Here is a 288,358-nt window from a genome sequence, read left to right as displayed (position 1 = left end):
GATTATCACTAAGAATTCTTTATTCAAAAGAGGAAATATCAGTAATATGACCCCTTTTTTTGTTAGAATAACAGTAGCCAGAGACCTCCTTCCACCCATAAAAAATATGACAACGGCACTCAAGATATTGATCATCAGCAAATAAAGGACACTGATCACAGAGAGACTGAAATACATTAGGTGACAAGATGTGTGTATGTTACCAGAGCATTAACCCATGTGTTTATTGCTAATTGAAAAAAGTCAATAAATCTCTATAGGACTGTTAGAAGGCTGCTGACATAGATATCAACATATCAAATGTAACAGCACTGATAAGAGGAACATGCTGGCATTAAGTGTCTCCTGATGGCATTCAGTGGGTTCTTGGTATCACCCATCTTTGCACGAAAGATTTAAGCTGAATATATTAAATATTAATTCCCTAATTTCAAGTTTGTGGAAAATACCAGGGGAAGAAGTTAAACAGTCCCTCCTGAAACAGTCAGACAAAGCCAGAATGGAGGATATTCTACAAGACAATTTTCCTCATCTCTTCAAAAAGCCAATTCATAGGGGAAATTGATGAGAAATAACAAATGCCATGTGTGAGTCTCTGCTATAATTCTACTTAAAAACAAAGGAAACAAAAAACATTCTGGAGAAAATTGATAATTCAATAATGATTAAAACTCTATCAAAATGTGTCCTTGCTCCAGTACAAAATCTTCTCTCTTCAAGTTTGTTTACCACATGCTTAAATGAAAATCGCCTGCATATAATTGCAGAAATCTTGGGAAGCCATTGTCTCTGGAGCTGGTACTGCAGGCTTGTGACTTGAAGTAGAAAAAGAAAATTGTTTTCTTACTGAAATGATACCCCACTCACTTCTGAACTACTGATTTTTTTCTTGAATCTTAAAAGAAAGATTATAAAGAAAATCAGCAGCATTAGTCCATGATCTTCCAGTGGAATGGACCCTGGTTCGATTCCTCTGTCCCTCTTGGAGAGCCCAGCAAGCTACCAAGAGTATCTCACCGGTACAGCAGAGCCTGGCAAGCTCCCTGTGGTGTATTTGGTATGCCAAAAACAGTAACAAGTCTCACAATGGAAACATTACTGGTGCCCGCTCGAGCAAATCAATGAACAACGAGAGGACAGTGCTACACTGCCCTACACTGACACCATTAAAGAACTTGTTTATAATCTCCTTTAGGAAGGCAAAACCCCGTGATAAATTTAGAGTAGAATTTACAAAGTAAAACTTCAACTAAAGAACAATCTTAATATGCTTTGTAGAAACAGAGTCCTGTGGTGCTTGGCAGAATATCCTGGGCTGCAGCTTTGGAGAATAAAGACACATGTTTTAGGGGCTGGAGCAATAGCACAGCGGGTAGGGCATTTGCCTTGCACGTAGCTGACCCGGGTTCACTTCCCAGCATCCCATATGGTTCCCTGAGCACCACCAGGCATAATTCCTGAATGCAGAGCCAGGAGTAAGCCCTGAGCATCGCGGGGTGTGACCCAAAAACAAACAAACAAACAAAGACAAGCTTTAGGAGTTACTCCTAGCATTTATTTTGTTGTGAATTGGTGGTGGGGTGGGAGGATTGATCGTTCCAATGGTGGGGATCAAATCATCTAGGGTCTCAAGCGAAATGAGTCAGAAAGAGAGGGATAGACATAGAAAGATTGCATTCATCTGGGGGATATAAAATAATAAAATATGAGATTAATACCCAAGAATAGCTGAGAGCAACACCAGGAGAATTACTCCATAACTTAGAGGCCAGCCGGGTATTCTAGGGGAAAGGACAATTCAGATAGAAAGGGGAACACCAAGTGGAGGGTGTTTGGAGGATCCTCCCAGGAGGGGAGATGCAGGTTGAAAGTAGACTGGACTGAACATGTTAGCCACTCAATGCCTCTTTTGCTGATCACAACACCCAAAAGGAGAGAGAGAACAAAAGGGAATGCCCTGCCACAGTGGCAGGGGGGGATGGGGGGATGGGGGATGGGGGGGAGGGATATTATCCTGGTGGTGGAAAATGGGCACTGGTGGAGGGATGGGTATTTGATCGTGGTATGACCGAGATCCAAGCACGAAAATTTGTAAATCTACAACTGTACCTCATGGTGTTTCACTAATAAAAAAAAAAAAAACAACTTTCATGATACTATATCAGAATTCAAAGGAACAAAGTAAAATAAAATTGTTGTTTCTTCTTTTCAAAAAAAAAATCATCTAGGGTCTCATACATCCAAGGTACATACTCTACCACTGAGCCACATTCCCAGGCCCGCCAGATGAACAGCCATGGGCAAATGAGTCAGTCAACCCTGGTGCCATAAGTCCAGTGATCCATTTCCATGAAGGGCCAGCAGCTTCATGAGATTCAGTGCCTCCGTTCATCACTTTTTCAAAATCTCGTTCATTTGCTTATTTAAAGGTCCCCCCAAGCATCTGAAAATAGAGTGCTTTTCCTGTAGATAATTATTTGATGGCAGAATTTGAGCACTTGAATGACCATCAAGTCACTGGGAGGGGAAAGGTGGGGGCGGGGCACGAATGCTTAGAATAAGGAACATTTACTTAGGACAATTGGACACGGATACGTTTATTCATGGTTGATTTGTTGGTGAATACTTTTGATAAAATCAATGAGGTCATTCTTTCCATTCCGAGTCCTATGTACTATTATGCTGAATCTCTCGGCCTCCCAAACTGCTTCTCTGGAAAAGGAAACAGAAAAGGCAGCCACGTTAACTTTTCAATCATAGAACAAATGTTTCCTTGGGTTGAAATGGAGAGTATTTTTTTCCTCACCCATTGTTTCTACAGACAAAATTCTGTAGAAACCAGGAATTCTGAACAATTCTTTTGATGGTTATTTCTGCTCCAGTGATCTTGAAATTTCATGTGTTCATGATTCTTAACTCGCTGACTTCAAGCGAACAACCCCTGCCAAAAGTGACCTCACAAAGGATTGGATGTTATGTGGCTTAACCCAAAAAAGGCCTGAAAGACTCTGGTCTTCCTTGATTCAAGTCTGCTCTTGTCTTGCAAAGTTTGTGAGAGGAATTCTAATTCCATCACTATAATTTTTTTTCAAAAATATTTTTATTTATAAGTTGGTTCACAATATTTGATTACAGTTAATATTCAAACACCAATCCCACCACCATTACACCTTCCCACCACCAAATTTGGGATGTTTCCATCCCAAGCCCCAAGCCCTCTTCCAAAGCACAACAGAAATAATACATTTTGTATTGTCTGTTCTGCTCAAAATGCTACAAAAGTATCCATAGAGGAAAGAGTGTGAAGATTGTTCTATTTTGGCAGGGACCATTAAGACATTCTTTAGAATATCACTAACATGTTGTTAAAGGCTGAGTAATGTGAGCTGTCAAATTTATATCTAAAACTATGTATATGTATATAATTATATATATAAAGATAAAAGGTAAAGGTAAAGGCCCTCCCGTTGTTCATCGATTTGCTCGAGCGGGCCCAGTAATGTCTCCATTGGAGATTTTGTTGTTACTGTGTTTGGCATATCGGATACATCACGGGTGGCTTGCCAGGCTCTGCCATGCGGGTGAGATACTCTCCGTAGCTTGCCGGGCTCTCCGAGAGGGGCGGAGGAATCGAACTCGGGTAGGCCGTGTTGGCTGCGTGCAAGGCAAACGCCCTACCGCTGTGCTATCGCTCCAGCCCTAATTATATATATAATTACATATATATTTTTTCCTTCTATGATTTGTTGCCTACTCTTTGAAACCCATCAAGTGTGGTGTGGTATTTATGGAGAATAAGTTAGGAGTGTCTTGCGCGGCCGTCAATTCGGCCGCACAGTCCAGAAATACAGTCACTCATACGTGAGGCTTGACCGGAGTGTCCATCACTATGATTGTGAGTAAGAGTTTTCCCTCATTGTCTGTCAAATCAACAGAAGCCTTTGAGTCTCAAGGATGACAATTTCGGGCTGACAGATGTGGTAGATATTCTACAAGACAGAGTACATTCCTCGCATTCGTGGAGCCTTGGATGTGATCCCCAGTACCTCAAATGGAACAAAACCAAGAGGAGATTTACATCTTTTCAAATAGCACTCTACTAATTCATCTTCTCCTGCATGTTAAACATAGCAGCATTAATGCTGAGTTTGCATTTGAGCAGATTAAATTATATCTTTGTATGGAAAATTTCACATATTTATCTATCCCGACCACAATTTTGCATACTTGTTAAGGGCACACCTTTCATCCTAAAACGTGAAAATGAAGTACGATCAAATGATTATTTTTGTATTCCGTGTACACATGAAAAATGAATGTGCTGCAGATGGTGTTACAGAGTGTTTATGTACTTCTTGGGATAGATGCCATTGCTTCTTTGTTTTCTAAAAGTGATACTATAACCTAAAAGACAAAAGATGACAAAGGAACGAAAACTACCTGTGGGATTTCAGACATAGATCAGTAGCTATGGCACAATTTATAAAGCCTAGCACTTTCCAGTGCCTGAAAACCTCACCTCTTTGGTGGTACTTTTTTTTTCTTTTTATTAGTGAAACACCAAGAGGTACAGTTGTAGATTTACAATTTTTTTGTGCTTGGGTTTCGATTATACAATGATCAAATACCCATCCCTCCATCAGTGCCCATTTTCCACCACCATGGATAATATCCCTCCCAACCCCCCACCCCCATCCCACCCTGCCTCTGTGGCAGGGCATTCTCTTTTGTTCTCTCTCTCCTTTTGGGTGTTGTGGTCTGCAAAAGAGGCATTGAGTGGCAATCATGTTCAGTCCATAGTGTACTTTCAACATGCATCTCCCCTCCTGGGAGGATCCTCCAAACACACTTTATTTGGTACTCCTTTCTCTGTCTGAGCTGCCCTTTCCCCTAGAATGCCCGGCTGGCCTCTAAGCTATGGAGTAATCCTCCTGGTGCTGATCTCAGCTATTCTTGGATATTAATCTCATATTTTGTTACTTTATTTGGTGGTATTTTTTAACATCTCTGCCTAAGGTCATTTTTACAAGATCTATTTTGTTCAAGCGGGCCCAGTAATGTCTCCATTGGAGACTTTGTTGTTACTGTGTCTGGCATATCAAATACGTCACGGGGAGCTTGCCAGGCTCTGCCGTGCGGGCGAGATACTCTCGGTAGCTTGCCGGGCTCTCTGAGAGGGGCGGAGGAATCGAACTCGGGTCGGCCATGTTGGCCGCTTGTAAGGCGAACGCCCTACCCGCTGTGCTATCGCTCCAGCCCCTATTTTAAGCAGTGAAAAATGGAGTTGGAGGAATAGTATAGAATAAGTGGTTGTCTTGACCGTGACCAACCTTGGTTCAACTTCCAACACTGCATAGGGTCCCGCTTTGTACCAGGGATAAAGCACTTGCTTTGCATGTGACTGACCCGGGCTTGGTCCCTGGCATCCCATAGGGTTCCCTGAATACCACCATGAGTGATCCCTGAGTGGAGAGTTGAGAGTAAGCTCTGAACACCACCTGGAGTACCCCCAAAACTAAAACAAAGAAAAAGCAATGATAACATAAGCTTGCCTACTTTGTCCTTTCTGAAATGTGAGTGTGGGGGATGGTGTGGGAAGGCATGTGGGCTGTCCTCCAGGCAGTGTTCAGGAAACCCAGAGACCCACCCTTGAATTTTCAGCAAACCAGACTAAAGTTTAGTGAGGGTGGCTGAGGCTGTACTGCTGCTCTGGCCATAGTGCAGGGAATTCCTGGGTCATGCCAGATGGTGCTTAGGGGCTTTTAGGACTGATCCAGGCAGTGATGCTGGGATCCAAGTGGGGCCAGTCAGAAGCATGTGCCTTCACTTTCTATCTCCCAGACCCTTAGCCAAATATTTTCTCACTTTTTTTTTTTGCTTTTTGGGTGACATCCCGTGATGCTTAGAGGTTACTCCTGGCTCTGCACTCAGGAATTACTCCTGGCGGTGCTCGGGGGACCATATGGGATGCTGAGGATCGAACCTGTGTTGGCCGCGTGCAAGGCAAATGCCCTACCTGCTGTACTATTGCTCCAGCCCCTATTTTCTCACTTTTTAAGTCCTCTGACCCCACTCAGTTGTGCCGTTCCTCTCATTTATATTAATTTAAAAGCTTTGACCCTAAAAAATAGAAAAGGTAAGTAAAGGTAAGTAGGTGAGGCTAACAGTATCCCAGATTAATGTGCTTTAGTTTGAAAATAATTTCCTAGTCATAGTTTCTTCTGATAAGAAAATATTCTTCAGCTTCAGAAAATATTGAAAATACTCTAGAAACTTGGCGGGGGGGAGGGGAATGATGAAAAATCAAGGAAAAAAAATACTGCCACTACAACATCGGTCCATTCCTAGAAATAGGAACAATAAAGCAGTCACAGGAGAGAAATGACAGAGTTGAAGTCACTTACCTGGAGTGTTGTTGCCCTGGTTCTATCCCTGGTGCTGCATATGATACCCAGAGCACTGCCAAGAGTGACTCTTGAGCACAGGGCCAAGACTAGAACCTAAGTACATCCAGATATGATTCTAACCCCTACCCAGCCCCCCAAAAGAAACAGTCCAGTACGCATAGCAAGTAGGATTATTCATTGTACTGTTAATGCTTTATTATCACAAGCAACATTGAATAGTTTTGTTATGTAAAGTAATAATTTATTAGCAGAAATTAATATAATAGAGAATTCCAATTTTAAGTTTAAGTGATGATTAGCATATTAATTTGAAATGTATGAAAATCAACTGATAAAAAAGTAATTTTCTATTTAAAAAAACTGCGACTTATCACTTACATATAATCTCAATTGTAGAAGATATACTATTATTTCTTCACAATATACCTCTCTTTCACATGTGTTTAATATAAAAAAAGAAATTTTTCCTCATATTAATACTTAATTTTTATCTATAAGATTTTTTTTAAAGAAACTAATTCACTTTTTTCAACAAATTAATAAATCCATGGCATTAACCATAAATTTCATGACATTAGCCAAAGTACAGCTGAAGTATTTTCAAGTAGGAAATATAGCATGAAAATTTTTCCATTATAGAACAAAATTTCTACAAATAGTTAATAGCTTAGGTATGCAGTTAAACTCCCACCTATATATGGTTTACAAAAAAAGTAAAACTTTATAAACTACGTATTATCTATAATGTTACCAAGGTAATTAAAAATATTGTTTTCATTGATTTATCTGCAATTTCAGAATTAATCCAATGTGAAGCTCTTAAATATTCTTAAAGCTAGATTAAATTGTTCACTGCAATAAAAACTATAATTTCTCAGTTTAAAATATCTGTGATTGTGGGGCTGGAGAGATAGCACAGCGAGCAGGGCATTTGCCCTGCACATGGCCAACCCGGGTTCAATTCCCAGCATCCCATATGGTCCCCTGAGCACCGCCAGGAGTAACTCCTTAGTGCAGAGCCAGGAGTAATCTCTGTGCATCACCCGGTGTAACCCAAAAAGCAAAAAAATAAAAAAATAAAATATCTGTGGTTGTGAGGAAAATACAAACCAAAGAAAGGGGGGCCTCAAGAACAGATGACTGGTTGAAGAAACTCTGGCACATTTACACAATGGAGTACTATGTAGCAGTTAGGAAAGACGAAGTCATGAAGTTTACATACAAGTGGTACTACATGGAAAGTATCATGTTAAGTGAAATGACTCAGAAAGAAAGGGATAGACATAGAAAGATTGCATTCATCTGGGGAACATAAAGTAACAAAATAGGAAACTAACACCCAAGTATGGCAGAGATTAGTACCAGGAATTTTACTCAATGACCCGGAGGACAACCACACATGTTAGGGGAAGGGGGAGCTCAGAAAGAGAAGGGAGCACCAAATAAAGGGTGTTGGGAGGATCCGCCCATGATGGGAGAGCATGCTGAGGGTAGACTGTTGACCAAGCATGATTGCCATTCAATGCCTCTTTTGCTGACCATGGCACTCAAAAGGAGAGAGAGAGAAATGCCCTGCCACAGAGGCAGGGTGGGATAGGGGCTGGGCGGGGAGGGGATGCTGGGATCCGAGGTGGTGGGAAATGCGCACTGGTGGAGGGATGGGTGTTTGATCATTGTATAATCGAAACCCAAGCACAAAAATGTGTAAGTCTACAACTGTACCTCATGGTGCCTCACTATTAAAAAATAAATAAATAAATAAAAGGGGGGCCAGAGAGTTAAAATAGGAATTAAGTTCTTTGCATATAGCTGAACCAGTACCACATGGTCCCTTGAGCGCTGCCAATTCAGCCCAAGGGATCAAGGTACCATCATGGCTTTGGGACTCTCTGAAACCAAAGCGTCCCGGCAGAACCACATCCTCCATTTGTATTTAACCATCATCCCAGTTGGCCAAGAATCACCTGGCGGTACTCCTAAACTTCCTGAGCAACACTTGAGCAATCCCCCCCTCCAAAAACCCTAAAAAGAATTAGTACTCAAAATAAGAACCCCCAAAATAATGAAGTTTAGTTAAAACAGACAAGATAGAATTTGAAGTTAAACTTTCCCAATATTACTGAAATAAAAGAAAGACTATGAAAAACCAGAATCTGCTTGCTTCATCTAAAAAGAAAAATATAGGGCCAGACTGAACAGCCTTGTTCAAAGTGCACTTTCCTTGCAAGTAGTCAATCCCAGTTCCATCTCCAGTATCCATATGGTTCCCTGAGCCCTTCCAGGCATGATGCCTGAGCACGGGGCTAGGAGTAAGCCCTGAACAGCCAAATGTGTACCAAAAACAAACAAAAGAAAAAAGGAAAAATATAACATCTTGCTGAAGTTACTATTCAAACAATCAGCAAATTAGAGAAAAATAATTATAAGCATTGGTAAGTAAGTTGATCACAAACAACAAAAACACTCTCCTCCCATTGTTCATCGATTTGCTCGAGCGGCCCCAGTAACATCTCCATTTTGAAACTTGTTGTTACTGTGTCCTAGAGGGACGGAGGAATTGAACCTGGCAAACGCCCTACCACTGTGCTATCGCTCCAGCCCAAGTGGATCACAGTACATTTTATTTGTTACAATAGTGTAGGTAACTTGGTGACAATAGGATTTACTTGCTGAGCTTAGATAAATGAAGTCACTTCTCACCACTGCTAAAGAACCCAGAGCACCACCGCTGACATCTTTGCCTTCTTACCCTTTCCCTTACTGCCCCACTGCTTGGTCATCTGAGTTTGCAATCAGAAGCCTAGGATTTATCCTCATGTGATGCCCTCTATTCTCTTGTTTTGTTTCTCCTTATGTCACAAGTAAGGGATGTCATTTGCCCTCCTTTGCCCTCCTCCCTCTGACTTCCGGCACTTAACACAGTGTCCTCCAGCTTCATTCAAATTGCAGCAAACTAAGATTTCATCTTACTACAGTGCACTTATTTCATTGTGTGTCTATAACACAACTTCTTTTTGCCTTTTGGGTCACACCGTGCGATGAACAGGGGTTACTCCTGACTCTGCACTCAGGAGTTACTCCTGGCGGTGCTCAGGGGACCTTATGGGATGCTGAGAATGGAACCTGAGTCAGCAGCCTGCAAAGCAAACACACTACCTACTGTACTATCGCTCCAGCCCCATATAATACAACTTCTTTACCCCATCATCAGTTCTTGGACATTTGGGCTATTTCCCTATTTACTATTGTACTCAGTGCCGCAATGAATACCAATGTGCGTGTATGTATCTTTTTGAATTCATGTTTTTGCATTCTTGGGATAGATGCCAAGAAGTGGAATTGCAAGGTCATGTGGGAGCTCTATTCTCACATTTTAAAGAAATCTCCATACTCTTTTTTTCACGCAAGTTGAAACTTTTGGCCAACACCTTGTCTGCACTGGTTGTTTCTGGTCTTTTTGATCTATGCCATTCTCTTCTGATTATTTTTGGGTCACACCTGGCAGTGCTCAGGGATGACCCCTAGCGGTACCTATTAAAGAATATTTGGAGCTGGATACTGAACCAGAATCAGAGTCAGAGTCAGAATCAGCAGGAGGTAAGCAAGGACTTTATTTCCTGTACTATTTCTCTGGCCTGTTGGAATATGTCATTCTCACAGGTGTGAGATAATCTCTTACGTTTGCTTTAATTTGCAACACCTGATAACAAGTGGCAATAACCCCCCCTTTTTTTTTATATGCTCACTTCAGTTTGTTCACTCAGGGAAGTATCTATTCATCTTTTCTTTCTTTCTTTTTATTTTTCAGACAGACTTAGATGACAATACATGTAAATTTTTATGAGAAGTTGAAAAACTGAACAACAATATTAGGATAGACTGGAACTGTGAACCTAAATTAGAATTGAGTAACAGCTAATCTTTAAAGCATGAATATATCCTCTGTTATTTAAACTAGAGCAAGCCACAAACAACTATCACCTTATGGTACTTGTACAACTTAATATCACATCCTGATAAAGATGGCATAGAAAACTGCAGATCATTCAGAGAGATGGAAACAACTTGACCAAAAATCTGTCACAGAATTTTAGGACCGTGGTGGTGGGAAATGGACACTGGTGGAGGGATGGGTATTTGATCATTGTATAATTGAAATCCAAGCACAAAAATGTGTAAGTCTGCAACTGTACCTCATGATGTCTCACTATTAAAAAAATTTTTTAATAAAAAAAAGTTTTATAGAAATTCATAGAACACCACAAAAAAAATGTATGGGCTGGAGCGATAGCACAGCAGGTAGGGCGCATGCCTTGCACACGGCCTACCCTGGTTCGATTCCCAGCATCCCATATGGTCCACTGAGCACTACCAGGAGTAATTCCTGAGTGCATGAGCCAGGAGTAACCCTTGTGCATCGCTGGGTGTGACCCCTCCCCCCAAAAAAAGTAATGAGAAAAAAAAACCTTCCTCCTTTGAACGGAAACCAAATCATCAACTTAGGTAGTACAAAAGAGAGAGCTTCTTAGAGATTTGTTGGCTGAGCAGAAAAAGAGACTGAGGGAAATAACAGTAGCTGATAAAATTTTCCCCAGGGTCGATGACACCGTGGGGCTGCAGAGGAGAGGAAATTAAAGTCTATGGGAGATTGCTCTAAGCTCAGTGGCAAGTCTCGCTTGCCACTGTTGTGTCTGTACCAAGGTTTCTAGAGAGAGCAATTTCCTTCCAGCAATTAAGGCAATAATTACAATAAGAGTACAAGATGTATCTCTTGTTTTTCACCCCATGCCAATTGCACAACATGAAGCAAAGGCTCTTTGTTCATAGACCCCAACCCCTACTGCAAAATGTGTTATCTTGCAAAGGAGAAATCAGCCATCCCCACTCAAAACTATAACATCAACTACTTCTGATTGAGCCTCTTCATCCAGAGCATGCATCTCAGATGGTGAGCCCAGTTCTCAGGAGCTGCTCCCAGAGAACCATCGTTCTCTCATTTTTGCCCCTCTGCATGTATCAGACGGCTGGCCTGATAAACTTTTCAGTACCTGTATTGCAAACCATAATGCCCAAAAGGAAAAGGGGGGGGGATGTACCTTCCATAGAGGCAGGCTTGGGGGAAGGGGGCGGGAAATTAACTGGGGATATTGGTGGTCAGACAAGTGATGGAACATTGTATGACTGAAACCCAATCATGAACAGCTTTGTAACTATGTATGTCATGGCAATTCAATAAAGATATAAATAAATAAATTTGAAAAATAAAATAATTTCTTTTTAAAAACTATGGATGGCTATGATATAATTTATAAATATTTTAATAAGTATTTGGTTGAATTAACCACCCACAATGTCATTCTTTTAAAACAACAGATTGAGAGACATGATGGAAGGATAAGAGTAGTTCCAACTTTCACAGAAATCCCATGACTTGTCAGAGTGACTTGGGGCTGGTAGAAAGTAACTGATGAATGCGTTGTTCATTTACTTTGATTCCTACCCATTTACTTTGGAATCCTACATGCACCAAGAGCGTTCGATCACGTGCATTTTATTTAATGATTTCTTTTCCCTAGAACAGAAATGCCAATATGATTACAATGCCTTTGCTGAGGACAGAGTTGAGTAGTCTCTTGAGAACAGAACTCAGAAGTCAAGTTCGCTAACCATAGGGAACTTGGATCACACTGGTGGGGTAGAGGGATGGAGTATCAACTCTGGAAATATTCCATTTGTGCAAAGAGGACTGTCACACGCAACTTCCTGATGCCTCTGCTCTCTACATTGACCATGACCACAGTGCCCTGAGCTGGATGTGGATGTCTTGATGTTCAGAGTAAATTCTGTGGGATCACTCTATACTCTGAATCAGCTTTGCATCCTCAGAGGCCAAATGCATGGTGAATGCACCATCTGGAAGAATGTACAAAATAGAATGCAAAATAGATGCAAAATAGAATTGCTCCTGCTAGTTGAGTGACCTTATGCCAATCATCACCTGGGTCTTGAGTTCCTTCACTTGTAAAAGGGCTATTTAGAGAGTCCATATCTTTGAAGTATCGCTCACCTAAAGGCAGATGACAAATTAGACCTATGTCAATTTTATCTGGGCACCAGAATAATCCAATCTTTTGGAACCTTTACTGTGATTTCCTTTACTGTTTTATATTTAAAGGCTAGCAAAGCATATTCTTTATGGAGGGGAGGAGGGATGGGGGAACACACCCAGATATGTTCAGGAGTTACTCCTGGCTCTACACGTAGGAGTTACTCCTGACAGTGCTTGTGGACTTGCACAGGAGGCCAGGGATGGAACTCAAGTCAGCCATATGCAAGGCAAGTGCCCTGCCCAGTGTACTATGTCTCTGGCCCCTAAAGCTTATTCTTATGGGAAGAAGCATGTCAGAAACCTCCAATATATTACACACTATTCCTGCATAAGGTTTTTGTTTTTGTTTTTTTGCTAACCTTTTTTTAAAAATAAATCATCATGAGGTACAGTTACAGACCTGCAAACTTTCGTGTTTACATTTCACTCATACAATGATCAAGTACCCATCCCTCCGCCAGTGCCGTTCTCCACCACCAATGTTCCCAGTATCTTTCCCACCATTCCCTGCATAAGGTTTTCAACAAGGGTCAGTTGGAAAAATATCTCGATTTAAAAAATTCAAGGTCTGGGGCTGGAGCAATAGCACAGCGACTTGGGCTTTTGCCTTGCACTTCTCTGACCCAGGTTCGATTCCCAACATCCCATATGGTCCCTCAAGCACTGCCAGGAGTGATTCCTGAGTGCATGAACCAGGAGTAACTCCTGTGCATCGCCGGGTGTGATCCAGCCCCCCACAAAATCACTTAATCACTTAACTTCCCATTAGTTGTCAATTTGCTTGAGCAGGCGCCAGTAATGTCTCCATTCATCCCTGTCCCGTGCCATTGTAGCCCAATGGCATCTGTTCGCTCTGGGAACATGAAGAGCCTCAAACCGATCATTCATGATCTTGATGAAGAAGTCTGACCATCTGGTAGGTGGGCGGCCACGCGGTCTTTTGACATCCTATGGGATCCAGTCGGTAACAGCTCTAGTCCAGCAGTCGTCTTTAAATCTCATTACGTGACCAGCCCATCTGATTTTTGACACCTTGGCAAACTAGACAGCATCCCTGATTCTTGATTGTCGATGGATGTCGGAACTCCGGATTCTTTCTCTCATTTGAGTGAAACGTGATATTCCAAGCATAGCTCTTTCAATTCCTCTTTGGGAGACCCGAATAGCATTCTCATCCTGTTTATGTAGGGCCCAGGTCTCTAAGGCATATGTTAATGCAGGAAGAACAGTGGAATCAAAGAGATGTGCCCGGAGCCAGAGGTTCTTCGTCCTCTTAGCTATTTCTTTGACGTTCTTGAAGGCGTTCCAAGCCGCTCTCTTCCTCCTGCGCAGCTCGGGTGCCAGGTCATTTGGTCATGTTGACTTCTCGACCTAGGTACACATAGCTGTTGCATTCGGAGATGGTCATTCCGTTGAGAGCGAATGGGGCATAAGGAACGAGGCTGTTTCTCATAAACATTGTCTTCGTAAGATTCAGCTGTAGTCCGACCTTTCCACACTCACGGTCAAAGTCGGCCAGCATTTTTGTCGCTTGGCTGATGTTTGGTGTTATTAAAATAATGTCATCAGCAAAGCGGAGGTGGTGTAGTTGCCGACCATCTATCTTCACTCCCATTCCTTCCCATTCCAGTCGTCGCATGATGTTCTTGAGGGTGGCACTGAAGAGTTTCGGTGAAATGGTATCACCCTGCCGAACCCCTCTCTTGACATCAATGATTACTTCTTTGTAGAATGGTGAGATCCTGGTAGTGAATCCGCAATACAGCTCACAGAGGATCTTGATGTATTGGGCTTGAATGCCCTGATTGGCTAGGGCTTCAATGACCGCTTCCGTCTCGACAGAATCAAAGGCCTTCTTTAAATCAATGAACGTTAAACAGAGTGGCATCTTGAACTCCTGAGAAACCTCAATGAGCTTGGTTATCGTGTGGATATGGTCGATGGTGCTGAATCCTTTGCGGAACCCTGCTTGCTCGCATGGTTGTCCTTCATCTAGTGTTCTGCCAATCCTATATAGGATGACTCGAGTGAACAACTTGTAGATAACAGACAATAGGCAGATCGGGCGATAGTTACCAATGTCATGGATGTCTCCCTTCTTGAACAGTAGTATGGTCCTGCTGGTTTTCCATTTTTACGGAACCTTGCATTCCGACAGGTAGCAAGTGAAGAGCTGAGCCAGTGTATTGATGAGTACTGACGGCAGGTTCTTCAGGTGTTCAGGTCTGACCTTGTCTGGGCTGGGTGCTGTTTGTTTCTTTACTGATGAAATGGCGTGTCGGATTTTGGAAGGGAGTACGTTGGGAACGACATATCCATCCTGTGGAATTTGGTATGTCGGCAAGTGGACATGGCTATCGAAGAGATTTGAGTAGAAGTCATGGATAATCTTCTCCATTGCCGTTCTGGAGGATGTGATGGATCCATCAGGACGTTGGAGGGCAGTCATCTTGGTCCCCCGCAAAAAAAAATATTCAAGGTGGTGTGTAAAGAAGATGGCTCAAGGGACTGAATTTGCACCGGGGCGGGGGGTGGGGGTGGGGCAGGGTTTGATCTCCCAAATTTCATCGTCCCCTTAGCACTCCTGGAAGTGATCACCAAGCACCAACCTGGGATTAGCATCCTAGCACCATTGGGAGTGGTCCCAGCACAGAAAAACTAAAAAAATCAATTCAAGATGGCACCCACATACTGAATACACTTTTTTTTCTCTTTCCTCTGGGAACCCTATTAAATCAGTAGTACAAGAATGAAAAAAAAAAAGGAACGAAACAAATCTGTTCAGAGCACAAACTTCAGAGATGAGAAACTGGAAAAAAATTCCTGAAAGTCTGCAGCAGATAGAGGTTGGCAACGTGCTTTGAATCTCTGAGGATGTTGCAGCCTAAAGTGGAGAGGAAAGGGATTTACTTGTCACAGATCTAGTATGATTCTGGGTTTGGCTACAATACAGAGATAAGATAGGGAACAGGGAGCTGAAAAGATGAACTGAACATGGAATGTGGAAGCAGAGATGCCTCATCCACCTTTCCTAACCCCACGCAGCAACCAGGCCATGCAGAATTATTAACCCCATCAGGAAAGGGCCTAGGTTTCTCCTCCAAGGCAATGAATAAATTCTCAATTGACAACCCGGACCCCAAGCAAAGATGGCTCTGTATCCTATGTGTTGATGGGTCCCTGGGGAAAGTTGCCCCCAGACAACAGAGCAATGTGATCAGACTTCACCTCCAGCCTTTGTGCTAGACTAGAAACTCCACCTCCAAGAACACAAAAAGAATTCAGCTCATTGAGGAGACCTAAAAATACCTGTCAGTCCCCCAATCTTTCATAGATAGTAGTCAGAAGGAAAATACTCACAAACATGAAAAGGTTCATCAAATAGGAATATTTGGTAATAAAAATATTGATCAATGAACAGTTAGAAAATGAAGTTGCGATTTCCAAGAAGTAAAAGGACCAACACCCTAACAACCAAACTCAAAATAGATGGAAAAAATAATCCCGAGAAAAAGAAATAGAGGATGAATCTTCTATAAATCACTGTATCACTGTATCACCGTCATCCCGTTGATCTTGGAATTACTCGATTGGGCGCCAGTAGCATCTCTATTCCTCCCAGCTCTGAAATTTTAGCAGCCTCTTCTTACTCATCTTTTCCCAATGATTGGAGGCTCCTTTAGGATCAGGGGAATGAGACCTGTTGTCGTTACTGTATGTGGCATATCAAATATGCCACAGGGAGCTTGCCAGGCTCTGCCCGTGCAGGCAGGACACTCTCAGTAGCTTGTCGGGTTCTTCAAGAGGAATATATTTATATATTTATCTCTATGATTTGTTGCCTACTGTCTGAAAGACATCAGATAGGGTGTAATAATTGTGGAAAATGGGTAGGAAGTGTCTTATATCATGTCATGTGGTCACGTGGTCCAGAAAGTAGCCAAAAGTGTGGTGGTGGTAGTGGAGGTCGGTTGCCAGGGCTGGGTCCCTTTGAGTGGGGAGGGCTATCACCCACCCCACAGTCTGGAGCAGAGTCCGGTGGCATGGTTCTGGGAGCTTGATTTTATACTCCCATCTGGGAGGAGCATCCTGAATGCTGGAGGGTAGCCTGGTGCCAGCAGGGTGTGGCTTATGGGTATGATCCCTGAGTCACTGGAGAGTGGGGGAAGCAGGCAGAGGATCTCTGTGCCAGGATCCTGTTGAGTCCAGAGTTCAAGGTCACGAAGTTCTGCATTATCTGGGTTCCATGGGACTGCATTCATGCATGAGGTTCGGCCTGAGCATACGGAAAGCGGCCTGGAGCATGACAGCGGTTGGGTAGTAGAGGCTGGCTGCTGGGGCTGGGTCCCTTGGGGTGGGGAGGGCTCTCACAGAGTCCCAGCCAAAGAGACAACATGAAATAAAGAAAATTATGTATGGTGCTTTATTTTGTGTTATTTTTATGACCTTCTATATTTAAAAATTTGGAGGAAGTTCCCAAGTGGTGCTCAAGGGGTCTGGGAATCACTTCCCAGGATTCTTGGGTCAACTAGGACAATGATTTGATATGAGAGTCCGAGGATGAGATACTGCTACCAAGTTGACAATTCTTGGGACATCAGGGCCACATCTGGCCGGTCAGCATGAGCATTGCCCACTGTATTCCCTTCCCAGCCCCTAGGGAAGTTTTAGTATAATCATGTCTAAGGACTCAAACATATTATTGTGAAGTTTCAGAGCATCAAATATAAAATATTTTAAATCTTAGATAAGGAGAGAGAGGGAGGGAGAGAGGGAGGAAGGGAGAGAGAGAGAGATAGAGAGAAGAAAAGTGCCCGCCATAGTGGGCGGGGGGAGGGAAACTGGGACCATTGGTGGTGGGAAATGGGCACTAGCAAAGGGACAGATGTTGAAACATTATATGACTGAAATCCAATCATGAAAAACTTTTAAATGTGTTTATTGCCATGATTCAATTTTAAAAATAAATGAAAAAATAAATATACAAAATTAAAATATTGTAAATCTTTCACATGGAAGCAGCAGGTCATCTACAGAGAATACAACTTAACCTTGTAAGGATTCTGATTTTTAATTGAACACATTCAAATGTTCTCAATTCTGAATGTGAAATGGCCACTTTCTGTTCTTGGCAATCAAGAACTCACAACGTTTGCTTTGCACTGTCTATTTTGGAAGGATTTATGTAGAGAAGAATACCAAAAACTGTGGTTACTAACCAGAAATCAAATGACAAAATATTTCCCAGTGGTAGCTGAGCGGATGCTCAGAAGAAAATCAATTCAAATTAGAATAAAACATGAGCGGACTCCAAAAAGGCACAGGAGGTTGAGGATGAGAGAATAAATCTAGTCACCAGAAATAATAAGATATTAAGAATGTAGTGGATATGGTAAATGATCTTTCATTTAATAGACGTAATAACAACATAAACTAGGCAAATCACAGACTAGGGAGACCAAAAATGCAATAAAATATTGAGTCATATGTACAGCAATGAACTTCAGATGGAAATTTGAATAACTAGAAGAATATAAGAAAGGAAAGGTCATTTGACTTTGATGCCTAGAACATGTCCTTTTGAGAGGCTCAACATTCACACAAGAAAAAATACAGAGGGGTGTTCATTATAACACACTGATGGTCATGTGATAGTCACAACTCACAGAAAAGGAAACACTAAGAATAATCCAACACAATTGTGCTTATGGACAAAGCACAGGAAGTTCAAATCTGGTTTCAATGAACTAAGATGTAAATTTATCAACACTGACAATATAAAGGTTGAGGAAGGTAGAGCGATAATACAGTAGCAGGGCACTTGCCTTGTACATGGCTGACCTGGGTTCAGTTCTGTGTATCTCATGTGGTCCCTTGGGTCTGCCAGGAGTGATCCCTGAACACAGAACCAGGAGTAAGGTCTGACTACCACCGGTTGTGGCCTCAAAACAACAACAACAACAGCAACAACAACAACAAAATCAAAGTTGAGGAGCCTAATAGCTAATGAGGAGGGAAGGGGTGAGAGAGGTTGGGGTAGGTATGGTGTTTACCATGTTCATTATAGAAGATGAGCCAGAGAGACCAGTAAATCAACAGAAATGATTGTTCTCACATTACTTACAGCTAGAAAAAAATTAAATGGAGTCAGAGCACTAGTACAGTGGGAAAGGCATTTGCCTTGCACAGGGTCAACCAGGGTTCGATTCCTGGGATCCCATATGGCATGATTTCCCAAATATTTTATGAAACTAGGTTTTCTTCTTTGTCTTCTTTCTTGTGAATGTAGGTCCTCAAAATTTGGCAGAATCAAGGAAAATTTCCCCGGGCTGGAGAGATATCTCAATGAGCTAAACACACGCTTTGCAATGAAGGAGACCCAGGTTCTATCCCAAGTACCACATGGTCCCCTGAGCACTTCCTGGAGCAACCTCTGAGTCAGAAGTAGCACCCAAGCACCACTGAATGTGGCCAAAATACAAAGAAAAGAAAAATGTTTTGTGTGTTTGGTGTTTCCCCCTTCCCTTCCCTTTGCTACTGCCATTGTCATCTCTCTTTCTTCTCTCTCTCTCTCTCTCTCTCTCTCTCTCTCTCTCTCTCACACACACACACACACACACACACACAAACACACACAGCCAGGTTCCAGTGCCCACTGGGATTCACACATCTTTTTGCAGGGGTTCCACACTTGGTCACTCTTCTCCCATAGGTCACACAACTGAGTTACGGTATTTACACATGTGGCCACAGTACTCCAGAAGTCACATGCTACTTGCACACATGTACACACCAGGAACTGCACTCCTTTCCTCATGCTCAGACACACTCTGATTGTGCTGCTATGAAAACCACAAACACAGCTGCAGCCCCACAGATCCCAGACTGACGGGCTGTCAGGACCGGACTTGACACATGTGGCAGCCCTGGGGATCAAACTCATGGCCTCACATGTGGGCTGCAGTAGCTCTTACCACTGAGACACCCCCATGTCCTGCTGTGTGATTCCTGAGGAAAGCTAGTAGGGGCAAATCTATACTTTTTAAATGTTATATATATGAATTTAGATCAGTGCACTTGCCTTGCACACAGCTGACCCAGATTCCATCCCCTGCACGATGTGTGGTCCCCAAACCCCACCAGGAGTGAGTCCTGAGCATAAAGCCAGAAGTAAACCCTGAACACTTCTGGGTATGACCCCAAAACCAAAAACCAATAAAAAAATAAAGACACCCGTTCAGATTTTTAAGGAAAAGGAAGGTATTTGGGAAACTAAGTGTCGCTTTTACTAATTAAGTTTGGATTTTTAATGTTTCCTCTCAGAGACTTGTTGAAGGGAACCTCATGAGTCAGAGTCAATCTAGCATGGGTCAGAAAATGAAATGTGGGTGCAAGATTTTTGTTAGGGATCAATATCTGAGAAAACATGTAGGAAGATGTTGAAAGGGACATCTTTCAGAGGACATCTTTCACAACACATACTCTACAAAGCCCTGGGCCAGTGTGGACTTGCAGAGCAGATGCTAGTTATTGAGGACGATCTACAAGGGTGTCTGTCTGGGTCATCTTTAGGCTGTCCCAGAAAGGACAGGGTTGACTCAGTTGCTCTTTGTAGCCTAAGCTGACCCTGAAGGACCACCAGCTCAAAATTGGCCATTTCTCACTGTCTACCTCTCCACCGGCCTGTGAGAGTTTCATAAAAAAAAATAAGAAATTAGGAAAAAAAACTGCTGACCTCATGATGGTGAAAGCCTCTGGTGATCTGAGTTCTCTGGTTCACAGGGCTGAGTTCTGCAGCAGCTACGGGAAATGGCTGGGCAGGTTGTTTCCGCCGTCCTGGCTTCCACTCAAAAGTTATTTTAGGAATTACCACCTCCCTGCACTTGGAAATATCAACTCCCTTGGTTTTGGATCTGGATGCCTCTCGCCTCAGTGGATTCAAGCCCAGGTTTGGGACTGTGCATTCAGGTCTCCATCTTCTGTGGTCTCTGCTTGCAGGTACCTCACCTGAACAATAAGCAGGAAGCAGCCCATTACCAAACAGGTACCAGGCACTGAAGCTCATGGCTGGAACAGTCAGGAGCAGGACAGTCAACAAGCGTGGCCCTGGAGGCGGTACCGGTCACACTTTGGCAGGATAGTCAGTCCTCTGTCATTCGGAGATGGTGCCAGAGATCTTGAACCAGCCACGCGTTCACCAGGGGTTTGCTGACAGCCTCAGTGTTCCTTAGGGGGACCGCCACCCTCTCTCTTAGGTCACACGGTCAGTGCAGGTAGGCCAACCCCATGTCTCTGCAGTGTCCTTGAGGCCCAGGCACTGCTCTTCAATGTCTGAATGGAGAATTTGAGGCAGAAATGGACCAGGGCAAGGGCTGGAGTGATAGCAAAGCGGGTAGGACGTTTGCCTTGCACATGGTTGACCCGGATTCAATTCTCAGCATCCCATATGGTCCCCTGAGCACCACAAGGAGTGATTTCTGAGTGCAAAGCCAGGAGTAACCCCTGAGCATCACCAGGTGTGACCCAAAAAGAAAGAGAGAAAAAAAAGAAAGAAATGGACTGGGGCAAGTCTATAAAACCCCACTACCGGAGATAGGAGAGATAGTATAGTGGGTAGGACATTTGCCTAGCAAGGGGCCAACCCAGGTTCAACCCCTGGCATTCCATATGGTCTCCTTAGTTCACCAGGAATGATCCCTGAGTGCAAAGTCAGGAGAAGCCCTGAGCACTGCCAGCTGTGGCCCCCAAACAAACAATCCCAAAACCGTGCTCCAAGACTTCGGCCAGAAATCACTGAAAGAGGTGCTTTCTCTTTGGGGAACTGCTCTGTCCAAGGCAATGTTAAAAACCTTGAAGTGGGTTAGTCTGAAATAGGCATGTTAGCTAACGGTACCAACAACACGCTTCCATGCCTAGTATCCATGGAAAGCCGTGCTTCTATTTGTACCCCAGAGGGCAGACACACAGGAATCCCCTCACTACCTCCTCACTGCACGGTCCAGCTGATGTGAGGGAGAACTCATCATTCCTCTTATTCCAAATTGAAGACTCTCAAAGGGGTCACCCCTTCCCTCTGTCCCATGCAGCTGTGCTGGATACTGACATCCCCCCCCCCAAAACAGTTCACGTCTATCAGTGGATCTCAAGCATGGTGACCCATCCAAAGCAGCCAGGAAACTTGAAATACAGAGGTTCCTGGGTCTCACTCTGAATCTACAGCATCAGAATTGCTGGATTTGTGACCAAGGAGTCACAAATAAGTTTGAAAATTGCAGGGATGTCATCCTTTGTCAACTATGCAGTGCTGGGTATCAAACAAGGCCTTATCTATCTCTCCTGCCCAGGAAAATAAATAAATAAATAAATAAATACATATATTTTTTAACTATATAAAGATTTGTAACCTCTTGCCAGATTTAAGAGCCATGGTGGCGGGGCTGGAGTGATAGTACAGCAGGTAGGGTGTTTGCCTTGCACGCGGCAGACTCAGGTTCGATTCCCAGGATCCCATATGGTCCCCCGAGCACTGCCAGGAGTAATTCCGGAGTGCAGAGCCAGAAGTAACCCCTGAGCATTGCCAGATGTGGACCCTCCCCTCCCCCCCCAAAAAAAGAGCCATGGAGGCATAGAAAGGCTGAGAAATAGTTGGATCAGATCAAATTATTTCGTCAGTAGGGCAACAGTCATGTATACGTATCCTCTGTGCTTAACTAACTTTTTCTGAGGATCTGGTTCTCGACGCCAAAAAGAAAATGGATGTTCTTCAAGAACAACAGCAGCTCTGATCTAGGAATTGGATTTAGGGGTAGGCATATAGCTCAGTAGTAGACCGCTTGCTTTGTTTTGGGGAAGCTGTGGGTTTGATGCCTTGCATTGGAAGAAGAATAATTTTTTTGAGTTAAAAATAAGAGATCCCGGGGGGGTATGGTGCTGCCAGCAGGTTAGTCTGTACCTGTGAGGCGAGTGCATCAGCAGCCTGATGGCACCGTCAGACTTTCAGATACCCCAAAATTGCTGCTGTGCCTTTGGCCAGACCCCAAAAACTTGGGGCAGTTTACCAAGAAAGTAAATGGCCAAAAGGTACGTGCGAGACACACCCACAAACCACTTCCGACTCAGCTATACAATTGAAGACAAGGCCTCTCTGGTTCCTGATCGAACTGCTTAATGGCCATGATCCCAGAGACTCATAAACGAATCTCGGAACCCAAAGGCTTTTGGCAGAAATGCATCCTGTTCCTGCAGTAGATTACTAGCGCTGGGCCACTCCAGGTGGGAATAGGCTTCAGACCTTAGCCTGTTCGCCCTGGCGGCCCAGTGACTGCCATCCTCCAGAGGCTACAGGACAGTCAGGTTTGGGCCTGCAGTGACGAGACACGCCAGGGCTCACAAGATGGGGGTGGAACCGGCCCTTTCCTCCCCATCCCAATGAGACCCCAAGTCACTGCCTACAAATGGCCTCTCTGGCTCCTGATCAAACAGATTAATGGCCATGATACCAGAGATTCAGAAACAAATCTCGAAACCCAGCGGCTTTTGGCAGAAATGCATCTGGACCACATACAAGGTGGCCACCGTCTCAGAGCTTATTAAAAAGCCAGGCATGAGCCAGCTGTGACTGGGCAACTGCAGTCTCATGGGAAGGGGGACGGTACAGGCTCATCCTTCATACCCTACCGAGGTCACGAGTTGCCCCCCACAAGTGGCTCACCAGCATGGCTATGACTCCAGAGGCAAAAGAACTTAATCCAGAGCCCTACAGCTTGCGGCAGAAAAGTGAATGGACCATGCATTCAACTACAGTGCCATGCCTCCCCAGGAGGGAAAGGGTGTTTCTCCCTTCCGCCTCCCCCCCCCCCCGCCCCACCCCCGCAGCAAGGTGGCCACAGCCTCAGAACTTATAGGAAAGCCAGGTATGAGCCAGTGGTGACGGGGCAACTGTAGTCTCATGGGAAGGGGGGGGATACTGGCTCGTTCTTCACGCCCTACCGAGGTCATGAGTTGTCCCCCACAAATGGCTGTCCAGCACAGCCATAACACCAGACACACAGAAACCAATCTTGTAATGATCTGGCTCTTTGCAGAAATCCAAAATCATTATATGACATTACATGATTCTCATACCAACTATAGAAAACAAAGTATTTCACGATGCCTTTTCAGCAATTCTGATTGTTGGGGGGGTGGATTCTAAACAATAATGGTGCGTCTTTTGTCAAAATAATTAATGTAATCAATGTAGAAAAGAGTTAAGTAGAAATCATCTGCCTCACAGGCCTTGGGAGGGGTGGAAGGGGGTATATTGGGGTTCTTGGTGGTGAAAAATGAGTACTGGTGAAGGGAAAGGTGTTTGTTTGATCATTGTATGACCGAGACTTAAACCTGAAAGCTTTGTAACTTTTCCCACAGTGATTCAATAAATAAATATAAGAAGAAAAAAAATAAGAGATCCCATTTTGAACTCTGTGCATTTTGATCCCCTGAGCACAACCAAGAATGGTCCCTGGGCAAAGATCCAGAAGTAATCCCTGAGCAGTGCTGGGTATAAACCAAAAGCCCCCAATAAAAATAAAATTAAAACTAGACTTGCCACAAACATAATGAAGCTTAAGTTTAAGGACTCCTCACTTGAATTCATCAGTGTTTCTGTGGCTGAGTGGTGTAAAGTTTGTTGGAGTATATTTTGTGCATTTTTCAAATTGTTTTTTAATTTTATAAATGTTTTGATGTAAGCACATGTTTGTGTTTAAATTTGATTTTTTGGTAAGTGGTGGTGAAATCAAACCCAGTGTCTTACACATGTGAAGCATGTGCTCTAGCTGTGAGCTCTATCCCACAGGAGCACCATCATTTATCCCTGAATGGTGAAACCATGATCACTTTCCACTTCTACTCCATGGTCACGCTTCCCCTTAAGTGGATGGCATGGGAGTAGCTATGGGGATTTTGGAGCCATGCTCAGAAAAGTTGATGGGGCTCTATACAATTTTTGTTTATTGATATTTATGCTCGAGCGGGCCCAGTAATGTCTCCATTGGAGACTTTGTTGTTACTGTGTCTGGCATATCGAATACGTCACGGGGAGCTTGCCAGGCTCTGCCGTGCGGGCGAGATACTCTCGGTAGCTTGCTGGGCTCTCAGAGAGGGGCGGAAGAATCGAACTCGGGTCGGCCATGTTGGCTGCGTGCAAGGCAAACGCCCTGCCGCTGTGCTATCGCTCTAGCCCAGGATATTTATTTAGTGAAGCCACAGACTCCTCAGTATATAATTATTACTCACTCTCCTAGTGCAAGAATAGTTTTCAGAAACTGAGAAGACGATTCAGAGGGCTGGAGCATTTGCTCTACATGTAGAATCCCAGGGTTTAATCCCCAACACCACACGCTCCTCAGTCTTGCCAGGCATATTCCCTCTCTACCCTAAAAATAGAAAATAATTTTTAAGAGTGATTCCCTCAAGAGTGATTCCCTCAAGAGTGGTTCCCTCACGGCTGGAGTGACAGCACAGCAGGTAGAGAGTTTGCCTTACATGCGGCCGACCCAGGTTCGATTCCTCTGCCCCTCCTGGAGAGCCCGGCAAGCTACCGAGAGTATTCCTGCCTGCTCGGCAAAGCCTGACAAGCTGCCCGTGACGTATTTGATATGCCAAAAACAGTAACAACAAGTCTCACAATGGAGAAATTACTGGTGCCCGCTTGAGCAAATCGATGAACAATGAGAGGACAGTGCTACAGTGCTACAGTGATTCCCTCACACACATCAGCCCCCAAAATATCCTGGTCCATCCAACCTTGTGAAATGAGAGTGCAGGTCCTGATATCACCTTTGTAATATACCCCAACATTAGGAATACCAAAATGTGTAGAGCTGTTGTCACTATCCATGCCAAGAGGGACAAGATGCCATGTGGTCCAAGGAGTCAGAAAACCAGTAGGATGTCCTGTACATTGGTTTTTCTACAAATACACCTGGGCTTTCCACCAAGGCCACCATTGGGTACCAGGCTCGTACAGATACAGCCCTGAAGAAAAACTCTTTAGCCAAGAACAAGTTCATGGTATGATGGATCCTATAGTCTTTGGGCAGAACTCATTCTTTCCAATCTCAAGGTGAAGACACAAGCTTTTGATATTGTTGGATTTTGCTTTGAAGTCAGTGAAAGTTGACTTTTTCTGTTTTTTTTAAAGTATTTTAGTTCCTGCAAAAAAGCAAAGCATTTCAGAAAATGTCTTGAAATATTATCATTCACATAATAAAGACTTGAATTTTTCCTAAAATTGATAAAGGTAAAGGTAAAGGTAAAGGCCCTCCCGTTGATCGTTGATTTGCTCAAGCGGGCCCAGTAACGTCTCCATTGGAGACTTTGTTGTTACTGTGTTTGGCATATCGAATACTCTTGGTAGCTTGCCGGGCTGTCCGACAGGGGCGGAGGAATCGAACTCAGGTCGGCCATGTTGGCCGCTTGTAAGGCGAACGCCCTACCCGCTGTGCTATCGCTCCAGCCCAAAATTGATAATACTCTTTAAAAGGTACATATAAGGGTTGAACATATTAGGTACAGTCAAGGGAGCTTGCCTTGCATGCAGCCGAATTGGGTTTAATCCCTGAAACCACATGTGGTTTCCAACTCTGTCAGGAGTTATTCTTGAGCACAGAGCCAGGAGTATGCGCTGAGCAATGCTGGGTGTGGACCAAAATCCAAAAACAGACAAACAAAGACTTAATCAACCAAATTGGAATCTTGTAAGAGAAAGAGGAAACTCTATTATCAAACAATGGGACTCTCATCCTTTGCCCACCTGGATCCTTCATTTCTCAGCAGAAAGCCTGACAACAATCTTCACTGCATGAACAATAGGTTAGCAAAAATATATAGGCATCAATTTTTTTTAAAAGTTTTCCTCCTTTTGTTCAGGGATCTAAGTCCGTAGTCTTTATTATTTACGTAGTCTTTATTATTTTATTTTATTTTATTTTATTTTTTGCTTTTTGGGTCACACCCGGCGATGCTCAGGGGTTACTCCTGGCTCATGCACTCAGGAATTGCTCCTGGCGGTGCTCAGGGGACCATATGGGATGCTGGGAATCGAACCTGTGTTGGCCATGTTGGCTGTGTGCAAGGCAAACGCCCTACCTGCTGTGCTATCTCTCCAGCCCAGGCATCAATTTTTGAGTGATGTATGAAATAACTAATGATTTAAAATGCTGTTTTCTAGATTTTGATTTTTCCTCCTCCCAGAGTTTCTCAGCTTGGGAGGTTTTCTTGTTTTGGTGGTGGTTTATATCTTCACTCTGAATATGTAATTTATCTAATAATTTGTATTATTTTTTAAAAGGAACCTTCAAGGTGCCGGAGTGATAGTACAGTGGGTAGGGTGTTTGCCTTGCAGGCGGCCGATCTGGGTTCAATTCCCAGCATCCCATATGGTCCCCTGAGCATGGCCAAGAGTAATTCTTGAGTGCAGAGCCAGGAGTAACCTCTGAGCATTGCCAGGTGTGACCCAAAAAGCAAAAAAAAAAAAAAAAAAAAAAAAAAAAAAAGGAACCTTCAAAAATTGGATGTTCAAGGCACATAAATTTGTCACTGCGGGGTGGGAGGGAATGTGAATAATGATAATTTTTAAAAAAATCAGTGGATATGCCCTTTGCAACTGCCTCAGTTTCCTGAAGGCTGAATCTGCTCTTAGCAAGTCAGCAAATGTGATACTGATGGGTGCAGTGACTCTGCAGGAACATGCCAGTAATACTCAGAGTCTGTGTGGCCAGAGAGATAAATAATATATTATTTGAAGGGTTTTGAACTCTTACCGTGTTTTGGAAGTGATTCTTTACAAGAAACTAGGAAGGAAGCTCTATCATGGCTAGGGAGAAAAACAGATAAATAAGCCATCAGAATCAGCTGTCTGAGATGAGAAGTGATTTATCTCTTGTTTTCCTCTGTGGGAAGTACTACAAAATTATATCAAAGAAGTGATAAGACAGATCTCATCCAACCCACCCATCACACTTAGCTCAATAGAAACTCCCAGTCCGAATGTTTCTTTCTCAGCAAGGACATTGCTGCAAATGGGATGGTACGTGATTTCATGTGCATGATGCAAATCGCATATGGAAGAAATTGCCCAGTTTCTTGATTATAAACATACTTGAATCTCACTTCCAGCTTTAGCCCCTTAAAGGCATTAAGGGAGAAATCAGTTCCGATGTTGACAGATGTGCTCCCTTCTCTTCTGCATCCCATTTCCTGCACCACGTTAAATAATCTCAATATTTACAAAGAAGCCTTTAAAAACCGCTCGTTTAAATTCTCTGCTTCAAGTGCCTTAGTCATACCTTAGATCTGTGGGACATTCATGGTTAAAAAAAAATTTAGTGTAGCTGCAAGAGTTTGGTAAACTCTGATTTAAAAGAGCACCGAACTCGCTTAGCCACGTATTTGCACTAGAATTTCTCAAACCCTGTAATAATGAATCTCCAAGTACAGAGTATTGAATATATTTTGAAATGTTTTATACATTATTTGTTTGCAACTCTCTTTTGGGAAGAATTAATATTCCACCATAGCTTTGGAAAGTGCTGCTTTGGAGTAATGTAAAATGACGATCAGAGAAACAGCAACATGGGGAGCACATGCTTAAAGTGGGAGGGGCCTGGGGGATTGGCATGGCATGGTTCCCTGAGTACCACCAGGAGCAATCCCCAAGCACTGCTGGGTATGACCCTAAACCATAAAAAGTACATAAATAAAGTAAAATAAAGTGACAAAATTAAAGCACTTTTTTTTTCTTTTTGGGTCACACCCAGCGATGCTCTGGGGTTATTCCTGGCTCCTGGGCCAGCCGCATGCAAGACAAACGCCCTACCTGCTGTGCTATTGCTCCGGCCCCCAAATTAAAGCACTTTAAACAACATGAGATAGCAAAAACTATAGGGTGCTTTGTTTGTATCTACCATTTTTTTTTTTTTTTGGTTTTTGGGTCACACCCAGCAATGCACAGGGGCTACTCCTGGCTCATGCACTCAGGAATTACTCCTGGCCCCTTCTTGGGGGACCATAGGGGATGCCGGGAATTGAACCTGGGTCAGCCGCATGCAAGGCAAATGCCCTACCCGCTGTGCTATCGCTCCAGCCCCTACCATTACTATTTTTTAATTTTTAAAAATTGTATTGAATCACCTTGAATCCATTATTATTAGTAAGACTACAATATTCAAAGGAAACAATTGGTTCTCTTATTCCTTTCTACTGGGGGCCATTTAAACTATTTCTATATATGCCTCTCGGAGAGCCTGGCAAGCTACTGAAAGTATCCCGCCTGCATGACAGAGCCTGGCAAGCTACCCGAGGCACATTTGATATGCCAAAAACAGTAACAATAACGTGTCTCATTCCCCTTTCCCTGAAAGAGCCTCCAATACGGCAGCATTGGGAAAGATGAGTATGGAGAGGCTGCTAAAATCTCTAGGCTGAGACAAATGGAGATGTTACTGGTGTCTGCTCAAGTAAATCAATGAACGATGGGATGACAGTGATACAGTGATGTAAACTTGAGGAAAAAACAAATGAAGACAAACTTATTTACTTGCATAATTTTTTACCCCAAATAGTGCTTAGAGGTTATTCCTGGATCTTGCTTAAAGATTAGTCCTAGTTAGTGCATGGTAAGTTATGTGTTGCTAGGTGGTATTTATTAAAGATCAGTGTAATCCCAATTGATGTTCAGTAGTAACTTTTAATAGAAAAATCTAAAATGCATTGAAATCCTGAATTATCAAAACAATTTTGGTTATTTAATTTTACACGGGACCACATCCAGCTGTGCTCAGGGCTTACTCCTAATTCTACATTCAAGGGTCACTCCTTGACATCTGCACTTGTTTGTTCATTGCAGCACTCTTTACAATAGCCAGGTAAAGGTAAAGGTAAAGGCCCTCCCGTTGATCGTCGATTTGCTCGAGCGGGCCCAGTAACGTCTCCATTGGAGACTTTGTTGTTACTGTGTTTGGCATATCGAATACTCTCGGTAGCTTGCCGGGCTCTCCGAGAGGGGCAGAGGAATCGAACTCGGGTCGGCCATGTTGGCCACTTGTAAGGCGAACGCCTTACACGTTGTGCTATCGCTCCAGCCCGATAGCCAGAATCTAGAAAAAACCTGAATGCCTGAGAACAGATGACTGGTTAAAGAAACTTTGGTACATTTACACAATGGAGTACTATGTAGCTGTTAGAAAAGATGAAGTTATGAAATTTACATACAAGTGGTACTACATGGAAAGTATCATGTTAAGCGAAATGAGCCAGAAAGAGAGGGATAGACATAGAAAGATTGCATTCATCTGGGGAACATAAAGTAACAAAATAGGATACTAACACCCAAGAATGGCCGAGATTAGTACCAGGAATTTTGCTCCATGGCTTGGAAGCCAGCCACATGTGCTAGGAGAAAAGGGAGCTCAGATAGAGAAGGGAGCACCAAATAAGGGTGCTGGGAGGATCCTCCCAGGATGGGAGAAGCATGCTGAAAGTAGACTATAGACCGAACATGATTGCCACTCAATGCCTCTTTTGCAAACCACAACACCCAAAAGGAGAGAGAGAACAGAGGGGAATGCCCTGCCACAGAGGCAGGATGGGATGGGAGGGATGGGGAGTGGGAGGGATACTGGGATTCATGGTGGTGGAAAATGGGCACTGGTGGAGGGATGGGTATTTGATCGTTGTATAACTGAAACTCAAGTATAAAATTTGTAAGTCTAGAACTGTGCCTCATGGTGTCTCAATAATAAATAAATAAACAAATAAAATTAAATGAAAAAACAGGGTCACTCCTGGCCAGCTCAGGGGACCACATGGAGTGCTGGTGTTGTGCCCGAATTTCAGATCCCCAGTTGCAGAAAGACCAAGTCCACACACGATAATGCAAAAGGAAAGGAACTTCACTGCTAGCTCGAGCTAGGGTCTAAGTCTCATCCAAATCTGTGGAATCTTGACAAGGACCCTGACTCCAAGTCACAACAAGCAGTTTATATAGGTTTCAAGGATGAGCAAGCACCATGGTAACAGTGATCAAGCAACAGTGGTCAGCAATTAGTCAGTAGTTTCCAGAAACATTTGATAACAGTTAGTCAGTTTGTGGTTGTTCCAAAAAAAAAAAAAAGGACATAGTGACCCCTCTGAACCAGTCAGATGATCTAGCAGTTCCTTCTTTGGGCAGGTTATTCAACTGGGAGTTTACCAGAAATTGCAAATTTAGTTTCTAGGAAACAGAAACTTAGGCCTACTCAAATCTTAATGTTAGCTGAGGCCTGTCTTGGCATCAGTTTCATCCTCACATTGGGGATCAAAACCAGATTGGTCACATGCAAGGCACAGAGCACAGAGTAAGAAATCAGCCATGAGCAACACTGGGTGTGGCACCCTCCAAAATCCAGAACAAAAAACAATAAAAAACAATACCTTACTTTCATCTCTCAAAGACTCTTAGTTCAATGGGAAAAAAAATTTCTAACTGGAACACATATTTTATTTAAATATTTTATGGTATTTTATTAAAGAATGGGGGAATAAAATTTCTATCAATACAGGCTTGACTGAAAAGCACCCTAGTCTGCAGAAAGACCCGAAGAACTGCACATGGCAGACAGGTCCAGTTCATCTTTTCTCCATTCAAAAGGGACCAAGAGGGGGCTGGAGTGGTAGCACAGTGGGTAGGCCATTTGTGTTGCATGCGGCCGACCCGGTCGATTCCCAGCATCCCATATGGTCCCTTAAGCACCACCAGGAGTAATTCCTGAGTGCAGAGCCAGGAGTAACTCCTGTACATCGCTGGGTGTGACCCAAAAAGCAAAAATAAAAGGGGGGGGGGGACAAGAGAGGAGAGAATCTGTTCCAAATCCAGCCTCAGCTAATTGGCATAAAATCTATTGTTGGACATTGTGGTGGGACGAGGTCAGTCTCCTAGAGTTCCCATGTGAGGGAAGGTCCTACCTCCAAAGGTTGCAGCTCTTTCAATCTGAAAAGATATAAATGACAACAAGCTTCAGAGACCATGTGTAAAAAAGAAGTAGTTCTTTATTTTGTTTATTTATTTGCATTTATTTCCACTGTTCTTCCTGCATTAACATATCCCTCAGAGACCTGGGCCCTACGCAAACAAGATGAGAACGCTATTCAGGTCTCCCAAAGAAGAATAGAAAGAGCTATGCTTGGAATATCACGTTTCACTCAAATGAGAGAAAGAATCCGGAGTTCTGACATCCGTCGACGATCAAGGATCAGGGACGCTGTCTCATTTGCCAAGGTGTCGAAAATCAGATGGGCTGGTCACGTAATGAGATTTAAAGACGACCGTTGGACTAGAGCTGTTACTGATTGGATTCCACGGGATGTCAAAAGACCGCGTGGCCGCCCACCTACCAGATGGTCAGACTTCTTCGTCAAGATCATGAATGATCGGTTTGAGGCCCTTCATGTTCCCGGAGCGAACAGATGCCATTGGGCTACACTAGCACGCGACAGGGACAAATGGAGACGTTACTGGTGCCCGCTCGAACAAATCGACGACTAACGGGAAGTTAAGTGATTAAGTGATTAAGTGATTTGCATTTTGGGTCACATGCAGCGATGTTCGGGGGTTACTCCTGGCTCATGCACTCAGGAATTACTCCTGGCAGTGCTCAGGGGGACCATATGGGATGCTGGGAATCGAACCTGGGTTGGTTGCGTGCAAGGCAAACGCCCTACCCACTGTGCTATGGCTCCAAAACCAAGAAGTAGTTCTTAAAATCCACAGCAGGAAACTCCTAATGCTACCACCTGCTTATGTAGCATTCATTGATCATCTCCTATATTATTTTTTATACCTTTCTGGACCTACTTGTTCCTGGTTTGGGAACAATGACTCACTGATGTCTAGAATCCTAAAATCAGCTCTGAGCTAACATACCTGCCTGGTCAGAAAGCATGAGGGGAGAAGGACTCCAAAAACTTAGCTTGAACAAGAGCTCTGAGAGGCTGACCTTCTTCCCAGTTTTCACAGCCAACACCGGGTTTCTCACTCTCCTCATCACTTATTTGATTTCTTATAGGGGACAACATATTGGTGGTAATCAGGGGTTGGGCTTGGGATGGATTAAATGAGTGAAGGGAATTAAGAGGTTAAGAGGTCTAACTTGGGGGCCGGAGTGATAGTACAGCAGGTAGGGCATTTGCCCTGCACGCGGCAGATCTGGGTTCAATCCCTGGCATCCCATATTGTTCCCTAAGCACCATCAGGAGTGATTCCTGAGTGCAGAGCCAGGAGTAACCTCTGAGCATCACTGGAAGTGACCCCAAAAGCCAAAAAAAAAAAAGACCTAACTTTCCAGTTACTAAATAAACCATACAATATAATCGATGGGTAGGCACTAATATGTTGCAAATATGATAATTTTCTCCAAAGAGAAATTGACTTACAGTGGTGATCACTTTGCAATGATGCCCATGTTGGATGATTATCTGGACACTTAAAGATATAACGGGTGAGGGGCTGGAGCAATAGCACAGCAGGTAGGGCATTTGCCTTGCACGCGACTGACGCAGGTTCAATTCCAGCATCCCATATGGTCCCCTGAGCACTGCCAGGAGTAATTCCTGAGTGCGTGAGCAAGGAGTAACCCCTATGCACCGCTGGGTGTGACCCAAAAAGCAAAAAAAATAAACAACAACAACAAAAAAACACAAAGTGTCCAGGACCCACCCTCCACCACAGTTCTTAAATATATATATATATATATATATATATATATGGGTGAAAAAATATACATAATGGGTGTTCATGCTCAGTTGAAGCAGCTTAGTCAATGACTGAATAAATAGCAATACTCCTACATTTAAAAAATATATATGTATATAGGGACTGGAGTGATAGTACAGTGGGTAGGGTATTTACCTTGCACATGACGAACCCAGGTTCTATTCCCAGCATCCCATATGGTCCTCCGAGCACCACCAGGAGTAATTCCTGAGTGCAAAGTTATGCGTAATTCCTGTGCATCACCGTGTGACCCAAAAAGCAATATAGGGGCTAGAGCAATAGCACAGCGGGTAGGACATTTGCCTTGCACGTGGCCGACCCGGATTCGATTCCCAACATCCCATATGGTCCCCTGAGCACCGCCAGGGGTAATTCCTGAACACAGAGTCAGGAGTAACCCCTGTGCATTGCCGGGTGTGACCCAAAAAGCAAAAAACAAAAGCAATATATATATTGCAGTATATATATATATATATATATATATATATATATATACACACACACACACACACACATGTCTATTACATTGCAATAAAACAAAGGAAAAGAAAGAAGGAGGGGCCCATGCAGCTGTCCTTGGTTAGATCCCGGGGTGCAGATCCCCAGCAGAGTATTCACCTTCCTGAGTATCACCAGGAGTGTTCTCTGAGCACAGAGCAAGGAGAAGACTCTGAACATATCCAGGTTGACTCCTTCACCCCACACCCCATAGGAGAAAAAAGTAGCACTGCACTGCACTGTCCTCCCATTCTTCATTGATTTTTTTCAAGCGGGCACCAGTTAATGTCTAACAACAAATTGTGAGATTTGTTGATACTGATTTTGGCATATCGAATATGCCACAGGGAGCTTTCCAGGCTCTGTTGTATGGGTGAGATACTCCTGGTAGCTTGCTGGGCTCTCGAGCGGGGTGGAGGAATCGAACCCGGGTCAGCCGCATGCAAGGAAGAGGCCCTACCCGCTGTGCTATCGCTCCAGCCCAAGAGAAAAGAGTAATATATATATATATGAACAAAAGGTGAATTCAATATTATTTTCTCTAATTCCTCAAAACTAACATGGCTTGTAAGAGTTTCTTTTAAAAATGATCTGAGAATGTGACGTGACAGGGCATCTGTCTTGCAAGAGTGAGGCCCTGGGTTTTTAGCACTGCAAACACAAACAGGGCCAGGGAGCGTGCTCAATGAGTTCATATGCAGGAAAGCTGGGTTGGATCCCCAGCACCACATGGTCCCCTGAACACCTTCGGGAATGAGCACCAAGTCAGGAGTTCCTGAGCCCTGCTTGGGAGAACCCTCTAAAATAAATACAAAGATGATTAATGTCACTGGCAAAGACAGCAAAATTTAAAAAATAAACAAATGTTTATTTTTAATGTCTATATAACATTAAAGAGCTTCTGCATAGCAAAAACAAAAAAAAAACACCCATGGGCTAAAACTAAAAGATAGCTAACTGAATGGAAAAAAATATTTGTATTCAACACAACAGATAAATGTTTGATATCCAGGATATATAAAATATCACAAAGATCAACACAAAAAAATTCAAAATCCCTATCAACAACTGGGTGGAGGAAATGAATAGACACTTCTCAGAAGAAGACAGGTGGATGGCCAATAGGTATATGAAAAATGTTCAGCATTACATATTAATGAAATCCAAATGAAAACAACAATGAGATACCATCTCACACCATACATATCAAAAAAGAGTAGGAATAACCTGTGTTTGTGAGTATGTGATGAAAAAGGAACTCTTACCTACTATTGGTGGGAATATTATCTGGTACAATCCCTGTGGAAAACAGTATGGAGAGTTCTGAGTAAAAATAGAATTGAACTGCCAGATGACCCAGCAATTACACTTTGGGGCACCGCCAGTACTTGTCAACCTATCTCTAGGACATAAAAACTCTCTAAAAGTTATATTCACATAAGTATTCATTGCTGCACTCAGTGCAATAGTTGAATATGAAATCAACCCAGCTGTCCAATGACGGATGAATGGATTATGAAGATGTGCTATATATTCACGGTGGAATACTATGCAGCTGAAAAGGATGATGAAATCATTCAATTTGTTGCAACATAATTGGAACTGGAAGATAGATATCGTGTTGAGTGAAGTAAGCCAGAAGATCTGTGGCTTATCTATAATCTGTGAAATATAAAATACTGGTTGAGAAAATGTATTGCAGTAAAGGGGGGACATTTAGCTCATCCTTGACCCCAGTATTTGGAGAGGAGACAAACAGGGAAGTAAAGAAATCAAGTGGGGATAGGCAAACAAGAAGCAGTGGGTTAACAAGCATCAGGGCTTCAGTTATACCAGTGATATAATTTAGGGGTACAGCCGTATATGCAAAACATGGATTCAACAGAACGGAAAACATGAGGTCTAAGTGGCAACAACTGAAACTTTGTAATATGCCTGACAAGTTGACAGGTGCTAGTGGAATGAGAGTTGTGATGGGGAGGAAATCTGGGAACACTGGAAGAGGGGAGTGGGAACACTGGTGGAGGGATTTGTGTTATCGTATTTTGTATTATTATCGTTATTGTTGTTATTGTATTATTATTGTATGCTTAAAACTCAACTACAATAACTTTATAAACTCTTTAATATAAAAAATTTTAAAAAAGGAAAATAAAGAAAACTCACCTTTTTGTGGGAGTAATTGCTCACTCAGTTCAGGATTTCCAGCTAACAATTCACATCTCTCTGTCTGGCATCTGCTGTTAGCTCAACTCTTCTTTTTTTTTATGCAGGAGTACTGCTATTTATTCAGCCACTGATTAGGCTGATTGAATTGGGCATGAACTCCACAAGTCCAACTCTCCTCATCATCCCCCACCAAACCCTCTTCTGGGCACTCAGCTTCCCCAGTGTCACTCAAATTTCTCAAAGAGCACTTTTTTTCTGCTTTTTGGGTCACACCCAGTGATGCATGGGGGTTACTCCTAGCTTTGCACTCAGGAATTACTCCTGGCGGTGCTCAGGGGACCATATGGGATGCTGGGAATCGCACCCAGGTCGGCCACATGCAAGACAAATGCCCTACATGCAAGACAAATGCCCTACCCACTGTGTTATCGTTCCAGCCCCAAAGAGCACTTGAAAAAAATTTTCATAAGGTTGTTCACATTAATTGATTACATTCAATATTTCAACACCAATCCCATCACCATTCAAGTGTACCTGCCAGGGGCAGATGCTAAATTAATTTATTTCCTATTGCTTATTATGAACATCATGAGAGTTTACATGGCCACGAAAGCAGTGGTGCATTTCTAGAATTCTAAAATTGTAAACGTTTGGGGTCCAGAGACATCTCTGTAGGGAGCTAATCCATTTTGAGATTCACCTGGGAGTCTCTGGATCAAGGCTGCTGATGCGCTGAGATGGCTCCCAGAGGCAGATTGTGGGCGTGACAGCCAGGACCCCAAGCAGAGGAGGTGATGGGAAGGGCCACCCACTCTCCGCTGCGGCCATGTGGACTTAAAGTCTTAGTGCTTGAACCCGCTTACCTGGGTTTTGCTTCTAGCAGCTCGTGGCCATTGGGGTTTCATCTGGAGCAGGCTCCAAAGTGTTCTCCATCTTTGGCGCATCAGAATATCCCAAGTGGGACTGTGTCTGATTCTCTCATGGGAATCTCACCACCATAGCCCAGCTGCACCAGGGCCTTCAGGATGCAGTTTCCCATAGACCCTTGGATTCTCCCTACAGAACAGTTGGGACAGTCACACAGGGGAAATGTGTCTGCCACAGAGGCAGGCGGAGGGACTGGAGGAAATATGGGGACATTGTGGAGGGTCCTGGTCATTGGTGGAGGAATTAGTATTGGAACATTGTATGCCTGAAACTCAATCACAAATATCTTTGAAGCTTCGTAATTCATGGTGATTCAGGAGCTCAGATAGAGAAGAGAGTACCAAATAAAGGGTGTTGGGAGAATCCTCCCAGGATGGGAGAAGCATGCTGAAAGTAGACGATAGACCAAACATGATTGCCACTCAGTGCCTCTTTTGCAAACCACAGCACCCAAAAGAAGAGAGAGAACAAAAGGGAATGCCCTGCCATAGAGGCAGGGTGGGATGGGGGGACGGGGGGTGGGAGGGATACTGGGATCCGTGGTGGTGGAAAATGGGCACTGGTGGAGGGATGGGTACTTGATCATTGTATAATTGAAACCCAAGCACAAAAATTTGTAAGTCTACAACTGTACCTGATGGTGTTTCACTAATAAAATTTTAAAAAATAAATAAATAAATAAATAAATAAATGCTTTTTGTAAACGAGTGCCAGGTTTAGAGTAAGAGGAGATGTGTGCTCAGACCAAGGAGTCCCCGGGCTGAAGAATGCAGGCAGCCTCTAGAAATTGGAAAAGCAAGGATCCCTTTAGAGTTTTCGAATGGAAAACAACCTTCCACTTTAGCTACACTTACTGCCCAAATGATTTGGAGCTTGGCAGCCTATGCTACCACCATTGTTGCAGAATAGGAGCAGAAAAGCAAAGCAATCACAAACGATTTATATTTAACAGCAGAGACTTAAGTCATTTCTCCTTTGTCATTTTTCAGATTTCTGACTTAAAAACTTGTCTTAAGGCACAAAAACCCATGATGCCCCTCTTGCTTTTGGTTTGGTTTTGGGGCCACACCCAGAGGTGCTCTGGACTTTCTCCTGGTTCTGTGTTCAAGGATCATATCTAACAGGCTCTGGGGACCACATGGGGTGCCAGGGATTGAACCTAAATAAAATAAAACTTGATCTTATTTAATTCTGAGATGTAGATTCAATAAATCTTGATTACTGTCAGCTGCCAGAAAAATTAATCGTGGAAGTATTCAATATGTCCACTAGTATAAGCTCTGGGGCATTGAACACTTTATAGATCTGGATAAGTAACGGATAAATACACAGAATTGCAAACCACTGGAGTCTCATCTCTCCTTTGTTGGTTGGCACCTCTGAGGGAAAATTGGGCCAGAGACATAGTACAGAGGTTAAGATGCTTGCTTGCACACAGTAGATCTAGGGTTGATTCCTGACACTAAATGAAGATCTCCTGAGTGCCCCCAAAAATAATCCCTGAGCACAGAACTAAGGGTAATCCCTAAGCACCACTGAGTGACCTAAAAACAAAAACAAAGCAAAACCAAAAAAAGTTCAACTTTTCAAAGTATGATGAAAACATTTCTTCTCATTGTAAAGTCATCTAATGAATGCTACTTTGTGAATTACATTTTTAAATGATAAACATTTCACTTCAGAGAATTGATCTATTTTTCCTATTATATATAGCTATGTATAAATAAATATATTTTGAAGTACCATGATTTTATAAAACTGTTCATGGTAGGGTTTCATGCATATAATGTTCCAGCACCACAGCCTCCGCTAGATTGTCTGCTTCCCATCACCATTACAGATAATCAATCTATTTTTTTTTATTTTTATTAGTGAGACATCATGAGGTACAGTTGTAGACTTACAAATTTTTGTGCTTGGGTTTCAATTATACAATGATCAAATACCCATCCCTCCACCAGTGCCCATTTCCCACCACCACGGATCCCAGTATCCCTCCCACTCCCCATCCCCCCCATCCCACCCTGCCTCCCTTTTATTCTCTCTCTCTTATTGGGTGTTGTGGTTTGCAAAAGAAACAAAAAGGGAGCTCAGATAGAGAAGAGAACACCAAATATAGGGTGTTGGGAGGATCCTCCCAGGATGGGAGAAGCATGCTGAAAGTAGACTATAGACCAAACATGATTGTGAGTTAATCAATCTTAAAGAGTTAACTGGAGAATTCATACAGGATGTAAGGCACTTGCCTGCAAGCAGTCAACCCGGGATTGATCTTCACCATCCCACATGGTTCCCTGAGCTTTGTTAGGAATAAATCCTGATCATTCTCGAATGTGGTCAAAAAAACAACAAAAGACTATGTACGGGACCAGAGCGATATTACAGTGGGTAGGGCGTTTGCCTTGCATGCGGCCGTCCCGGGTTCAATCCCCAGCATACTATATGGTCTCCCCAGCACCACCAGGAGTAATTCCTGAGTGCAGAGCCAGGAGTAATCCCTGAGTATCACTGGGTATGACTCAAAAATCAAAATAAATAAATAAAGACTGTGTATGTAATGAAGCCATTGATAAAAATCATGCTGTAAAAAATATGGCACAGGGTTGGAGTGATAGCACACCGGGTAGGGTTTTTGCCTTGTGCGTGGCCAAGCCGGGTTTAATTCCCAGCATCCCATATGGTCCCCTGAGCACCACCAGGAGTAATTTCTGAGTGCATGAACCAGGAGTAACTCCTGTGCATCACCGGGTGTGATTCCCCAAAAAATTATGGCACAGTAATTGCCTAAAATGTTAGCAAGTCATTAAAAATCATTTATTTGGGGCCCTGGGCATGGCTCAGTGATGGCTCAGTGATTAAAAAAAATTCTGCTTTGCAACTGTGAGACCAAGAGCATGAGAGCTGGAGAGATAGCATAGAAGTTAAGGTATCCTGCATCCTGCTGATCTCAATTCAAATCCCCAGCACTGCATGTTCTCTGGAGCACCACCAGCGTTGCTTCTGAGTACAGAGCAGGAAATAGCCCCTGAGCATTGTTGAGTGTATCCCTTCCCTCAAAAAACACTATTCAGGACCATGGGGATGGCTCAAAGGGCTGGAGTGCATGCTTTGCCTGCGGGAGCCCTGAGTTTAAGCTCTAGCACTGCATGGTTTCCTGAGTACCCCCAGTAGTGGCCCCCAGTGTAGACACGAGCATTGCTGGGTATGACACAAAAGTAAGTAAAGAATAAAAAGCATTATTATTATGAATTTAATTTAAGTTCCCTGCAATAGCCTACAAGTCATTCTATGAGAATCTATGCCCAGACCCCTCTGTGACTTCCTCTGTAGCTGTCCCAAGCTCACTCTGTCCCACAACTGGCTTCCCTGCTGTCCTGGACCTCAGGGTCTTTGCACATGCACTTAGCTCTGCTGGAGTCACTCTAGTGTTGGAAAACCACATGTTTTGTCCTTCCCTTCTTTAAATTCTGCTAAAGAGTTATAGGATGATGGGGCTGGAGCAAAAGCACAGCAGGTAGGGCATTTGCCTTGCACGCAGCTGACCTAGGTTCGATTCCCAGCATCCTATATGGTCCCCCGAGCACCGCCAGGAGTAATTCCTGAGGCATGAACCAGGAGTAACTCCTGTGCATCGCCGGGTGTGACCCAAAAAGCAAAAAAAAAAGAGTTATAGGATGAGCAGCTTAATCAATGGCTGAATAAACAGCAGTACCCCTACATTTAAAAATTTAAAAAGAAAGATTTATAAGATGAACATCTCTGACCACCTATTTTTGTTGCTGTTAATTTTTTTTGATTTGGGGTCACACCCAGCTGTGCTCAGGGCTTGCTCCTGACTCTGCAACTCAGAGTTCACTCCTGGCATGCTCAGGGACCATAAGTGGTACCAGGGATCAAACTCTCGTTGGCAGTATACAAGGCAAGCAAGCATCCAACCCATTCTACTATCACTCTGGCCCCATTCTTCTTTCCTTTATGATCTGGCCATATTTTTTTCTAATTGATAATTTTTAAATATTTTAAATATTTTTATTATATTTTTAATAATTTTATTAAAGCATTATGATTTACAAAGTCACTCGTAGTTGAATTGGATACAAAAGCATTCAATATTGAGGCTCTGATCCCACCACCAGTGCCAACCTTCCTCCACCAACGTTCCCACGTTCCCTCCCGTATTCCCCCACCCCCCCAGCCTGCCTTCTTGGCAGGCATCTTTCTAAGTTCAGTTGTTAAAGTTTATGTCTCTTGATTTCAGTGCTGTTGATCCTTTGGGTTGGCTATCTGGCTCTTTGATTCCTTAACACCATCTTTGTACCTGACTCCCCTGACCTGGCCCCGTTGCTTCTCATCTGTCTTTTTCCCCACCCCCTCCCCACCCCTGCAACTATTTCTTTCCTTTTCCTCCCTATACTCTGGGTCCAACTACCCAAACTACCCCTTTCATATTAACTAGCAAACTACCTCTTCCACAGCCCACCACTCCTATTCTGTTTTACTTTTCTCCATAGCATAGCACTTTCCATTTACTATCCTATTATATTTCCCTTATTACCTGTCTCTTATGCAATAATATCTATTAGAATACCTGTTCCATGAAGGCAAGAATTGTTTCTTGTTTGTTCACTGATTTGTATCATTGACCTCAAAGCCATTGTCTGGCACCTGGAAGATTCCATTAATAGTATTCTGAATGAATTAAAGTGAAACATTGTGCATATATTATTATTACAATACATATGCTTATGTCAGTACTTTCAATGAAGGTCAGAGCTATTCTGGTCCGAGGGCTTGCTCTTGGCTCTGCTCTCAGGGGTTATTCCTGGAAGCCTGGGGGACTGTATGTTTATAGTAGCTTTATTTAAAATAAATATTTTTAAAGTTACTACATGGGGAGCTGGAGAGATAGTTCAGAGGCCAGGGTACATGCCTTTTGGCTGACTCAGGTTCAATCCCTGGCATCCCATATGGTTTTCCCAAGCCCCGCTAAGAGTGATCCCTGAGCACAGTGCCAGGAGTAAGCTCTGAGCACTGCTGGGTGTAGCCTCCAAACAAAAAAACCAAAACATGAAAGAAAGTTTCTACATGAGGTTAGGATCCACAGTTTAAGAAGCTAGGATGGACCTTTGTTGCAGCACTATTCACAATAGCCAAAATCTGAAAACAACTCAAGTGTCCAAGAACAGATGATTGGATAAAGAAACAATGGGGATACAGTGATAGAACAGCAGGAAGGGCATTAACCTTGCATGCAGCCTGCCTGGGTTTGGTCCCCAGTATCACATACGATCCCCTAATCCCTGCCAGGAGTAAACCTGCCTACAGAGCCAAGAATAAACCTTAATCGGAAGAGGAAGAAGAGGAAGAAGAGGAGGAGGAAGAGAAAGGGGGTGGGGTCTGGAGCCATAGCACAGCGGGTGAGGCATTGTAAGGCACACGATCAACCCAGGTTCGATTCCCAGCATCCCATATGATCCCCTGAGCACTTCCAGGAGTAATTCATAAGGGCAGAGCCAGGAGTAACCCCTGTGCATCACCAGGTGTGACCCAGAAAAGGAGTAGGAGGAGGAGGAGAAGGAAAAGGAGGAGGAGGAGGAGGAGGAGAAGGAAAAGGAGGAGGAGGAGGAGCAACAACAGCTACGGTACACATACAAAATGGAATACTTCTTTGCTATAAGAAAACATGAGGGCCGGAGCAATAGTACAGTGGGTAGGGCGTTTGCCTTGCACGCAACCGACCTGTATTCAATCCCTGGCATCCCATGTGGTCCTCCGAACACCGCCAGGAGTAATTCCTGAGCACAGTGCCAGGAGGAACCCCTGAGCATCGCTCGGGGTGTGACCCAAAAAAGTAAAAAAAGAAAAGAAAAGATGAAAGCATACACTTTGCCCCTACATGGATGAATGGAGGAGGGTGGCATGCTGAGTGAAGTCAGTCATAAGGAGAGAGGCAGACACAGAATGACCTCTCGCATGTGTGCACAATAAAGAAACATAATAAGGGAACAACAAATGGCCAAAATCAACCGAACTTGAGAACTTGTCTACAGAACTGAGCTTACTATGGCAGGGGGACAGCAGGGATCAGGGGGAAGAGAACTTGGGGGGTGGGGAACCCTGGATCAATAGGGAGGTGGTCATTCTGTTGAAGGATATGAGGTTGGAACACTATACCCATAGAACTCCATATTATATCATGTATTATAAATCACAGTAACTAAAAGGAAAATGACTAATTTTGAAAAAAAAAGTTAGGACTGATGCCAGAAAGGTAGTACAGATGTTAAGGTGCTTGATTTACCCGCTGGAAAGCGTGGTTTCATCCCCACCACCACATATGGTCCCCAAGCACCATCAAGAATGATCCTTCAGCACAGAGACAGGAGTAAACCCTGAGCACCGCTGAGTGGGACACAAATGAAGTCCAGCCGGGGCTGGAACGATTGCACAGTGGGTAGGGCATTTGCTTTGCATGCAGCCGACTTGGGTTTGATCCCCAGCATCCCATATGGTCCCTTGAGCACCGCTAGGAGCAATTCCTGAGTGCAGACTCAGGAGTAATTCCTGAGCATCACCAGGTGTGACCCCCCTCCCAAAAATGAAATACAGCCTTGCTAGTACAACACCCTGGGGTTCCAGGGACAGAGTATGTCACATCATATGCTCTTCTAGCTGCAGCCCACGAGCATGTCCCCTACACTCTTCCTTTCATGCCAGTGCCTTGAATTTCTTTTTCTATGCATCTAAGGCCCCATTGCACTGGTCCCGAGAGTGTCAAAACTTTGTACCTATTCCCAACAGAAATAAGTTCTCTCCCTTTTATTACCACCAGTTCTTGTCCCCAGATCATAAATTGGCCTCATTCTGCCTCCAAGTTTTGCACACACATATTTAATATCCTCTATTATAAAGTTCCCGGTGCTGGAGGCCAGGTAACTCATCACATGCGAACTCTGTCTTCCGGAAGAGAAATGCAAATCATGTCTAATTGAATCAACCCACTTTCTGTTTTTAAAATGTCAACTCTTTGATCAACTCATTTATGATTTCCTTTTTAGTGGCATTATCTTCTAGACAGCTATCCCTCCCCTGTTCCCAAGGAGATCGTACTTTGTCCTGATCTTTTTGAGTGCTGCTTTGTTTATTATGCCTGGCAGACCAATAATCAGTGCCCAAATGCTTGGGTCAGGCCTCCTCCTGCCCTTTCCGCCTGAGATACTTAGCTGCATCTGTCCTTGGAAAGAGGGGGAATAGGTTCGAATCGCACTGTCTTCCTGCCTATCACCGTGGTTACACAAACCCTCTGAGCCATTATCAGGGATATTTTTCAGGACTGCTGAACTCTGGAACACAAGTCTGAACCTAAATAGAGATGTGGACTAACAAGGGCCAGGGAAATCTATTCTCTGTGTTAAAAGTATTGGATATTCCATCCCCTCTAAAGAAAGGCAGAAATAGTCTTATTTGGCAGGGGGAGGGGCTACACCCTGCGATACTCAGGGGTTACACCTGGCTCTGTGTTCAGGAATCACTCCTGGGCAGTGCTTGGGGGACTATATGGGATGCCAAGGATTGAACCTGGGTTGGGTACATGCAAGGCAAATGCCCCACTCGCTGTAGTCTCTCCAGCCCCCAGAAATAGACTCTTATTTGGGGTCTGAGTGATTGTACAGCAGATGGGGTGCTTGCCTTACACACGTCCAAATTTAATCCCCAGCATCCCATATGGGCCCCTTAGCACTCTGAGAGTGATTGCTGAGCACAGAGCCAGGAATAATCCCTGAGTGCTGCCAGGTATGGCCCAAAATCCCAAAAGAAAAAAGAAATAGACTTTAATTCCCAGTCCATAGTTAAGGAAACTGAGGTAGCTATCTAATGCTGCACAGAGGTAGACCTAGAGCATGGACACTGGAGAAGAAACCTATACTCTCTGTGAACGTCGGCTCCCCACTAAATTTGAGAGAAAGCTTCCCCAAATAAACATATTGTCTCTCTTCCAATGCTAGATAAACCTTGACCCCAGAGGAGAAGGAAAGAGTGGAGAGGAAGGGGTGAAGAGACAAGTGAAAAGTAATGGGGACCCGGGGATTAAGGTACAAAGGAGGCATTAAAAATGACAGAGCCAACTATCCAAACAATAGCCAACAACACTGAAGTCAAGAGACCCAAACTGTAATAACTGAACTTAGAAAGTTGCCTGTCTAGAGGGCAGGCTGGGGGAGCATGGGATGGTGGGGGGGGTATGGGAGGGAACCTGGGAACATTAGTTGAAGGAGGTTGACACTAATGGTGGGATCAGTGCAGCAATATTGAATGTCTAAAATTCAACTATGGATAACTGTATAAATCACAGTGCTCTTATAAAAATAAATAAAATTTTATAAAAATAATAAAATTTGAGGGCTTTGCACACATGCTAGGGGAAAAGGCAGCTCAGATAGAGAAAGGAGCACCAAATAAAGGGTGTTGGGTGGATCCTCCCAGGATGGGAGAAGCATGCTGAAAGTAGACTATAGACCAAACATGACTGCCACTCAATGCCTCTTTTGCAAACCACAGCGCCCAAAAGGAGAGCGAGAGCAAAAGGGAATGCCCTGCCACAGAGGCAGGGTGGGATGGGGGGCGGGGATCGGGGGTGGGAGGGATACTGGGATCCGTGGTGGTGGGAAATGGGCACTGGTGAGGGATGGGTACTTGATCATTGTATAATTGAAACTCAAGCACAAAAATTTGTAAGTCTACAACTGTACCTCATGGTGTCTCACTAACAAAAAAATAAAATAAATATTTAAAAAATTTGAGGGCTTTGGGGGGGCTACAGCTGGTAGTGCTTTGGGTTGCTCCTGGCAGTTCTGAGGAAGAGGGGGAGCCATATGGTGTTAGGGATCAGGGATTAAACCTGGGGCTCCTGTATGCAAAGCCTGAACTCTAGCCTTTGAACCCCACATCTTCAGTTTATGTGTATGGGGGGGGGCAGGGTAATTTGCGTGTGGCGTGGCAATTAGGCCACACCCAGCAGACCTCACTCTGGTTCTGAAACAAGGCCAAGAAATGAGCTTGTATAGCTGAGCCAGTGGCGGTTTGTGGGTGTGGCTCCCACATACCTAACATTTGGCCATTTAATTTCTCGGGAAACTTGGTCTCAAGCGTTTAGGGTCTGACCAGACGCACAGCGGCAATTTGGGGGTATCAGGAAGCCTGAAAGCATCATCAGGCTGCTGATCCCCTCACCCCTCAGGTACAGGTTGATTTGCTGGCAGCACCACACCCCCTTACAAAGCTTTATGCAAAATTCCTTCCTGGCCTTCTCATTCCTGCCTGTAGTTTGGCTGTGAAGCACCCAAAATTGAACTTATTATGCAGTTTTAAGCTGGTGTCTTCTACTTTCAGCCTCCATTATCCTGTATCAAGAAAGGATACATACTGAATTAGAAAACAGTATAAAAACAAGTTATGTGGGGACCAGAGAGATAGTATAGGGGTTAAGGTGCTTCTCTTCATGTGGCTGACCTGGCACAGCAAATCATCCACCAAAACTGCCATAGGTCACTCTTAAGAACAGAACCAGAGATGGGATAGGCTGCCTCCCCCCATTTCCCTATACTCCTGGAAGCACTGGCAACCACCCCCACAAACCAACTCCAGTGCCACCATGGAAGCTCTTCTACTGGCCTTGCTTCAGAGACCCATGTATAAATCTCAAAAGAGATCAAAAGCCACAGGTAATCTTGGACCCATGCAAGGCTGAACAGACCTGGGTAAATTGGAGGGGGATGGATCAGCCCGGTACCTACCCAAGAAGAGCTCTCAGCAGCTACTTTCTCCCACAAACCAAAATCGTTGCCATTTCCCTTGCAGGACTCCGTCTCAGGACAGACCTCACCAAGATATAATCTGCTGAAAATTTAGGTATGCGAGTTTTGGACTGAAATCTCCAGGTTTTCTTGGGGTGGGGGTGGAGGGTCAGGATGGGCTACCTCCCCCCACCTCCCTGTACTTCTGGGAGCCTCAGCAGTCACATCCACACCCCAAAGCTGCCACCCAGTTTAGAGAGCTACTGCTGCTTTACCTTTTCGATAAAAATACTGAACACCTTGAACATACACGATGACCTCTTAGTACCTGTATTGCAAACCCACAATGCACAAAAGGAGAGAGAGAAAGAAGAAAAGTGTTTACCATAGAGGCAGGCTGGAGGGGTGTGTGTTAGGGGTGGGTGGGAGGGAAACTGGGAATATTGGTGGTGGGAAATATACACTGGTGGAGGGACGGGGGATGGATCATTGTATGATTGAAACCCAATCATGAACAGCTTTTAAAAAAAATTTTTTTAGTTAAACACAATGAGGTACAGTTGTAGACTTACAAGTTTTTGTGCTTGGGTTTCAGTTATACAATGATCGAGTACCCATCTCTCCACCAGTGCCCATTCTCCACCACCAATGATTCCAGTATCCCTCCTCCCATCCCCCCATTCCACCCCACCTCTGTGGCAGGGCATTCCCTTTTGTTCTCTCTCTCCTTTTGGGTGCTGTGGTTGATTGAGTGGCAATCATGTTCGGTCTATAGTCTACTTTCAACATGCATCTCCCATCCTGTGAGGATCCTCCCAACACCCTTCATTTGGTGCTCCCTTCTCTATCTGAACTGCCTTTTCCCTTAGCATGTGTGGCGGGCCTCCAAGCCATGGAGTGAACCTCCTGGTACTTATCTTGGCTATTCTTGGGTGTTAGTCTCCTATTTTGTTACTTTACAGATGAATCCAATCTTTCTGTATGTGTCCCTCTCTTTCTGACTCATTTCACTTAGCATGAACAGCTTTTTAAGGGTCTATCTCATGGATATTCCAATTTAAAAAATTGAAAAAAAAACTAAACTAGCTTTGCAAAAGTGAAATAATCTAAAGACTATTTGCTCTCTCATGCTGTTCCCTTCCTTACCCTATGCCCACCACACACTGAAAACATTTAAATAACAAAGAGAATTCTATTTGTGGTTTTAAATATGGTTTCGGAGAGCCCGGCAAGCTACCGAGAGTATTCGATATGCCAGACACAGTAAAAACAAAGTCTCCAATGGAGACGTTACTGGGCCCGCTCGAGCAAATCGATGATCAACGGGAGGGTCTTTACTTTACTTTACTTAAATATGGTTATCCAAAATCATGACATTTGAAACTAGGAGAAATATAAAGTCAGTTTTAATGAGCATCAAAAAAGTTCCTCGGGTCCAGAGAGGTAGTACAGCAGATAAGGTGCTTACATCTGACTGATCCAAAACACACCAGGAGTGATCGCGGAGCACAGAGTCAAGAGTAAGCCCTAAGCAGTACCGAGTGTGGCCCCAAAACAAAACAAGTTTCCTTATACTCAGAACCTCTAACACTCTTTCCCCCTCAAACACAAAAAGTAATTGTCTTTTCAAATATCAGATACACTGAATAATTACTAAGGATAATTTCTCCTTTTATCTGTTCACTGGTGGTTTCTTTCCTCCTCTCCTATCAGCTTATTTTCCAGTCATTCTTCACTTCCACAATAATTCCCAGGTCATCTTGCTGTCTTCCAAAGAGAACGTGTAGAGAATGTGTGAGGATTCCAATGGGAACCCAAAATCTTTCAAGCCATTCTCTATGCTTCTTTCTTTCTCTTTCTTTCTTTCTTTCTTTCTTTCTTTTCTTTTCTTTCGTTCTTCTTTTTTTCTGTAGCGGGGGGTTGTCTGCACAGGATGGAGTCCAACCTGGAGTAACATGGGAACAGAACTTTCTGGTTAAGTGTATCTAAAGGTCAACTCCCCTCAAAAGTGGTGCAACCTACCAGTCCCAAATTTCCAGAAATGCTATATTGTGTTCTTTCCAGAAATGCTACATCATGTTCTTTCTAGAAATGCTACATCATGCTAACTGGCTCAACTGGACTTCTAGTGGTTTGAATAAAATTGAGAAGGTCTAATGCTGTGCTGCCAAAAAGTTTTGTCCCTCTACGTTTTTGTATTAAAAGCTCAAAAGGAGGTGGGGGCAGAACAATAGTATATCAGGTAGGACTTTGCCTTAAACTGGCAGACCCAAGTTTCATCCCTGGAATCCCAAATAGTCCTCGGAGTACTACCATTTTTTTATTCCTGAATGCAAAGCCAGGAGTAGCCCTTGAGCATCTCAGGGCGTGGCCCCAAACCAAACAAAATTTGAGAGGAGGGCTAGGTAGAGGGAGATAGCTCAAAGGGCTGGAGCAAGTGCTTTGCATCCAGGAAGCAGGGTTTGATTCCCTGGCACCATATATGGAACCTGGGGGCACCACTAGGAATGGTTCCTGGGCATCCCTGGTTGTGACCCAAAACAAAACTGAAAGTTTAAGAGGAGTGTGAGTACCCGAATTGGATTTCCTCTCCCAACACACACACAGACACACACAAGTACACACAAAATCTTGTTAACAAAGGTGAATGATGGGGTGATGGGGGTCGGGTGGGGGGGGGAGTATAAGCTAGACTTTGGAATTCCGTGAATTTATCGCTGGTCCTCCTTCCCACTCCCTGCTGTGCACAAAAGCAACAGCTACCTGCATCTCTGTGGTCGGCGTCTGTAAATCTGGGTCTTCGTGCTTCTTCAAATCTTAAGAAACGGTATTGGGGTGGTGTTGGTAGGGGGAGTGGGAGGTCTGAAGGTAACCCATGCGTTCCGAAACCTGGGCGAGAGGAAATGCCACGGTCGGCGAGGATGCACGCCGTGCTCGGTGGGTCGGGCTGGGGACCGCTGGGCTTTTGCCCTTGACCGCGAGCAAGGAGCCCAGGGTCTTAGCGGAGAGCAAGAGCCGGCAGCGGCCGCGGGCGGCTGAGGCTGCAGCTCCCGCCCCACATGACATCACCGGCGAGCTCGGGCCGCTGCGGTGGGGGGACGAGGTTCCACCAGGGACTTCGCCCCGCACGGAGGAATGGGGACCACGTAACTACGAGGATGGGGTGGGGGTAGAGAACGGGGTGTGCGTTGGGGGTAGAGAACGGGGTGGCAGGAAGAGAGCAAGCAGGACCGGGCTCCCCCACCCAGCTCCCCGCGCTCCCGCGTGTGTGCGCGCCCGTGCGCGCACGCGCGCGCGCGTTGCCTCCGCGGCACATCCTTCAGCGGCCGCACCCCAAATCCCGTGCGGGCACTGCGCCCCCACTCCAGCTCCCCGCGCCACTCGCCAATTCCAGTCCGACCCAAAGTGCTCTCTCCCCAGGGGGCCAGGCGCGGGCCGCCCCGGAGTGGCCGCGGAGGGCCGGGACTGGGCGAGAGGGTGGACGGGGAGGGGACAGAAGCTGCGAGCCGCGCCTCGGGGTGGCGGGGGCGGGGAGGGGGGGTGGAAGCGGGGCGTCCTGGAGGCGGTCGCCGCGGCGGCGCCCCCACCCGGCCCCGGCCAGCGCCGCCGCCCCCGCCTGGCGACGAGCAGCCCGAGCGGGGGAGAGGGGGGGCGGGAGGCAGAAGCGCCTCCTCCCCGCCCCGCGCCGAGGCGGCGGCGGCGCCGGGGGAGGACGGCGCCTCACCTTGCCCCCCGATGAGGGGCGGATCATGCCATGGCAGCGCCGGCGAGCGACAGCGGCAGCGGCGGGGGCGGCGGCGAGAGGAGCCCCGGCAGCAGCCCCGGGAGCGCCAGGGCCAGCGGGGGCGCGGCGGCCGCGGCGGCCGCGGCGACGGCCACCGCGGCGGCGGCGGCGGCGGCGGCGTTGGCAGCGGCGGCGACCCGGGCCGACGGGGCCGGGGGCGGCGGCGGCGGCCGGAGCGCCGCGGTGGCCGTGGCCGTGCTCCCGCCGCTGGACGACTACGAGTGTAAAATCTGCTACAACTACTTCGACGGCGACCGGCGCGCGCCCAAGCTGCTGGCGTGCCTGCACACCTTCTGCCAGGAGTGCCTGAGTCAGCTGCAGCTCCGCGCCGCCGCCAACGCCGCGGCCAACGCCACCAACGCCACCAACGCCGCCAACGCCCCGGAGCGCGCGCTGCGCCCCGCGCCCTGGCACGGGCCGCCCGGAGCGATCGCGTGCCCCGTGTGCCGCCACCGCACGCCGCTGCCCGACAGTCGCGTGCAGGGGCTGCCCAACAACACCAAGCTCGCCGAGGCCTTCCCGCTCGCCCTGCGCGCCGCGCACGACCCGTTGCCCCAGGACCGTCTCCCGCCGCTGCCCTCGCGCCGCTCCGCGCCCGCCCCCGCGCCCAGCGCCGCCGTCGGCGTCCCGCCGTCCGCCGCCGCCGCCACCGCCGCTGCCCCGCAGCCCGCTGTCGACGGCGCCCCCCGCGGACCCCGCGCCCGGCCGGGCTGGCGCGCCCCGGGCAACTACGAGAGCTGCCAGAACTGCAAGCGCGCCGCGCTCACCGCGGGCTGCGTGTGCGTGGTCTTCTCCTTCCTGTCCATGGTGGTGCTGCTCTTCACCGGCCTCATCTTCGTCAACCACTACGGCGGTGGGGGCGGCAGTGGTGCCGGGGCTGGCGGTGGGGGATCTCCCGGAGGCGGGGCGACCCCCGGCGGCGCATCGGCGGCGCCTTCGCCGGTCGGGCCCATCTGCTTGTCGGTGGCTAGCATCCTGGCGCTCTTCTCCGTCGTGGTCACTTGGGTCATCTGCTGGCTCAAGTACCGGCCCGAGGGCGCGGCCGCGGGCTCGGCGGGAGGAGGCGCGGGCGGTGGCCCGAGGGCGCGGGCGGCGGCGGGCGGCGCGCGGAGAAACGACACGTAGCCGGACCCTCCCCACCTGCCCGGTTAGCCCGGGGAGGCCCTGGAGAAGAAGGTCTTTGGCAGCCCCGGTCCCCGCCCTCGAGCTTGCTCGCCCGCGGCCCTGCGGCCCCCCAAGACGCGCACCTCTCCGCACCCCGCCACTGCGGGGGGTGGGGGAGGCCCTGGGCTTGCGCCTCGTCTCTCCGCGCCCCGCCTCCTTCCTGCGCGCGGGGACCTCGGGGACTCCCAGGAGGCGGGGATGCTGGGCTCGGGCCCACGGCTCGGGACCGTCCAAGGTCACTCCCTGCTTTCCGCACCTCCCTCATCCTAGCCCGGGCGCCCAGCCGTCCCTCCTAGAGGCCGAGGGTTTGAGAAGAGGAGGGATGACGACGACTGGGTCTCCAAGCCCTCCCGAAAGCCGGTCCTTCTGTCCGCCGAGACTCTCTAGTGGCTTTTAGGGGATCGGTGTGTGTGCGCGCGCGCGTCTGCAGCCTCGGTGAAAGAACTTCAGTGGTCCAGAGTGGCAATGAATGCGATGTAAATGGGAACCCAGGGACTTGCGGCTCCCCGTTGTTCCAGAAAACGGCAGGAGAGCTCAGCGCCGGGACCCTCTCTTGAATCCTCTCCCCACTCCTTCTGGGGGGGCGGGGGGGCGTCACCCGTGCCTGCTGCCCGCCTCAGTGCGCGACGGGGCAGGTGTGTGTCCGAGTTCAGACAGCGGCCAGAGCGGCTGAGCAGTACCCCGGGTCCATCCTGCTTCCTGAGACTCGCCAGAGACCTGGATGGCCAGTATTTGGAAGCCGATGGGAGTTTTATCCACCTTGTTAGTGCCAGGAGGTCATTCTTCTCCTACAACTGGACTCAGGGAGCGTCGAGGGCCGGTTTCCCTTCTCTTCTCAAAACTGACTTACTGTTGCCCCCACCTGGAAGCTATTGAAAGCTATTCGCGCCGAATATTAAACTGTAGGCTTCCCCAGCCTTTGGTCTTAATTTCATTTTTGAAAATAATTTATTTTAGAGTATATTCATCTGGAAATGTGGTGCAATACAGTTGCCAGGAGAACTGTTTGATAAGTAGTATTTCTCCCTCACCTCCAGACCAAATGCATTCTGAAATTATGAGCTGAAAACAAAGGCGTGTGGGTAATTGGTTCAAGATTTTGTACTGTGAAAGAACGGGGACTTTCAGTTACAAATTAAAAGTAGTGACCAAAGATGAAACTGACAGGTCTTAAGCTGACAAACATTTCTTCTACAAATACATATTATGATGAATGAATAAATGTGATATATAAAAGAAGCCATTTTGAGTTCAACAGTCATTATTAGAAATTACTGAAATACGTCTGGTTACATTAGATGTAAAATGCACATCAGTCTGACTTTGTAACTGAAAAGATAAATTGTGATTATCTGTTGCAGATGGATTTGATGCCTTTTTAATAAAAAACCAACTATACCAAATGCATTTTATATGAAAACATTCTTTATTCCATTTTTTTTGAAATTTGGAATAAGACAACGTTTTCATGCCTAAAAGTCACAGAAGCTACTGAGGGTATGCTGTTATTCCTCGTGTATTTATGCAAGCTGTCTGCATGAGATCCTGACACTCTATTAACTAGAATGAAGCATTTGTATCTATCACAGTGAAGTAATTGATCGGTCCTTGATAAGTAGTGTGGCTGCAATTTGGAAATTGCACAAAATAATGTGTTTTATGTCAGCATTGTCTTAATAAACAACAAGAAGCATTTCTAGAAACAGCTATGTTCATGAAATTTTTATTTCATGGGGAAATTAAGCTATTGTATGGCGTTTCTCTTCCTGAAATATGAACTTCTATCTAAAGACAAAGCTTACACTTTGAATGGGACTGAGAGTTATTCATAGGATCACATTTACAGGTTGTCATATCATTGGGTTATTTCTAGGACTTCCTGAAGGCCCAGAACTGTTGTTTTCTGGGAGTTTGTTTATTAGGTTGATTTGAGGGGGTCATATCCAGAGAGGCTCAGAGGGTGCTCCCAGTTCTGGCTCATCTCTGGGGGGAGGGGAGAGAGCCACAACCACGGGTACCAGGAATTGAACCAACTTTTCCTGCAGGCAAAGTAAGTGCCTAGTCCATTGAGCCATATCTTCATCCTGTTGAGTTCTAGAGGGAGCAGGTAACCAACCCATAACATCCACTAAAACTAAACTCTGTTTTCAGTCTTTGTTCTCAATTTCTCCCAAAGCTTTTCAGGATCCTAATGTTATTAATCATGTTGCAGAAGTTGCCTTTAATTAATTTACCCCACGAATGAGGAATTTGTATGGCTTTACATTCATTTGTATCATTTACTCTTTATTTAACTCTAGTGCTGAGATTTTGTATGCTTTCAGCATTGTTTGACCAAGTTCATTCACACATGTGTATGTGTGTGTGTGTGTGTAGCTGTGTATATCTATGTGTGTATATATACATATATATGTAACAACTTGGCTTTGTAGATGCAACCATGTGTACATATGTGCATACACATGTGTTTGTTATTTCACTCCCTTAAATCGGCAACCCAGAAGCCTGTCTAAAGTTACTATGGGACCCGCTTGCTTCTTACAGATTTTATTTATAATCTGCAGAGGAAAATACACCAATGGCCTAAACTAAATTTCACACAAATGAGAAAGATGTCTTTGAATTGTCCTATTCCCCAGACAAATCACATTTTGCTTCTTTTGTGGAGTGCATATGTAAATTTATCCTGATGAGCAATTTGAGTTTGAATTTTTTTTAATTTTTAAAAAATTTTTTGAAGAGTTTGAATATTTTTAACTTAAAAAAATACAATTAGTAACTCAGTACCTAAATATGGAGAGGTTTTCTTTTTTTGTCTTTTCTTGAATAACTTTGTTTTTATTGCTAAGTCTGACTTCCTTATCAGAAACTGAGTGACGAGGACATGTGGTGGAAAACATTTGTCCAGATTTCTAGTAACTTTCTGCGTTCAGGTGACTTTCGTCCTCAGTGTCCTGCAGATGTGATGCAATCATTCCTAACTGAGAGGAAGTCATGCCAGCACCTAGATAAAGCAGAGTTTTAGGACCTTATTGCTGACATGATAGTGAGTGATCTGGAGGATGATGAAGCACATTTTTTTCTCCTGGAAAGTTTTGTCTTCCTAAAGGTGTTCAGTTCAAAGCCAAATCTGTCTTGAGCTCCTGAGTGTGAACTAATATTGAAATCATTGCATACAAGCAGATCTGGCTCTCACACCTGCTCAAGCTGGCAGTGCCAATCCTTCTGCCCAGGTTCTGGGGCTCCATCGTCATTATCAATGCCAGTCTAGAGTATAATTTTCAAGGGCAAGATACCCCTTCTGCAGGTGATAGATTTGATACTCCCATCTCTGAATACAATATGATTTTGCAAGCAGTGTCCACATCCAGAAAATATATTGCTTTGAGGTCTGGAATATCTGTATCCAGGAATGGGGAGTCTGAAGACCAACTCTCTCCTTTCTTGGAAAAAAAGTCTTTCCAAGTCTTGGCAAGTCTTCTAACTTCTTTGAGCCCCTGGCTCCTCATTTATAAAGACGGAAGAAAGGGTATCAGTCTGCATACCTTAGGAGGTTTATGTGAGGATTTGTACACAGACCAGAATCAAGGGGAGGATGATTGGGCATTAGTTTTAATGCCATATGTGAATCAATGACCTTGTCTCCAGTTCTCGAAAGGTCTGAAAAGCATCTCCCCAGAGAAGAAGTCATCCTGACTATTGTATTTCAAGGGATTGTTGAAAATTTATTTTTCCCTGATACTTTTTATCCTCTGCAGTGGCCTTAGTTATTATGTTTTCCTTCTCAATCTCCAGTGAAGCAAGAAACTTCATCTCTAAGACCCTAACCAATTTTTTGATGCTGTGAGTGGTCAATAAGTTAATTGGGTAACTGGGTGGGAAACTTTGGGATTGAACATGAAGTAACTTGGTTCTCCAACTGTACAGCATCATACAAAAATTTCTGAGACCCTAGGGGACTTAAACAGTTGCTTTTCCTGCTTGACTTTTAAAGCACTTTTAAAAGATTAAGAAAATAGACTGAAAAGCACGTTGAGTTTTGAGAAAAATCAGTTCAATCACACAGAAACTCTCACTGCATTCTATTTAGTGACAAGGACGACTGGAGAGAGAGTGGAGGGAGGCATGTGTGCTCCATTTCCTGTCATTTTCTGCATTGTGAGATTTCAAGGCCTGACTCCTTTTGGCTCCCAGCCTTCATGAATATGCTTGAACACCCCCCCCCCAAAGCTAGCATCATCTGCAGAGTTGGGACTGGTTTACACTGCAGTGAAATCTCCCACCGCATTAAGACCAAGATCTGTTGAACTAACTTCTCACTAATTGTCATTTTTTTCCTCTTCTCAATTCTCCAGAGTTTACCATTTTAAATCTAGTAATCTTCAGTGACTTGCTAACATTGTAATCTTAATAACTGAGAAATTCCTCCAGATTCTTCCATATTCAAATTCGATATCATTTATTTCACATTAGCTTGTATTTGTATTTTAACTTTCAGCTCTGATATAAAGGTTGTCAAATGCATGTCTTGGACAAAAATAATTGTATCCCTACTAAGTGTGTATTTATGTTCCCTCCTTTATACAGGTTTTTTTTTATTGCCTATGTTGAAGTTTGCCTTTGAGGAATATATGTTTGCTACAGCTTTTCTAGATCAGTGTTAGAAATGACTGCAGTCAGACCTTAGTTAACCCAAAGTTATGTGCATGGATAAAGAGTGGAGAGAGATTTTATCATCTTTTGCTTGATGTCTTTTGATTGCCCATATGAGAAAAGCTTTGTAATATAAACCACCAGCCTTGTTTCTATTCCTCGGTCAATCTTAAGGCTTCAGCTCTCCAGTGCAAAACTAAAACATTCAGAGAGATGCAAGCCTGTTTCTGCAATAAGTTTACAATCATTTCTGATTATAAAATGCATTCAGGGAAGAGTTCTCGATGTCCAATTTCCAAGAATATTCCTAGGAGCTCAAGAGGAATGTGCACACTTCCTTTAGAAAAAAAAAGTTGTCTTTGCATGTAAAATTGGATTATCTTTGGTTTAGAAATACCGCATCTCTATGGGGGTGGAAATGGGAAATGTTGAAGTGGAAAGAAAGAAGGGAGAGAGGTCTGCAAAAGAAAAAGCCTTCTACCTCTAATTTTACAAAAACACAAAATTAATAAAAGAGAACATTATTCATTGCAAGAAGAGCGTGTTTTTATTTCGACAGCTGACACTTCAAGAACCAGAGTAATACATGGGAGGCTCAGCTCTTATTATGAGGTCAATAACAATGAGAGCTCACAAATATTCTTACCTGGCTTACATACCTACTATGCGTACATGAGAAAATATTTTGTGGAGTTGTGAGAGATACTACAGTAGGTAAGGCAACTGCCTTCCATGTAGTTGACCCAGGTTTGATCTCTGGCACTGTATATTCCCCACGAACCACCAGAAATGATCCTGAGAGCAAAGACTCAGAAATAAGCTCTGAGCCTTGAGAGAATCATTGGTTCCTAGTTTGGGGAGAAGATTTATTTATTTATTTATTATTATTTTTAAAATTTTTAATAGTGAGACATCATGAGGTACAGTTGCAGACTTAAGTATTTTTGTTCTTGGGTTTCAATTATACAATGATCAAATACCCATCCCTCCACCGGTGCCCATTTAGGGGAGAAGATTTATTACCTGTGAAAAATATTTGCTGTCTAGGGGCTGGAGTGATAGCATTTGCCCTGCATGCGGCCAACCCGGGTGGGTTCAATTCCCAGCATCCCATATGGTCCCCCAAGCACCGCCAGGAGTAATTCCTGGGTGCAAGGCCAGGAGTAACCCCTGTGCATCGCTGAGTGTGACCCAAAAAAGCAATATATATATAATATATATATATATATATTTGCTGTCTACCTCCAAGTGAGAGGGAGACAGTTATTATGTGGGGAAAATTTAAGTAGTAACCAAGCCTTGAAAGACAAAGACCATTTCCTGATGTGAACCTTAGCAAAGGCTCCCAAACCTGGTCATGGGGTAGAATCTCATGAACTACTTTTTTTTTTTTAAATGATAAAGCACCATTCTTGCCCAGGGAATGATGCATTTAATGGGTCTCGGAGAAGAAAACCTTTTGTCAGAGAAGCACACCAGGAGATTCTATTCCGAAGCTCTACCTGAGATTCATTCCGTTTTTATTCAATCTTGTTTTTATTCCTTATTAAAATGCAAAGTAACTTTTCTTCTTTCTCCTAATTTCACTTTTTCGTTATATTTTGGGGTCACACTAGCGGTGCTGGGGTAGGGTTTGGCAGTGCTATTCCCTTTGTCAACTGGGAACCCGGGACCTTGCTGAGTGGAATCAAACTGGGGCTCCCGCATACAAAGTATCTGCTCCGGCCCTTTGAGCTTTCTCCCCACTCAAATCTCGTGCTAAGAATAAACTTTATTAATAAAGGACTGTGGCATCTGCCTAACATACTAACCCCCATCCCTTGGATTTCTAGAACTACTTCAGGGATTTGCTCTATCTCAGAGCTAGCCTCCCCCCACCCCCATCCTCCAATCCAGGTGTGGCCCCAGACTCATATTTAAAGGCAGGCAGATTTTCTAGAAATTGGGAGAGGTAGACCAATGTTTGGGTTTGGAAGTAGCCATAATTTCGGTTGGCTTAAGAAAAGTTAATCGTTACCATGATCACATTGTCTCTCACTTGCACTCTCTCTCTCTCTTTCTCTTTTTCTCTCTTTCTCTCTCCCGCCCTCCCTCCCTCTCTCCTTACCTCCCCACCTCACACACACCATTGACTTTGCAAATCCAGGAAAGTTGCTGCAAAGAATACAGGTAAAGGAACTGGTGTTGGAACACTGGGGCATTCATTATACGTCTGGGATTCAATGTGAATAACTTGGTAACTATAATTCACCGTGTTTTAATTTTTTTTTAATGAAGGAAAGTTAATGCTCGCTGCTTTCCCCAACCCCTTCAAATAAAACAACAGGTGATTGCAATCTGTGACAATGCTGGGGTCTGAGGGGGGAATTCTGTAGATAATTCCCAGATCACAGTCTCGCGGTCGGGCTGCAGCTGTCCCGCAGTGGGTGCAAGGTCTGGGCGCGGCGTCTCCGGGGTAAAACACACTCCATGAGAACTGGGTTCGATGCCCAGCGCCGCTAAATAAATTATCCACTATCCACGGTGAGTCTCCAGGTCCTTCGGCATTCAAATTAACGACATCTCCTCCTGTCATCTCCTCCTGTCTGCCGCCCCCACACACCTTGAACAAAGGATTTGCAGGAGACGCAGAGACCTCGAGGACCGGGAAACTGAGGGCTTTCTTCCTTTTTCTAGCTGAAATCTACTCTCAGTGGCCAAATGGAGCCGCGCGAGGACCGTCCGTGCGCGCCACGAGGAGGCGGCACTGCCCCAAGGACCTGGAGAGGTGGGGGCCGCAGGATGGAAGCTGCCAGCCTGGGGTTAACCTGTATCCCTCATCCCCACCGTGTCCCAGACCTGAGACAATCCAGAGTCCAGGTCGAATAGGCTCAGACCCGGATAAAGCTCAGGTCGGACCGACAACTCGCCCTGGTCCCGTCGCAGCCTGACTCCCGCCCGACGACACTTGAACACGCGTTCCATCCCAGAAACTGAACGTGGGTGCAACCCGCTGAGAACGATCCCCAGGTCCCAGGCCCATCCCTGCTCGCCTCGTCTGCTTAACCGCTGCCTGGAAACTTCTCTAATCTTAGGCCCCCGACTCTCCCGGTCTAGTGACACCCTCGCCTGGTCCCCCAGGGTGTGAAGGGTTATTAAGTTTGGGGTCGGACTGTGCATTTCCCGTCCTGGGACGCCGCTTCCACCACCCCGGGGATTAGGCATTTGCATCTACTCTTTTCGTTCGTTTGTTTTTGTTTTGGGGTCACACTTGGTTGTGTTCAGGGCTTACTCCGGTTTCTGGGCTCCGGGATCACTCCCGGCGGGGGTTCCCGGACTCTGTGCGGTGCTGGGAATCGAACTCAAGGGCCACCGCGTGCAAGGCAAGCGCCCCACCCACTGTACTGCTGTTCTCGCCTCCTCATCTGCTCTTTAAAATAGTAGAAGGCCAGGAAGGAAGTTAGGCGTTCTGCGCATATTTCGCACGTCCGAGGCCCGGATTGAAGCTCTGACACCCTACCTGAGACCCCCCAAGGCAGACAGGCCCCAAACACCAGCCGCCTGAGTGGGAGCTGATAGAGATTGGTTCAGTCCATCTTTTCTCTTGCTCTGTCCGGGTTCTCTGGGGATCCAAACCAAACACAGACACTCCTGGAAAGCCCCCCTCCCTCGCATTCACTGGTCCCCGGGGTCTCTCACTCCCCCACCCCCTCCCCCAAACTGTCCAAGATGCAAAACTTGTCCTGACAAACCTTCTTGTGGACTGAAGGGTCCAAGTGATGCAGACAGGAAGGGATGCGAAAATACGTTTTTAGTTTGGGGGTTTCCGTTTGTACGTTGTGCTGAGGTTCCTCACGTGGGGTAACGCAGTAGTTTGCCCCCCGGACTAGCCAGGACCAGGACGCCTGTCTGCGGAGAAGATGGTGAGGGTGTGGCCAGAAGTCTCCTGGGAGGACATGGGGAAGGTCCACAATACCTTTCAAATAAAGAGCCAATTGAGGAAGGCACGGACTGGGATTCTTCTGCGAATACTCACCCACCCGTGCTCTTACTATCGTACTGTGGACCCTGAGAGCGCGGATGGGGCATGCAAACCTATCCTGTCAGGAAGGGAATAAAGGTTAACAAATGCTTCCTAAGACCCAGAAAAAAAGAGAGTGGAAAAAAATAGTAACAAGCAAACATTTTAAAGCAGGAAAATATCATTGGATGTATTTTGCAGTGAGTAAAAATTTCAAATTATTTTCAATCAAGATAAAGTTGATGAGTGCCTCCCAGAGGCACAGGAAGTAACTTTTGTTGAAACTTAGTTTTAACCAGAAAGAGGCAGAGAGCATTTAAGCAGTTCTCCTACCTCAGCCGCTCCAGGTGTTATCAGAAACGTGGACTCAAGTGGCTGTGCAGAGCGTAGGGCACTTGCCCTGCCCAACCAGGTTCAATTCCCAACATCCTTCTGGTCTCCAGAGCAGCGCCAGAAGTAATCCGTGAGTGCAAAGTCGGGAGTAACCCCTGAGTATTGGCATGTGTGGCAAAAAAAAAAAACAAAAAACAAAAAACAAAACAAACAAACAAACAAAAAATGCAGGTTGGTAGGTAGAAACTTTGCCATTCTAACAGGACTGTCTCCACCACATTCATTGTCCTGGGTTTGAATCCTAGCCTCACCACTTCCCAGCTGTATGACAGATCACAATTAAACAAATTTCTCCGCGCCATTTTTCCATATTATAATTAGGTTTAAACTAGCTGTTTTTAAGTAAATGGCCCTGTAAAGTACTGAGAACAATGCCAGTAACTAAAAATGCTCAACAAATGTAGGGTATCCTATTGACTAATATGTATTAATATGCAATGTGAATTTTAAATGTCATAACGGCAATATAATATTGTAACCATAGGGCAGCCAAAGTCAGGCTAATGAAATTATGTAATAGTGTATTACCAATAGTGCCTTATACTGATCATGTATCAGTACTGTTAGGTACTGTTGTACCACATACAAACTGCCCCAGTTCTCCCAGGATATTTCAGTTTATGAGGAGCTGGAGGCAAGGGCTGTGACTCAATAGTAAAGCACATGACTCTCATGTGTAAGGCCCAGGGTTCAATCTCTCAGCACCACAACATAAAAACCGACAGTAACAACAAAGGGAGTTCATGGAGCACTTTCTGCTGGCTTAGCTGCCCACCTCAGCAGCTCAGTGCTCAGAGAAGTCTCCTGGGAGGAAGGCTAGGACAGGTAGCCTTTGGCATCATCTTCCTGAGCTACCCTGTCCCCTGCCTCTGAAAAATACAAACTGAAAAATACCTCCATAAGCGGTACTTTTAAAAAGGTTTATTCCAAACGTGATTTACTCATACCATATTTCCATCATTCTGCACTTCTCTCACATCTTGGCAAGTCCAACCTCCATTTTACTTTCTTTTTTAACATAAATAAAATTGAAAATTGTGAGAGCCAGAGCAGACCAAATATATTCACCTCCAGTCAATTCTAAGATAGGGCATACAATGTGCTCAGCACATAGTAGGCTTGCCACTATATGATTTTCTTTCCTAATACCCTTTTCTTCCTTTCAACCCCCATGTTCTGTTTGCTACAATATTCAAGCTTCTCCCCTGTTTCCATGTGTTCTGGAATGGTAAAAGGAAGCTTTAGATCATTTCTCCATGTAATGTGGCCTTTCCTTTAGAATCAGCCATTTATTGGTGTCTTCCATAAACTCATTGGTTGCTATCAATTAAGAACCATTTTTTTCTATTTTTTAAAATTTTTTATTAGTGAAACATCATGAGGTACAGTTGTAGACTCACAAATTTTTGTGCTTGGGTTTCAGTTATACAATGATCGAATACCCATCCCTCCACCAGTGCCCATTTTCCACCACCACCAGTCCCAGTATCCCTCCCTCCCCCCGCCCCCCAAACCCCCCCTACCTCTGTGGCAGGGCATTCCCTTTTGTTATCTTTCTCCTTTTGAGTGCTGTGGTTTGCAAAAGAGACATTGAGTGGCAATCTTGTTCAGACTATAATCTACTCTCATCACGCATTTCCCATCCTGAGAGGAACCTCCCAACACCCTTTATTTGGTGCTCCCTTCTCCATCTGAGCTGCCTTTTCCCATAGCGTGTGCAGCTGTCCTCAGGGCCATGGAGTAATCCTCCTGGTATTTATCTCGGCTATTCTTGGGTGTTAGTCTCCTAATTTGTTACTTTATGTTCCCCAGATGAATGCAATCTAAGAATCATTTTTTTTTAAGATCAGAAGCAGTACATTGTTTTCTTAATCTCCCTCTCCTACCCATTCCCCTTTCCCTCACCTTCTCTCTCTTCCTTTCCTTTTTACTTTTGGACCTATCTCTCTTTCCAAGAGTTTTCATTTGGAGGATGTTATACCCTTCCATCCTCAGGATACTTCCCGGGCTCTTTGAGCTCAGAAGCATCTTCTTTGATGTCTCCTTCCCAGGGGACCAGCCACTCTGGTCCTGACTGCCTCAGGGGCTGCTCCAGCCAGCCTAGCTCATCCTCTCCTGGCTCCCAAAGAAAACAACCGTTTGTGCCTCTTGAAATCGAGGCTTTTCCTAGGGCTGTAATAGTGGCATGTAAGCTCCTCCACCCCATGCCACTTAGGAATGTGATCTTATTCCAGCGACCTGAAAGGATCCTGTTTATTAAGGGATGATTCTTGAGACCTGCTGAGACAAGGCAGTTGGGCTTTCTGAGATCATTTGCTGGCTTCAAAGACAGAAAACCTGAGTTGGTGACCCCCTGTCCTTCCCTATCCTTCCCTGTCCTTCCCTCTCCTCTGGGCTCTTTCCCTGCTGCTTAGCTCCCGAGTTTGTATTTTTTTCTCGCCTGTTATATGGCCCCAAAGGCTAGAAAAATTGCTTTACCCAGAGTTTGTGATAAGAACTGCTGCTTTGACTGAACTGTATTTTCTGCATGCATTCTGAGGTCTCAGCTCTTGGCCCATGGAGGGGCCTGAGGGGCTCAGCCCGCACTTTCTCTTCTGCCTCCCTTTGGTGGATATCTGGGTCTCAATCCCCCATTTCCACCCTAGGGGAAAAGGTCTCCAAAGTTGTCCTCTGGATCGGTTGGGAAAGATAGTATAGTAGACAAAGTGCTGGCCTTGCATGTGGCCAATCTCACTTCAGTTCCCAACACCACATATGGTTCCCTGAAGACCACCAGGGGTGACCCCTGAGTGAAGAGAAAACCCTGAGCAGCACTGAGTGTGGCCAAGCCAAATTAAACGAACACACCTCATCCTGCAATTCTTTATGAAGCTAGGTGTATCCGGTCTCTCCCTGATGATTTTCTTGCCATGGCTCATGCCCAATTCAGCAGCTGCAGAATGGAGGGGGTTCTTTAGAATCTTGGAGAAGTCCCTCCTAGTGCCTTTCCATCCAGGTACCACAACTGCCCAGAGTCACTCAGGACAGGCTGGGGCTTCCTGAATGCAAAGCTTGAGCTCCAGCCTTTTCAGCCATCCCCTCACCCAGAATTTAAAAAAAAGTTTTTTAAAATTCACTTATTCTTAGGTGGGGTGGGGGAGGAAACCTAGCTGGGTTTATTCCTGACTGTGCTTGGAGATTATTTGTGGCAGGGAGAGGGTATGTGGAGATTCTGGGTCAACTCCCTGTAAGGCAAGTGCCTTCCCCACTCAGGACAGCCCAGCACTGACATTCTTGTGGTGATCTGAGGAATCAGAGAAAGACTCATACGCAGTTTCTATCACTAGTATAACCACCAACACTTGCAAAATCATGGGCAGAGGCTCACTCAGTATTGTGGAATGAAGGGACACTCCCAACTCCCCCAGAAGTGCCAGCACAGGGTGGCTTCTGGCTACAGCTGGAAGACAGCTCTAGCCAACCCCCTCCCCACCCCACCCTAAACCCTGGAGGAGAAAGAGGAGGTGAATAAAAGTCACCCCACCACCACCAACACCACCACCACCACCAGGTAGCAGGTGCTTGAGGACCGACCTGGAAGTGACCCCTGAGCTCCCCAGAATTTTCCAAAGGAAAATAAGTGACATGAATGCCAGGTGGGAATGTGATAAATGGTCCCCATGAAGGAAATCATGGGGAAGAGGACAGATCCTCTAGGAAGTGGGCAAGCCTGGTGATTTCCCCAATCGACCATCAGAGTTGGCACATCTCTTGGTCCAGGTCAGGCACGATGGATCGGTCCTCCAGTCCGCAGTGCTCCCCGGCAGATCCCAGGTTGGGAGACGATTGATTTCTGCTTCACCGTCAGGTTCCCCACAATCGAGCAGTGGGGGCTGGCAGGGCTGAGGGCACCAACTGTGAACAGCAGGTTGGCTCCTGGGGAAGTTGCAGAGCCCCTGAAGGGTGCAGAAAGCCCAGAAGGGCTTTTGCAAGTTCCCCTCTGGTACCATCATTTGTTGGTACCAGATGCCATGGGAACCATCATCTGTTAAGTTTGCATCCCTTAAGCCTCCCCCTCCCCCAACTTAGTTTACCCACAGAGTTTGGGTGTGGGGAGCGAGAGAGATAGGACAGTGGGTAAGACACTGCTGGGTGTGGCCAAAAAGAAACAAACTGACTTGAGTTTTCAATAAAGTTCTCCGTAGGGAACTCTGATGCAAGGATCTCTGCGCTGGGGGCCAGAGCAGAGCTACCCGCCATCCCATACGGTTTCCTGATCCCTCCAGAGCACAGAGCCAGGAGTAAACCCTAAGTATTGTGGGAGTGTGGCTCAAAAAAGAAAAAGGAATTTCAGTGGGCTGGAGCGATTGTACAATGTTTGCCTTGCACGTAACCAACTCGGGACTAGATCCCCAGCATCCTATATGGTCCCCCAGAACACCACAGGGAGTAATTCCTGAACCAGGAGTAACCCTTGAGCATCGCAGAGTGAACTCCAAACCAGAAGGAAGAGGAGGGAAATGAAGAAGAGGAGGAGGAGGAGAAAGGACGAAAAACACGAAGAAGGAGGAGGAGGAGGGGGAGGAGGAGGAGGAGGAGGAGGAGGAGGAGGAGGAGGAGGAGGAGGAGGAGGAGGAGGAGGAGGAGGAGGAGGAGGAGAAGAAGAAGAAGAAGAAGAAGAAGAAGAAGAAGAAGAAGAAGAAGAAGAAGAAGAAGAAGAAGAAGAAGAAGAAGAGGAGGAGGAGGAGGAGGAGGAGGAGGAGGAGGAGGAGGAGGAGGAGGAGGAGGAGGAGGAGGAGAAGGAAGGAAGGAAGGAAGGAAGGAAGGAAGGAAGGAAGGAAGGAAGGAAGGAAGGAAGGAAGGGAGGGAGGGAGGAAGGTAGGATCGCGGACCAGTCCTGCGAAGAATCTGAATGCGGGGTGCGAGGACCCCTTCTAGCCCGCTCTCCCACACACACCCTAGACGCTTTGAACTTTTCTATGCCAAGAAGCAGGCCCGCCCCGCCCGTCCAGATTCGGTCCACTTTGCACCCTCAGATGCATTCCACGGCCCCGGGGGCAAACTGAGGTGCCATTGGGATCGGCAGAAGTGATTTTTTGGGGGGTTCGGCTTCTCCTCCGGGCGTCAGAAGGAAAAGGAGGTGGAGCGGGCAGTGGGCGTGTTCGGAGCGTCAGTGTGCGGGTTTCTGCGCGTGTGGAGGAGGGCGTGAGACCCCGGGGACAGCGGTCGCCGGCCCTGTGCGCTTTCGCTTTGGGTCAGGCGACCGGCGCACGCAGGCGGCAGCGGGAGCAAGAGCTCGGCGCTGTTTCTAGCCGTGTCCCTCTTAACTAACCGCGAGAGGAGAGTTCTTGGCATCTAGAAAATACCACGGGCCCCAGGGGGTTACGGTGGAGGCACCCCCTGGACGAATGCGCTGCCCCTGGCGGAGGCGTCCTGATGCAAGTGACCGCCCCCCACAACCCCATTCCCATCTCCTTCTCTCTGGGACTCCCGGGACCTTCCAAGGCTGCTGCGGCCACCGCAGCTCCAGGTGCGATTCCCGCACCCCAGTCGGGGGAGGAGACTTAGCACGTCCTCACCCAGCACTCTCTTTGCGGCGCCTCCCCAAGGCTCCCTTCTCCCCTTGGCACGCCCCCCAGGGGAGCACCAAGAGCGGAGATCACCCAGCCTAGGCTGCGGGGGACTCTTCTCAGAGATGTGCGGCTGGCGGGGCGGTGCGGCCCGCTGCAGACAGACCGTGGGCTGCGGGAATGCGCGCGGGCACCCTTGGGCCCGCCGTGGCGGCTTGTGCGCCCATACGGCCCGTGGGTCTTTGTGTGGATGTCCGTGTGTCTGGAGGCAGGGCCCGTGCATGTCGCTGTGTGGACCTTCAGCGTCCGTGTCTCCAAGCGTCTGGGAGGTGCGCTTTGGCTAACCGAGCGACTTCTCTCGCCCGTATGCCTGTCCACCTGCTAACAGAGTAGGCCGAGAACGTTTCCTCGCCACGTTTCCTGCTACATTTAAGCACTCTCGTTTTTCATCCTTGACCATCCCCCCAAAGAACCACCTGTTAGGGGAAGCCTATGTTTCCCACCCAGTATGGGGGGGGGGGCAGCGGCCAGGCAGAGGGGAGGCCTCGAGGAGGGGCAAGCGCTGAGAAGCGGCTTCAAAGGTTTCCTTAACGACTCTTTGGCCTTTATTTATGCCCCTATTAATACAATATCCATCATGAAGATATTGATCTTTATCCTTTAAACTGATACGCTGGGAATCAATTAGCCATGCAGATTACATTTCCTACATATCCAAATGTTAATCTTTCAGACGCTGGGCCAGTGATATATATTTTTGCAGCCAGATAGTATTCGATTTCGTTTAGAAATGAAAAAAGGAACAAGAAAGAAAACAAAACAAAACAAAAGAACCCTTGGAGTTTCGTTCCTCTTGGGGCTACTTGTCTTAACTCTTGGCATCGGGATTCTGGGACCCCTGGAGTGCTGAGCAAGAACTTTGGGGGAAGGAGGCAGAAAGACCGTCAGGGTGACCTGGGGCTCCTCGGAGCACTTTTTGTAACCCGCAAGTTAACACCCACTCTGCAGTTGTGGCCTTGGCTCCCTCCAGCCAGGCCCTGGGAGCTCCTCCAAATTGATAGGTGGTTTCATCGACAGATTCCCCCTCAGGCCTCTCTCATTTCCAAATTTCTAAATCAAACCGACTCCTGACCCCTGAAACCAAGGCTATTCCAAAGATTTCATTTCCAGAAGAAAGTTTTTGTTTAGAAAAGGAAATAAGAGGCCAGAGAGAGACAGTACAGTGGGTAAAGCACTTGCTCTGCAGGTGACCAACTAGCATTTGATCCGTAGCCCCATCCCAGCCCCCCCTCCCCCCAGCATCCTCTCCCCGCCCTAACCAGGATTGATTCCTCAGCAGGACCAAGAGTAAACACTGAGAACTGCCTGGAAAGAAATATGTGAGCAAGCAAGCAAGCAAGCAAGAGAGGTCTAAGAAGGAACTTAGATAAACTTGCAGTTAATGTAGGCATTTTCTTTGAATTTTGGGCTCCTTTCTTCCTCTCCTTTCCCTCTTCCTTTCTCCCTTCTTTTCTTTCTCCTTTCTTCCTTTCTTCTTCCTTTCCATCCTTTCCTTTTTCTTTACTTTCTTTCCCTCCCTCCTTTCCTCCTTCTCTGCCTGACCCCCTTTGAAAAGATGATGAGGTCAAGCAAAGATATATCCCAGTATCCAGGAGAGGGTCGCGCCTCCTCTGACTTGACACAGAGAGCCCCAGAAAGCAAGGTGCCCAAGAACACTCAAGATCTGTCTCCCACCTCTGGGTCTGCTGCTCCTTGCTGGTTGGCACTTCTCAGGGGGTTGGGCAAATCCCCTGGGGCTTCTTTATCTCCCTCTACCTATCATGTTTCTCCCTCCATTGGCTGCTTACTGCCTATTTTTAAAGCTTGGGGGTCCTGGATCCTGGGTTCACCCAGCCTTTTGTAGTCCAGAATTCTTGTCCCCATGGTGGGGCATGACCCTAGGCTTATCTAGATATCCTGTGTTGGAATCCTTGTCTCCTAGATTTCTCTCTCTCTCTCTCTCTCTTTTTTTTTTGCTCACCCACCTTCCATCTCTATCACTAAAATTCTTCCATGAGAGAAATTGCCTAGGTGGCTTGAATAATTCAGGGTGAGAAGCAGTAGCAGCTCCTGGTATTGGCTCAGCAGCTGAAGGCCTTAGAGCTAGTGACAGCTATTCTGTCCAAAGGAAAGGCATGTAGACCTCCCTCCCCACCACCTCCATCCTTTCCCACCCCCTTCTGACCCTCACTCCTGCTGCAGGACAGAACCCACAGGCATGCCACTCTGCCCTCTGGGACAGGAGTTCTTAGGGTCCCCACTGGCCTTGCATTTAGCTCCAGATGGCAAGGAAATACAACAACACACACACATTCCTGTTTCCCACTTCTGCTCCCACCCTCCACTTCAGATCTTTACCTGACCAGCTGCTCACTTCTCTCTTCCTCAAAGCGCAACTTGGCATCCCACTACCAGGCAATTCTCTACTTCCCACCCTCACCCTCACCGCCCCCCATGCCCCATAATATCACACACAGAGCTAATGATTTTTTTCCTTCTAAATTTCCTGTTCCTCCATGGACTTTTACCAACTTGATTAGAACAGTTTTTTTTTAAGTTGAAGAAGACTTCTCACTCTAAGTTTTATGACTCTACTCCCAGAATTGAACTTACAGGGAGATTCTTTCTGTTTCCTCTCTTGCTGTCTTTTTTTTTCTTTTTGGGTCACACCCAGCGATGCTCAGGGGTTACTCCTGGCTCATGCACTCAGGAATTACTCCTGACGGTGCTCCGGGGACCATATGGGATGCTGGGACTCGAACCCGGGTCAGCCATGTTGGGTGTAGCCCTACCCGCTGTGCTATCGCTCCAGTCCCTCTTGCTGTCTTTTAAATTCTGTTTTTCCCTTTTTCCATCTCTCTTCTTGCCCTCCCACCTTTTCTCTGCTCCTCGGCTCCTTCTTCCTTCTTTTCTTCCCGCAGACCATCTGTTCTTTATTGAGAACCCGCTCCAACTTCAGGGGCACTGAAGAGGCAGAGGCATGAGCTGGCCCATGCCACATTGCGGTGCCACCCCATGCAGTCCCAAAGCCAACCTCGCCCCATGCATTTTTCCATGGGGAGAACAGGCCTTTTGACAAATATTAGGTGGAGGGTGGGGTGGCCTCCAGAGGCAACAGTCCTGGTCATGTCTTTTTCTTTACCTCTCAGGCCAGCCAGTGTGGGGCGGGGCACATGACCTATCATCTGGGTTTCCATCCCACCAACATGGGAAAGCCCTGCTGATGAGTTGAAGTTTCAGGGCATTTGTTCAAACCTCGGCCAGCATCCGGAGCTGTGGCGGGGCCCTTCTCAGTCTGAGCCAGTCTTCAGCCAGGCTTTCGAGATGGGGCCAAAGAACAAGAAAACAAATGGCCTGGGTGGCTGATACCACGTCCCTCACCACTTCCTCCACCACCACCCCCTCCCCTCCCACACACATACTAGGTCCAGGCATTATTTGACATAGATAATAATTATCTCTAAAGACCCGTAACTGACTAGAATTGAGGTTATCTCTCAGGGCCCCCCACTCCTGGAACCCATGGATTGTGAAAGGTTTGGGAAATGGGGGCACAATGCTGGGGTGGTTGCAGGCTGAAGGGAGTCCAGTGGCCCACGCAGAACTATTCCTGTCCTCTCCTGACTGTCTCTCCTGACTGTCAATCCAAGTGCCATACCCAGGAGACAGTCTTTAAGTGAACAGCATAAGGACCCTCGCCCCTGCCCAATTTGGACACTGTCCTCCCGTTGTTTATCAATTTGCTCAAGCGGGCCCAGTAACGTTTCCATTATGAGACTTCTTGTTACTGTGTTTGGCATATTGAATACTCTCGGTAGCTTGCCAGGCTCTCCGAGAGGGGTGGAGGAATCAAACCCAGCTTGACCGGGCTGGCTGCGTGCAAGGCAGTCGCCTACACTGTGCTATCACTCCAGCCCAATGCAGAAAACTAAGAGAAATGAAAGTGGTTAATATTTTTAATATGTATGTCTTCTTTTTCCTTTTGAAGTTTCTCCTTACTAAATGGAGGCCAAGGAGAAAAATGAAAGTCCTCTCTTTCTCATTCACACAGAGCGTGATGTCTCTCTGCCAAGCTAGTCAACCCCTGGCATTCTGCTAAGGGAAGTGAGGAAAATTCACCCTGGTCTGCATGGTATGTTGGGGGTTAAAGGCTCCTTTGAATCTGGAGAGCAGAGGTTAAAGAATTGCCAGAAGCCTCCAGACTCACATTCTCTCAAGAGTAAGACTTGAAAGACTCTCGCTCATGTCTGCAACCCAGCAGTGTGAAGTGGGGGCCCTGGGGGGTCGTGTCTAAGGGAAGGAGAAAGGGGGTGAGAGGGTGTGGGGTTCTCCATGCTGAGGAAGTCTGAGGGAAGGAGGAAGGGGCTGGCTGGGTGTTGGGTTCTCCATACTGAGAAGTCTGAGGGAAGGAGGAAGGGGGTGGGTGGGTGTTGGGTTCTCCATGCTGAGAAGTCTGAGGGAAGGAGGAAGGGGGTGAGAGGGTGTTGGGTTCTCCATGCTGAGAAGTCTGAGGGAAGAAGGAAGGGGGTGGGTGGGTAGTGGATTCTCCATGCTGAGGAAGTCTGAGGGAAGGAGAAACGGGGTGAGAGGGTGACAGGTTCTCCTTCTTGCTGGGGAAGTGTCCCCCTGCTCTGGTCTCTGCCCAACCCCCTTGGGCCCCAGGAAAAGTCATTTTGACAGACAGCCAATTGTCTGCTTCACCTGGAGAATCTCTGAAACCCAGAGAAGGCACAAAGGTAACCTGGCTGCTTGCTTCCTTCCTTCCTTCCTTCCTTCCTTCCTTCCTTCCTTCCTTCCTTCCTTTCTTCTTATCTCTCTTTGTTTTTGGCCACACCTGGCAATGCTAAGAGCTTACTACTGTACTCTGCACTCAGAAGTTACTCTTGGTGGTGTTTGGGGGACCATATGCATTGCCAGGGACTGAATCCTGGTCAACCAAGTACAAGGCAAGTGCTCTACCCACTGAACTCTCACTGTGAGCTCTATTTCTTCTCTTTCCTTCCTTTCTTTCTCTTTTCACCTCCCTTCCCTTTCTTCCTTCACTTCTTTTTTCCTTCAATTTTTGTCTCCCTCCTTCCTTTCCTCTTCCTTCTTTTCACCTTTCTTTCTTTCTTTTCTTTTTCTTTCTTTTCTCTCTATGTTCTTTCTCATTTCTCTCTCTCTTCTTCCCTCCCCCTCTTTCCCTTCCTCCCTCCCTCCCTTCCTTTCTTTCTTTCTTCCTTCCTTCCTTCCTTCCTTCCTTCCTTCCTTCCTTCCTTCCTTCCTTCCTTCCTTCTTCCTTTCCCTTTTCTCCTCCTTCCTTCCATCATCTCTTCTTTCCATTTTCTTTCTTTCTTTTCTTTCTTTTTATGTTCTTCTTTCTCTCCTTCCTCTCTCCCTCCTTCCTTCCCATTCTCCCTTCCCTTCTTCCCAATTTCTCCTTCTTTTGGTCTCGGTTTCATTTTGTACATGCACAGACGGTGCCTATGTAGACACCTTATCTGTGTCCTCTACTAGATTAGCTCTTTCTTCCAGGGTGTTTTGTCACCTCTGAAAAGGATGCCACCTTCCTGGCAAACCTGAGACAAGGGCTTCAGGATACAGCGTCTCTTCTTCCAAATCCCACTGAGGGTCACTCCTTTGTCACTTACTGCCTGTATGACAACTAGATTCAGCAGGCGTGTCCCTCTCCTCTGTGGCCCATCAGCATGTGTGTGTATGTGTGTGTGTTTATGTGTGTGTGTGTGTGTGTGTGTGTGTGCATGCGCTGGCTTGCTTGCTCATGTGCACATGCTAGTGTGGCACGGGAGTGGGGGATGACTTGGAGCTTCCTGAGAGATTTCTGAAAGAAGTAAAGGAGGCCCCTTTATTCTGCTTTGGAGATAGGGAAAGTGTGGCTGACAGCAGAACTTGCGCGCATTTTTATTGGTGGGAAATCTGGAACTCCAGCTCTCTCCCGTGACTTGCTGATTTTTGTCTTGTCCAATCTCAGGGATCTGGCCTGGTCTGGACTGACTGCTGAGAGTGGACGCTACTAGTCCACTGCCCTGGCCTTGGGGGAAATGGCCAAGATACCAACAACCTTAAGGAATGTGGGCAGTGGTGCAGACTTTGAGTACGGTCTCCCAACCCTACGGGGGGGGGGGGGTGTCTATGGGGGCAGCAGGGAGGGGGACTTCGAGAATGGAAAATGGCTGAGTCAATCGTCAGGCCCCTGAGGAGCACAGAGGTGGAGGAGAAAAGCAGTGGCACCTCCCCAAGTTTTAGACGCCCCTCCCCCCACTTTTCCTGGCCTCCTCTTGTATATTGTTAGGGTGCATGGTGGTCCCTGATGGATGCATAGTGGGCAGTTCCCCCACGGACTCCAGGCAACAGGCAGTCGCGCGCGGCGCTCGGGCTTCTCCCCAGCCCTGCAGCTCCTGCAAGGACGTGCCACCCGGGGAAACGAGTCTGCAACCAGCTCTTCCTTTCACGCAGCTGCCGGGAAGAGCTGGCAGAAGAACGCCCGGGAAGGCTCAGAGTTCGGAGCATAAAATGAACCAGTAGCGCCCCGACAGTCTTCACTCATGTGCTCACTTGTCCTGGCATTATTGGGACTGGACCAGCGGGTGCCAGCTACTGTTCCCCTCTGGAAACGCTCTCAGCTGCCTCCCTCCTTTACCCATGACGGCTGGCCCTCAGCAGGAACGCGCTGTATGCCGCACATCTTTCTGGACACAGAGAAAGGAGGAGGAGAAATCGAAGTCACTGAATGACAAGGGGGTAACAAAAAAAGAACACAAACTTGGAGGGATGGTGGGGATTCATGCTAAATAAAAAAAAGAAAGAAAATGCAACGAAAATACTTTCCTCTGGACAATCCATGGAAGTGTTTGATGTGAAGCCGTTGTGAGTAGCTCCCTCCTTTGTAGGGAGAATGCAAAGGGGTGCTCCCCTCCAAGCTGGGTGAGAAGAGGTCCAGGATTTTTCTGTCAGTTCAAGAGGACCTGCTTAGCTGCTGTCAGGGTCCACCAAGCCTTTGCTATAGGCCCGGCATTTCCCTCCTACCAATGAAGGTTTTAAGTGCCAGTTCACAGACTGTTGAGAGACTCTGCGCAAACATGTATGCCTTATATAATCCCTCCCACCCAACGCTGCCTTCTGAGTTTGCATTAATTCAGAGGTGGAGAAGCGGGGTTTGGAAAAAAAATTGTTGGGGACAAGGGACACAAGCAACACTCTGGCATAGAAAAACTTCAAAAATTGTCAAAGGAAAGGGGGAACTTGAAGTCCAGAAGTCATTGTTTCTTTTATTTCAAAGGGGGAAAACCTGCCCGATTCTCATCCTTTTGATTGATTAAGGCCCTGAATACCTCACAGTCCCGGACTGACAGTTCCTGAATAGACCCCGAGCGCATAAAGCGCAGTGCAGAGCGCGGGGCTGGCACTCCGGGTGTAAAGGAGGCGAGTTTGCTGGCACTTACCAAGTTATAAATAAAAGGCGATGCACAATGGTACCTTCTCTAAGGACAGACAGTCTTTACAACACTCCTGGCGTCATATCCTGCTGGGGACACTTCAGTGCCTAGCCAAGACTTCGCTCCTTTTATTTTTCCAGCAGTTTAGTCTGAATACCATAATAAATTCCTGAGAACAAACGCCGCAGCCCAGCCGGGCAAACGTTAACGTATAGACGCATTTCTACCAGAGCACGGGAGGGAATCTATACGTCGGAGATTTAGAGCAGGGGTTTTTTTTTTTTTTTTTTTTTTTTTGCCGCGTGGATGTGGTTTATCTTTTATTCAACCAAAAAGAGGAGACGGTTTTCCGACCTTCTTCCCTCTACAGTCAAGGACTAGCAAGTTCTGGGGACTCCCGAGTTTCACACAACCCTGGTCTGAGACTGAGACAACAAAAATACTGATGGGGGGTGAAATGAGGGGGTGGTGGCTGACGACCCCTCTGAGAGGAAAGCCGTCAAAGGCTAGGCCAAGGGGACATTGACCCAAGGAAGAAAGCACCCCCCCCCAAAAAAAATGAGGGCTCCTGACGCTTTCTTAATGGTACTGGCTGGGGAGAGAAATTCAGGGATACAGTAAGATTAGAGTCAGAGATCGACTTCCAAAAAAAAAAAAAAGACAAGCAGGAAACGGGGAAGACACACAGACAGGGAGTGACAGACGGGGGGGTGGGGGGGGTGGGGGGGGGAGGAGAGCCGGGGTCCCTCTCCGGGGCTGTGTCGCGGTACCCCTCCTTTAGGCCGCTTCTCCCAGCCCGTCCCGGTGTTCCCCTAACCCTCCCGGGGCAGGGGCTCCGCGCGGGTCCCGCTCTCGGGGCCGGCCGAGGCCTGGGCCCCGCCGGGGATGGGAAGAGAAAGTGGCCGCTGTCGCCCAATCAGCGCGTGTCTCCGCCACCCGGGACGGTCTCCCCGTCGGCCAATCGCAGCTCAGGGCTCCTGACCAAGCTTTGGGTGAAAGAACTAATAAATGCTCCCGAGCCCCGAGCCCCTCACTCGCTGTCACGACGGGAGGAGGCACAGGCCGGGCGCGCTCCCGCCCCCCACCCCCGTCCCGGGCTCGCCGCGGCGGCGCTCTGAGCCCCCCAAACTCCGAGCCCCCCCAACTTTTTTTTCCGCCTCCGGGCTCGGCCTCTCCTGAACGCGGGGGCCTCCCTGGTCCGCCCCGGGCCGGGCTGTCCCCCACCTCCCCCTTTAACCCTCTGGGCCTCTCTCTCTGCACCCGAAGCGCCCCCCGGCGCCCTCCTTTCCTGTGGGGGCCGTCCCCCCCACCCCCACCCAACGTCACCCCCCAGGCCCGCTCCGGTCGTTTCACTATTTTTTGGGAGGGGGAGGGGCTCTCCGCAGCTCGGGGGGGAGTTGCCGAGGGTCCCCGGCTGCAGCTCGCCGGCCCATCTCGCTTTCACCTGGATATAATTTCCCCCGGCGACGCTGCCCCGCGATGACGACGCTGGCCGGAGCTGTACCCAGGATGATGCGGCCCGGCCCGGGCCAGAACTACCCGCGCAGCGGCTTCCCGCTCGAAGGTAAGGGAGGGCCTCGGCGCTGCCCCGAGCCCCGGCCGGGCCGCCCCGCACCCCCGCTTCCCGCCCGCCCTCTCGACCCCCCGAAAGGCGACAGCCTGGCGCGACCCCGCTCCCAGCGCCGCTCTCCGCACCGGCCGGGCCTGCTCGCCGCCGGCTCCCCTTTTCCCTCCTCTCGTTGTTGTTTGGGAATCGCCGTGGCGGGCCCAAGCGAGGACTCCCCAGGGCCCGAGAGATACTTGGCCGCCTTGGGGATTGGGTCCGAGCTGGGGGTGCAGGGTAGGTGTGTGTGTGTGTGGGGGGGCTCCAGAGGGTCCCGGCGGAGCCCAATTTTTTTTTTTTAATTTTTGCTAAACTCTGGTTCCTGCTGCAAGAATTGTTTCTGCCAAGTCTCAGGGGCTGTCGGCCCGCGGCGATGTGCTCGGGATATTTTTTTTCCCCCTCCCTTCTCTCCTTTGAGGGAGGAATCGATTAATTAATCAGAGCCTCATTCATCCCCAGTGGCCCCTGAGAGTTGCCACGACGCTTGACATTTGCAGCCGGGATGGTTCTGGGTGGGTGGATGGGTGGGTTGGGGGATTGGGGGGAGGAGGGACGCAGAAAGATTTGCAAGCCCCGCTCCCTGCTCGCGGGACAGTTTGGTGAGGAGGCCGGGGCGCAGGAGCGGGGGCCCGGGTTCCCCTGGGCTCCAGCCCTGCCTGCCCCCGCGGGAAGGCCCGGGCACCTGCACGCAGGCTCGCCCGTCGGCTGTGCCGAGGTGTAACAGGTGACTCGCGCTGACCCCTGCGGTCTCCGGGCGAGACCCTCTTTGACCCTTGGCCGCTACCCTCTAAGCCGCACACCCCAAGGGCTGTCAGCGCCTCGGGAAAGCCGAGCAGCTCCAGAGGACAGGGTTAGGCGGAAGAAGTTTGAGAAAACTGCAGAAACTTCTGGCTCAGCGTTTTAACACCCGAGGGTCTCCCCCCACCCCACCCGACCCTCTGCCCCCCCCCCCCCCACCGGTTGCCACCTTTTCTGGTCCAAAGAGAAGACAAGTTTCACTGGTAGCAAGTCATATCGTTTCTATTTCCCCTCCCTCCAAACCCCCAAGACTTGCTTGATGGGTTCAAAAAAAAAAAAACCGATTTGCAAAAAGGCCGAGAGCGGGTTTTCAGGTGGCTTACCAGCGAGGCCAGAAGTCTGCGAAATCCCCCCAAAATGACTTTCCCTTTTCTTCTCCTCTTCGCCCCTGCTCCAGTGTCTACTCCCCTCGGCCAGGGCCGAGTCAATCAGCTCGGTGGCGTGTTTATCAACGGCAGGCCGCTCCCCAACCACATCCGCCACAAGATCGTGGAGATGGCTCATCACGGCATCCGACCCTGCGTTATCTCCCGCCAGCTGCGCGTGTCCCACGGCTGCGTCTCTAAGATCCTGTGCAGGTATCAGGAGACGGGCTCCATCCGCCCCGGTGCCATCGGGGGCAGTAAACCCAAGGTGAGCCCGCAGCCAGGCCCTGGAGGGCCGCCCCTGCTGGTCTTGTCCCGTGGGATACGGGGAGAGAGGGCAGGGGACAAGGACTGCCATCTGGGACTTTGCAGAAGTTATTTGTCAAGTCTGAGAAGGTGTAGCGGTGGTGGTGTTGTGTGTTTTTGGAGGAAGGCGTGCGATGAGAGGACTTAATTGCTACTGGTGACTTCCTTGGCCCTTGATAAATGCTAAGGGAATGCACCAGCCTTTTTAGTGGAAAAAAAAGAGAGAGCATTTGGTTGTTGCACCCTGAAATCCCGGAATCTTCAGGTATTTTCAAAGGCAAACACCTATGTGCTGGGGCATTTTGTGCCACCTGTTGACTTCTTCCTCACTTGCATTCCTCGCTCCCTCCCACTGTGCCACCTTTCCCAAAACCCATCTAAGGAGTTCCTTTGGATTTTCTAGTGGGTTCTCTCCCACCCTCATCCCACACAATCAACCACCTCCAGCCCCGATGGTCTTCAAGGAGCCCCAAGTCAGGGTGATTTGTTTCTGTTGTCATGAGTGTCTCTGAAGAACCAGTTTGGTGCTATCTTCAAACTATTTGGGTTATCTGTTGGAAAAGAAGGGGAGTTGCGCATGCTGGGACTGAGTGAAAGGGTCAGTCTTTTCTTCTGGAAGTGGAGGAAGTCAAAAAGAGTTTCTGGAGGGGATCTGAAGACTTACAAACACCCTTCCCCACCCTACCCCCCCAGCAACCTCTTTGCAACCCTTCGGGGAATCACTTGAAAACTCTATCATTCAAAAAGGAGCCACGTCCTTCCAATCACCTATAGTTACTGTCGACCCTAATCAGTATTTCAAAACTGGGTGGTCAACTCTTACATTGAAGTCTGCTGTTCCCTGGAGCTAGATTCTTGTGCCCCTTTCTTGGCGAGGCATGCTTTCAGAGATAAATCGGTCTTTCTGCTCCTCTCTCAAGCATTTCTCTTTTTGGTTTCATTTTCTAGTAGATTCTGCGAGAGCAGTTACCTTTCTTCATTCATAGGGACCAGAAAGCAGGGTCACCCATCTCTTCCCTTCAGTGTGATAACTCTTCTCCACTGGCCCCGATTGTTCAAGCTTTATCTGGAGAGAAAGAGGGTCCTCAGGCTGTTGGGGTGTGTGTGGCAAACGGGTTCCTGCTTGCCCCTTTCTAAAATAATACTGAAAGAAAATCTCAGAGAGTTGGGGTCTCTTTGCAAAAAGAGGCACTTTGCAGGGAGTGCAGGATGGAACCCTTGGCTTTGAGGTGGTGGTGGTGTTCCGGGGTACCAACCTGCCTATTCTCCTAAAGCAGGTGACAACGCCTGACGTGGAGAAGAAAATTGAGGAGTACAAAAGAGAGAACCCGGGCATGTTCAGCTGGGAAATTCGAGACAAGTTACTTAAGGACGCGGTCTGTGATCGGAACACAGTGCCCTCAGGTACTGGGTCACCTCCGTCCCTTGCGATGACCCGACCCGGGAGGGCCAGGGCGAGCCATCACCGCCCCAAAGATCACTCAATGGGCCATGTCCCCTTCTCGGGCACGAAGATATTTGCGAACCAGGCATTCCTGGCGTTTTGTGGAAGGAGGCGTTGGTCCCCGGTGTGTGTGTATTTGAGGTGGGGGGTGGGGGTTTGAGGACCGCCGTAAAGGGCTCCCCAAAGACGATTTCTGTCGAGGAGGCTGGGCAGGAAACGCGAGGCGGAGGCCAAGCGTTTATTAATATTGATGTTCCCTTTTAAAGAGAAACAAATGTTTTGGTAACCCCAGCCGAAGAGAGCCCGGGCCACGCCAGCCGCGACTTCGCAGAGCGCGCCCAGGGAGGGGAAGCTTTGGGCCGAGGCCCCGAATTTTTCCCCGAGAGTCCCGGGAACCATCCGGTGCCCCCGGCAGCCAGCGGGGGAGGCGCAGGGAGAAGAGGGGCGAGCGAGGGCGCGCGGGAGAGTTTGTTTTTAATTAAAAGGAAACTCCCTTTTGCCCCCTTGGAGAACGAGATATTTCAGAGCATGGATTTGTTTACCAGACTGGAATCTGGAAAAAATAAATGGGGGGGGGTGTAGAGTGCATTTTCTTTTGATTTTTACAATAGGAAACGATTCTGCAGTTGAAATTTAAACCTCATCGAGCCTCTAAAAAAATTGAATTGCTGGGACCGGGCCACTGTGGTTCTTGCTCCCCTAATGGTGAACCGCGGGGCGCTAGGACTTCAGGTGTGGGCGGAGGTGGGGTATCGAAGGTGGGCTGGCGGGAGAACCCGCCTAGACTGGAGACCAAGAGCCCCGTGGAGAGTCCAGAAAGGGTCCGCTGCCCGGAGGAGAGGGACAAAAACTGTTGTTTGAGGGTCTCAACTTGGAAGTGCGCGCTCCTTAAGTCTCTGTACAGAGCTGAGTGTCCTAGGGCGGGGTGTCCGAGGGACAAAGCTGTCCCCAAAAGATGCTGGAAGAGACTGATAGCTGGAAGAGACTGATAGCTGGAAAAGACTGAGTGGGGTCCGCGGTTCCGGGGTGGTGAGAGGCGGTTTCGGCTCAAGCGTCTACACTCCCTTCCTCCTCCCGCCCCCAGTGAGTTCCATCAGCCGCATCCTGAGGAGTAAATTCGGAAAAGGCGAAGAAGAGGAGGCCGACCTGGAAAGAAAGGAGGCAGAGGAGAGCGAGAAGAAGGCGAAACACAGCATCGACGGCATCCTGAGCGAGCGAGGTAAGTAGCCGCGCGGGGCGAGGTTCGGCCTGCTGGTGCCCCGCGGAGGTCCGGGTCCCTCCTCGCACCAGTTCGAGGCTCCCGAATCCAGACTGTCCAGAGAAAGGCCCAGGGCCGCCCTTGCAATGCACACCCGAAGCTTCTCTTATTATCTGTGACTGAGCTAATTTGGGGCATCTTTCTCTCTCCCCGCTCTCTGCCGGTTGGAGGTTAGAATTTCGAATTACTTAGGTCTGTGGAGCCGGGGTTCTCTGTGCGATCAGCGGTCTGCAAAGAGTGGCGCCGTTCTTAAAGTTTGGAGAACTTTTGCATCCTTATGGGCTCCAGTGTGGGGTGATTTTAGCAAATTAGAAGAGGAAAGGGGGGAGAGAAAGAGAGGCAGAGAGAGAGGCAGAGAGAGATAAAGAGGCAGATAGAGAAAGAGTCCCTCCCCCCAAAGTCTCATGCCACTGGTGACTTATAAATGTTTGTGTGTAAGTTGGTTGCTTTTATTTTGATCTAAATTGGTTTTCTTCCAGTGTCGTGAGTTTTGAGGTGTGGTGGTGGTGGTGGTGGTGGTGGTGTGTGTGTGTGTGTGTGTGTGTGTGTGTGTTCTTGAGTTGGTGGGGTGACACCTTCTTTCCACCAGAGGTTTGCAGACCAGCCCTTTCTTCTTGGTACAACCTGTCAGCCTTTAGGAAACTTGTTTCCTATAAGTTTAAGGCCAGCCCTTATACCTGCTCCATGTCTTCAGGCACTGAAGTTACACACACACACACACACACACACACACACACACACACACACACACAGTCATCATAACTGAATGGGAAAGGGGTCATTGCAGCCAGAGCCTAGGGAGTTCAGCACTGAGGTGACTTAGGTGAGAAAGCACCAGACAAATGTGTAGGGGGTAGGGAGCCCCTGCTGTGGCCTGCATTCCCTTGCCTGGGGCCCCAGACTCTCCTGGGCTGAACTGAGCTTTGAGTTTCCCTGGAAGGGCTGATGAAATGGAGTGGTCATCACTGGCATGATGGGTGCACACTCTCTGCCAGGTGGGTTTGGGGATAGGACTGATAGTTGCCCAACAGGCTGGCCCCGGAAGCAGCAACTTTCCAAACCCATTCAAGATCTGCACACAGCCTCCAAAGGGTCCTTAGATTGAGATGCTATAGATCCAAAGTTGGAAACCAAATCAGAAGTTTTGATGCTGTAGCATACCCAGGAAATGGAGAAAAGGCACCCAAAACTAGGGCTGGTTGGCAAATTGTGGCTTCCCTTTCTTGAAGCCAGGGCCATTGCTTGCCAGGAGGCAGTCAGACCCCATTTCTGCCTTGGTCTCTACGAAGACATTCCAGCATTTTACTTCAGACCTAGATGCAGCTTCAAGGCAGTAGGAAGGGAGAACGGCAGAAGCCAGCCAATCCCCAACCAAATGAGTCCCTTGAGGCAGTGGGTCCGGGCCGCCTGGATAGATTGGAGGCGAGGGAAGGGGCACGCGGAGGGGCACCGGGCTTTGCTACTTGTTGCTGGAGGCATCAACGGGGCAGATCGGCAGCTCCCTCGCAGCACCGGCACCCGGGGCCCAGGAGACAAAACGCCCCAAATGAGCTGGTCAAACATTTGTACAACTTTTCCAGCTTTTACAAAGAAGGCCTTCTCTACACAATCTACACTTGGAGATGAACTTGGGAGACAAAGCCTGCAGAGTCCATTGAAACTCACACTTTAGCTCGGCCCAGACAAAGCTCCGGCCCGCAGCAGCTTGATGTGAACAAAGGCAGGCAACCTTTTTATAATTCAAGGAGAAAAGAAGAGAAAACAGCCCCACAAAGGGCCGAGAATAGACATTATGGGCTTGCAATGAGGGATGAATTATTCAATGAGCCCCAATAGCTGCTACGCCAGGAAGTTTTATGGACTTTCCAGCGTGGAAAAAGTGGCCATTTCACCTACAAAATGTTTCTAGTCTTTTGGGCCGCCGAGCTGGGCTGACTGCCATTCAAGGGCAATTGCTACCGTTTTAAAAATCAGAGTCTTCTCCCCAGCGGGGGCTGTACCCGTTGAAAACACACACACACACACACACACACACACACACACACACACACACACCTCGAAGGTTGGAGCCTAATTTAATTTGGGGTTGTCAAGGAAGACGCAGCGTCAGTCTCTGCAGCGCCTCTAGTTCCTGTTCCAGATGGTCCCTGGAGGGCAGGGGGGTGCCCCAGAGAAGGAGAGAGTGAAGTGTAGTTTGATGGGAAGTCGCGAAACATACAAAAAGAAAAAAAAATTCCCTTGTGTTGTTTGGACATCAAAAGTCACTGGCTGCCTCGTTGGTTAAAACACAATCAAGGTGGATAAAGGGCTCCTGGCGCCTGGGCGGAGTGGGAGATGGTTGGTCCTTTGGAGAGGCGGCTCTCTCCCGAGGGGGTTCACCTTCCTCGCGCGCCCCGTGGGTGCTACTGACACTAACTTCCCAGCTCATCGGACTCAGGGGCCCGCGGGTAGAGACGCTGACCTTGCAGGCAGGAGATGGGAAGCGACCCCGTTCTCCTCCCGACCTGCCTGACTTTTTTTCCTTCCTTCGCTGCTGCCTTTCCCGGCTTGCGGGGTCCTGGGCTCTTTGGCCAGAGCAGCGCAGCGTAACGGGGACCGGGTACGCGGTGGCCAACGCGCCCGCGTTGGGGTACATTCTCGCCGCAACTCTGCCGGGTGGCTGGAGGGGACTGGGCAGCCGGGCACTCCCCTCCTTTGCAAACCCACCCCCCCTCACTCCCACCCCGCCGGGCCACTGCAGCCCGGAGACGCGAGCAGGCGCAGCTGGAGGAGCCAGGCCCCGGCGGCTGCATCGCGGGCTGTGGACTCGGCCCGCGCTGGGGCCACTCAATGGGCGCCTCTGTTCCTCCCCCGGCGCGGCCGAGTGGGCCCGCGGGCGCCGCCACAATGGGCTGCCCCCCACTCCTGCGCCCTGCGCCAAAGCGCCGCGCCGCACCGCCCCCCTCCCCTGTGCTCGGCCGGCTCGAAGCTTAGCTCGCAGGGCTGCAGCCGACTCAATTGCCTCCTTTATGTCCTTCTCACTTTCATCTAGACACAGCCCGCCTCCCCCCTTCTTCTCCTCCTCTTTTTTTTCCTCCCTTGCCTGAGGCTCACATTAGTGAAATTTCTGCAACCTCCCCCCATTTTTTTTTCTTATTTTAAAGAAAGCCCTTAACACAAAAGCAGTGACTAATCAATAGAAACTGCTCCTTCATCTCCTCCTCCTCCTCCCTCCTCCTCCTCCTCCTCCTCCTTCACCTCCTCCTCCTCCTCCTTCTCCTCCTCCTCCTCCTCCTCCTCCTCCTCCTCCTCCTCCTCCTCCTCCTCCTCCTCCTGCAAGCAGAAGGGTGACGCTTTTCCTGTTTGTGAGTTTTGGGAAACATTTTTGCTTTGTGCCGTAATGGAATTAGAGGACAGATGAGGACTGTAAGTGGACACGCGACCGCAAGACTGTCGCTTAAATATTTAGATGCAACGTTACAATTACTGACTTGTTGCAGCGGCTTTGAAGTGGCAGCTCCCGAGCGCAGGGGGAGAGAGGCCAGATTGCCAAATTGATGTTTTGATTGGGGCTGCAGATACACTTTCATCGGACTTTCCCCCTTTTAAAATCACCAGCGAGCGTGGGAGGTTTGCCACAATTTCAAAGGTTGAGCTCGGAGACCCCAGGCGTCGCCCGGTTGGGACTTACAAAGTCCTTTCAGATCAACTCCGCCCCTTCCCAAGTTGACATTTATGAAAAACTGGTGGTGGGTATTTTTTTTTTTTTTGGTTTGTTTGTTTGTTTGTTTTTCCTTTGAGAAAGTAAAAGTGACAAAAGTTTCGCTGGACTCCCCCTTGTCCTGTTTGCAAACTTGGGAGCGTTCCTAAAAGGACCGAGGTTGCCCGTCGGCTTTCCGACAGGGCAGAGATAAAGCAATTAAAGCCGCAGACAAGTCCCAAAGGTCCTGGAAAACATTTCTTTTCCCCGTGGACTCATGAAAAGCGCACTTAGTCGTTTCACGGGACCCGCGCGCGCACGCGCGCGCGCGGGGCATTCTGTCCCCTGAGCGCACGGGGGAGGGGGGAGAGGTTTGCGTGGGGGGCGGGAGGGGAGGAGAGGAACTTTCCCACAGATTAAAACCGCGGGCTGGAAGATGTCAGGACGGTGGAATCGAACCTGAATGGAAATGGACAGCCCGTTCTCCAAGTCCATTTGTCAGAATCACCACTTTGACCCCTTTGGCAATCTCTAGTCTCCAGAGAAAATATCCCGTTTGGGAAGCCCTTGCAACATGTAGCGAGGCCCTTTCATACCCTTAACTTAAAAAAAATTTAAATGTACCCAATTATATATATATGTATAAAATTAGAGTTATTGGAACTTGCATTAAAGAACTCCATCCATGGTGGTCGCGACGCTTTGGAACGCCCCCCCCCCCCCCCCCCCCCCAGCGCAGGGGCTGGTAGCGCTTCTTTTTCTTTTTCTTTTTTTTCTTTTCGCTTGTTTGTTTGATTTGGGGCAGTCTGTACGCTTCCTTTCGAGCCTTATTGAAAACATGCAGATTTTCTAATTAATGCTTAAAATCGTATGTTTATTTGGGAGTTTGATGTGATTGTTGATAGCACCGGAACGGGGGACGGCGAGGCCTCAAGTGCGTAATGATTACTCAAGGGTCACTTAAGAGTCCCCAGGGCCGCGCAGTGAAACTCATCGAGGCGGCGAGGCGGAACCGGCAAAGCGCGTCCCGGTTCAGGGGACCGTGACTGAGGCGTTACCCCCCGCCCCCACTCCAACCCAGAGTCCACAGTCACAGAAATTTTTAAGGACCCTTACTACCCCCGCAAAAGCTCAACCCAAACAAACAAACAACACCCCCACCCCCCCAAAAAAACCCCAAAAAACAAAAAACCTACCACCGTCCCCATCAACAACAACAAAAAAATCCAAATCCTTCACCGTGAGGTTAAGTGTTCAGGTTGTATACATAATCAATCCTCGAGAATTAAAACCGGCAGCAAATGGCGAGAAAGTGATTTTGGGCCAGGGCTGAACTGAGAAGGATCAGATAGATGAGTTTCTAGGACAGGTCACTTATTTATGCGGGTAAATAAAGATTAAAGAACCATTAAGATTGTACATATATGACTGAGGAGACACTAAAAGACAATTAAGCAGTCAGTTTAAATGCCTTATCTCACTGGCTGCTCTGGGTTGTTTTACAACTAGGAATTAAAATCTGAAAAGGAAGTTTTCAGCAGCTCTGGCCAAATATTGATTAAGTAGCTGTTTGTTGATACCATTGTTAGACTTTAAGAGGCCGGATTGAGGCCTCTGGGTGACCATCTCCTATTGTGAAAGATTCTTAACCACAGAGATCAAAGGAGGATCATTTCAATTTATCTGTCTTGGAAAATCCCCCTTTTCCTCTGAAATCTCTAAGGACAGCTGACCAAAATCTCTCTAGGAAATAGGAATCTAAACCAGTTGCACATTGTAGGTTTGTAGGAAAGAAATTCATGGGGTGCTTTAAATGGTCTTATGGTGATTTCTTGGTTTGGAATTTAGGCTAGGGGGCATAATGGCGGGGGCAGGGAGGAGGCATGTGTGTTTTCTGGTAACTACTATGGGACATGACACTAAATTTCTAAATATGGACGTTTTGCTCAAGTTGTCTTTCAAGTGATATAAAGGAAAGATCTCAGAATTTTATGTCAAAATTAGGTGAGGAATGGTTACATAAATTGGAAACTTGAAGTTATATTTGACTGCCTTTCTCTACATGTGTTTCTAAATTTTGGTGTTCATAGATAGGCAGTTTCATGTGTATTCTTAAACCTCCTGTAATAGGGTAGAGATGTTGGTGTATATAGTTTGCGCATCGTTAAAGTTTATTTATATGTTGTTCAGTATAAATTATGTTGGCAGCAAACTCTCCCCAGTTGCACAAAATAAAGGCTTAGATATATTATATGATCTAATATAGATGATATTTTCTAGAATCATCAGAATTTGAGGCAGCTAGAATCTCCCAATTCAGATTCAGCACCAAATATAAAACAAAAACTCATATTTTCCTGGATAATTTTTATGATTTTTTTTACTGTTCATATGTAAGTAAATTATGAGAATTTTTGTTTTAAGAATTCAATATATCTGAAGATTTTCTCATGAGAACTAAAATATCTCCAAAGGGTTTTTAGGCAATAACTTCTCTGAGCTTAATTTACAAATTCCAACAAATCACTCTAACTAGTGTTATGAAATTTATGCCAGATTCAGGCTTTGGGTATTCAGTTGTACATCATATATTTGCAAGGGCTATGTGCAGCTGACGGGGCGGGGGGGGGGGTGTAGGGGTTGGATTTCTGAAACCTCCTCCCTGACATGCTTATTTCAATACTTAGATAAGTGTGAAAACTTTTTAAAAACTTCATTTACTTTTATTCTCTAGCTGGGTCTTGGACAGATGAAACTTGATATACAGTTAGAATCGTTTGTAGATCTTTCTAATATTTTTCTATTCTAATTTTATAGTTTACCAGTCTGCCTGTGTTCATTGATAGGTCTCGACATTGCAGTGTAAAACTGAAATGGATGAAATGAGAAATTCTAATCTCCAATAGCTCAGATCTGCTCTGGTTTCTTCTCTGGTTTACCGCTGTCCTGGGTCTAGATATAGTACTAGAGCTTCTTTGCTGTATATTTATCCTATTCATGTATGTTACATATAAACACATAGTTAAAGTAACTTTTTCTTTTGGGACTCAGGCTATGTGTCATAGATTGCTGGGGCCCGGGGGGGGGGGGGGTATTCCGACAGCACAGCAGATTTGAGTTCCAAGTTGAGTCTGATCTCAGTGCCAAGGCAGAATTGCTGACTCAAATACTGACTATATCAATTATATCTCAATAAAATCAAGAAAGTAAAACCAATTTTGATACTTTTGTTTAAAACAGGCAAACTTGTGTCTTTCGCTGGGTAACCGTAATCTGGAAGGAAGAACAAAAAGGGAATTTTGGAAGTTGCCCTTTTCTTGGAAGATACATACTGAAGAAAAGGCTGTCCTCTGCTCTTTTGGGAAAGTTCGGGGTTTTTTTTCCCTAGTAAAAGTAGCAGCTCAGCTTTCAACTCTGTGTATTCTGTCAGGCCAAGCACTGAGCTTCTACAATGTTAAGCTTTCAGTGAAATTGGCACCTTTCTGCTCCAGGCGTTCTAATTTCAAGTTATCTTTATTGGATTCTGCTTCCAAATGAACAAAATATATGTGCTCTCCAGTTTGGGGGAATGTACAAGTTTTTGAATTAGTCAGTAACATAATAAAGCATCTATCCAAGAAAGATGAGCCAGAGACTTGACCACTGTCAAAGGGAAATAGGAAAACTATGGCAAGTGCTTATGAAGAATTTGAAGAATAATAGGCTTTGTGAATTCTTACCTTCAATGTTTCTTTGGCTTATTTCCTGATAAAAATTAAGGCTAACCTAACAGATAATCTGCTATGGATATAACTGCCTCTCATGAAAAGAGAAAGCATATTTTAACAAAAGACAGTGGTACACAATTTATAATTTGATTTGCTGCATTCTCCTCCTAAAAGGAAACTACTGAGGATCTTTTTTTTTTTTTACCATGACAATTGTAAAGTTCATAGCATCTATATTTTCACTGAGGGACTTTTAAAGAACAACAGCCATTCTTCTTTTTGAGATAAAGCAACTTGATCAAAGTAGTCTAACTTTTCATGTCTTTCTTCTTACATTACTGTAGTGGGGAAATGAATCTTCCCAGTAAAACAATGAGGCCTCTTGACAGGCAATTGCAAACTATCTAATGTTCATCTCTTTAAACCTGTTTTGTGATTTTATGACTGTTATGAATTTTTATTTGGCTAGAGTACTGCAGAGCCGACATTACATTAATATAAACTCTTGATTCTAGGAGTCATTTTCCCACTCATTCTGGATCTAATTCCAACAGATTCCATTTAAAAATAGTTGATCAAAATGCTATGTGACAAGGATGGGAGATTCTTCTTGGCTGGCCAGCACAGGATTGAGGGAGAGGAAATACCACTGATTTTCAGCATTAAAAAAATTTCCAGGATCATATTGAGAATTCAAATAGTACAGTTTTATGGAGGCTTAGATGTAAATTTTTAAAAAATTATAATCGTATGGTTGGCATATTTCTGGAAACAACTGCAGAATTAAATGTACTTGGCCTTGTGTCATTAGATGCGAATAATAACTAAGCTAGGGTAGAATAATTAAGAAAGGAAATTTAATTCCTGTGCAATTTGTATCGCAACATGGAATTGGTTTCGTTTTTATGAACTTTCGTAGCAAATGGTTATTTGGTCCCTATAAATTTCCATTTTTTAACAGAAAGTATGTATTTGTAGGCTTTTGATTTTTAGAGATTAAACACCACCACCACCAACAACAACATAAAGATCATTGATACCCTTCTTCCTACAGTTTTTGTTAATGTTGTCTTGTAGGCAAAACTCACCCAGTCAATGACTCTGGGACATTATATGGAGTATGTATCTTCCTTGTTTTTTTTTTTTTATAGGGCGTCCCTTATTTAAATAGTCATTTAAAAATAGTTATAAAAATAGTTATAGACTGCTAACCTATCTTCAAACATATTTTAAAGCTTTCCAATATTCAAATTTATGTCATGATTAAAAAATCTTGGCCAATGGGGATTGTGTGTGTGTGTCTGTGTGTGGGTGTCTGTGTGTATGTCAATTACCATGGTTGAGATTAACCCGAACTAAAGAAAATTAATTGGTCCAATTCATTTTATTATCAGAAAAGCAACAGGTTTCTTTTTTGCTAAATCCCTACTTGGCTGGTTTCCTGATTGAGGTTCACTAAAGCAATTGAGTTTACTTTACTGTTCTGTCTTAAACACCCTGCAAACTGTTTTGTCATGTTTTTGCTTGCCTTCTAAGAGGACAATACCCAAATGAAAAAGTCTTGGATCACCACTATTGCTCTAAACCAAAGATCAAGCCACATTTCAGGTGTGACTCCTTGAACATCAGTTTTAGTGTCTGTTAAGGTGGGACTCATGACACCAATTTCCCAGGGTGACATGAGGATGAAATGAGAAGATGCAAGTTACATGTAGTGAAAAGATGCAAGTTATGTGTGCGCTCATAGCAACATCCAGTCTTGGGGTAGGGGGACTGTGAAGAACTCTGAACATTCAGAAACTGACAAGCTTACAAACAGGCAGATGGGCTATGTCCAAGGGCAGATAAAAAATTTAATTCAGGGTTTAGAAGCAACAATGAAGGCCAACACAGAATAAGCACCAAAATCTTCTTTTGCAGAGCTGAAAAGAATTGACCTTCTAATCAACTGTAACAAATGATCAATTTAATAGGAAAAATGATAAAATTATAAAACCATTCACATTGAGATGCCAAAGATATTTTTTAATGATCTTTTTCCTCCCAATTCTATATGGTTTACTTTTTCCTCTTTGATTAATTTAGCTTTTGAAAAATTGCTCCAACTCAAACATGTTGTTTTACCAATTCTTTTGGCTAAATAAGAGGTCCTCAAACTGATTTTGCAAATGTGTTTCATGTAAATCTTCTTACTCCCAAATCCTGCCACCAGACTTCATTTTGTGCCATTCATTTTGTGCAATTTCTTTTTTACGTAAGCTTCATACCCTTCAGTTCTACTTCATTATTCCCATGTCTTGAAGGTATGCTTGCACACCTTCTTCTTCTTCTTCTTCTTCTTCTTCTTCTTCTTCTTCTTCTTCTTCTTCTTCTTCTTCTTCTTCTTCTTCTTCCTCCTCCTCCTCCTCCTCCTCCTCCTCCTCCTCCTCCTCCTCCTCCTCCTCCTCCTCCTCCTCTTCTTCTTCTTCTTCTTCTTCTTCTTCTTCTTCTTTTAAGGTTGTTTCTGCTTAGTCCTCCACCTTCAAAATTGGATTGCAGAAATAGGAAGGAAACTTTCCGAGGTGACAATTTTTATGCTGGAGCGCAGAACTAGGAAGGAAACTTTCGGAGGTGGTGATTTTTTTTTATGCTAGAGGATACATTTCAGTGACCTTTCTATTTGATTTCCTTTCCATTCTGCCTCCCACCCCTCCTCTTCATCCCAGCTTTGTACTATGGGGGTGCAATTTGAGAGCAAAAGGAAGGCAGTCTGAAGAAAAAAAAATAAGAAAGGCAGGCTGGTGGGAAGGTGGGGGCAACTTGTAGGGAGGGGGTAGCTGGAGAGCTCCTGCCCCTGAATTTTCCGGCTGCAGCAGCTTACGAGTGCAGCCTCTGGAGAGGAGTAAGGTTGTTTTTTTATCCCCACATGCACTGGGCTGACCTGTCTCTGAAATAGGTCAGGCTGGGGCACAGCCAGTTTATGCAGCTGTTGCAGCTTAGACGTCACAGCAGGGCTGCCAGGGCTCCTGGCCCCTAGTGAACTGATAAAAATTCACTGGCGCGCTGAGGGGCCTTCCTTCTGGATGGAGCTGGCCCCCTGAAGGTTTTTGATTGCAAGGGGACTTCTGGATTATGGGGACCAGCTCTCAGCCTTGGAAAGCAAATGTTTTTGTTTTGTTTTTATTTCAAAGGATGCTTATATTTCTAAAAGCTCCCCATGAAAGAAGATGGACTTGGTCAGATTTTATTTTTAAGGCATCACGTTGAGTTGTGATTGGGTCATATGTTCATTTTGTACAAGGTTACAAGACAGAAGAGGATATACGGGGATATGTTCCTTACCACCCCGCGGCCCTGTCTCTTGACCAACTTTCTAGAAAGCGTAGACAAAACCTTGAGATTTCATTTTTGTTTGGGGGCCATACCTAGGTTTATTCCTGCCTCTGCAATCAGGGATCGTTCTTGGTAGGACTCAGGGGATCATATGGGGTACTGTTTACTTGGGTCAGTATGCAAGGCAAGTGCCCTATCCATTGTACTATCTCTCCAGCCTTTTTTTCTCTTACCTTTTGGGTCAGTGGAAGCCTGTTGTATAAACTACTTTGTGCTCTGCTTTTTTGGCCTCGTCTTTCTTTCCTCTTCAGAATGTGTCTGAACAATGACTTCACATTCTGGAGTCACATCAGATTCTTTTCATAGCTTGTTTTGATAGCTGCATAGTACTCCATTTTCTTGGCAACTGATGATTTATTCAACAACATTCAGATCCTTTGTAGCCCAACAGCACCATTTGGTACATCTGTGAGTTTATTTGTAAAACAATTCCTTCATGACAGGGACAAAAGAAATGGTATTGTGATTTGTGTAGCTTTGGGGGAAATTTAGATTCTGTGCTGAGAACAAATGGAATTGTGATTGCAAAGCCTAATGCAAGTGTGCATGTATGTTTGTGACCACTTGCATGGCACAAATGAACCACTGGTCTCTACTGGATGTCTGCATGAAGAAGAACAAGGCTTGATATTGCTGCCCAGGAAAATATTTGTGAACAGAACCCTCTGGAAATTCCTTGAACATTTTGTTGTTTATCTAAAGGAAACATTCTCTTAATTCAAGAGAAGTATCCTCCACCTCCACCCACCATAACCTATTGGTTACTCTTTGTCAACTCTGCGGTGTTTACTGATTATTTTTCATACTACCACCATTAAAATAGTGTATGGGCCAAGAATAGTTCAGGAGTTGGAGCACCTGCTTGACTTACTGAAGCCCCAGGTTCAATTCCTAGCATAGCATGTACCCGCAAACACATCCAGAACAACTTCCAAGCACCCAGCTGAGAGTATGCTCCCTTTCCTGAAGCACCACTGGGTATGACCGAAAAGGAAAAAAAAAACAGATTAAGTATGCTAAGCGTTCTTCCTTATTTTTCTGTGCAGCAAAGATGATAGTAGTTTTATAATTTGAAAGCAACTTATTCTGACTGTTGAGTTGCAAAAGCAGAATTGTGTCTCAGAGTTATTGAATTGGTTTTGAACGAGTCTGAGAGAAGACGATGAATCATGAGACATGATCTCATGTTTTCTAATTTTTGAGAAGTGCAGGCCTAAAGTTCTAGGGGTTTCTTGAATTTGGTAAGGGCTTATTTTGAATTTTACAAACTTTTAGGGTGTATGCATTTATTCCCTTCCATACACAAACTCTATGGTTTTTCACATATCTTGTCTCCCTCAAATAATTCCAGCCTATTATCCCTTGAATCTGACTCCTGAGAATTCCACTATTGCTGTGACTAAGGACCTACCTGAATTGAAAGACTGAGTCTTTAGCTGAGCCAGAAAGAACTATGCCACAACCCTTGGAGCAAAACCACCCCTCTGCATGCCATCCTAAGAAAGCTGGAGACCATGCTATTGCTTTTGCCAGGGACTGTCTTACAGTGTCTTAAACCATTCCTCCTTTGAAATAGACTGTTCAGAAATAAGAGGTGTTAACAGCTAAGGATTTAGTTCTGAAAGTCAAAATCTTGATTGGTTCTTTTTTTGTTTGTTTGTTTTGGGCCACACCCGGCAATGCTCAGGGCTTACTCCTGGCTCTGCAGTCAGGACTCATTCTGCTTCTGGCAGGCTTGGGGGACTCTATGAAATGCCCAGGCCAGGATTGAACCCGGGTCTGCCACATGCAAGGCAAGCTTACCTGCTGTACTATCCCTCAGACCCCAAAATCTTGATTGGATTTAAAACAAACTAAATTAGACTGATTCTGATTGTTCCTTTCTATAAGCTCCGCCTCCCTGCCAACTCCCACCCCCCCCCCCCGTCCCCCCCGCCCCCCACACACACACACACACGTCCCTGAACATGAATCAGTGCCAGTGCGGAACAGAGAGGCAAGTGTGTTCTAAAGCTAGAACTTGTGTTTGTACTTAGGTGGAAGACACCTAGGGCATTCCTTGGAAATTTCTTCCTGCTTCCCTCCGACTAGCTGATGAAAAAGTAAAGGCATCAGTTTGGGGATACAAAAAAGTCTGGGGGTAAGAGCATCTTCGAAGAGCTGAGAAGAATCCAAAGCAGCACGTCCCCTTCCCTCTCTCCCTTCACCCCACTCCCTATCCTAGCCCTGTGCATAGTTTGGATTGAATCTGGCTCATAATTTGTGGCCTTTGATTACTACCTGTAAAACTGTGTGGCTTTTCACATAGAAAAGAGGGTCTAGAGAGAAGGTTAATCCCAACCAGGACCATTTTGATTTGTCTGCCAAGTTTTCTCTAAGATTGTATTTTTTGGGGGAGGGTCACACCTGGCAATGCACAGGGGTTACTCCTGGTTCTACACTCAGGAATTACCCGTGCTCAGGGGACCATATGGGATGCTGGAATCGAACCTGGGTTGGTCGCGTGCAAGGCAAATGCCCTACCCACGGTGCTATTGCTCCAGCCCCTTCTTTAAGATTCTTAATAGAAATTTAGACCACAGGGGGCTCTGTGATAGCACAGTGGGTAGGGTGTTTGCCTTGCACGCGGCCAATCCGGATTTGATTCCCAGCATCCCATATGGTTCCCTGAGCACCGCCAGGAGTGATTCTTGAGTGCATGAGCCAGGAGTAACAACTGTGCATTGCCGGGTGTAACTCAAAATGCAAAAGAAAAAAAAAGAAATTTAGACCACAGAAACCTAGTGGTTTCAGGCCATAAATGCAGTCACCTCAGATTCTTGATGCATTGTTCTCAGTTGCAAAAGGAAGGGGAAGTGGCAAGTGGATTCTTTTTCCAGAGGACTGAATTAGCTGTCAGAGAGCAGGATTTTTTTGTTTTATTTTATTTTGTTTTGTTTTAAATCAGATTGGTCAAGTTGTGATATTATTTTACTTGTTTGTTTCTGTTTTGGGGTCACCTTTGCCAATACTCATGGGTTACTCCTGGTTCTGCACCACAGAATCACTCTTGGCGGTACACAAGAGACCATATGGGATGCCGAGGATCAAACCTAAGTCAGCTCCATGCAAGGCAAGTGCCTTCCCTGCTGTTCTATCACTCTGGCCCTAGTTGTGATTATTATTATTATTATTATTATTATTATTATTATTATTTTAGATAAAAAAAATCTGAGGGCCGGAGCGATGGTACAAAAGGGAGGGTATATGTCTTGCATGCAGCTGACCCGGGTTTAATCCCTGGCATCCCATATGGACCCCTGAACACCACCAGGGGTAATTCCTGAGTGCAGAGCCAGGAATGACCCCTGAGCATCACCCAGTGTGTCCCAAAAATCCAACCACCCCCCGAAATACTAAATGAATTAATCAGGGGAGATACTTTTACTTTCCATTTCACAGTTCCCAAATATCCAGGATCTCTGTGTCTAAAATTGTTGGTTGCATCCTGAAAAGCTTTTGAAGTTACACACATGGTGATGCCCAAGGGTTTCTCCCAGCTTGGTGCTCTAAAGTCATACCTGGTAGTGCTCAAAGTGTCATAAGGTGCTAGGAGTGGAATCCAGGGTTCCAGCATGTGCTTCAGCTCTTTATCTTTCTGGCATCCTCTCAGACTATTTGTCAAGGGAACCAAGAGCTCCACATTCAGGTCCAGAGCAATAATAGTACAGCGGGCAGGGTGTTTGCCTTGTATGTGGCTGAGACAGGTTCGATCTCCAGCATCCCACATGGTCGCCCAAGCACTGCCAGGAGTGATTCCTGAGTGCAGAGCCAGGAGGAAGCCCTGAGCATTGCTGGGTGTAACCCAAAAAGCAAAAAATAAATAAGTAAATAAAAAGCGCTCCATTTTAGGCAGCAAGGCAAATGACTAGGTATCACAACAGATGCCTCAGAATCAGCTCCCCTCTCGAGCAGGAACTGCCACAGGAGGCCACGGAGTAGGAGCTTTCCAGGTGGTGAATGTGCTTGGTGGTTATGCAGACAGGGCACGTGCTGGGTCTGTCTACCACACACACTGATGTGAGGACAGGAGAGGCAGTTTTTGTAATTTCTAACTAGGAGCCACTGTCTGTCTATAGTCAGTGGTCATGCTAAGCTCTGAATACTTGTGAAAGTTTTGTCTGAAAGAAGGTAGCCAAATAAAGGACAAGAGATTAGGGCAAAGAATGCCAAGAGCCAGGCCTAAGAGTGCCAGGGGAGTGTCTGGGTACTTGGGAGGCGCTCATTATTCACAGAAGAGATTCCAGGTAGAAGGCCAAAGCATTCTTTGGCACACTTTCCTATGGTCTTTTTTGTCATCCATAGGAAAATTGAAACTAAACCACAGCAAAGGCTTTTACTTCTAATTGGGTACTAGTGGATACCTTGGACAGATAAGGAGAGGAACAATTTCCTTATTACAAAACCCAAATGACACAGAGATCCAAATTTGGCCCGAATCTTTGTTTGCTGTCTAACTTTCATCATTTTATTGAATTACTATAATTGAATGTTGCTAGTTTAAACTAATGATTTTTCCCCCTGAAATGAATCTTTTTTTTATTAGTAGTAGTATTATTTAAATTGAAAACCCAAATTGAATTCATTAGGAAAGACAATGGCTATCTTTCACACTGAAGTTTCTTGGGATTTGGGAAACCTATTTGGAAAAACTTTAGGAGAAACGGAACCATCACTCAAACTGTAATTTATGAGAAACGATGTTACCATCCCTTTTTACAGCGATACTTGAAAATGTTTCTGTTTCTGCCTCCCCCAAACCTATTGAAATGTTTCCTACACTTTTGTTCTTGCTGTTGGGCTATACACAGCAATGCTCAGAGCTTACTCCTGGCTCTGTACTCAGGAGTCACTCCTGGCAACGCACAGGGGGACATATGGGATGCAGGGGATTCAACTCAGGTCAACCACATGCAAGGCAAGTGCCTAACACACTTTACTATTGCTCTGACCCTTCCCCCACTTTTCTTTCATGAAGTACTGCCTTTAGCTAAATAGAAGGAAGGGAATTACTTCCTCCCTGTCTCCTCTACTCTGTCCTATTTCCATTAGGGCTACCTTCTCTTCTGCATCCCACTCCACTCATATACATGCAACATCTGCTTCCACCTGCTCTAGCTCATTTGTCTGTAGACAAAACCCTTTGCCCTTCTAGGGGGGTGTCTGTTTGTTCCAGAAAGACCCTGGGAGTTGACAACATGACCTGGAGGAATGCATTCCTAATGAGATTTTAGGTACCATGTTGAGGAGGCCCCAGGGATTGGTTTCTGATGCTTGTCAAGCACACATCAGCAGATCCTGTCTTCACGGTGGATGGGTAAGCATAGTCTGCCAGGAAGAAGTTCTTTGATGGAGAGCTAGTCCTGACAGGGCACAGAACTACCCAGGAAGTGGCGAGTCTTGCTGGGTCTAAAGTATTCTCCAGCATGGGGGGTTAGGGGGTTGGGCCTCCCTATTTCACGAATGCTACAGAAGGGCCTGGGATGTACTCTCTAGATTTCCTGGTAAAGAGCATGACCAGAAGACTATTAGAGGTCCGTTCTATCTCACAACCATAGACAGGGAGGGCACTGTGGGATCTCTCCTCAAGCCAGAACCCTCTTCAACAAGCCTGATCTGAGGTCTCTTGAGTGATACCCGAGAAGCTTGTCAAGGGACAAGGCATCTCTCCATTACAGGACTAATGGATGGAGCTTGCCCCCAACCTCTCCATCAAGGATCGACTAGCTGCGAACTTGTGGAGGTGAAAGAATGGAGGTTCCTTGACTCTGAGCTGGGGTCCTGTGGAGCATCAGCAACAATCCAACATAGAAGGCTATTGGTCACAAGGATCATAGAAGGTCATTGGGATTAATTCCATCTATATGGAGCTTCAAACAACCTGTTGTGGGCTTGGAGAGATAGTACTTGGATTAAGGTACTTGCCTCTCATACCAGCTATATGATTTGATCCTTGGCACCATATATGGCCCACTGAGCACTACCAGAAGTCACTCCCCAGCATAGAAGCAGGAGTAACTCCTGAGTACTATACAGTGTGCCCACGCTAAGACAAAAACAATGTCCCTCTCTCTCCCCAAAATTAAAAAGTTTGCTGTGATTGTGGACTGTTTAAGTGATCTTTGATTTCTAAGTCTGGACTGTGAAAACTTAGAATTCATTAGTGTTCTTTAAGTATTAGGTACAGATAGAAGGACCTAGAAATAGAGCACATCCCTTGCTCCTGTCAAGTGGAAAAAGAGAGAGGTCCTCATCAGAGGTGGGTGGACCATAGAGCTTATGAATTTTTATTTCCTGGTGGGCCCCTCCCAAAGCCCCTACAATGTCTTTATCCCATTAGGTTTCTGCAAATATAAAACCAATGTAGGTTGAAGTTTAGTTTTAGTTTTCAACAGGGGTTCTCTAAATGATAAAAGCTGCAGGTTCCACAAAACTGTATCTACCCTTGTCCTTGCTGAGTGTCAGATGAGAAAAGGAGAGGTGAGAGATGGTCTTCCTCCCTATACCCACACTCTTGGCCTGGACCAGCCATGGAGAACAAACCATCATCCTAACCATGCAGAATGTGCAGTTGTGTTCAGTTACCCTCCACTTGTGTCTTGTACTTTGTCTTTTCCTTTTTTTTTTTTTTGCTACACCCTATGGTGCTCAGTACTTACTCCTACCTCTCTGCACAGATTTTATTTCTGAAAGGATGCAGGCAAATATTTGTGGTGCCCAGGGTAGAGCCCTGGTTTGCTGCCTTCTCTGCTGTCTCATCTCTACATCCCAATGTCTTCGATATTTCCAGAATTGTTTCTCTACTCTTCTGCCCTGTCTGGTTTCCAAATGGAACTTACCTGAGTGACCCTTACCAGGGTCTCCTATCCTTGAAGGGGGGCTGATTTTCCACAAGAAGGTGAAGAACATCCATCTCTGTACTGGGTTCTGGACTCCAGGCCAGTGCCATCATTGAACAGAGGGGAGAGCATCTTAATTCTCTCAGCTGTCAAGTGGCCAGTTTCATTGTTTCTTGTAGGTATCTAACAAGATACCTACTTATGGTGGTGAGTTCGCATTACATCTCTGATCTCATTGCCCTTTTCTCTAAAAAAAAGATAGCCCCCAAAACAGGATAGCTCCTATTCTTCCCAGTTCTGGCAGCCGCAGTAGCTGCTACATCTGTGTCCAGCTCTCAGTGGACTCTTACAAGATCCAGGCAGCTGCCCAGCAAACAGTGAAGCCAGCATGCAGAGGTCGGTGGCTATTCCTGCATGTCTTTGCAGGTGTGTGCCTCCTACCTGGCTGCCCTTAGGTGCCAGAAGAGCAGAGATGAGGGGCCAGAGTGATAGTGCAATGGGTAGGGCGTTTGCCTTGCACATTAGGGTGTTTGCCTTGCACATGGCTGACTGGGGTTCAATCCCCAACATCCCATATAATACCCTGAACCCACCAGGAGTGATCGTTGAGCACAAAGCAAGGAGTGTGCCCTGAACACTGCTGGGTGTGGCCCCCAAACATAAAACAGAACAAAAAATAAATGAAGATGGAAACAAATGTGTGCTGTGCCAAGAGAACTGTGGATACGCTGTGGGGTTCTTTCCCACAGACTGAGGGCAAGCATGCTTTGGTCAAAGCTGTGGCTTCTAATGCCACTGGGAAGACTGGAGGTTATTTGGAGAACTTCTTACATTTGAGTAACTTAAGCAGAATGGTAACTTCCCCCTTTCAAATAGCTGGCCTAGACATTTTCCTCGGTGCCAGAGAGCGGCATGTGGGATCTCTGGCAACTGATCAAGTCAAAGCTAGCTACTGAGTTGGAGGTGAGTGAATCTAACCAGAGTGCATTCTCTCCATCTGAGCTGTCGCACCTTCAGTGAATTCCCAAACTAGCAGATGTTAGAACGGAATTAAAGAAAATGGTTTTGGTCTCTCTCAGTTAAAAATGCATGCATTTGAGCTAGAGAGATAATACAGGGGTGAAGTGCCTGTCTTACCTGGGTTTGATCCACGGCACTGCAAATGGTCCCTCAAGCCCTACCAGGAGTGATCCATGAGTGAAGAGTCAGGAGTAAGCCCTGCACGTAGCCAGGTGTGACCCCAAAGCAAAGATAAATAATATATACATATATATTCCCAGATAAGAAAACACTTACATGAATTTTTTTCATGTGAAGAGAATTCAAGAAAAACTCACAAAGATTTAAAAGAGAAGTTAAAAATATGAACTCCTTTATTATGTCTGTGAAGATTTTGCAAGGAAACATTAAAAATTAGAAAGGATGTAAGAACCACTTTGCACTGAAAACAACTTAGAGCAAGATGTAATGTCTATCAAGAGGAGATTTTGATCCTTTCCCACATCACTTTTCTGCTTTTTTTTTTAATGGAAAGTTATTTTAAAAGTTAGCATTTACTACACGTTGCCATTTTAGGTAGATGTTGACATTTTAGGTAGACATATGCTGAAAATAGACTGTGATTCATTTGAATTTGTGCTGAAGTCGGTAATCAAAAAAGACCAAGTGATAAAATTAATAATGTAAACTGCATTGTTAGAATGTATTTTGGCTTGAAACATTTTTAAAGCATATAAAATATCTAAATGAATATTTGCATGCACAGTTTGTCAATACCCATGATTTGAGGTTTGTTGTCATTTTGTCTTAAAACACATGTAAGCAAATAGCTACTGAGCTTTTAAAATTAAAGTTGAACATTATAAAAATGGGAACTTAGTATGAGGAGCTATGCTTCTTTATAAGGCAGAGTAATAACTCCTATTGTTTACCACATAAAAAATTTTGTTTCTGTTTTTCTTAGTGATTATTCTGTACTCAGGTCAAATGTACTGTAATTTTGAAATTTGAATTGCAGATTAAAATTTTTATTTGATAAGAGAGAAAAATCTTGACCTGTGGATTAGAGAAGAAATCTGATCTTAGTTACTTTCAGTCCCCATTAGAAATTTGTTGAGTAAAAAGGACACACAAACCAAAACAATTTCTTATTGACTTCTCATTCCGTATCTATAAGCAAACCGCTGGCTTACACTGCCACATAAATTAGATTGCAACAGGCTCAAAGAAGCTGAGTTTGTGAGAGTTTTGGCATACATTTGTTTACTATAGTTTGAACAGTAAGATAACCATATAGCTTTTAGAACGGCCGGCATTTATAATACTTTGCCAAGTTTGGGGTGCTGAGCAGTATTTGATCTGAGTATTTGATTTCTTCTGTTTTTTTCATGTTTTCTTAGGGAAGTGCTAGTTGAGATTGAAGAAGAATTGTTATTCTGTTTAACTATATAAAAACACTAAAACATTTTAGGGAATGTAAAAATACATATGCTTCAGGTTAAAATATTGAGCCATCTTGGATATTTTAATACTTCCACTGTGAAGTAGCAAAAGTGACTTATTTTTTAACTTCTTTTATACAGGAGGTTATATTTGCTGATTAAAGTCATTTGGACATGTTGGAAGAACATTTTAACTTTCTAGAAGTGAGATATTTGCTGTTTCTCATACTGCTATTGAAAGAGGCATTATTTTAAAATATAGAAAGTCCTGTTGTGACTTGGTCGAGGGACTTTAAAGTGAAGTATATATAAATATGTATGCATGAAAGAAGATGAAATTAATCAATGTGTAAACTGTGAGTTTATAATTGTCAATTAGCCTTTATAATATAAGGCAAATCTATATGCCACTGACGTGATTTATATTCGTAGTACTTAAAGGGTATGTTTTACAATTCATTTGGGATGTTTGAGATGGGAAAAGATCTCCATAGGATCGGGAGAAAATGAAACTATTATTGTTTTTGAGGAGGGTTACAAGCAAGGCAGAAAACATTCTAGAGTATTTATTCCTAACTTTCTTCAAACACTCAGGATTCTGTTTATTTTATTTCTCAAGCCTTTTGTGAAGTTGATTTTTCTCATATTTGCACAGAACAGGTAATTTCTCTAGGAAGGAAATAAACAGCAAACTCCAAATTCACTGCCAGGCCAGATTGCAATTTAGATTTGCTTTTATTTGAATGATGGGAATTTTCTAACAAAGGAATTAAATGAAGACAATTAAAAAATCATTGCACCTAACTTTGTTACATTGTAGTTGAATGTTTATTCTATTATAGTCCCATGAGCTGTCAAATTACCTAAGGGGGACAATAAGTTTCTCAACAGAGGAAAAAAAAATATTTGCCTAGAGATGCTACGACTTACAAAACCATCCTACCCACTAAGCTTTGTGCAGCTAGAAATACAATTGAATATTAATTCTATCAGACTTAGTTGACTTAAAAGCTCAGATGGCTCAGGAGCTGATTTTTGGCATTCCTTCATTTTTCCACCCTTTTGTTCGCTTGACACACAGCTTTTATACACTGCCTTTGCGGGAACCACTGGCAGGACCTCCGGACAATCTGTTTGAGGAGGAAAGGATTCCTCCAACCAGTGGCCAGGGATTTAATTAAATACTGTTCATCCTGTCTATCTCAAACAGATGAAGAAATAGCTGTTGGCATAAAGGTACCAATGAACTTCTGTTTCTGGGTGTTAATAGGGCATAGAACTTTCTTAGTGATTCATATTATTTTTTAAGTTAAGAAGAATCACAGTGTAATATCAGCTCCATTCTATAGACCTGAGACCCAGGATCATGTTATAAGGGACAGTGCAGACAGAAGAAATTATTTTGTTTATTAATTCAGGTTTCACATCCTGCCAGACTGGCTGGAGGAAAAAAAGGAAAGAAAGGTGTAATTTTAAGCACACACTGATTTGTTCTTATTACATAACAAAAGTCTATTTCTTTATCATGTTATCATTCAGTTAATAAAAATTAGCTACAATAACAGCATCAACTTAAAAACCCCTCAAAGTCCAGGGGATTTTCTTTCACAATGAACATGAATACTGTTCAGAAATACAAACAGTCAAAGGATAACTTTAGGTCTGAAAGAGAAACCTGGCAAGGGTAATTGAATAAGCCTGGGTCCCTTGCCTGTGTCATGGTGAGGGCACTCAACATGTCATAATTAGGTTTATTGAGGGCCATTCCAACAATCTGCTTCTATTCTTCCTGCCTTATTGTCCACAGCTAGGCAAATAGCCAAGGGACAAAAGGAATCAAGTGCTGACAAAACATGAAAGAGGAAAAAGATTTAGCTGCTTTTATCAAAGAAACTGAGAAGGACTTTGTGTAAATAAAATAAGCGACTGACCATCCTGCATTTAGGCAATGCCGTTTTCATTAGAATTAATTCTTGACATATTGGAAGAGTTCCAAGGGAAGGATTTCTACTTCTGACAAGTTTAATTTGTAAATTAAAAACAGTTGGTTAAACATGAGCCTCCATCAACAAAACTTAACCAAAGCCATACACGACAAAGGCCTAAGCAGGTGAAAAAGAGAATTACTTTGAAAACAAAGTCTTCCCCAAAATTATGCAAATTCTTATTACTTCATAACAAATGTTTCCCATTGAAGCCTACAGCAGGATGTCTGCTCCTTGAGGTCTGTTTAGATCACATTTTCTTCCCCTTTAAGCCTCTTGAGTTGACATAACACTTACTCCAGGCTTGGGAAAAGTGCTGGTTCTTTGGGAGAAGTGGCAGCCGGGACAGAAGAGGTAGGCTCGCCTTTTCTCAGAAGCTCAGCGACTCTGACTTCAGGGCCCCTTGGCGCGCTTCAATCTTCATGGACCGCGAGAATCTGTGCTTCGCGGTACCCGCGGTGCAGGTTGCTCCAGCCCGGCCCATCCCAGGTCTGTGTCGTGGGTGGGGAGGGGCGCACGGACGCATGTCGCTTTAATGACCTGGAGAAAAAGTGCAGACCTTCCTTCAGGAGGGGGTGGTCTCTCTACCTCGCCGACAAGTCCCGACAAGGCTTGCTTGTTAAACTCGGGGAAGCCCAGAGATAGAAGAGCGATTGGGAACACCTTTCTTTCCTGCTGCATTTTGGCTAAACGGGCATCTCTGACATCGACCTCGCAGAGGCACCCTCTTCTGGCGACCCAGGGGAAGGGGTGTATGTAGAGAGGAAGACTTGGGAATAAATAGACTTGGGAATGGAATGCCCCCTTCGCGGGCTTTCCTAGATTTACATAGGAAAGACGAAGCTTCCTTGGGTAGCTTGGGCAGACAGTTTAGAATCTAAAACTTCCGTTGTTCTATTTTGCCTGACATTCGTGTTGCTTATTAGAGTCATGGTGCTTTATTTCTTGAAGACAAAGCGAAACATTTATTTATTTATTTATTTAGGTTTTGTTCTCCAAGAAAGATAGGCTCATATCAGAGAGTGGGGACTCAAAACATTTTAACCAGTGGCAAGGTTCCAGGCAAAGACAAGAATTAATCATTACCCTCAGAGGCACCATTACCATGAGCATTAGCCCCGGTAGCACCTTTCATTGCTAGATGTGAACGGAGCATCTCAATGGTTGGAGTTAGATCCCAGTAGCATCCTAAGAAAGCCCTGGCTTGTCTGTATAGTCAAAACACTTTCCTTGTGCTCATTAAGCTGGATTTGAGAACTTAACATGTATTCCACTTGTAGACTTGGGTCAAGAAACCACAAGAACATCGGACAGTCCAAATCTAATTCTGCAGCAGATAGAGCTATGGTTTTCTGTGAGAATTTGGGGTGCAAAGGCTTTGGACTTTTCTGGTTTCATTTTCGAATGAGCTGTGTGGCACTGGGAAGTTCACTCAGCTTTGCTGGGCAGCAGCTCTCTCCTGCAGGAACTGACTCTGCTCCCTCAGAGGTTTGTTGCAGTAGTTTAGTGACCCTGAACGTGTTTGAAATTCTGGACACATCGAAAGTATGACTTACTTACAATCTGCTGATTGCTTTTGTGCTCATTGAAACAAGATTCGGTAGCTGATTGATTAGCTTTGATGCCTTCTCAGGGCATAATTTTTTTTTTTTTTTTACAAAAGGCTTCCTGGGGTCAGTCCAAAACATACCAAAATAATTCCTGACATATAGGACCTAATCACTGGGATAGAAATATGACTTTATTGCAAAGCGGCATTGAGTGGCAAAGTGCTAGGGAGAATGAAACTGTTTTTATGGGTTTAGATTTGGGCAAAATAAGTCTTTTGATTTCCACATTGTTCCAGTGCTGGTTGGCTGATGTCACAAGACTGGAAGGGCTAGCAGCCCAGGAAGAAGTTTTTCTGGAAGGAGTTGGGGATTTATGCAGATTGGCTGACTCTCTGACATTTATTTGCTGCCCTTTTCTCACTCTGTTTTGGCAACTACTCCCCGGCTGGACAAGCTCATGGAAAATCAGACCAGTTGAAGAGAAGATGCTTTGGCGTCACTTTGATTTCTTCAAAGATAAGAGAGAACGCTTTCTTCCTCTGTTTTAGCACAGCAGAGGCAGTTTTCTGTGCAAGGATTCAGAGCTGGCCACTCACTCTGGGAGGCTGATTGAAACAGCTGAACAAGGCCTTCCTTGTTACGTCACTGAGAGTAACGTAAACTCCGTAAACTCCGTTGACCAAGGCATCCATTGAGGAGAGAAAGGTCCAGGTGATGTTCACGGGGGGCCCAGCCAGTGCCTTTGTCGCTGGGCGCCAAGGATGCTGTCTGAGCTTTCGCTGAGATGATAATTCAGCAGGACTGAACTCTTTCCTTAATCACCAACCCCTCCAAGAGGAGAATGATGAAGAGGGGAAGCCTGGCTTACTATTTCAGTCTGTAATCAATGATGATTTGAGCTCTATTTTACCTTCCATTGACCCCTGAGCTGTTGGTGCGCTCATTCTGTAGCTGGCTGCTACAGAATTACAAGTGGTGATTTCTTTGGGGGAAAAAGAGGAAAATAGTGCCTCAATGGATGGGAAGATACTGGGTTGGTTCTTTTTTTTTTTTTTTTGCTACTTAATTTAAGGCTCAGATGAAATTCTCTGAACTGAGGTAGTGAAGCATCAGTAATTTAAGCACAAGTGTTCAGAACAATCGTATTTACATCTTGGGCATTGAGTTTTTTTTTTTTTTTTGGTGAAAGTTATCTATGACACCCTCCCCAACCCCACCCCCTCCGAGTTTCAAAGTTACAGCATCCTCCCTCTGTCATCCTGTTGCAAAAAGTGGCCCCGAACGCTTTCTCTCTGGTATGTTGTTGAACTCCATTCTAGTAGTTTCCAGTTGAAATATGGGATTAAAAACGGTGAGTGGCTTTTCTTATCAAGGGCAGCATCTTTTTTTTGGAAAAGAAATTTGGAGAGGGGGGATGTGCAGTTGACTATCATTTATTTCTTGTTGCCCCTGTTTGTAGTCTTTAAAAAAATTCTTTTTTTTTGTTTACTCTTGTTTGTTTGCTCTAATCACTACTTAAGGGAAAGTCTCGAGGACTAACTCCCCTTCCTGAAGCCTTGAGCTGTGCTGACCATTCAAGCATAAAAACGTGCTTATCTGCAAATGAATGGCAGCTCTTTGCTTCATTAAAGCCCCTTTCTCTTTTGGCACTCGCATTGTGACCCTTTGATATTAATTCAAAGGGCAATTAAAGAATGCGGCCCATCTTTGAAGTAAGGCATTCAGGGCAGGGCTAAGGATGAACCTGGGCCTCTGATGGGCTGTGTGTATTCAACAGGCCTTTTCAAGGCAGTTTGAAGTGAGTCAAAGAAAATGGGCAGGAGAAGGTCAAAGAGAAAAAAGGGGCTAAAGAAACAGTCTGTATTTGTTCGGAGTATTAGCCAAGCAAACTGCAAATAGCAACAAAATGAAACAGTTAATAGAGCAGCCAGACAGAGCCATGTCAATCACTTAACTTGAACAGCATTAGGCCTACGAGTCTCCATCCGCAGGGTTACCTAATTATCTTGGGAAAGGCAGTAACTGGAAGTAATGGTATTGTATTTCTTTCTGCTTACTGCCCAGAAAAGGTGATAAATACTCCCTGCTCCATAATTATGCAACGTATATACATAAAGGAGTAAGAGGGGGTTGGGGGGCAGGTGGGGGAGGAGGCTTTATTGAAGCTAAGTTCCTCGGGAAAGGTCCAAATATGGCACAAATATGGCATTTTCAAACATTCGCATGCTGGAGAATCACTTAACTCGTTTCATCTGGAGCTGGCTGAAATATGCATGATTTCTCCCTTAACAATCCTTAAAGACAAACACGTTTACCCTTCTAGAAAAGTTCTTTTATAGAAAGAAAAAGTTGTGCTCAATTAATAGGAAGGATTTGGCCAATATTCCCTGACTCTGCCTAGGAGGAAAAGAGGGACCTCAGAGTGAAATCCCCACCGCACACTCTACAAGCCCTGACTGTTTCTCCTGACTGTTCTCACGCCCTCGCCCTTAAGGGAAGCTTCTGGAAAGCTCTGTGCCGAAGCACCCTGAGTTGTAAGAATTACCTAGAGGGGCCAGAGGAGGAGGAGGAGGTAGGGCTGAGGGGCTGATTGGAAGCATGATCGGTTTCTATTAGTGTGGTTAGGCTCGATAGATTTGGATTCCACTTTTATTGGCCATTAGGAAAAAGAAAAAGAAAAAGAGCGTCAGCCAAGCACTTCTTTGAAAGTGTGAGCAACCTGATTTAAAAAAGATGTGTCCAGATTCCCTTAGGGGGGTTTGGGTAAGAGAGGGGGAAAACCCCAAGGACCCACAAAAATGTCTGCAGATAGGTCGAACGTGTAGCTGTGATTGCAGAACAAGGGCAGCTTTTAAAGAGGCCCCTGAGAATTCTGTCCAGATTATTTGCAACATGGGCTGTTGCAGATTGCTGTTTGATGTTGGGTTTGTGCATAATGGGTTTTGTTTGGAGGGACAGTAATAGATCTGAAGGATCTGTTATGCAGCTTTTTGACATACTCTTCCAGAATGTAGCTATTAACATAAAAGTTCCTGCCTTTGTAAAAACTCCATTATTGAACTAAGTACTCAATCCCTCTGCGTTATGACACACTGAGTTGTCATCCGTTGGTTCCTGAAAATGTTCTTTTTCTTAAAACCATCTTGATTGGGGTGGGGTTGGGGGGGGTGTCACTCAGGGTGAACTGTATACAAAACTATGAAAACAAATGATAGGGTTAATTTTTTGAACTTATGAATAACTGCAGCTCTTTAGACCAGCCAGCCCATAAATTCTCTCTCTTGCCCTGTTCAAAACTCTTGACAGAACAATATTGGAGGAGGTGGGAGGCGTTTCTACAAGAAAACAGCAATAGCTGCTTTAGTGAGCAGGAAGTGCTAATGTGAATCTGTAGGTTTTCCTCCTCTGGGGAGAAAGTGCCACAAAATATCTCCCAATAATAACTTAAAAGGAATTAAACAATACTAGTAAACTCAGGGAGAGCTCCATCATTAGAAACAGAGTAGTTAAGACCTTTGCGCCTCCGGTGGCCATAGAAAGGAAAAGGACATTTCTTCGTTTTATGGGTATGAGTGAACAATTAATTATCTTACTTTGGTTTTGAAGAATATGTAACTTATTTGATGTCTTTGTACAGGACGGCTAAAGTCATACTGTCTGCAAAAGAGAAATGACCAATAGAGCCTTGAAAGTATTCACACATCTTTCAGATCAGAACCACAAGCAGAAAAATTGGGGCGTCTACATTATGCTCTCGCTGTGTTCTGTTTTTCTATATGTTGTCCCCAGTCTTCCTGGGTGATTTGTAATTTCTAACCACTCTCTCTTCTAACCACTCTCCACCCACCCTTTTAAAATCACTTTTTCCTACACGCTCACTTTTTTGCTACAAGGTGAAAAGGCTGGAGAACCTTGGAAAAGCACACTGATGTTCTTTTTTCGTGGGTCCTTGAAGTTTGCCTGTTTTTCCTGAGCTATGTTAGAATCATGCAGTCTCATGCAGTCTCCAGGAGGGACTGTGGTTCTGAAGTCCAGATTCTTTTTATCATTTGTTTTCTCTCATCTTGGGTGAATTCAGACTGGAGTGACTAAACTTAACTTTCAGAGCACATTTAAACATCTCATGTGTGTCACTCCTATAAGGTATATAGGATCAGTCATTTCCGACCCTGCTTCCTTAAGGTACATAGTAGAACCTGAATGATTTGAGGGGAATCTGAGAGGTTAAGTGGTTCCTCCAAATTAGAATTTTCCCTGTGACCCACCTCCTTTGGATTAAGTTTTATCTTTTGGGGTAGGCAGATGGAAGCACGTGATTCGTATGTGGGAGCCCGAGGTTAGCTCTCAACATTGCATAATCCCTCTCCCCGTCCTAACACCCATCACTACATCTGGAGCAATTACCCTTAAGCCCTCTCACCCCACCACGACACAGACACCCACACACACTCACATGAAATAAATTTCCTATGCCCAAAGATATATATTAAAAAAATTGTCCTTGGATCAACAATCAACTCTTCTAAGGGGACAGAAAAGAACCAAGTCACAATAATAAGTATTTTCTGTCTTATAGACAAGGATGCAGGAGTTTAAAGATGTTTGGTGTCAGAACTTGTAAGAACAGAGCTGGGTTCAGAATCCAGGCTTCCCCTGACCACTCTAGAATTTGCTCTTCTAATGCCACACTACATAATGTGTTTTCTGAGAAGCACAGTTGCATAGTAAGAAAGAATTGAGGAGAGAGAACTGTTTTCAGGGATACACTGAGTGTCCCTGCAGCTGCACATCTATGAAATGAGGCGAATAGTAGTGCTCATCTTATCAAACTGACTAAACTAAGAAAAAGACATGCAAGTACTTAAAAAGTGTCTTAGTAGGCATTGGATGTTTTATTTATGAATCTCTGTGTGCTTGAGTGTGTGGAGGGGTGGGGGACTGGGCCCCACACTGCGATGCTCAGGAGTTATGCATGCCTCTGTGCTCAGGGAGCACACCCAGAGATGCTCGGGGGACTCATGCAGTGCCAAGGATCAGACTAGGCTTGGCAGGATACAGGGCAAAGTCTTAACCTTTACTGCCATGTCCTTGTTAATCTTGCTTGAGGTGTGTGCCCCAGAGATGGATTTCTCAGAAAGCTAAAAAAAACCTTCAACTTTCGCGTTCTTATCTGCACCTGCCCCTGAGAGTCCTGGGAGTAACTGATATAGATTGTTGTAGATGGGGAGTGGAAATAGGATGTATTTCTATTCAGTTACCTTGAGATGTACATAGAGGAACTCTGGGAATTTATTGTGATTTTTCCCCCTTCTAAGCAATTGTTCACTTTGTGCTGGACTTTTGTCTGTAGCAAAATAAGTCTTCAAATAAATTTGTCTGCAGCTTATTTAAAAGAGTTCCCTGGAGTCCTGGATCAGCAGTGACTACTGCCAGGTTTGACCTGCTTTGAAAACCTTAGAGAGACTCCCCTCTACGATCACCAGGGAGCCAGGTTCTGGCAGAAGACTTGGTATTTTCCTGATTGGTTAGCTCAGAGTTGAGTCAGGGTCAGAAGACAGTACAAAGGTTAAAGTGCTTGCCTTGCCTGCGACTGAGCGGGGTTCAGTCCCTTGTACTCCTAAGTACCACCAGGAACAATCTCAGAGCACAGAGTTGGGGAGTAGCACCGAACAGTGAGGGATGTGACCAAGCATCATCACACACCTCCCCCACCCCCAACCAAAGCAGAACATATAGAGTTTGATTCATGCACAGTTGGACAGAATTCTAGTTATTCTAGCAAATTCTATGTATGTGCTTGATGGAAAGGAACCAAACCGCCATCCTCTCCTGAAACAGTTTGAATCAGCCTTGGGAAATGTTTGAACTCCCAGTCTCCTGAAACGGAGAGAAAATCTCTTGCTTTTCCTAAGAATTTATGGGATGCTAATAGAACTACTAGGAAGGTAGAATCAAGAGGGGTGGACTTTATCTGTTTATTTATTTATTTATTTATTTATTTATTTGCTTTTTGGGTCACAGCCCGTGATGCACGGGGGTTACTCCTGGCTCTGTACTCAGGAATCACTCCTGGCATTGCTCAGGGGACCATATGGGATGCTGGGAATCGAACCCCGGTCGGCCGCGTGCAAGGCAAATGCCCTACCCGCTGTGCTATCGCTCCAGCCCCTGTTTATTTTTGATTTAGAGTCTACACCCGGAAGTTCTCAAGAACTTCTCCTTGTCCAGTGCTCCTGCCCCAGTGCGCTGCTCCTGGTGCTACTCCGGGTGGTGTTTGGGCAATCATGGGATTCTGGAGGCTGAGCCCAGCCTTTATGTGGAAGGCATGAAACTCTAACCTGTTAAGCTACTGCTCCAGTTTTGAAAATCACTTTGAATTAGGATAACAGCAATTCTGTGAACTGGGATTTGTCCAAATATCGATTCAGACAGTTTTAGGTGTAATAGACAACAACCTGTACAAACCAAATGTTCTTATCGAATTCCTCTTCTGTGTTAGTTGTCAGCAAGAATAATGACTGATCAGATTAATGCACTGCACTGTAGCACTGTCCTCCCATTGTTCATCGATTCGCTAGAGTGGGCACCAGTAATGTCTCTATTGTGAGACTTGTTGTTACTGTTTTTGGCATATCGAATACACCACAGGGAGCTTGCCAGGCTCTGTGGTGCAGGTGGGATACTCTTGGTAACTTTCTGGGCTCTCCAAGAAGGATGGAGGAATCGAACCTGAGTTGGCTGCCTGCAAGGCAAACGCCCTACCTGCTCTGTTATTGTTCCAGCCTAGCAGACAGTAACAAGTCTCACAATGGAGATGTTACTGGTGCCCACTCGAGCAAATCGATGAACAATAGGAGGACAGTGCTACAGTGTTAAATCATATTAATAAGAAGATTAATATCCCCCACTCTCTAGGAGCCTATATCTTGGAGGGGAGAGTGGGTCCATGAGCAGATCATAGCAGTCTAGTGCTTTGGAATGCCTTTAAGGTCGAGGCCACCTCAGGAATACAGGTCATCTGACCAACCTTTATGCCTGGGGGTTTCTGGAGGGGTCCATCTTTGAACTGAGTATTGGAGGCTGACTAGGAGCTGATCCTCACAAGGACTAATGAAGAAAGGCATTATGAGCAAAGACTTGAAGCAAACACACAGTGTAGTTGGGAATTGGGAAGCAACAGAAGGCAACAGGGGTCCTATTGGCAGAATTCCTCAGTCTTTTATTATATTTTTGCTTTTTAGGCCATACCCGGCAATGCACAGGGGTTACTTCTGGCTCTGCACTCAGGAATTACTCCTGGCAGTGCTTGGGGGACCATATAGGATGCTGGGGATCGAACCTGGGTCGACTGCGTGCAAGGCAAACATCCTACCCACTGTACTATCGCTCCAGCCCCAGAATTCCTCAGTCTCAAAAGGCAAAATAAAGCCGTCTCTTTTGGTCTTGTATGTTCCATTTAAAACAAGTGATACAGGGCCAGAGTGAGTTAAAGCAGGTAGAGTATTTGTGTTGCATGCGCCTGACCTGGATTCAGTCCTTGGCATCCCATATGGTTCCCTGAACCTGCTAGAAATGATCTCTGAGTGCCAAGCCAGGAGTAAGTCCTGAGTACCGCTGGATTTGGCCCCTCAAACAAAAACAAATAAGAAACAAGTGATATATTCTTTTAAACAAATTAGTTGCATTTTCAAAAAGGTAATAAGGTCTCCCCAGCTCTATTGAGATATAATTGATCTAAAGTTTTATGTAATTTTAAGGTATGCAACATGATAATTTGATACACTTATTACATATTACAAATTGATTACTACCATAGTGTTAGCTAACATCTGTATCATATCATATAATTGGTATTTTGTTTTCTGTGGTGAGGACATTGAAAATCTACTCTCTCAGCAATTTTCAACTCTGTTATTATCAATGATAATTATACTATGCACACTATTTCAGTTATATTGTCAGCAGTACTTTAATATATTATGAACTGTAACCACTGTGCTGGTGCATTAGGTCTCTAGAACTTAGTCATTTTATTTGTGGTGAGTTGGGTCACCAAAGCCAGTGGTGAGCTGAGGGTATTTTTGACTTTGCTCAGAAGTGACTGCTGGCCTTGCTTGGGGGATCATATGTGGTACCAGGGATTGAATCTGGATTGGCTGCATATAAGGAAAAGCCCTCATTTATTCTACTATCTCTCTTGTCTTAGAAGTTATTCATCCTAAGTAGGAATTTTGTACAGGTCTCTTGGACCAACATTCACCTTTTCCTCCAATCCTACTTCCAGAAACCACCATTTTATTCCCTATTTCTTTGAGTTTGCCTTTTTAAAATTTGACATACAAGTGCGATCATACTGTATTTGTCTGACTTAATTTACCAAGTCCACTCCATGTTGTTGCAATTAGGTAGATCATATCAAAACTTGTTAATATGTAAGTTTTGTTTTAAAAAATTAATTTCAGGGCTAGAGGGATGGTACAGAAATTAGAGTGCTTACCTCACAGTCATCCAGGTTTGATTTCTGGTACTATCTATGGCTTTCTGAGTTCATCAGTAATGATCCCTGGGTGCAGAGCCAGGAGTAAGCCCTGAGCATTGTCAGGTGCGACCCCAAAATAAATAATAAATATTTTTATGTGTGTGGGCCACACCTGGTGACACTTAGCACTTACTCCTGGCTCTACACTCAGAGCTCTGGGACCATATGGAGTTCTGGGGATCAAATTCAGGTGATTCATGTGCAAAGCAAGTGCTTGACTTGTTGAGCAATTTCTCCAGCCTATCATACGCTCTATAAAAATAGAGTCAAAAGTTCCTCCACATTAAATCACCATTTTTCAGGAATATTTTTGTGAAGAACAGAGCTGAGTGTGTTCTTCCCTAATGGGAAGACTATATTTGCAAGTTTGGGGGGATTTTGTTTTGGGGCCACATCGCGTGGTTCTCAGGGATTGCTCCTAGCTCTTTGATCATTCCATCAATCCTAGAGGAGCTCAGGAAACCATATGGAATGCTGGGATTCAAATACAGTTTGGATATATGCAAGGCAAGTGCCCTTTCTGCTATATACTCTCTCTGTGTGTCCTTTCCAACTTTTGTTGTTGTTGCTGAGTCATGTCTGGTGATGTTCAAAGTCTTTGTGCTCATGAGTAACCTCTGATGGTGCATGGGGGACCATTTGTGGTAGCAGACATGTAAGGATGCAAAGTGGGTGCCTAACCCTGTAAGCTTTGTCCACAGCTCCTGATCACTTCAATTTTACTGTCCCGTTCTGCTTTGTTCAAGAAGGTAGTCTAAGTATGGACTTACAAACTTTTACAGTGATAGTACAGTTGGGTAGGGCATTTGCCTTGCAAGCGGCCGACCCAGGTTCAATTCTTCCTTCCCTCTCGGAGAACTCGGCAAGCTACCGAGAGTATTCCACTCACACGGCAGAGCCTGGCAAGCTCCCTGTGGTATATTCAATATGCCAAAAACAGTAACAAGTTTTACAATGGAGGTGTTACTGGTGCCCGCTCGAGCAAATCGATGAACAATGGTAGGACAGTGCTATAGTGCTATGTTTGTTCTAATATTTTATTTTAAAATTAGATTTATTAAATTATCTTTTCTATTTAAAAACCTATCTCCATCTTGTGTCTTTAAATTTACCTTTTGCAGTTATCATTGAGTTAAAATCAGACATTTCAGAGAATTTTGTTACTATTGAAGTAAAATTTGTGTGACAAGTGTAAGAATTTTGTTTGTTTTTGGTCTACACCCTGCAGTTCTCAGGGGTTACTCCTGGTTTTGCACTCAGGAATGACTCCTGGTGGACTTGGGGGAATCATTTGAGATCGGGAACTAAACCCCAGTCTGTCATGTGCAAGGCAAGTGCCCTTCCCACTGTACTATCTGCAGCCCCACGTGCAAACATTTTTAAGTGAGCAATACATTCACAATACAGTGCAACAACAAACTCAATAAATTCTGTTCTGAAGATCTTCATCACCCAAAAAGAAAATTCTGTACCTGGTAGGCAATTGGACTGTTTTTTCCATCCCATAGCGCAAGTCTGTTATCTGTTTGTATGGACGGAACATTTTTTTATCATTTTTATATAAAAAGAATCATACAATTGATGACCTTTTCTGTCTGACTTCTTTCAGTTAGCATCGTGTTCATTCACATTATTCAGTTCTTTTTTTAGAGTTGCATGATATTCCCTTGTAGTTGCTTACTACATTTGCTATTCCCCTTATCTATTTATGGACACTTTAGTGGTCTCTACATTTTGACTTCATGAATTGCTTACAAACAGAGGTGCACATGTATTTGTTCTCTTTTTTGTTCTTCAAAAGAAACTTTAGTGGATTTCATGCCCAATTCAATCAGCTAATCAGTGGCTGAATAAATAGCAGTACTCCTACATAAAAAAATTAATGCATGTATATATTCATGTAACCATTATCACAGGATACATTTAATTCCATCATTCTTTTAAAAAGCCTCCTATTGGGAGCTGGAGCCATAGCACAGCGGGTAGGGCGTTTGCCTTGCATGTAGCCAACATGGCTGACCCCGGTTCAACTCCCAGCATCCCATATGGTCCCCCGAGCACCGCCAGGAGTAACTCCTGAGTGCATGAGCCAGTAGTAACTTCTGAGCATAGCCGGGTGTGACCCAAAAAGCAAAATAAATTTAAAAAAAAGCCTCCTATCCATTTGAAATTATATTCTTCTCCTGCCCTTAGTCCTTATCAAGCATTGATCTGTTCTGCATCAATGTAGTTTTTATTTAATTGTGTGTGGGGGAGGAGGGGTGGAAGGCTGGAAGGAGGGCATATACCTGGACAGAGCTCAGGGCTTATTTTTGGCTCTATGCATGCAAGTGATCCCTAGTAACACTAAGGCACCATGCTGTAGGACCGGAGACATGAACCTGGGTGAGTTGAAGTGGCTGTACGCAAGACAAATGCCTTATCTCCTGTACTATATCTCTCTGGCCCATAGTTTTGTTCTTTTGAGAAGATCATATATATTGAGTGTACCTTTTGGAGACTAGTTTCTTTCACTCAGTATAATTATTTTGAGATTTATTCAATAAGTGGACAAATCAATATCTTATATCCCCCTTTTCAAAATCATTGAAAAGTGTTCTACTGAATGAATGTTCCAAGTTTGTTTACATATTCACCTACAAAAGAATTTTTATATTCCCATTTTTTTCTGTTCATTAGGAAGGACCTGCTGTAAACATTAGTGTGAAGATTTTGCTTTAATACAAGTTTTCATGTCTCTAGACTAGGAGTGTTTTTTGCTGAGCTTAAGTGTATGTTTAACTTTATAAGAAACTTTCAAACTGTTTTCCACTGTGGTAATATCATTCTGCATTCTATTAGCAACGTGTGAAAATTCCAAGGTGTCTGTATCTGTATTGTATTGTCAGTAATTTTAATTTAAGAGGTGCTAATAGATGTGTATCATAGATGATATCTAATGATTCACATTTTCTTAAAACTGCTGATACTGAATTTTTTAAGTGCTTTTTTTTGTCACCCATATATAATCTTTGGTGATGAGTCTGTTCAATAATTTTCTTGTTCGTTTTTTCCTTTCAGTATCTACGATCAAACTCAGGGCCTCATACATGCAAAGTACTTTCTCTGAGTCATGCACACTCAGCTGGTCTTTACTTTCATTTTAATTGTTTATTTTGTTCACTTATTAATACATTTTTGGGAATTCTCTTTCAATTTTCGATACTAGTCCTTTATGATTTACAAAGATTTTCTCTGTTTCTAGTTTGTTTTCCTACATTTCCAGGCAGGAGTGACTCTGGCAGAAAAAAATTATTTCAATGAAACCCAAAGGGTCAGTTTAAAATTCTTATGATTGTTTGTAATATTATGTTTGAGAACTATTTTACCCAGCCCCTGATCATGAAAATTTCTCTTGTAAAACAGAGTTTATATTTCTGCTGTCTTTTCCATTAGTTCTGTAAGTGGTTTTTGTGTTTAGGGAACCACTTATTTTTGTACGTAGACATATGAAAATTAGGCATTAATTTTTAAAAAATTCTTTCTCCATTGAATTGCACTTGCAACTTTGTCAAAATCATATGGCCATATTATACGGATATTTTTGTGGACTCTGTTCTGTTAATTTATGTGTCAATCCCTTTGCAGGCATCACAATGGTTTGATTGCTGTAGTTGTAGTAATTCTTAAAACTTAGGAATGTGATTCCCATTCCTTTAACCTAATTCTTGTTTCTCAAAATTTATTTGAGCTACTCTGGGGTATTTCCACATACATTTTAGAATTTGCTGTCTATATCTAGCAAAAACATCTTGCTGTGAGTAAAAAGGTATTTTATTTGGAAAATTTTTGGAAATTATGGTGATGATAAAAATGAATCTATATTACACATAACATGAATAAAATTATCTACCAAATTGGGAATGTCATTCTACCTACTACAATTTCTTCCTTTATGCTCAGTTTTAGTAAAACAGTTGGTTCTCAGTCAGAGAGCTTGAACAGCCATATCTACACCAGAGATAGAAATTTTGGATTACCACATGTTTAACCTGCTACCCATATTTGTCATGCAACACTTGAAATCAGGCTCAGAGAACAAGGAAGGCATACATGAAACATTTAATGCATGCTCATGAGGAACAGGTCAACCTGCCCTTGGCTTTTGCATCATTTATTTAATTTATATAGCTTTAAAAGCCTTTGGGTCCCTTCAAAAACATTTGCAAATGTGCAATATTATTGAGTTTCCAGGCCAATGTTCTGGTCCTTGAATTTAAAACTAGAATCTCAGGAACTCAGGGAGGAAAGTAGAAGGTAGGAAGTTTTGCTTTCTTTCTCTGCTTTGAATGAAGTAAAAGCGCCCCCCCCCCCCCACCCTCCCAATCCCCCTGCTCTTCCTTAGAAGGGAACAATTAAAGAGATATTATAATATTTTTCGTATCTTTTCCTTCTCAGGCAGCTTCATTGCTAAGCTCCGAGGAACTAATGTTCTATATTAATTGACATGTATGCTCAGTACTGAGCATACATTTTTCTACCCTTTTGCTAACGTTCCAAATGGAAATAAAATTGAGCTCTTACAAAATAAAATGTGAGCTTATTGAAAATGAGCTTAGAACATAATCAAGAGTTCAACAAATGGATCTCAAATTTGGCAGATTGCCTGTGAAACTCGGCTTTTGGAGGGGAGACTTAGAGTCATCTTGGACATTTTGGCAGCTCATTCTGTGCACATGTCTGCCAGAATAGTTCAGTTTTGTCGATTTAATTTGGGAAGTTTTGGCTCAGAGTGCTTATTTCAGGTTACTCCTTAAAAACTGTATATTATGGAGATGATTATCTAAGGTTAGAGTTTAACAGTTAAATAGTTTCAGGAATGCTGCAGTCAGGCTACATGACTCGATGTGGTGATGAACATTTGTGTTACTTAAGTTGATTTAAACTATTTATACAAAGTGTAAGTGCTTTAGGTGATTGTCTAGCAGTTCCAAAGAAAGCATTATTTACAATTTTTTTGTATTACTTGAAGTACTTTCTTTATTACTTAGTCAAGACCTGATGGTTAAAATATAACCACACAAAATATGAAAGGTAACTATTTGCCCTTTTTTGTTTGTTTGTTTATTTCTGGGCTACCCCTGGCAATACTCAGACGTAAATTACTCCTGGATCTGTGCTCAGGAATTACTCCTGGTAGTGCTTGAGGAACCACATAGGATGCTGGGGATCAAACCTGGTTTGTCCACATGCAAGGCAAACACCCTGCCAGCTGCCCTATCTCTCTAACTATTTGATTTTTAAAGAGCAAAGTGAGTGTTGAAAAGACACTTTGCCTTGTATGCAGCTAATCTGATTTGATCCCCAGTACAACGTATGGGCCCCTGAGCACTGCCAGGAGTGATCTCCGATCCACTGAGCATTGTCTCCCCCCAGTAAAGATATCAATAAAACTATCATAGTCTAATGATAATTAGAATGCTTTATTTTTCACATTTATTCTACATATAGTTCTACTATCCCACTGCATTGTTATGATGTGCAGTAAAAAAAAAAACATTGCCTCCCTATTCTTCACTTTCTTTTGGAATAGAAAGTGAGGTTCTAAGAAGCTAAATGATTGAACTACTGTGTCTGAGCTAATGATGGAATCAGGAAGCAAGTCTCATTCCTCCAGAGTCATTCCTTAACTAATTTCTATTTTAAGATGGAAAAAATCCTTACCCTACATCTGTAAGAAAGGGAAAGGATTACCCCCAAATACTGAAATCCTGACTCTAAGACAAAGTTATTATATTATTTTTTTATTAAAAAATGAAAAATCAAAAAAATTAATGCAGTATTTGGGATCACCAGAAACGTTCTTTTGAAAGTACAGGATCTTCTCATTTTCTTTCTGTAAATATAATCAATGTTTCTTGTGAGTATAATTTCTCTGTTTGTAGTTAGAACCCCCATTTATTTTAGTGTTCTTAATAGATATTGATATATTGCTATGAATATTTTATATTTGATATGTCATACATTACCTGCAAAGTGCTCATGTGCTTTGTAGAACTTTTTTTACCTTTTGATCTAGATATAAAACAGGCAGAAGTGATACAAGTCCTGCCTTTAATGTAATATGATTCCAGGGATTAGGAATTTCCAACTCAAAACGTATCAGGAAGCAGGCAATGGACTTATTCAACAATGATGTTTTGTTGGGTAAGTTGTGTTGGTTGCTCCTCTCTCTCTCTGCGAGAGAGTTTTCATTCTGCAGCAGTGTGAGTAGGTTTTTCCTCTCACAAGATCTCAGTTGCTCTAGACGAGGCAAATTATAGAATATATTTCGTTTAGGAAATTTGAAATTTTAAGATGAATTATTTTTAAAAGGAGCAGACCCTCAGGAAAGAAGTTCCCTCACGGAGTATTCATGTTGAGGCCAGTTTGGCCCTCGCTTCACAGCATGCCCCAGGGTTTGAAATTTTTATAGTGTGTGTTAAATCAGTGCCATGCCGTCACTAGCAGACTTGACCCTAGAGAATAAGATGGGTGTGTGGGGGAGTGTGGAAATCTCAACATTGCAAATGAGCACTTATTTTTTAAGAACAGAATTTCAAATCTATTCTTTAGAAAGACAGTCAACTCCCAGTCAAACTCAGTCTGGGGGTGGGGGTGGGGGAAAACCAAACCACCAAAAAAGCAAAATCTCCATCTGCCCCAAATATTCTCTAATTGCTAACAATATAGAAGGTTTAGGCATCAAGTCCAAAGGTTAAAGGTTCGGGCTGGACTGCAGGGAGGAGGAAAGAGGTATATTAATGCATGTCAGCTTCCAGATTCTAGGGTCAAACTCTTGTTCCTGATGGAAACAAGGCATCTTCAGAAAAAGTGTGATTATCAAACAACAGGTCAAAGTTTATCTCTGGGTCAACGAAAAGGAGGGGGCACGGTGGCCTATCATTCTGGCTCTGAATAGAATCCCCGTATTTAAATAAATTAAAAAAAAAGACACTGTACTTAGGTGTTTTAAAAAAAAATCACCCTATTAGCTCTACCTATCAGAAATATGAACTGATGTGTCATCGTACCCTTGTGTCCTTTTTTTCCCCCCCTCTAAGCTACAGCACCTAATTTAATCCTCGCCACGGAGCGATTCCCGTTCGTTCGTTCAGTAGCTGAAATAATTAAGGCTTGGGCACACGAGCCTTAATTAATCCTCTGATGTCACAGAGAAGGGCTGGACCAGAGACGGATCCTGTCGCCCCCCGCAGCGGTACCCTCCAAAATTTAAAAAAATAAAAAAATAAATAAAATTAAAAAAAATCAAACGACAACAAAAGAGATGGTGTGATAGGAAGTGTTCTTAAAGTCACTGAAAATAGCCATGTGAAGCGCGTTCCAGAAACTCGGGTCTCTGCCGAGAGCTCCGGTCCCCAGGAAGCGGCTCTTTTCTTCTGCTCTTCCCCGCCGCGGCGGCCGAGCATCCTGCACAAAGCAGCCCCGGGAGCCGCCGCCGCCGCCGCCGCCGCCGCCGCGCCGTGGGAGCCGGAGCGCTCGGAGCGGCGGGGCCGCGGCGTCGGGGCGGCCCCGGGGGGCCCGCTGCCCACAAAAGGGGCTGTTTCCTGCCGGGCAGGGAGCCTTCCCGCCCCCGAGCCCCGGCGTCTGAGCCGCTCTGGATGCCAAACACTGCCCCCTTCCCCGACCCCCCCCCACCCCCCACGTCCCCCCAAATCCGCAGGACTCTGGATGATTTCTCGGAGAGGATTTGGGGAGGTGATTTCAATCCGTTGCATTGAAATTGCCTGATTCCTTCCAGCCTTTGCAAAGATGCGCCCCGGACAGGTAGTCTGGATAATTTTTCCTACCCCGTAGAAAGGATATTTTGTTGGAAACCGGCGTGGAAGTCTTCGGGGAAGTCCTTCGTGGAAGTCCTCGGGGACGGGTGTCTCCATACATAGCGTGATTATACCTTAAATAATGGCTTGCTTTTTTTTTTTCTTCCCCAACCTAGATGCGTTTTTATTAATTGAAAAAAAAATTGCCGTTGAAGAAGGAAATGGTTGTTGTAGCCGAGTTGAGCGCTAAGCGCTTCAAAGTGCTAACAGGTGGGGGTTGGGGTTTACTTGCGGGAGTTTCAACGAATGAAAGCAAAAAATATATCTTGGATTCCTCTATGGAGCGAACTTCAAAACCAAATATTAACGTGTCCGTATGAACAGAAGATACCTGCACGTTTTTGAGCCCAGCGCAAATGCCTGGGAATATAAATATGTCTTTGTGAAGGATCTTGACCCCTCTCTCTCTCTCTCTCTCTCTCTCATTTTATTTTGTTTTTCGTGCCACATCTGGTGATGCTCAGGACTTACTCCTTGCTCTGTGCTCAGGGATGGCTCTTGGTGTTGCTCAGGGGACTCAAGGTAGTGCTGGAGATGCAACGGAACTGGGTCAGCTTGGGAGGCAAGAGCTTTCTCCCCTGTGCTATCTCTCCAGTCTCATCCTCTCCCAGTTTGGTACTGATTTTTCTTTTTCTTTCTTTCTTTCTTTCTTTCTTTCTTTCTTTCTTTCTTTCTTTCTCTCTCTCTCTCTCTCTCTCTCTCTCTCTCTCTCTCTCTCTCTCTTAACCAGCTCACCCAAAAATCCAGGGGCTTCGTGTGACTGTGTGTACCTAGAATGATTGCTTCCAGATTTGACCAGAATTTTATATACCATAATTTACCTGTGTCTCCTTATTAAACATTAGTTTCACACTACCTCATACCAAAGTTTAGAGTGGTGTGTCTGGTGGGCCCACTGTCCTTCCAGAGTGAGAATAGGTCTGAAGAACAAAACCATTTCAAAGTGGAGAGTTCTCCAAGTTCGTGAATTTCGTCAGGTTACTCTGGCCTCAAACAGTGGAATTGATCCCATTAAAATGATCTGAGTGGTCTTCGCTTTCTGATCTTTAGGCAGGAGCCATTTCAAAGATTGTAAGCTTACCCATTGCTCTCCCATACAGTATTCCATTTGGTATTCATGAGAAAATGAGACTTCCAGGCTACTAGTAAAGAAAAGTTAATTCCTTGCAGTAGAGAAATCAAAGCGCGGTTTCTGAGTCTCCCGGGCTGAGGGCCTGGAGGAGGTTAGGAGGTCTTTATGCCTGGGGGATTGTCTCAGTGGGAGTGGAGAGGGAGAGGGAAGGTTCAGGAAGTGCCCGCATCCTTGTGAGCCTGAGGGATCAGGCCGGACCGAGGTGGGGGTTGGGGACAGCCTCTGAGAGGGAGGAACGGTGTTAGAGGAATGAGAGGTCTGGCCGGACCATGATCAAGACTCTTCCAGTGGATGATGAGATGTGTCCCCGGGCCATTTGGAGAGCAGAATGATTCCAGGGAGCAGAGAACATCTTTCCTAGAAACTCTGGTATGCTGACTGCCAGCCAGCCAGTTTGCCCCCTTGGAATGTGATTGGTTCTGGTACATTCCAAATACCGGAGGCAGTTCCTGGCCTCTGAGGGAAAGGATTGTAGTTCTTTAGGGAGGGCTGTCAAGGACCAGGAACACTGAACACGACAGAATCCTTTATCAGTGCTCCAGTACGGACATTTTGTCAGATGCCCTTGAGTTCGTGATGTCAGGTAACAGCATACCACAGAGTTCTTGTGCATCACCATTTGGTGCCTGATGTGAAGCAGAAGTTCCATCCTCACCACACTGCAAGGCATAGCGATTATTTGCCCTGCCTGATGTGAGTCCCCCCTGGGTTTAGGGAAGGATAAATGATCCCGCTACTTTCACACAGACAGCGATGGATCTCGGATCTGACTCTTCAGTGCTCACTTAGTTTCAGATTGTCACAGAACCCAAGAGTCACACACATAAGGGATCCTGAATTCGTGTTTGTAAAATTGTCAGAATATTGACATGAGGCATGGTAGCTAACTCTTAGGATTGTTACAATTCACCTTGGGGTGTTTTGCCTTATAGGATATTTTCTGGGATCACCTTTAAGTGATTTTGATTTTGTAGACCTAGGGCGAAGCTCAGAAATGAACCTTAGCAATTCCTTAGGTAATGCTAAGGCAGATGTGGATAGACAGGAATATCCCCCATTGAATGGTGACCTTAGTACCTGATGCCAATACTCCACTGCCCCATCCAGAAGACACTGATCCTCTTTCCCTCTACCCTAGAGACCTTGCCTGTGTTTACCAGTTGATGCTGGACAAACATTTTCTATCACTGTGCCTCCCGACAGTGAAACAATCACATTCATTCTCTGTATTAAAATCAGACACTATGACTCGTGTTTTTGAAGACTATCCATTTTCTCTTCTCTGTTGAAGTCTGTAAATGTGTTTGGATATTGAACAGAAAATATCAGAATTGATACTGAACAGAAAATACAGAAAAATATCTCTGTATTTACTAATGGTGCAACTTGCCCGAATGAGTTAAGAACAGAAAGCTTATGAGTAAATCTTAAGCATGTGAATGTCTCTGATACATGTATGTTGGTATTAACTGAGATGTTTGCTGTGCCTTTTTTGTAGTGACATGAAAGTAATATGAAAATGAGATTTCTGGGTTGGGATGATAGCTCAGAGGACTGCATCATATATTTTGCATGCAGGATCCCGGTGCCATGTATTAGCCCAAGCACTGATGTGAGTAGCCATCCTCCTAGGACTCGCTGGATGTGGTCCCAAAAGAAAATAAGAACTCTCAGGGATCTTCCAGGAGGCTCACCCAGCTTCAGTTTTCCCTAAATCCTAACTAACCGTGAACTGATGGAGACATTAATTGGGGATCCAGAGGGATTTTGGATCCAGAGGTGTGTTTCAGACATGTCTTTGTGGTGACATAATTCTGGAAACCTAGCTTTCTAAAGGCTTTTCTGACCATCCAAAAGACCCTGAATTTCAGACTTTTGCAGTAACCTTATATTTCTGAAGCTTTCGACAATGCTTATTGTAGGAGGAAGCATGTCAGAACAGACAAGCATATTTCAATATAACAAAACCAGTCTAAATGTAAGGTGAGAAAAGACTGACAAAATGTAAGGTGAAAGAAAGACTGTGACGACTATTCCCCCACTTCCCCAGGCAAATAATATACCCACTGAATACACAATGGGATTAGAAGCCCAACGATTATCTGGTTAGCCATCTAACATGTCTGACTGAAAACTTAAAATGAAACTCTCCCTTTAGAAAACTTTTGCGATTGGCATTTCCTGGAGATTGGATATCAGATTTTAAAAATTTGATATTTGTTAGACTGTGAGCTCTGTCCTCATCATCTTTTTTTGCACATACTGCTTTGCACACAACTGGACATTGAATGGACACAAGTAAGCAGCAGATGAATAAATATAAAACAAGAGAAAATTTTTGTTTAAGATTATTGACTTATTTTTTTGGAGAAGAAAACATCTGCCTATATACCTATATATATGTATAATATAGTTTATGTCCTATTATTTGGATTATGATTATGGCAACCTTCTTTCTTGCTATTTCTATTTCTATTTCTATACCATCTAGGTTTATTCATACAGAGAATATTTTGATTGGCATTCAAATCTTGAATCATGCTCCTATATGCCTTTTGACATTTAATTAATCTGTTTTGGGGCCACGCCTAGTTATGCTCAGGGATCACTCCTGGCATGCTCAGAGGGCCATATGGGGTGCTGGAGATGGAATCCAGATCTGCAAGGCAAGCACTTTACTCCCTCCCTCCCTCCCTCACTCCCTCCCTCCCCCTTCTCTTTCTCTTTCTCTTTTTATTGAATCACTATGAGATACAGTTACAAAGCTTTCATGATTGAGTTTCAGTCATACAATGTTAAATACCCATCCTGCCACCAGTCTACATTTTCCACCACCAATGTCTCAGTGTATGGCAGAGCCTGGCAAGCTACCTATGGCATATTCAATATGCCAAAAACAGTAACAATAATGGGTCTCATTCTCTTGGCCCTGAAAGAGCCTCCAATATGGCAGCGTTGGGAAAGATGAGTAAGGAAAGGCTGCTAAAATCTCAGGGCTAGGATGAATGGAGACCTTACTGGTGTTCACTCAAGTAAATCAATGAACAACGGGATGACAGTGATACAGTGAATGTCCCCAGTATCTCTCCCATCACCCGCACCCCACCCCATCCCATCCCCTGCCTCTATGGCAGATAATTTCCTTATTTCTCTCTACTTTTGGGCATTATGGTTTGGAATACAGATATGAGAGGCCGTCATGTTTGGTCCTTTATCTATTTCCAGCACACATCTCCCATCTCAAGCGATCCATCCAACCATCATTGACTTAGTGATCCCTTCTCTACCCCAGCTTCATTCTCCCCCAGCTCATGAGGCAGGCTTCCAACCATGGAGCAATCTTCCTGGCCCTTGGCTCTACTGTCCTTGGGTATTAGTCTCATATTATATTATGTTATATTCCACAAATGAGTGCAGTCATTCCATGTCTATTCCTCTGTTTCCTGTGCATTTCACTTAGCCTAATACTCTCCATGTCCATCCACTTATAAGCAAATTTCATGACTTCATGATTTGTGAAAGTTAGCACACAGATGTCAAAACAAGATATTAATTTTATACTAACGACTGTAATTTTCTTTTACTTTATATTTCAAGAGTACTCTAAATTTTTCAACATCCAATCATATCTTGGTGAAAATTTGCCCTTTACAATCACCTGTGCATTGTTATTGCTTCTTTCTAGATGGGAAATATGGGAGACATACAACTTAGAAAGTTTGTCCAACAAGACAGTCTAGATTGAGAACAGAGCCCCAGGACAAAAAGTATAATTCTTTTGAGTTGCCTCAAGTGCCTTTATTAATCAAATTAATAATTTTGCTGCCCTGGTAATGGCCATTTATTTAAAAGAATGGGTGTTTTGTATGGGGTGTCAGGGCATAGGGCTGAGGTATGAAGGACAAGACTAATTTTAACATTTCTCAGAGGATAGCTGGTGTCATATTATGACATTCAAGAAAACCCATGTGTCACAAGGGTCAACATTAAGCTAAAGTAACCATAGAGGCAAGTTTGTAATCTACCTGGAGAACTGCTGGCCATTCAAAAGGGTTTCTTTTGTTCTTTGCCTTCTTAACTATGGTGTAATTAATCCATAGTTACATTTAGCACCTGCTTATACAATTGAGTCATAGTATAGAGATGTGAGACCTTATGGGCAAAGGTCCCACACAACTTTATCTTCATTCATGTCTGGGCATGGAGGAATAGCAACAGTAGAAGATAGGATAAGATATCCACATGCCAACACTGCAGAGGAATTATAAATTGTACCATGCTATGGAATGTGAGATTTTTGTATTCTGTATATTGAATAATGGTATTGTGGTGATGGATTCTAGTGGGCTGCGGAGTATGGGAAAGAAGTTTGGCATAAAAGTCATATAATGTCACTTTCCACCTCCACTCTGTGTCAACTGGATAAACTTCTCCATATCTGTTCTTTTCCTCCATAAGATAGAAGATAATTATTCTGTTAATTTGAGGATTTAGTGAGTAAATGGAAAAGTTGCCACAGTACCTGGTGGTACCTGGTGCATAGGTACTGTGCAAAACATTACCAATTGACCAATTTGAATTTTTTTCCTAAAAAGTCACTATTTTTGTTGGATCTTTGGTCACAGCTACTCAGCTTCCCTTTGTCACAGTTAGTCATAAAAATATCCAATGAGGGCTGAGGTTATAATACTGGAGTTAAAGACATTTGCTTTGCCTCAACAATTCATATTCAATTCAATTCACATTTATATGTGGCACCAATTAAGCCCTGGTGCACATGTGGTCTCTTAAGCACTGCCAGTGGTCACTTCTGAGTACAGAGACAGGAATAGCTACTGAGCACTGCAGGTTGTGGGTCAACCATCTCCCCTCCACCAAAAGACCCCAAACAAACAAACAAACAAAAAACAAACAGAAACCAAAACCTAAATGAATGGGTATGGCTATGTTCGAATAAGCTTTATTTATGGACACTAAAGCTTAATTTAGTTTTTTTGGTATCAGTGTTATTATCTAAAATTAAAAAAATTATACTCCTAAAATGTAAAAAACATTTTTAGATTATAGGACATGAAAAGACAGTGGGGTATATTTGGCTGACCTCTGGTATAGTTATTTGCCTCTTTAATTTGGAGAAATACCATATTTCCCCACACCCCATCTATGTTTGTGGAGATTTCTATTATTAAAGATTTGTTGGAAATTTCTGGTGGTGTAACAAAGCGTTCCATGGAGAATAGGTAGAACTCGTTTACCCAGCCTCGACTCAGTGCTCACAATGAACATATCTTAAAGACAAAGCTATAGGAGAGGTGGTCCTTTATGCAAACATGTGTTTTGGATTTTGTGGAGTCTTGGCATACTCAGCTTGAAATGTCCCAATTAATAAATCTTTCTCAAATGATAATGTGTTACAACTGCTGTAGCAAGTGAAAAATAGTATTTCATTTTTTAAAATTTATTTTATTATGTAGACCAGTACAATAGTACAGCCAGTAGGGTGCTTGCTTTTCAGACAGTCGTCCTGGGTTTGATTCCTGGAACCACATTTGGTCCCCCAAGCCCTGCCAGGAGTAACCCCTGAGCACAGAGCCTGGAGTTAGTCTTGAACACCGCTGGTTGTGACCTTGCAAACAAACAAATAATTTTATTTTCTTTTGGGGGGTATGTTTGGGCCATACCTGACAGTACTTAGTTCAAGGGTGACCCCTAGAAGTGCTCTGGGATTGAACTGGGGTTTGAACCAGGCTCTGCTACATGTAAGTCAAGTGCTTTAACTCTTGATTATCTCTTTGGACTCCAAATGAGCAGTTCGGGGTAAAATTGTGTGAAAAAGTCCTATATCATACTCAGAATTTTAAAATCACCAGAAAAGAATAGAGTCACATATTTAGATGCAATAAAGAAGAAATGCAAGTTTCTGTTTTGGTAAGTGCAACAGGAAATCCCTTAAAGTGAAAGTTCCAAAGTTAATTAATATGAATAGAATTTTTAGTGGTATTTGTGGTTATTACTCTGATTTTTTTCAAGTTAAGAAGGCTGCATATAGGGTTATCTTCTAGGTAAAAAAGGAAGTCACATGTAGACTAAGATGTGTTTCTAGATTTTCATTTAAATAGCCTCTTTTGGGGGACAATGGAAAAATTTCCATTAACACAAAAGTAGTAAATATTTACTAAAGGAGACTCATGTTTAAAATGAAATTTAACAAATTATTTCAATTTCATTCAGAAGTCTAAGAAGCATAAAGAATAAGTGTGTGTATATGTAAATCATACTCATGTAGGGATTTCACAACTGTTATCAACATGAGATCCCTACCTAGTATGTGTCCTGGGTTCCCAAGATCTTTCTTTAAGGTTAGACAACAAATTAGAATGGTTTTTCTTCTTAACACGAGGTTCTCTGAACTTTTCATAACCTTATTACCTACCTTATAATGGTTTATAAGATATCTTTGTTCAAGAGATGGCTGTGTCTGAGGGTTGATTTCAGTGGAATTGGGGAAGAAGCCTCTCCTGGAAGATGCTGGATAGTTTTTGATTCTGAATATTTGCTAACTTGTCTGTCCATGCTATTGCGAATCAGAGATTGAGCAATAATAAAGCTCTCATTGTTATTTAGGAATGTTTGTACTATGTCATGGCAGGAAAGAAGGACGTAGGAGCACCTTTTTTTCATACGGTGCTCTTAGGAATGTCCTGCTTTTACCACTGGTGCAGGACCAGAAGTGAGCACTGCACTGATGAACCTAGTTGCATTGGCAAGGACTCTTTCCAAATTCCTTAGAGGGCCCAAGCAATTTGTCATACGACATATGATTTTGTAAAATATGCAATAGTAAGTTAGTTTTGTGTTCTTTTATTTTCATGGGAGGGTAGGTTGGGCCACATGTAATGGTGTTCAAGGTTCAATCTCGGTGGCACTCAGAGTCATGCAGGCTGGGAATCGATTTGAGTTCTCCTACATGCAAGGCATGTGCTCAATCTTCTCTGACATCTTATTTTATTAAAGAACTGTGCCCACCATCCAAAATGTAAAAAATCTGGATCCCACAAAATATGTACCTGCGTCTGGCTTTGGATGTTTAGATTCAGGTGTAAACTTTCTTGAAAGGAAGGGGAGATAAAAGTCTTTGTTAATAGATGTGTCTCTGGAAGTTGACAGGAAATATTCTCTAAAATTTAAGAGCGAAGTAAAATGGGAAAAAATGAGATTTTTTTTTAGCATGTGAAGCTGAGAAACATGTAACATTGTTGCCATTTCTCCACTTTTAGGGAAAAACCTTGAAGTCTGAGGGGAAAAAAAGAGCTTATGCCTTTAGTAGTTGATCAAAGAAGAACTTCTACATTTTTTTGTGGGGGAGAGGGGCACACCTGGTGATGCCAGGATTTATTCCTGGGTCTTCACTCAGGAATCACTCTTGAGACGCTCAGGGGACCAGATGGGGTGCCAGAGATTGAACTCAGGTCAATCTCATGCTAGGCAAGTACATCCTGACCCCCACCTGCTGTGTTCACCCCCATACTTTAATATTTTTATTTACTAGAAAGAGAGAGACTTCATTGAAATGTCTATTTAATTTAATGTTTTCCAGTGAAGTTTAACTGGTTCTCCATTATGTACAAAAATAATAATGGCAATGATGTAATGATTTTTTTTTTCCCTCCCGTTGATCGTCGATTTGCTCGAGCGGGCCCAGTAACGTCTCCATTGGAGACTTTGTTGTTACTGTGTCTGGCATATCGAATACTCTCAGTAGCTTGCCGGGCTCTCCGAGAGGGGCGGAGGAATCGAACTCGGGTCGGCCATGTTGGCCGCTTGTAAGGCGAACGCCCTACCACTGTGCTATCGCTCCAGCCCGATGATGTAATGATAAAGGCCAAAATGTATGTTACAAAGAATGTTATTCTTTATTGTATTTCTTTATTGTATTTTCCAAATTGTATTTTCTTTCTTTGGTATATATTGAAGTCAAGAAAGCCTCTCATTATCTATGGCCTGTGGATACATTCAAAATTGCATAAAACTTGGGACTGGAGAGATAGTACAGAGGTTAAGATACTTGCTTTCCATGGGATCGACCTGGTTTCATCCCTGGCACCACTACTGGTCCCCTGAGCATCACCAGGAGTAATGCCTGAGCACAGAAACAGTCAGATATGCCACCCTCCACTATCCCCCTCACCCCCCCCTCCAGCCAAAACAAAACAAAACAAAATCCCACAACTAGAATGCTATAATAGATTGAGGTAAAATAATCTCTGTGCTCTTCTCAATCATTTTTTAAATTTTGTAATAAATCCACAATACCATTAGTTTCTCTTCTTTTGTGAACTCCAGCATCTCGACAGTCAAAATAACTGCATCACAACAAAACAATTTCTTTTAGTATGGCCTTGAATTTTTTTGCATATAAAACTACTCAACTGGCAAGTAAAGAACCAATTTCCCTCAAAATCTGCTCTTTGGGGACTTGAAAAGACACTACAAGCTTAAGGTATGCCTTCAACCCTTCTTCAATCCCTGATACCACACGAGTCTCTGAACATTGCAGAGTGCAACCCTGGTACTATATGGTTGCCTACTGGGAACTACCCTTGAGCCCCCAAACATCACAGGGTTCAGCCCTGAAGACCCCTCGAGCTCTATTTAAAGGACCTCCCGTCGTTCGTCGATTTGCTCGAGTGGGCCCAGTAACGTCTCCATTGGAGACTTTATTGTTACTGTGTTTGGCATATCGAATATGTCACGGGGAGCTTGCCAGGCTCTGCCGTGCAGGCGAGATACTCTCGGTAGCTTGCTGGGTTCTCCGAGAGGGGCGGAGGAATCGAACTCAGGTCGGCCATGTTGGCTGCGTGCAAGGCAAATGCCCTACCGCTGTGCTATCACTCCAGCCCCCTACCCTTGAGCCCCCCAAACATCACAGAGTTCAGCCCTGAAGACCCCTTGAGCTCTATTTAGGTGACTCAAATCCCTGAGTCACCTCAACGTCCTCGTAGCCCCATATCCTCAGGTCTCACACTGCCCAGTGGTGGAGATTCACTGGTAGGGGCCCTAGGCCTCGAGTGCCACTTGGAAGGACAAAACAAAATATCTCACACTAGGTAAGGCATTATCTGTTTTCATTAACTGATTAGGATTTTTGTTTTTGTTGTTGAACTTTGACTACTTGACCCTTTTAGCAAATAAGACTCTGCAGGGACGCACACCTAAATTTATACAAGTTCAAGGAAGTGACCGTAGAAATGTGTGGTTGCAAAAGAGTGACTTGAAGTTCTGGAATAGGTCATGTGTGAAATCCAACAACAGTTTGTAAACCATGGTCCCCAAAACAAAACAAAAGACTTTTTTTTTAAAGTGTATTGACTTGAAGTTCAATGAAGAAGGAAAAAGACTGGGGCTGGGGTGGGGTGGGTGGGTGGGTGGGGACAGTTCAAAGGGTAGAGCTAATATCTGGTGCTACATGGTTCCCTATGGAAAACCACCCTTGGGCACTTGGGATATAACTCCCAACAACATTGGGTATCATTCCCCCACCTCCCTCCAAAAAATTAAATAGGAAAGAGCTAAGCATACAGAAAGGTGAAGTGTTCTTGGAGTTGAGAGAAAGGAGGGATTGTGTTGTCGCGGGGTTTCAGAAAAGGTAGACTTTATAACTCAGAAAAGAGAATCACATTATATAATGGTAAGACATATGCGGAAGGAATCCTGTAGCTGCCCTGGTGATTAGAAAATAGAACTAAAGGGACCAAAGAGATAGTATGGCGGAGTTGGATCTCTGGACCCCATATGTTTCCCCCAGCACTGCCAGTAGTGATCCCTTAGTGCAGAGTGGGGAGTAAGCCCTGAGTACCGCCAGGTGTGGTCCCCAAATGAACAAAAAAGAAAATAGAACTAGACACAAGGCTGAGAACTAGCCCAAGGTCAGGGGTACAGGTCTTGCATCCGCAGAATTCTGGTTAGATCCTTAGTACTCTTTGACATCAGACCATTGATGGCTATATCCCTAGAGGGCCCCGAGTACTTCTGGGGTGACATTGACAGCCCTCTATACTGTAGAGCCCAAGCAACACTGCATTGCTGGGCCTGAACATTGAACCATGTGGTTTAATTTGCTGAGTATCAGCAGAATGGCCCTGAACACTGCCTGGAAGGCTTCCCCCAACACCAAGAAAGAAAGCGAGAAAGAGAGTAGAAGATCATTCATCAATGGATCCCCAGAAAATTTCAAGTTAATGTTGTGCTAAAGAGGAAAGAGCCAGAATTTGGAATTCCAAGATCTAGGCTGGAGATTTAACTGTACCACTAATAAATCAGATAACAGTGGTGGTATCATTTCATTCATTTGGGACGCAGTTGTTATTTTTGACCTACAAGAGGATACAGAAAGTGATTTTTCACTTTAAAAAATTCTCTGCAGGGCCGGAGAGATAGTACAGCTAGTAGGGTGGCCACCAGGAGTTCAATCCCTGGTATCTCAGATGGTTCCACCAAGCAACACCAAGAGTGATTCCTGAGGGCAGAGCCACCCCTAAGCACTCCTGGGTGTGGCCCTCCTCCAAAATTCTATGCTCCATCAACTCATTTAACATAAAATATGAACATCTTAAACAAGTAGTAGAAAAATGATTTAAGACAGTGACATATTCCTAACTCTTCCCAGCCTGTCCTGCAATTCGATTACGTCGTTAGTTCCCTTGGATATATTCTTCCATGATTCAGCTGGGTTTTATTTTTCTTTCTTTCTATGCACAGTCTTATCTTTTTTTTTAGTGGAATTTTATTTTATTTATTTTTTAAATTTTTTTATTTTTATTTATTTATTTTTTTATGATAAACATACTTTACTGATATTTTATTTTTTTGTTTTTTTTATTAGTGAAGCACCATGAGGTACAGTTGTAGACTTACAAATTTTGTGCTTGGGTTTCAGTTATACAATGATCAAGTACCCATTCCTCCACCAGTGCCCATCCTCCACCACCACGGGTCCCAGCACCCCCCCATCCCCCCCCCCCCGTCCCACCCTGCCTCTGTGGCAGGGTATTCCCCCTTGTTCTCTCTCTCTTCTTTTGGGTACTGTGTTTTGCAAGAGAGGCACTGAGTGGCAATCATGTTTGGTCTGGTCTATAGACTACTTTTAGCATGCTTCTCCCACCCTGGGAGGGTCCTCACAACACCCTTTATTTGGTGCTCTCTTCTCTATCTGAGCTTCCTTTTCACCCAGCATGTGTGGCTGACCTTCAAGTCATGGAGCAAAATTCCTGGTACTAATCTCAGCCATTCCTGGGTGTTAGTCTCCCTTTTTGTTGCTTTATGTTCCCCAGATGAATGCAATCTTTCTGTGTCTATCCCGCTCTTTCTGACTCATTTAGCTTAACATGATACTTTCCATGTAGTACCACTTGTATGTAAATTTCATAACTTCATCTTTTCTAACAGCTACATAGTACTCCATTGTGTAGATGTACCAAAGTTTGTTTAACCAGTCATCTGCTCTTGGGCACTCAGGTTTTTTCCAGATTTGCACAGTCTTATCTTAAGGTATTCAAAATACTGGCCTTACTTTGACTTCTATCAGGAGAAAAGAAGTTCCCTGTTAGTTGCAAACTGATTAAAAAAACGGGGTGAAAATTTGTGGGTTAATAAAATGGTTGCTAAAAACAACTACATCTGATGACAGAATTTGAACAAAATTTCTTTTTCTTTATCTCTCTTTTTTTTTTTTTGGTTTTGTTTTGATGCTATACGCAGTGGTGCTCAAGGGGCTATTTTGCTCTCTGTGCTCAGGAGTGACCCCTGGCAGTGCTCCAAGGATCATATGTAGTGTTGGGGCTTGAACCAAGGCTAGCTACGTGCAAGGCAAGAGTCTTACCTTTGTACTCTTTTTTTCTGACCCCTTGAGAAGATGTTTTACTTATTGATCACTTGCTTCTTTATTGGGAGAGTTGAGATGAGTGAGAGCTGGTATGATGCTCATTCCAGTAAGTTCTGTAGCTGTGTCATGTAAATGCAGTGTGAGTATTTGCCCTTTTATCTGGATGCTCCTGGAAATAGGCAGACCCTTGATTTTACACACTGAAGTGTTTCCACAGGTGTAGATGAATTTCAGAATTCAACTTGCGGTTTTACAATGTTAACTGTAGTATCAACCTTTTTTTGATATTACTAAAACTACACTGATAAACTCACTTGAATAATTGCTACAGGGTAAATATCTGTTTTCAGTTTTCACTGGATAATGCTCAAGAAGTTAAAAATAATTGTTGCTTGCTTGTTTTTGGGCTACACGAGGTGGTTTCTCAGGGCTTACTCAGGCTCTCTGCTCAGGGGTTACTTTTGACAGTGCTAGGGAACCCAATGCAGTGGGGATTGAACCTGGGTTGACTGCATGCAATCTCTTACCTCCCTGTACTATCTTTTCAGCACCCAAAGTTAAAATAATCTTCTGTTCCTGATCCTTCTCTTCCTGCTCCTCCTTCTCCTCCTCTCCTCCTCCTTCTCCTTCTCCTCCTCCTCCTCCTCCTCCTCCTCCTCCTCCTCCTCCTCCTCCTCCTCCTTCTTTTTTCTTCTTGGTTATTTGTTTTTGAGTCACATCCAGCTCAGGAATTATTCCTGGCTTTGCACTCAGAAATTACTACTGGGGAGCTTCAGTGGGGGACCATGTGGGATACAGGGAATTGAACCCAGGTTGGCCGCATGTAGGCAAGCGCCCCATCCACTGTATTATCACTTTATTCCCTAAAACAGTTTTCTTAATAATATACCCAGAATAGAAGAATGGAAAGGAACATAATAAAGGACAGTTTTGTCAGTATCTATATTACCTACCCACTTACCCATTAATCTGTATAATCTAATACTCTAATTTATAATAAAACAATTATTTTAAATTCTAGGACCCTTTTTTTCCCCTTTATTTTATTTTATTTTTTTTTTACAGTTGTAGATTTACAATTTTTTGTGCTTTGGTTTCAATTATACAATGATCAGATACCCATCCCTCCACCAGTGCCCATTTTCCACCACCATGGATAGTATCCCCCCCCACACATCCCCCCATCCCCTCCTGCCTCTGTGGCAGGGCAATCCCCTGTGTTCTCTCTCTCCTTTTGGGTGTTGTGGTCTGCAAAAGAGGCATTGAGTGGCAAACATGTTCAGTCCATAGTCTACTTTCGACATGCATCTCCCCTCCTGGGAGGATCCTCCAAACATCCTTTATTTGGTGCTCCCTTCTCTATCTGAACTGCCCTTTCCTCTAGGATACCCGGCTGGCCTCTAAGTTATGGAGTAATCCTCCTGGTGCTGATCTCAGCTATTCTTGGGTATTAATCTCATACTTTGTTACTTTATATCCCCCAGATGAATGCAATCTTTCTATGTCTATCCCTCTCTTTCTGACTCATTTCGCTTAGCATGATACTTTCCATATTGTACCACTTGTATGTAAATTTCATGACTTCATCTTTTCTAAGAGCTACATAGTACTCCATTGTGTAGATGTACCAAAGTTTCTTTAACCAGTCATCTGTTCTTGGGCATTCAGGTTTCTTCCAGTTTCTGGCTATTGTAAAGAGTGCTGCAATGAACAAACAAGTGCAGATGTCACTTCGACTATACATTTTTGCCTCTCTGGGATATATTCCCAGGAGTGGTATTGCTGGGTCAAATGGGAGCTCAATTTCTAATTTTTTGAGAATCGTCCATACTGTTTTCCAGAAGGGCTGAACCAGTGGACATTCCCACCAACAGTGAAGGAGTGTCTAGGACCCTTTTTTAAATATTTTTTATAGACTTTCTAAGTTTTATTTTATAATGTAATTTTTTTATAATATAGGAACAAAGAATAGAAATCTTTTGTTCACTCAAAAATGTTTTGTTTAAGATACTCTTCTGGGGAATAAAGTTGTAGCTGAGAAGTGATGAACGGGTCTTGAATTTGAGTTGGATTGACAGAATATTCTTTAAATGTGGGCATTTGCTCCCAAATGTTGGTGGAATAGTTTCCAGTTCAAATACCTGTGTGGGAAGGATGAGTGGGGCTATCTTTGCTCTGCATCCAGGAAAAAGTCTTTAGTTTATTCAAAGTTGCCATTGATTCAGACACATTTTCGGATTCTTATACCTCTGTTTTCGGCCCCAAGACCTCTAATCATTTGCTTTACCGGATAAAACTGCGTGGGTGGTCGGGAAAGAGCTGCACATCAGGACCGCTAGGTACCTCCATCAGAGTTTTCTCTGGCTTCGCCCTGCCCAGGCATAGTTCACCATCTTTTGGGTCCTAACATGTGCACTCGTACTCCACCTACTCCACCTCCCCAGGGCATCGGCCAAGATGGGCAGTTGGTGCGCCCTCCACGGACTGGAGAGGCCTTGTGATCCCACCTCAGCCTGGCCCCTGCCCTGCCCCCAAGGGACTCCGTGCCAGGCTGTTTTCACTCAGGGCGCCTCAGAGTGGGGCGGGTGAGAGCCCTCCCTGCCCCAAGGGACCCAGCCCTGGCAGCTGACCTCCACTATCCAACTGCCACCATGCTCCAGGCTGATTCCCGCGGGACACATCATAAGACACTTCCTACCCATTTTCCATAATTGTCACACCATGTTTGATGGAGTTCAGACAGTAGACAGTAGGCAACAAGCATATATATATATATATTATATATGTATATATATAATATATATATATCGAAGAGCCCGGCAAGCTACCGAGAGTATCCTGCCCACATGAGCAGAGAGCCTGGTTCCCATGGTGTATTCGATATGCCAAAACTATAACAGGTTTGATTCACCTGACCCTGAAAGAGCCTTCAATCATTGGGAAAGGCGAGAGTAAAGAGATGCTGCTAAAATCTCAAGGCTGGGATGAATACAGATGTTACTGGCACCCGCTTGAGTTAATTGTCGAACAACGGGATGACAGTGATACAGTGATACCTCTGTTACTAATTCAAAAAGACTTGTCATCAGAGTCTTTTGGAGAAAGTCATCCTCAGGCCAACCCGTCCACCCTTAAAGCTTCTTACTGTTCTTCATTCCTGGAAAGGAAAGTTGCCCACTTTTCTGTTTTCTTTTCTCTATTTTTTCCCCCCATACTCTCTTACCGAGGACATCCTTGTTTTTCTTTAGTTCTGCAAGATTGTTTCTGGGAAGGCAATGTGGAGAGGCAAGGCACTATCTTAAAAGCCTGCTACTGAATAAATTACATATATATGTAGATACATATATACATATATTTACGTTAATGACTGACCCATCTACATTGACTGTGGACACTAATCCACACGATCAGATAGTGAGTTGTTCAAAACTGTACTTCATTTTGCCTACATAGATACATATCAGTAGACATAAAAGAAGACAAGAATTTGCCTCCAAGCAAACATATTTAAAGTTTTCCCCATGGAAACCAAAATGAATGCTGGCATAAAGGAGAAGGCAAATAGACTTAATTTTTTTTAGGCTAGCTGCCTGATTTTCTTCTTTTTTTTTTTTCCTGGTTAAATTCAGCCTTCTTGTTTAGGCCCTGAGGTATTGGGAGCACAGGATTTATTTACTTTCAGAGCTACCTTAACTATTGCTCCCTCAGCAGAGTTGCATGCCTTGGGTCAGGTGAGTAGTGCTATATGGAGGACACTTTTTCCTCTTCTTGTTGTGGTGTGAGTGTGTGTGGTTATGGGGGCAGTGGGTGCTGGGGAGAGTCCTGGGGACAGTGCTCTTGTTGAGGCCATGAGGGTTGTACTGAACTGGGAATCACTTTAGCGATGTGGGGGTATTACTGGGGACTGAACTAGGGGCTTCGCACAAAGAAAGTATGTACTCTGTCACGGAGCCACATACTGAAACCTTCCATTTAGAATATTTTGTTTGTTTGGGGGGCCACACTTAGCCATGCTAGGGGGCTACTCTGGCTCTGTGTTCGGGGTCCACGTGATGCCAGGGATCAAAGCAGTGTGCAAAGCATGCATGCAGTTCATTGAGCTTTCACTCTGTTTCAAAAATTTTTACAGGAGAGAGGGATGAAACCAGAACTGAGTATTCTTTTTAAGTGAATTAATAGACTGGCAGACTATGGGCAGGATCTTTTTTTTCGAATATTCAGAAGAGTAAGCTGATAGGAAATTGGACAATTTCACAAATAACAAGATTTCTACAAGCATCTCCAAAGGCTTAATGATTGATTTTTCTCTCCCTAACTTGGGTCTAGAGAACATTTTCTCACTACTACTTTCTGCCTTATAAACTTGAATAACAGAAGGGGGAAGAATTGTAGAGTGGTTACTTTTGCTGAGGATAATGATCATTTGTTGGGGCCAGAGATATAGTATTCTCTGGTTAGGTAGCTGAAACTAGTTTGATCCCTGGAACTACATAGAGCATTCTGAGCACAGAACTAGCAGTAACCCCTTGAATATTGCTGGATATGGCCTAATCCCCACCACAAAACTAATTGTGTGTATGAATTATGTGCTTTCTACTTTCTCTGCTGAGTCCCTTAAAAGTATATCTGTGTTATGAAGTTACCTCAAAGAGCTAGAGCATATGCCTTATGTGCTGTAGACTCAAAGTTTGATCCTTGGCATGAGACAACCTCCGAAACATCGGTGTGTATAGCCCTTTTGGTCCCAGTCTTTTCTGGGGCTCAGCAGTGAACCAGCAAATCTGCACAGTCACATAAGTGTTGCTGGACAAAACCTCTGGGTCTCCTCAACCATATTGGGAGCCTTTCCACCACCTCCATCCCTCATCCAATTAATCTTGAAAGCACCTATTTTAACTTACATGTTCCTGATTGAAAACCAAAACAAAACAAAACAACTCTCTCAGAGGGTTAAGCAGCTTACAGTAGTGTCAAGTGGGCATTTGAAATAGATTGGCAGTCTCCACCAAGATATGGCTCTATTTATTCCAACCTTTGTTTTTTTCCTCTTCTGAATTCTGGTGACTGTTTATTAGACATAGAGAAGAAAATGATGTTTTAAACACACAGTTTCTCAATATCTATAGAAGGTTGGTGGTAAATCATTCATATTATCTATTTAACCATCTTGGTTTTCTAGTCAATCGACTTCCAGGGGTTCTCTGGTGGAATGTGGCACATTAATCTATTTTTGCTGCTGTTGTTGTTGTTGTTGTTGTTGGGGTGGGAGCATATCTGATGGTGCTCATGGGCTATTCCAGACACCTTGCAGGGCTTTAGGATTTTATGCTATTCAGGGAATCGAACCGGGGTCAACTACTACAGGACAAGTTCCTTTAACCTCTGTACCATCTCTGGCCCTTTGTCTATGTGGTTGTTTGTTTGGGAATGTGACTCTAATCTGAAAGCCCATGCCTTACAGCTTTGCAGGATGAAAGGGAGAAATCACACTTTTATTCTTTACCTCATCCTTTCTAATATCTAGAGAAGTATTTCCAACCCAGCAGGTATCTCATGAATGATTTCTGATGATGACCTTGACATTGCTTCTAATTTTTTTTTTTGCCAGTGAAATGTAAGCTCAGCTTTCTCTATTGCCTCCAGGAAAAGGTTTCCTTTCACTTATGTTCAGTCATAACCTCTATCTTCCAACAAGCAATAACTGACCTAGATAAGATTTGGATGCTTTCTGTAGCCTTCTTTCTTCCTTATGGGACCCAGTAAAAAAAATCAAAGGAACAATCTTGAAATGTCATGTGGGAGGCATGAGTCAAAGCATTTATGCATTAATTTGATCTCTATATTAAAGATCACAGTTCATACAGTCTATGGCTCTGTTATTTGGCAAATTACATATCTAGGGTTTTCAGCCTCCAGAGGCTATTTAATCTTGCTATTGCTTTAGGGCATGACTGGAGATCTTCTCTGTATACTGATGCTTTTCTTTTCTTTCTGTGGTAAGACCACTGGCATGGGAGTTAGGTGATTTAAGTTTTGCTTTCTGAGTTTTAGCTCCATACATTATTCATATCTGTATCCCCGGTTCCAAGGACAATGTCCACCACATCTGTGATTTGGAACAATCCTTTGTGATATTTTCTATTTTTTGTAAAATGAAGAGCTTGGCCTAAGGCTTCTTCCAGTGATTCTGCAGTTCTGTAAATACTTTGCTCTGGCATTACAGTTCTCTTAATCATTTGTCTTCTCACCTCTATAGAAAGGATTCTGACACAAAAAAAGTGTAGTATTTAACTTTCTTCTTAAATCTGCCTTTCTTCTAATTTCCAAACATCTCCTGTCATGCTAATCCTAGCAAAGTTTAGTCATGGCTAAAGCTGTTTAGGTTTTTTCTGCATCTTCTCTGGTCGTTTCAATAAGAATGGCAAAAGTGTTCTTTTGTTTTCTGAGCCCTGCAAGGCTCTCTGCGTAACTTGTTACCTCTTTATTTGTTGACTTTCAAATGACTGATGCACACAATAGTGAAAACATTCGATAGTGGAAAATAAAAATGAAGGTGGTTCTTTGTCAATTGTGTCAAGAAGCCTAATGGTGTCTTATTCAAAGCTCTGTAAATATGGCTAGGTTTAGGTTTCATGGCCAGAATTCTTTCTCGGTAACTGTATGCAACATAGTTTTCATATCCTTCCAACCCACCACAGGAAAAAAAATCACTCACCTTTTATGGTTATGTTTTCACAACTCAGCTAGGGAGTTGACCATGACATTTGAGTCCTGGCATTGTAGACCAGGAAGGAAAAAAAATGTGATGACATTGGCCACTGTTTTGCTTCCAACCCACATCAATCCTACTTCACAAATGAGAATCCCAATCAGATCTTCTGTTTGATATGTTGGGTGGTCTATTTGCAGTTTCTTTGAGTTCCAAACGTCACTTTTTCTCATATTTAAGATGGGAATGGATTTGGGAGAAGATGCAGGAAAATGCAAACAGTGGAGACAGAGAGTCAGTGTTGGTTATAAGAGGTTGTCAGTGAATAGCTGTATTCCCCTCCCCATCCTTATTACTATTATTGAGGGTTTTTTTTTCTTTTTTTGCCCAGAATGTTGAAGGAGCCATCACAAGAAGGGCTTTGAGCCCATGTTCTGTCTCTAGTTAGCTAGTTTATATAGACATGATTTCAGAGGTAAGTTGTTCTACATGGCAGTGGATGAACCATATTGCTCCAAAAAATGTGGTTTCAATTGAGATGAAGTAACAAAAACATAAGCTAAATCTCCTCCAAAAGGGAGTCTTTTGCAGTCTGGGTTTTCTTTCTTTCTTTCCTTTTTTTGAGGAAGGTTTTCTACCCCTATTAAGGAAATGGTTTTCCGGAGGAAGGTGAGCATGTTTGAGGGAATGAAGTGGTTAGATTTTATTGTTTCCTAAACGACTTAGTTCTTTTTGTTCTGAAATCATTGATAAAAATCAATGGTAATCAACCCAGCAGGAGAGCATTACTAATATTCTACAATCCAGAAAAAAAAAAGTGTAAGTGGAGAATAGGTGCATAATCACTACACTGAATCTGAACTTTGGCTTCATTTCCTTGGGTTTGGTTTTTATGCAAAACATCTTAGAAATGAGTCCTGGACTATGAGAGATTAAAAATGTGCCTATTGTTCTTTCACATTACTTGAAGTGTTCTGAATTTTTCCCCCCTAACTCAATTCCATGGACTATCTGGGAGTTGTCACATTTTTAGTAATAACTGTGTCAAGCTGTGCTGACAAAGTGTCCCCACATAACTGTTAATAAGCATTGTCATTTTAAGCATGAAACAGTTTAGCTAATGATTTATCTCTTAGAATGCAACACTTGGGGCAGCTGTACGATTTGTCTCTTTAGCAAGTCAAGTAATTTCTTTAACAAAATGTTCAGCACAGATGGGCCATAAGCTGTCAGTTAACTATTATTGTGTCTGCATCTGCTTGCTCTCAATGCTCTGTTTTATGTATTCAGTTACTTAGCTGCAGCTCCGTGAAAAGCCGAACCTACTCTGATTGGCAAATAAAATGTTCATTTGTCTCTTCTTCCTATTGTTTTGTTTTGGTAACACATGTCAGCAGCTCAATTACCCAGTTCATTAACAGCTCCCAAAGGACACGATGGCCGGCCCATGATAAGAGGGCAAGAGTGGCCCATATGGTCCATAATGGCCTCTCTTGGCAATTGTAAATAAAAGTCACTTGGCCCTTTTCCTTTCAGGAGAACTACCGTTTTCCTGTTCCCCTTCAGTGTGCAAATTACCTTTCTTTGCTTCTTGCAACCCAACCCCAGTAACTCAGAGCCTAGCTTCCTGCCTTAAGAGGGAGGCATGGAGACAGGAATCTGGCTAGAGTACTGGCTCTTATTTTTAATTATGACTGACTTTGAAGCTTCTGAGAGGGGAAAGTTCTTATCACAGGAGACTATTCTTAGAAAGCTGTTAGCTGATTAATTAGTTAACTAATCAGTTTTCCTAATTGAATAGCAACACGTTTTCTTGAGGCTCCTCTCTCTCTCTCTCTCTCTCTCTCTCTCTCTCTCTCTCTCTCTCTCTCTCTCTTTCCCTCCCTCCCCCCCTCATTGAAATGCTCTGGTGGTGGTTTCCATGGAGTTTAAAAAAGTCATTAAAAATTGTCCATAGCAGTCAGTTGCAGGGGAAGTGAAACTTCATGAGAAATTCTCCCGTTGTATAGGGATTTCTTGTTACTCTTAAGTTTCAAACGGTCTTTAAGGAGCCATTGGGTTAATTTGGGTCAATGTCAGGTCCCTAAGCCAATAAGGGCTTCTTCCTTGTCTTCTTCCTTCACATTCAGCCTTCGGAAGGAGGTTCTGAAACAGTTTGGTCAGGATTTTGTGGCTCTCTGAAGCAAAACATGTTGTTGGTGGGAGGAAGAGGAGGAAGAGGAGGAGGAGGAGGAGGAGGAGGAGGAGGAGGAGGAGGAGGAGGAGTGGAAGAGAGAGAGAGAGTACAGAGTACAGAGGACAGAGAGAGACAGAGACAGAGACAGAGAGAGACAGAGAGACAGAGAGGAGAGAGAGACAGAGAGGCAGAGGCAGAGAGAGAGAGAGAGAGAGAGAGAGAGAGAGAGACAGACAGACAGACAGAACACAAACAAACATGTTTTTACTTAAAAGTCCTTTACCAGGGACTTTGCCTACTAAAAAGAATCGCTAGCAGGACTGCAGTGAAGCAACGGAGGGAGAGAAATCAGCCTAATTTTCCAGCATCCTTGCTAAGTGACTCAGGAGCAGGTCATGCTCACGGCTGGGACAGATCTATCCAGAAAGAGGGTCTCTGTGCCTTTAGAAATCCCGAGCGCACCTGTAACTCAGTGATTTGGACCTTCAGATATTCTGGGAGCCTGGGGGTCTGGGGGTCTGGGTGTCCGGGGCTGTGCACCGCTCAGCACCTTCGGGGCAGCGAGGCAGCTTGGCGGGGGCCGGCCCTGTCGGCGGCTTGTCAGCCAGTATCTTAAACAAACACCCAAAGGTCCGTGTTGCGCGTTTCCAACAAGGCTGGGGCGCTGCAGCCTCCGACTCGCTCCTCTGGTTTGGCCTTGCGGCTGGTCATATTCATAACCAATCTGTACTCGCCCCCCAGGGCAGCGGCACTCGGGGAGTTGTTGAGTGTCAGGGTTTATTTGTGCTGTTTTGATTAGCACCAACCTGGCAGGAGCTTATTTTCCTTCTAATGACCCCGTGCTGCGAGAAGACGGCTTCTGAGGGGAGCACTTAGGTCAGAGGGGGAGGGAATTGCGTTACATTCTCCGGTCCCGAAAGGGGACCGCTGAGCAGGAACAAGAGAAGGTAAATTAGATTTAGGGTTCTTAAAAGAACCCTTCCCGGAGAAAATCCAGAATATCCTTGCCATGAAAGGTCCAACTATTTTTCTTTTTTTCTTTCTAAATTTCTTTTTAAATTGGCTAAATATTCCTGCATTGTTGTATTTGGGGGAAGAAAACACAAAGGCAACGCCTAAAGACCCTTCCACCTCCCAGGGACCATCGGTTAGGTGGAAAATCATCTCTTTGGATTTATCACATAAAATGAACCAGGATTCGCGCGTGCGGAGTTCCTGCTGAGGAATTCTGCAAAGTTTTGCGTGGTCCTTTGTTCCTTGACTGTCCTGAAGTTTCTGGATCCGCTTTAGGATTTGCTTGTCGCTCTCTGGTGTGTTTCTTTCTGGCGGGCTGGGGTGCTGCTCTTTTCTTTGCTTGACACAGAAACAACTGAAAAACACACAAAATAATGTTGCCCACTCCTTCTGAGCTTGTGAATTAACGCGGAAGAGAGGCTCACAGGTGCTTGCGTCTCTGAAATGACTTGGATTAACCCCTACTGTGCATCCATTTCAACCATCCCCCCCACCCCTCTCGGAAAACCCAAAAACAACAAACCAACGTCCCCTTTCTCATCCAGCCCGGCTTTCTTTGTGTCTGTGGCTCCCTGCCAGGCAGGTGTCAGAGTCCTGAATGAGGGAAATGCTCCATTGATGGCTTCCACAGATGGAGCGTGGAAATCGGGAGAATAGGCCGCAGCCACAGGCCATTTCTCGGGATCCAACAAAAGCCTCCAAATAAGTCAACAAAAATCCCAAAGATCACAAAGGAAAAATGTCATTTGTCATTTACGCCGGGCTCTATGAGGGAATATCACTCTTGCCTTGCTCCTCGGGGCTTTCACCCGAGTAAACACGAGAGAGGTCATTTCTCTGGGTTGTAAAAGAGCCATTTCAGATCCGAAAACGGTTACTTGTCCTTTTGTACCCTTCATGTTGAATGAAAAAAAAAATCACAGTCACAGGAGACATTCTGCAGTGAGCCCTGGGCACCCCATGGGATGTACCTATGGAATATCCTGAGAGTGTCAGCTGAGGGGTGAGGGCAGGTGGGGTGGATATGGAGGATGGATGTCAAGGATTTTAGGGAGCACCCAGTGTCATATTTTAATTTTATGTTAGAATCCCCGTTCCTTGGTCTTGAGTCCCAGCTTTGAGCACAAACGTGAACAGGTTTAGCTGGGAGAGATTGGCATAGAGAAAAGGCCATCTGATTTGGGCTGGGGCCATCTTTCTTGTGAGTGAACGGGCCAACAAGGAAGTTCAGTTTCCAAGCCCACAGAGAGGCCCCTGCAGATCCTCCCGTGTCCATAAATCGCTTTGTGTTATATCTGGGGCAAACACAGAGTTTAAATGGTTGTCATGTTTTGATTCTTTCTTTATTCAAATGAAAACGTCTTGCTGGGTCGAAAGACAGTGGGGGCCAAATTCATGCTTGCGAATGATTTTGTTCCCCATTTTTTTTTGGCCTGTCTCTGACTTATATTGGTCTGGAAATCAATAATTACAGAATTCCACGTGACCAAATCCCTATCAAATTGAGGTAAGATCTCATGTATAATAACGTTAAGGAGGGTGAAATATTTCCTCAGGCTACGGCCGAGGTCACCAGGGGTTAACTGACAAAGACCTAGTTTCTAATTCTGTAATTCCTTCTTTAATTAAACTTCATGGTTGGTCTGCTGGTGGTAATACTTCAGCCTTCTCCTCCTCCCAGTTTGATCCGTTTCCTAAGGAAGAATTTGTAATCCAGTGGGGGTGTGATTGTGACCTGTGCTTAATTCTTCATTTTTTTTCTCTTTCTTCACTGACAGTGTTAATTTCCCCAAAGTTAATCTTGGGAATCACTGTGAACTAATAGGAATGTGAAAAAAATTGGGCACCTAAGGCCTAAAATTTGCTTGTGATAGTAAAAAAAAAAAGAAGCAGAGAGTTAAAATGCTCTGGTCTCTGGGAAGAGGTGATATATTCCTGCAGTCACACTGATATTTCTTCAAAATTTCAAGTAATTTCTTTCTCTGCTTTTGTTTATAAAGAATTTAAGATGACTTTACAGCTCTTTTTCACAATATCTCACCATACTCTTTCACAAAGGTATCCTTAGTACCATAGAAGAAAACAAACAGAATGAGTGATCGGGTCAGCCATTTCTGATCATAGTATATTTCAGATCAGATCTCAGAAGCAAAGGTCTGTCACAATTCTTTCTTTCTTTCTTTCTTTTTTTCTTTCTTTCTTTCTTCTAAAAAAGGTTGGTTAGATGCAATGAGGTAGATAGCTGAGCCTTCTCTTAGCTGTATGCATGTTATAGACCTGAACCGTCCCTCCTTATCAAGAGAGGTGTTAATTTTGTCACCTTTTATATTACACTGTCATAATTCTTTTTTTAAAAAAATTTCTATTAATGTATCACTATGAGGTACAGTTGTAGACATACAAACTTTCGTGTTTACGTTTCAGTCATACAATGATTGGGTACCCATTCCTCCACCAGTGCCCATTCTTCACCACCAATGATCCCAGTATCCTTCCCAACACCCCAACCTCATCTCCCCTAACACTGTCATAATTCTTAATGAAAACTTAAAATAGACTTTGACTTCTTAAATGTATTCAATACATGACAAATTGATTCACTTCTTAGTTCCAACAACTAGACTTTGACTCTATAAAGAATTCAGTTGAATTGAAGTCAATAGGAAATCTTCGTTATATAATATTGCTGATTTTGCTTTGTGAATTTCATTTGAATCTACCAAGTTTCAGAATACTGGGACAAATGAAACTAAGAATGGGAATTCACTAAGTGGTTTACATTGAAATTTTGTTTTGGTTGATTTCTGGCATTGCTTTTCAGAAAAAATTGTGTGTGTGCACATATATGTGTGTGTTCACATGAAAGGTAAAGCAACTCACCTCCTTTTTTTGTTGGTATTAGTCATGTGTGTTAGTACTGTGGTCATACACAATGCTGATTTTGGAGGGCCCACCAGAGACTCTTCCAGCAGTGCTGATAGTGGTGATGGGGCTTGGTGGTAGGGATCAAACCCAAAGCCTATCCATATGCAAGGCATATGCTCTTCCACTTGAACTACATTCATGACCTCTCAGCACCTATTTAGTGCACTGCAGAATTAAAAAGAAAGTAAAGGACCAGAGACTTAGTATGGAGGATAAGGCATTTGCCTTGTGTGCTCCTGACCCAGGTTTGATCCGTGGTACCACATATGATCTCTCTTGACCGCCAGGTGAGTGAACCCTGACCACAGAGCTGGTAGTAAACCCTGAGTACAGCCAGGTGTGATTGCAAAACTCAAACCCAAACCAACCCCCCCCCCCCCAAAGAGAAAGAATGTCATGTGCAGAAGTATGTCATGTGTAGTACCACAAAGTTGAACAAGTCCCGTTCTCCCTGACTGTATGACCAGAGTAACCTCTCAGTTTCTTTTTTCTGTACAATGGGTAATCACTTTATTTTGGTGTGTGTGTGTGTGTGTGTGTGTGTGTGTGTGTGTGTGTGTGTAATTGCATGAAGGGAGGAAATTCTCATTTTTTTGGTTTGGATTGCTCCAGGTTCATTGGAATCATGGAGCTAAATTAATTGTTATTAGCCATCTGTGTTATTAATTGCGATAGCACAGTGGTAGGGCGTTTGCCTTACAAGCGGCCAACATGGCCGACCCGAGTTCGGTTCCTCTGTCCCTCTCAGAGAGCCCAGCAAGCTACTGAGAGTATCTTGCCCGCATGGCAGAGCCTGGCAAGCTACCTGTAACATATTCGATATGCCAAACACAGTAACAACAAAGTCTCATGATGGAGACGTTACTGGGCCTGCTCGAGAAAATTGATGAACAACGGGAGGACAGTGACCGTTATTAGTTGAATAATATTTTAATATACATCCTGGGTCCTCTTTTGGTTTATTTGCTTGTTTATTTGTTTGCTTAAAGCCAGAATGGGTTATGAGAAGGTTTAAATTAAGAGCAAAACTTTTGTGTGTCTGATATGAATATGAATTGGGATATAATCTAAGAATTCCTAGGCAATTTGGAGCAATAGAATTTCCACTTGGAAGGCCATGTATTGCTGTGAACTTTCTTATGAGAATTATTCTGGAATTTCAAATTGGGAGACAATAGTTCTACTGAATAATAAAGCACACTTTGGGAAGGTATGGATAGAATATGACCAAGCAACTTAAATACAATGGACAGCTTCCCTTAATATTAAGGCTGAAAAACAGAAATAGACCAAAGAGATCATATTACTGAAGAGATATCTCTCCTTTCCTCCCCTTCCTCCTTCCCCCTGTCTTTTTCTCTTTTTCTTTCCTTTCATTCTTCCCTCCCTCCCTCCCTCTCTCCCTCCTTTCTCTCATTCTCTCTTTCCCTCCCTCCCTCCCTCCCTCCCTCCTTCCCTCCCTCCCTCCCTCCCTCCCTCCCTCCCTCCCTCCCTTCCTTCCTTCCTTCCTTCCTTCCTTCCTTCCTTCCTTCCTTCCTTCCTCCCTCCCTCCCTCCCTCCCTCCCTCCCTTCCATCTTCTCCCACATTTTGGGGCTTTATTTTTCTCTGTGCTAAGGGGTCACTCAAGGGACCATATGAGGGACCAGGGATCAAACTCAGGTTGGCTGTATGCTAGGCAAGTGCCTTAGCTGCTGAATTGTCCCTCTGGGACCTCTTTTGGTTTATTTGTTTGTTTGTATAAAGCCAGGAATTGAACATGGGCATCCTGCATGCAAAGCATGCATTCAGTCCTTACTACCCCCTAAAAAGGGTATATTTAATTTACCAGTTGTATCCTCATAATTATCCTCATAATTTGTTAACTCATTTAGATAACTCATTAACTCACTTAGATAACTTGTTTTCTATTTCCAAGTTATAGCATTTGATATTCTGCACAGAAAAAAGCAATTCATTCTATTGAGCAGTCATTACACAACGAAAATCAGATTTTTTGTAGCTAGTATTTAATATCTTCTAATTTCTTGAGTAAAGTTAAATTTCAACAAAAGGTTTCATTTATGCTTTCATAATGATATTTAAGTTTTAAATTCTTTTTGGTTAAATTCAAAAGATTCACACTCATGACATTACTGTGAACTATGTTTTGTGTGAAAAGTGAATTTTATTTACATGAAGTGATAGAACAAATAGTAGTATTTCTATTTTTAGGAATAGCAAGTATTTTCTAGTTGGTAGATTAATCTTGGGTTGCTGATTTAACATATTTGAAATCCCACATCCTTTTGGGTTTAAAAATGGGAAAAAGCTAGAATTAACCTTTATAAGACTGTGACTTTATAGTGACAAAAATGGTTGTATGGCTCAGACAGTTTTTCAGCAGAGAAATGAGGTACATTTCTTCAGTGATTTTTTAAAAAAGATGCTGAATGGAGATTCCTAATTAAATGTGACTTTTGGACTGATTTTTAATAAACAGCTAGAAATAAAAGTTGTGATTTGTTAACCTGTTAAAGAAAAAAAATTTTTATGGTAAAGACTTTCTCATTGAAATCTGATATATTCAGAATCTTAAATCACTAGTTGTCAATGACTCTTCATTTTTTACTTAAAAAATAGACCATAGCCCTCCTGAAAGAAAGACTAATTATTCATTAGGAAAATTCAGATATACATTAATTACAAATTTTTCCAAATAATTTTTTAATGATTTACAGATCACCAGAGCTCATCAAAGAACCTCAAAGCTGTGAGAGAATCATGACAATAATCTTCCATTTTGTTTATTTGTTTGTTTTGCCATACTCAGTGGTACTCAGGGCTTACTCCTGGCTGTGTGCTCAGGTATCACTCCTGGCAGTACGCAGGAATCATATTTGGTGCTGAGAATCAAAACAGGTACAAGCCGGGGCTGAAGTGATAGCACAGCAGGTAGGGTGTTCGCCTTGCACGCAGCCAACATGGCCGACCCAGGTTCATTTCCCAGCATCCCATATAGTCCCCTGAGCACTGCCAGGAGTAATTCCTGAGGGCATGAGCCAGGAGAAACCCCTGAGCATCGCCGGGTGTGACCCAAAAAGCAAAACAAACAAACAAACAAACAAAAAACAGGTACAAGCCATGCATCTTTAACTCCTATATTATCTCTCTAACCCCAACATTTTCATTTTAAAGATGCAAAATGGGGGCAGAGAAATAAATGTTAAAACTTAAATTTAAGTGAAATTTCATCCTTTTATTTCAGGATTCATGCTTGGAAACATGACTATACCGGTTTACTCTTGACATTTTATCTTTTCTTAAATTTTTAAAATTATAATTCAGGGAATGGCTAAAATAATGTCAAATTTTATGATTTTGATGTATAAAGTTACTGCATCCCACCAAAGTGCCCATGACCCTCTTCCACTGACCCTATGTCACCTCATGTAGTCTGATCTTCCTTCATGATACCATGATACCCTTTGCTTGTTAAACCGCTTTGTAATCCAACACCAAGGGTTTGCCATCCTTCTATGCTGTCTATTTTCTTGTCAAAACTTGAATTTTATTCTGCATTCTTTTACAACATGGACATTGAACACCTACTATATACTCCAAGTGTTCTAACAGTGAACAAGGAAGAAAGGGGTCTTGAATTTATGTTCTGGGGTATTGACTGTCAAGGTGAAGAACAGCGGTCTTGACCCTCAGCATTAACTCTCCCCAGTACTTATAAATCTGAGCAGCCTTTTTCCCCTTCAGAAACCAGAGATGATTTTGATTAATTGACCTGACAGTGCATGGCACATCATATTTACACGGGAGGACTTAATAACCCCAGAGACTTCCATAGGAAACATGAAAATTTCCACAGACTGGGATCTTAATGGGATCAGAGTTAGAGAAAGTGTCAGCCAAGGTCTCACTTTTTTTTTCTTTTTGGGTCATACTTGGCAATGCACAGGGGTTACTCCTGGCTCTGCACTCAGGAGTTACTCCTGGCAGTGCTCAGGAACCATATGGGATGCTGAGAATCGAACCCGGGTCGGCCATGTACAAGGCAAATGCTTATCCGCTGTGCTATGACTCCAGCCCCCAAGGTCTCACATTCTTATAGGCAGAGGATGCTTCTTATCATTCCTTCAATGCTCTGATTATGTCTCTGAATTTAAGTTGGACAGAAGGGTTAGGATAATAGAGATCAGAGCATGGAAAGAAAAATAAAGTGAAAATGTATTGTCTTCAGAGGGAGATAAGTAATCTGGTTCTTAGGGATTATAATATTTGTAATTTAAGTTATATCATGGAAATTATCATGGATAAATCATGGCAGGAAGTATATATACTTGGGAATTTTGAGAGGGAAAGAAGAATTAATGTGGAATATTCTAGAGATAGTTTTTTTTCCTGGGATGGAGGAGCAGTGCTCAGAGTTTCCTCTTGGCAGACTTAGGGGACTATATCAGGTGCTGGAGATGGAACCCAAGTTGGCCATGTTTAAGATAAGTGCCCTACGGCTGTACCATTTCTTCAGTCATAACAATGGCTTTAAAAGTGGCATCTAGGATCTGTGAAATCAACACTGATCACCTAGGTAGATGTTAGAAATAAACTCTCAGAGTTCACCCAGATCTACTGAGTCATCAATCCAGGAAACAGGACAGTTAGCCCATTTTTTTTCTTTTTTGGTCACACCTGGTGATGCACAGGGGTTGCTCCTGGCTCTGCACTCAGGAATTAACTCCTGGCAGTGCTCAGGGGACCATATGGGATGCTGGGAATTGAACCCGGGTCAGCTGTGTGCAAGACAAACGCCCTACCTGCTGTGCTATCACTTCAGCCCCTAGCCCATGTTTTAACAAGCTTTTCAAAGGGTTTCATTGCTCAAAAAGTTTGATAACCACTGATGTTCAATTATGCTCATATTGTTTTCTATTTAATTAAATATCTGTTAAATGTGTATCCATGCAAGTTGTGTTGAGAGCCTTAAATGCAATACATGTCATTTCTCAGCATGTCAGCATTCCTTAAGATATTTCTGTAATTAAGAAAAGAATTCCCAATCACAAAAATTTGTAAGTCTACAACTATACCTCATGATGCCTCACTAATAAAAATTTAAAAAAAATGCTTAAAAAATAAGACTTTTATTAAATTGTTTTATTATAAACTAGATAGCATAACTGAAAAATCATCCCTAATGGCTGACATACATTAGATGTATTATATATGTATATACAGTTCCCTTTTGCTTTTATTCACAAGCATTTGTTTCCATTAATTTATCGGATATCTTATTAATTTACTTAATTTTTTTAGTGTTTGAATATAATTCTAATGTAGAAACATTAAACGATTTAAATACTTAAAATCATACTTATGAGTTATTTAATTTATACCTTTTGGAACAGCTTATGGTTTATACTGAAATAGAATGAAATTTTAGAGTTTTGTAGGGCAGAGTTCAATTTGAGCTTTAGATTAAAGAGAGTATCATGGGAGAGAGCAGTTACTTATTTATTTTTTGTGGTGAGGGCAGTCACACTGCATTGAAATGGCGTTGGCCCTGCCCAAGGCAAGCTCCTTGTCCTGTACTATTTCTTTGGTCCCTGAGAAATTGCTTTTTATTAGTGTTTCTAGGGCTACCCTGAGTCCGACCAGCCTGAGCAGGCAGATGTGTTGCCCTAACATGGTTGTTAATAATCTACAATTTTCTGGCTTTCCTTCCTCATTTGCCAGCAGAACACCTCAGCCACTTCCCTGGAGGGTTCCCCAGTTACTTGGGGGAGTTTTCAGGGCACACGGAATATCTTTAGAAGCAAGATTGCTTTGGTTCTCCGTACTGCCTCGGTGTGCAGTGAACCTCTGAGGATGCTGCATTTCTGACCAGAGCCCAGTGTCTTGCTTTCAGACCATCAGCAGGGTAGCTGAAAGAAATGCAGCTATGGTCACAGCTCACACCAGATAATAACATATGTTCAGATTCTGATCTAATTCTCAGCTCTGCTTTCTCTTCCTTAGGGAGCTGAGACTATACTTGGAGGGTCTCCTTTTTTTGATACATATTAATATAAGAAAATTGAAATTTTGCTAGGGAGGATACAGTAGAAAGGCTGGATTCAGGAGCATGTGATCTATTTAGTTAGACAGGACTTGGTTTCATGATATATTGTGGTCATCTTGAAGTGCATAACTTATCTTGAACATTGCACCCCACATTTTTTCTTTGTCCTAGGTTCCTTAAATTAGGGAAGTTACCCACCTATTTTACAGAGATTCCATGTCTAAAGTTCGAATTCAAGATACTTTACTAGAGTACGCCTACATCTTTTTGAGCTGTTCTTGACTTGGCATCAATAATATTGAAACTCTTTTAAAGTATTTCCTAATATCAGGTAATGAGTCACTAAATATAGGCATGAAATGACATTTCCTTAAGGAGTAGATGTGTCTATAAGACTCCTGCAATAGTTTATTATTCTTGCTTTTTTGGGACACTAAGTCAACTTTGGAATACTTAAAGGTCAAATTGTTCATAGATTTCCTGACATAAAAATTGGTGGAAATTTATCAGAACCAAGTGAAACATGATTCATTCATTAGCCATCCATTAAGTGCGAAGGGGAATGGGCAGACAAGAGGAATAAATTTCAATCCTATTTTCTAAAAGTACATAATAGACCTAGGGTGACAGATGCAAGAAGCAATTACTTCTGCCTAGGAGGCTTGGAGATCGGGTAGGGGGAGAGATTAAGTATCATTGAATAATGTCACCCTGTGGTGACCCTGTGGAAAGACAGTGGGGATGTACTTTCAGAGAGGTCTGTGAATCTTTAGGATTTGGTCAGACTTCAATTTTCACTCACAGTTGATCTGTTTTCCCCTCTTGTGCCTTTCAGCCTCAGCACCCCAATCAGATGAAGGCTCTGACATAGACTCGGAACCAGACTTGCCCCTTAAGAGGAAACAGCGCAGGAGTCGGACCACCTTCACCGCAGAGCAACTGGAGGAACTGGAACGTGCTTTTGAGAGAACCCACTACCCTGATATCTATACCAGGGAGGAACTGGCTCAGCGGGCGAAGCTCACTGAGGCCCGGGTCCAGGTACTGGCGTCCAAACCTTCCCACCCTGCTTAACTCCCCATAGGAAATCAGAAAGTGCTTCTCCCCTAAGCACATTTCACACCAGGAGACTGAGACTAGCTGTGTGAGGAACTGCACTTCATTGTGAGTTGTCTACTCTCAAGAACTTCCTCCTTTGCCTGTAAGCCAACCTCCCTCCCTCCCTCCCTCCCTCCCTCCCTCCCTCCCTCCCTCCTTCCTTCCTTCCTTCCTTCCTTCCTTCCTTCCTTCCTTCCTTCCTTCCTTCCTTCCTCTTCCCTCCTTCCCTCTTTCCCTTCCTTTCTTCCTTCTCTCTTTTCATCTTTTCTTTCTCCTCTCTCTCTTCTTTCCTTCCTTTCTCCCCTTTTCTTTTTGGTTCATATCTGGCAGTGCTCAGGGGTTAACTCCTCAATCGGCACTCACGAATTACTCCTGGCAGGATCCAGAAACCATATTGGATGCTGGGGATCAAACCTGGGCTGGCAGCTTGCAAGAAAAGTGCCCCACCTGTTGTACTATCACTCCTTCCCCTGAGGCCTCTTCTTTATATTTTTCCTTGTCCTGTTAACATTCCTTGCTTTCATTTCCAAAATGAAACCGACAAAAGTGGGTTCTAAACTCCACTCTGTTTTGTCCCATGAAGCTCTTTTATTTTAGAGATATATGTTGTATACAGCCATATTTTCATTTGGCTTTGATTGCCAATCAGAAAATTGGTTTCCTACCTATTAATACAGGGAAGTCTGACTAAATTTATGATATAATGGATGTTTGATTTATTTCTCTTCATGTTATTTGATACAAGTATTTTATTTTTTGTTGGGTGTTGGATCACACCCTGCAGTGCTCAGGAGATATTCCTGCTCTGTCCACTTGAGAGTAACTCCCAGTGGTGGTTAGGGAACAATATGTGGTACCAGAAATTGAACCAGATTTGGCTGCATGCAGGGCAAGTGCCTTAACCTCAGTATTATCTCTCTGGCCCCTGGTAAAAATATTTTATATGCCTAGAGTCACTGTCACTGTCCTCTCGTTGTTCATCGATTTGCTCAAGCGGGCCCAGTAACATCTCCATTGTGACACTTGTTGTTACTGTGTTTGGCATATCGAATACGTCACGGGTAGCTTGCCAGGCTCTCCGAGAGGGGGGGAGGAATCGAACCCGGCTCGGCCAGGCCGGCTGCATGCAAGACAAATGCCCTACCACTATGCTATCGCTCCAGCCCATGCCTAGAGTAAATTAAAACATTTTTTTGCTTTGTTTTGGGACCATGCTTGATTGACCTCAGGGCTGGTGCCTGGCTTTGTGCTCTGGGATCACTCCTGACCATGCTCAAGGGACCTTTGGGGTATCGGGGACTGAACCAGGGTTAACTGCATGCAAGGCTAATGCTCTCTCTGCTGTACTGTCTGTCTGGCCTCATGTGTATAGAGTTTAACTGTGACCCATTTGCTTCCTTTGTATTCGTTGTTGTTGCTATTGTTGGGGAGCCCTAACTAGTGGTGATCATGGGGGCACATGATGACATGCCAGGAGCCAAAACCAGGCATACTAGGCCTGTCTTCCATACTTCAGCTACATCTTTGGCTTTCATTGTATACATAATATATTTAGTTTTTGCTATATATGAAAAATGCATTTTCTTATCTAGACTTTGATTCCTAAGAAGAGATTATTGCAGCAGGCATAAATCAGAATGGTGTAAATTCACTCACTTCAGTCATTATTTCAAGACTGGCTTTATTCCAAACACAAGCTGGATTTTAGGGATGGTACACTAATCATAGCAAACAAAGTTCTGTTTTTTTGTTTGTTTTTGTTTTTTTTGCTTTTTGGGTCACACTTGTCGATGCTCAGGGGTTACTCCTGGCTTTGCACTCAGGAATCACTCCTAGATTTGCTCAGGGGACCATAAGGGATGCTGGGAAGCAAACCCCAGTTGGCCGCGTGCAAGGCAAATGCCCTACCCACTATGCTATCGCTCCAGCCCCACAAACAAAGTTCTGAGTGCTTTCTCAGTACCAGGCAGCTTCTTTTCTACATCTAAATTTTATTTTTTTAATTTTTAATTTTTAATTTTGCTTTTTTGGGTCATACCCGGCAATGCTCAGGGTTTACTCCTGGTTCATGCACTCAGAAACTACTCCTGGCCGTGCTCAGGAGACCATATGGTATGCTGGGAATTGAACCCAGGTCGGGCCGCGTGCAAGGCAAATGTCCTACCCGCTGTGCTATCACTCCAGCCCCACTACATCTAAATTTTAAAAATGGAACTAATGGGAACTGGAGTGATGATCTAGCAGGCAGAGCACTTGCCTTTCATTTGACCAACCCCGTTTCGACCCCCAGCAACCATATGGTCCCCCAAATGGGGGGATCAGCAGTGGATCTCTGAGCTCAGAGCCAGGAAAAAGCCCTGAGCACTGCTGAACACTACCCCTCCCCAATTAAGTTAATATTGATTTACATTAATGTATATATTCCAGGAACATACTTTTACAGATATCTTCAAAAATAAGTTGTCGCACCATATCTACCACCAGTGTATAGAAGTCCTTCAAGTTCTGTCTATTGGATTTCCTCCACCTATAGTATCCCTGTTCCTCTCCTCCCCACTAAGGTAGCATTATTACTTTCTCCAAAGTTCAAACTACTTAAGTGCTCTGCTCAAGTGACCTAAGTGATATATGTATGCACACTTCCTCTCCAACCCTGCCTATTTTGAAGGGGTGTGATAAGGCAAAAACTCTTCCTTTATTAAATGTATAGCCCAGAAAAGTTTCAGTAATTGTATCATTGTAAGAACTTCTAGTTTTTGCTCTACTGCAGATCTAACTCAGTGACATGTGCAGAGCATGTGTTCTATGAATAAGGACAACTTGAATTATCTTTGAGTTATTTTTTAATTAATTTTTTGGAGGCCATAACTTCAGGGCTGTAATAAATTCCAAGATACATTGACATTCATAATCTTTCTAATAGTTGTACTACCTGAAGAGGAAAGTTTATTATTAATAATGAAAGCATTATGCTATCACTCAGCAGAAATACATTGCACTAAAGCAGCCTCTTTCAAAATGCTCAGAGTACTTATAAGAAGTCAAAAGACAAAGCAATAGTACAGCATGCAGGGTACTTTCTTTGCATACAGCAGAGCAGGGTTTGATCCCTGGCATCCCATATCCCTCAAGTATCATCAGGAGTAATTCCTGAGTGCAGAGCCAGGAATTACCCCTGAAAATCACCAGTTAGGTTTCATTCAGAAAATATTATGTTATTCCAAGATACCTGACTTTCATAGTTTAAGGCTGGGGTTCAGCAGGGAAACAGTCCATTGGTACTATCTCAATGTTGATCACAGTGCCTTCTTTTTATGTCTAGTTATTCCTATTGCTGAATTTTACAATGAGATACTACTTAGAGAGTTTATTTCATTCAGCTTGACTTTCCCCCAGGATCATCAGTGTGCTAGTAAAGTTATAGAATGCATTAAGAAGTCACTTTAGGGTGCCAGAGCAGTAGTACATAGGGTAGGATATATTGTGGTTGACCTGGGTTTAATCGCCAGCACCTCTTATAGTTTCCTGAGCATTGCCAGGATTGATGCCTGCACACAAAGCCAGAAATAAATCCTGAGCACCTCCTAGTATGGCCCAAAAAATATAAAGAAAGAAAGGAAGAAATAAAGGAAGGAAGGAAGGAAGGAAGAGAGAGAGGAAAAAAGGAAGAAAGAAAAAGAAAGAAAGAAGATAAGGGAATGTAGTCTAATATAAGCAATAAACTAAACTCACAGATAACTTTAAAACAAAGATGCAATGAGTATGATGGGAAGGGAGAGTATGGTGGGAGTTTAGAAGAGAAAAAGGTTGAACTCTTGGATTAAACCAGAGAGGTTCACGAAGAAAGCAGAGTTCAAATGGGTTTTCAAGGCTCTGTACTCACTAGACTGGGGGGTGAGAGTCTAACCGGGAGAGGAACTAAGAGGAGCAATAACAGAATTGGGTATCTGCGAGATAGCTTGGAAGGCTGAGCACATGCTTTTTTGAATCTCCAGCATCTTGTGGTCACTACTGGGAGTGAACACCAAGCACCAGGCTGGATGTAGTTTTGAGCCCTTCTATGTGTGCCCCCTAAACCTAAGAATGAAAACGAGACAAAACAAGAAACAACCCAGAGCATTGGAAACTTAGGAGTTCTATACCGGGGGCCTCTCATTTCCAGTTATATTAAGGAACAGTGCATCATTCAATTTGGTTGAGGGGGAGCTAGTGAGAAGTATTAGGATGGTGGGAAAGTGTGTTCATACTCTGCAGACATGCTATGGAGGGTGTGGAGTGCAGGGTCATGCTCCCTGTGAAAGGCAGTAGAGGCAGTGGTGGTTGGAATGGGAAGAAAGAATGGGGGTGAATCGTACTCAGAAGTGGGTATAGGCAACACTCTGTATAAGTTGGAGACAGGTGGGAGAGAGTGAAGGGAATAGTACTAGATATGATTAGGCATATTAGTGCAGATGGCAGATTTATAGTGGAAACTCTTGACTCTGCTATTTTATTGGAATGCAGTATTCCTCTCTAGAAGGGACCATCATTAACTCTAACTGATCCTTTGTGTATGTACATATTACACTTCTAAAAAATAGAATATTTTTGAGCATGTAGTATATGTGTTACAGTTTTATGGAGAACGATGGCATGAGCATTATACGTATTACATCTCTTTTTATTTTTCTTTCATTATATAGTTACATGACTATCTGGTCTACATGTGAAGTCAGCTCCCTTCATTCTTCTACTTCTCTAGGCCCACTCTACTCTGGAATTGGGACTCTATACTCCCTGGTTCCCATGTTGAGTCTTGTCCTTAAGATTGATTGAAGACCAGCCTGAACTCAAAATCAGATAAGAAACACTTATCCTAAAGAAAATCAAAGCGCGTGAAGAAAAACCAGAGAGAGTGTTCAGTGTTGCTCTACCTCTTTGCTACCTCTGTCGAAAAATGAGGATGGAGGATGAAATAAATCTCTAAAACAACCCTCGTAACTTATATATACAGTGCCAGCACTGGGAATCCGGCTCAGTGACTGTCAACGGGAAAAAAGGATGACCCATTAACTTTCAGAGGACCTGGGATCAAACCAGTAAAGAGTGGTTCATATTTGTCTATACAGTGACCTCCTGTGCAAGGCAGGATTCTCATTAACCTAACAGCTGTCCTAATGTGGCTTTAACCCGGTGACTCTTTACATTCCTTATGGCTTCATTAGTTCCCTTGAGACACATTATGTCCTGCACCACAGCTATGATCTACAGCCTAACAAATTCCCTACAACATACGGCATATGGATCTTTTACTTAACCCAGCAGGAAAAAGAAGAGAGTAGTTAATCACTGATTAAAATGCCAGAACAAAATCCTTTAGTTTTCAGAAGGATCTGGGAAAGCAGTAGCAAAGTCAACTCAGTTTGAGTGATCGTCAGAGACTGTGAGTTAGTTTAATCTGGGGCACCTGGGAAAACCAAACGCCAAACCAACTCACCCACCCCCACCTCTAACATGTCTATGTTCCTTTTTTCCCCCCCTCCCTGAGTAAAAATATTTTTAAACTCTTTTGGTTAGAGGTGAGAGTAAAGTGATAACAGCCCATTGTTAATAAGTTATTTAAAATGTGTCTTCACAGTAGTTATGTTGTGTTTATTATAGCCAAATCTGATCACACAATCTAAGAATTATATTACACCAGACTATTGCCCAATTTGCCTTCTAAATATCTGTTAGGCAAACAATAGCAGGTATGAAAGCTTTGTCGTAAAGAATGACTTGGAGATGCTTAAGAAAGTATGCAAATGTCTAATGGCGATTTTAAGAACTCCTTGCAAAAAAAATATGATCATCTTACAGTTTTCTGCAGGAATTTGTTCGTGATATGTCCCCAAATACAGTTGGACATAATTTTATGTACATCTGTGATCTCATTCATGGACACTTGCTATTTCTTCTTGTCAATTTTGCCCATCTTCTCCCCAGCATACTCTTGAGTCACTGATCAGAGATGGTAGCAGTTGAGAAGGAGAGAGAGAACAATTAGTAAGGCACATGACCCAGGTTTGATCCTTAAACCCTGTTAGAAATGATCTGTGAGCACAGAGCCAGGAGTAAACCATGAGCATAGGTGTATCCATCCCTCCACCCCACACCCCAAAGAAGATAAGTAGCAGCAATGGTAAAGGGCAGAAGAGACTGTGTTCTAGGAATAGAGGACTGAGTAAAGAGAAAGTCTAGAGAATGAGCAAGTTGACCAGAGTTCCCCTATACTTGGAAAGTATTGGCTTTGGTGTTGTAACACTGGACATCTCTGAATCTACAGTTTTAATCAAACTTTTAGTAATCTTAATATGAATCATCTTTCTGCGGATTACTTCTTAGATTCTGTCTCCAAATTTTTGAAATTCGCTTTAAAGAATCTATCAGGACTAATAATTGCTTTTAATGCTCACATTGAAAATGGGAACCAGTAATTTATTGATAGGTAAAATTAAACCTATGCCATGGGACAATTAGCACTAATCCATGACACTTGGAAGCAAATTTGTCCTAAGTCTGCATCCAAGCCAAACTGGCTCCCAATTGTTTTTGAGGTGTAATTTGGGCACTTTCCTGTTTGCTCATCAGCACAAAAGGCTTTGACTGTTGATCACAGGACTGAAAAAAACAAAGGTTCTTATTCTTGGTTTTCTCAGACAGTTGTCAATGTGACATCTTTACTTAATAGTTGACACTTATTGAACACTTTATATCTCGTGGGTATCTTTTGGGGAGTTTTGATTATTTTGTCTCACATAATTGTCATAAAACTCTGTGAAGTAGTTTTCTATTTCTCCCACTTAGCAGAGGAGACAGATGCCAAATAAATTATTCCAGGTCCAAAAAGTAGTAAGAAAGTGGGAAGGTCAGGATTCAACTTTTGCTTGGTTTTGCAGCATACCCATAGGAATGAAAATGCTTTTTGAAAAGGATTAAGTACTTATCTTTTACAATGTTAAGTTTTACCTTGCTCTTCAAGCCTGTGTTCTCTTTGAAGGGGCATCCCACTCGCTTGTTTCTGTGTTTCTTTGCTTGCCTGTTGCTGCACTGGAGAGGGCTGTGTTCTGTCTTTTTATGTTTTTGTTTTTTGGGTCACACCCAGCGATGCTCAGGGGTTACTCCTGGATCTGCATTCAGGAATTACTCCTGGCAATGTTCGGGGGACCATATGGGATGCTGGGAATTGAACCCGGGTCGGCCGCATGCAAGGCAAACTCCCTACCTGCTGTGCTATTGCTCCAACCTACCTGTGTTCTCTCTTGAGCAGATTTTCTCTTTCTTCACAAATCTCGCTAAGCAAATTTCATTCAGTAAAAACTACAACTTTACAATAAATAAAGTGTTAAGTTTTCACCAACTTATATTGTTGAGAAAATAGGTTAATTCTTTTATCAATAAAGAACAAAAGTATGAAAGCCTTATCATCATCTACTATGTGTTAGAATGAGGTCCTGGACATCTTTTTTTTTTTGACCAATTTAAGTTTTGTTAAAAAAAATTATTGAACATTATATAACCTCCCAAATGGACTTAGAGATCATATCTAAAGAAATGCAGTGTTTTTTTTTCCCTCTTTTGGGTCACACCCAGTGGTGCTTAGGGGTTACTCCTGGTTCTACCTCCAGGAATTATCCCTAATAGTACTTGGGTTCAATGCAGGATCAAACCCTGCATTGAACCCAAGGTGGGCCATATGCCAGGCCTACCTGCTGAACTATCACTGCTATCACACCAACCCAACATGTATAGTTTTATTGAGAGGCTTTGTAAAGAGGAATGTAAAAATCTAGGGGACATAAAAATGAACTCGCTGTTAGGTCAAGTAATTAAATAGCAATTTTCTATGAAGATGAGAATTAGATATAGTATGACATTATATAGGCAATTATAAGTGATAAATTGTGACCAGTGTTAGCTATGAACCCAAGTATACCTTTTGCCCCTACTCCCTTACCATGCTAAACGTGGAGTGAAAATGGCAGGTGATAAATGGGGAGAGAGATCACGTTGAGTTATGAATCATAAAATATATATATATAATCACTTCACTTGATCACTTGACTTCCTGTTAATCGTTGATTTGCTCGAGCGGGTGCCAGTAATGTCTCCATTTGTCCCTGTCACGTGCTAGTGTAGCCCAGTGGCGTCTGTCCGTACTAGGATCATGAAGAACCTCAAACCGATCGTTCAGGATCTTGATGAAGAAGTCTGACTATATATATATATATATATATATATATATATATATATGGGTTGGAGCAATAGCAGAGCAGGTAGGGTGTTTGCCTTGCATGCAGCCAACCTGGCCGACCCAGGTTCGATTCCTCCGCCCCTCTCAGAGAGCCTGGCAAGTTACCAAGAGTGTCTCGCCCGCATGGCAAAGCCTGGCAAGCTACCTGTGATGTATTCGATATGCCAAAAACAGTAACAAGTGTCACAATGGAGACGGTTCTGGGTTCACTCAAGCAAATTGAAGAACAAGGGGAGGACAGTGACAGTGATATATATATATATATATATATATATATATATATTTTTTTTTTTTTTTTTAAGACTATTTCTCATGGTCTGTGGGTGAAGAAATTGGTGTGCTATATACTGCCCTGTAGAATGACAAAGCTCTATTTGCAAGTGTTACCATCGCTCTTCTTTTTCTAAACTAAGTTCCTGGTGTGATAGCACAGCGGTAGGGCGTTTGCCTTGCGCGCAGCCAGCCTGGCCTAGCCAGGTTCGATTCCTCCGCCTCTCTTGGACAGCATGGTAAGCTACCGAGAGTATTCAATATGCCAAACACAGTAACAAGAAGTCTCATAATGGAGACGTTACTGGGCCTGCTCGAGCAAATTGATGAACAAGTTCCTGGTGATTATAGTCAGAGTCAGAAATGGCCTTCTAACATTCAGCTTATTATAATGTTTTATACTAGCACATCATTCCATGATTACTAGAAATTGCTGATACAATATTTAATAAGTTATCTAAGACTTCCAAGTACCGAGGGCATGTCTTTAAGTTAAAGATAGGTTAGTAACACTCTCCTAGGATCATTTGATTTAGTCAGTTTGGGTATTTAACAGAAGATTTTTTTGGGGGGGAGTGTTGTGGTGCTGGGTAACCAAATCCAAGGTTATAATATATGCAAAATATATGTATTGCTACTAAGCTATATTCCTGGTTCTTGAAGATATATTTTTTTATAGGGGGAAGGAAACAGCTGGATTACTCAGGTGGGATTACTGAGGGATTACTCCTGGTTTTGTGCTCAGGGATCACTCCTTGGAGGACTCAGGGGACCATATGGGAGTGCTGGGCGTTGAACTTCCATCAGACATGTGCAAGGCAAATGCCCTACTGACTTATGTCTCTAGCTAAATATACATCTTTCAGGAGTTTCAAAAGTCATGACTCTTTGAATTTCCACTGCAACTTCAATACTCCAGTATCTTTCCCTTATAATACTCTGAGTTTTTGCTTTGGTTTTCAGACTAGCTGACTGTAGAAGATACAATAAGCTTGCACTGGCTAGGAAATAGGAAAATCTGGTCAGAGACAGGCAGGCAAGTTGTCAGTGAGTAGTCATTTCTTTTAAAAAGTGTTATCTAGTTAATTTAATAAATAGGTTATTAGGTCTAAGTAGCATTTAAATGTTTTATTTTTAAATCTCTTTACCCTCCTGTGGAATCTTTATTTTTCAATTAAGATTTATTTCCCACTTGGGCTGTTTCCAGATTTTAGGTATTGTGAATGGAGACGAACATTTTCGGGTTTATTTTTGGGGTCATATTTTGGGGCCATATCTGTTTGTTTGGCTTACTTATGACTCTGTACTCAAGGCTCACTCATTGGTGCCCAGGAGATCATAGGCAGTGACAGGTTTTGAACTGGGGCCTACTGCAAGCAAAACAAGTGCCTTTACCTCTGTACTATCTTTTTGGCCCCGAGAACTTTTACATTCAGCACTTAGTAGATAGACTCAATGTTCTCTGTATTCTTGATATTATTTTAGAAAAGTGAAAAAAAGAATCACCCTAAGGCTTATGTTCCTTGATCTTTTAGTTTAATTTTTTTGGAAATATTTTTACAAAGTGATGACATTGCTTCTTATTGATCATTTGATCAGAGACATTTTTGTGCAAAATTTGGTTAAGAACGAGTTAGAATAAACTTGAGTCAAAAGTAGACTGACTGATGGAGTGATCAGGTATAACCACCACAAGAAATATCAAACTTGACTTCCTTAGCTAAAGGTTACAAAAGGAAATTGGCAGGGAGAACTTGGCAAAATGCTCTAATAACAACTGAAATGTAAGCTTCCAAGTTCCTCTAAAGGGGCTCTGCAGTAGAATTGTAGCTAGAATGAACTTCGTCCATTCATTCTCAATGAACGAAGTCACATCAGAATTTTTGGAACTTAACTCTTCCCCTAGTGTTTATAATCGTGGAGAAGGACTGTTCCTAAGGGGGCGATTTCACCTCAACCAGACGTCCTTTACTCATCTTGAAATTTTATAACATCAAATATGATTATGGTGTGTAGTAAATAACAGTATACCCGGCAATCATACGGTCCTGATTTCATAACTCAGTCTCCCCAGGCCATCACAACTTGTGCAAACACTTCCTTTAAAATAATTTTTGTATCCTGATGGCTCAGGGAGTCATGGTAGCAGACGCTAAGACTGAGAAAACACAATTGATGCAAAACTGAAATTGAGTGCTGTTCATGGTTCTATTATCCCAGGTGGCAATTTATTAAGTTAAGTAAAACTCTAATTCAATTATGTATCAACATGGGAAAATATTGACTTACTTTTTCTCCTGTTGGAAATTTAAGGAGTATTAAATGTTAGGATTTTGAGGAAGTTCAAACAACTTTTTTTTTTTAACCAATATTTTGCAACATGGCTAGGGAAGCCCAGTCATTTTCAGACAAATGTTTGGGTGGATAACAAACGTTTAAGCAGATGTCTTGGTAAAATATTTGTTAAAGGGGGCCTTCTTGCTCCAGCATGGAAACAATTCTCTTTCTATGCTTTAAAAATATTTATGACTTAGCCCTCCGCCCCTCTCAGAGAACCCGGCAAGATACTGAGAGTATCCTGCCTGCACGCAGAGCCTGGCAAGCTCCCCAGCATTATATATGCTCCAAGCATATATAATTGATATGCCAAAAACAGTAACAACAAGTCTGACAATGGAGACATTACTGGTGCCCTGTTATTCATCGATTTGCTCGAGAGGGCACCAATACCGTCTCCATTGTGAGACTTGTTGTTACTGTTTTTGGCATATCAAATATGCCACGGGGAGCTTGCCAGGCTCTGCCGTGTGGTGGAATACTCTTGGTAGCTTGCTGGGCTCTCTGAGGGGGACAGAGGAATCGAACCCGGGTCAGCCACATGCAAGGCAAATGCCCTTCTTGCTGTGCAATCACTCCAGCCATAATTTAAACTGTGCAGTTGTTAACTATGTTCTACAAGGAAGTCAAGTGTCATATTTTCTGATACTAGTTGTTCTTTTGTATTATCACTTCCATTTGGAGTGATTCCTTTTTGAGGAATCATATCCCAGTTTTAATTTGAGCTGAGGGGGCTGGTGAGATAGTATAGCAGGTAGGGGGCTTGTCTTTCAAGCAGTTGACCCAGGTTTGATCTCCAGTACCCCATATGGTCCCCTGTGCACTGCCAGGAGTAATTCCTGATCATCATTAGGTGTGGCCCAAAGACGAAATGAATGAATAAATAAATAAAATATCTCTAAACTATTCTTGACTTGCTGCACTTCCAAACATGATGTGCCTCTATGTAGTAATTTTTTTGGTTTCTTTGATTCCATGAGAACCATTCTGCAGTCTGCTTATGTGTAGGGATCCTATCTTATTCTGATCAGTCCTTTCACCCTGAATCCCTCTGACCCCCAAAACAGTGTATTCAGCAAATTGTTTTAAATAACTTTTATAAAGCCATTAACTTTTAAACTGAGACATACGTGACATACACCTTGCATTATTTTAAGGTGTACAACACATCGATCTGATGCATTTTTAGTATAATCTAATTTCTGTTGTAACCTTGATAACACTGCTATGGCATCATGCCATTATTATTTCTTTTACTGTTGGAATAATTATGGTCTGGGTTTTAACAAGTTTAATGTTTATGATACAATTTTGTCATTTCTAATGGTTGCAGTGTGTATAAGATATCTAGGACTTAAATGCTTACTACTTGCTAGTATCAATGAACTTTTGACATAGGAATTCAGATACCTACATTTGGTAACAATTCTCCTTTTGGGGAACTATCACATAAAAACTTTAAAAACTCTTTTGTAAGTCAATTCTTGCAAGTTCTAGATCTAACCTTCACAGATATTAGAGCTTCACAAGAGTATGGTGACAGTGAAAAGACTGTTGTCACAAGTTGACAGCATTTAAAATGTTCTCTTACATTTGTTGCTTCATTATTATTTTGTGTTTTTTTTTCTGGCCACACCCAGTGATGCTTAAAGGTTATTCCCTAAAATGCACTCAGGAGTTGCTCCTGGCAGTGCTCATGAGATCCTGGGGATAGAATCCAGTTGGCTGTGTGCAACGCAGCACCCTGCCTGATTGAGAAGCTCCTAGGGATTTTGCAGAACCCTGAAGCCTCTCTCCAGCCCCCTGACATTTAATTCTCCTTTCTCCTCGGACAATACAAGACTAAAGGTGGAAAGCTCTTGCATTTATTTGCCCTGTCAGGAAAGGGTCTTTAATCTGTTTTAGCATGAAAAATTTATGAAGAGTGTACTATTATGACATCAGTGAAGTCTTCAACATTTAAATTAAATCCATAGGTCTGGTTTAGCAACCGTCGTGCAAGATGGAGGAAGCAGGCTGGGGCCAATCAGCTGATGGCCTTCAACCATCTCATTCCTGGGGGATTCCCGCCCACTGCCATGCCTACACTGCCAACATACCAGCTTTCAGAGACGTCTTACCAACCTACGGCTATTCCACAAGGTAAGGAGAAAGGGAGGTCACGGTTAAAGTGTTTTGCCAATCCCTTGCCCTCTAGGACGCTGATTTGGAGGCTATTGGTCGGTTGGTTACATTGCTTCAGGAAATCCTGAATGTACCTGTGACAGTTCAGAAATAAAGTTTGTTCTATGACACCCGAGTCTCTCCAGAAAAACCATAATGTAATAGAGTGCCATTTCCGTATTTTAAAACAAAACAAAACAAGGATGTGAAACAACCTTTTTAAATGAATAAGTGACTGGCTTTTCTTCTGTTTAAGTTTTGCCTCTGTGTTTGTACTCCAGTCTGTCTGCAATTTTATTGCAGTTTCTCACTGTGGCAGGAATAGAGACAGGAAACTCAGAGAAAGTCTCTATTTGGCAGCACGTGGAGGTGATGTGATAAGTGATAGGACAAATTGATTTGGATTGTGAAAGATCGCATTCCTGGCATTCTAAACTATAAATGCACATTGATATTTGAATGTTTTGAGATTGTATTTGCTCAAAAATTTGAGAGTTGAAATTCTTCTATTGGGTAATTCTTAGGTTGATTAATAACATTCCCCAGTAAAGTAGGTTTGTTGGCATTATTAATGTGATTTCTGAATTATTCTTCTGGGTGCGTGGACCATGAAAGGATATAAATAAGTCATGCATTTGCACTTAGGTTCCAGAGAGACGGCTCTCTTTGTTTGGTGTAGCTCTCTACCTGCATGTTGAGAAATTCAGTTTGAAATGAATACTGGGTGTGACCAATAGCTACGACTGATGGTTTGGTGACCATGAACTCTTCTTGCACTGAACTTTCCCTGTTGGTGTACAAAGGACTTTGTGGCTGACAGTCTTCTTCTTTGCAGCCGTGTCGGATCCCAGCAGTACCGTTCACAGACCTCAGCCACTTCCTCCAAGCACTGTACACCAAAGCACTATTCCTTCGAACCCGGACAGCAGCTCTGCCTACTGCCTCCCCAGCACCAGGCATGGATTTTCCAGCTATACAGACAGCTTTGTGCCTCCATCCGGGCCCTCCAACCCCATGAACCCCGCCATTGGCAATGGCCTTTCACCTCAGGTCAGTGCTGTGATTCCAGACAGACCGTTTGCTGTGTACCAGAACCTAAGAGTCAACTCCCCGAGGCAGTCATATAATGAATTGCCAAATTTAAACCATAATGTATTCTTTATACAAGCCACATGATTTGAGTTTTCTAGTTTCCTTTCTCTCCACCCTTCCTACTGGCTGTATCAAAAGTTGTAGCATAGACTTCAAATTCAAACGGTTTTTAATGTAATCATGGAGGTTTTATGTTTACACTTAGCTGTCAAGACATTTGTCATCTCCATCTCCTGGGCTTTGGTTAAGAAGCTCATTCACACAAACAAGCTCACAAGCTCGCATGCTCTTGCGTGCAAGCATGCATTCACGCACACACGCACACACACTTTAAAAAAATGGTATCTGGTCAGAAGTTAAATAGGGGTGAGCAAAACACACCTAATAAGAAACAACCAACACACTCTATATAAAACAATTGTAGAGGGTGCAAACAAGTTGTGTGGACAGAGACCCAGCTGATAACTACAGAACCCTGGGATAAATGAGATATAAATGCACAAATTAAGAGAATTACTGCTCTTTGGGGGAATATATCGAAATTTGAATGTCATAATTGTTTTTCTAATTTGCATTGGACTATGAGCTTTTCTTGAGAGATCATATTAATAAATTGCCTTGATAATTGCTTGTCAGAGGGTTGGTTAAATTTCCTACATGTGGCATCTGTCTGAGGTTGACATTATTAGCAGTTGCTTAAATACAGATCACTTGATTTTATTAGCGAGCACTTGGTCCAGGTGGTGAGGCTAGCTGCCCGCTAAATTTGGAGAAATGTCACAAAGGGCTTGCAATCTATAATTGCAATCAGGAATCTCTCCAGGGCTGAGGGTGAGAGTTTTAACAGCTTTATCTTTTCTTAACCCCCTTTTTCCTCATGGTGGTTAGGAAAACAGAGAGAAGCTCAGAATGACATAAATGAAAAGTGAAAAGACAATTATACTCAATTACACACTAATCACTGACTATCACCGCTGCCTAAGCACCAAGAGGGCATTCTAAATAGGCAGAAAATGAGATTTTAATGGCACAAAGGGTGGCCAAAATAACGACTCATATATCTTTGCCTTCTTCGTTTTCTTCAACTTCTGTTTTGTGCTTTGTGTCTTGGGAGTGGAGTTCCTGGGCTCTGCACAACGGTGATAACTCTGAGCAGCTGAAAAGTTCAAAGCCCTTGGAGTTGAAAAGAATGAATAGCAAAGGCAATGAAATAAACATTTATGCCTAAAGGCAAAAAGTTCATAAATCCTTTTTTTGTAACAGTAAATGTAATTAAGTTCCATAGATTCCTATAGCACATCCTGGGATTAAAAAAATAAGTGGTAGCTTTAAACCTCAGCTGAAAAAATAACAACATGCAAACAATGAACGGGCTTCCTATGGAACTTTAATACATTTAATTTCCAAGTGCTGGCATTTGTGAATGTGATTTTGCATAAAAATCATAGGCTGACATTAGTAGATTCATCTTTAAAACGCCCAGATTGAGAACACATAAGCCTGTTTTGCAATTAGAAGAAACAGCCATCGTTTTATCTTTTTAGTGCTTTAATATAAGGAGTTCAGAGCTATCGAAAATCTTTATATGAATATCACTCGGTTGAAAGTTTTAATAAAAGCAGGTTGCCACTTGAAACACTTTTATAAGGTGAGACCCAGGAATCATTTTCTATGTATATTTTTAGTGTTCAATCATAACAAAAGTAATAGCAGGGACACGTATTCTATACACAAAATTGCAAGTTCCTCCCATTATAGTAGTATTCTTATGCTATAATAAGCATATTATATAAGAATTTGATCAGTGGAATACTAGCACTTGATCTTGAAACTGTTAATCCTTGATTTCAAGAAGCCAAGCTATGATTTTCTAGTTCTCGGTAGTGTGGAAATAAATCCAATATCAGGCAATGGAAAATTCTACAACTTTTCCTGCATATCTTTATTATGCTTTTAGATATTAGTTTGAATTACTTATTACATTGGGACTATCAGGGATACTTTGCATTCATACTATTTAGTCCTACCTCCATCCACCTGGATGCTGGTACTCTGTTTATCTTAGTTCTTGTAGCATCTCCAGTGCGTTAGAAAAGAGATGTTTGAAGTTTCTTATTTTCATAAGCAAAGTTGGAGAATTAAAAACAGCAAATGAAGGAGAATTTTGTCAAACATATTTTCACAAGAGTGGACTGGGAATTCTGGAATTAGAGCTCAGATTTCTATAACTTTTGTAATTCATCTCTTATCAGGAATGCCTCTATTTATGCAGGGAGAAAGACTACTATGCTTTTGGTTGTCTGGCTTTTCAAAAACATTGTAAAGTTATTACTAAAAGTCCTTGTTCAACAGAGTGAAGAGAGATAGGTGACTTCTAGTGACTGCTTATATCACAGAAATATGTGCTTTTTTTTTCTTTTTGGGTCACACCTGGTGATGCACAGAGTTACTCTTGGCTCATGCACCCAGAAATTACTCCTGGCGATGCTTGGGGGACCACCTGGGATGCTGCGAATCAAACTTGGGTCAGCTGTGTGCAAGGCAAATGCCCTACCCAATGTGCTATCACAACAGCCCAGAAATATGTTTTAATATGCTGTGTCATATGATATTCAAAGTGAAGCAATTACTATTTCTCTTCTTCCCTGTGTCCATTTATTCTTCCTTTATTTGGACACCCCAATTGCAGACAAATCAACTGAACCTCAGAGTCTATTAAAAGCCTGTTAAATACTTGGGTCTAGAGGTGATGATTCTTTTCTTCTAGTCATAGATCTTATCCATTATAATTCATCCAAGGAAACAGGTTATAAGAAGAATAGTTGATAATATTTTGAAATCATTTTGAAAGGTTAGTTTACTAAACTTCTGTGTTTAGATTAATTGATATTTTTTGTTAACATACTCGGCATTTTTAGCTGCATACATTTTCCATTAATTTTTTAAGTTCCCCAATAGCAATGTATGTTAAAAGGAAGAAAGTTTAAATGTCTAGAACAGGAATAAAATCCCTGTGGAAACCACTGTCAATAATTTTGAGTAATGTCTTTGAGTTCTTTTTGAATTTTCTGCTTTGAAAAAGGAAAAATTGAGAACGGTCATGTGCTTAACTTTGAATCTTGCCTTTTCTCTTCCTTTCCATTTCATCATAGACCTTTTCTTGTATATTAATTAGATTGCGTTTATTTAGATGTTATAGTTAATTCATTGTAAACCTCTTCAGTGAAGGCTATTGGGCATGTGAAAATTGTTGGAGCTTCTTGGTTTTATTGCCCCAACTGTCACTGAAATTGACGAATGTTTCACCATTTAACTTGGAAGTTTGAGTTAGAATGTACATACAGGAACTGTTGGAAAATGGGCTTCCTCGTTTCTAGGCAAGAGATTAATTATGGGCAAAATAATTGAAATTATTTTGAGATAATTGAATTAATGAGACCACAATGACAAATTGTTTCTTTGTATGTAGATTTTAGTTACTTTACATCTGGGGTGTCTACCATATGTGGGTACACCCTCAAGCAAGGATGCTTTTACAGATTGGTGCTAGTGCCTTTAGATGACTGGTATTTATTTATTTATTTTTTGCTTTTTTGGGTCACATCCGGCAATGCACAGGAGTTACTCCTGGTTCATGCACTCAAGAATCACTCCTGGCAGTGCTCGGGGGACCATATGGGATGCTAGGAATCGAACCTGGGTCGTCTGCGTGCAAGGCAAATGCCCTACCCGCTCTACTATTGCTCCAGTCCCCGACTGGTATTTCTTAGATGACCTGGGAAGGTATATATATATATATATATATATATATATATATATATATATATTTTTTTTTTTTTTTTTTTTTGCTTTTTGGCTCACACCCGGCGATGCTCAGGGGTTACTCCTGGCTCATGCACTCAGGAATTACTCCTGGCGGTGCTCGGGGACCATATGGGATGCTGGGAATCAAACCTGTGTTGGCCATGTTGGCTGTGTGTAAGGCAAACTCCCTACCCGCTGTGCTATTGTGCCAGCCCCGGAAGGTGTATATTTTTTGAGGGATTCGGTGCACAGCAGTGACTCACAGGGTAACATTTATCAGAATGGTTAGATCAAAGTAGCAATGGACTGACATATATTTGTGACGTTCTGAATCTTAGAGTATGGCCCCAAAACCTCAAGATGCTTTGTGCATATCCTTCAGGTTGCTGAAAGAAGCTATATATATATATTTTTTTGGTGGGGGGGAGGCACATCTGGCAGTGTCAAGGGTTTACTCCTGGTTCTGTGCATTGGGGTTACTCATGGCATGAATAACCAGGGGACCAGTGGTGGTGCTGGAGATCAAATCTAGGCCAGCTGTGTGCAAGGCAAGGGGCCTTACCCACTGTACTATCTCTCTGGTCCTATGTATACTCCCCCCCCCCCCCCACCAGTTATTCTTTTTTAAAAAAGACTTTTTTATCGAGTCACTGTGAGATAGACTCTTTTTTTTTATTGAGTCACTGTGAGATCCATCCTTACATTGTGAGATAGATCCTTTCATGTTTGGATTTCAGTCGTACAATGTTCCAAACACCCATCCCTCCACCAGTGTACATTTTCCAGAACCAGTGTCCCCATGTTCCCTCCCATCACACCCACCCCACCCCAGGTTTTCTTCTCTCTCTCTCTCTCTCTCTCTCTCTCTCTCTCTCTCCTTTTAGACATTGTGGTTTACAATATTGATGCTGAATGGTTATCAAGAATATCCCTTTACCTACTTTTGACTATTGCCAGGTCTCTCTTGTTCTGAGTGAATTGGTAACTATATTTTGGAAATATTTCCATTTCACTTAAAAAAATATAAGACCTTGGACCCCCATTCTCTTCCAGTTGCTTCTAATTCTTCTATAAACACAAATTGCACATTTCACTTGCTGAACAAGCAGAATGTCCTAGGAAGTTTTCCAGGGTTTCCAGCACTGATATTCGACTCAATTTTCCTGCAGGCATAGTTGAAAGGCTTGACGTATGGAGGGCATGGTGTTCAGCTGCAAAGACTGGATCTGTCAGAGAAATGGTGGTTCTCACTGATGAGTGAGAGAGGGGACAGGCAAATGACCTCAAAATGATTTGCTGTCTCCGATTTACATTTTATTTCAACAACACAACACTTTCTGGAGGTCGGAGTTAAAGAAGAATGAGGAGACATTTCTCTGCATGAAAAGCACTCATGACTCACTTAAACTAGGACTTTCTCAGCAGTAGCCCTCTTCTTTTGCAAGGTGTGCTCCCTTAATATGCGGACAATGCAAAAAGGAACACAAAGGAGGAGTAATCATGTTAACCTGTTCTCCAGACCAAGATGTTTTGTTACCAGCACCTTCCTGCATATGCAGGAGAGAGACAGGAATGCTTTGGAAAAGGAAATGCTACCATATGCTCAAGACGTAAGACTAATTAACATTTGGCCCACGTTCTTCCAATTAACTCTCCCTTGCAGGAAATATTACCCTTGCTGTTCCTCCACCCCCAAAACACACATAGCCACCCCTCCCAAATAAGACCAATTAAATGAGCAAACTTTTATCATTTCACACTCCAGCCCTACCTACCTACATGTACAAACTCTGCAGTTCTTGGGTGACAGCATCTAGTGACTTTTTGAGTGAAATACAATATCAGTGGGTTTCCAGGGAAACCTTTTTTTTTGTATTGTTATATAGTATACAAAAAAATGGGCCAACTTGGCTGCATTTAGGGTTCATCAACCATTGCAAATGATTCTTCAAATGTTTTGGGTTTGGTAAAACCTAAAACACATTTCGCCCTGCACTTTCCCTCCTTAATTTTTCAAACTGTATATTTTAGGGAAAATTTGATCCATGTGGTTTTGATTCATTTACTCTTATATCATTGACGTTTTTTTTCCTCCCATGGATTCATTTGATATCCAAGAAAGTGAACTTTTCTATGATTGTTTTAAGTATTTTTCTTCTTAAAAAAAGAGGAAGTTCTCATTGCAGTCTTAGAGTACATAAATTTTGAGTGCTCTCTCAGTTCAGTAATACTTAAATACATTTGGTATAAATCTGGTTTATTATGAACACATTATACTTTTGGACTAGATGGGCTAATTTTTTTGATTCTGGCTTATAACCGAAACCAATGACAAACTAATGAAATAGACTTTAATGACAAAAAAGCTTTTGTTTAAGTGAATGTTTAGCTGTTCTTAAGAAATCCCCACAGTCAGAACTATGCTCAGAAACCTCATTTCAAATTTTGCCAAGGTTTTGAGCACGATGTAATTGAATAACTACTACACCTGTCCTATTTCATGGGTAATCTATTGAGGAAAGAAAAAAAATTCTCATAAAGACTTGTGTAGGGGCTTTCAAATGCTTGAATGTTTGCTCACCACTTAGCAGCACCCCAGGAACAAAGAGCATTTCTGGAGATCTCATCAAGTTTATCAACCCTTCATCTGTTACGTCTGGTTGAATCATCACAGTTTTGTTGAGAGGAGGTGCTGTCTGTGAAACAGACCCAAAAAGGAACTTCCTACTAATGAGATTGTGGTTAATGGTGGAGGATGCCAGGATCAACTTTTGCTTCTTATTCACATTTTACAAAAGAAAATCTTTAATTCCGCCACCCATCCAGTTGCCTTTAAAGAATAATATTAAAATTGAGATTATTAGTGTGTAATGTATGTAAATTGCATATTTGGTGTCAGCTATGCCTATTAGGCCGCTTTTCCATTTCATGCATATATGTATTAGGCTGTCGTGGTTCCATTTCAAATTAGATTTCAATTGCTCAGCACAGTTTCTTTTGACAAACATTTGTTAATCCTGAAACTTATTAAGGAGAAGCATTTAAGTGTTAATATGTGTACACAAAACTCAAGGCTGCTTTTGATTTTGCTTGTCATTGGTGGGGCCATGGTATTCACAATTATCCCCAATTCCTTAGCTACAAGGCCAGCTGATGGTTCTTTGTCCATCGGAAATGTAAGGATTGTTGTACGTGAGCTTGTGATGAGGATTGAGGGTAGTCATTCAGAATGGTTGTGATGAGGACTCTGGTTTCATACAGGGACAAAGCAGTAAGATTTATCCCCTGGTGGCAAGTTCCACTCCTGTTTCGGGAGAACTATTTTTCCTGGATATTTCCAAGCACATATTTAGACATTGACTTGATGTCAGGTCATTCACTTTGCCTGCTTCACACACAAGGTGTGGATCCCACGTCCTCAGTTTATTTTTATTATTGTGGAAAACTGGACAAGGGGGCTGGGGCAATAGTATAGCAGGGCAGGTGTTTGCCTTGCATGCAGCCAACCCAGGTTTGATCCCTAGCATCACATATATTCCCCCAAGCACCACCAGGAGTAATTTCTGAGTCAGGAGTAACCCCTGAGCATTGCTGGGTATGATCCCGAAAGCAAAAAGATAAAATAAAACAAAGAAGGAAAGAAATAAAGAAAGAAAGAAAGACAGGGAAAGGAAAGGAAAGGAAAGGAAAGGAAAGGAAAGGAAAGGAAAGGAAAGGAAAGGAAAGGAAAGGAAAGGAAAGGAATGGAAAACTGGACAAGTAGATAGCTGCCACAAATCCATTTTTCCAGCAGGGGCATTTTTTTTTTTACCTTTATGCTTGACAGACTCCTCTGGGTGGGGGAGGGGAAGGAGGGAATTTGATTGAAGGGATCTGTTGGATGTCAAACAGCTGGGACTCAGAGACATTGTGTACAAAGGTGACAACTTCTCTAAAGCTTAACATCTTTCTGTATTATTTCTCAGGTGGTTTATAAGCTCAGAACCAGGAATTCAGAAGCTTCCCAAGTTTATGAAGGCTCAAGGAAGTTTATGATCGTCAGTGAGGCCATTTTAGCTTTATCAGAATAGTCCCTGGACATTTGTATGGTTCCATTCTGTTTTGTTGGGTTTTGGAGATGCTCTGCTCCATGGTGAAAACATTGCAGTTAATCTATTTGTTAATCAGTGCAGTCTGTAATTGGCCTGGTGCCTTTGGTTTTGCTCTGAAGACTGTGGTTGTTCTCCTTAAAGAACATGAGGAGAGCCCTGGTTTATGTCAGCTCTGCCTCAGCCTCCTGAGTTGGTTACAGATTTGGAGAATTGTGAGAGAAACGACAATTTGGCCAAAACCTTTTTTTTTTAAAGAAAAGGAAAGAGCAACCACCCACCCATGACTGAATCTTACATCATGTCACTGAAATGAACCACAAGAAAACATTTCTTGTTGAATTAAATTTTTTTCTGTCTGCAGAATTGATTTAAATAGAAACCCTACCAGCTACTTTCTCCTGTACATGGCAGTGCAACAACCCTATGGTTTTTAGGCCCATTTGAATTCCTTTAGCCATTGAGGGGGAAAAAATGAGTGTGATTGCTTAGTCTACAACTAAGCTACTAGAATAAAAAGTTTTTCTTTGTAAATAATATACAGCAAAGCCATGCTGGATTCTAATGTGAGACCAATGCTCTGAATCAACCCTTTATATGTGGTTGGAATGCAATGTAAAGCTTTTAATTTATTACTGCATTTGCAAAATGGCAATATCTACAGAAATCTGAATACTTGCATATTTATTCAATTAGGAACTGAATGTAAGCTTTGTATGGCAGACACAGAGGACTGGATTCAGTCATTAGTTGTGTACTATTTTTTTGTTTTTATGTGTTTTTTTCCTCCTAAAGAATCTGTCTCTGCAAAACAGTCTGGGTTTCATCAGAGGTGTATATTTTTCAATGTACAGTATAATATTTAAAAATTACTCTTGACATTTAGCTAGACTTATGTAAACTAGAGTCTCTGAGATTTGTGATTGCATTGTCTGTTGATTAATGAAAAAGTTGACAATTTCGAAGATCCTTTTGAAATAGTGCATTTTGTGGAATCACAGTGTACTGCCTTCTTTTTGGAGGAAACTGATTAATTATTTATTTGTTGAGTTTTGGGGTGATACCTAGAAGTGCCTTGAAGTGACCCTTGTAGTGTTCATAGGATCATGTGTGATACCAGAGACTCAATCCAGTGTCAGCTACATCTTTACCACCACCCGCTACCTCCCTGTCCAGGAATATTTCTTAGCTGTGTGTGAGTTGAGCCACTCCTGAGAGCTAAAGTTATGAAGGAGAAAGCCATCATTTAAAGAAAGGACTCTTTCCCTCCCCCCTCACAAAACAATGATGTCTCATTTTGGAAAGCTTGCATTAAAAGGTCTAAACTGTTCCATCTGTTCTAAAATTTATGAAACCTTGATAGAGCTTGTGTTAGTCCATGGGAAAATTCTAGTTTAGTATCCACCTTTTCAATTTTTCTAGGCAGTTTCTTGTCTTAAACTCTGTTGATGCCACATTACTATGTTTATATTCTGTTAGAACACATACTAAACTGGGTGATATTATAATGTCTCCATCCACCTCCCTTTCTTATGAGAGTCTAGAAGAATAGTTGAATGTCACGAACATCTTGAAACACCCTCAATCTACTAAATATTGCTTCATAATGAAGACTTGTTTCCCAATGGACAATTTGAACAGTGGCTTAGGGAAAGAGGATTCTGAATTAACCACTTGGTAAATGTTACAAACTATATTTCATTATTTTTCAGAGTCCCAGTGCACATCTCACCAGTAGGCTACTATAGACTGAGAAGTCCATGGAAATAAGTTTAAATATAGTCGATTGCCCTCTAACTATTGAACTCTTTCACTGGGTATCACAATGCTAGATGTAGAGCACCATTTCTCAGGAAATACTGAATGAAAGAAAACCCTGCTAGAGACTCATGTGCAATTCCTCGATTTCTGAAATGCTTTCATTTTTTCTTAAGCAGTATTTTTTTAGTTAAAGTTTAATGCGGTCTTAAAATTTGACCCATTTTCAATCCCTGTATAAGAATTTAGCAGGAAAAAGAATAATTTTAAGGACACTATTAAATGATTAATGTCATTTACAGGGGCAAAGAAGAAAGTAAAGAACTAATTCCTGTTTAGCGAATTGATTGTGGTGTGGATGTAATCCATTGATTTCGCAAAGAGCTCTCTCTACTATGAAAAGCACATTAATTCAAATACTTACCTGACTTTCATCTATCTTTAGGCAAGTTTCTTAAACTCTTTCAGCTTCTGTTTTATCTACTTTCTCATCTGGGAGGATGTTAAAGAGAGTATTATCCTATAGAGTTCTTCTGGGAAGCATAGTACTTAGGAAATTTAATTTTTTTATAAAGTAATAATATGGTTAGAACTGGGCTTTCATTATTGTTTACTTTTAAAAAATTATATGAACCTCTAACAAAAATAGACTTCTGTTTGTCTCTAAACAAGAAGGCAAGTGTAGAACTGAGTACTACCAAAGGAAAGGCAGTTTCCTGACTGGGGTACTTTTAATTATTCCACTTAAGCTTTTCAAAGAGCAAAGAACTTGTTGGTGTTCAAACAGAATGCACTGACTGTAATGTACCAGCATAGGGTGGTTCTCAGAAATACAGCATTTAAAACTGAGTAACTCACTCTGCAGTAACACTAGAATCTACTACAGCAAATAATAGTTTGATGATTATTCCATCCTGAGATTGAGTAGAGAAGAACAGCATTATCTTATTTTCCTTTTATCAATCTTGTTTTATTTCTTGAAATACGATAGTGTCAAAGTCACACCAAAAACATAGTTCTGGGTTTTGGGTCTTGAGTGAAAGGATAGCATGTTAGGTGCTTGCCTTGCATGAGGAAAACCGTGGTTTGATCCTCTGCATCCCATATGGTCCCCTGAGCCTGCCAAGAGTGATTCCTGAGCTCAGAACTAAGAGTAAGCCCTGAGCAACATTCACATCCTCTCTCTCTCTCTCTCTCTTCTCTCTCTCTCTCTCTCTCCTCTCGTGTGTGTGTGTGTATGTGTGTGTGTGTGTGTGTAGAATTCGATGAACTCTATGCGTTTCTTTCCTTGGTAAAGGTGCTTAAACAACATGCACATTAGAAAGGTCTCAGGGAGCAGAGACAATTTGACTAAGGACTTTGGTGTTCACTGACTGGAGAACATTCTTTTAATCACTAAAATTACAAAGACTAGTTTGTCAAGATCCGCAGGGACAGATTTAATTTCTGTAGATCAAAGAGCTATCTAAGTGACTTTATTGTGGGTCCTATATATTGCCAGTTTACATCAAATTGACTTTGCAATAGAGACTAGCAACTGTCCAATTTATGACGAGGATACAAGCACATTTTCAGGTGGAAAATCAACACATCTTTATTAAGTCTCAGTCCCTGGAATTGGAGAAGGGAGAGAATGTGATAACTAGGATTTTAGCTTGGTAGTATAGTAGTTTCTGGTTCGTGTGAGGCTATTTTCAGATCCTCTCTATCTGAAATGAATGCTTATTCATATCTTACCCCAAAATCTTTGAAACAAAATACTTCTGAAAAAGTATTTTCTTTTTCTTTTCTCCCCTCTATTGGAGCTTAATTTTTTAAAAATATTTTTTTAATGAATCACTGTGAGATACAGTTACAGACTTACAAACGTTTGTGATTATGTTTCAGTCATACAATGATTGAGTACCCATCCCTCCATCAGTATCCATTCTCCACCACCAATGTTCCCAGTATCCCTCCCGCAACCCCCACCCCCGCCTCTGTGGCAGGCACATTCCCTTTTACTCTCTCCTTGTCCTTTCTGGATGTTATGGTTTGCAATACAGGTAGTAAGTAACCATCATGTTCTGTCTATAATATACTTTCAGCAAGCATCTCCCATCCTGAATGAGCCCTCCAAGCATCATTCACTTAGTGGTCCCTTCTCTATCCCAGCTGCTTTGAAAAAGTATTTTCATTCTGGTTAGCTACTTACTGATATCATTCATCTTTCTCAGTTGACTCTTTCTTGTTGTTTTTTTTTTCCCCCTGGGGGGCAGCACACCTAGCAGCACTCAGGACTTACTTCTGGCTCTGTACTCAGGGATCACTCCCTAGAGGGCTTGGGGGAGCCATATGAAGCGCTACAGGATTGAACCCATATCAGCTGTCTGCAAGGCAAACACCCTGTTGGCTATACTACTGTTCCAGCCCTCTTGGTTAACTCTTTACCTAAAGAAATACTTTCCGTCATGTGAAGAAACCTGTAGGGAGACTTCACTTCTGTAATCTTTAGGCAGATAGCAGAGTCTTAAGACATTGACTTTGGACAGCCACAGAAATATTTGCTGACATCACGTATGGTCTGGAAAGAAGAAAATTTCTTATTTAACTAGACAAATGTTTTCCCTTTGTAGAGGTAATGCCTTCCCTTAACCTAGTTAGGGTCTTTATTGAGTAGCAGGGAAAATTTAGGGGGACTGGGACCAGAATATAGCCCATCAACCTCCTTTTTCAAAGAGATAGAGTTAAATATTCTCTTTGCAAAAGATAAAGTGGATTTCTAGTTTATTAAGTTTATTTCTAGTTTATATATATATATATAATAAAGAGAAAGAGAGAGAAGGATAGAGAAGATGAGAGAGAGAGAGACTCTCAGACAGAACTTGGACAGGTAAGGTTCAACAAAGTTTGTGTTCTGAGTATTGTCAGGGTTAATTGCATTTCCTTGAATATCAGTTTACCTTATGAGGAATTAGAAAAAGGTTTAGTTACTATCCTCACGGACAGATCACGGGGTCCCAAATATCAAGGATCTTCTGCTTTCAGTATTTGGAGTCCTATGCCCAAATTGTTAATGAGTATTGATCCAATGTGTCCTGAAGTTTCCATGGAGTGAAACCAAGATCTATGTTTGAGTTTCCACAGACAGGTTTTTGAAATAGTGATAGGTTTGAGTGTAGGTCATTCAGAGGGCTACTGAGGTGGTGAGAAATTTCCTGAAATGAGAAGAGTTAACAGCAGGTAATGTCATTCCTCCCAGAAAGAGTTTGAAACTCTCTGTGTTAAGTGATGAATGAGGGTATCTGACCCACATCTGTTTTACATTAGAATGGAACATTGCCCTGACATCGTTAGGAGCATTTGTCAAGATTCCCTGGACAGAGCTTCTGTAAATTACATGCTGCAAATGTGTCAGGGTCAGATAAGAGGATATCATTAACTCCCCAAGTTTACTCAGGGCTCTGCCGCTCCATCTTCATATACTGAGGGCCAACAATTTTCTTTGAGCCTTTTTGTTAGATTTTTCATTCATAGCTGAAAAAGTATGCCCTCTCCCCCACAATCTTACACATGTTCTTTTCTCATAAATCATATTAATTGTAGACATGGCACAAAGCATTTTAAATTCAGGCATCCGTAAATGAATTAAAACATATGAGAATTTCATCACAACCCACGTGGGTCTAACATCGTTGAATACTAATTCTATTAACTGGCACACTGTTTAATTTAGGTAGAGTTCAATTTTTTTCTTAATATCATTGGTTTTATTGATAATATTGACGTGATGTGATTGTTCATCATTAGTAGGAGGTAAGCTATATAAATGTTCTACATATAGTATATATAAACTATATGTTCTCTCTACATAAACTATATTTGCTTCTTGCGAACCATTTTTGTACTCTTTGCCTAGGTTTCTATTTTTGTCATCGGTTTCTAAATATTGTTATTTGATTGAACAGTGTAGCTTTACTAAGAAGCAGGCATTCTTCTATGCGGGGGGATGGGGGGAGAGAAAGGAGAAGAGTGCCTGCCACAGGGGGTGGGGTGGGGGAGGGCTATGGGCAAGGGGGAGAGGGGAGAAAACTGGAACATTGGTGGTGGGAAATGTATACTGGTGAAGGGATGGGTGTCGGACCATTATATAACTGAAACCCAATCATGAACAACCTGTAACTGTATCTCACTCTGATTAAAAAAGAAAGTAGCTGGAGTGATGGCACAGCGGGTAGGGTGTTTGACCCGGGTTTGATTCCCAGCATCCCAGATGGTCCCCCGAGTACTGCCAGGAGTAATTTCTGAATGCAGAACCAGGAGTAACCCCTGTGCATAGCCGGGTGTGACCCCCAAAAAGAAAAAAAATAAAAAGAAAAGTAGGTATTCTAAGAAATTGGCAAAATACAAGTGGCTTCAGTTCCTCACAGTCCTGAAAGTTAAAACCTATTATTTACAGTTTAACCAAGACAGTACTTACTGCAATGGACCAATGAAACTTGGAAATATATGCACCATAAGAACCACATTTGTTTGCCATTCAAACTCTCATCATGCATTAAACATTGCCACTAGAAAAAATGTGAGCGAAGAATTAAAATAAAAAAAACAAGGATACTTATAGTTGGGTATTTTATGTACACCGGCTTTCTCTCTGGTTAGGTAAAGGTCAGTGGTGCCCGGTCTGTAACTCTTGGCATGGGTGAGAAGGTCAGGATATTTACCTAAGAGAAACTTCTGCCTTCAGGCAACTTCCCTCTTACAGCTTTCAAACAGACAGGGCTCAAAATCTAATTATTTAGATGCTAATCAACTGCAGGATAATTCCTAAGGCATTCGGATCTGAAGAGAACATTTTCAGGAAAGTTTCCTCTGTTCAAATTTAAACTTTCAGCCTCTAAAGATCCAGTCCTTGAAATGGAATCATTAGGTAATTCCAGCAGCGCTCAGCCAGCCACACTGACCAAACACGTTTGGAAAAAAATGTTTGAATATTTTGGTTCTGAGTAAATGATATACACATTAAAATATATGTGTGTATAATGTATACATAGCTGGTAGACTTCGTGAAAGAAGGGAAGTTAAAAAAATAACACTCTAACCCTTCTTATTATGCAAAGCTGATATTTAGTCGGTTTTAAAGAAAACAATATTATTAAATGTTAAAGCTGAAAACATCTGATTACTTAAAAGCAAAAAAAGGGAAATAAGGACATGAAACGGGATTCCTACTAAGGAAAAATGAAGAGTCTAAATGCATAATGTAATTTGCTAAATCATCTTAGATTTTTGATTAGCTTTGAGCACTTTCAACTGACAGCATAACAACACTTATGCCAAGAGAAATATTTTCCAGACACATTGTTTTAAATGTAAATCTTAATTTGGCTCAGGGTTTTTTATCTTTTATATTTAACCTTACAATAGGAAAAATTAAGCAATTGTAAAGAGTTAGCTGTTCCTGAACCATATAATCTTCCAATCAAGATATAACCAACCTATTTGGAATTCTGAAACTCGAGAATAAGCTTAAAGAAATCTTCAGAAAATGTCTCTATTTTTTTGTTGGTGTCGATGCTCTTTTGGAGGGGAGAAGGCATAGCTGGAGGTGCTCAGGGCTTAGTCCTCCTGACTCTGAGCTCAGGGATCACTCTTAAATAGGTGACTGGAGAACAGGCTTGGAGCTGTACCCACTGACTTTGCTTTTAAAAGGTTATCCAAAGGTTAAAGAAAATTGGGGCTGGAGTGATAGCACAGTAGGTAGGATGTTTGCCTTGCACACAGTCAACCAGGGTTCGATCCCCAGCATCCCATATGGTCCTCCAGCACTGCCAGGTGTGAGAGTGCAGAGCCAGGAGTAACTTGGCAGGTGTGACTCAAAAAGCAAAAAAAAAAAAAACAAAAAAACCATTATCCTCCCGTTGTTCATCAATTTGCTCGAGCGGGCCCAGTAATCTCCATCGTGAGACTTGTTGTTACTGTGTTTGGCATATCGAATGCGTCACGGGAAGCTTGACAGGCTTTGCCATGCGGGCAAGATACTCTGGGTAGCTTGCAGGGTTCTCCGAGCGGGGCGGAGGAATCGAACCCAGCTTGGCCGGGAAAAAACAAAAGCAAAAAAAAAAAGGAAAATGTTTTTGTAAAAAGTAAAAATATATACATTTTCTTTTGAAGGACGGGGTTGGGCCACATGCGATTCTATGCTTAGTAGTGGTTCCTCATGGTGCTGAGTTAGGGTTGGGGATGAAACCAGGGTCATCCTTGTTGCAAGATAAGCACCTTACCTCCTGTACTATCTCTCTGGAGCTGTTTTTTTTGTTTTGTTTTCTTTTGTTTTGTTTTGTTTATTGGGCTGCACCCGGAGGTGCTCAGGGCTTCCTCCTGTCTCCATGTTCAGACATCATTCCTGGCGGTGCTCTGGGGACCATACGAGGTGCCAGGGATTGAATCCAGGTCGGACATATGCAAGGAAAGCACCTTGCCCTTGCTTGTTTGTGTTCAGTTCCTAACTGGCATTAACTGAAAATGTGACCCATGTTCCATGGACAGCACCATATAACCCTTAGTCTATTTTTTCCCTTTTGAAATGGTTTGTGAAGATCAAGCATGTGCATTTCCCCCTCAGGTCCTAAGTTAAAAACAAAGAAGCAAACAGCAATAATAACCCACAGGCAATAAATCCCAGTCCTGCAAAAAAAAAAATTACCTTGCTTGGGAAGGAGTGGGCTGGGGGGAACCCCACTTTGCAACAAATGAAGATTTTATTTTAGGCTTTGAATTACAAATTGCTGTAAGAGAAGCATATATAAAGGAAATCCTGACAATACTCTTAAAAAGAAAATATGACAGGAAGACATTCCATACTCATACTGGGGGAGTTCTAAGAGAGGTTCCTTTACCAACTTCTTTTGTACAGCAAAAAGAAATTTCCATAGCTTCCCTTGAACCACATGAAATACAAAAATAACTTTGAAAGGACATACATGAAAGTGTAATGGGACCCTTCCATTGAGATTTGAGGTTTTAAATTATGTTAGGAGAAAGTAATGCATTGTGTATTGATATATTCACTGTATATTTTCCATCCCAGATTTCCTCCTTCTTATTTTATTCTATTTTTGTTTTATATCTTATATTTTATTTTACTTAATTTTACTCTTATACTTATTCCTATGCACGGAGCCATATGACTCCTATGGGCTGGAGTGATAGCACAGCGGGTAGGGCGTTTGCCTTGCACACGGCCGACCCGGGTTCGATTCCTCTGTCCCTCTCGGAGAGCCGGGCAAACTACCGAGAGTATCCAGCCCACACAGCAGAGCCTGGCAAGCTCCCCGTGGCATATTTGATATGCCAAAAACAGTAACAACAAGTCTCACAATGGAGACGTTACTGGTGCCCGCTTGAGCAAATCGATGAACAACAGGAGGACAGTGCCACAGTGCAGTGCTACTTATTCCTAAATGTTGACCTACTAAATTATTTTTTAATTGTTAACTTAGAGGGTTTAATGAAAAAGTTTTTAATTGAATCACCATGAGATGTAGAGTTACAAAGATTCCCATGATTGAGTTTCAGTCTTACAGTGCTCTAATAGTTATCCCTTCACTAGTGCACATTTCCTGCCACTAGTGTTCCCAGTTTCCCTCCTGCCTGCTCCCCCGACCCCTCTACCCTCACCCAGCAGCCTGTGTCTGTGACAGACACTCTCTCTCTCTCTCTCTCTCTCTCTTTCATTCTTATTTTCCTCTTAGGCACTGTAGTTTGCAATACTGTTACTAAAAGGTATTGATAATGCATATCACTTTACCACCTTTCAGCACTCAGTTCTTGTCCAGAACGATCTTTTCCAACTATCATTGTTACAGTGGTCCCTTCCCTGTCCTGATTACACCTCTGCTCCCACCTACCCTTTTGTGGAAGCTTCCTACAATGGACTAGTCCTCCTGGTCCTTGTTTCTACAGTCTTTGGCTATTATTCTCAAACTATGGTGTTTTTTTTTTAACATCCCACAAATGAGAGTGTTTGTCCCCCTCCCTGTGACTCACTTTACTCAGCATAATACTCTCCATGTCCATTCATGTATAAGCAAATTTTATGACTTCATTTAACCTAACAGCTGCATAGTGTTCCAATTATGTAGATATACCATAGTTTCTTTATCCAGTCATCTGTTTTTGGGCATGAGTTGTTTCCAGATTCTAGCTATTGTGAATAGTGAGGGTGTGAACATATGAATGCAGATGGCTCTTCTGCACTGTGTTTTTTTGGCCACTCAGAAGTATATTTTCCAATAAAAAATTTAAATTAGAAGTTACAAACAAGCTGTGTATTTCTTAAATGTTCTAAATGTGAAATACTGACATAATTTTAATTTCAGACTAAACACCGGGAAAGATTAGTACATCTTTCCCCATCCTTAGACAATTCTTAAGAAATCAAATGCAATTTCAATCTGTGACCCTCTCAGGAGAAATAAGAAATTGTGGGTGAAGGTCTATCTCTTACTCTTTATCAGTGAAGGCAAAGATAAAGGATTTCTCCTTTTCTTTATTTCTTCTCACTGACCATCCCAAATATTGAGCAGCAGAGCTAAGGACAATTGCTAAAGCTGTCACTAGCTTTCTCTAATGTCACAATGACCTTACTGACCAGAAGATTCAACAAGTCTCTCTTCTGCTTCGTTCACCCAGCATCTATCCTTATAGCGTAGGCCATGGCCTGGGTTGTCTAAAGGACACCGTGTCCTGGAACTTTGGAGAAAATATCTTTCTAATGTCTAGAATATGGCCCTGATAGATAGGTATGTATCTTCTTCCCCTGCCCTCCAAAAGAAATATTGGAAGTATCTTGTTCTACAGTGCTAATCATTTTCAGCAACCACAAGAACTTGCTACACAAACGTTATCAGCTGAATTTTGCTTATGGGAGGGGCTTATTTCTTCTTGTATAGGATCTCCATGACTTTTTCCATCATGGACAAAGTTATTGTTATCCTAAGCAAGCAAGAAACGTATGGCAGATAATTGAATGAAAGATTATCACAGAAATGTATGTTGTAGCTCACGGAAGACTGTTTTTTTTTTTTTTTTTTTTTTTGCTTTTTGGGTCACACCCGGCGATGCTCAGGGGTTACTCCTGGCTCATGCACTCAGGAATTGCCCCTGGCGGTGCTCAGGGGACCATATGGGGTGCTGGGAATTGAACCTGTGTCGGTCATGTTGGCTGCGTGCAAGGCAAACGCCCTACCCGCTGTGCTATTGCTCCAGCCCCACGGAAGACTGTTTTTAAAAATATTTTATTAAAGTACTATGATTTTCAAATTTATTCCATATTTGAGTTTTAGACATATAGTGTTCCAACACTGATTCCATCACCAGTGTCAACTTCCCTCCTGGCTGAGCTCTAGGATCACTACTGGTGGGGCTCAGAGAATCACATGGGGTGATAGGGATTGAACCAAATACACCCTATGCAAGGCAAGTCCCTTAGCCCTGTTCTATCTATCTGGAAGCCTCTTAGCCCTGCACTATCATCATGGCTCTTTGAAGGTGATATACTATGTCCAGTTTCAAGTTAGTATCTACATTCAGGACACTATTAATTTGCAATATATTTTGCAGGGCACTATTAATTTAGATTATGTTTTCTCTTTATCCATAACTGCTGGATATTTTCTTCTCTGTAAGAGGTTGATGCTCCCCCTGCCCCATTATCTTTTCCATTTTATCAAAGTCACACTTCTTATATCTTAATTTTACCTATTCTTTCTTTCCCCTTGGGCTGGAGCAATAGCACAGCAGGTGGGGGGGGGGGGCGTTGCCTTGCATGTGGCTGACCCAGGTTCGATTCCTCCATCCCTCTCGGAGAGCCTGGTGGCAAGCTACCGAGAGTATCCTGCCCATATGGCAGAGCCTGGAAAGCTACCTGTGGCATATTCTATATGCCAAAAATAGTAACAACAAGTCTCACAATGGAGACGTTACTGGTGCCTGCTCGAGCAAATTGATGAACAATGGGAGGACAGTGCTACAGTTCTTTCCCCTTAGGCAAATACATGGAGAGACACCCCTTGATTTGAGAAAAGTGTATTTGGGCCAGAACAATCATTGACTCTTCTGATTAATAAGAGAAATTTTTGGTTGTAGTATTTAATAAGTATATGGAAATTAATGTAGCACAGCACCCAGGGATATATTCTGGGTTAGGGGGCTGGAGCGATAGCACAGTGGGTAGGGCGTTCGCCTTACACGCGGCCAACATGGCCGACCCGAGTTCGATTCCTCCGCCCCTCTCGGAGAGCCCGGCAAGCTACCGAGAGTATTCGATATGCCAGACACAGTAACAACAAAGTCTCCAATGGAGACGTTACTGGGCCCGCTCGAGCAAATCGACGATCAACGGGAGGGCCTTTACCTTTACCTTTATGTACTAATGTTTAAAATAGGAAAATGAGGTAATCAACACAAAACTATGATGGGTAGGATCCTACAAGAGTCAGCTGTTCTGCAGAATTTTTATTCTCTTCTTTGATTAATCTCAGTCAACCCCAAATTCCCAACGCGATTCTTTTAATTGGGGGAATGGTGGTGGAGGTATAATAAATCATTTGAAAAGATTGAGGGGAAAAAGGTAAAGGTAAAGGTAAAGGCCCTCCCGTTGATCGTCGATTTGCTCGAGCGGGCCCAGTAACGTCTCCATTGGAGACTTTAAGATTCCCCTCAATTTCACTCCTGAACTCAAGGAAATTCAGACGTTGGGTATTAAGCTGTTTTTCGCACTTCTTTTCCCCAATTTTGTATTTCCACACAGTAACTCAAATGAGGACAAGAAAGTGGAGAAATAGGGACTTTGAGGAAAGAGAAGGACCATCAGTAGGGAATAATGTGGAGGAAGAAAGGGGTCTCCAGAGGAGGAGTGAACGAGCACGCTCTCCCTCCTCTCCTCTGCCCTCTCGCTCAGCTTGTCTCTGGGGGATAATTGAAGATGGATCAGTTTAAAGCTGTATTTCAGGAAGATTTTGTTTAGCTATGAGGATTATGCAAACCCTTCCCGAAGGGGGTTGTGGTGGCCTCATTGTTTTTGGAATCTAATTTCGGCAGCTTTCTGGGATGTGAGACGCTCTCCTCCCTCCTGCCTTGCTGGGACCCCAGGACCCAGGATTCTCTTGTCTGAATTTCTATCCTGACCAGCAGCTCAAGCCTCAGCTTCAAGGGTCAGGTTTCACTTCTGCCTCCTCTCTCGCTCTTACTTGTACACTTTCATCTCCATCTGCTTCAGACTCCCCCACAAGACAGCAGGACCAATAGGGTGAGGGTGTGCAGTTGTGTGTCTCAACATTTAATGACTTTGTAAAGCAGGTTGATCACTTCTGGGGGCTCTTCTCTTAGCCCTGGATCTCTTCCGTGATTGCTTTCTGAGCTCTGCCTCTGCATTGTCTGAAGTTGAAGAAAAAAAAATCACTTTCTTGTTCATGTGGCAGTTCTCCAGCTGCAAAATTAATTATCCACTTACTTCCATCGCAGGCTGTCGTAAGGGTCAGTGAGCTTGAGTTTGTGAAACATGTCAGTGTGCTAATCTGAAAGTTGTTCTATTATTACAAGATTTTTTGTTTAACTTTGTCTCGCTCTCCAAGGTTATTTACAAAACTCAATGGGCTTTCTATAGTATGTTTGCATTTGTGGTTTTTCTTCTTTTTTTAACACTTCTTCTATAGGAAACCTTTGTTTTGAGAGGAAATTAAAGGACAGGTAATAGAGGAAGTTACTTAAAGAATTGTTAAGCATTTCCTATGATTACTTATTCCCTAATTCATACCAAGCTCTATATTAGGTGCTGGAAATATAAAGATGAGTCAATTATTCCTTTCAAAATTCTCACAATTGGAAGCAGGTGTCTGAACTGAAGAGTTCATAGTGGGAGGCCCGAGTAAAGTACAGGGGTGCATCATAATTATTTCTAATGATTGTGGGTGGTCAAGATAAAGAGAGGAACTTTCTTGAGAAGAACTTGATGAAAACATAGAAATCTCAAAGTACACAAGAAAGCTTCATATAGATTTGCTCTGATTCAAAAAGAAAAATTTAAGCAAACGTTTGTTTAAAACTATTTGTGAAACTTTGAGGCATATGATTAGACATTATTCCATATGAGTCTATACAGTTTCTCTTCCCTCTACCCTTGTGTCCCTTTGTCCTTCCTTCCTTTCTCTTCTTTGAAATCCTACTCTGATTTTATCTTTAAGAGTATGAGTATACCCTCTCTTTTCCTGCCCCCAACCTTTCTTCTTTTCATTTTCCCTTTTTCCTCTGTCTTCGCCCCCCTACTCCCCCCACCCCCAATTTTCTGTTTTCTGAAACTGTAGTCAGATGTTATCATTGGGCATGATGTAATAACTCTGCCACTTTGAATTGAAGTCTCCATCATCTGGAAAAGTCTTTAAGAGAGGATTTCTAAATAACTGAAAATTAGACTTTTCTAGTTATTCCTTCAGCTACAGGCAATGATCTGGTCCTCCCTGAATTCTAACTGCTTTCAAATATGCCTATTTATTTTAGGTAATGGGACTCCTGACCAACCACGGTGGAGTTCCCCATCAGCCCCAGACTGATTATGCGCTCTCTCCTCTCACTGGGGGCTTGGAACCTACCACCACGGTGTCAGCCAGCTGCAGTCAGAGACTAGACCATATGAAGAGCTTGGACAGTCTGCCAACTTCTCAGTCCTATTGTCCACCCACCTACAGCACCACAGGCTACAGTATGGACCCTGTCACAGGCTATCAATATGGGCAGTATGGACAAAGTAAGCCTTGAACTTTCTAGGGGGCACTTATTTCTGGAAGGGTGAAAACTCTTACGTCTTCTTTGAGAAAGAGGAGGAGGAGACTTGATAAAACTTCACATCCTAGAATGGATTTTGTGGATAGGGACCTCTGGTGTAATTGTTTTCTTAACTGATGTCAACAATATCTTGCGGTTATTAATTGCTGAGACATGAATCTTGATTGCCGGGAGGTAAAACACAAGGTTGGCCAAAATGAAATAACCCTTGGCATTAGAAACACATGTTCTTAATGAGGTCAGCTCAAGGATCATATGGGGTATAATCCTAAGGACACAGAGTTGTGTCAAACTTGTCTCAAGAATAAAAATATTAGTCTCAATCCTTTGATACCAGGGTATTAAATATGACATTGTCAGCCTGTAGCTGATTTTACCTCTCACTGTGAGTTGTCCCAGCTTGACCTAAAGCTGTGTGTGTTTCCTTACAGGTGCCTTTCATTATCTCAAACCAGATATTGCATAAGTGAACTGTCCACTTGGAGCTCAAACTGACCCTGTTTCCGGTCTCCACAGCCTAGACATGAAGAATCTTCTCAGAGAGAAAAAAAAATCACCCTTTTGAGGAGGGGGCAGTCTCGGCAGGAGACAAAGGAGAGATTGATTTTCTTCCTCCATTAGTCAGTATCCAGTTCTTCTGAACATGTTGGACTAAAGTAGTGGGTACAAGGAAGACCCCAAATAATAAATGACAAATACAACATTCTAAGGTGATGGTTGAAACATGGCTAGGTATCTAAATATCCCAACTCTTTACTGTTGATGATCAAGGAGCTAAAACATTCCGTGTGTGTGTGTGTGTGTGTGTGTGTGTGTGTGAGAGAGAGAGAGAGAGAGAGAGAGAGACAGAGAGACAGAGAGACAGAGACAGACAGAGACAGACAGAGAGAGACAGAGATTTATTTGGATAGGTTTGGGCAAGCCGAATGTCCAAAAATATAGTCAGAGAACACTTGGCAGTATAACATGTTGGACAACGACGCTGACACTCAACATTGAAACTGCTCACTTTCATGAAGCAGGAATGGGGGAATCCTTGACTTGCACACACTGGAAATTGGTATAGAAATGAATGCCACCATTTTTTTAGGAAGTTAGATTAGATGTAAAGGACCTCCCCAGTAAATTATTTGTTATCTTGTCCTCATTTGTATTCCGGTTGTCAATCAATGTCCCGGATGGACCAGTCTTGCCAACAGGATACGGGCTAGCAGGAAGAAAAGCTTGTTTTCTTTCCCTGTAGGAGAGCAGAGGGTGATGTGTTCCCCATTTCATTTTCATTTGGAAGCCGACCTGGAGCAGGGGAGGGAGGGGTGCAACTCTCAGTGTGCAATACCGCGTACCTCACCTCTGCTTTGGCAATGGTCAAGGCCAGGTAAACAGAGTCAGAGCTATATTTTTGCAGGTGCTTTATTTTTGCAGCCCGGGATTGATTACGGCAGAATGCAGTGATGCTCGGCTTTGGCTGACAGCCCACCCCCTCTTGGCTCCATTTGATCAGAGACCACGTTGGCGAAGAATGCTTTTTAAAATACTGACGTTTACATTATTTCCCTTTTCTAGGAAAGGCAGGGCAAGAGCAGGAATGTCCACGTGTCCCGCATGTACTTTTAAATTATACAATGATATCCAATATTAAAAGGTGATAGGACTGAGGTTTACATAACGTTTGTGTGGTGACATTTTAGAATGTCAATAAATTTGTGTTTTGCGATGTAAAGAGGAACAAGAAGGTGGAAGGCAGTGTTATTTATTTCTTTCTATTCTTGGAACCATGAATGAGGTAGGCACAAATACATTCCTTTTAGAGTTAAGAACTAGGATGTAGTGAGTTAGTGAGACTAGACGTAGTACCGAGTGTAGTTCCTACGATGGTGGTGGATAAGGAGAAGTGCTTTCTCCATGTTGCAGCCTCAACCAACAACAATGTGTTGTAAAAATGTCCTTCATGTAAAAAATGCAGTAAATATTTACTATTTATAATGAATAAACAGTTATGAAACCTTGTCTACGCTGCTTTTTTTGGGGGAGCAAACTTGAAAATGGGGATCCCATACAAAAATCTCCTTCCCTCCCTTCTAATAGTGCCGAGATGTTGATGTGGAGAAATACTGTTCCCCAGCCCACAATTGTTTCTCTCGAAAAAACCTGGTTGTGGACGCTTCTAGGAATGAAGTTCGTGCTTTCAGATATTTGGTGACTAGAAAAGACCCTCGGGTTCATCTTCTGCTCGGTTTGATTTTCTCAGCTCTTTTAAATCTTGCTGTCACTGAAAAGCATGCCTCTTTCTAGATGACTTCATTCATTCATTATTGGAGATCATCCATTCTCTCCGATACTCACGGGTACTGGACTTTTTAGTTGTCAACACTCATTACTTTGAAGTTCAGTTTTCATTTTAAAAGGTTCCCTTGGTGTCAGGAGAGAGCTGAATTGGTTCAAAGTTAAGGGCGGACTTAGCATGCAGGAGCAGCAGGTTTTTTTCTTTTTCTTTTTTCTTTTTTTTTTTTTTTTTTGTCTTTTCGGTCACACCTAGCAATGCTCAGGGGTCACTCCTGGCTCTGCACTCAGGAATCACTCCTGGTGGTGCTCGGGAGAACATACGGGATGCCGAGGATGGAACCCAGGTCAGCCGCGTGCAAGGCAAACGCCCTACCCACTGTGCTATCACTCCGGCCCATGGAGCGGCAGGTTTAAGGATGGAGCACTGCACCGTCCCTCAAGCACTACTTGGAGTGACCTTCAAATTCTGCACTGAGAGTAACATCCACGCAACACTAGAGCAAAAAAAAAAAAAAAGAGAGAAACAGAAAGATAAAAAGCTTTCCTCACTTTTCACGAAAAACTACTAGCCATTTCATTCGTTTCTTTTTCCTTCTACTCCAGCTCTCCTTTCCACTTTCCCTACTTCCCTTTTCTCCTTTAAGACTTAACACCCAAATATGCTATGTATTAGGGAAATATTTCTAACATAGTAGATGAAGGAGAGGAGTGCAATAAAGCAGGCTATTGTTCTTACTGGGTAAATAATTATAAAAGGCCATTTTTTTTTTTTGCTTTTTGGGTCACACCTGGCCATGCTCAGGGGTTACTCCTGGCTCTGCACTCAGGAATTAATCCTGGCGGTGCTCAGGGGACCATATAGGATGCTGGGAATCAAACCCGGGTTGGCCGCATGCAAGGCAAATGCCCTACCCTCTGTGCTATCACTCCAGTCCCAATAAAGGCCTTTTGAGGTCCATGACTGCAAGGCCTTATTTTGTTCTCCAATTCTAATATGAGGTCTGTCACTGACTCACTTTTTTCTTCCTTCCTTCCTGCCTTCCTTCCTTCCTTCCTTCCTTCCTTCCTTCCTTCCTTCCTTCCTTCCTTCCTTCCTTATCTCTCTCCCTATCGCTCTCCCTTCCTTCCTTCCTTCCTTTCTTTCTTTCTTTCTTTCTTTCTTTCTTTCTTCTTTCTTTCTTTCTCTCTCTCCTTCCTTCCTTCCTTCCTTCCTTCCTTCCTTCCTTCCTTCCTTCCTTCTTTCTTTCTTTCTTTCTTTCTTTCTTTCTTCCTTTCCCTCCCTCTCTTTCTTTCTTTCTTTCTTTCTTTCTTTCTTTCTTTCTTTCTTTCTTTCTTTCTTTCTTTCTTTCTTTCTCTCTTTCTTCCGGTGGTTGAAGTTTATTTAAAGCTGCCCACAGGTAAACTGAGATTTGAGTCCAAGTAGCTGGATTCCAGAGCCCATGAGTTTGTACTTCTCTATTCTCCCAAGTCCAGGCTAGTATGAGAAAGCCTTATTATGGCCACATCTATGTCCAATTATGCAGCAACTAGCCACACCTATTGACATTTAATTTAATTAGAAGTAAAATTAGAAAGTCAGCTTCCCAGTAGCACCAGATATGTTTCAAGTGTGCAATAGTCACATGTAACTGAGCTAGGTACCATATATAGATTGAGAACATTTCTCTTTTTGGGTGGGTGGAGGGGCACACCTGACTGTGCTCAGGGCTTATTCCTGACTCTGTTCTAAGAATTATCCCTGGCAGGACTTAGGGAACCACTGGAGATCAAACAAACCCAAGTCAGCCATGTTCAAGGCAAGCCCTTTACCTGCTATACTGTCTCTCCAGCTGGGGAATATTTCTATCTTTGCAGAAAGTTTGACAGGTCAGCACTCATCTAAGGAATATGATTTTATCTTTTAAAAACACCCAAATGGGGGGGGTTGGCAGAGAGAATGTACAGGGTTTGGGCCCTTGTCTTTTTATTTTATTTTATTTTTTTAATGTATCACTGTGAAGTACAGTTACAGACTTACAAAATTTCGTACTTACTTTTCAATCATGCAATGATTGAGTACCCATCCCTCCACCAGTTAGGCCCTTGTCTTTTATGCTGGGGATCCCCCTTTGAACCCCATCATCACCTATGGTCCCTCAAGTACTGTCAGGAGTAATTCCTGAGGACAGAGACAGAAGTAAGCCCTGAGCACAACAGGGAGTGACACCCACACAAGCAAAAACAACTCCTACCTTCCCTACACACACACACACACACACACACACACACACACACACACTTAAGTGTATAAAGTGAAGATTTACAAATTATTTAAATTGAATCTCTTTTTAGCTCACATATGTACCCCATTGCCCCGTTTTATATTTTCAATAGTTTTTTATTTTTTATTTATTTTTAAAAAATTTTATTAGTGAAACACCATGAGGTACACTTACAAATTTTTGTGCTTGGGTTTCAGTTATACAGTGATCCAGTACCCATCCATTGCCCTTTTTAAGACAGTTATCAATGACGAAAATCGTATCTGAGGAAAGAATGATAATGATTTCTGAACATGCACTTTTGCTATCTTGTCTAGTTCTCACAAGATCCCAAAGTGAGCATTTACAGAGTAAATGAACTGAGGTCCAAAGTTGTTCATCAGTTTGGCCAAGGTTGCATATAATCAGATAGAGCAGAAGCAGGCTTTGACTTCAGCTCACATTCGTGGTGGAACCTGCTTTGAAAAAGGCTCCTTGTGATACTCACTTCAGTGACCAGGTTATGCTGTCATTGAAACTCAAATTGAAACTCAATTTGAAAACGTCATTCAATTCAATTTGAAAACTTCTTGAAACTCAAGTTGAAGATAGGCACTTGAAAAAAAAATCACTTTCTTCCAATGCACAAGAGAAATACCACCAGGATCTGGAATTACATAACAGGAATGTATCTTTCATGTCATTTTCCCTCCTGATCTCAGATCTTGCCATGCATGCTTTGTATCTGTTTGATAGAGTTCATAGCCATATCTCTGCATGCCTGCTACCTAAGTTGCTCTGCTCATATTTCTTATGCTAAAACCCTCTGTAAATAATTTCCCCCCAACTCTGTGTGTGTGTGTGTGTTGATTCCATTTCCTGTAGATCTGTCTTCTTCTAATGCTCACCCCAGCTGGGGTCTCTACTCTCCTGGCATAAGCAACCAGCATTCAACTGTACTTGACCCCTATTGTGAGCAGAGGTGCTCCCCTTTGTCCACATAATTGCATAATTGAATTTGGAAAGTTAAAAATAAAAGCTGAAAGTAAAATGATTAAGTAATGAATGTACTAATGTTAACTACTCAGTCATTTCTTGGCAGCTGTTTTCCTGGGGAAAAACATATTTGCATTTGTGCTGGAAACAAACATTTTATTTTAGTCCCTTAATTATCTCAATTTGGAAATGTATTTTCCCATATGCTTGCATATTGGGGATCATCCTTTGATAGAAGGGATATTCCCTAGTGCTAGCGTGATGGAACCAGTGTAAAAAAATATGTCACTGGCTCATGGTTGTTGGCATAGAGTTTGATCTGCGATACGGCATCAATTAATGTCCTTTGTATGGACATGGTCTAGAAGAAAGAAATCTCTGTTAGGGACTTGAGTCCCAACCATTATGAATAAATAATTTTGGTATTCAATTCATGGGTAAGGAGAACAGCTGTCAAACATGGAGACAAAACAAACAAGCAGCAGCATTTTTTTTTTTTTAGTGAAACACCATGAGGTAGACTTACAAATTTTTGTGCTTGGGTTACAGTCATACAATGATCAAGTACCCATCCGCAGCAGCATCTTTTATACAAAGAAGTCCACAAGGTCTTTCTCAACCATAGATCCCACTCTTGGATCTGGAATCAGGGTTAGATGTTATGTGGGAGGAAGGGAAGAAACAGAACTGGGCTTGGATTTCTTGCCAAATGCTAGTGATGTGAGACAATTCTTTTTTTTCTCAAGTTCTACACTTTGGTATTGCTATTACCTTTCAGGTGCTTAGTATTTGTTACTCAGTACCTGCTTGCTGAACAAATGAAAAAATACATGACTAAGAAGTTCTACAGTTCCCAAATAATCTGAAAAAAAAAAAACCAAAAAACATAACAAAACGTAATCTCAAGGATGTGTGAATTGGAGTTGACACACCATTTCTTAAGTCAAAGAGAGAGAGAGAGAGAGAGAGAGAGAGAGAGAGAGAGAGAGAGAGCGTGCAAAGACAGCCATTCCCTGTTGCTGTGTGAGGGTGTGATGGCTTCTTCTGTTCATAGTTCTGCTCATGTTCCCCTTCTGAAGAATAATAGAGATCCCCGTGTCTCCGTGACGGGTCTGATATTACAATAATCTCAGGTGTTTGGAGAAAAGAGCACATCTCATATGAAAGCAATCATACAGGTTGTGTTGAGAGAGGGTTAGAGCAAAGCCTTAGGAGGGAGTGGGAGGAAAAGAGCCTAACAAGTCATGTGAAAAAACACATTTAAGCTATTTCTAAATGATACAGGCAGCATAAGGCAGTGATTTCTTGGATTCACAACTGGGAGGATTAGATCAAAAAAGGGAAATGTCCAGTTGATTTATTGCTTTGAGCACTGGTTCTCAAATAATCTGCAGCTAGATCTTAGCACTTCACTCAAAATTCACAGAAACGTATGCAGGGAGGGTTGACCAAGCGAAAGCTCAGAGATACGCATTTGGCTTCATGGAAATCATGGCTATACTTTTTTTTTTTTCAAATTGAATCACCGTGAGATACAGTTGCAAAACTTTCATGCTTGAGTTTCAGTCATACAACGGTCCAACATCCATCCCTCCATGAGTTCATATTCTCCACCACCAATGTCCCCAGTATTATCTGCCCCCCTTTTTCAACCCTCCCCTTGCCTTTATGGCAGAAAATTTCCCCTCATATTCTCTCTACTTTGGGGCATTATAGTTTGCAATATAGATACTGAGGGGTATCGTGTTCGGTCCTTTATCTACTTTCAGCACACATCTCCCATCCCAAACAATTCCTCCAACCATCATGGACTTAGAGATCCCTTCTCTATTTCAGCTGAAGTCATGGCTATGCTTGACCAAAAACTAATGGGTTTTATGGTGTCTGAATGGTAAGCATCGTTCACCACCATATATCTGAGAAAGTGAAGTTACTTTGGCATGTGGAGAAACATTAGCTTTATTTTTGCCCAAATACTCACACCATTTCTTAAGTCAGAGAGAGAAAGAGTGCAAAGACAGCCATTCCCTGTTGCTGTGTGAGGGTGTGATGGCTTATTCTGTTCATAGTTCTGCTCATGTTCCCCTGCTAAAGAATAATAGAGATCCCTGTGTCTCCAAATCATGACTAATATCTTGGGATATTTCCTCAGAGCTGCGTTGATCTCCTGCACCTCAGTGACTGAGAACCAAGTGGCATTCAGGAGTTTTAGCCATGATGTAAAAACATGATGCCCCCTTTTAAAATTTTATTATTTGCATCTTTGGGTCACACCTGGTGATGCACAGGGGTTACTCTTGGCTCTGCACTCAGGAATTACTCCTGGCGGTGCTCAAGGGGCCATATAGGATGCTGGAAATCGAACTGGGGTTCGCTGCGAGCAAGGCAAATGCCCTACCCATTGTGCTATTGCTCCAGCCTCTATTATTATTTTTTTATTAAACCACCATGAGATGCAGTTACAAGCTTTCATGTTTGAGTTTCAATCATACAATGATCAAACACCCATCCCTCCACCAGTGCAAATTCTTCACCATCAATATCCCAGTATACCCCTTCCCTCCTCATCCTTCCCCTGTCTCCATGGCAGACAATTTCCCCCATACTCTCTCTCTACTTTTGGGCATTATGGTTTACAATACAGATATTCAGAGGCTAACACATTTGGTCCTTTCTCTTCTTTCAGCACACATCTCCCATCCTGAATGATCCCTCCAACCGTCTTAGTGATCCCTTCTCTATCCCAGCTGCCTTCTCCCCCAGCTCATGGAGACAGGCTTCCAACTAAGGCATGATGCCCTTTTGAGCTTGCTCTTCTGGGTGTTCCTAGTCTGGGAAGATGAGCACGCATAGACAGTTAAGCTTTGAGGGCAATTCCTACTAAAACTGGTTCTTTACTGTGTGTGAGGTGATAGAAGCGGTGATTTTTATTTCTAAATGTATTATTATAATTTAGAATTTAATTTTATTTTACGCACTGTGGTTTACAGTAGTGTTCATGGTAGGGCTTTCTACATAAACGTTCCAACCCCACACCCTCCACAAGTGTCTGCTTCTTCCGGCTAGTGCCCCTGGTCTCCTTACCCAGCTTCACTGTGGGTAAAGCCTTTGTAAGGGCAAATATAAGACAGATCCTGTTGTTAAAAGACTGGAGAGCGAGACAGGTCAGTGGAGAAAGAGTTGGAGTGTTTGTGAGAGGTAGTGCAGAATGCCTTGCCTGTGGCAATCCTGGTTTAAATCCTAACACTTTCTGTGGTCCACCTCCAGGGCTCATTCCTGAGCAACAAGACAAAACCAGCTCCTGAGCACCATCAGGTATGGTCCTATCCCCGACTCCCTTCCTCCAAAGAAAGAGCTGGAACACAAAATGACATTTAAGTCAAAGGCATACTGGGATGATAAGGAGAGCGGCATAATTGAAGCTGGCATTAGACATTTCTCAGAGGAAGTGAGCCTGGACAAGTATCTCTGAGGACAAATAAAAAGTTAGTGGGCAGATGTAGTGTAAATCTGCAGAGCAGTTTCATTTTTTTGGGGGGTCACACCCAGAGATGCACAGGGTTTACTCCTGGTTCTGCACTCAGGAATTACTCCTGGTGGTGTTCAGGGAACCATCTGGGATGCTGGGAATCGAACCCGGGTTGGCCGCAATAGTACCGCACCACATTTGATGGGATTCAAAGTAGGAGGCAACAAATCTTAGAGGGAAATATTCTATTATTTGGTTCTGCTTAGGGGCATAGATTAGGGTTTAGGATGGAAACACCCTAAGTATGGTGGTGGGAAGTGTAATGTTGGTGGGATTGGTGTTTAAATATTAATCACTTAATCACTTAATCCCCGTTATTCATTGATTTATTCGAGCGGGTGCCAGTAATGTCTCCATTCATCCCAGTTGCGTGCTAGCGTAGCCCAATGGTATCTGTTCGTTCTAGGAACATGCAGAGCCTCAAACCGATCATTTAGGGTCTTGATGAAGAAGTCTGACCATCTTATAGGTGGGCGTCCACGTGATCTTTTGATGTCCCGTGGAATCCAATCAGTAATGGCTCTAGTCCAGCGGTTGTCTGTAAACCTCATTACGTGTCCAGCCCATCTGATTTTTGATGTCTTGGCAAATGAGACAGCGTCCCTGATTCTTGAGCGTTGACGAAGATCAGAACTCCAGATTGTATCTCTCATTTGAGTGAATCGTGATATTCCAAGCATAGTTCTTTCAATTCCTCTTTGAGAGACCCGAATAGCGTTCTCATCCTGTTTTTGTAGGGTCCAGGTCTCTGAGGCATATGTTAATGCAGGAAGAATAGTGGAATCAAAGAGATGTGTTCGTAGCTGGAGGTTCTTTGTCCTTTTAGTTATTTCTTTAATGCTCTTGAAGGCATTCCAAGCCGCTCTCTTCCTCCTGCGCAACTCAGGTGCCAGGTCATTCATCATGTTGATTTCTCGACCTAGGTATATATAACTGTTGCATTTGGAGATGGTGGTTCCGTTGAGAGCGAATGGAGCGTCAGGAACAAGGCTGTTTCTCATAAACATTGTCTTCGTAAGATTCAGCTGTAGTCCGACCTTTCCACATTCACGGTCAAAGTCGTTCAGCATTTGTGCCGCTCGGCTGATGTTTGGTGTTATTAGAACGATGTCATCAGCAAAGCGGAGGTGGTGTAGTTGCCGACCATCTATCTTCACTCCCATGTTTTCCCATTCCAGTCGTCGCATGATGTTCTCGAGGGTGGCATTGAAGAGTTTTGGTGAAATGGTATCACCCTGCCGAACCCCTCTCTTGATATGGATGATTACTTCTTTGTAGAATGGTGAGATTTTGGTAGTGAATCCACAATAGAGCTCACGAAGGATCCTGATGTATTGAGTTTGTACGCCCTGATTGGCTAGGGATTCCATGACCGCTTCCATCTCAACAGAATCAAAGGCCTTCTTTAAATCAATGATCCTTAGACAGAGCGGCATCTTGAACCCCCGAGATACCTCAATGAGCTTGGTTATTGTGTGGATATGGTCGATGGTACTGAATCCTTTTCGGAATCCAGCTTGTTCACATGGTTGTCCTTCATCTAGTGTTCTGCTAATCCTATTCAGGATGACTCGAGTGAATAGTTTGTAGATGACAGACAATAGGCAGATATTTATTTTATTTTTTAAAATATTTTTATTATTTAAATATTAAATTTAAATTTAAATATTAAATGTAATAAAATATTGTGAACTACTTTATAAAATAAAAAAAAATAAATAGACTTTTTTAAAAAAGAAAGAAAAACCAAGCATCTTTGCAGACAGATATCAAGAGTTCCTTTGTGGGCAAGTTTTTTTTTTTTTAAATTTTATTGAATCACTGTGAGAAAGTTACAAGCTTTCATGTTTGGGTTACAATCACACAATGATCAAACACCCATCACTCTACCAGTGCACATTCCCCACCACCAATCTCCCCGGTATACCCCCCCTTCCCACTCTCCCCCCGCCTCCATGGCAGACAATATTCCCCATAGTCTCTTTCTACTTTTGGACATTATGGTTCGCAATACAGACACTGAGAGGTCATCATGCGTGGCAGTTTTCTAAAAAATATTTTGGGGGGAGAGGCAGGGGAAAATGGGGGGTCAGTCATCCCCAGCTGTGCTCAGGAATTACTCCTTGTTCTATGCTCAGGAATCACTCCTGGCTGTGCTCAGGGGTCCATAATGTGGTGCCTGGGATTGAACTGGGGTTAGCTGCACACAAGGAAGTGCCTCAACTCCTGTGTGGTTTCTTTAGTCCTGGAGGCAGCGTTTCTTCTTTGCAGATTTCATTTGCCAGCAGGAATCCAATGACTCCTTTCTGGACTTTGAAGACTCAGAGCTCGCCCAGGGAAAGTATGCTGTTCCCAGAAGCACACGGAGAGGCTGAGAGCTTCCTGTGCAAGTATTTGGGTCTGGGGGAGCTGTCCTCTCAGGCAATCATGGTTTGTATCAGTCTGTCAATGGAAAACAGATGCTGGACTAGATGAGGAAATTTAGAGAAGCGTTTTAAAAATAAAAGTATGGTTTACAACATTGAAGGGTTGTGTGTGGGGGAGAATCACAAGGGAACTGGAGAAACCCCCAGGGAAGGCAGGAGAGCTGCAATGGAGCAGGGACAGAGCCTGAACCTGGAAAGCGATTTCTGTAGAGCCGTGAGTCCTGGGAGTGACTCGGAGGAATAGAAGCAGACACCCCAGAGGGAAATGCCATGGGAGGAAGCCTGGGGGGAAAAACGTGCTGGCCTGGTCTCACTCCTCTCTCTCTCTCTCTCTCTCTCTCTCTCTCTCTCTCTCTCTCTCTTTTCTCTCTCTCTCTCTCTCTCTCATGTGTGTGTGTGTGTGTGTGTGTGTGTGTGTGTGTGTGTGTGTGTAGGTCCTGTGGGATGAGCCCAGTTAGATGCTGGAGGACACAGGGAGCCAAGCATGTGGACACTCCAAAGGGCAGTGCCCTACTCAGAGATTAAGGCATCAAAAAACCGGGGTCTTCACTTTCTTTTTCTGTCTTACAATTTCTTTCTGTTTTCCTGAATCATTTGGAAAAGTAACGTCTCCATTGGAGACTTTGTTGTTACTGTGTCTGGCATATCGAATACGTCACGGGGAGCTTGCCAGGCTCTGCCGTGCGGGCGAGATACTCTCGGTAGCTTGCCGGGCTCTCCGAGAGGGGCAGAGGAATCGAACTCAGGTCGGCCATGTTGGCTGCGTGCAAGGCAAACGTCCTACCGCTGTGCTATCGCTCTAGCCGTCAGATCGGCCTGTGCAGATGCAGAGTGACAGTAACACTTCTGGCTTCCGGAAACCCATCTAGGGAGGTTTGGCGTTCTCAGACACAGCCGTTGTCCAAGAAGGCAGATGATGGATGAGCTGGTAAAGTGACATTCATGTAAGATAGGAGTTAATTAAGAAGAATTCTCAGAGATTTGGGGATCGGATGAATTGGGTCGAAGGCTGGGTTTCTTGGCATTACACTTTGTGGGCGTTTGCACTCAATGAAGCTGAACATAAGAAAGCATAGAAAAGTGTTCTTTATTAGTTGCCATACCAGGAAATTTTAAACATCAGAGTTGTTCGTGTAAATGGTGTTTTGACTGAGGTTTGTTTGCTTGTTTTGGATGGGCCATAGCTGGAAGTTCTTCGGAGTCCTGCTGGTGGCACACAGGGGTTCATGGGGTGCCAGGGATTGGAGCCAGACCTCCCAGATGTAAAGCTCTACTTCTCTCAGTATTCTCCAGCCCCTCAACACATGACTTTTTTTTTTCTTTTTGGGTCACACCTGGCGATGCACAGGGGTTACTCCTGGCTCTGCACTCAGGAGTTACTCCTGCCGGTGCTCAGGGGACCATATGGGATGCTGGGAATCGAACCCGGGGTCGGCCGCATGCAAGGCAAACGCCCTACCCGCTGTGCTATCACTCCAGCCCCAACACATAACTGCTTTTTAACAGGTTTGTTTCCTTTTAGTTTTCTAATGTCAACTGATTGGCACCTTCAACCTCCGTCCATCTGGAGTCAGTCTCAATGAATGAGACTACGCTCAAACACTTCTCATTTATTGGTTAATAATGCACACAGTGAATACCATCACTAAAATCATTCATCTAAGTAAGCAAATCCAATGAAGAACATTCTTATAACCAATACAACATTCCAAATCATATCCTCACCTCCAGCTGACCGAAGCCATAGCCCAGGTACTCTTAATGTGACATGTCTTAAGTGTCTGGTGAGCTCTGTAGGCTCAGCTCTGGGCTATTCGGTCGACCCCACATGAAGTTGGCAGAGACAGGGATAGTCAGCGGCACTGTCTCTCAGACAGTTGGCAACAAATTGGACAGAGTTCATCCCAGTCTCAAACACATTGGGGACAAGATGGAGATCCAGAGGTTCAAGCCAGATCCCACTTTGGAGACAGGGAGAGAGCGATCTAGAGATCTGCTGGAGTCTAACTGGAGCTGTCAGAAGCCCGTCTCTCTCTCTTTTTAAAATTTATTTAAATTTTTTTTTTAAATTGAATTTGGAACTGTAACTCACAGTAAGCTGTAAGATACAGTTACAAACCTTCCATGATTGAGTTTCAGTCATACTATGATCAAACACTTATCCCTCTACCAATGCGCATTTTCCACCACCAATGTCTCCAGTATCCCTCCTGCCATCTGCCTCTGTGGCAGGCACCTTCCTTCTTACTCTCTCTCTACTTTGGGCGTCATCGTTTGCAATACAGGTGCTAAGAGACCATCATGTTCTATCAGCACATATCTCCCATCCCGAGCGGTTCCTCCAACCATCACTGACTTAGCGGTCCCTTCTCTATCCCAACTGCCTTCTCCCCTAGCAAAGGAGGATGGAAAAGCCTGTCCCTTAAAGGTCCATTGTCCCATCTTTTTTGAAGTGCTGTCAATCAAATTAGCCAGTCAGAATTCAGGGCAGGCAGCATCTACCCAGCACTGATAGCCAGATATTTCAAACCCGGATCTATGGCTGGTTATCAGAGGCCATGTAGATAACTGACTAACCCCTTCAGCTACTTGTTACCTTTTTAAACATGGAGTTGCTCCTGCTCTCTGTATGTTCACAACAGACAGACAAACACATAAGGAGACAGACTCACACACACAGACTGTTCAAGCTTTAGGTCACCTGGGCCCTCAGTGGCCTCACAGGCCATTTATTCAATTTTTGTATTAATCTCCCATGCCCCAGGGGCTCCCATCAGGTGAGCCATTATTGACAGAGACATTAAGGACAGTTAATGAGCTCAGACATACCCAATAGGTTCATGAAGATCAGAGTCTGGGGGATTTTGCATGTCTACAGGCAAGAACTCTTAAAATATACAGTCCTGACAGTTTCTTGTTCTTTTCTTGCCCATACAGTCTTTACATCTAAAAGATCCTAAACAGTCCTATTCCATACTTGCTTGGATCATTTTTGCAGCCTGTAAACATTTGTTATTGATTCTACTCTTTCCGACTATATTATTCTTTCCTGAGTGCATTTTTGCAAACCCTTTGCATTCTAAGAACTAAACTATCTTTTAGCTAAGGGCATATCCCATCCTTAGGGGTTTTTGTTAGGGGAACAATTCCCACAATAGTTTCTATTTCTGGAGATAAGAACACTGTTTTGGTTATTCTTATGTTTCTTACTTAATTTTGTTCATTGCCAACAAGCTTGACATGTTTGTTGAATGAAATAAAATCGTTGCTTTCTGTTTATGCTTAATTATCATGAAATACATGATTTCTTCTATCTACAAAATAAAAAAGGGACCAGGTATACAACACAAGGGTTAAGGCACTTGCTTTACATGCAGCAAATGTTGGTTTGATCACTGGTGCCATATATGGTTCCCTGAGCTCTACCAGGAGTGATCCCTGAATGCAGAGCCAGAAGTAAGCCCTGGGTACTCTCAAGAGTGGCCAAAAACCAATAAATAAAACAAAATAGAATAGAATAATTTATTATATGTTACCACTGATTTGAATATTGACTTATAGAATAACATATTTTATCTTATATATTGATAACATAATATTGAAAAAACACTATTACAAACAGGAAAAAGTAGGAAAGAGTATTAGGATTTTTCAGGTCTCAGGTACCAGGGAAACTATAAAGGAGAAATAAGGTTTAATTCATATATTCAAGGAGCTAAAACCTAGGTATGAGTTTAGAATATAGTTTGTAAGGTTATTTGATAAAGATAAATTTAATATGACTTTTAGACAAATAAAGTAAATCATTTGATGTGATGAAGAAAGCATTCTTCCGATGAATGAAATTAAGTACAAATTTGGTCACAAAAGGAATAAGAATGAATAAAGGCATACTGTGATAATTCAGAGTCATGAGTATTTTTTTAAAGAACTGATAGAAATATTTAGGACTGGTTTAGCTACTTTATATACTTTACTATAATAAACTTTCATTGTAGCACTGTAGTACTGTCTTCCCATTGTTCATCAATTTGCTCCAGTGGGTACTAGTTACCTCTCACAACAAAATGTGAGACTTGTTGTTACTGTTTTTGGCATATTGAATATGTCATAGGGAGCTTGCCAGGCTTTGCTGTGCAGGCGAGATACTCTCAGTAGCTTGCCGGGCTCTTCGAGAGGGGCGGAGGAATCGAACTTGGGCCAGCCATGTCAGCTGCGTGCAAGGCAAATGCCTTACCCACTGTGCTATCATTTCATTATTATTAATATTTTGACTTTTGGATTATACTGGGCTGTGCTCAGGGCTTACTCCTTTCTCTGTGCTCAGGGATCATTCCTGGAGGTCCTGCAGGGACCATAGGCAATGCCAAAGACTGAACCTTGGTTGACTGCATGCAAGGCAAGTATCTAACCTGCTTTACTCTCTCTCTCTCTCTCTCTCTCTCTCTCTCTCTCTCTGGCCTAAAATTTACCCTGTTGACTTACTTGTTTCCCACAGTCCCCCATCTCCTAATACTACTACATTTGGGATTAAATTTGTTCACATAATATTTTTGTGGGTAATGTAAAACTTTTAGTTTAACACACCAGTTGTTGTCTAATTTCTCTATTTCCAAGAATTTTGGTCCCTCTCATGATTTAATCTGCATTACAGGCTTTTAAAATGTATTATATTTCTTCTTTGTGTGAAGATTCATGCTTTGCCTACAGTGGACAATAAAAACATAATTAGTAAGAAATAAATTTCTTAAATCTGTTACTTTCAAAATCCCAGAACATTTATTACCGCTTTTTTGGTAATTGTTTGCTGTGGTTTCTTATTTGACCTCATTTCATTTCCTTTTATTTTATTTTCAGGTTTAATATGGAAATAAGATGTCATGTGGAGAATTGTTTGTGAGAAAATATCTCCATTTGTATTCTTATACTTGTTGACGTTTTCTTTGTATTATTAAAGAGTTTGAGGTGCAATACTTATTTATCTGTGGTGATCTTTATAACACTCTTTTAGAATCTAGGCGAGTTTTTACCTATATTGTCCTGGTTGTCCTAGTATCTTCATGAGGAAAACAGATTAGGAATATTACCCCACACTCCCCCCCCACCATTTTTTTTAAAAAAAAAAACAAGAATGCCCTCAAACAGAAAGGTAAAATAATTGTCCAAAATTCCATACGCATCTAGTAATGCTAGAGTTTGGAATGCAATTTAGGTTCTCTGATTCTTGGCTTAGCTTTCTCACCACAATACCATGCTTCAGTTAGACTAGATCCTCAGTGGGCTCTTAAATACATGTTCGATGTTGTTTGTTGATCTCTGCTCGAAATTATTTAAACTTGTAAGAGAAACTGACTTTCGAAGTTTTACTAACTTTCGAAATCACTGGCTTACTTGTACAATTTTTTAGGATTTTTTTCTGTTCACGGAGAAGTAGAGCAAGCATTGACATTCAGCCTGTAGTTCCCTCTAGAATTGTGGTAAAGACAGAGATGCAGAGGTTGGTGTGGTGGTACAAGCGAGTCATAGAAACGGGAAAAAGAGAGTTCTACATTGTTACATTGTTTATTGATAAGTGCAATTGCAGTTGTCCATATGACAGAATGCTAATGTTTTTTTTAATTGAATCATTGTGAGATACAGTAACAAAACTTTCATGTTTGAGTTTCAGTCATACAATGTTTGAGCACTCAACCCCTCCACTAGTGCACATTCTCCAATACCAAGGTCCCCAGTATACTCCCCCCGCCCTTTCCAACCCTCTCCCTGCCTCTTTGGCAAACAATTTCCTCCATAGTCTCTCTCTACTTTTGGGCATTGTGGTTTGCAATACAGATACTGAGAGGCTATCACGCTTGGTCCTTTATCTACTTTCAGCACACATCTCCCATCCCGAGCGATCCCTTCAACCAGGGCTGGAGCCATAGCACAGCGGTAGAGCGTTTGCCTTACAAGCAGCCAACATGGCCGACCCCAGTTCGATTCCTCCGCCCCTCTGGGAGAGCCCGGCAAGCTACCGAGAGTATCTCACCTGCACGGCAGAGCCTGGCAAGCTACCTGTGATGTATTCGATATGCCAAACACAGTAACAACAAGTCTCATGATGGAGACGTTACTGGACCCGCTCGAGCAAATAAATCGATGAACAACAGGAGGACTGTGACCATGACCCCTCTCTATTACAACTGCCTTCTTCCCCAGCACATGAGACAGGCTTCCAACTTTGGAGCAATATTCCTGGCCCTTGTGTCTACCGTCCTTGGGAGTCAGTCTCATCAGAATGCTAATGTTGATGAAGCAACCAGGACCAGGAGGGAGGGCATGCATACATGTACATTTTATCCTGAAGAAGAAGGGATATCACAGAAGAGCTATTAAGCTTCTTTGTTTTTTTTGCCACACCTGGTGGTTCTCAAGGCTTACTCCTGGTTCTCTGCTCAAGGATCACTTCTGACAGTGCTCAGGGAACCATATGGGATTACAGGATTGAACTCCAGTCAGCCACACGCAAGGCCAGCACCCTGATTGCTGTGTTACTGCCTGACCCTGTTAAGCTTCCTTCAGGAAACTTTGATTGGTGACTTAAAAATTTGTTGAGCTTTTTCCAAGAAGAGCTTCCTAACACTATGGAATAGAATTTACGTCTTATATAAAAATCCACTCAGCAATGTGATGACAGTGTCTACCACTCAGAAAGTTTATGTGTCTTTCCTAAAGCTACACAACAAAGTCTTGTTCCCTGGTGAAACATTGGATATGTAAAAGAAAGAGGGCATTGACACGCAACAGGACATAAGCAAGGAAGGTAATGAATAAGGCGAAGTGTCCATTCATTGGGATTGGATTTATTCAGAATAGTCTCCTTTTAATAACATTTTCTTTGTAAAGAAGGAAAAAGGAAAGAACACAAATGTGTGTACAGGTGGAGGAGAAGACTGAAGATTTAGGGAGTTCATCTCTGCTGCTCCTGACATTTTTTGTGTGTGGGGTGCCACACCTGGCAATGCTCAGGGGCTACTCCTGGCTCTGCACTCAGGAATTACTCCTGGCGATGCTTGGGGGACCAAATGGGATGCTGGGGATTGAACCCGGGTCAGCCACATGCAAAGCAAGCACCCTACTCTGTGTACTATTGCTCTGGCTCCCACTACTTCTGTTTTGACAGTGAAAACTTAAAATATCAGGACTGAAGAGATAGTACAGTGGCTAGGGTGTTTGCCTTGCATGCAGACAACCTGGGTTTTTTCTCCGGCATTCCATTTGATTCCCTGAACACCACCAAGAGTAATTTCTGAGTGCTGAATGAAGAGCAACCTTTGAGCAACTCCAGGTGTGGCTTCCAAAAGAAAACAGAACAAAAACCTTAAAATACCACTATGGGGCTGGGAAGACTATCTAGGTCCACAGTGAGGTTGTGGAGCGGCCTTGAGCATCCGTGAGACGCTACAGAGATTCTCTTTCACTGTGATTTCTGTCTCAGGCTGAGGTCTGAGCAGGTTGGAGACAAGGTGGATTCTTTTGAGGGGATTTGCAGTTCCGTGTCATGGGAGAGAGTGGAGAAAATGCTCTCAGAGAGGAGGGGAGAGTCTGGATCGTGCAGGATCTTGTAGATCATTACAAGTCTCCTGAACACCAGGGGTTAAAGCAGGGAGAAAAAGAGTTTAAAGTGGTACTCCATGGAAAGTATCATGCTAAGCAAAATGAGTCAGAAAGAGAGGGACAGACATAGAAAGATTGCGTTCATTTGGGGAACATAAAGTAACAAAATAGGAGACTAACACCCAAGAAATGCCGAGATTAGTACCAGGAATTTTGCTCCATGGCTTAGAGGCCAGCCACACATGCTAGGGGAAAAGGGAGCTCAGATAGAGAAGGGAGCACCAAATAAAGGGTGCTGGGAGGATCCTCCCAGGGTGAAAGGTGCATGCTGAAAGTAGACTATAGACTGAACATGATTGCCACTCAATGCCTGTTTTTGCAAACCACAACACCCAAAAGGAGAGAGAGAACAAAAGGGAATGCCCTGCCACAGAGGTAGGGTGGGATGGGGGGGATGGGGGGTGGGCACTGGTGGAAGTATGGGTACTTGATCATTGTATAATTGAAACCCAAGCACAAAAATTTGTAAGTCTACAACTGTACCTCATGGTGTTTCACTAATAAAAATTTAAAAAAAAAGAAAAAGAAAAAGAGCTTAAAATATGTTATGCAGGGCTGGAGCAATAGCACAGCGGGTAGGGCATTTGCCTTGCATGTGACTGACACAAGATCAATTCCCAGCATCCAATATGGTCCCCTGAGCACTTCCAGGAGTAATTCCTGAGTTTAGAGCCAAGATTAACCCCTGTGCATCACCAAGTGTGACCCAAAAAGCTAATGGTGTCCTCCGCACCAGGCTGTGGGGTGAGTGAGAGCCCTCCCCACCCCAAGGGACCCAGCCCCAGCAGCCGACCTCCACTGCCCAACCACTGCCATGCCCCAGGCCACTTTCCGAATGCTGAAACCGAGCCTCATGCAAGAATGAAGTCCCATGGAACCCAGATAATGCAGAACTTTGTGACCTTGGACTCTGGACTCAATGGGACCTGGAACAGAGATTCTCTGCCTGCTTTCCCCAGTCTCTGGTGACTCAGGGATCACATTCATAAGCCACACCCTGCCGGCACCAGATTATCTCCTCATCGGCCACCCTCCAGAACTCACGATGCTCCTCCCAGACGAGTATAAAAGGAGGCTCCCAGAACAATGCTACTGGACTCTGTGCTAGGCTGTGGGGTGGGAGAGAATCCTACCCACCCCAATGGACCCAGCCTTGGCAGCTGAACTTTGACCTCCACTGCCCAACCACCGCCACACTACAGGCTGCTTTTCAGACTGCTCGGCTGCTTCGAGGCTGTGTGACACATTATAAGACACTTCCTACCCATTTATGCCTCTCGGAGAGCCTGGCAAGCTACTGAGAGTATCCCGCCCACATGTGCAGAGACTGGCAAGCTTTCTGTGATGTATTCGATATGCCAAATACAGTAATGACAATAGGTCTCATTCCACTGACCCTTAAAGAGCCTCCAATAATTGGGAAAAGACGAGTAAGAAGAGGCTGCTAAAATCTCAGGGCTGGGAGGAACAGAGACATTACTGGCGCCTGCTCGAGTAATTCGACAACCAGCTGGATGACAGTAATACAGTGATATATATATATATATATATATATATATATATATACAGTGAGATATATATATAGTGCAACAGATAATTTTGGAGAATTTATTTTTCAATTATTGGGCCAAGAACTGAGATAGGGTGGGGCTGGAGCGATAGCACAGCAGGTAGGGCATTTGCCTTGCACGCGGCTGACCAGGGTTCGATTCCCAGCATCTCATATGGTCCCCTGAGCACCGCCAGGGGTAATTCCTGAGTGCAGATCCAGGAGTAACCAGGAGTAAAAAGCATTCAGAAAGTAGTATTCTGCAGACTGGGAGACAATTATTACTAGATTTGGGGGAACTCTAGACCTAAGTTTATAGACTGCTTTAACAACTTAAAAATCATTACTAGCTACGTGAGGTTGGAAAGTCATTCATATCTCTAATTTCAAATATTTTTGGGGGATGAGGGCAAAATTTATTCCTGGCTCTGTACTCAGGGGCTGAGGGATCACTCCTGGTCTGGCTCAGGGGACCACATAAGGTGCCAGGGATTGAACCCAGGTAAGCTGCTTGCTAGGCAAGCACCCTACCTTTTGTACTACCTCGCCAATCATCAAATTCTTATAAAAATTACAAAGCTATTAATGCAGGTTTTCCTGCATAAAATATTCCAGCACCAAAGGCTCTGCCGAGTGTCACTTCACCCCATCCTTCCCAGTGGTAAGCTTCCTACTAAAGATTCAGTCTCAGTTTCTTTTATCCTTGGGGATTTGGTATTCCCCTACTATATTTCTTCATATCCCACATTAATTTCAAATTCTGTAAGAAAAAAAGGGTGATAGTTTCTTCTTAGGACCCTATTGAAGATTCAGTAAGACATTGCATATATCTGGGTGATGGTGATTGGTGGATTTAAATGTGCTATTACTATTATCACTTAATCTCATTAATCATAGTATGCAAATTTTGAATCTATTCCTTTTAAGCTTTTACCCTTCCTGAGATCCTGAAATGATGAGGTCGTGGTGATAATTTATAATGACCATGAATGGAGAATTCATAAAATAGCTCTTTTGTGTGAATATAATATACTGAGAAGACAAATTCCTAGTTTCTCTTTTTTCTGGCCATATATGGTCATAGTTTGAAAATGACTTTCTCTTACTGAGAGTTCCAAAAGTAACTGGACTAAAGTTACAACTAAAAAAATAGTAAGCAGACCCCTTTTCAAATTATTTTTAGCAATGGTAGCTTATCTATCACGTCAACCTGAGACATGGACACAGGTATGTTTCTTGTTTCTTTTTCTTTTTTGGGTCATACTGGAACGTGTTTAGGACTTGCTCCTGGTTCTCTGTTCAGAGATCACTCCTGGTGGTGCTCCATGAGTTGGTCAATGTGCAAGGCCTTACCTCCAGCCTGGGAAGCAGAAACGTTTCTAAGACTCAAGGGAAAGGTCAGTTGTAGGCAGCTTTGCTTAGACACTGAGGAATATCCTACAGCAAGATTCATCCCAGGCAGAAACCAGAACCCCTAAGGCAATAGTGACAATGGGCATCTCCTCAGAGAGGAACATGTCTAATTCTTTTTGGTTTGGATTTCACAGAAGTCTGCGTTTGTAGGAAAGAAACTGCAAATTGGTTGGTGTAGCAAGTCTGTGTTTGCTTTATTCATTCGGTTACTTATTTAGTTATAAGTTAATAAATTTGTGAGGTGGGGCACACATCCAACTGTGCTCAGAGATGTTATTGGCTCCGTGTTCAGAAGAGACCTCTGCTGGTACTCTCAGGACCATAAGCAGTGCTGATGCAAACCAGGGTTCAGGATAAAGTGGCTGCATGCAAGCCAAAGGTTTTATCTCCTATACTGTCTCTCTGGCCGCAAGTCTTTGAGCTTCTCATCTCGTCATTCAGGAGACTTGAGGTGGCATATTGCTGGGCCATTCCTATATCTGGTTTTTTTCCCTCCTCCTTGGCTGTGCTCAGGACTTAATCCCTACTCTGCACTCCGTCTTGGTGGTGCTCATAGGATGGTATCTGGTGCTGGGCATTGAATTGAGGTCAGTCTCATGCCAAGCAAACATCCTGCCCTCTGTATTACCTCTCTGGCTTGACCCCTGCATTCTTTAATTAAAGACCTCTAACTTCATGCAGTAATGGGGAAACCACATGCTTGGGTCAGTAGGAACCAGTAGATTCCAGAACAAGGGTGGATTCCAGAGCAATCCGAAGGAGGAATTGTGTTCCAGGAATACTCTTGACACACATGAAGATGAGAACAAGGCAGATGCTAACTTGTGGCAGAGAAGGATCCAGGGAGGCCAAACAACCTAAATGACCTTTAGAATACATGCTTAAAAATTCCATTAACAGAATATGACTGGGGGTCTTTGGGGCCTGAAACTATCCCTTCCACTCATTTATTCATATTTTTAATGTCCATGTACATAAAAGGTAAAGGTAAAGGCCCTCCCGTTGATCGTCGATTTGCTCGAGCGGGCCCAGTAACGTCTCCATTGGAGACTTTGTTGTTACTGTGTCTGGCATATCGGATACTCTCGGTAGCTTGCCGGGCTCTCCGAGAGGGGCGGAGGAATCGAACTCGGGTCGGCCATGTTGGCTGCGTGCAAGGCAGACGCCCTACCCGCTGTGCTATCGCTCCAGCCATATTTAAAAAAAATTTTTATTAGTGAAACTCCATGTGGGACAGTTGTTGACCTTACAATTTTTTTGTGCTTGGGTTTCAGTTAAACAGTGATTGAGTACCCATCCTTCCACCGGTGCCCATTCCCCACCTCCAATGCTCCCAGCCTCCCTCCCACTCCCCACCCCCTCATCCCACCCCACCCCTGTGGCAGGGCATTCCCTTTTGTTCTCTCTCTCCTTTTGGGTGCTGTGGTTTGCAAAAGAGGCATTGAGTGGCTACCATGTTCGTTCTATAGTCTATTTTCAGCATGCATCTCTCATCCTGGGAGGGTCCTCCCAACACCCTTTACTTGATGCTCCCCTCTCTATCTGAGCTGCCTTCTCACCCACCATGTGCAGCTGGCCTCCAAGCCATGGAGTGAACCTACTGGTACTTATCTTGGCTATTCATATTTTTTTGAGGAGCTACTGCTGCCAGAAATTGTTTTTAGTGCCTGAAATTTTGGTCAATAATCAAGACTTGGTTCCTCGCATCTGAAGCCCATGTAGGAAGGATAAATATACATTAGTAAAATTTTTTCAGATAGTGTTTTTGGGCCCTTGGGGTAGATGCTAAGAAGCAAGATTTCTGTGTCTTAAGGAAGCTCAATTCTTCATCTCTTGAAAAGTCTCTATACTATTTTCTGTTCAACCTCTATGCCTTGTTTTTATTGACTCTTATTAGTTTACAGAAACTAATAGGCCAGACCTCAAACAACTCGGGACCAAGTTTCAAAGAAAAATTGAAAGAAAAAAATGATCTAAAGAGTCATAAGCCAAATTAAAGAAAAATTTATCTAAAGAGTCATAAGCCAAGAATAACACTAATAACATCTTTATTCTCTTTGCCTAATTTTCATGAGACAGTGCTCTCTTGTTAGGGATATAAAAAGAAAATGGAGATATACTGGAAAGAAACCCTTTGTTTCTTCATTTTGTTTTGGTACCATACCTGGTGGTGCTCAGGGCTTACTCCTGGCTCTGCATTCAGGGATCACTACTGTTGGGGCTTTGGGGATAATATGCTATGCTGGGGATTAAACCTGGATAAGCCACATGCAAAGCATGCGACCTTCTTGCCATACTATCTCTCCAGCCCTAGGCTCCTCCTTTAGACTTGTTTGCCTTTTACAATTTCAGTATTGCTCCAATATTATGAAAAAGAAGATATCTTGGCTAAGAGAAACTCATTACTCAAAAATTATTATATATTTACTTATATCTTATAAAATATATTTATATAAGTCACATATTTACTATATATTTTGCATATAATTATTTATATATTTATTTATAAATTAAATTCATGACCTCAAACGAATAGCTAAATCAATTTTATTCCTTTCGAATAATTCATTTAATTTAAGAAAAAGTGTTGACAATCGTGACAAGAGCCAAGACTCAATCCAAGTGCCCATTGAGAGGTGATGGGTTGCAGGAGCTGGAATCAATGAATACTACTCTGTCATTACAAACAATGAAATTGTGCTCTTTGGGACAATCTGGATGGAACTTGAGGTGATAATGCTAAATGAAAATAAGCAGGGAAGTCAGAATCTCCTGCCCCCACGCCAGGCTGTCTTCACTCTTCACCGGGGCCCAGTGGAGGTGGGCAGGTTGAGTTTATCTTCCCCACTGTAAGCAGAACCCCGGCAGTCAAAAGCCTCCAAAACCCAGCCACAGCCATGCTCAAGGCCACTCTCCAGACTCTTGGACAAGCCTCATGCAGGAAGGAACCAGCAGAAATACCCAGGTATGTGGGACCGTGGCTGAGATCTCCAAGACTACTGGATTGGTACTGGGCCTCCTCCAACCAGATCCCCCACTTTCCAGTAGCTTGGCAGTCACACCCACAAACTGCACCCCCCCCCCCCACTCCTCACACCATGTAATCTCATCAATGGCCAAGATCCAGAGACCATAAAACAAAGCTGGAGCATGCAGCCACAAGTGCGGCCATGTGACCTCTTATACTCTAGCCCACTGATGTACTTAAAGCAGCATACATGTGTTTGGTTTTAACATACTTGCTTGTATTCTCTTATATACAGGCTTAAATGGCCCCAGAATGAAATACAACAATCTTCACACTCTTCCCTCTTGTGGTAGGAAGATGCTCGCTGGTTGGGTGGGTGTTTGAATATTATCTGTAATGAACTATTGTAAACTACGTTATGAAAATTAAATGTATAAAAATCACACAGAAAAAGAAAAGCAGGGAAGTAAAAGACAATTACTGGATTATTTCCCCATGTGTGGAATATAAATGACTAAAGTAAATAAATTGGCAATAAAAAAACAAACCTTACTCTTCGCCTCAGTGAAAACTATGGTTGTTCCCAGAGGGACTGAAAAAACAGAGTGAGGGGAAGAGGTGTGGTGATAGTGTCACACATATACATGTATGAAGATAAACTATTGTTGTAACACTGTAAGCCAGTGAAAAGTTAATGAAAAAGTATTGATTATGGCAATCTTAGAATATTATATCCTATTACTACAGAGATGAATTGGAACTGATTCTTTAAAAATGATTGTTAAATTGTGCATCTGGCAGCTGGCAACTGGAAGATTTTCAGGCACGCAAAAAGAAATTGGGTGAATTACTATACGTAACAGACATCATATAACACCCCATTGTCTAAGTGACTAATATCACGCGACAGGAAATCAGCACTTGGGAGTAAATGTCTTCCAGTCTTTGGAAATGCAGTATATATTATCCAGTTACTCAGGCTGTGTCATGCAATACAAAAATAGTCCAGGAAAGACACATCCCACTTGACCTTTGTGGAATGATTTAATCAAGTTAGCTTGATACAAAAATATGAAAAGAATAATTGCTGATAAAAGCAGAACTGTGGCTTGCTGCTTTCAGATCCTCCTTTCTTTGGAAACACTTCACAAGCTTTATTAACACTTTAATGTTTTCATAATTGGGGGCATTTGTCCCTGAGGCTGCGTGGCCTGTCCCGAAGTTGGACTCCATTAGAGAGGAGATTTCTTATTGCCTAGGTTTTCATCCCCTTTCAGCACTCATCTTGATATCTTTGTCTGTATAATTAGGCAAATATGTTTTCAATTGTTTTTACGTGTGTACACATTTCACCCCTCTTGCTGCTATCTTGATTGATGTTTTATGGGATACATTTCCAACTGGTGGCCTCCTTGCTCAGAGAGGTGCCAACGTTTGCTTCTGTATCCACTTACACTTCTATCGGTTCCATCTGCAGATGTAATTGAAGATGGTCCTTCTCTTTCTGGGGCATTGCTGGACCTCCTGGGTTTTGCAGTGGGGACTTTATTACCCAATAGTTTTATCTACTTTATTTATTTGTTCTACCACATTATTCCTATTTAAAATGAAATATATGCCTACTTGAGAACATTTGGAGTCTGTGGATACTTTCTTTGTAGTTTGAGCACTAAAATTGTAATTTTTAAAAAACTTTTTTTTTGTGGAGAGGACACATTCAGCAATGATCAGGGGCAACTCCTGTCTCTGCAGTATTTACTCCTGACAGGACTGGGGGACCATATGGGATGCTGAGAAACGAACCCAGGTCAGCTGTGTGCAAAGTGAATGCCCCAACCCACTCTACTATCTCTCCAGCCCCACTATCATTTCAATTGTGACCACACGGCGAAGGAAATTTTTTTGCCTCAGAGCCTTTTCTGATCTCTCAAATATGTCACCTGAACCATCCCAAGAATGGAGGGCTTTATTTTCTTCAGAGCATAAATATCATCTTGAATGTTTGTGAATTGTGAAAGTGGGGAAAGATCCACTTGTCTGTCTTTGTTTTGGGTTAATTCTGCTCTGTCTAGAATTGCCTGGGACACATTGGGTCCTTCATAAATTCGATTAGTGAATGAACCCACTTATAATTTTAAGCACAGTTTCTCCTTTATGTTTATGCTTGATTCCTTCCTTCCTTCCTTCCTTCCTTCCTTCCTTCCTTCCTTCCTTCCTCCCTCCCTCCCTCCCTCTCTTCTTTCTTTCTTTCTTTCTTTCTTTCTTTCTTTCTTTCTTTCTTTCTTATGTCATATTAGTCAGGATAGGCTGGGTAATGCTGATGTAACAAATAAGGTTGAAGTTTGTAACTTAAATCAATGTAAATTTAGTTCTAGTTCTGAATAGTTTATGATGTGGGCTGGCAAAAGTGCTCTATTCTTGTGGCCACTTAGGAACTCTGGATTATAGAGCTTTTATCTCTGCACAGACTTCCAGTATGGTTGGGCACTGAGTTGGACATTGGCTCTTAAGACTTCTGCCCAGACATGACACCTTTTACATCTGTTTGTGCTTTATTAACCAAAGTAAGCCACATGGACTAACCTCAAAAAGGGCAGGGGAAATGTATTCCCAGCATGTGCCTGGGAAAATATCTGGAATTATTCTAACTACAGCACTTATAATGAAGATGTGGGTTAATAGCACACTTGGTAAACAATGGAAAATAATTTAATTTCTTACTCCAGGCCCCCAGTACTTCTCTCCAGGGGCAGCTCTGGAATATTGTACTCAGAATGTTCTCTTTATATGTAAACATATGTGGTTCATATATGGATATATGTATGTGCCCCTTTTTGATACTCAAATAAGAATATTCCATAAACACTGTTCTTTATTTCTTGGTTGTTGGATTGTTTTATTTCTACGTAATTTATGTTGAAAACCTTTCTATGTATATCACATAGTTCTCCTGCATTTGTGTTCATTGTCAAATATACCTAATTCTGCATTCCCTTTTTGATGAGAGAGTAGGGTGTTTCCAATCTTTCCTTTTGATGACAATGCTAACAGCACACTTAGATGAAGTTGTTGTGGTGGAGTGTAACAAGAACCAGCTTGGCTTGGCTTCAGAAATATCTGGTTTACAAACCCAAATCCTACTGATTAGCTGAATAGGCAACTCATTAAACCTCATGAGTCTTGGTTTTCTCAGCTATAAAATGGAGATTATTAACTCATCCCTTACAGGGTCATCATGAGAGATAAACAAAGTGATTTTCCTGCAGTCTCATGCCTGCTCAACAAATACTTGGTGAATGTTTCCAGTCATTGGATTTGAATTCAAGGAATTATTTGTGCTGAATCTTATTATAATAGTAGGTATCAGTCAGCATTGGAATGTATGGATACCATGAAGATTCATTCCCCCCCCCCATTTCTCATGTATAAAACCTGATTTTTACGGAGAAGGCAAACTGGGATTTATTAGTTTTATGATTTTCTTATTTCCCAGGCATAAAAGTATGAGAAGATGCTTTGCCATAAGCGATAAACACATCATAAAGATTCCTGAGTATGCACAAAAATAACCCTGACAGAGGTGGTCATGCCTGGGATCTCAGTTCTTTTTGGAGCTTGGAATCCCATTTGAGTAATAAACTACTTAGAGGGAACAAGACCATGGTGGGGGGTGGGGAGGGTTGAGTGGGGGAGAGTGGGGGAGACTGGAACGCAACCCAGACCAAACAAAAAAGCAAAAAAGGGTGAGCTGGGAAATTTGCTGTGGAGCCGGGATTCTCCCCATTAGCTAACTTGCACTTATTTCCTCACTGAAAGTATATCCAGCTTCAACAATCCTGCTGGAAATTTGAATGAGATACAGGTGTGAAAAAAAATCAAATATTATTCGACAGTGTATCGATTCATCACATGTTCCATACTAATGTTCTCTCTTGCATAACACATTGTAATTAATCACATCTCTCTCTCTCTCTCTCTCTTTTTTTTGCTAAATGTGTGGTTTTTGCTAAGTGTGCATTTGGTGTCTTTTCAAGTTTTCTGTCTGTCCTTTCTTTCCTTGTTGATTTAACTTTATTGAACGGTCATGATTCCTACAACAGCTAAAATTCAGTTTGAAAAAATCCTGCCTGCAAAGCTTTTTCAATCATTCTCTGACTTTACAAGCTAGTTATCTTGATTGTGATATGAATCAAATAAATACACTTTTCTACTGGTGTGACAGATTTTCTTCTGCTCATATTTCATTAGCCAATGCAAGCTGCACACTCATTCCAACTTCAAAAGTTCCACTCAACTTCTCCAAGAGATGTGTAAAGGACAACTTGAACTTCTTGTGTTTGAGTAGCACTCTTTGTTCCTGGCTCTGTCGCAGCTTGATTCTCTCATATTGCTTCTTAATTTAGTAAATAGCATCACTATTCACTTCATCGATCATGCCTGACAATTCAGAGTCTTATCAACTTAGGCGGCACAGCCAATTTAGGGGCACCTTCTAGGAGCATTCCATTAAAATCAGAAATCAGAACACAGATACAGACTTTTTTTTTTTTTTTGCTTTTTTGGGTCACACTCAGTGATGCCAGGCTGGCTGCATGCAAGGCAAACGCCCTACCGCTGTGCTATCACTCCAGCACAGCAGTACGGTGTTTGCCTTGCATGCAGCCAGCATGGCCGATTCAAGTTCGATTTCTCCGCCCCTCTCGGAGAGCCCGGCAAGCTACTGAGAGTATCTCGCCCGCAGGGCAGAGCCTGGCAAGCTCCCTGTGATATATTGATATGCCAGACACAGTAACAACAAAGTCTCCAATGGAGACGTTACTGGGCCCGCTCGAGCAAATTGATGATCAACGGGAGGACCTTTACTTTACTTACTTTACTCAGCGATGCACAGGGATTACTCCTGGCTCTGTACTCAGAAATTACTCCAGGCTGAGGGGTGCTGAGGGGACCATATGGGATGCTGAGAATCGAACCCGGGGTCGGCTGTGTGCAAGACAAAGGCCCTACCAGCTGTGTTATCGCTCCAGCCTCAGATATAGACATCTTTTATTCCATCTGTTGCTAACATTCCAGTGTAATCATTAGCTATTCTTACTCAAATCACTCCCTCAATACATCCTCAATGACATTTTAACTTTCGCCCTTTAAACAATCAAAAAAATATTGCCATCTCCTTCAATGCTGCTGGGGGACCACGCAGTGATGGGAATCGAACTAGTGTCCCTGCCATCTCCGGTATGTGCTTTTTTACTTTTCTAGTTATTTCTCTCTTCACCTCCACAAGTCTGTTCCCTCACTACTCCGTCTTGCGCGGTTTCTCTTATGCTTTGGAACTGAACCCAGGGCCTCCCCTTAAAAAATTAAATTAAAAAAAATTGTGGGCCAGAGCAATAGCACAGCAGGTAGGGCATTTGCCTTGCACGTGGCCGACCTGGGTTCGCTCCCCAAATTCCTGAGCTCAGAGCCAGGAATTACCCCTGAGCATCGCTGGGTGTGAACCCCCCAAAAAATAAAGGCAAAAAAAAATCGCGTTATCTGCTGAGTCATATCTTTGACCCAGAATGATGATGTTCTTAGACATAGGGCAAATCTTACAACTCCTTTGCTTCCAGTGACTTTTTTTCTTATAAAGTTCTTAGTTCCGCTAATGTTTTACAAACTGTGGTTTGTGATACACACAGTCTGCAGTTGTGTGTATGCGTGCATATATGCACATAAGCATTTACTGGCTTGTGGTGCAATGTGCCTTTCTTGCTTTGAATTGCAGTGAAAACCCTTGAAAACCCTGTCATTTATAATCTGTGCCAGCCCCCTCCACCCCCCACTCCCACATTCACAGTTTCTATTTTTGAATCCTCCAACTTACTCAACGTTAACCACACTGGCTTGCTTGCAGTATTTAACACTTTGCAAACTTGCTACCTCAGGGCATTTGCACTTGGCATTTATTCTTCCTATAACTTCCATCCTCCAGTAATTCTGAAGCTTCCATTTTCTCCACCCATTCCTGCCACTTTGTCCTCTTCAGAGGCCTAGATGTTGGTTTAAAAAATTTGATTCTAGAAAACAGTAATAATTATAATAATAATAGCAAATGGATAGGGGAAAACCTGTGTTTTCTCCGTATTAGAATTCAGATGTGTGTTGTTTATATGTCTATATGGATGTTTCTATATGTATTTACATGTGCTTGTGTGTATGTACATATTATATATATTAACACATACATATTGATGTGCATATATGTATATTTGTTGTATGTCTATATTATATATTCTGATATATGCATTGATGTGTACATGTGTACAGAAATGAATATGTGCAATATATATATATACAGATATTGATTATCTACCTCTTATAACCAAACCAGAAAGAGGTATTTATTTAATTTTTTTTTTTATTAGTGAAACACCATGAGGTACAGTTGTAGACTTACAATTTTTTGTGCTTGGGTTTCGATTATACAATGATCAAATACCCATCCCTCCACCAGTGCCCATTTTCCACCACCATGGATCCCAGTATCCCTCCCACCTCCATCTCCCCCATCCCACCCTGCCTCTGTGGCAGGGTATTCCCTTTTGTTCTCTCTCTCCTTTTGGGTGCTGTGGTTTGCAAAAGAGGCATTGAGTGGCAATCATGTTCGGTCCATAGTCTACTTTCAACATGCATCTCCCATCCTGGGAGGACCCTCCCAATACCCTTTATTTGGTGCTCCCTTCTCTATCTGAGCTGCCCTTTCCCCTAGAATGCCCGGCTGACCTCTAAGTCATGGAGTTATCGTCCTGGTACTGATCTCGGCTATACTTGGGTGTTAGTCTCCTATTTTGTTACTTTATGTTCCCCAGGTGAATGCAATCTTTCTATGTCTGTCCCTCTCTTTCTGACTCATTTTGCTTAGCATGATACTTTCCATGTAGTACCACTTGTACGTAAATTTCATGACTTCATCTTTTCTAACAGCTACATAGTACTCCATTGTGTAGATGTACCAAAGCAGAAAGAGGTATTTATAAATAAAAAATGAACCATCTGAAATTCTTTCTTCTTTGATATTTACACATATTTGCATATCTAGAGCTGCTTATTTGTTCATATTTAGCATATTATCCTGTGTTTTTATTATTTATTTATTTATTGCTTTTTTGGGTCACACCCAGCAATACTCAGGCCTTACTCCTGGCTCTGCACTCAGGAATTACTCCTGGCGGTCCTCAGGGGACCATATGGGATGTTGGGGATTGAACCCGGGTCGGCCGTGTGTAAGGCAAACGTCCTACCCCCCGTACTATCACTCCAGCCCCTACCGTAGCTGTGCTTTTATTTATTTATTTATTTATTTATTCTTTGCACAATAGTTTATAGAATAAATATCTTCCTAGGTAATACTGCAGGGGGCAAATCTGTCACAGTTCATCAACTACTTCTTGAGGGGCAGGGCGCATGCAGATGCTTTCTGTGACTGTAATTACTGGGGAAAACTTTTTGTGTATTTGTATCCTTCCAATCTTTCACACTTTTGTCCATTGGATGGGTTTGCAGAAGTTGAATTGCTTTGGTAGGTAAACAATTCTTTTGTTTGTTTGTTTGTGTTTTCTTTTTGGGTCACACCCAAAGATGCTCAGGGGCTGCTCCTAGCTCTGCACTCAGGAATCACTCCTGGCGGTGCTGGGGGATGCCCGGGATTGAACCTGGGTCAGTCGCATGCAAGGCAAACACCCTACCTGCACAATGCTTTAGTCCACTACAGTCAATGTGCCTTCAGTGGGCACCAGCAGTGGTATTCTGAGGCACTTTTATTTCCACCCAGCTAGCCTGATTCCGAAGTTGCCCAAAAGTGGCAATTAATATAAAACTCCGGTGGTGCTTATCTGGGTTGCATTCTGTGTATTTGCCTTTTAGAAAAAATAAATTCAAGTGAAAGCATCTGGGACGAAGGAAAATTTTTACATAGTTCGTAAAAGGGAGGAGGGCAGTGTTGAATGTGATGCTGGATGCAATTTCAAGTTCCATTAAATTTCATCGTTGGCATATGTACCCCTGAGTGTTTGAGAAGGAAATTCTTAAACATATCAGTAAAGTACCTTAAAGTTGTAAATATTTTAATATAATTTGACCACACCACTTGGAATTTAAGTGTCTTTTTTTAAAAATTAGAATTCACTTGGCATTAATGTCATAAAACAACTACACAGATATCTTCTTTGTTCTTTGTTCTATCTTTGTTCCATTATTTACTGCTTCTCTGCTTTATCTTTTATTTATTTATTTATTTTTGGCTTTTTGGGTCACACCGGCAATGCGCAGGGGTTACTCCTGGCTCTGCACTAGGAATCACTCCTGGCGGTGCTCAGGGGACCATATGGGATGCTGGGAATCGAACCTGGGTTGGCCGCATGCAAGGCAAACGCCCTACCCACTGTGCTATCACTCCAGCCCCTGCTTTATCTTTTAGAGCAGATAATTATTTGATTTTCCTGTTTTCTGAACACTTAATATTAGTTTAAATTTTTTTCTTAAAATATATCTTTAGGGGCTGGATCCATAGTACAGTGGGGAGGGCATTTGTCTTCCATGCAGTAGACCTGGGTTTGATTTCCAGCATCCCATATGGTACCCCAAGTACCATCACAAGGAGTAATTCCTGAGTGCAAAAGCCAGGAGTAACCCCTGTAGATTGCCGGATGTAACCCAAAAAGCCAAAATAAAAAATCTTTAGTTTGGGTCAAATAGAGTAAAAAATAACAATAACAACAACAACAACAAAAGGCAAACCCCAAAGGAATGTGTGGGCCAGAAAAAAACAGTGAAAAATGGACTAGATCATTCACCCAAGTGAAACAAATTAAATGGCATAACACATGCATATGCTCAGCAATAAAGTATAGATAGAGTCCATCAAAGATGTAGAAAAGGCAATTTTTCAACTACTAATATATATTCACTTTAAAAGAAAGCATTGTTTATATATATGTGTGTATATATATATATATATAAAACCTGAAGCATTGCTTTCATTTTTAAAAAATTTTTATTAGTGAAACACCACGAGGTACAGTTGTAGACTTACAAATTTTTGTGCTTGGGTTTCGATTATACAATGATCAAATACCCATCCCTCCACCGGTGTCCATTTTCCACCACCACGGGTTCCAGTATCCCCCTATCCACACCTATCCCCCCGCCCCCATCCCACCCTGCCTCTGTGGCAGGGCATTCCCTGTTGTTGCATTGCTTTCTTTTAAAATGAATTTAAACAATAAATTCCTGATATCAAAGCGTTATCATAAATAAGCCAAAAGCCAGTCATCTATGAAGACTGTTGTTAAATGATTCTCGACAGTGTGAGCTACCTGGATCTACTGCATCAGAGATTTGTACTCAGAACCTAGAGCCCTTTTGATCAAATGAGAATTTAGAAATGAGAGGGTCTTTCCTGACTGTATTATTGTGGACTCTGTTCTCTTAGCCTGAGCTTTTCTTTTCTTTTCCCTAAGAAAATGAAGAATTTGATTCTAGAAAGCAGTGGGGGTATTGCACAGAACATGCAGTTTCAGTGCTATCACTTCTATTCTGATCTTGCTCAAGTTCATCAGGGAAAATTAACTATGGCAGCTTATTCAGTGACTAAATCTTGATATTTTTCTGGCTTAATTCATAACATAACTGTAAGCTATTGCTCCGTGTTTATATTTCCCATCCATTTCTCACATTTCCAAAGCATGTTGATATGTGATCCGGGCAGTTTAGCTACCATAATTGGCATTTTTCTTGGGCCAAAAGGAAACAAATTCCTTATCCTCCATACTTTTTTAATTTCTGAAAAACAACAAGTAACATGGTTAATCCTCTTTTTGATCTTTTTCCCTTTTGAATTTTCCTTATATTCTTTCCCTCTTTTAATCTTTTACTCTCTTTTTAATCTTCTCATTTTGCTCCACCCCTTTTACTTGACTTCAAGTTATGTGTTTCTTTAAAAGAATTGGTCCAGTCTATGGAAATGGGTCTTTAGAGGCTGTTCAAAGGGCCATTATCCACATGGAGAGGCCCTACTCTTTCTTTTAAGAATTTTGTCACAGCACTTGCCAAGATGTCTCAACAGACTATCTTTCACAGTATTAATAGAACATCAATCTTGTGGACAAAATGATGCTGAATGGAATTATTTCCTGTGCTGAAGTAAAAATAAATTTTTTTTTTATCTGCAGATACGTGTGAGACAAAAGTTTATCTTAGCAATTCAGAAAAATTATTAGTCGATTTAACAAGACACTTGACTTTTTAAATTGGAGGCATCCATATGCACTCTTTTCTTTAATTTTGCTCAGATGACTTTAGTGAGACTTGTTATGCAGAAAGATAGGTTAGTTTCGAATGCAGGCACCGTGGAAGAGTTTATCCTTCCTTCCTATGCAATTTTGAAATGCTCATTACATTACAGTGACATTGTTCATGCCTATATTGTTCATGTTCATGTAGAATTTTCTCAGTAAGCAGTTTCTTGGAAGGAAGGAAGGGAAGGGAAGTTACAAATAAAAACTTAGAGGTCTCCTGCATCACTTGAAAGGCTTCTTTTACATGAGTTACCTATTTCTTGTATAAGGCACATTTTCAAAACACACTTATAAGATTGGCTGTTGGTCTAATATTACACCTTTCTCTTTCATCTTTCTTTTTACTACAAATCCTTAATGACAAATGCAGGCTGGCCAGTGATACTGATATACCGCGAGCTTAGCATGTGAATTAGCCATCAGACAATCAGTTCAGGGGTCAGGCTTAGAGAAACAGTGCAAAGTTTGCAAAATGCAGGTCGGCAGAGGTGCTCTCCACTTCAAAGGGGGCGTGCTTAGCCAGGAGAATTTGGACCCCGGGCAGAAACAGCTGGGATTGTCGTTTGCCCAGAGATGGAGCGTTTTTTTGTGTGTCTGAGCATGTTTGTAGCTGAGATAGGGTTTCACTACTTTGTAAAATAACAATTTACTTTAGATGGCTGTGTTGGTAAAACACAATAGGAAGTTAGAGTCCACAGAAGCCCGGGTCACGAATATCAAGCAGGGGGGCTGATGAAGGACAAATGACAATAAAAGAGGCCTCTGAAGTTTCCCCACGTGGTTGACTTGCCCAGGACAGTGAAGGATTTCATTTCCTGAGAAATTTATGAAAGCATTTCCTTTCCTATGGAGTGAAGTTAGAACATGGCTTTGTTTGAGCACTGAAATGAAAATATTACATCTTAAAGTCCATTTGGAAGATTTTAGAATACGCTCTTTCTAGCTTGTATGTTTTCTATTTTGTATGTTTTTTTTATTTTAATCTTCTATGTTTTCAAGTATAAGTATACGTAAGAGAGGTGGAGTTCAGGTTTTCATTTGAAAACAACTTAAATGAAACCACTGAATTTTTTTCAACTGCAACTGACTTTTTTCTTGGGGAAAAAAGAAAAGTTGAGCCAAGCCCCCATGTTACCCTAATATTATTAAAACTAGTTTTAATTAAAGTTGCAGGGAAAATTTGCATTTGAATGGAGTCTGTGAGTGCATTTTCGTTTCAGTTCTAGGGAACAGGCTTCTTCCTAGGATTCTCAGAGTTTTCTAGAAGCATCCATGCTCGAGTAGCTAGAATTCAGCTAGCTGGGAAGTTGCAGATCTCAAGGTAAAATTCTTTCCAGTTCCTGGGAAAGGTTACTACATGAATCTAGACAACTTGAGTTCCCCGTTTTCTCAGCATTTACTTCTCCACTACTGGAAAGAAAACTGGAAGGCGAAGTAAAAAATGCTACAGAAGAGAAAAAAAAATCCAAAATTCAAACCATATGACAATGCCCATTTCTTTGTTTTCTTTGTCATGTTGTTTTACTCTTTCCTTGCATTAACTGTCTTGTTGGGTTATAGTTGCTCCAAGAAAGCCATTTCAAAGAAAGATCTTTACCAGGAGTTCAATGACAGTAAGCATTGAAGCAAGAATGTGACCCGTATATGGTAGAGAAGTAGGACTTTGAAGACCAAAGGAGTCTTTGAACATTGAAACAAGGATGACTATGCTTAATAGTTGCAGAAGGTTACTATCTCAGGAGACAGAGACACCTACTCCAGCTCTTTCACCTCGATAAGCCAAAACTACAGACTCAATAAATGTTGGATGATGTCTGAAGCTAAAGACCAAAGGCAAACTTTCTAAAACACAGTTTTATTTATAGAAGAATCTTCAAGAAGCAGCAGAACTTATAATGATGTTTCCTCCCTTTATAAGTAGGTATGAGCATGCTACTATTTTATTTTACTTTTTTTATTAAAAAATTTTTAATAGTGAGACATCATGAGGTACAGTTGCAGACTTACACATTTTTGTGCTTGGGTTTCAATTAGACAATGGTCAAATACCCATCCCTCCACCAGTGCTCATTTCCCACCACCACAGATCCCAGTATCCCTCCCACCCCCCCCCCCCCCCCCCATCCCACCATGCCTCTGTGGCAGGGCATTCCCTTTTGTTCTCTTTCTCTTATTGGGTGTTGTGGTTTGCAAAAGAAGCAATGGGTGACAATCATGTTTAGTCTATAGTCTACTTTCCGCAGAGCATGCTACTATTTTATTAAGGAACATCAGAAATGATTTTTTGGGGGGGTTGCAGTCTTTAGTCTTTTAAATCATCACTGTCACTGTCACTGTCCTCCCATTGTTCATCGATTTGCTCAAGTGGACCCAGTAATGTCTCCATTGTGATAATTGTTACTGTGTTTGGCATATCGAATACATCATGGGTAGCTTGCCAAGCTTTGCCGTGCAGGCGAGATACTCTTGGTACAAACAAAAAAGAAGAAAAACTGAACCAAGAATGGTGAATTGTTGGAGAGAATTTGTCACTTGTGATATTATCTGGCTTCAAGACTGTGGGTTTTTTGTTTCATTGGGAATTAAGTCCAGAGAAAATATGCTGGAGCAGAACAGGTTTGTCTCTTCCTTGCGAACTAATACCACAGAATAAGGAAATATATCAATTCCCTCCTTTCCTCCTTTCCTCCGCACTCGATTGAGCTCATATGCAATGGGAAAATTAATAGCACAACATCTGCAGAACATAATTATAGAGCTGCTTTATGTCCATTTACTGCAAAGCTGGAAGTTAAAAGCTGACATTTTTCCTTTCCCTGATTTGAGAACATACATAAATCTTATAACACAAGTGTTTTTCTGATTTTCATTGGTGGTTATTAATGCTCATTTATTTTTATAGGTTATTCGTAGAACTATTTAATAGGTATATTTATTATTTTCCCTTCCCTTTGTTGTGATGACAGTGTATGTGTGTACATTGCGGGGGGCAGGGGAGGGGTGTGGTGGTCTGGGGAGGAGAATGTAGCAGACACATTTTTTTTGTACACACATTTTTTTCTTTCTGTTATTCTTTTAATTTTTTAGATTTTTTTTCTTAAATTTTTTTAGTGAAACACCATAAGGTACAGTTGTGGACTTACAATCTTTTGTGCTTGGGTTACAGTTATACAATGATTGAGTACCTATCCCTCCACCAGTGCCCATTCTCCACCACCACGAATCCCAGTATCCCTTCCACCCCACCCCCCACCCCCCATCCCGCCTTGCCTCTGTGGCAGGGCATTTCCTTTTATTCTCTCTCTGATTTTGGGTGCTGTGGTTTGCAAAAGAGACATTGAGTGGCAATCATGTTCGGTCTATAGTCTACTTTCAGCATGCACCTCTCATCCTGGGAGGATCCTCCCAAACCTTTTACTTGGTGCTCCCTTCTCTATCTGAGCTGACCTTTTCCCTTAGCATGTGCGGCTGGCCTCCAAGCCATGGAGTGAACCTCCTGGTACTTATCGCGGCTATTCTTGGGTGTTAGTCTCCTCTTTTGTTATGTTAGTCTCCTATTTTGTTACTTTATGTTCCCCAGATGAATGCAATCTTTCTATGTCTGTCCCTCTCTTTCTGACTCATTTTGTTTAGCGTGATACTTTCCATGTAGTACCACTTGTATGTAAATTTCATGACTTCATCTTTTTTAACAGCTGCATAGTACTTCATTGTGCACACACAATTTTTTAAAAAAAATTTTACTATTGAATCATGTTTGCATACAATGATCAAACACTCATCCCTCCTCCAGTGCATATTCTCCACCACCAATGTCCCCAGTATACTCCCCCTTCCCAATCCTCTCCCTGCCTTCATGGCAGACAGTTTCCCATACTCTGTCTCTACTTTTGGGCGTTATGGACTGCAATACAGATACTGAGAGGTTATCATGTTTGGTCCTTTATCTACTTTCAGCACACATCTCCCAACCCTAACAATTCCTCCAACCATCATTGTCTTAGCGATCCCTTCTTTATTCCAGTTGCCTTCTCCCCCAGCTCATGAGACAAGCTTCTAACTAATGGGCAATCTTCCTGGCCCTTGCGTCTTCTGACTTTGAGTGTCCATATCATATTATGTTACTTTATATTCCACAAATGAGTACAGTCCTTCTATGTCTGTCCCTCTCTTTCTGACACACTTCACTTAGCATGATACTCTCCTTGTCCATCCACTTATAAGCAAATTTCATGACTTCATCTATCCTAACTGCATAGTATTCCATTCAGCACATACTTTTTAGTGTTGATAAAGATCCCAAAAGGCACTGCCATTGGGATTGTGCTTGGCCTGTCGGTGATGCTGAGAAATGAACTATTGACCTTAAACCTGCAAGGCATATGCAAGAGCACGAGACATGCTGGGAACCTTGGACAAATGCATATATACCTAATACTATGTGAATGCAAGGGTGCAGAATAGTTAATATGCATTTATTTATTATGTGTCAGATGAACTAACTTTTGCCAATGGTTTCTTTTTCATTGTGCACTAATTTAGAGATCCTTTGTGTTTTTTTTGAATACCAGTAATTTTTCTTTTTCTTTTAGGTGAAGCAAAATGGTTAAAATTTTTATATTAAATTATAAAATATTAAGACACCATGATATACATAATCATTCATAGTTGAGTTGTCAGGTGTACAATTGTCCCAACACCATTCCTACTACCATCATTGATGTTTCTCCACCAATGTCCCCAGGTTCCCTCCCATCCTCCAGTCAGCCTTCTTGATAGGCACATTTGAAAGCTTGGCTCTTGTAGTTTGGATCTCATGCTTAGGGTATTTTGGCTCTGTGATATATATGTCTATCTATCTATCTATCTATCTATCTATCTATATATATATGGCTGGAGCGATAGCACAGTGGGTAGGGCATTTGCCTTGCATGCAGCCGGTCTGACCAGGTTGGGTTCGATTCCTCCGCTGCTCTTGGGGAGACCAGCAAGCTACCGAGAGTATCTCGCCCGCGCGGCAAAGCCTGGCAAGCAACCCGTGACGTATTCAATATGCCAAACACAGTAACAACAAGTCTCAAAAAATGGAGACATTACTGGGCCCGCTCGAGCAAAACTCGATGAACAACGGGAGGACAGTGTTTGTTATATATATGCCACAACTCTACACCACTGACGTTCCTAAGACCCTTAGTCCCTCCTCCTTTGACATTTCATCTATTGAAAGAAATTTAGAGAGATATGGGAGGAGACAAAAAGTGATGGATATGTGTTTAAGAGATAACATGTGCTACTCTAGAGGGGAAAACATCTTCAGTAATTTTCTTAAAGGGGTTATAAATATGATAATTTTACCTGTAGTAACATACATTCCATTTCACACAATACTCATGAGTAAGGATAGCTCCTACCATTTATAAAAGCATCATGAATACTGTGTGGTAGCTCACTTTTGCTATTGGGCTTATATGCATTATTTGAATGTTTATTATGTGGCAGACCTAACTCTGATGTGTGGAAAGGTGTTTGATGATTAGCACATTTCAAACTTCTAGAAAAATATGTAATGTGGAAGACTAACTTTATTAAATGCTTCCTTGTGCTAGGCAATGTGGTAAGGCATTCACACTGGTGTTATTTTATTTACTCATTACAATTCTCTAGGAGAATTGATCTCTGATTTTATTGACCCCAAGAGAGATGGAGATGTTTGTCCAAGGTTACACAGATGGAAAGTAAGGTTAACTAGATTTTCTTTTCTCTTGTTTTGTTTTGTGTTTTTACAGTGCTGTTGATTGAACTCAGAGGCAAAGCTTGAATCCCACCACGGAGACACCTTTTAAGTTCAAGCTAGATTTTGACCCATCTTTGTTTGATTTAAAATCTCCCTCTTTTTTTTGACCCTTGGTTATAGGATCTTATGCCTGGCTTGTTAGGACTTATTGGAGGTTGGAGGTTTAGTGTGGGTTCAGCTAAAAGTTGATGAATGATAAGCCTAATTAAACTCAGACCCTTGTGTCATGGAATATAATTCTTCCTGACAGAAGGATCCAGGGGCCAAGGCAGGGATGTGCCTTTGTGAGGATAGGGAGGATGGGGTATCACAGAGTAAGTTGTGGGGAGAGGGAGTCTATGTGGACCGGGAACTGAGTTTGTTGATAAATTATTTAATTTTTCTGTATCTTTGTTTTGATCCCTGAAAAGTTTGACATTGTACCATGATGGAAATAAACAAAATAGAAAAGGGGGAACACCAGTCCTTTTTTTTTTAGCCATACCTGTTAGTGTTCAGGGGTTAACTTCTGGTTCTGTGCTCAGAAATTACTCCTTGTGGGACTCATGGGACCATATGAGATGCTGCTGATCCAACTTGCGTTGCAGGGCAAAAACCCTACCTGCTGTATTATTGCTCCTTAATACTACCACTTTTGTTGCGCTTTTCTTTCCTGTCTTCTTCCTCTTAGACTTAGAATTTCTGCATATAAGAAAATATTTCCATAGTCAAGAATTGCGTCCTTAAAGAAATGCATTCACAGACATTGATGTATCTACTTGTTGATTACTTTCAGATTACATTGTTGATGACCTTGGAAGCATCCTCTTCCTCCTTCTTCCTTCCTCAGAGAACTTTTGCATTATTGTGGTATTGAATCAATCCCATGCAGCTGTCTGTTGCAGGGAAGGTTAATCCCACCATTTTCCCAGCTCTAGGGGTGGTGGAATTGGTCTAGGGGGATTCAGATTCTTCTCGATGCTGATTTGTTCACTACTGAGCCAGGGATCAGTGAGAGGAAACCCTTAAGCCACTTTCTGGGAAGTTTTGTGTCCCAAGACAGATCGAAGTTTGAAGGAAGAAGCAGACACTACTTTCTTTCTCTTGATGCTTCATAATGTGATGTTTGAAGCTTGATTTGAACATTTAGCTTCAATTTTTCAGAGGCATCTGAGGTGCACAGGAGAGAGGAAAGAAGTTGCTTTCTTGTCATCACTGGTCTGTTGAATTAACCAAATCCTTAAATTTTCTTCATCTGTGGGCTTTTTTTATGCCAAAGAGACAAGATTCTTATGGCTTTGGCTTGTTTAAATTTGGTTCTGTTGCTGGTAGCCCAATAACACTCTCACTAGTACAACCTACATTTATTATTATGTTTTTCTCCCAACTTTTGACATAGTTTTATTCCATCCCTCATGTATGGGCAATATTTAGATATACCGACATGTTATTTTGACCTCAGTCACTCAAGATTAATAGGGCTTCTAAGACGGAAGAGCTCCCATTAAACTCAGCTTTTTTTCAACTTGCCTCTAACACTGGACCCCTTTTAATCAATTTTTCTCTGTTTAGTGTATAATGTTTAAAGTGGGAAGAGATGTTTTTATTTCTTCTGCTATTATCATTTGTTGACATTGGCCACTTGTTATAATCCTACTGAAAGGGCAGGCTTGGATGATTATTTTTCCTACCTTCCCCAGAACTTACTTCCCTTTCATTTGTATTGCTGTGATGTCCAGGTGAGTATGATCTCACATACTTGATGTGGTGCTAGGTATTAGAAATGGGATCTTATTCTGTATGAGATGTTGTACTGGGGATAGAACTTTTGACCTTACACCTGCAGGGCAGGTTCTCTACCACTGAGACAAACCTTGGTGCTATATGGAACCATATTGTTTACAGAACACCTTGTTTGTTATTCTAACCTCTACTTGATTTAAGGGCTAGAGAGAGAGAGAGCACAGTGGGTCAGGGATTTGCCCTGTATGTAGCCAATGAAGGCGTGATCTTCATCACTTCAGAGCCCAATCAGGAAAGATGTCTGAGCACAGAGCAAGGAGTAAGTGCTAAACACTACTGGGTGTAGCTCCCAAACAATAAAAATACAAAAAACCCCCCCCATCGTTGACTTAGTGATCCCTTCTCTATTCCAGCTGCCTTCTCCCCCAGCTCATGAGGCAGGCTACCAACCATGGAGCAAAGTTCCTGGTCCTGTCTCTGCATCCTTGGGTGTCAGTCTCATATTATGTTATTTTATATGACACAAATGAGTGCAGTCATTCTATGTCTGCACCTATCTTTCTGACTCATTTCACTTAGCATGATATCTCCATGTCCATTCACTTATAAGCAAATTTTATGACTTTGTCTCTCCTAACAGTTGCATAGTATTCCATTGTGTAGATGTACCATAGTTTCTTAAATTAATCATCTGTTCTTGGGCTCTCTGGTTGTTTCCAGATTCTGGCTATTGTGAACAGTGCTGCAATGAACATACAGGTGCATATTTAATTTCTACTGTGTTTTTTTCTTCCTTGGGATATATTCCCAAGTTGTATTTCTGGGTCATATGGAAGCTCAATTTCTATTTTTTTAAGGAATGCCCATATTGTTTTCCAAAAAGGCTGGATCAGTCGGCATTCCTAGCAACAAAGAAAGAGAATCCCTTTCTCCCCACAGCACTGGTTGTTCTTGTTCTTTTTGCTGTGTGCCAGTCTCTGTTGTGTGAGATGATATCTCATTATTTTGATTTGCATCTCCCTGATGATTAGCAATATAGAGCATTTTTCATGTGTCTTTTGGCTATTTGTATTTCTTTCATTGAGGAAGCTTCTGTTCAATTCCTCTCCTAGTTTGGGATGGGAGATGTGTGCTGAAAGTAGATAAAGAACCAAATGTGATCACCTCTCAGTATCTATATTGAAAACCATAATGCCCAAAAGTAGAGAGAGAGATTATGGGAGAAATTGTCGGCCACAGAGGCAGGGGGAGGGTTGGGATGGGGGGATACAGGGAACACTGGTGGTGAAAAATGTGCACTGGTGGAGGGAATGATGTTCGATCATTGTATGACTGAAACTCAAACATGAAAGCTCTGTAACTGTATCTCATGGTGATTCAATAAAAGAAAAAAATACAAAGAGAGAGAGAGAGACTCATTGATATCTCTACAGAACCAATCACATTCTACCCTGGAATTTTGTTTTAAGGTTTAAAGTAAAAGACAGGTACAACACCAGCACACACATGCACAACACACAATGCACAGTTTCCTAAATTATCATAATTGGGAACATACTACTATACCTACCCTTGAAATCAAGTAGTAAAATTTTTTCTCGGAGATTCTGAAGTCTGTTTCTTTGTTCTATCACAATAAATATTTTGAATTTTATATGAATCACTTTCCAAAGTTGTTTTATTATTTTATCATTGCATGATTTATTTCTTGGGCACTATGGTTTCATCGTGCTAATTTACAAAAACAAAATATGAAACATTAGAGGTGTCTTAAGCTAGAAGTCTTTCTAATCTATAGTTTTCTCCTTATAATGCAGATTTTGACTGAATGCTCTGAACAAACACCATGACCTCTTATCGTCTGTATAGCAAACCATAATGCATAAAAGGAAAAGAAGAGAGAGAGAGAGAGAGAGAGAGAGAGCAAATAAGAAAGTGCCTCCCATAGAGGGAGGTTGGGGATAGGGGATAAGGGTTTGGAGGATGGTGGTAACAGGTGACATTGGTGGTTGGAGATGTGCACTGGTGGAGGGATGTGTGCTGGATCATTGTCTGACTGAAACCCAGTTATGAACAACTTTTTAATGATCTATCTCATGGATATCCAATTAAATAAAAAAAGGTAATGTGGAATTTGTGCCCAATTCAATCAGCTTAATCTATGGCTAAATAAACAGCAGTTCTATTTAAAAAAAAAAGAATGCAGATTTTGGTCATCTCTCTAGATCTCCTGAGGCTCTCCCACCTCCATCTAGCTGCCTGCCTGACTGGGCTGTGTAGGCTGATCCTGCCTTCCTGTGTCCATGCCTTTGCATACTCTCCCCCTGAGTGGGGCCGTGGACTTGCTTCTTCCAAATGGAATACACCAATGGTGGTGAAATTCTGAGACTATGTTATATTACATAAGACTTTGTCTTGTTAGCAGACTTGCTGTAGAACTTGCCTTGCTGGATTGATGAAGTGAGCAGGATGGTGTATGTAGACCCTTGGCTCCTTTTTTGGAGATACTCAACTCCAGACTGAACTGTTGATGCAGAGCTCGATGCCCTTGGTCCTCTTCTGTGAATCTGAATAATTCTGAAAAGAGTGATCTGATCCAGCTTTGTGGTACCCTATGGGGTCAGCAGTGTGACTCAGTAGTAACTCAATAGTAACTCTGTCTGATCTTGACCCAGTTTTGCTTTCTTACATTTTATTCAGATGCTCTTTAGTTCACTGTATCACTGTAATCCCATTGTTCATCGATTTACTTGAGTAGGCACCAGTAATGTCTCCATTCGTCCCAGCCCTGAGATTTTAGCAGTCTCTCCTTACTCATCTTTCCCAATGCTGCCATATTGGAGGCTCTTTCAGGGTCAGGGGAATGAGAGTTCACATTCCAATGAATCTTCTGCAGGAAAATCTGTGTCTCCAGATTTTCTTGCTCACACAGTTTCTTTTACTTGCAAGGCATCTTTTTTGAACAAGCTGGGTTGATTGACTGGTATAGTTTCTCTTGATTGGGTTTTGCTGATTGGAAACTCTTCATGCAATTCAGTATTTTCCTCTGTCCTGTAGCTTTCCCCCTGGAAATTGGCTTTGGGACACAAAGGATAGATAAAACTCATAACTTAAGTCCCACCTCTTTGAAAAGAGAAGGTGTTACTGTTCCGTTTACAAAAAGGTTGTCATATTTGCTTTGATTTTTGATGTTAGAAGTGTTAAAATTCAATTTCTAGAGACCCTACTTTTTTGGCTTCTGAAAAAATGGCATTGCTTAATTTTGTATTTTGATTTTATTTAAAGGCTAGAATATTTTCATACATATATTTGCCTTCATCTTCAGTGGTACAGTTCATACAGAAAAGATTTTTAAAATGTTTCTTTCACTTGTTCAGTTTTTATGACTTTGATTTCTAGCATTCTCAGATGACCAACATATAATAAGTATTTAAGTGTTTAAGTATTATAGTCCCATGGATTTAGACATATTTGATAGGTTTTGAAGTTCAAGCAGTTCTTATTTTGGTTGAATTTTCAATCAGTCTGTCTTTGGTAAGTTGAAACTTATTCAAATTGATGCTTGATTCTTTTTTCTTTGGATTTGTTTTCAGGACTCTGAAGCAGTTTTCAGGTGACTCAAAGGGAACTCCTGGTGATATTCAGTGAACAAAATAGGATGAATGAATCACAGCGAGGCCCTAATTATGTGGAATTGTTAAATTCCCTATGGACCTATCATACCAACAGTCTCAACCAGAGCCACTTCAGCAGTGCTCGGGTACCAGTCAGCCTGGGTCTCCTCTGAATCCAACACACTGCCTCTTGCTTGACCCAGAGCTGGGGAGCTATGACCCCTTCTGGTAGCTGATTTCAAACTGATCTACATTTCCAGGAGAATTTCCTCTTCCAGGTTGTTAACTGCCCTGTGGGGGCTTTTCCTTCCTTCCTTCCTTCCTTTCTTCCTTCCTTCCTTCCTTCCTTCCTTCCTTCCTTCCTTCCTTCCTTCTTTCCTTCCTTCCTTCCTTCCTTCCTCCTTCCTTCACTTCCTTCTTTCCTTCCTCTCCTTTCCCCCTCCCTCCCTCTGTTCCTCCTTTACTTTCCTGCCTTCCTCAATTTTAATTCAAAAAGTTCATAAACAGAGCAAAAGTCAATTAACAGAGTTACATGTCAACAACAAACAAAAAGAAGATAAAATGTTCCAGAGACATACTGTAAATTTTCATATAGAATCCTGACTGAAACTGTAGCTAAGCTATGGTTGCATAATAGTTCTGATCATTCCTACATTTCCCAGAAAGATCCTCCTTATATTTTTCCTTCTCTTTTCCAACTTGTTAATATTCGTCATTGCATTCAATAGTACACCATCACCCACCTCCCACACACACACAATCTTTGTCTAGTTTTAATCTGGCAATACCCACCTTACTGGGGTGAATATCCATGAACACATTTGTGTTAATAGCCTTCTCCCAATGCACCTGGTCAATGTAGATGAAATACTTCTTTCTGCCCACCTGAACTACCTTACTGGTTTGTTGACTCTTGCAGTCTTGAACCACCAAAACCTTGTTATCTTTGCTGATGGGCACAGAGTAGGCATGTTTCAACAACTTGGAGAGGATGATAATAATGTTCTGGCACACATATGGGTAGTATTGAAGTAGTATTTACAGTTTACACTGTGGTCAGAGGTGCCAAATGGTTTGAACTTCATGTTGATTGCATACCTGTAGGGGGTTTTCCCCTTTGTTTTCATCCATAGGGATACCAATAACATGCAGGTAGAGACTGCTGCCAATTTGGCCCGATCTACTTATTCTGAGGTTTGCAGAAATTCCTTGTCACTTAGTTTTTCATTGAGGTAAATGCATGTAACATAAAGTTGGCCACATTGAAGAGTATAATTTAGTGTGATTTAGTATACTCACCATGCTGTGCAGTAACAGGCTCTGTCTACTTCCAAAACATTTTTGTGGGCATTGAGTAATCACTCCTAATTTCCTTTGGGCCCTCAACTCTGGGAAACACCCATATGCCTCTCGTCTTTATGGATTTACCTACTTCCCATGAGTAAAATCATACAATGTGTGAACATTTGTGGCTGGCTTTGTTCCCTTCACACAATGGCTTCAAGGTTTCTCTGTATGTCCACTCTTCATCTCTTTATATGGCTGAAAAGCATTGCACTGTATGTGTCTACCACAATAAATTTATCTCTACTTGTCAAGCAGTTTTATTGACAATGTTTCTGAGATTTTGGTTTTGATATCTTTGTTTGGTGGGTTTCTGGATACTGATCTTGGGGGGAATCTTCAGATTGTCTCCTCTACTTCCATCATGTCCCCAGAATTCTATGAGAAATCTTAGACTAGGGCTTAAGTTCTGGGTGAGATATCAGTGGGATATCAGAGTGGAACGGAAGTGGGTGTTGCAGGGAAGGAAAGATACACAGAACTTACAGAATTCCTGGTACTTTCTGTCCTTAACTTCTTTCTTTTCTTAAGGCTGGTTGACAAGCAACTTTATTTTCGCCACTATTTTTATTAATTTTAGTCATTATGAGTATATTTCTGTTCTGTTCAACTAAGATGTTCTGATGCCCAACTCAGTCAATCTCATTCTTGGGTTTTATTTATGATTTTGCTCTAGGTCTATTTCTTCTTTGGGATTATAACAAGAATAACTTTTAGTGTGTGACTCTTCTCTAGTTGAAAAAAGTTTCTTTTGTTATAAATTCTAATGTAAAATGACTTTGTAGGCACGGACTCATATCTTTCCCCCTGATTTTGTATTTAATTATTTCCTTTGTAGTAACTTCCTGGCTCCTGAGAATCCCTACATGCTCAGCCTAAAACAGGGATTATGGAACTATATGTTAATTGAGGCTATGCTGATTTATTTAGCCCATTGAATAGGAACAGAGAGTATGACTAGCAGAGTGAAACAGATGCCAAACTTGGAGTTACCAATTGGTCCCTTCATGATGATCTAACACAGCACCCTGGAATGTAGAAGATATTGAGGGGAAAAAGCAGAGCTTCGTTAAAGGGGTTAGATGTCCTGGTCTCTGTACAGAGCAGTTCTCCAGACAAGGGTAATTTGATGGGGATGGTTGTAGCATGAACAGTTTAGCATTCACCTCACGTGGGGACATGGGATCATGAGTTTGGTAATGGGGTTTTTCATCAGACCTTAGTCTTCCCTTTTATGCCCTGACTGGTTTCTTGTGTTAAGTATTTTCCTTCCCTATGTATACATACCTACGTAGATGTTATGTGTATTTGTATCTATAAGTTCCACATGCAGATGTACCTAAGCATGAATGTACATATGCATATTTGCAATTTGATTATGTTTTACACATGCATATTGGTATGAACATAAATGCATGTTTTTTAAATTTTTGTGTCATCAGCGTAGAGAATATTAGAGTATCAGTGAGTTGTCAGGTATCACTTGATCACTTGATTTCCCGTTACTCATCGATTTGCTCAAGCGGGGCCCAGTAACATCTCCATTTGTCTCTGTCGCGTGCTATTGTATCCCAATAGTGTCTGTTTGTTCTAGGAATGTGAAGAGCCTCAACCTGATCGTTCAGGGTCTTGACGAAGAAGTTTGGCCATCTTGTAGGTGGGTGGCTACGCGGTCTTTTGACATCCTGTGGAATCAAGTCAATAATGGCTCTAGTCCAGTGGTCATCTCCAAATCTCATTATGTGTCCAAAAATCTGATTTTTGACAACTTGGCAAATGAGACAGCATCCCTGATTCTTGACTGTCGACCAAGGTCAGAACTTCAGATTCTTTCTCTCATTTGAGTGAAACATGATACTCCAAGCATAGCTTCTTCGATTCCTCTTTGGGAGACCTGGAATAAAGTTCTCATCCTGTTTTTGTAGGGCCCAGGTCTCTGAGGAGTACATTAATGCAGGAAGAACAGTGGAATTGAAGAGATGTGCCTGAAGCCGGAGGTTCTTCATTCTCTTAGCTATTTCTTTGATGCTCTTGAAGGCGTTACAAGCTGCTTTCTTCCTCCTACACAACTCAGGTGCCAGGTCATTTGTCATATTGACTTCTCGACCTAGGTACACATAACTGCTGCATTCGGAGATGTTCATTCCATTGAGAGCAAATGGAACATCAGTAACAAAACCATTTCTCATAAACATTGTCTTTATGAGATTCAGCTGGAGTCCGACCTTTCCACACTCATGGTCAAAGTCGGCCAGCATTTGTGCCGCTTGGCTAGTGTTTGGTATTATTAGAACGATGTCATCAGCAAAGTGGAGGTGGTGTAGTTGCCAACCATCTATCTTCATTCCCATTCCTTCCCATTCCAGTCCTCGCATGATGTTCTTGAGGGTGGCACTGAAGAGTTTCGGTGAAATGGTATCACCCTGCTGAACCCCTTTCTTGACATTGATGATCACTTCTTTGTAGAATAGTGAGATTCTGGTAGTGAATTCGTAATACAGCTCACAGAGGATCCTGATGTATTGAGTTTGAATGCCCTTTTTGGCTAGGGCTTTGATGACCGCTTCTGTCTCAACAAAATCAAAGGCCTTCTTTAAATCAATGAACATTAAACAGAGCGGCATCTTGAACTCCCGAGAAACCTCAATGAGCTTGGTTATAATGTGGATATGGTCGATGGTGCTGAATCCTTTGCGGAACCCGGCTTGCTTGCATGGTTGTCCTTCATCTAGTGTTCTGCCAATCCTATTGAGGATGACTCGAATGAACAACTTGTAGATGACAGGCAACAGGCAGATTGGGCGATTGTTGCCAATGTCATGGATGTCTCCCTTCTTGTACAGTAGTACAGTCCTGCTGGTTTTCCACTGGGACGGAACCTTGCATTCAGACAGGTAGTGTGTGAAGAGCCGAGCCAGTGTATTGATGAGTACTGATGGCAGGTTCTTCAGGTGTTCAGGTCTGACCTTGTCTGGGTCAGGTGCTGTGTCAGGTATAGGGATCAAGAAAGGAAGAAGGTAGAAGTTTGGCTATCAGATATAGGATCTGGGAGCTCTAGTGTCTAGAAGGATGATCCCTTGAGATCTGGTACATGAATAGTTGAGGGTGGGTTATTGGATCCAAATTTAGTTCAAATACATATTTACAGGTTTTGTGATGAGAAATCATTCTAGACTTTGTCATGTCATCATGTACTATGAATGTTTGTGCTATCATAAGCCCACCCCAAATGTTTTATTAATTGGATGTATTAATAACTTATTAAAATTTACTGTATAAAATTCACTGTATATCTTCTCCAATGTTTCTATCCAAATGGGGGTGCGGTGGGGGTGCGACAGGGTTGGGGGGAGGAGGAAGAGGCAAAGACATTGATTCTTTCATCTTTGACTTTTAAAGAATCCTCAAAACCTCTTTGTTTCCTTTCCCAGTGTGCACCCTGCAGGCAGAGAATGGAGGGTAATTTTAGAAATGGGTGATACATAATGAGACCCAAACCCAGGAGGTCACGACCTGTGGCTTCTCTAAGTAGAAAGTTTCTATTTTGGGAGGGCGGTGTGTACAATGGGCCCAGCAGATCTGACACAGGGTGTCACAATTGGCCTCCATTCTCCTTTTCCTTGAGCCAAAGCATACGCAAGGTCCATCTGGCAGTTTTTCTCTTTCTGCATTCTTTTTTTCAGTTCCTCTGATATTTGCACATGGTTTAGGATATTTTGAAAACATATATCTTTATCTACACCTTCAATGGAGACTCGAAAAAAACTGAGATTTTTTTTTAATGTCTTGAGAGAACCTTTCTTCAATCATAAGGATCTTCATAAAAAGCATTGCACCTATTGTTTATTTACCTTTTAGGTTTCATTTTACAGGATTTTAACTTTCTGACTGTTGGGGAAGAGCTATTTTCCTTTGTCAGGGGATTGTAAACATAACTATCCCTCCCTCCCTCCCTCCCTCCCTCCCTTCCTTCCTTCCTTCCTTCCTTCCTTCCTTCCTTCCTTCCTTCCTTCCTTCCTCTCTTTCTCCTTTCCCTCTTTCTCTCTCTTTCTTTCTTTCTTTCTTTCTTTCTTTCTTTCTCTCTTTCTCTCTCTTTCTCTCTCCTTTCTTTCTTCAATACTCTTGTTTTTTTAAATTTTATTTATTATTATTATTGTTATTTTGGGAAATTAAAGCTAAATAAAATAGATGCCATTTTGAAAATCAGTCAAAAGCATAAATTGATATCATTTAAAACATACCAAATTCCAGAACCAGAGATCAATTCACTGTCTTGTAAATAGGAATTCACCAGTCTATTCCTCAGCACGACCCACACGTCAAGTACAATTCCTGCATGCTGACAATGATGTCCCAACAGCACTCTATTTGGGGTCCCTGATGCTGCCACAAAATGTGCAATTTCTGGTAAGCTTGTGTGCGAGTACCACAACCGGTCATCACAACAGCAAATTGGAAGGTGGGGGCAGGGGAATGAAATACCAAGTACCCAAAATATCTTAATTCAGCATGAGACAAAGGTAGAATGTGTATTTTTAAAGACTCTTGGAAAAAAGCAACACTGAAAACCAATGCATGAAATGAGTAAGATGCTAGTAGTATCCAGGAACTCAGAGGTTCCTCGGTGAACTTATCACCACGTGATATGAGATAATGTCCTGCCAAAGAATGGGTCCATTTAGGGAGTAAGATGATTCTGTTTCCCAGGGCCAGAATATACTATGCAATGCCTGGGATCACATGACTTCAGAAAAATATTTCACGGCTAAGTGTGTGGGACTGGAATTGGGTGGACAAAGATTTCTTAGCCAAGACATTGAGCTTGTTTTCTCCTGTGGTTTAAGGATGGTTCTAAGACACCACTGTGTGTCCTCTTTGCGAAGTGAATGTGTTCACTAAAAAGAAGCTTGTAGCTCAGAAGCAGTCAGTTGCTGGGAAGGAAATGTCACAAGTTAAACAGGATAGCCAGGAAATGGCAAACTCTTCTCTGGAAAGGGTCAGAGAAGAAACATTTTAGGTCTTGGAGGCTGAGAGACAAAACTGAGAAAATCATGTAGGCATTTATATGCAAGAAAGAAAACATATTTCATAAATCTTTAAAAATCTGGATTACCATACAAAAGTAACAGTGTAAACAAACTTTGCATTGCAGGTCTGCAAATGAGAAGAGTGAGACTTTGGGCATCATGTGGAACTGTGATCAAAGTTAGTTGTCTCAGCTCTAGCAGCTGAGTGGTAGAGCCTGTCTTTTTTTTTTTAATTTATTCATTTATTTATTGAATTGCTGTGGGAAAAATTACAGAGCTTTTGAGTTTAGGTCTCAGTCATGCAAATATCAATCACAATTCCCTTTACCAATACTTATTTTTCACCCTGAAGAACCCAAATAACTCCCCAGTCCCCCCCAATGTCTGTGGGGTAGATGAATTCTAGTTAACACTCTGTCTACCTTGACTAGCTTCATTGTTTTGATAAAAGTCGCACCATTATTATTTAGACTTTACCCCCCCCCAAACTCAGCCATGCTGAAAAAGCATTGTGAAATGATCTGCTTTCTACAGCTGGGTTCAAGAATTAAATGATGTCGCGCGGCCGCTATTGCGGCTGTGGGGTTTTGTATTTCTGCTATTTTATTTATTAACCCTGCAAGTATTTCTACTGAGAGTCAGATAATTAAGAGATTGGTCTCTGTGTTTCTGGGGCCGTGGTCGTGCCAGAGAGCCGCTCGTGGGGGGCAACTGGTGACCTCGGTGGGGCGTGAAGGATGGGCCGGAGTGCCCCCACCCCGTCCCATGAGGTATCCATCATGCCTCCACCCCCGGCTCAGACCTGCTTTCCACTGGGCTCCCATGCAGCCGCCATCTTTCTTTCCAGAGAGGAGAGGGAGAATGGGAGCCTGTCTAGAATGCATTGTCCTGAGTTTGATCCCCAGTCCTGCATAGTCTCTTGGGACTGTCAGATGCAGAACTTATAAAAAAAAAATCCTACAAAGTTTATCATACCATCATTGAATCACTTGTAAATGTCCATCTTCAAATGTCATTCTTAGAGAAGCTTGGGGACTGCAGTCTCTGCAACCAAGTGCCTACAAACCTCACACCCAAAGTGTGTCCATCATTGCAACAACACAGAAGGAAGGGAATGGAAAAAATCTTTTTAGCCACCTGGTCTCAAGCAAACAAAATGATATCAAGGTGACACGTGATTGTCCTAACCTTCAGTCTGAGTGTGCTGTGCAAGGCTTATGTCTGTTGCTAAGGAGCATCACAAAAGCAGGGACCTATTTATGTTGAAGAATGTGTATGTGGGGCCGAGTGATAGCACAGTGGGTAGGGCGTTTGCCTTGCACGTAGTCAACCCAGGTTCGATTCCCAGCATCTCATATGGTCCCCTGAGCACCGCCAGGAGTAATTCCTGAGTGCAGGAGTCAGGAGTGACCCCTGTGCATTGCTGGGTGTGACCCAAAAAGCAAAAAAAAAAAAAAAGAATATGTATGTGTGATGGAGAAAAGTGGGAGTGCAGTTCTGTTCTTTTTTTTAATATCAGAAGTATAGTGCTCCCTGCAAATATTCACAGTGATTAATTGCAGATCTCTTTCTATTTCAGGGAGAGAGTCAATACCAGTACTCTATTATAGTAGGTATAGATAATGTTAAGCATTTTTCTCAATGTTTTAAGTTGTCGACCACATGTCAGGTGGGAATGGGTGGGGATGGGTGAGACATGGCAGGTTTTTCTCTTAGGAGTTTGTATGTGGAGGGACATCTTACATTTGCTGCACATTTATCAATGAACTGTGACTAGGATAGGTCTTCTGCATTCATAATTATATTTTGTTCCCACAGTTGTCCTTGAAAATGTTTCATCTTCTTTTTACATATCAGAGCTAGATTTTTAGTGTCATACCTAACAACAGCAGAGGACATCTGTACAAAACTCAACTCTAAATGCTTTCCAAGAAGTGTCTCATTGAATTCCAACCCTAATGTGTTTGGCATTATTTTGTCCATTGTTCATAGATGTGAAAACCCAAACACAAAGAGGTAAGAAACTACCCAGAGCTACTTAGCTGAGAAGAAGCAGAACTGGGGTTCAAATTCAGGCTTTTGTGCTCTAGCATCCAGAATCTCAGTATTAGGGTTTTTTTTTTAATATTAGAAAAATAAAATTATTTGCACAGGATCACACGAACAGCAATGATAAAGTAAATGTGAACTTCAGGAATTCGATCCAGGTTTCTTTCCAAAGATTTATTTCAATTTCTGCATGTACCCATTGCCCCTATTTTTACTTTTTCTTGAGAAGTGACTCCTTTTTCACAAGGGAATTGGTCCCATGGTATAGGAAAGGGTTGGGGCCTGTTCCACAGGAGATGATACAGTGTTATTCTTATGTTTTCCCAGAACAGAGAGAAAACTAAGAAGGATGAATGTGTGCCATGAAAAGTTACATACAAGCTTGAGTGGTGGAGTTGTGACCAAATAGCTGATATGTTCATTTGTGGGTATATCACATCATCTCTCCAATTATCAACTTTCTATCTGTAAAGCCAATAAAGTAGAGCTCATGAGGAAGAGTCTAAAGCATTCTTGTCTTCTATGATGCTTGGTTGTTTTGTTTCCCCTTGCCTGCATTTCATGTTGTTGTGAAAATTATTCTTCTAGCTAAGTCCAGTGTCTACCATTAGTTGGCTTTAAATAAAGAAAGACAACCACACTCAACAATGCGAGTGGCCTCTTTCAATAAATTAAAGACTTCAAGTGCAAACACTGGATTCCCAAAAGAACTTCTACCTCAAATAACAACAAATCTTGCCTGATTTTCCGGCCAGCCAACATCCTTAACAGAGTAGATTCTAGAGAATTCTGAGCATCATCTCAGTCTCTAAAATGGAACCATAACTATTGATGTCTTAAGGCCCCTAGATAATTTTTGCTTCTTGGTGATACAAATGCTTGAAATATCTTTATTTTACTTTCACTCATTCAGTTTACATACAGGCCTTCAAAATGAAAGCACTACCTTTGAATTCCACCCCAATTACAGAATGTCTTTGCAACACAATTTCGCTTTGAACAGTTCTGCTGTGGTGAAAATTCAGATATAGCTCCATCCTCCTAAAGTCTGGCTGATCTGCTGATTAAAGGAAAATGGCTTGGTGAATTCAAAGATGTTTTAAGTACTATATCTAATTACAAAGAAGAACATGTTACTTACCAAAATTTGAATGCATTCTATAATAAAAAACAAGGGCAATTAACAATCAAACAAGCAACTGCTTTCTTGACAGACAGATGACACAGAACAGGACTAAGAAATCGCAGAACGCTTTTGCTTGACGAGGAAAGCTGAGATGCTCCTTCCAGTTGTAAGGTAAGATCCAAAGGGCATTTGAGTTTGTGGTTATATGACCAGGGAGGTACTCAGGAAACACAAGAATTACTCTGCTTGGTTCTGTATTATTGAAACAAAGGATAATTGATCTTAAAGTGAGGGAAATGTATATTTATGATTTAGAAATTTTAAAATAAAAAACTTTTAAAAATTATTTTTAAGAGTATTTTTAATAATACTTGTTCGTAATGCCTATTTAAATATGCACTTTTTTACTGTCTTATTTTTCAGATATTTAGCTTAATGTTCAAAAATGGGTACTTGATCATTGTATAACTGAAACCCAAGCACAAAAATTAGTAAGTCTATAACTGTACCTCATGGTGTTTCACTAATAAAAAAATAAAAAAATAAATAAAAATAAAAATAAATAAAAAGTAAAAAAAAAATTCTGTAGGGAATTGTGACTAGCTCTCAGGGACTCAGGTGGTTAAAATTTTAACATCTTGAAAGTAGACTATGGACTGAACATGTTTGCCACTCAATGCCTCTTTTGCAGACCACAACACCCAAAAGGAGAGAGAGAACAAAAGGGAATGCCCTGCCACAGAGGCACTGTGGGATGGGGGGGATGGGAGGATGGAAAGGATACTGGGATCAATGGTGGTGGAGAATGGGAACTGGTGGAGGGATGGGTAATCGATCATTTTATAATTGAAACCCAAGCACAAAAATTTGTAAGTCTATAACTGTACCTCATGGTGTTTCACTAATAATAAAAAAATTTTAAAAAAAGTTAACATCAGGTGAGATGTGGTAGCTATACATCAAGATCATAAATGTTAATACCCTGATAAACATGTTACCTTAACTACAACAATGAAAATACAGCAATTAAAAACATACAAATTAACATGAGGCCAGAAAGAACTCAAAGAGCTGGAAGCCACATGCCTTGACATGCGAAGTCTGACACCTGAGTTCAGTCCTCTGTATCACTGGAAGTAATTTCTGAACACTGATCTTGGAGTTATTTCTGAGCACTGAGATTGGTAATCCAGGAGCACTAAACTTGGAGTAATCCCTGAGCACTGAGCTGGAATGGTCCCTGAGCATTGCTGGGTGCTGCTTAAAAACCACAAAAAAAAAAAGTTTATATCTATAAATTACCATAAGGTCTAGGAATAAAAGAATCCTAGAAAAATTTTTAAAAATTTTCTAGTAAATCCAACTCTTTCTTCTTCAAGTTAAGAATGGGCAATGCTACCTCTTTCTTCTGACTCTATGGATTCTACCTTCTGAAATGATAGTAAGTCTGAGATAGGGCTGAAGTGCTGATCCATTCCCACCAAGGGAATGCAGCCTTTTTACTTGCTAAAGTTTTAGAACTCTGTGACGGACTTCTAGAGATGTACTGTATGAGACAGTGTTCCAGGATGAAAATCAATAATCTTAATTATTTTCTGTGCTTCTGGGGGTTGAACCCATGGACCCAACATGCAAAGCATGCGCACTGCCACTGAGTTACACTCCCTAGGATTTTCCTTCCCACAGGATATTCTTTCCTTTCCTCTTTCCTTTCTTCCTTCTTTCTCCATCCTTACTTCCTTCTTCTTTCTCCCTTTCTCTATTTTTCTCTATTTTTCCTCTATTTTTCTTCCCTTTCTCCTTCCTTCCTTCCTTCCTTCCTTCCTTCCTTCCTTCCTTCCTTCCTTCCTTCCTTCCTTCCTTTCTTTGTAATTTTTATTAGTGAAACACCATGAGGTACAGTTATAGACTTACAAATTTTTGTGCTTGGGTTTCAGTTATAAAATGATCGATTACCCATCCCTCCACCAGTTCCCATTCTCCACCACCAATGATCCCAGTATCCTTCCCATCCTCCCATCCCCCCCATCCCACCCTGCCTCTGTGGCAGGGCATTCCCTTTTGTTCTCTCCTTTTGGGTGCTGTGGTTTGCAAAAGAGGCACTGAGTAGCAATCGTGTTTGGTCTATAGTCTACTTTCAGCATGCATCTCCCATCCTGGAAGGATCCTCCCAACACCCTTTACTTGGTGCTCCCTTCTCTACCTGAGCTGCCTTTTCCTCTAGCATATGTGGCTGGCCTCCAAGCCATGGAGTGAACCTCCTGGTACTTATCTGGCTATTCTTGGGTGTTAGTCTCCTATTTTGTTACTCTATGTTCCCCAGATAAATACAATCTTTCTATGTCTTTCTGTCCTTCTCTTTTTGACTCATTTTGCTTAGCATGATACTTTCCATGTAGTACCGCTTGCATGTAAATTTCATGACTTCATCTTTTCTAACAGCTGCATAGTACTCTATTGTGTAGTTGTACCAAAGTTTCTTTAACCAGTCATCTGTTCTCGGGCACTTGTGTTTTATCCAGATTTTGGCTATTGTGACCAGTGCAGCAATGAACATAGAAGGGCAGATGTCATTTTCGACTATGCTTTTTTGTCTCTCAGGGATATAGTCCCAGTACTGGTATTGCTGGGTCAAATGGGAGCTCAGTCTCTAATTTTTTGAGAATCGTCCCTTCCTTCCTTCCTTCCTTCCTTCCTTCCTTCCTTCCTTCCTTCCTTCCTTCCTTCCTCCCTCCCTCCCTCCCTCCCTCCCTCCCTCCTCCCCTTCTTTCCTTCCTTCCTTCCTTCCTTCCTTCCTTCCTTCCTTCTTTCTTTCTTTCTTTCTTTCTTTCTTTCTTTCTTTCTTTCTTTCTTTCTTTCTTTCTTCCCTCCAGTGGTGTTCAGAGATTACTCCTATCTCTCTGCTGAGGGACCGACCATTCCTGGCAGTGCTTGGTAAACAATGTGCGGTGATGGGGATCCAACTCAGGACTGCTGCATGCAAGGCAAGTATCTTACCTGTTATTTCTCTTTCCCTAGAAATTTTCATTTTTGACTAGCTTCGTTTAGTGACCCAGAGGCCAATAAAGCATGAACTGTATTTTAAGACAATAATTTGGAACAGAGTTACTTCCTTATAATTTTTATATTTTTTGTGAAATCTGAAACTCCTTGTAGTAAATACTTGAACCCTCAACCCTTTATTATATATAGTGATAATAAATTATATGTAGTGCTAATCTTTTCTACACATATATAATACCCATCATAAAGCATAACCAAGAATAAAATAAAAAACTTTAACATGATTTTAAGAAAAAACAAATAATACCTTACAAATGTTAGAAACTTACATATCTTTTGTTTTCATGCAAATATTGTCAACATGTTTGACACAGGTATTACTAATGATACGTTACCAAGAGCAGAGTTATCAACCATACTTTATTTTCAAAATATGGGTTGCATATATTATGAAGTGATTATTTAGTGATCTGTCTCAAGTTCAGTTTATTTGAATTCTTGCTTAAAATATTTCACAGCTAAAAAAAAAAAAGAAACCATGACTTTAAAAGATTCATATAATCCAATGAAAGACAGATATCCATGACTGAGCTTTATAAACTGTAATGCTCATTTCAAAATTTTATCATTCAATAATTTCAAGAAATTTGGTAAAATTCCATGTTGTCTGAGATACTTATTTCCTCGATTGAGTCACAATATGATGAATTTATGTCTATCTAAATTCCTTATTTGGAATATTACCAAAAAACACTTAAAAGCTTTTTTTTCCAGATTTGAGTGCAGGCCTGAATTCATTCACTTATTTTTTTACTTTTTGAGCTACAACCAGTAATGTTTGGGGATTATTCTGGGCTCAGTGCTTGGGGGACCATGTTACACGGGGATCACACCCTGGCCTTCCACAGGCAAAACAACCACTCAGTCTGCTGAGTGATGTCTCCAGCCCACACCCTGAATTTTTATGGTGAAATACATGTTTTCTTCTTATAAGCCATGTGACAATGAAAATATTTCTAAACTTCTTTTTTTTCAAATGCTTTATAATTATTTCCTCGGCTAGTCTTTGAGAGCCACATCCTTTTATTATTGTGCTATCGTATTCATTTGGAAGGGATAGATGGCATTTAAATACATGAATAAAGATAGACACAGATACATAGCGATGTGTGACATCTGTCTGCTAAATAGCACACAACTGGGAGTTCCTGCTCATCACAGTGAATTGGGAACACATATGTTATAGTAAAAGAATTATGCAAATCACTTTAAAGTTGGGGGACTTATCAAATTATTTTGTGAATAAAGTAATACATGGATCACCTAGGTGATTGTGATATGCAAATGTTTCCTGAGGCTTCCATGTCAAGACAAAGCACAGTGAACCTCCAGCGACGGATGGCGCTGTTTATTGGGGAGTCAATCCTCCCATGGCCTTCTGGGACCTTTGTCGACTTTTGGCTTCTACTCTTTTATTGATGGCTCTGAGTGGACAGAGTATGAGTTTCAAGTGTGATGATATCTCTGCAAGCTTAGCCTGGAATTGTTTGTTTGTGCCAGACAAATATTTTTGTCTTTCATTATTGTGCAAGAAACCTCAAAAGTGACTTCAGAACATTTTCTATTGACTTTTAGAGAAATTTTGTAAAGCCTATTACAGGACTTAAAAATTGCTGACAAAAAAAGTCACCGTTTATGTAATATATTTGGGATGCTCAGGTTTAAATGCCTTGACACGCATAATGACAAGCTTATCTTTACATAATAGCTCAGGGCACATCGAACACATTTTGTTATACTGGATTTTAAAAAAGACTCACAATTAAAAAGAATTTTGAAAATATCTATTATAAGCCCATCATCTTTTGGTCAAGTAGGATTTTTTTTTTTTAAACCAATGAGACTCAAAAATCTTGTACTGCAGATGAAAGTCTCAACTCTGCTGGCTTGTTTGTTTGTTTTTATAGTTCACTTGTACTTCAATTATTTGCATTATCTTCAGTACATGGTCTCTCTGCCAGACTCTTTACTTGTCCATTTTGTTACTTGGTTCAGTTAAAACCAGATAACATCACTCCTAAAACAATTTAGTCTGGCGCATGTAAACAGCAGAATTTTCCAGTGTGCTGCATGGGGATTGAAGAGCGCAGATGTCACGGTCAGAGCTCCTGTGTTCGAAAGTTCTGTTAATTTCCCAGCTTACTGGGGACCAAGGAACAGCGGGTCAGTAGGGCAAGTGAGGGCACAAGCATCAACCCATGCAATCGTATTAGGAAAGGGCTAGAGGGATAGTACAATAAATAGGGCACTCGCCTTGCACGCAGCCAAACTAGGTTTGATTCCGGTTATCTGGGTATCTGACAGCCCATACAGTCCCCTGAGCCCACCCAGGGTGATCTCTGAATACTGAGCCAGAAGTAATCTCTGAAAACCACTGGGTATGACAAAAAAAAATCAAACCAAGACAAGACAAAACAACAAAGGAATTAGGAAAGCATCACTTGCCTCTTTTTTTTTTTTTAAATTAGGACAGTATGTAGGTAGGATATTTAAATTTGTTCTCCTCTACCCAGAATATCACGTTTCACTCAAATGAGAGAACGAATCCGGAGTTCTGACATCCGTCGACGATCAAGGATCAGGGACGCTGTCTCATTTGCCAAGGTGTCGAAAATCAGATGGGCTGGTCACGTAATGAGATTTAAAGACGACCGTTGGACTAGAGCTGTTACTGATTGGATTCCACGGGATGTCAAAAGACCGCGTGGCCGCCCACCTACCAGATGGTCAGACTTCTTCGTCAAGATCATGAACGATCGGTTTGAGGCCCTTCATGTTCCTGGAGCGAAGAGATGCCATTGGGCTACACTAGCACGCGACAGGGACAAATGGAGACGTTACTGGCGCCCGCTCGAGCAAATCGACGACTAACGGGAAGTTAAGTGATTAAGTGATTAAGTGACCCAGTAACTGGGGCTGGAGCGATAGCACAGCAGGCAGGGCGTTTGCCTTGCTCGCGACTGACCCAGGTTCGTTTCCTCCGCCCCTCTGGGTGAGCCCGGCAAGCTACCGAGAGTATCTCGCTCACACGGCAGAGCCTGGCAAGCTACCCATGATATATTCGATATGCCAAACACAGTAACAACAAGTCTCACAATGTTACTGGGTCCGCTCGAGCAAATCGATGAACAACGGGAGGACAGTGACCCAGTAACTGCTTGAAGCATACTTTATGATGGATACAACTCATGGTTTAGAGAATACTATTTATGAAAACAGATTCTTTTTACTTATTTATTTTTGAGTAGGGAAACACATCCAGCAGTGCTCAGGGCTTACTCCTGGCTCTGCATGTAGGGAACACTCCTGGAGGCCTTTGGGGACCATATGTGGTGTCAGGGATCCAACCCAGCTCGGCTTGTGCAAGGCAAATACCCTACCCACTATATTATTGCTTTGTCCCCCTCTATGAAAATGATTTCTTTCATTTTTCTTAGGTAATAATTCAAAATCAGGCTTGGTTATATTGCTAATATCTGGATTATGCCAAAAAATCAAAGTTCATTCTGAATTTATTGTATCAATCAAACAAGAGCTCCACAAAGATGCAAAGAAGCAGTCTTCAGGTTGCATGGCCGGTTTCCAAAGTCTGGTAAGGCATTGCTTTATGTGGGGTTTGCTAAATCAGAATGTTTTATGGGATGTTCCAAATACGACTGTGGAGAACTGTTGTCAGATTCAGAACATGAGTATGACTTTTTATTGACAGGATTATTACAGTTCTACAAGAATCTAAAAAAACAGGGTTTGTCTTTATTTCTTTCAAGAATTTATCTTTCGATGGTGAATTCACCATTTAAACCATCGCATAGAGCTAAATGTTCAGACCACAGAGTTATCAACAATGAAATTATGAGATCCAAACTTTAATAATCTATCTTTTTTATTTATTTACTTATTTTTAAAAAAATATTTATTAATGAAACACCATGAGGTACAGTTGTAGACTTACAAAATTTTGTGCTTGGGTTTCAGTTATACAATGATCAAATACCCATCCCTCCACCTGTTCCCATTCTCCACCACCACTGATCCCAGTATCCCTCCCACCCCCCATGTCCCCCATTCCACCCTACCTCTGTGGCAGGGCATTCTCTTTTGTCCTCTCTCTTCTCTTGGGTGTTGTGGTTTTCAAAAGAGACAGTAAGTGGTAATCATGTTCAGTCTATAGTCTACCTTTAAAAGGTGCCTGCTGAGGGACTAGGAGTACTGGTCAATGGTTGGAACTAACCACAAATGTGAGGGAGGCTGAAGGTAGATAAGATAGAGAAGAGACTAGTATGACAATAATAGCAGGGAATGGTCATGCTGGACAAGATCTGAGTGTTAGAAGTTGGTAGAGGGATATTCTTGATAACCTTTCAGTATCAATATTGCAAACCACAATACCCAAAAGGAGTGAGTGAGTGAGAGAGTGAGAGAGAGAGAGACACAGAGAGACAGAGAGAAAGAGAGAGAGGAAAAGTCCCTGCCATAGAGGTAGGCAGAGGGTGGGGAATGGGGGGGTGATGGGAGGGAACCTGGACACACTGGTGCTGGGAAGTGTACACTGGTAGAGGGATGGGTGTACTGTATGACTGAAATCTAATCATGAACAGCTTTGTAAGGGTCTATCTCACAGTGATTCAATAAAAAAGTAAAAAAAGAAAAAAAAGATACCTGTTGATGACAGGCTGAGGGTGAATGGGCAGGATGGGAACCCAGGAACGCTGGTGACACTGATGGTGGAATTAATGATGACATATTGTATGTCTAAAACCCTACTATGATTAACTTTGAAAATCACTGTGCTTTAATAAAATAAAATTTGGAAACAAAAAAAGAAGGAAAAATTTCAAACTCCCCAAGAGTGTTGTATGTAGGGTGGGGGTGGGGGGGGGGGCTAGAATCTGTCATTCTGGCCAGTTTTCCTCAATATAAATAGCTGACTTCTAATTTGGAAAATAAAAGACTCTTGAGTCTTTTCTTTCCCCTTCCCCAGCTCCTCAAAATGTGAAATCATCTGTAAGTCTTAAGAGTGTCACTGTGGAAATTACTCACCCTTGGAGAATTTCATGCTAATAACCACAGCCACATTCCAGATAAATTAAGTGTGCATGAATTACTGCGACCCTGAACCACCATTCAATCTGCGCCTTCCTTCCATGCTGCCTCATTAGCATAATCCAGGGAACAATCTTCCTGAAGCCATACCTTCACCAAGACCATACTTTCACCGAGACCAAGGCCATGGCAAGGCAAATTCTGTTTTTGGCTTTTTAAATTTTGGCTTTGGGGCCACACTTGGGGGAGCTCAACAATTACTTCTGTCTCTGTACTCAGGGGTTACTCCTGGCTGGTTTGGGAGACCATAATTTGTGTCAGGGATCAAACCTGGGTTGGCTGCATGCAAGGCAAGAGCCTTACCTACTTCACTCTGGTTCCAGCCCGTGTTTTTTGCTTCTTCTTATTATTTATCCATTTATTTTGTTTTTGGACCACATCCAGCCATACTCAGGGGTTACTCTTGGCTCTGCACTCAGGAATCACTCCTCGTGGTACTTGGGGTACCGTCTGGGATGTGTGGTATCGAACCTGAGTCGGCCATGTGTAAGGCAAGAGCTCTACCCACGGTACTACCTTTCAGACCCTTTGGGTTTTTAGATGAATCACTGGCATATGACAGTCGCATCATCTCATGAGCCCAGGGTTTGTAAATAGAAATGAACCAATTTTCATTGTACCCATGTATTTGAAAAGGCAAAGGAGTTACCCATGCTGTATCTCGACAATCTGAGTCACTTGCCTTGTCCCCCAGTTTCTACACCAGCTCGTTGTCTGGCATTAAATGTTATTTAAAAGTTGAGACAAAAAATGGAAAAAAGAAATAAAGTGTCCTTCTAATGATAGATATGAAACTGCATGAACAAGAAAAATGAGTCTCACTGGGCCAATTGTTTCCAGAAAATGTGTTTTGTGAAATTTGCTTGGGGCTGAAACCATTCCCATTTATTGGATGGAATTAAGTACTTGAAATAGAAAGGTTTCCTTATTTAAAGATTCATGTGACCGATCACATGAAAAACAAAAGGGTAGAGAGGAGTTTTATTCAGGCACCCCCACTCTTTCCCCTAATAGATCCTTAAAAACATATTTTCAAATGACTAGAGGGGCAAATCAATATAAGCAGAAACGGTTAAATTCTTATTTGGAATTCCATGGGAATTAGGAGTCCGTCGACCAAGACTCTGGCCGAAAATGTCATGGTTGGACCATGACTTCCTATGGGGCTGCTGTTCACGGCCAGTTTCTTGTTTTTCTTTCTTCAATGTGTACATATGCCCAGGGGCTGTTTGTAATGGGAGAATTTTAAGAAATTCATAAATTTAAAACACCCCACACATTCAAAATTCTTTCTGAGTGTGTCATTCTAAAATTCTTTCCCCAAGTTCACAGAAGACAGCTTAGTAGCCCTCGTTTTGTGATAGTTTAAATCACAATTTCTTTATTGCTATTAGGTTCGCTATAGGTCAGTATAAGTTGGCTATCCGAGTTTAAATGGCCAGAAATCATTTTTGACATTTATTTCTTTGAAATACATATACATCACCTTTCATTTCAGAGAAAGTAAACAGTCTCAAGAAATGATGGGAATTTGTATGCCTTGACAAAAAAAGTTTTAACATGCGGACTTTTTAAAAAGTTTATATAATATGAATTAGCTTACTTTGTATATGGAGGAAATACGGACTCTTCAAAGCTCAAGATCTTTAGGAACTGAGTTCATTGAGGTTAAATTGTGCTCAGGGTTTAAGGTAAAGAAGAAAGAAAAGAGATTATACCTCTCCTTATGGCAGGAAGAAGTTCATTTCCAGGGTAGAAACTTCTGAAACCCATAAAATATGTTCCAGATTCAAGGCTGGATGAGTTCATGCATCATATCTAGACATAGCCCCTCTGCCGAAGAGCAAGGCATTTGGGAACAGCTTCCTTTAATTTATTCAATAAGGATCACCACGTCCGAAGAGTATGTGCGGGACACATTTTAGAAATCAATTAAGGGCCGAAGAATTAGTATAGTGGGGAGTGAGTTTGCTTTGCATTGTGGTTGACCCGGGTTCGATCCCCAGCATCTAATATGGGCCCCGAGGACCGCCAGGAGTAATTACTGAGTGCAGAGCATTTCTGGGCATGACCCAAAAACTAAAAACTAAAAAAAAAATCAATTAAAATTAAAATTCTTCCACTGAAAGTATTAAAATACTTCCACTGGGTACTAACGATCTAACGATTTGCCATTTAAAATCTAGCCCTTATAAATATCAGGAAACTGAAAGTGAAATGTGGGACACTCCTGAAACACATCATTGATGACTAAGTGCCAAGCTAATTGCAAAACACTCCTGATAACTCCAAAAGATGAAGGCGCTGGAACTAGGGCATCTTAAGCTTTTCTTATGCCATGATTCATTTTCAAAAGTCACGTAAACTTTTCAGAGTACTGCTGCTTAATACAAAAAAGCAAATTTCATAAGCCCCCTGAGGAAATTGATAATGTTGAAATTGAATGCAACAAAACCCCAAACCTGTGATGCAGTCTAACTGTGCACACAGTAAATATTAAGGACCGGCAAGAGGCTTGCAGCCACTGCTCTTTCGAAGTAGGGGCGAGGACAAACACCAGAGAATGCGCAACACCTGCAGTTATAATTTGATAGAAAATTATCTGTGATTCCTATTGATGGCAAGAGGGGAGAAAGTGCTCATCCACTGTTGTTTGGAGAAGGAAATGTTAGATTGTATTTAATGTTTTGTTTTGGTTTTGGGGTCCCACCCAGCTGTGCTGAGGGCTTATTCCTGCCCTCAGGGATCACTCTTGGCATGGTGCAGGGAGACCCTATGGGGTGCTGGGGATAAAATCTGGATTGGCCTCATGCAAGCAGGTATCTTACCTGGCGTACTGTATCTCCTGTCCCAGGAAATGTTAGATTTTTAGTAGAGGTTAGTGAAATGAAAATGTAAATCTTTCCAATCAACTTTACAGATCGTCCTGAGATCTCTGAGAGCACTTTTTACACACTCCTGGACCCCAGTCTAGAAACTTCACTGAAATGATAAAAATGTGAGTTCAGGGACTGGGGCTATGGGTTAGGTAGAGCACATGGCTGGGATATGCAAGGGCCTCTGTTCCATGCTTTGCATGGTCCACGCGATCCCCGAGAAATATTGGCAAAGCACAGAACCAGTAGGCACCACTGGGGCAACTGTCCACAGGAATATCTCTTTTACCTATGCCACTGGGTTGTGGCACCTATTGGGAAAAGAGCCAAATCAAACACACATGGTCACGGTTCTCCCGTTGTTCATCGATTTGGTTGAGTGGGCCCAGTAATGTGTCCATCGTGAGACTTGTTGTTACTGTGTTTGGCATATTGAATACATCACGGGTAGCTTGCCAGGCTTTGCTGTGCGGGAGAGATACTCTCGGTAGCTTGCTGGGCTCTCCGAGAGGGGCGGAGAAATTGAACCCGGCTCGGTCGGGCAGGCAGCATGCAAGGCAAACGCCCTATTGCTGTGCTATCGCTCCAGCCCTCAAACACACAATCCCCCTAATAAAATGTGAGACCATGACCGCAAATGAATTGCTTTACAGGCTTAATTTTGCAGAAGATTTGGCCTAATTTTGGTGAGTTTACCACGCGAGTATTTATTCTCAGAACGTGAAACACAAAGCAAAACTCTTACCACCAACATGAACAAAAAACCTAACAAACTGCAAAATGTTGGTTTAGATAAATGGCTTAAAAATACTGTCCTTTATGAAGGTCTAAACCTCCTAAAGTTTATAGCTTTATTTTTAAGCAGAGTTGTATTTTGTCAAATAGTACAACTTTGACTTCCCCCCCCCCCCCCCCCCCCCCCCCCCCCCCCCCCCCCCCCCGCTTTTTGGATCACACCTGGTGATGCTCAGAGCTTACTATTGGCTCTGCACTCAGGAACTATTCCTGACATTGCTCAAGGAACCATATGGGATGCCAGGGATCAAATCCAAGTTGATCACATGCAAGACAAATGCCCTTCCTGTTTTACTATGACTCTGGGACTTTGCCTTGTATTTTTTATTCACATGCATCTGAGTACATTGTTGCAGATTAGTCAAGAGAAGGAATCTATGTGGATGTATGCACTTACATATGCTTGAGTGCATAAAACGCCTCAAGAAGTGAAGAAATGTAGGTATTTGTAGATTGAAAGACACAGTAGACTATAATGTACCAATATTCATATGGCCCCTGTTGAAATTTATTCCTAGAGAAGTTGCAAAATCTTTGTTTGTTTATTTTTAAACTTTTATCTCATTCATTCTTATAGTCTCTGGAGAAACAAAATGAGAAAGAAATATTGAAAATAAAATAGCTATAGATAAATTAGTGCATAGAAAATTTGTGAGCTTCATAAAACCTTCTCATTGCAGCTAGAGACACTTTTGCCCAGACCCTTACCACATGAGTGTCATATCTTTGCCCTCTTGATCTTTGCTTCAGCATCTGCTTTAAAGTTTCTATAGTAGAACATGTGATTACTTCCTAAGAGAACTTTCTTTCTTTCTTTCTTTCTTTCTTTCTTTCTTTCTTTCTCTCTCTCTCTTTCTTTTTTTTCCCTTTATTTTATTTTATTTTATTTTTTTTAAAGTTGTAGATTTACAATTTTTTGTGCTCTCTCTTTCTTTCTTTCCTTCCCTTTCTTCCTTTCATTCTCTTTTTTCCTTTCCTTTGCAGTCACCTAATTTTTAGAAAGCATTTTCTCATAACAAGGAATAGTTTCATTGGCTTTTTTTTAGAAATCTTTATGATAGAATGAGTTGCTGAATACCAGGAGGAAGAATTCTGCCTTTTGTTTCAAGACTGAAGAGAAGAGAAAAAAATGTTGATTCTCATTGTACCACAACAGGTCACAAAATAACTTTTTAATGATTACTTGTGACTGCACCATCAGCCTTTGGAGAAAAAGGTTTTGTTGCAGTATTTAGCGTGTGATATGTCTGCAGTCAGGCCTAATAGATTTGCAACCTAGTTTTAACTCCCTGATCTGGTCTAAGCCATCGGACTTTTTAAAGCTGTAAGTTCTCATAAAAAATGGCAATAGTAATATCTGCCTCATAGAATTTATAATAAAAGCCAAATAAGGTAATGCAAGAAACTCTCTAGTTTAGAAGACAGTATATTAGAAGGAATGTTTCAGCTGCAGGCATTAGAAAGTCTCAAGTTAAAATAGTCGTGCCGTTGGCGAGTTTATATGCCACATAACAAGACATTTGTATCCGGCGGGGAATTGTAGACTTTCACTCTAAATGTTCCAGTCAGGTGATTAGAGATCTAGGTACTTCACATATACGCCTTATGTTTCAGGCATAGTGACCTTCATCACGTTGCATCTATCCTCTGTCTGGTCAAGATGTCCAAGATGCTGGTGGGGCTGGAATAGAGCCGGTAAGGCACATATTTGCCCGTGGCTGATCCAGGTTCAATCCCTGGCACCACATATGATCCCCCTTCGAGAGACGACCCCTGAGCACTGAGTCAGCGTAAGCCCTGAGCAGCACCTCTGGTATAGCTAAAAAAAAAAAAAATCAGGTTTTTACACAATAAGCTACACAGAAGTTCCTCTCTTATATCTCATTGGTCAAGATGTATCACATGGCCATTGCATAATCCAATCATTGAAAAGGTTGATGGGATTACTAATATTGGCTTTAATTCTTCAAGTCTCACTTGCTGGGTTTTGAGGAGGGTCATCCTCATTCTTTCCTAGAAGATTACTGTAGAAATCTAAGTTCTAGTAACAAGGAAAATGCGGAAAAATTAGACAACCAACAGTATCTGCATATTAACCCTTATTAACCCCTAACGTATTGCATTATTGTATTATTGAGAAAGATAAGAGATTATGACACAGGATGTTTTAGTCAATTCCTGTGAGCATGTTTTAGTCAATTCCTTACTGGCTGTCATCCTGGGCAAGTCATTTAGCCTTCACAGCCTCAGTTTTTCTATCATGAAATGGAGGTGTTCTTGGAAACTATTTTTTTTTATTGCAGTGACATAAAGGTTTATGTTTTAGGAACTGGAGAGATAGTACAGCGAATAAGGTACTTGTCTTGCACGCAGCGGACCCTGGTTTGATCCCAGGCGTTTCATATACTCCTCAGAACACAGATAGGAATAATTTCTCAATGCAGAGCCAGGAAAGACCCCTGAACTTCCCTGGATGTGACCCCAAAACTAAACAAATGTTTGTTTTAGGGGTTCAATGTTACTATCCTGCAACCATAATCAATATGACAATATCCTTCTAGCACAGTCCATTGGACACATTTCAACTGACTCCTTTATCCAGCTCTTGGTAGCCTCAGTTTTAGTACCAGAGTATAAGCGCTTGATTTTTTTTTGGGCATCGTCTGCTTTTTTGCTTTGTTTCTTTATGTACCATAGATGAGTGGCTCATCTGGTATCTATCTCTCTCTGATTTATTTCTCTTAACATGACATCCTCCAGTTCCATTCAAGTTGCAGCAAAATGTAAAATTTAATCAATTCTAACAGCCGAATAGGACTCTATTGTGTACATATAGCACAATTTTTTAATCCACTCATCTGTTGTTGGGCTCTTGGGTTGTTTCCAGAACTTGGCTATTGTAAATAGAGTTGCAATAAATGTAGGCGTGCATATATCTTTAGGAATTCACATTTTTATGTTTTGGGGGTAGATGTTAAAGAGTGGAATCTCTGGGTCATATGGAAGCTCTATTTAATTTTTTGAACATCTCCATATTATTTTCCATTGAGGCTGAACCAGATGACATTTTCATCAACAGTGAGAGTTCTTTCCTTACCACATCCTCCCAGCATGGGTTGTTTTTGGACATCTTGGTAGAGGACATTCTCACTATAATAAAAATGCAAGATTTAAACTTTTAAATTAAAACTGAGTAGAATTCCAATTTGTGATACACACACATATACATATATGCATATATATATATATAAACCCATCTTACTTGTCTGTGCATCAACTATTGGGTATTTGGGTCATTTATAGATCTTATCTTTTGTAAATACTGCTGTAATAAATATAGGTGTACGTATGTCTTTTTGGATTACTGTTTTGTGTTCTTGTGATAGATATCTATAGGTGAAATGACTAAATTATGTTTATTACTCAGGGTCTTATATGGGAAAACCATTTATCAAGAAAGAACTTTTGAATTTTTATTTAATATCACAAATAGATGTCATTTTATGATGAGTTTATCAATAATATAATGACAGACTTTCAGTTTTATTTTATTATTTTTGAGGGCTGGGGGAGAGTAGCACACCTGGGTGTGCTCTTGGTCACTCCTGGTGGTGTATGAGGAACATGTGATCTTCAGTTTCTCAAATGCAAAACTACTTTTCAGTTTTTTTTTGGGGGTTTTTGTTTTGGGGCCATACGTGGTGGCTCACTCAGGGATCATTTCTGGCAGGCTTGGGAGACCATATGGAGTTTCAGGGATCAAACATGGTTTTGCTAAGTGTGAGTCAAATGCCCTGCCCACTACTATCTCTCCTGATTTTACTGATATCTTAAAAAGATTTAAAAAATTGTGTGTATAATAAATACAGAGAAAAGTGCATAAAATATAAAGGTACAGATTAATGAGTTGTTAAGAAATAAATACTCATGTAATTCCTATTCAGGTCAGAAAATGACATTTCTAGTCTTCCAGAAGTTCAATAGCATCATGGAACATATATGTATATGTATAATTTATATATACACACATATGTATATAAAATCAAAAACTTTCTTTGATTTTATATATAGGTAAAATTAAAGAAAGTTTTTTGTGTTTGACAATGTGTCATAATTATCTCAGACTTTTTTATGTTCTACATGGTCCTGTAGAAATTATTATTCATGCACAAATATTTATGTTATGTGTGTTAGGCATCAATCAGGGAATATTCTGCTTTTTCATGTAACCACTCTTAAATATAGCATTTCCATCCAGACTAGATTGAAGACTGGATGGAATTGAAGACATCTGGCACCCAAGATCTAATTTTTATTACTGTGATTTCTTCTGCTAAGAACCTAGTCCCAGAATTTCAATTCTGCCAAAACTCCTTCCTAAACAGTACCAATCAGAATGTATGTGTATGAAGAAAATACTAAATATTGGTTAATAAACCATTGTAGGGAATGAGAGGGAAAAGTAGCAAAGTTACCAGAGCCAGGATTAGTGCTTTCTCTCAACAGCTAAAGTGGTATCACTGTCACTGTATCACCGTCATCAAATTACTAGAGCAGGAGCTAGTAACGTCTCTATTCCTCCCAGCCCTGAAATTTTGGCAGCCTCTTCTTACTTGTCTTTTCCCAATGATTGGGGGGCTCTTTCAGGGTCAGGGGAATGAGATCTATTGTCGTTAATTTATTTGGCATATCGAATACACCACAGGGAGCTTGCCAGGCTCTGCCCATGTGGCCAGGATACTCTCTGTTACTTGCCGGGTTCTCCAAGAGGTAAATCTTCTAATTCATGGATATGAGCTAAAATACTAAACAGAACTTTCCCTCCATAACAGGGAAAATAAAACCTAGATTAACCATGTTCTTAGTTCTACTTGACCAAGATTAAAAGCAAGATTGGAGAAATTTACTCTATTTTTTGAGTAGTTTTATGTCACAGACATAAAGTTATAAAGTTCGAGAATATTTATAGGAATACAATAATAACTAACATCCAACAAGAAATATTGAAGATATCTGGCTCCCAGTTAAAGTAAGTAAGTAAGGCCCTCCCGTTGATCATCGATTTGCTCGAGCGGGCCCAGTAACGTCTCCATTGGAGACTTTGTTGTTACTGTGTCTGGCATATCGAATACTCTCGGTAGCTTGCCGGGCTCTCCGAGAGGGGCGGAGGAATCGAACTCGGGTCGGCCATGTTGGCCGCGTGCAAGGCAAACGCCCTACCCGCTGTGCTATCGCTCCAGCCCTCCCAATTAAAAGTAACCTGAAATGGGTCAGAAATAGCTCAGCCAAATGAGCACATGCCTTGTATGTATGCGGGAAACCTGAGTTTTACTCCTGGCACCACACATTCCCCCAAGCACCTATGGAGATGACTCCCAAGTACAAGGTCAGGAATAGCCCCAGAGCACTCAAATACTCTCTGAGAAATCACAAATAAAATTGGTATCGAAGGACATCAAAAGTAGTTTTAGTACTTTATTTCCTATTTCAAGAAGCTAGAAAAAGATGGAATATGTTCAACAGAGTCACAGAAAATATGCAGGTGATGCAGTTCAATCTTCTGAAGATTGAGAATCACACCTCTAAAATAAAAATTGCACTTAATATGATTAACTATAGATTAAATATCACAGATGAAAAACTGAACGAATTTGAAGACAACAATAGAAAAACTTAAAGACATAGAAAGCAGGAAAAGAAAGATATGAAGAACGGAGGATAGGAAGAAATGAATGATGGAAGGAAGGAAGGAAGGAAGGGAGGAAAAAAGGAAAGAAGAAAAGAAGGAAGGAAGGAAGGAAGGAAAAAAGGAAGGAAGAAAAGAAGGAAGGAAGGAAGGAAGCAAGGTAGGAAGGTAGGAAGAAAGGAAGGAAGGAAGGAAGGAAGGAAGGAAGGAAAGAAGAAAGGAAGGTAGAAAAAGAAAGGTAGTAAAGAAAGAAGAGATCAGAACATCAGTGAATTGTTGGGTTAATTTCAAATAAACAAGCTGCCATGCACTTTTAGAGCCTGTGGAGACAATTTGGGAATAAAGGATGAGAGAGGGCATAAAAAAAGTCAAAGAAACAATGTTCTTAGTTCTACCTGACCTATATTAAAAGCAAGATTGGAGAAGTTTACTCGATTTTTCTCTTTATAGAGTAGACGAAATCTATGTATTCACAGATATAAAAATCAATAAATGCCAAGCACAAGTCTCATGAATAAAAAAATATCACCTAATAAAGCACACCATGGTGCTGGAGTGGTAGCACAGCGTGTAGGGATTTTGCCTTGCATGCGGCCAACCAGGGTTCGATTCCCAGCATCCCATAGGGTCCCCCGAGCACCGCCAGGAAGAATTCCTGAGTACAGAGCCAGGAGTAACCCCTGTGCATTGCCGGGTGTGACCCAAAAAGAAAAGAAAAGAAAAGAAAAGAAAAGAAAAGAAAAGAAAAGAAAAGAAAAGAAAAGAAAACAAAACATTGAGATGGCCTAGGGATTAAGGTGCTTGCCTTGCATAAGGATGATTCTGGTTTGATCCCCAGCACCACACATGGTCTTTTGAATACCCTCAGGAACCACTCCTGAGCATAGAAGCAAGAGTAGCTCTGAATATTACTTTAAAATCTCCTTCCTCCCAAAACCACAATTGATATACTAAAATTGTGGTATAAAGGAAATATTAAAAAACAAAGACTAAACTTCAGACTTTCTTTTCGCATTTAATATTACACAAGCAAATACCTCTTTCTTTTCCCCTACACAATCCCCCCAGACCCCTCTGTCTGACTATGTCTCTTGTCTCTCTCTGTCTCTTTCTTTCTCATACACACACACACACACACACACACACACACACACACAATTAATCTGAGCAAGGTTTCTGTTTCCAACATTTGGTTTGATTAAAACTAAGCATTTGCTTTGTGTAACTACAGAAGGAGAAATTTTATGTTAAAAGTTAATTCATCTGATCTGATTTGGAAATTGCATATCCCCTTAACCATAAGAACTTAAAACTCAAATGAGACAGCTGTTTCCACGTTCTTACTTGAGAATTAAGCCCCCAGCAAATGTTTCACAGGCATGTACAACGCCTTTAAGCTCTTGATGATTATCTACAGAAATTAGGATGCAATGACATCTGGTGTCTTCTTGATTAGATCTTTCATAAAAGTTTTAAGTGTTAAGAAATAAAATGGTTAAGATGAGCAGCCGATTTCATGGAACAAAGAACCCTTCTTTAGATCATACATCATTTAGGAATAGAACAGATATTTTCTACCATAGATGATATGGGGCAGCTTTGTATAATCACAAAATAGATGCAGCCTCATCCTCTACATCTACAAAAGAATTACAGAAACTTTAGGGGTATATTACAACTTGCTTTGTTTCTAGGTTAAAAATAACTGACAAAAGAAATAACTGACTTCCTAAGGGGCTATAGTGATAGTACTGTGGGTAGGGTACTTGCCTTACATGCCGTGGATGTGGACACAATCCCTGGCACCCCATATGGTCTCCCAAGCCCTCCCAGGAGTGATCCTTGAGCAAGAGCCAGGAGTAAACCCTGAATTTAATCTGGACTGGTGTTATTTGGACCACCAAGTGTAGCCCCCAAACAAATAAAAATATCACTGACTTCCTGATATTCCGATTGAAAGAAATTTTAATTTGACTAAATAATTTGATTAGCCATTCCTATTTCTTTCTATGGAGATTGCTGAAGACGTTACTGTCAGGATAAATGTTTGGATACTAGACCCAGACAATCTGAAGTTCCACATCCCTAACACTGTTTCTAAACAATCAATTCTGAAATTTTCAAACCTATCTTGTGTTGTCAGTTTTGCTACAACCCCCTTTCTTCATATATTCCTTCATAATTTCTTGCCATTTCTTTTCTCTTCCCTTATACTTTTGTAACATGTTTTCATAAAGCCAAATAAGACAACAAAAATGTTACATGATGTGGAAACAACATCTTATCTTTGGACTTTACCCATGACTTCCTTAATGTTGTTGCATCATAGTTTCTACTGAGGCTGCATGTTTTCTGGGTAGATATAGCGTCAGTCTCTCTCTCTCTTTCTTTTTTTTTTTCCAAGTGGTGAAATTACTCAGTAACTTTACTGAATAGGCAAGAACTGCAATAGTACTGACTCTTTCAGTTAATAGTGTCTAATTCAAGGGTAATTAAATTGAGAAACTAGCAATATCTATAATGTCCAAAATTCCAGACAAACATTCCTGCCTTGTTGAATAACTTGTTCCAAAAAAAGTTATTCACAGCTCATCCAAAGAAAATAAAATTTTTCACCATGTGAGAAATGTTAATGCTTAAATTGACTTCTTGATTGTTTTTTGGTGAAAAGTTCTGAAACTTACATCTAAGCATTTTTAATGTATTCTATCTCGCCCGTACGGCAAAGCCTGGCAAGCTACCCGTGATGTTTTCGATATGCCAAACACAGTAACAAGTTTCACAATGTTACTGGGCCCACTCGAGCAAATAGATGAACAACAGGAGGATAGTGATAGTGATAGTGATCCTCAAAGTGAAAAAGAACTGTCTTTGTTTATATGAAAGAAACAAACTTTTAAAAAATTGTGTAAAGGGGTTGAGGTGGGCAAAAAAATGTGTAAAGTTTCAGGTGGTATATTTCAATAACAAAAACTAGTATTTGTCTACAGGAACTGTCCTTTTTTGGGGTGTGGGGTATTTGGGTCACACTTGGCCATGCTTAGTACTTTCTCCTGGCTATTTGCTCAGGGATCACACTTGGTGAGTTTGGGGGCACCATATGCTGGGGAAATATCTTACCTCTTCTATTCTTTTCCTAGCCTCACTAAAGGTTCTTTCTAATATTGATTTTGGACCAGTCAATGATGTTTGTTTCTTTTGGTACTTCTAAAAACGTATCCTTTGCACCCTCCCAAGTGGATGAGGACCCTGTGAGTGATTGTGAATTCTTCCAGATTTGTTCTGTTCCTGTGTGCTTTGTGACTCCTCTCTAAAGGCTATCAGGCCTTTCTGTACTGATTTCAACTTCTACTTAGCAGCTTTGAATTGGAATCATTTGGCCTGTGGGGTGTGTGTGTGTTTGTATGTGTGTGTGTGTGTGTGTGTGTGTGTGTGTGGTTGGGTCAGTGGATTTTTGTGTCTCTATGTGCATGCGTGTATGTACATGCCATGGGGGATTAGATGGTTTTTGTATATAATCCTGTATAATAAATTATTCATTCCCCAGTCTTTGTCAATCTTACCTGTTACTCAATTCCTTGACAGGAGAAGAAGGTTGCCCAGGTCTGTCATCTTAAAGATAAATGCTTCCTGATGCCTGAAGTGAATCAGCATTTATCATATATTCATGTCCATTATCAAGAAATACCACCCACACCCATACCCCCCCCCCCCCCCCACACACACACACATCTTTATATCTGACTCTGTGCTTAAGACCACATAGTGCTGGGATTGAACTCAAGGCATGAAAACCCTTTGAGTAGTTTCCTTAGCCCTCTGGAAATGTTTTTAAGAACTATATTTGATGTATATCAATGCAGATTCACAAAATAGAAAGTGGTTTTGCCTTCTGCAGGCTTTGACAAGCTCTATGTATCACAGCTTTGTAAAGATCCATTTACAAACAAATATCTATTTTTTCTCAAATACTAATTCCTTCACACTTCACTTAAGCATTGAACAACATTGTAAACATGTTAGAGCTACTATATTCATTGCATGTGATTATGCCGCTTTTATAGTCCTTGTAGCATGAAGCAGGGCTATTTGTACACAATGCTCTCTCTGAACTCCTAAGTGCTGAGATTGTACAAAGATAAATTATACAGATTTTGAGAGGCTGAAATCTGATACCTAGTGTTGTTCTCAAGGTTCCATGAATGTCACAGGTAATTAATTACCAAAATCTTGAAAACCTTCACTTTCATTAAAGTAAAACTTGTAGGCAACCACACTCATCCTTCATTCAGGGACTGTACAATATGCTTTTCAGTTTAGCTGTCAGAGCATTCAGTCCAAATTACAGTTGCACCACAAATGTAGAAATGTTGCCAGGCTTTACAGCAAACTTTATGTAACAGCCTGTTAATATTTTATCTACTCTCATCATATCTCACCCCTAATAGACTTACTGAAATAACATCCCTTTACCTGCTATTCACAATTATCCCAATTACCTGGAAGCAAAACTTCAAGAACCATATCTCTTCTTTCTTCTCCATTGCTTCCTACTGAGTCAAAACAGTTCAAATACTGTTTTTCATTTCATGATTCCCTATATGTATACCCTTCCTTTTCATTGCCACCACTTTAGTTCAGCTACTTAATAGTTTATTTATGTTTACTCATTTTCCCCTAGTACTGTTACAGAGTGCTAAGAGTGTGATTTTCAGAGTTTCTTTCTTTCTTTCTTTCTTTCTTTCTTTCTTTCTTTCTTTCTTTCTTTCTTCCTTCCTTCCTTCCTTCCCCTTCCTTCCTTCCTTCCTTCCTTCCTTCCTTCCTTCCTTCCTTCCTTCCTTCCTTCCTTCCTTCCTTCCTTCCCCTTCCTTCCTTCCTTCCTTCCTTCCTTCCTTCCTTCCTTCCTTCCTTCCTTCCTGTCCCTCCCTCTCTCCCTCCCTCCCTCTTTCTTTCTTTCTTTCTTTCTTTCTTTCTTTCTTTCTTTCTTTCTTTCTTTCTTTCTTTCTGTCCCTCCCTCCCTCCCTCCCTCCCTCCCTCCCTCCCTCCCTCCCTCCCTCTCTCTTTCTTTATTTCTTTCTTTCTTCCTTTCTTTCTGTTCCTCTCTCCCTCTCTCCCTCCCTCCCTCCCTCCCTCCCTCCCTCCCTCCCTCCCTCCCTCCCTTCCTTCCTTCCTTCCTTCCTTCCTTCCTTCCTTCCTTCCTTCCTTCCTTCCTTCCTCTTTCCTTTTACTGAATCACTGTGAGATACAATTGCAACAGTTGTGTTTGAGTTTCAGTCATACAATGATCAAACACCCATCCCTCCACCAGTGCACATTCTTCACCACCAATTTCCCCAATATATCCCCCCTTTCCAACCCTCCCGCTGCCTCCATGGCAGACAATTTATCCCATGCTTTTTCTCTACTTTTGGGCATTATGGTTTGCAAGACAGATGTTGAGAGGTTATCACGTTTGGTTCTTTATCTACTTTCAGCATACATCTCCCATTCCGAACGATTCCTCCAACCATCTTTCAGAGTATCTTTCTTATCTTTGAAACTTAGTACTGTAGCACTGTCCTCCCGTGGTTCATCAATTTGCTCAAGCGGGCACCAGTAATGTCTCCATTGTGAGACTTGTTGTTACTGTTTTTGGCATATCGCCATGGGGATCTTGCCAGGCTCTGCTGTGCGGGTGGGATACTCTTGGTAGCTTGCCAGGTTCTCCGAGAGGGACGGAGGAATTGAACCCTTGTCAGCCGCATACAAGGCAAATGCCCTACCTACTGTGCTATCACTCCTTTGAAACTTAAGGATGATTAATGCCCAAGGTTTTTTAAAAATTATTATTATTTTAAAAAATCAAAAGCACTATGATTTTTTAAAAATGGATATTCCTTTTTATTTTTTTTTTTGTTTCTTTCTTTTTTTTTTTTTTACAGTTGTAGATTTACAATTTTTTGTGCTTGGGTTTCGATTATACAATGATCAGATAGCCATCCCTCCACCAGTGCCCATTTTCCACCACCATGGATAATATCCCCCCACCCCCAACCCCCCATCCCCCCCTGTCTCTGTGGCAGGGCAATCCCCTGTGTTCTCTCTCTCCTTTTGGGTGTTGTGGTCTGCAAAAGAGGCATTGAGTGGCAAACATGTTCAGTCCATAGTCTACTTTCGACATGCATCTCCCCTCCTGGGAGGATCCTCCAAACACCCTTTATTTGGTGCTCCCTTCTCTATCTGAACTGCCCTTTCCTCTAGGATACCCGGCTGGCCTCTAAGTTATGGAGTAATCCTCCTGGTGCTGATCTCAGCTATTCTTGGGTATTAATCTCATACTTTGTTACTTTATATCCCCCAGATGAATGCAATCTTTCTATGTCTATCCCTCTCTTTCTGACTCATTTCGCTTAGCATGATAACTTTCCATATTGTACCACTTGTATGTAAATTTCATGACTTCATCTTTTCTAAGAGCTACATAGTACTCCATTGTGTAGATGTACCAAAGTTTCTTTAACCAGTCATCTGTTCGTGGGCATTCAGGTTTCTTCCAGTTTCTGGCTATTGTAAAGAGTGCTGCAATGAACAAACAAGTGCAGATGTCACTTCGACTATACATTTTTGCCTCTCTGGGATATCAAAGCACTATGATTTGCCAAGTTATTTAAAGTTGAGTTTTAATTGCTCTCATCACCAGGGTCAACTTCCCTCCATCAGTATGTCAGTATTCCCAGGTTCCTTCCAATATTCACACCCCTCTACTGCCCCTGCACCTTACTCTTTTGACAGGCACCTTTTTATATTGTTAAATTTTGGTCTCTTGATTTCAGGGTTGCTGACTCTGTGGGTTGGCTATCTAGCTCTGCCATTCCTTAACACCACCCTTGTACCTGACTCCCCTGACCTGGCCCCGTTGCTTCTCATGTGTCTCTTCTCCTCACTCTCCTTCACTCTTTCTTTCCTCCTCCTCCTGATACTCTGGGACCAAGGTTGATCTGCACAGTTCCCCTTTGAAACGTTGCACTCCTTTAACCAGCTATCCTAAATACCACATATCAGTGTTTAGGAGCTTAGAGACTAGCTTCAGTGACCAGCATAGAGTGTCAGACTCAATTTAATTGGAGAGGGACAGACGAGTAGGACCACCAAGAGTATTATAGAAATTCCAGGTCGATTTACCCTACTTCACAAGCCTGCAAGATTCATACATTAAATATAAAATATTTCTCACCCAGGCATTCAAATGCTGTGATGGTTAGGCATCGACTTAGTTTACCCAGGTCAACCTCCTCTTTCTCTATGGTCTAGCTTAGTTTTCCTTTGATACTTCAAAATATTTTGAATAACCTCGTCTCATCCACTCCTATCTCCTTCCTCTACGTGTGTGTATTATACACACACATACATAAATACACACACACACACACACACATATATGTATATCAGTGTTCAGTTGGAATGTTACCACTCGTCTTTCACTGTGTATCTGTGTGATTTCTTCTCCCTTTCAATGTGCAGCATGTTTTTTTTACTTCTTTTCTTTTTTTACACTTTTGGACCATACCTGGAGGTGCTCAAAGGTTATTTCTGAATCTCTGCTTCGAAATAACTCCTGGTGGAGCTCGGAGGACAATATGAGATGCTGGTGATCAAATCTGGATCAGCTGCACTCAAAGCAAGTACCTTACTGGCTGTTTCATTACTCCAGCCCCAAGTGCAGGATTTTTATATATATTTTATAATTTTATATTTTTTATTTATTTTCATAATTATGTACATACTTGCCTGTGGGGTCTTACAGAAGTTACAGACATCTGTGTGTATATACTTGCTTGCAAGGCCTTACAGATAATAACTTATCTTTGCTGACTAGGGCTCAAACATAGCTGTTAAATTGAATTATGCATGTGATTAGGGAGGATTATTGTTGTAACAGACTGAAGAGAGAGAGGAGGTGCAAATTACCCCATGAATTTGGGGTGCACATCTCCTAAGAAAACTCATAGTCTCCTTATACTCATCCACAAATTGGGTCTGTCGATATCGGCTTTATTTATCTTCCAGAACGCTGGCAAATTAAATCTTGAAATACGGGTTTGAAAATACTTGAAAAGTGTTGAGATTCATAGAAACAGAAATGTGTTCGTGATGCCAGCACTAACGAAGTGAATAAAGAATCTTATGAAAAGTTTTAAAATGTGTTCAAGACCCTAAAAATGCATATTCACTGGTTTCTAACTAAGGCCCTGGTTCAAAGTCTTTGAACATCCGGGAGCTGTCATATAGATCCTGAAAGATTTTTGCAAATAAAGTTTGATCTGAGAACATCTGCAACCAGTTCTGGATTCCTACTTTGCTAAAGATATCAGGTTCTTTCTCAAAGTCCAGGTCATGTCTTGTTTTATTGAAATAACATTAAGTGATACGGTGCTCTTAAACCAAGCTGCTTTCAACTGGGAATATTCTGTCATTAACAAACTTCTCCATCCTCCATGGTTTGTCATCAGCATTGTTATGACCAGGTTTCTTATTTCCCTTTCTCTTTCCTTTCTAATAGTTTTTTAGTTAATTGTTCTGGTTTCACATGTTTTGCGATACCCCCCCCCCCACCCCATCCTATCCCAATCAACAACAAAAACAAAAATCCAAACCCAAACCTACCATTTCCATAGCACCTAGACGAAGGCTTCCCTTTTATCTCACCAAATTTAGATAAAGCTTAGATTAATACATGATCGGGGGAATTTGAAAAACAAGATTCTAAGTGCATCTTAAGGAACTGCTGTGGCTGCAGCATCACGCCAGACAATTTGCATACATAATCACTTATAATCCTCACAACTACCCCACTGAGTAAGGGTTCTTATCCCCATTTTATAGATGAGAAATTTGAGGCTCAAAGGGATTAGGAGGATCTCCCCAGGGCATGTCTTGATTCAAATCCTGGGTTGTCCTTTGAAGATTCCAAAGCCGGATTCTTATTTTCTATGGTACAATGCCCCCCAGATTGTCCTTAATTCCTGAGAAATTTCTTGAAGGACTATCTTGAGTCTATAATAAGTGCGCTGATGGTAACAAAAGGATTTTCTACTTTTATATCCTTCAAAGTCCCTAGGGCAACCCTCTTGGATACCAAAGACTCGGTGAGTTAATGTGAAATCAAGTACATCAGGCAAATCTTTCATCCTTATAAACTTTGTCTCAGTTATGCATTTTGTTAACATTGCTCTTCTCCTTGATCAATTCTTATAGATTAATGGTTGATCCCTAGGTTTTTCTATAATGAGCTATAATGAGCGAACTTCTTCACTGCTTCCTTAGCCTGGAACTCTGTATTACTGCTTACTGGAGGTCACCAAGGCTATGTCCTACTTCATTTGATCTTCTGTGATCTGTAGCTCAAAGCACTTAAACAAAATTCCTGACTCAACTTCTATGCATCTGTTCTTTTAGTGGCACTATTGACTATTTGGACTAAATAACTCTTTGTTATGGGGGAGGAGGGTGGGTGGGTTGTCTTGTGTATTGTCAGCTATTAAGCAGCATCTCTAACCTCTAGACTCTAGAGACCATTAAATTGCCCCTTTTCTGTAATAATGAAAGATGTCTCTAGATAATGCCAGATGTCTCCTGGGAGGCTAAATCACCTGCAGTGAGAGCCATTGCTTAAAGGATACTACAAACATGTCACAAGAAAGAATAAAGCAAAGGCATATATTTCAAAAATAAAAATAGAGATTTTCTATTCAAAGGCGCGCGCACACACACACACACACACACACACACACACACACACACAGAATAGGAACCATAGCTGGCAGAACTCTCGGGCCACGCAGTGTTGAGGATTGAATGCAGTGCATGCTACCACTTGAATAATCTTCCCAGTCCTAAAAGTCACCTTTCAATGAAATTTGAGTATGCCAGTCCCTAGGAATGGATTTCGTTGATTACATTAGTAGCATAAATTTTTTCCGACCATCACCTTTCTCTTAACTTTAAGTGATACTCATGGGTGAAAAATTAGCCCAAGTTTTTAAAGAACTTTAAGCATTGTATATGAATCATTTGTTCTGTCATAAAGAGGAACACCTCCTATTTTAAGATTGTGTTTTCTTTACTAAATTGTGTATTTCTATCGTGTTAGGGAGACTTGAGATTATGATTATTACTGGTAGGCACTTGGAGGATGTGTAGGTTAAAATGCTCATTATTTTCCTTAGTTATTTTGTGTTTTCTGAGTTCATTTGCCTTTTCCTCCTATTATTATTATTTCTCCTCCCCCCACACAAATTGAGTCCTTTTCACTTAGAATGTAAAATTTACTCACCTAAATGAATGGTTATTTATCCCAAAGGAGAAGCAGCCAACCCAAATGAAATCTAGAATTAGAAACAATTATATACCTATGTTTTCACAAACCTGTCAAAGAAATCTATTTTTCCCAATCATAACCTTAGCAAACCTATGATTTTCTGCTAAAGTCTGCTTTCTCACTGTGTAACAACTGATAATGAATGTGGTTTCAGAGCATTAATCCTATCTCTTTTGATGGTAGTTGTTCTCAATGTTTTCTCAGTCTGATAATAGGACTGTCTTAATAATTAGGGGATTATTCAATCACACCGCATTTCTCACTTTCAACAAACTTATTTTAATGCAAACAGCATATCTTCAGGTAATATTTTAAGCCGTAGGCAGTGCTATCTCATTTAGTCTTCACAACAAGCCCTGTGGGGTAGGTATTTTATTTTCATGTCAAAAACAAAACATAAAAAGAGACTTAGCAAGTTTAAACAATAGGCACAAGGAGTCACAGACTCCTGTGTCTCTATTTAATAAGTGTTGGCCACCTACAGTGTGTTAGGCATAAATCTAACCCAACAGAAACTGAATGCAAACAAATGTGGGTTTTTTTGGATCAGGAAATTCTTTAATACTCATGAGAAACTCGTGTGTATAAAGATATATGTTCGAGTATATTTGATGCACATATTTACAATAGATGTTTCTGTGAAGGTGGATTTATTCCCAAGCTTGTGGGTTCATTAGTATTGAGTAGAAGGTCTGCATACAAAACTCAGAGACTGAAGAAGTTAATGTTTTTTGTACAGTATAAGTGGATGGGTCTGGGTCCATGCACAATATCCAGGCTTCTTTTTTTTTTTTTTTTAGCCACATGCAATGTGATCCTGTCTTCAGTGCCCTGACCAGATGATGATGCCTTGGGTCTGTTCTCACCCCATTCTCTGACTGGTGCTTGACTTCTCGATCTGAAATCTGCAGCTAGAACACTGGGATTTATGCACCTTGCTGGGACTTGCTGTTCTTGAAGCTGTTTCTGGCAGGCCCTGTCGGTTCCCTCTCCCTTTGACTTTTTATCTCTGGCCATGACCACAAGTGTCCTGCCATCTAACTGGGCATCGGTGAGGGGACAAAGAGAGCATTGCCTGGCTGCAGGCTTCCTTTTATGTCCTACTATCTCCCACTACCAGCCATCCCTATTTTGACTGGATGCCTTTTCGTGGCTGAAATATAAGATGATCAATTCAATTTAGTTTATCTGACACCCCTCCCTTATACTCCCACCGTAACAGGAGATGAGAAAATGTATTAAGATAAATTTATATAATAGATATATGTGTTTATTGAGATGATATGTTAGTGTAGGGATACTGATATGCTAAATGTACTTAATAAACTGTAACCACATGAATGTTAGGTTTTTCTTGTACTGGTAAACAATAAAATAATATGCTAAAAAATGGAAGGAAAATAAAATAGAATGTAAGTCATAAAAATAATTAAAAAATCTCTAGGAGATAGAAAGATAGTACAGAAGATAAAGTTCTTTCTTGCATGTATTCTAATCTTGTTTGAATTCCCAGCACTTTTTGTACCACAAGGATCTCCAGGAGTGACCTCTGAGCACAGAGACAGGAATCTGAACACTATAGAGTAATAGCCTCAGGTCCTCATACCCGGTTTTTCCTAGTAATTGTGTCAAAATTAAGGTGGAGCTGGGGAGATGACTCAAAGGGTTTGAATAACTCATATACGGAAACCCCGCTTTGGTGCCCAGCACTTCAGCATTACCAGGGATACTTAATTCCTGAGTACCTTCAAGTGTGGTCTCCACTCTTCCAAATACGCACAAAAAATAATTTTTTATTGTTGTTTTTGGTCACACCTGGTAATACTCAGGGGTTATTTCTGACTTGACACTCAGGAACTACTCCTAGCAGTGCACAAAGGGATATGTTATGTCGGGGATAGAATTCAGGTCAGCAAGTGACCTACCTGCTATACTATCATCTCTCCAGCCCCAATTCAAATACTATTTTATTGAACTTTATATATAAAAAATTATATTGAGCAATTGATGAGTAATCACTATAAAATGCTGTGCGAAATATTTGTCTTTATTTTCTTCTTTAAAAAAGTCTTTGACATTGGGTTCCACAGATGACAAAACATTCTATTATGCGGGAGTCTCCCTGTGTGCTCAGTAACCACTGCATGTGACTTGGGTGGTAATTTGTTTGGGTAACACCAGCCCCTCAAGACATCGGTGATCTGGTGCATCCCAGAATAGCTCTCCATTAATCTGAAACCTGGTAATGGTTCAAGAGCCAGACAATAAACACAATCTAAAGACTTGGAATCAAGGGTTTGAATGATAACACAGCAGGTAGGTGTTTGCCTTGCATGTGGCCGACCCGGGTTCGATTTTCAGCATCCCTGAGCACCGCCACGGGTAATTCCTGAGTGTAGAGCCAGGAGTAACCCCTGTGCATCCCCGGGTGTGATTCAAAAAGGAAAGAAAAAAAGATTTGGACTCAAGATGCAGAACACCTATTACAGGGGAGACTGGATAGGTGGGAACTGAGAATTTTACGCTGGATCATCAGATCTGAAGTCCCACGTACTGTAAGCCATCTGCTGAATCGTGGCATGGAACATCTGGTTGAGCCACAGTGGATGCCAGGATGGGTATTGGGGAGGGGCACGGTTGGGGTTTGGTGAAGAGTGTGATAAGGTCAGAGTTCAGGGGGGTGATGGGTGGGGATCAGCTGTGCAGTGCAGGGGCAGCCTCACATGTATAAGCTCCTGAATTTGTACCCGTCCTCCCCCACACATAGAAAGAAAGGAAATTCAGGATGGAAACAGGGATAGAGACATCTAGTGGGAAGCAAGTTGCCAGAGGCCACGGAAGATGGGGTGAACTCAGGGAGAGGCCTGGACTCGAGGAGTGGGAGTCTGAGGGAGCCTCTAGGGACAGACTCTCTGGAGAACCAGACCGGAAGCTGTGGTCCTCTTTGCCCCCATCAAACGACCCGTGGATCTCCTGCTGTTTCCAGAAGTTTTTTCATTAAGTGCTTTTGTAGAGGAAAAAAAGCCCTGCCAATTTCAAAGTGGTCAAGATTGCAGATCCTAAAAATTATCATCCTGGGGCTGGAGGATGAAAGTACAGCAGTAGGGCTCTTGTTTTGCCCATGGCTGACCCGGGTTCAATCCCTGGTGCCCAGTATGGTCCCTCAGTCCACCAGGAGTGATCCCAGAGCCCAGAGCCCGGAGTAAGCGCTCAGCACTGCAGGCTGTGGTCTCCAAACAAAAACAACAAAAAGGAGTTTTCATGCAGAGAAAAGAAATGTGACTGTATATGTTAATGAAACATCTTGTGGTAATCATTTCACAATGAATTTCAAATCATCTGCTTGGGCACCTAAAAGTAACACCATGCTATATATCAATTATCCCTCCCCAACCACAAAAAAAGATAAAACAAAGGCTCCTAAGCATTGGCCTTCTTCTTTTCCTTTCTTGTACAAAGCTTGTAATAGTCTTTCATTGCACGATTAAGATGGGCCAGCGTCTAATATTATATCAGGACATTATATGTCCTATTTGTTTTTATCTTTTTAAGAGGTTGAGTTCTTCAAAAGGGAATGCCCTGCCACAGAGGCAGGGTGGGATGGGGGGGATGGGTGTGGAGGGATACTGGGATACATGGTGGTGGAAAATGGGCACTGGTGGAGGGATGGGTATTTGATCATTGTACAATCGGAACCCAAGCACAAAAAATTGTAAATCTACAACTGTACCTCATGGTGTTTCACTAATAAAAATTTTTTAAAAAAGAGGTTGAGTTCTTAATTTTATTAAAAATTGTTACTGTTCTTTGTATTCTCTTTCCCTTCCTCTTCCTTCTTTTTTGCTTTTTTTTGGTTGCAATTGGAGTGGCTTTTCCACATTCTTGACTCTGCCACTGACACACAAACCCACTGGATGTCACACTCTTTAGCGGCAGAGCTGCCCCCAGATGGTTCTGGTTCATGCTCTTGCCCATGAGGCATGCACATTTTTTTTGTGTTGCAGTATTCTTTGGGGATCACACACTTTAGTTGCACATCTCTCTCTCTCTCCCTCTCTCTCTCTCTCTCTCTCTCATTCACTCATACACACACACACACACACGCACAAACACACTCATACACTTGGCTGCAGTGCTCTGGGGATCACACACTCTGTTGTGGCTCCGTGGGACCCAGATAGTAGAGGGAATTGGGACTGTATTTGGCACATGGGCGCTTCTCGGGGGATTAAACTCAAGATCTCATGGCTGCAAGGCAAACCCTTTTACTACTGAGCCTTGTCTGGGCCCTATCTTTTACTATTTTTTTTCTTGGAGTACTTTGTCTCTTTTTCCTTTTTTCATCAGAAAGAGCTGCATTTGACTGGCAGGCCACTTGTGTTCATCGACAAGCAAGCATTTGTTCTCTGCAACACCCATCTCTCTGTCCCTATTATCCCTCCTTATCAGGCAGAGAGAGCCCTGGCCTGGGGGCATCCATCCTGTCCCTTCAAGGGGACAGTTTCAGCAAAAAGTGTTAATTTGTGAAGCTTCTGCTCTTTCAGTATACTGTTCTTTTTTTTTTTTTGAAAACCGTAATTAAAAATAAATGTAGGCACTGTTGTTTACAGTACTATTAATGGGAGAGTTGCATGCACAACACATTTGCACACCCCACCCTCCACCAGAGTGTGAACTTCCATTTCCATCCACCATTTTTCCAGGGTGCCCCTACCCCACCCACTCCTCTCCCCTCCCCTCCCCCTTTTAATCTATGGTAAACTTTGTACCAAAGAGCAGTTCTCAGTTTTGTTGCCTTTGGGTTTTCATTATACATCCACTTTGTTATATCCCAGACTGGAGTGATAGCACAGCGGTAGGGCGTTTGCCTTGCACGCAGCCAGCCTGGCCGAGCCGAGTTCGATTCCTCCGCCCCCTCTTGGAGAGCCCGGCAAGCTACCGAGAGTATCTTGCCTGCATGGCAAAGCTTGGCAAGCTACCCATGACGTATTCAATATGCCAAACACAGTAACAATAAGTCTCAAAATGGAGATGTTACTGGGCCCGCTAGAGCAAATCGATGAACAACGAGAGGACAGTGTTTGTTTGTTTGTTGTTTACATCCCATCACAGACTTGAGAGAGATGATTCTGTGTCTGTCCCTCTCCTGACTAACTTCGCTCAGCATGCCATTTTCGTTTGTTTGTTTGCTTTTGGGGGCCATACCAGGTGGTGCTCGGGGCTTCCTCTTGGCTCTGCACTCAGGATTCACTCCTGGTGGGGGCTCTGGGGACCAGACCTACTGTACTATCATTCTGTCCCTTTGCTGTACTTTAAAAATGTTATTAGAACTAATCCATTCTCACTAAACATTTATACTGATTTTCAAAGGCCCCCCACCCCCTTCCCTCCCTTGTTTCAGTTGTGCCACTATGACAGGAGCTTGTGCACACACATGGTTGTGGAACTCACACACTTGCTGTGGTGGGGTGGGGTGCTTCTATGCACCTGACTATGTGCTCAGGCCTCAACTTTCTGAGGCACCACCGGGAGGTGGGTGGTGGTGGTGGTGGTGCTGCTGCTGCTGCTGCTGTGGTGGTCCCAGGAGCAGAGCCTCAGGGGGGCAGTGATTGACTATGCAATTAGCAGTGGGGATCAAATTTGCAGCTACTGAACCCTTTCTGAACCTTGGCTTTACCCTTTTTTCCCTTATTCTAAGCATCTTTCCACACACCTTCCTTCCTTGGGGTGTGCAGCTTCCAACTAATACCTTAATGTATTTTTGATGGCGGCAGGCAGGCAGATAGGGAAGCCCCCCTCCCCAGACGGTGGCAGTAAATTTCCCGGGAAGCAAAAGCTCTGAAGTTGCAAAAGCCAATCTTGCAGAAGACAGGAGAAAACAGAAACTAAGGCCTGATGAGACCCTCACCTATCTACAGCAACAGACTTGGAGAAGCTCCTGCAGAAACAAAAGGCCAGGAAAGGAATTTCAAAGCAGACCATCACCACTCCAACCTCCTTGGTAACCTCCTTAGCAACAGCAGTGCTCAGAGGCTCATATGAGGTGCTGGAAATCAAATCATGGTTGACCATGTGTAAGGTAGGCATCTTAACCCTTGTAATATCTCCCTGGTCCCTAATACCTCAACATTGGCACAACCCCAGACTGACCAAGTTCTGCCAAAATGTAGGCTTACAGAGCACAAAAATACAAAGATGGTGGAATTACTCCAAGGAAAATCAAGAAACTCGGAATTAAAGATTTGGATCGGATTGAATCGAGGAGAAAAGTCTCTGCTAAGCTCCCCTCTTTTCTTCTGATAGCCGACATGCTGTGGAGATCTGCTTTGAACTCACTCTGAAACAGTCGTGCCAACGCCCCTTAGGCGTTTTTCATGGCCTTATGAAACCCATGTCTTTTCATTCAAGGGGAAAGGCCAGCACTTAGCAGAGTTTTTACGGGTTCTCCTGGCGCACACCAAACCACACATGAAGGGCGTCTTAGCGCACGGTATGGCTGGGCTGCCGTGCCAGAGAGTGAAGCTAGACAGACAGTAAGCTGTTTGGTGCCACAGCTGGTGGAGCAGCCCCGATTCCCCTGGCTTCAGGGGAAACGGCAAGGCCAACTCAGCGCCCCACAGTGTAGACTCACAGGCAGTTCCCCTTTCAGCACACCTGGGTCCCATTAGGAGCGGGACTCCTTCCAAGTCTCAGGAAGGTGCCAGGGTTCCTGGAGGGCCTTCAGGTTGGCCCTCCGAGTTGTTTATCCTTCTCAGCTACCAGCTTGCAGTATTTTCAAGGCTGCAGAGAAGAGTCATGGCATGGTGCAGATTGCTGGCCCCAAGAAACAGAGCTTTCTTTATAAATGCTGAAGAGCCAGAATGGATGTGTGTGTGCATGCGATGGATGTGTGGAGTGAGTGTGTGATACATGTGGTAGGTGCAGAATGCGTGTGTGATGAGTGTGTGTGGTATGTGTGTAATAGGTGTGTGTGTGTGTGGTTGGATGTGTGTATGGTGGGTGTGCAATGTGTGTATGATGAGTGTCTGATGGGGATGTGTGTGCTGGGTGTGTGGTGTGTATGGGGGATGGGTGTACTAGATATGAGATGCATGTACAGATGGTGGGTGTTTAATGTGTAGTGAGTGTGTGATATGTATATATGATGGGTGTATGCATGGTGGGTGTGTCATCTGTGTGATGTGTGTGTGGGTGTGTAATATGTATGTGATGGATGTGTGTTTGATGGGTATTTAACACGTGTGGAGGATGTGTGTCATCAGTGTGTGCACGGTAACTGCATCATTTGTGTAAAATGAGTGTATGTGGTGTGTGGAATGGGTGTGTGTATGATGGGTGTCTAATGTGTGTGAAGAGTGCATTTGATAAGTTGTTATGGGTGTGAGTGCTGTGTGGTATGTGTGCGATGGGTATGATATGTGTGTAGGATATGTGTATATGTGTTATAGGTGTGTTGTAATGTGTGATATGTGTTGATATTTGATAATATGCACTTGATGAATGTGGTGGCTAGGGGTTAATGTGTCTGATGATGTGTTGTGTGATGGAACTGTAAGGTATGTGTCATGGCTTCACAGACATTTCACGATGAGTAGGCATTGCATTGGAAGACTTTATCTCGTAAGTCACTCAGTTCTCTCACCAAGGATTCTTTTGCTTTCAAACAGTTGAGTCTGGTAGAAGAACACTGACAGCAACAATAGAAGCAGCAGCAACAATACTCTCTTTTCAAGAAAAAAATTTTATTTCATTCTCCAGTCAATTTATGCTGCTGTATATTGCAAGATTTTGTTCATGAGAAACCAGTACTGGAAACCACAGAGTCTCAATCAACAAAAAATGAGCGATGGTACAGGGGTTAGGACCCTTGCCTTGAAAATGGTCAATTCCAGTTTGAACCTGGATACTACGTGTGGTCCCCTGACCACTGAAAGGAATAATCCTTGAGGAGAGCCAGGAGTAAGCCCTGAACCCTAGTTCCCAAACTTAAAATAATAAATAAAAGTTAAGACATAATTGATGCATATTGTTCAAACCCAAACCACATAAGTGCTGAAAAAACACTCTTTATTTGTTCCATTCTCTGTCCCTTACTGGTTGTAATTGCTGTGACCGTCCAGAGGACTGATCTCCTGGTTTTACTCTGGTAAACAGTAGAAAGTACATAGAGAACACGTGTGTGTTTTTCCACTGGCATACTTTTATGCACATCTTTGAACTTTGGTGAGAATATAAGGTACATAGTATTAACATAATAGGTCATGTTCTGTTGTCTTTATTCTACCAACTTTCTTGTAGTGATGTACACCCTTTGTATAGACTTATAGTATTGTTGCATGAGAAAGCTATTATTTATTTAGCTATTCCATCTCGGTTAAGCATCTAATTTTTTCTCCTCCTGCTACTATAACTGCAAGCTGTAATAAACACAGATGTCCTGGCACATATATCTTTATGACACTTACAAATTGTTGTATTTTGGGGAAACTATTTTATTAACCAAAACACATGCAACTCCAAATGAATCTTTCTGATCAAGATAAGATTCTCAGCATTGGTTGGAGTCATTCTGGTCAAAAGCATGGGAATGGGGGCTGGAAAAATAATACAGTGGATAAGGCACTTGCTTTACGTGCAGCTGGCTCAGATTCGATCTCTGGCATCCCAGATGGTCTCCCAATACCTGCCAGGAATGGTCCCTGAGCACAGAGCTAGCAGTAACTAAGAGTACAGCCTCCAAACTAACAGCAACAGCAATAAAAGCATAGGCTGCAATCAGTTAGCTAGTTCTGCCATCTCAGGAAGATGCGTACAGTATATGTAAAGACTTTGAGACTCTGGAAGCAGACTTTTTTTTTTTTAGGAAAAGTCCAGTATTTCATTGTTCAAGAGTGATGTTTGATGTGTGGGGCCCTGGGATTGATCCCTGTATTCATTATGTGATTTTTTATGTACATTTTTTAACCTCTGACAATGAATCCTGAGAATGTTTTTCAAGTGATTCAAATCAGTGTATCTTTCATTTCCAAAGACAAGGTTATTTTTTTTACTTTTAAACTTATATTTTATTATTATTTTTTTAAATTAAATTTATTTGTTTATTTTGAATACCCATCCCTCCACCAGTAACCATTTCCCACCACCACGGATCCCAGTAACTCTCCCACCCCCAATTCCATCCCCATCCCATCCTGCCTCTGTGGCAGAGCATTCCCTTTTGTTCTCTCTTTCCTATTCAGTGTTGTGGTTTGTAAAAGAGTTAAGCCTGATTTTCAGGGAAAAACGTTGGAGAATTTACTTTCCATTGACCACTTCATATATATATATATATATATATATATATATATATATATGAAGATGTCGCGTGGCCGCATGAGCGGCTGTGTGGTTTGCAGTGAGAGTCCTGGTTCCTGCATAAGCGAGCTGTGCTAGTAGAGGCTCATGGTCACCGGGGTTCCCTCTGGAGGAGGTGGAATGCGGCACCTAACCCATCTGGGACTTCCTGGTGATCTCGCCTCTCTTCGGGAGCGGGGGCATTCTTGGTAGCTATGGAGGCCCCCGTGCGGCCTTTCTTCTCTGTGGCTGTGTGCTGTAAAGATGGTGCTGGGGTGCGGGTTGTGGGCTTTACTTCCAGAGTCAGAGGTTACCTGGGTGCCGGTGCAGTCCCAGCAGTTTGCAGTGAGAGTCCTGGTACCTGCATACGTGAGCTATGCTTGTAGAGGCTCATGGTCACCAGGGTTCCCTCTGGAGGAGGCGACAAGGTTTTAATTGATTATGATTCATCAGTGATCAAGGAACCATCCTTCATTTCCCCTGTCCTCCTCTCCCCACTCAACCCCCCCCACACACACACACACACATACCTCAAGCCTTAGGTCTAGCTCAACACTTCACCCTGGGACCAAGCTTTATACTTGGGGATATTCTGGTGCTCAACTATTTTAATGTGGTGGTGGAATTTGCCCCTTTGTTTTGGTATAATGTGGGGTGTGTGTATTATGGAACAATAATGGTCCCCCCAAACAAGATTTTCCTAGGGCAGATAGTAATTGTAGAGACATCATATATTTGCCAAGAATCTATTTTCTTGGACCCAGAGGAATAGTGTAGTGGCTTAGAGCCTTACAGACATTCAGTCACAAATCCCCAGTGTCCCATAAGTGCTGAGTATGATCCCAGTAGCTCAGCCATTAAAGCCTGGTGGTTCTGTTGTCTGTGACCACCAATGTCATGAAGCATTTCTGGCTGCACCACAATCAAGCGTGTGTAAACACTACAAAAGTTGTGTGACCTTTCCACCCATGTCCAGGAAGGGTGCCTTTTGGTAAGCACTTGTGTGAGTGCCACAACTATAACTTGTTTGATTCAACTACAGAGCAACAACATATAGAACATAGCATGTCAGCCCTGGTGAGTACATGTGCAAGCACCGTAAGTAACGGGATACAGACTCTGGTGAACACCGTGGTAGTGTATGCGCTCTGCAACCTGACACATGACAAGTTGCATGTGAAATTTCTGGTCATTGCGACCCATTGTCAACCACAACAAAGAGGAGGGGGAGAAAAGGCAAAGAGTTGAGACTTTTTTTTTTTTGGTCATTTTGGATTCTGAGTAGCATCTCACCGAAAGGTTTTTGTCACTGTTCAGGGTGCTGCACATTAATACTATCACTTGATCACTTGACTTCCTGTTAATTGTCTATTTACTCGAGCGGGCGCCAGTAACATCTCCATTTGTCCCTGTTGCGTGCTAGTGTAGCCCCTGTTCACTCTAGGAACACGAAGAGCCTCAAACCGATCGTTCATGATCTTGATGAAGAAGTCTGGCCATCTGGTAGGTGGGCGGCGATGCGGTCTTTTGACATCTGTGGAATCCAGTTGGTAACGGCTCTAGTCCAGCGGTCATCTCTAAATCTCATTACGTGACCAGCCCATCTGATTTTTTGATGCCTTGGCAAACGAGACAGCATCCCTGATTCTTGATTGTCGACGGAGGTTGGAACTCCAGATTCTCTCTCTCATTTGAGTGAAACGTGACATTCTAAGCATAGCTCTTTCAGTTCGTCTTTGGGAGACCCGGATAGCGTTCTCATCCTGTTTGCGTAGGGCCCAGGTCTCTGAGGCGTATGTTTTAAAGCAGGAAGAACAGTGGAATCAAAGAGATGTGCCCAGAGCCGGAGGTTCTTCGTCCTCTTAGCTATTTCTTCGACGCTCTTGAAGGCGTTCCAAGCCGCTCTCTTCCTCCTGCACAGCTCGGGTGCCAGGTCATTTGTCATGTTGACTTCTCGACCTAGGTACACATAGCTGTTGCATTCAGAGATGGTCGTTCGTTGAGAGTGAATGGAACGTCAGGAATGAGGCTGGTTCTCATAAACATTTATTAATTCTATAAGCAATAGAAAGCTTGAATGAGTTATTTGTATAAACTTCCTTTTATGAGCTCTGCTGTTTTTCAAGACCCTTAATCATATGCCCAAGAACACTGGGGACAGTGCCCCAATAAAAATGGGAGTGACTTTTAACTAGCTCTCTACTCTTTGAGTTGATTACACATAAGAGTGCTTTCAAAACCAGAACAAATATGCTACCCTTCCCTTCCTTATGAGGAAGATTGCATCTCAGGAAAAGTCCATAATTATTACTTTAAATTTAAGGCAAAAAATATTTCCAAAAGCAGTCAGTAAACAGGACACTTGACATACAACTGTTTCAGTGCTGGTATAACTTAAAGAAATATTGGTCCTATATTAGTTAAAATGTTAGGGATCTGGGCAAGGCCCAATGCAGAACAGATTAATTTCATGGTTTCTATTTGAATTTGCACAAATTAAAATATACATCCTCACTTGTTGACTTTGAATCCCTTTCCTTCAATTAGTTCTGTATACTGAGCTGGTCAGATTGTAGTTTTAAGAAACAGTTCAGTTTGTTCTATACATTGCTGACCTATAACCAAAACTTTTGTGTTTGCCATAAATGGTTCAGTTTGTTCTATACGTTGTTATACTACAATTGAGCCTTTAAAGTGTGACATTGTGACAGGTCTTGTGCTTCAATTACACATTGCCTTCAGTGACAAGTCCAACAGTTCCCAAACTAAAACCATAAAGAATTCTGGGACTCTTCTTTTTTGTTCAAAGTCAGGCATAAACTTCCCAAAGACAATGGTAGAGTTTTTATTCAAACAGGGAAGAAACAATTTTTTAGTAATTTTTATTGGAAAAAAAGATTTACTTAGAGAAGAGTGAGCGAAGAGAAGGAGGGGAATACATGTTCAAGAAAGAACATGGTCTTCTCCTAAGTGGTAATGCAGAGGAGAGAAAGAGAAAAATAAGTATTTAAGAGAGAACACAGCCTTCTTCAGAGTGGAAAAGCAGAGGATGGCTTTAGGGAGAAGGATATACGCACAATTTGTATATATCTCCAAATTGTCCTGACCTGAAAGCTAACCAGAAATATCATAGGGAAAATCTTGCACTCATGATGGGCCATCCCCCCCCCCCCGCCTTTTTTTGCTGTTTTTGCGCCATACCTGGTGATGCACAGGGGTTACTCCTGGCTCATGCACTCAGGAATTACTCCTGGCAGTGCTCGGGAAACCATATGGGATGCTGGGAATCAAACCTGGGTCAGTTGTGTGCAAGGCAAACGCCCTACCTCCTGTGCTATCACTCCAGCACCCTTTCCTTTTCTTATCACAACCTTTGAATTCTCCCGTGACTTCTCTGCTGTGGGAGTCCACCCTTCTCAGGATATTTTTTATTATTATATTGTGTTACAATTATTCAGTAACTATAAGGCTCAAATTTCAAATTTATGACATCAATGAACAAAATGACTGCACCTTACCACACCAATGTGCATGCATTTGTCAGCATTCCTATGCCACATCTGGTATGATTTTCTTACCCCATCACATCTTCTCCCACTACTGCCTATCCATAAGTTGCATAGTTCACATCCAAGGGCTGATCACTGTTTAATCCTCACCTCTAATTTATTTTTATTAAAGATAGCCAATTCTTGGTTATAATATTTCAATCTCACATTTCAACAGCAATTAAAGAACTTGCTGTTCTCACAAAACAGATAAATACCAGACCTAACAAAACAAAAGATCAACTCAGTGACCTTCAACTGTAGTGAGTAAATTAGATCTTTGGAAGCTAGATGAAATTAACTTAGCATTATAGCAAAACTCAAGTCTCCTGACTTCAAGTCTATTAGGGTCCACCTTTCTAATAATAGCACTAAAGAAATAGAAGATGTGTGTGCTGTGGTGAGTCTTAAGGCAAAAACAATGAGTAATCTATGATTTTTAAAAATTGTTTTCCCTGCCTCATTTTCTCTATGTAACAGCTTTAATTTTTTTCTGGGTTCACATATATATTACAATACTCTTTAAAAACTATAAGCACTTTAAGAAGCTGTATTTTTAGTCACTTAACTGAAATTAATTGTACAGCTAGTATGATTTTGGACACTTGTTATAAATTAGCAAAACAAGAAAATGGTGAGCTTTTTCCATAAGGAAATCTGAAATACAAGTTTTCTGGTCTTTTAATAGTATTTTGACTAATACTAATATATAGCATATAATGCTTTCATGAAAATATCCCTTGTTTTTTTCTGGGGTGGGTGTAGGGTAGCACATCTTGGGGTGCTCAAGACTTGTTCCCAGGTTTGTGTTCAGGGATCACACCTACTTGGTCTCAAGGGACCCTATATGGTACCAGGGATTGATCCTGGGTCAGCTTTCATGCAAGACAAGTGCCTTAACCCTGTAATTATCTTTCAGGCCCACAAAATCTCCTTTAAATCTTTGAAAACTAATTTTGTAAATCCGCTATGATAATTGAAGAATTATTAACAATATTTCTTGCCAATAATAATACAGACACCTTGTTACCTTTTGGGAGAAAAAGTTAAAATTCTTAGAAAGACTGATCGATAAACCTTTCTTTCTTCGTCCCTTCCTTTATTCCTTCATCTCTCCCTCCATTCCTCCATCCTTTCTTTATCAACAAATACATTTGAGTGATACATTTTAGACTGCACTAAGAACTGGAAAACAACTGTTATCAAACGGATATAATTGCAGGATCTTCAACCAGTAGGAAAGTAAAAGGTCACATAAGTATATACATAACTATAAACTGTGATCATATTCAATATGCCAAACACAGTAACAACAAGTCTCACGATGGAGATGTTACTGGGCCCGCTCGAGCAAATTGATGATCAACGGGAGGACCGTGACCGTGACCGATAAACTGTGATTAATAAACTATGATGGAAAGGAAAGGGATAAATTGCCACAGGAAAGAAGATTTGAGTTAGATAGGAAAGTTAGAAAGGGCTTCTCTAAGAATTCAATTTAACACACAAAAGATGAAAGTGGTTAGGGAAGAGGTGGAAGAGGGACAACGTGTGGAGGCAAGAAAAAAAAACCACCTCAAAGGACTGAGGCATTTCGTTTGATTGGAGGCTTTGGGTGGATGCATGCATATGTGAATGTGTGGGATGTGGTAATGGTGGTGGTGGTGGTGGTGGTGGTGGTGGTGGTGGTGTGTGTGTGTGAATGTGTGGATGTGGTGGTGGTGGTGGTGGTGTGTGTGTGTGGTCCACTTGGAACTGAGGCTGGAAGGTGACTATGGTATTATGAAATCATCCGACTTTCCTCATGGGCATGCAATGTCTTCTATCTCAGGAAAAGAAGAATTCAGATATACAAGTCCCAATGTTGGTTATAGTTTGTTTCTTGTTTTATTCTTCGATACTTTTGTTTGCCTGTTGCACTAGCCATTCTGCAAGTCTTCAGCCAGATTTCAGATTTACAGATTTTGCTCTAGTTTTTGTAGTTAACCAGATTAAAACTAGCAATATCTGCTATTTGAAGGCTTTAAAGCTCTGACTCGTGCATGTTCTGTGCCCTAGAAGCTGTAGCGGCCTTTTGGTTTCAGATAAGACTCAACAATAGTTTTCTTCTCTGTCTTGACATTCAACAAATTTGTCACCGATAAGAATATAAAGGCAGGTACTACATTGTACATGAGTATTTTTCTCCTGTCTTCTTTTCTTTCTATAGAAAATAGGCATAGAGGAACTCATGAAATGTAAGCATTCAGATTAATAAAGCAAGTAATCATTCAATGTTCTCTCAGGATGCAAGATAGAGTGTTGTTAGCTCTCTAAACTACCCAGCTTGTCGCTCCCAGAGTAAACTCCTCCCTCTCTGCCAGAGAGAACCACTGTCTTATTATAGTATTCTATTATGGGATTATGCTACCCACAAACCTATTATGGCATTCCTCT

General features: G+C 42.6%; 2 protein-coding genes and 1 non-coding gene across 3 annotated transcripts; 2 read left to right on the top strand and 1 right to left on the bottom strand.

Annotated features, from left to right (window-relative positions):
* The first annotated feature begins 50,353 nt into the window (after positions 1–50,353).
* LOC130021019 (RING finger protein 223) lies at positions 50,354–51,614 on the top strand. The gene is made up of 2 exons (XM_056111767.1): positions 50,354–50,543; positions 50,610–51,614. The coding sequence occupies exons 1-2, from the start codon at positions 50,453–50,455 to the stop codon at positions 51,605–51,607; spliced, it is 1,089 nt and encodes a 362-aa protein (XP_055967742.1). The 5' UTR covers positions 50,354–50,452; the 3' UTR covers positions 51,608–51,614.
* A 23,581-nt stretch (positions 51,615–75,195) lies between these two features.
* Positions 75,196–189,594, top strand: PAX3 (paired box 3). The gene is made up of 9 exons (XM_056111765.1): positions 75,196–75,280; positions 76,515–76,750; positions 78,063–78,192; positions 79,317–79,451; positions 152,220–152,425; positions 165,338–165,503; positions 166,360–166,574; positions 188,804–189,050; positions 189,520–189,594. Exons 1-9 carry the CDS (start codon positions 75,196–75,198, stop codon positions 189,552–189,554), a joined length of 1,455 nt encoding a protein of 484 aa, XP_055967740.1. The 3' UTR covers positions 189,555–189,594.
* LOC130021215 (U6atac minor spliceosomal RNA) lies at positions 144,621–144,746 on the bottom strand. The gene has a single exon (XR_008792114.1). It is a non-coding gene; the product is annotated as a U6atac minor spliceosomal RNA (small nuclear RNA).
* Positions 189,595–288,358: the final 98,764 nt, after the last annotated feature.

The sequence above is a fragment of the Sorex fumeus genome, unplaced genomic scaffold, assembly GCF_029834395.1.
Source record: "Sorex fumeus unplaced genomic scaffold, SorFum_2.1 ptg000014l, whole genome shotgun sequence".
NCBI classification, from domain to species: Eukaryota; Metazoa; Chordata; class Mammalia; order Eulipotyphla; family Soricidae; genus Sorex; species Sorex fumeus.
Note: the sequence above shows the minus strand (reverse complement) of the source record. Positions and strands in the feature narration are given on the sequence as shown.

Excerpts from the sequence above, each read along its gene's own strand:
- LOC130021019 (XM_056111767.1), top strand. The coding sequence starts at position 50,453 with ATGGCAGCGCCGGCGAGCGACAGCGGCAGCGGCGGGGGCGGCGGCGAG. Across the intron at positions 50,544-50,609 it reads GAGCGCCAGGGCCAGCGGGG|CGGCGGCGACCCGGGCCGAC; the intron begins GCGCGGCGGCCG and ends CGGCGTTGGCAG.
- PAX3 (XM_056111765.1), top strand. The coding sequence starts at position 75,196 with ATGACGACGCTGGCCGGAGCTGTACCCAGGATGATGCGGCCCGGCCCG. Across the intron at positions 75,281-76,514 it reads CAGCGGCTTCCCGCTCGAAG|TGTCTACTCCCCTCGGCCAG; the intron begins GTAAGGGAGGGC and ends CCCCTGCTCCAG. Across the intron at positions 166,575-188,803 it reads GCAATGGCCTTTCACCTCAG|GTAATGGGACTCCTGACCAA; the intron begins GTCAGTGCTGTG and ends TATTTATTTTAG.